This window comes from Notamacropus eugenii, chromosome 4 (assembly GCF_028372415.1).
Source record: "Notamacropus eugenii isolate mMacEug1 chromosome 4, mMacEug1.pri_v2, whole genome shotgun sequence".
NCBI lineage: Eukaryota > Metazoa > Chordata > Mammalia > Diprotodontia > Macropodidae > Notamacropus > Notamacropus eugenii.
The window spans coordinates 156,285,017-156,573,374 of NC_092875.1; the positions used below are offsets into that span (position 1 = coordinate 156,285,017).

Genomic DNA, 288,358 nt, shown 5'->3' on the forward strand with positions numbered 1-288,358 from the left:
CCAAACTCTTTTGAGTGATTATGGATTTCATTTAGAAGGCTCTACATTATTCCAGGGTATGATGTCACTAGCACAATATCATCTATAAATAGGTACATTTAGAGGACCTCATCTAAGAAATTCCTCTTCAATTTCAGTTCTGCACTGGGTATTCTCTATGATAGTGACAAACATCTTTGACAAGAATATGCTCCCCTGCTTTATGCTTTACTTGAAATGAGTAGCTAGAGGACTGTTGAATAAAGCTATTTCTGGGGTTACAGCTTGGAAGGAATCTTGCACGATTTTGACAAGGAAGAGGAGTTACCTTTTTGGAAAGTCTTTAAAGTGGTATTTGTTCTTAAGGAATGTAAGTACTTTTGTCTAGATAAAAACAATAAGTGCAGTGAAACTTGGTATTCTCTACAGCTTTTTGGCAACTGAGTAACTATGAAGATGTGGTCCACTTTCAGGAGTGATATCCAGAAGACCATTGATTTAGTTGCAAAATTGACTAAAAGGTGCAAACAAGATCCCTCTGTACCTATTGGGTTTTTTCTCCTTCTTGTGACTTCAAGTGATGTCCTAAATATGTGTATAGATTATTCTCATTAAAATTTTGTAAATATAGAAAAGTAAGCAGTAGTTTCTGATATTTTAATGGCCATTATTTTGGGTAATAGTAAGATCCGTGGGGTTTTTATTTCCTCTTCCCAAATGTTTGGTGTCCCTCCCTCTCCTTTCAAATATCTTGAGAATCATTCCCTCAAAATCCCCCAAACTGCATTATTTCCCAGACAGATCTTTTCTCTATATACTTCGTCTAGGCCAACTTCTTTTCCCATCATTCCCATTTAGTGCTAATGTTACATTCTCATGTAGCACACTGGGGACTGTGATATGAGGACAAATGTGGTGTCACTGTCACTGACAGAAAAGAACTGACTATAGAAATCTTGATAGTTCTTTTCCATAGTTCATTTGTTTGTTGTCTTTCCTGAAGCATCCTTAAATACCCTTGTTTGGCCATTTTTCACTCATGTCTGGCTATTGGGTTTTGCTTTGTTTTTTGGCAAAAATATTGGAATGGTTTGCTATATCCTTTTCCAGCTCATTTTACAGATGAGCAAACTGAGGCAAACAGGGTTAAGTGACTTGCCCAGAGTCACACAGTTAGTAAGTGTCCGAGGTCAGATTTGAACTCAGGAAGATGAGTCTCCCTGACTTCAGGCCCAGCACTGAGCTATCTAGCTGGCCCTGAAATGCCCTTGGGTTGTATTGTTTCATTTGATCATTATAGCAAGCTTCTGAGGTAGGTGCTATTCTTATTCCTATTTTATAGATGAGGAAACTGAGGCTCAGAGAAGTTAAGTGATTTGCTTAGGGTCACATAGCTAGTGAATGTCAGAAGCTGTGTTTGAACTCAGATGTATCCTGATTCTATGTCATCTGGCAACCTCTAATCATGAATTGGCCAGGCTTAAGATAGCTGGCATGGAGAGACTTATCACCAGGGATAAGCTCTTTGAAATAAATTGCCCACTGTCTTAATGTGATACTCCTCTGCTTAGCAGCAGAATAGCTGAAAAGGGGTTTTCAAGATGATTGCCAACATCCTTTGCAACCAAGGAGGAGGTAGAGAGTTTCTGTGAAAAACATGATAATACTCACCACATTAAGTCAACATATGTTTGAATATTTAATGACCTCAATGCAAAAATAAGCATAGGTAGGGAAATATAATTCAGTACTAATAAATACCGAGCCCTGCTTTGATATCTTCTGGGAGCTTAAGATTGAGATCTCACTGATGGATCACAAGTTCAAGCATAGTCAACCAAACTAGAATGTATAGGTCTACCCAGGGATGTGCCACTAAATGTTTGATAACTGGATTGCACCTTTCCCTATCCCTCTCTCCAATCTCTTCATGACATGCTTTTCAATTTTAATCTGCATCACTGTCATTTTCTCCATCACGTTTAGAAGTTTAGACAATCAACAAAAAAATAAATCAAACCCTGATATGTCATGATTTCTCAGGTATAAATGTTCATATTGAAACTTTAATTATTGGTTTGTGAGCTGTTTGGAACTGGCTCTAGTATACTCCTGGGCCTCGCTGTGGTCTAACTTTATGTCTGCTGCTTGTGGACTCACCCAGCCAAATTTAAAGAGACACATCATCAGGTTGTCTGTAGGGGATTTTTTTTTTCTGTTACAACTTTTGAAAACTTAGGAGATAGTCATTATTCAGTCTTTATTAAGTCTTTACTATGAGCCTGGTACTGTTCTCAGCACTGGTGTTAGAAAGAAGCAAAACCAGTTTCTGCCTACAAGGAACTTATATTTTAATGAAAAAGATAACATATAGAAATTAGAGCATACACAATAAAATCAGAATAGGAGAAGACAACTTTAGAAGGCAGGGCAACAGAAGTTGGGGAAAACAGGAGAGGGAGTAGTGCTTGATTTGAGCCTTAAAGGAAGTCAGAGGATCTAAGAGTCAGAAGCTGAGAAAGAGAGCATTCCAAGCATGAAGAACAACAAATGCCAAATCTCAGAGGTGAGAGATGGAGTGATAAACAGCACATAGGCCAGTCTGGACCACGAGAGCATCAAGTGCATGGAAGGGAACAGAATGTAGAAAGATTCTAAAGGTAGGCGGGAAGAAGGGACATGGTTGCTGGGACCTTCAAATGCCAAAGGAATGAATATTGAATCCTAGAGATAATGGAGCCATTGGATTCTAGTGCATGGGGAGGAGATGACATGGTTAGACCTATATTTTGGGAAAATCACTTTATCAGTGGAGGAAGGATTGGAGTGTGGAGAGACATGAGGCAGGAAAACTAATTTGAAAGCTATTTCAATAGTCCAGCTGAGAGGTGATGAGAGTCTGAACTTGGGTAGTGATCATGTGAATGTTGAGAAGGGGATATACATAAGAATTGTTGTGGTGATAGAAATTACAAGATTTACAAGATCTGATTGCTGATTGGTTTTATGGAATGAACAAAAGAGAGGAGTCAAGGATGTCTCTGATGCTGCAAATCAGAAGAATGGTGGCCTTCTCTATTTTAATAGTGTCAGAAGAAGGGAGAGTTGGAGGGGGGAAACACAGATCAGTCATATAGTCAGGAAACATTTATTAAATGTCTGCTATGTGCCAGGCAACGTGCTAAGCACTTGAATATAAAGAAAGGCAAAATACAATCCCTGCCCTTAAGGGGCTCACAATTTAATCAGAGCAAACAACATATAACTAGAAACTGGAAAAGTAGCATTGTGTAGGTGTGTGTTCTGGCGGCGGAGGAGGGATAGAGGTAGGATTACCATGCAGGGGTGGAACATAATGAAGTCCAGAGGAATGAAGCCAATGGAAAATGATGAGATGGCTGCCATCCACCTCCTTAAATGGAGGATCTGGGAGGAGCTTTCCACTGTCCACCTTCTATTCTCTCTAACCAGGGGGAAGGGGGAGCCCCAGGGGGAAGGAGCATTGAGGAGGTATAAATTTCAAGGTTGATGTGATCTTTCAAGATGATGAGTTTCTGGACTATGATGAAATACAAAGGAATGCAGCTGAGTAGGAAATATTGAGTTTTATTTGGATATGTAGAATTTGAGATGCCTTTAGGATATCCAGTTCAAAATGTCTAACACGCATCTGGTCTTTCAAGGACTGGTGCTCAGGAGAGATTAGGGCTTGATAAATAGATCTGGGTATCATTTGCATAGATTTCACAATTGAAATCACAGGAACTGGGGAAATTACAAAGTGAGAGCTTATAGAGAGAAAAGAAAAGCTGCCTTGGGTCAAAGATTTGAGAGACACATGCAGTAAGTAGGTGTGACATGGATGAAGACCTAGCAAAAAAGAACAAGAAGTCATTATCAGACACACAGGAGGGATACCAAGATAGAGCAGGCACAAAAACTCTGTGATGACAGAGCATCTAGAAGAAGGAGGTGGTCAACAGAGTCAAATGAGTTCAACAAGAATGAGTTCTGAGAAAACAAGGAGTCATTGGATGGGGTAATCAAGAGATCACTGGTAAAAATGAAGAGTAATTGTAGTTCAGTGATGAGGTCGGAAATTTGTTTGCAGAGGGTTTAAAAATGAGAGAAGTAGAAGCATTAGTTGTAGGGTGATTTTTTTCAAGGAATTTAATAGAGGAGAAAAGGAGAAATATAGGATGATCCAGTGGTAGTCATGGTATCATAAGTGTTTGTAGATAGTGAAGAAGCCAGGATACATTGAATATTGAGGATGATAATGGATGTGGAGGGGACCTACTGGAGAATACAGAAGATGGATCAAGGAAGAATGTCCTGGGGGTCAGTAGGTAATAGCTATCAGAATCCGGACTGAAAATAAATTTAAATTGGATGAATCTAAAAATGAGAGAGAGAGATAGATAGATAGATAGATAGATAGAGAGAGAGAGAGAGAGAGAGAGAGAGAGAGAGAGAGAGAGAGAGAGAGAGAGAGTGTTTGCTGAGTGATGGTAGTAAAGGGAGTTTGGTATTGGCACCCACAACCACCAGTAAACCAAGGGATGAAAAGTAATGAGTCAAAGTTCAACCATAGCTGGAAGGACTAGCAAGGAAAGCAGTGTCATCAGAAAAGAGGCAGGTCTCAGTTAATTCCAAAAGATGGAGATAATAAGAAAAGATGAGGTTTAAGATGAAAGCAAAAATGTTGATTATGGAGGAAGCATCTGAGAGGGCACAGTGGAAGTTGCAGGGGTAGGCTTGGAGTGGGACATTGAGGAAGGGAAGGAATGAGAGAGTGAACAGCTGAGGCTGGGGAATGGGACTTATTCCTTGGTAGCCAAGGGTTCTGAATCACAAGGATGGAGAGGGGAGCAGGTGAGAGGATGCTACCATTGAGAAATAAGTCCATGCAGAGTAACAGTGAAGTCTGCTGATAAAGGATGGTGATAGTTTATCCTAATCGTGAAGCCACTCTCAGAGAAGGACTTGTCTGGTCTGGAAACCTAGCAAGTTGGCAAGAGGTGGTTTGTCCTAGTCAGAAAGCCACTTACTTCCCTTCCCCAATCCTCAGAGCAGGACCTGGCCAAATTGTATCAAGATAGGGGGTAGCGATCTATCTGTATTAGAAAATGACAAAATAATAAATCTTTGAAGTATGTAATTATAGGTATCATAGTTTCCATTACACTAGTATTAATCTTCTACAGAAACAGATATTGTCACAACTGAATACTACCTCAAAAAAAATGACACACTCTAACCCAAACTCTAAATTCTGGCAGCATAACTGCACATTGGAAACTTGTAAGCCAATTGGTATATTTTTTTATCTGTAGCTGATCATTCTGAACTGGGATAAATTGTAATAAAAATACAATTTGAATGCTGAAGATCTGCAGAAGCATTTGATCATCCCTGAGAATAGTAGCAAGAAACTTATCATGAGTTGTCTCATCTTTCTCTTTCTTTAGCACAGTAATCAGCTACCCTAGCTTGTGAAATGCAAGCCTAGAACTGGCCTACCAGTGGTATGGAAATTCAAATGAGATTCTGCTTTGGCCTCAGCGTGTGTCTCCATAGCCAGTCTTCTGAGGCAGTAGTAACACCAAACCTGCTTTCAGTTAGTGAGCTAGGGGCAGAATTTCAAAATTTCAGAGAGAAAAAAACAAATGTTGCTGAAAATCTCCTTACTGTCTGATTTGATCAGGAAGCTAAAACTAAAGATTTTGTTGAATGAAAAAGACCTGGGGCTGTGTTTGGATAAAGCTGCTTGGATGCAAACTGAAATACCACTGTGTTGGGGCAAGCTAGTTAACAGGGGTCACCAATATTAACTAAGAACCTACATCCTTCTTTGTGTAGGGCAGTATTTCAATGTTTTAACCAATGAATCACCCCCAAAACAGCTTTTTATTTGGAAAACCCTGGTAACTCAGTAAGGCATTTCACTTTTATCTGTCCTTAGAAATATTATTGGGGGCCCTGGCAGAGTAAACCCTAAGAAATTAGATCCATATGTACACTACAATAAAAATCGGCCTTTACATTATTGCTGATCATAGGAATTCGGTGTTTATAATTTACATTCTTTCCCATACTTTTCTGTTTTTCAGAAGTGAAGAGCAGAGGTTTATGGCCTTCCCAGATCATAAATCAGATTCCTGAGGGCACAGGGAGCTACAGGCTGCCCCCTGGTGAGAGGAACTGCCAACTAAGGCTCAAGAGTGGTTTCAAAGCAGAATCTTTACTAGAAAAAAAATCTCAAGATACAGAAGGGAGTTGTGGAAACTGAAATCTTGACTTTTTAAAGGTCACCGAAAAATGATGTCAAATCCAGAGGCAAATTCTGCTCACCACGAGACATGAGAAGAGTTCTGGGCTTATTTAATGAAGGGTTACACCTATCACTCTTTTCCACTGAGGACATGTCCAGTTAATCGCAAAGGAAGCCAACATCTGGAGAGCTGCTCAGTGGTGTGACCTATAAAAACTAGAGTCTGAGATCACCAGGCCCCAACTGGTCTGGGGGTGGGGAAGAGGGACAAGTCTAAGTGCTGGGCCATCCAGAGTTACAAGTGCTCTGAAAGACACTAAGATAGAATCAGTGACTGCCTGTGTATTCCGAGGCCTCAGACGGTCTTCGTCTAAGTCATCAGGTCCATATTCTCCTGCAATTATTCCAAAGGGCTTTTACCTACAAGAATAAAAATTGAGGTCTCTAAAGGTATGGGGGGGAGGGGATTTGCTTTCCTCAGGCTGAACCCTTAATATCCATAATCATTCCCTGATGTGTGCAGTCAGTGAAGAAAATTAACCAAGGTTTATTTTTGCCAGGTTAGTGGGAATGAGGTTTACAATCCAGATTTTCCAGTGGGCACTGTGCTGTATAAACACTGCTTGTAACCTGATAGTATAATTAAAGCTATCATATGTATACTTTACTCATGAAAATGTGTTTGGTTCTTTATTTCCAGATTTTACTTTAACAAAATTGCAAACCTCTTCCTCAGAAGAGTATAGTTGGACAACTTAAACAGTGACATACATCAATTCTATTTAACATAGGGACAGAGAGCCACATGCTTATCATCGTGGTGAAACTGAAGCACAAAAGCAGGACAGGCAGTCACCAGCAGCAGGGCTCCATGCCTTCACTAGCCAGAGTCCTCTTATAGCTGAGAACACATCTCTGGGGCTCCAGTGTTTACAGGCCCCCTAGAGCATAATTTCCAGGATCAGTAACAAAGAATGATGGGCAGCTAGGTGGTGCAGCGGATAGAGCACCAGTGCAGGAGTCAGGAGGACCTGAGTTCAAATCTCATCTCAGACACTTGACACTCACTAGCTGTGTGCCCTTAGGCAAGTCATTTAATCCCAGTTGCCTCATCCTGGGTCATCTCCAGTCATCCCGATGAATATCTGGTCACTGGATTCAGATGGCTCTGGAGGAGAAGTGAGGCTGGTGACCTGCACAGCCCTCCCTCACTCAAAACAAAGTCATGTGCAAGTCATGTCACTATTTCTCTAATGGCATGGTCTTCAGCAACGAAGGACGAACATACACACAACAAAGAATGAGAGATAATTAATACTCAGGGCATAAGGCGCACAGGGCCCAATACTGTTCTGTGGCTGAGAGGGTTGCATCAGCTATGAAAGCAAAAACCTCGGGCAATTTCTATGATCTGAATGATGCCACTGTATTCAGCCACATCTATGGGAAAAGGAATTGACTTGTCAACTTCCTCTTTGCTCCAAAAAGAAGATAGTGCTACATGGGCCAAGAGTGAATGTTTTAATGTTTACATTTAAAAAGCATTCACATTCCCTCTCAAACCAGCCAGTTACTCTGTACACAGAGTTTGAATTCAATTCAATTTGACAAACATTTACTAAGCACCTCCTACGTGCACTGTCCTGCTCTAGGTGCTAAGAATACAAGGATTAAACAAGATGAAGTCCCTGCCCTCAAGGAGCTTACAGTCTAGTAAGGGGTATGACAAATTCACAAATAACTATAACACAAGTTATGTGATAAATGCATAGGATAAGCCCAAAGTCACTGACAATGAGACCTTTGGGAAGAGATCATTTATAACTGGAGTGTGGGTGGTGATGCCAAGGAAGACTTGATGGAGGTGACTGTTGGACTGGGCCTTAAAGAAGGGGAATTCGGTAGGTGGGAGATGTGGGCAGAGACCATTCCAAGCATATGACACAGCATGTACAAAAGCATGCAGTCAAGTAGTCTGGTTTTGGCTGGAATGCGGAGTGTGTGAAGAAGAGTAAGCTGGAAAAGAAGGTTGGCACACCATCACATAAGGAGATTCTGTATTTTATTCTATGGGGAACGGGAGCAACGGAAGGCTTTTGAGCAGAGGAGTTACATAATCAAACTGTGCAGTAGAAAGATTTCATTGGCATATGGACTGGAACAGGAGAAAAACCAGAGAGAGAACAGTAAGGAAACCATTACTATAGCTGTAGTGGGAGCTGACTGCCATCAACTACATCTATGCAATACACACTAGGATTACCCGGACAGATGAGGCATGTGTGCTTTTGCACATACTGAAAACCACAAAGGAGCACAACAGCAGCAAATACAGGCTCCTGTATGGCAAACAGCTTCAAAATCCATGTAGCAGGTCGAAATGATGGAACGAAGGGATTAAAAAAGGTCACTCGTTAATTTAAGAGGTAGAGATCAAAGGCAGCATTAAATGGATAGCTTGTAGGGTCATGGTGCTTCTGGAAATTTAGGATTCTAACAACTAAAACATAATTCACGTCCAGTAAACTGTTTTTGCCCTAAGGTTGACATCAATATTGTCTCAAATATTACAAAACTTGAACAGGAGAGCAAAACCATTGTCATCCATTCATCTTATTTGACCAAAAACAACATTACCAGCCCCATCTAAAAAAAATATCATAATCCTTCCTGATGGTAATCCCCAATACTTTTTGTACAATGGAATGAGAAATATGAATTTTAAAAATTGGCCCATCCAGCTTAGCCAACTTATTAACTCATAAAAATAGGACAAAATCAAAAGTACTAGTCACACACACACAAGCAACACATACACTAATTTGTTCAACATTTAATGAGCACCTACTATGTGCAAGGCACAGGGAAGGGAGTGATGTGCATTGCTTAATGAATCACTGCTAAATAGGGTTCTGAGCTACTGTAAAAAGTGGTTTCAGTGTCAGAACTGATAAAGGGAAAGATTCATAGTACATCCCTAGCACACCTGTTGCTCCTTTGGGTAACATCACCTTTTAAATTAAAAAAGGAATATTGTTAACATGACTCACTCTAATAAACAAAGAGAATAGAAGACTAGAACTTCTTTCCTAGTAGTTGATGAGCACAATTCATTTAGGCAATTAGCCACATGGATTTATTTTGTAACTCTACCTTTAAAGCTTTCCCCCTATTAATGGTTCTTTGCCTGTTCACTTTGAGTTTGTAGCCGCCTTCTTCTCAGTGGCTGGGTTCTCCCCAACAACCATCCCATTCTGGATTGAATGAGTCAACCAAAAGAAATTGATAGGAGCTGTTTCTAGGAGTCAAAATCAAATGCCAGATGAAAATGGCACTTCAAGTGCTTACCAGCTGCCCAGAGAAGAGATCAATAATACCAAAACCTGCCCAGTATTTGAGAGTTTGATTTCACTTTTCATTTAATTTTACTCACTCCAACATACTGGAGAATTGGGCCTAATGAAAATGACAGACAAGCACTTATTTTTCATGATCAAAATGCTTAACGAAGCAATAAAACTTCCTGGCATCCCAGTGAAATAAGTACACTAAATTTCATTTTATAGATGAGAAAAACAGACATGGGAAAAGTGGTGAGAGGCTATGGAAAGACTGGGGATAGGCAGAAAAAAAAAAATCTAAACCCTTAGCCTTTAAGACTTTTTGCAAGTACCACTAACAAGGGTTAGGGGTGAGGGTAGATATGCATCAAAAATTTTCATTCTCATTCATGTCTGGAACAAGCGTTTCCTTCAAAAGTAGTCAATGTATGGTTCGGTGGAAATGGGATAAATGCTTTACAATCAAATCATTTCAGCTATCAAGTGACAACTTTAAAGCATTTTATTCTATTTTTGGTAATGTGGAGTCCATATCCATGGAAACAAGTGTGGAAAAGACTGGTTTCAGCCAGTAGTGTTGCTGTCAGAGCTGAAGGAAATCTTAGCTGTGGCTCTGGCCAATTAGAGAAAGAGCTTTTTTTTTTTTTTTTTTTGGAACCACCATATAAGTCCTGAAAACCTTACTTGTAGGAAAAAAGCTCTAATTCAAAGAGGAAAAGAAGCACAGAAAGCATATGAGAACATTTCCTTTAATATTCTATTTTCCTGGCTGCTCTAGGCCTTGCCTTGTACAGCATGGTGAGATTTACCACCTGCTGAACAGGTGCCTCCTTCTCTAATTTCCTCTGTACAAGTTTTAAAATGAAAAGAAATCAGGCAAAAGGTTCTGGGACACAGAGACATGTTGCACTGGCTCCATACCTCACTAGTTGGGCAAATTAACTTCCATGCGCAGCCAGTGGCATGGCACACACTCAGAACAAAGGAGGGGGGACAGATATGGACAGAGAGCCCAGTAGGGATGAAAGCAAAATGCAGGAATGTTTATTAAAACTGTTCTTAGTTCCCTTCTGCCATTACGTGTCATAATATTTTGAAGCAGGGGGAAACAGTGGAGCTTTTAAGTCAAAATAATTTAAATTGTAAGAACAGACATTTGGTGGGCTATGGGAAGTACTCTAATACGTCTTCTTTTCATATTTCCAAACCTTGCTTGGAAAGGATATGGGTTTGTTAAAGCTCTTAATAACACACAGCTTGTGGCCAATCACTGTAACTTCCCTTTGTTAAACTTCTTACAATTAAGTTATCCCATGGACAATGTGTCTCCTGATGCTTGTGTACTTAACAAATCTGGCTGTTAGGCTGCTCCTTCCTTCTCAGCTCCACAACCAAGTTGTCTCTGAGAGGCACAGAGCACAGGAAGTGACCCCGGGCTTGCCTGATTCATTTAACCCTTTCACCTCAGAATTCTTTTGCACAGAAAGAAAACATGATCCATCTATTACTAAGGGTTTCCTTGTGGGGGAAGGAAAGAGTGAGAAGACATGTGAACATCTGTATTCTACAAATTGTGGGAACAAATAGATTTCTTTCAGCAAGTCTGCATCTAAAGGTCAATGGTCAATCACATATATATCGACCACTTATTAGGAAAAAAACTCAACTTGATTGATGAAATCATCATCGTAGTCATAAACAATGAAAACACTGCTTCTCACGGATCACTTGTAAAGATTTGGAAACAGGATATCTGACATAGTCATGTTACCCTACAGGTCCATGGAAATTATAGCAATTTCTTAGAAGTAGATTGAAGATCCATTCGAATTTCTAAAGAAACGAGTGATTTCATTGAGACAGTTTTTAAACCAGGCCCTTTGATGGCCTTTAACAGAAACAGTTTTATTTAAAACTGGGATCCAGTGGAGGTGAAGGTAAATCATTAGGATAAATATTCTACAAAGCACAGTGAGGATGACAGGGTAATATACTTACCAGCACCTCCCATGTGACTAAAAGACATACTTAATGCCAGCCATTACACCACAGAAAGAAAGCAATGTAAGATAAAATGGAAAAGGCACCTGGTTGTGGACAGAAACCACTGGTTACTGCCTTTGTAACAGGGTTGCTCGTGTGTTGTAGAGAAGGATGAACAAAGGGTATTCTGCATGGAACAACAAAAGAGGCCCAGATCTAAAGCCCAGCATTCTATACAAACTTCTAGCCCTCTCCAAAGGTTCGTGGATTTCTGACATTTGAGTAGTTTTTTTAAATAAAGGAATCATATCAGCAATAACAAAAATGCCCCCATTTTTCCCTTAAGGGAAGATTCCACAATGGCTACAGAAGATTTTACATGTTGCCACTGAAGAATAGTTCATGGCAGAGAGGCTTAAAGAAATCAACCAAAGTATAAAAACAAAGTGACTGATGGAAAAACAAAACTGGTGACAGATCCATTCCCCTTGGGGCTCATGCTGTTGTCTGAAGGAACAGATTTAAAATGGATCTTGGGCCCCTCAACACTAAAGCTGCTCTTGGCAAGGGTGAAGAAACAGCTCCATCTCCCTATGGATGTACTGTGCCTCTCCCCAGGAAAGAAGTGGGCAGAGTAGAAGGTAGAAGAGACTAGGAAATGGGTGTCAGGCAATGATCTGAAATACAGGATCCATGTGAAGGAGATTAGCCTTCCATCAAGGATTCCCCCACCCCAAGTCTATCCTCCTTCCCCTCCTCTGGTTTTTCTTTACATTATTAACCTCTTAACAGGGAAGTCAAAACTAGTCCAGTGTCACTCTCAATTCTAGGCACTCTCTGGAACATCTTTGATAAGCCAGGGTTTGGTTTGTTTTATTATTTCTTCCCAACTCCATTGGTCACTTTTCCTTTAGAATGGCGACTTCTTCTTCTGGAAGAATGGCTCTCACTATTTCCCGAATGTTTGGGTGGGTTCTCTTCAGTACCTGGCCAAAGGAATCACAATACATTGTCACTTCCCAAGACCTAGTTCAGAAAGTTTCCTCTTGTGCTTACTGTACTTCCTTTCCTTGGACTGCCAATGCTGAGGTGCTACAGGCTACTTAGTTGATACTAGTACTCCATCTAGTGGCCTAATGAGTAAGTTTAGAAATGGTAACTCCAGTACAGTTAATTAGAAGCTCAAAGAACTTTAGAGCCAGAAGTTACTTAGTTAACTTATTTAGCCTCAGCTCTTCCTACTACACAGGAAAAAACTGAGGCCCAGAGAGGCTAAGTGACTTGCCTACAGTCAATATTATATTTGGATAGTTACTTCCTGCCCTATTTGCCTGAGTGTCATGCTAAAATGAAACCTAGGAAAAATTATAAGGAGCTTCTGAAGTCAGAGCGTTCTGAAGGTCAGAGGTGTGCAAGACTAGGGGTGATAAATGTATTTTATGGAGCAAGTATGGGGCAATTAAAAACAAAACTCCCAGTCATTTGCTAGGCCACATATGGTAACCATCCCTAACTCCATCCCCCAAAAGACCAATAATCTAGATTACTCCTGCCTTGAACTAAAGGATGATCAAAATTTCAGGACTTTTATTTTATGTGCAGAAATGTGTTTACTCCATCACGTAATTATAAAGTACCTACAATGGGTGAAGCACGGTATTAGATGCACTGGGGGATAAAGAAAAGATTAAAAAACAATCTCTGAGCTTATGGAGTTTACTGCATCACCCAGCAAATGTGGAAGTGACCATTTCCCCATCAATACTTGAGTGTTTTTATCTAGTATCCATCATTATAAAAAAAATAAACAAAATCACTACCAACAACCACTCAAGTAATCCACACAGTGATCCTACTGTTAGGGGCATTCAGCTGAAGTGATGCTCCAGAAAAATATTCCACACTTCCCTGCACATCTAAAATCTATAGCAATATTGGTACTGGCTTAATCTTTAATCAATGGAGAAAAGATTCTATCAATAAATCTTCTTGTTTGTTTAAAAGAAAGAACATGACCCAATAAAAAAAAGTCTTAAATAACCAGACAAAAGAATACCTTTTGTACACTTAGTATGAAGCCAGGAGACATCTGAACTGTAAGGGCTGTCTTCACACTCAGAATAGGTCTAGGGACAAAAGAGAAACTCTATTAGACGTTCTCCCAGATTTCCAGGGAGGAGGCATGGTAAAAAGCAGCACTCAGGATGTTTTCTGTCCAAGTCACAGCCCTTGTACTCAATGTGTAAGTACCATACAAAAAAAGGAAAAGAAAGAAACCTCGTTGTGCTTCCTTCCCTTTGACTATAAAAATATGAACCTTAGAGATGTGAGAGCGTAAGTGATTAAAGCCAGAAGGGGTCTTACATTAGGCATAGTCTACTCATTTCTGAGATGAGGAAATTAATTGCCTAAGGAAACACAACTACTTAACTTAGGCTGCTAGGTTTAGCTGTGGGAATGAAGATACCAAAGATGGTGTCTCTGACTAATGGAATAATCAAAAAAATTAAAAAATCCCAAGGAGTTCCTCCTCTACTTAACCCTGCCACCCCCAAGTTTTGGATAGTGTTTTATTAGTATTCGATAGCTATTAATTTTTAATTCACTTCCTCACACTATATCATTTGATCCTTACATTGCCTGTGAGACTGGCAGCGCAGGTATTATTACCTTGATTTTATAGATAATGAGACTAAAGCAGAGGAGGTGAAATAAGTTGCCCAACTGACAAAAACTCATGGGTGGTGCAGCAAGAACTAGAAACCAGGGATCTGGCTCTACTCCAATACTGTTTGCATTACTTGTGTAACTACCGTGTGAATTCTAAACCGTATCCCAAGATTAAAAACAGCAGATCACTGGAAAGGAGAGTCCCCTCCATGCGGACAAAACTTTCTGAGAATCCTGTTGTGGGCAGCTCTTTCACAACATCTGGACGGAATGAGATCTAGAGGGAGAGCACTCTTGATGTAAATGTTGGCAATGTTAACAACCACCATTAAAATAATTCATTTAATATTGTGTTCTGAGGTTTGCAAAGTACCCTCCTCACAACAACTCTCTGTGCTTGGTCAGGCAAGTACAGTTTTCCTCCATTACAGCTAAGGAAACTGAGTTTTTGAGAGGGGCAGTGACTTAACCAAGGTCACTTGTACTAAGTGCCTGATCTTCTTATGACTCCAAGTCCTACATGGCTCTCTTTGTACCATACCATTTATTCCTGGTGACAAGATGACACCTTATTTCCTTTATTACATTATTAAGCTCCCACATTAAAGTCTTACATAAAAGGGAATCACTCAAAGAAAATGTCACTCTCTTCTCTTTTGTACCTTTTCTCGGTGACCACAGTGCTCTGCATACCAAACCATACCATACAAACACAGGAAAGTAGTAAAAGCCTGCAAATGAAAAACAAATACAAAACTTTTTAAGTGACTAGGCACAAGCACTTGGAACAGACACACACTGTATCTGGAATAGCTAAACAGAGTGAGTACAACGAAATCATGGCCTTCTTGTTATTTCACTATTTTTTTTGTTTGAATTATCATACTATGGAATCTCCTTTCCTTAAGACTTTGTTGAAAAAAATACAAGTGCCAAGACACTTAGAAGATCTAGGCTGAAATCAAAATTCTTCAGAAAAATCAAGTCAATAAGGTAAACACATAGCCTCTCTTCCTCCAACCTCTCTCCATTTAAAGCTCAAAAGGAACTTAGAAAAAACCACCCATTCTAGTCCCAAGTGACAGACAACAAAACTGAGGTCAAGGAGGTGAAGATAGGTGCCAAAGGCCAAAAGTAATGAATAACAAAGTAAAAATTAGAACTCAGGTCCTCTCCCTCTAAAATCTAGTGCTCCACATTATACTCTTTTATGAAAGATCAAACCTATTAAGGGCTCAGAAATATCATGGCTTTTTTTTTTTTGAAGTGTTACTTGGAACAACAGGTTAAAGTTTATAGAAGAGAGAGGTCCACCATCCCTGTTACCACCAAACTCAACAATTACCAATGAAGCAAGCATGTTAGCCTGGCTGAACGTAGCATCAAAGAATCTAGAGGGAGAGGTGAGGGTAGGATGTGCCAGGTGCGGCAAACCACTTCCACTGCCTGGATCACTACCTCCCCTTAGCCCCATGCCTGGTACATGGAAGGTATTTAATAGTGATTAATTGACTGAGTAGAGGAGCCCAGGCCCCTGTACTCAAGAGCCCCTAGAAATAGCATTGCCCAGCCCCAAGACCCAACCACTGGCATGACTTTAAGCCTGGCCCCAGAATCCTTATCCAGAGGAACAACCCTTAGGGAGATGGGACCTGACACCTGCTTCTGCAGGTGCTGCAGTCCCTGTCTTCTCATTGACCATAGCTACTGAAGACCCAAAAAGGAAAATTTTTATCATCAAAGTCCTTGGCACCATCAAATGCCAGGCACAGCTGTGGTTTTTTCAACGAAAATGTCACTAAAAAAAGATGCATCATCATCTGCTTGGCAGTCTCAGGATCACTGGGTATTTCCATCCAACTTGCAGCTGAAATCTCTGCTATGTGTTGTCTCTTCCTATCAGAATGCGGAGCTTCTTGAGAAAAAAGTCCAAGATAACCCTAAAACTTGAAGCTTGATACTGTTTCATGACCAATAAAGATAGGCTTTATCTTTACTTCAACTATGCTTCAGAGAGCGCAACTCTGATGGGGCTGGCCACGATGTCAAAATGCAAAATGTACACTTGCCAAAAAGACTATTTTATGGATAACTTGCATGGGGCAAGTAATCACGTGGTGGTCAGAAGAAGCAATACAAGGACATTCTCAAGAACTTTGGATTTGACTGCGCAACATGGGAGACACTGGTACAGGACCGCTCAGCATGGTGTGCCCACATAAGAAAGGGTGTTATGTTCTTTGAGCAAAACAGAATTGAGATAGCACAAAGGAAACATAGGATGCACAAATTTGGGGTATCTACCCCAAATATTCACCTGGACTATCTGTGCCCAAACTGTGGTAGAGCATTCTGAGCTTGTGTTGGTCTGATCAGCCAGTCAGACACACTGAAATGTCACTTTATCATGGTGATGTCATTTTGCTCCTCTTCAAAGATGAAGGACAACAACCAACCAACCAACCATTTTTACCTCAAACTCCATGCTTTTGATCACAAACGCCTTCCTCTTAAGACCCTCCTAACTCTCCTGTTTCTTATTCAATATGATCAAATGATGTTCAATAATCCCCCCAGGCACTCAGGTTTGAAACTTTAATGTCACCTTAGATTTTTTTCTCCTTGTCCATTTATCAATCGGTTGCTAATTCAGCCCCTGATTTCAAGGAACTCAAATTATAATAGGAAGGGACAACATAGAGAGGAGGTTTCAGCTGCAATTTAGATGAAAAGACCAATTCTACTCCATAATGTCTCTGGATTTCCATTCCTGTGACAACCACCCAAGTGTCAGACCTTCCATAACCTCTTGTTTGGACTGTAATGTCATGAATACCCGTCTAGCTAATCTTTTAACACTCAATCTCTCCTCTCCAATTCATCCTACATAAAATCTCAGCTAAGGTATCTGCCTACTCAAAAGTCTTCAATGACTTCCCACTATCTATGAAGTCCAAACTTCATAGTCTGAAATTTAAGATCTATTAAACTCTGGTAACCAACCTACTTTCTCAGATTTATCTCATACTGATGTCCCATAAGTATTCTCTGCTTTAATGAAACTGGTTTTTTGCTATTCCCCCAATATATTCAGCACTCCCTGGCCTGAGCTATTTCCTCTTCCCTGAATGCAATCTTCATACAGCTCTCCCTATTGAAATCTGACATCCTTTGAGGCACAACTCCCTCTGCCTCCTCCACAGTGTCTTCCCTGATAACTTAGCCAGATGTGAGCTTCTCTTTCTTCATGCTGCAGTTATGGCACTTATAATAATCTAGTATGTACAATAGTAATTTGTATTACTCATTTGTATTACCCATAGGTTCCTAGAAGGTAGAGACTGTGTCTTATTCACTTCTGTATACTTCCCACTTCCAGTGCTTAGCACAATGTTTTGTGAATAGCAAGAATTTAAAGATTTATCAAATCAAAGCTCAAAAGTGCACAGTTCACTTCTTTGCCTACATGTAAGAAAGTAACTAAATCATCCCCAGACATTTTGTCTGTTGTATTATTATTAAACATCCTTAGGGAAAGCTACTTTCTTCTTGGGAACCTTATTCACTATTATAACAATTCATCTATTTCTTCCTTAGAACAAATCTAGATCTCTTCTCTTTCATTTTTTCTTGTCATTATTTAGTAGAAAATAAAAACTCTATCTTTAACCTCAATCTAGAAGACAATCCCTCCGATTCTTTCCATAGCTTTCTTTTTTTAGAGTAAATAATTCAAATGTGTTTAACTTTTTATGGAATTGGAATTTCCAAGTTGGAAGGAACTGTGGCTCATCTCTAGTTTCTCTTATTTAAAAAAAAAAAGTGAAAAAACTAAAAGCCTAGGACAGGTGAGAAAATCTAGGGCCTTCTGTTTCTAGGTCAAAGTTGAATCTGGATCAAAATTTTGGTTTTGTTAGGCAATTATTTCTTTTGGAAAAGGCAGTATCTTTATCCAAACAGCTAATGGCAGTATCTCTCCATCATATCCAATGCTCACAATGCCTGACAGATGTTGGAAATACTAGAGTAACTACCAAGAGCTGTGCAGCCTCTTTTCTGGCTTTTGTCCACAGCACAGTGCTAACTGTTACTGAGTGGCATAAAAGAGAGATAAGACAAGGTATTTTGTTTATTCTTCACTTGCCCTGTCTTTAAAATGGGGATGACATTTGACTCCTTTCTCAAACAGGTGTCGGAATGATAGATCTGTCTATGGGAAGCCTGCCATGTACGAGAAGAGATACTATGACTTTATACTCATGCATTCTGCCCAGTCACATGTGTAAATTGGAACTGGCTATCTAAAATCCGTATTGAGGCTAAAAATAAATTAGGTAATGAGTTGGGAAAATTCTATTACTGTATACCATTTTAAAACTATTAATAATTACAATAGATGTTCATGTCTATCCAAGCATTCATTTAAGTGATTTCTTTGTGTCAGGTACTGTGGTAGTAGGTGCTAGGAATCCCAACAATCCCTGCCCTCATAGAAAATACATTCTCTCAGGAAGACAATATACAAGTATATATCAGATAAACGTAAGATCATTTAAAGAGGAAGACCATTAGCAGTAGTGGGGAGGTTAGGAAATGCTTCCCACAGAAGATGGTTGTTGAGCTGAGTCTCTGAGGAAGCAAGGGATTCTATGAGCTGGAGGTGAGGAGGACGTGCATTCTAGGCACAGGGACCAGCAAGTGTAAAGACTCCAGAGACAGGAGATGGAGTGTGGTGCATGAGAAAAAGCAAGGTAATTTTACCTAGAATGTTGAGGGGGAAGGAAGTAATGTATTACAAGGCTGAGAACATAGGTTGGGAAAGGTTTTAAAAGCTAAAAACAAACAAATAAACAAACATATTTCGCAATAGGAAAATGCTACAGTCTGAGTAGAGGAGTGACACAGGGAGATTGTTTGATTGAGGAAAATCACTCTGGAAGTAGAAAGATACTTTAGGCAGGAAGATCAATTAGAAAGGCATTTCAATAGTTCATGTGAGAGATAACAGCCTGAACTACGGTGGTGGTTGTGTGAGTAGTTAGAATGGGACCAATGAGAGAAATGCTATGGAGACAGAAGTGAAAGGATTTGACAATTAACTGGATATGTGAGGTATGTGAAGAATGATGAGGACTCAAGGATAACACCAACGTCAAAAAGCTGAAAGACTGGAAGGGTGGTGAGACCCTCAACAGGGAATACTTCAAATGGAGATGTCTGGAAGAGGGGTTGCTTTTGGGGAAAAGAGAATTACTTTATTTTGGACATCGTGAATTTGGGGTGTCTATGGGACATATTGCTTGAAATGTCCTACAGCTGGTGATGCAAGATAGAAATTTGGGGAACAGACTGGGCCTAGATATATAGATCTGGGTGCTATCTGTGTAAAGAAGGTAAATAAACCCCAGGAAGTTGATGTAGCCACCAAGTGAGAGTCCAGAGAGGAAAGGACCCAGGACAGGACTTCAGGAAGATACCTGAAGTTAAGTGGATATTAAACAAATGAACGAGGCTAAGGAGTGATTAGAGACAGAGAGGAAAACTAAGAGAGAACAGTCTTACAAAAGCCTAGAAAGGAGAAAGTTTCTATGAGGAGAACATCAACAATAATGTTAAATGTTACAAAAAGATCAAGAAAGGGGAAGATTGAGAAAAGACTATCAGATTTGACAAATAAGATATCAGTGGTAACTTTGAAGAGAGCGGTTTGAGTTGAGTGATGCAATCAAAGGCTAGAGTGCAAAGAGCTGAGGAGAGGAAGTGGAGGTAATGAGTGTAAAAAGCTTTTTTCAGTTTGGCTTAGAAAGGGAGGAGGAATTTAGAAGATGACAGTTTAAGGCTGTAGCTACTAACATTTCTTTGAAGGCAGAGAAGATTTGGACATGCTTATAGGCAGCAGAAAGAATAAGGGATGGAGGAAGATGCTAAAAATTAAAGAGGGAAAAACAACAGAGGGGATAATCTACTGGAGAAGACAAGAAGGGATAAGATCAAAGGATCACATGGCCTTGGTGAGAAGAAGAGCTGCCTCACTATCAGGGAACTTTAAAGTTTACAAATTATTTTCCTCCTAACAGCTCTGTGAGGTAGACAGTATAAGTATGAATTTAATGAACCAAGAGACTCACATACTGAGGAGACCAAGTTTCAAAGTCCCATTCTGTAGAAGGGTCCAGTGCAACCTGGCAGCTGTTTACTGCCTGGCACAAAGTAGGTGCTTAAAGAAATGTATGTTGAATAAATTGTTTGCCTTACAAGAAAAGGTCACAAAGATACATTGTTGTCACTGACAAACTTAACATCTCTAGGGGGAAAACAAGAGGAAAGACCCATTTTACATTTGTCACAAGAGACAAAAGCCTGTAATTCATGGTCTTGCCTTCACACCTGTGGAAGCCTACGAAAGCACCCAACAATTTGTCAAAGCCAGAATGTAAAACAGCAATTGCACAGACCTCTTCTTTGTTCAGGGAGGAAAGAAATAAATTAAAAAGATCCAGATTGTATCTGATCCTACAAACCCGCAGCTATAGCTGCGCAGGAATTTTATCTTTCACTTCATGGTAATGAGAATTTACGTTTACAGTAACTGGTCACTACACAATTGCTACTGATCAAACTTACTTGGCTGTCATGGGGAATCTTGGGAAATACTGAGTGCCCATTCCCGAGAGTGTTTCTTTCAGAACTGTAAGGGACAAAAGGCTCTGCTTGTTGAAAAACGTGCAACTCAGACTTCCGAATTAGAGGCAGCTCTGACCTTTATTAAAATTCATAGATTTGAAAAACCAACAAGATTCTATTTTTATTTTCCCTCATTAGTCAATCAATCTCCTCTCAAGGCTCATAATCTAGTTGGAAAGATACACACACACACACACACACACACACACACACAAATTAACTGTCAATACAAGGCAACATCTACTATATGTTAAATTAATGTTAGGTGTTAATGAAATTCACGCGGAGTATGACTGTTTGGAGAAGGGATTTGAGGAAAAGGTACTTTTCTTGGCACTGGTATCAGAGACAGAATGCCAGGATAGCCCCATGCAAAGCATCTACTTTCTGCTCCCATGTATGGGTAGATGATAATGAAGACTCAAAATAAGCAGTATATGGCATGAAGTTGTCATATTAACTTTCTATCTGCTGGCATTTACTTTCAACTGCCTCAGGATCTCTTTTAAGGAGTGGGTATTTTTCTGACGCATTTTTATGATGTACCATGAATTCAGTCTAGGTCAATGTGCTTTACTCATGAACTCTGAAATACCTCAATTGCTTGAGGCCAATCTTAAAGATTTTTAAGCAGATTTTTTTCCTATACATTGCTTGGGACAGGTTCCTGGAGGAATTTTTTGTAGACAGGAATCTTCGAGCTTTGTGATTGTGTTTTGGTGTTCAGTGTTATCTTGAACAAAAAGAATAACTTACCACACAAAGAAGCCAAAGTATGACATAAAGTATCTGAGTTTTGGAGAAGAGATCTTGCCCAAATTTTATGCAAACAATCGCCTCCAGGAAACCGATGACTCTAAAGGACAAAGAAACACAAAAAGGTTAAGTATTCTGCCATCTTGTAACAGAGCACAAGGACTATAAAAAGGTATTTATAAGAAGTGCTTATTTGTCTTTGTAGAGAATCATACAGAGGTCTAGTCTACTGCTGTTTTCCCTAGAAATAGAAAAATAAAATTATGCTTATTTCCCCAGATTAAAGTCTAGAATCAGAGACTCTTAAAAGGACTCTAGATGCCATGTAGTCTAACTATTACTCAATGTTAAAATATATTCTTGATAAATAACTGATATGCCATTCAATCTACACTATAACAATACTATGAGTGAACAGGAACCCATTATTACTTCAGGGTGTAGATCATGCCATTATTTTACAGTTCAAATTCTTACAAAGCCTTGACTTCTACAACCCTTCCCACAAAGACCATAGTCATACTGTTACTGAATAGAATCTTGGGGAGAATGACATTTTTAACATTCTTGGTTGAAAAGACAGTGAGAAGCACAGTATGAGATTGTCTGTTGAGAACTTCTTTCCTGAGGGAATGAGGGAGTTTATAATCATCATAAAGACTAAAGAGAAGGAAAGAACTGAGTTCATCTCTTATGCTGTGGAGGAGATACGCTAAAGAGAATTCTTGAGAACATTTAATGGCTAGGCTTCAAGAATTGAATGATGTGTTTCCAGAATTAAGATGTCCAAGGTTGCAGTTGATGGTTAAATGTGACTATGGATATGATCTTTTTCACAAGTCACTTAGCCTCCCTCAATCTTAGTTTCCTCATGTGCAAAATGAGGATAATAATAGTACCTACTTTTCAGGATTGTTTTGAGGATAAAATGTGATAATAGTTGTAAATCATTCTGTAAACCTTTAAAGCATTACATAACCACTAAGCATTAATTATTTGATCTGCTTTTGGGAACTACTAAGAATAAGTCAAACCTCTCTTCCCCCTGACATCTCATCCAATATTTCAAAACAGTTATTACATTCTCCCATATCTCCAGACTAAACAGACCCAATTCCTTTAAATATCTTTATTTTGCCTCTCTACAAAAGAATCATTATGGTGGGTTTGATCATTTAAAAAAAAAAGGCACTTTGTGTTTCATTAATATGAATGTGGATTCAAAGGAATGAAGTATTCATTAAACACTTATGTGCATAGCACTGTGTTAAGTACTGAGTATACAAATAGAAAAATTAAGATGGTCTGTTCTCAAGGAGCTAATATAATGTTTAACTTTGAAGAGTGGAATTTCATTTCAATGAGGTTAAAAGCCAGACTGTTGAAGGTTAAGAAGAGAGGGACAGGAGAAGAAGAGGCAGTGCCTATTATAGATGACCTTTTCAAGGAGTTAAGCCACAAAAAGCACATGAAAATAGTTAATAGGGATGGATAAATCAAGTGAAGATTTTTTTGAGAATACGGGACATAGGGGCATAGGGGGGAAATCAATGAGAGAAGTGCAAGCCATCAAATCGTCTATTAGACATCCTGAACTGGATGTCTCACAGATATTTTAATCCTGAGATATCTAAAACTGAACTGATTGTCTTTCTCCCACTCCACCCTTCACTATTACTGCTGAGGGTATCACTATTGGGCCAGTCTCCTAGGCTCCCAGCCTAGGTGTCACCTCACTCTCTCTCACTCTTTATATTCAGTCTGTTTTCCAGGACTGTCGATTTTACCTTGATAACATCTCTTTCCTCTGCTCCCTTCTCTCTGACACTGCCACAACTCTGGTATAGGACCTCACTGCCCTGCTAGTGGGTCTTTCCCCACTCCAGTCCACCCTCCACTAAGCTACCAAAGTGGTCATCCATGCCAATCCTCACTCAATCAACTCCAGTAGCTCCCTACCACCTCCAGGATCAAATATAAAATCCTGTTTGGCATTCAAAGTCCTTCACAATCTGTTACCTCATCCCCTTCCAGTTCTCTTATATTATATTCCTCAATATGTAATCTTCAGTTCAATGACACTGGCCTTGCTATTCCTCAAACAAGACATCTCATCTCCTAACTGGACATTTTCACTGACTGTCCCCCATGTATGAAATGTTCTCCTTCCTCATTTCTACCTCCTGACTTCTCTGGATTCTTTCAAGTTCCAGCTAAAACCCTACCTTTTACAGGAAGCCTTTTTTAATCCCTATTAATTATGATGCCTTCTATCCGTTGATTATCTCCAATTTCTTGTGCATGCAGCTGGTCTGTACAGTTATTTTTATCTTCTCTCCCCTATTAGATAATGAGATCTTCAAGAACAGACTTTTTTAAAAAATTAATTAATTAATTAATTTCACTTTTAACATTCATTTTCACAGAATTTTTGGGCTCCAAATTTTCTCCCCCCTTGTCCCCTCCCCCCACCCCAAAACACCGAGCATTCCAATTGCCCCCATCACCACTCCGCTCTCTCCTCCATCGTTCCTCTCTGCCCTTGTCTCCATCCTCTCCTCTGTCCTGTTGGGCCAAATAACTTTCTATACCCCTTCACCTGTATTTCTTATTTCCTAGCGGCAAGAACAGTACTTGACAGTTATTCCTAAAACTTTGAGTTCCAACTTCTTTTCCTCCCTCCCTCCCTTCCCCCTCCCTTTGGAAGGCAAGCAATTCAATATAGGCCAAATCTGTGTAGTTTTGCAAATGACTTCCATAGTAGTAGTGTTGTATAAGACTAACGATATTTCCCTCCATCCTATCCTGCTTCCAATTACTTATATTCTCTCTTTTGATCCTGTCCCTCCCTGTGAGTGACGACCTCAAATTGTACCCTCCTCCCCATGCCCTCCCTTCCATCGTCCCCCCCACCCTGTTTATCCCCTTGTCCCCCACCTTCCTGTATTGTAAGATAGGTTTTCATACCAAAATGAATGTGCATTTTATTCCTTCCTTTAGTGGAATGTGATGAGAGTAAACTTCATGTTTTTCTCTCACCTCCCCTCTTTTTCCCCAAACTAAAAAAATCTTTTGCTTGCCTCTTTTATGAGAGATAATTTGCCCCATTACATTTCTCCCTTTCTCCTCCCATATATTTCTCTCTCACTGCTTGATTTCATTTTTTTTTAAGATATGATCCCATCCTATTCAATTCACTCTGTCTCTATGAGTATGTGCCTGTGCATGTGTGTGTGTGTAATCCCACCAAGTACCCAGATACTGAATAGTTTCAAGAGTTACTAATATTGTCTTTCCATGTAGGGATGTAAACAGTTCAGTTTTTATAAGTCCCTTATGACTTCTCTTTGCTGTTTACCTTTTCATGCTTCTCTTCATTCTTGTGTTTGAAAGTCAAATTTTCTTTTTAGCTCTGGTCTTTTCATCAAGAATGCTTGAAAGTCCTCTATTTCATTGAAAGGCCAATTTTTCCCCTGAAGTATTATACTCAGTTTTGCTGGGTAGGTGATTCTTGGTTTTAGTCCTAACTCCTTTGACTTCTGGAATATCCTATTCCATGCCCTTCGATCCCTTAATGTAGAAGCTGCTAGATCTTGTGTTATCCTGATTGTATTTCCACAGTACTTGAATTGTTTCTTTCTAGCTGCTTGCAATATTTTCTCCTTGACCTGGGAACTCTGGAATTTGGCCACAATATTCCTAGGAGTTTCTCTTTTTGGATCTTTTTCAGGTGGTGATTGGTAGATTCTTTCAATATTTATTTTGCCCTCTGGTTCTAGAATATCAGGGCAGTTTTCCTTGATAATTTCATGAAAGATAATGTCTAGGCTCTTTTTTTGATCATGGCTTTCAGGTAGGCCCATAATTTTTAAATTGTCTCTCCTGGATCTATTTTCCAGGTCAGTTGTTTTTCCAATGAGATATTTCACATTATCTTCCATTTTTGGTTTTGTTTTGTGATTTCTTGGTTTCTCATAAAGTCATTAGCCTCCATCTGTTTCATTCTAATTTTGAAAGAACTAGTTTCTTCAGTGAGCTTTTGAATCTCCTTTTCCATTTGGCTAATTCTGCTTTTGAAAGCATTCTTCTCCTCATTGGCTTCTTGAACCTCCTTTGCCAATTGAGTTAGCCTATTTTTCAGGGTGTTATTTTCTTCAGCATTTTTTTGGGTCTCCTTTAGCAGGGTGCTGATCTGTTGTTCATACTTTGCTTGCAAGTCTTTTATTGCTCTTCCAAGTTTTTCCTCCACCTCTCTAACATAAGTTTGAAAATTTTTTGAGCTCTTTATGACCTTTTCCCAGAACTGATCCCATTGAGTGGGCTGGGATGTAGAAGCACTGACTTCCGTGTCTTCCCCTGATGGTGAGCACCGCTCTTCCTCATCAGAAGAGAGGGGAGGAGAAACCTGCTCACCAAGAAAGTAACCCTCTATAGTCTTGGTTTTTCTCCCTTTTCTGGGCATTTTCCCAGACAGTGACTTGAGCTCTGAATATTCTCCTCACACCCACCTCGCCTCCTGATCCTCCCAGCCAGCATTTGGGGTCTGAGAATCAAATGCTGCTTCCCAGCCTCAGTGCTTTGGGCGGGGGCAGGGCTGCTATTCAGTGTGAGATTAAGTTCAGGTGCTCAGGTGGGGGCAGGGCCGCCTCACAGGCTCAGTTCCCTCAGGGGGTTGATGCAGAGACCTTCAACAATGGATCCAGGCTCCTGCCTGCCTGGGGAGCCCTTGTATGCTCCCGCCTCTGCTGCTGCCTCCCAACGGGGCCTGAGTATGGGGGCACCCCACTCCCCTCTCGACTCACCAAAGAGACCGTCTCACCGACCCCCATCACCTGTGGGTGGAGGGACCCGCGCGGCTGCTGGAGATCCCATCCCTGAAGTCCGCTTGGATCTGCTCCTCTCGGTGCCAGGGCCGGGGCAGGGCTGGGCTGGGCTCCGCGTCCGCAGCGCGACGGACCTTTTGCGAGAGGTTTGCAGGTCCCTCTGGAACAGAAACCTTATCCGCTCCGCTGTTATGTGGCTTCTCCTGTTCCCGAATTTATTGGCAGCTCTTTACTACAGATATTTCATGGGCTGTGGGTTCGGAGCTAGCGTGTTTGTGTGTTTCTACTCCGCCGTCTTGGCTCCGCCCCCAAGAATAGACTTTTTTAAACCTTTCTTTGTACTCACAGAACTTAGTACAGTGTCTAGCACACAGTAGGTGCTTAATAAGTGTTTAATGATTGATAGAACCAGGAAAAGTACTTAGCACTTAAATTATATTTATACAACTTTGGTTAAAGTCCTGGTTTAAGGAGTTTGAAGAATCCTACTATTTAGACTTGGAATGGGCCTCAAGTCATCTAGTTCAACCTCCTCCTCATTTCACAGATGAATAAAATGAGACTCAAAAAGAGATAAAAACTTATTCAAGGTCATCAAGATTGCAAATGGCATAGCTGGGATTTAAATCTCGATCCTTGGCCTCCAAATCCAGAGACAGCAGGATTTCACAGTTCCATGACCACCATCAAATCATTTTCATTCTCATAGTATCCATATCCCTAAAATGGGAATACTCCTACTAATATCACCTTTTTCCTTGTTGGGAGGAAGGTGATTTTGCAAGCTATAAAAATTCATCAATTAAATATTTATTTAAAAAAATTTACAGGCCGGAGGGGAGGAAAGAGGAGGAATGTTGTGGCTTCATGCTGAACATGGTGGTGGGGAAGGAGGTGGTTCAGGCTTCTCCTGGCGAGTAGGCTGGATGGTTGGTAGGTCCTCTAGGACTTAGCCTTGCCCCAGCAGCTAGATGCTCTTACACAAACTAATAGCAACACTGAATGATCCAGAAGATCCAGAAGAGGAGGAAGTTATGGAAGAAATTACATTTAAGAGTGATAATGGGCTGTCTGATGTGCATCTAAATATTCCAAACAAAAGACACCACATGGTGTGTCTGAATGCTGCTGGCCAACCTGTTTTTCTGTCACAATTCAAACTTCTGTGGAACAGAGATTCTTGGAAAGATACTCGTTAAAAGTGAAAAACAAAAAGACACCCAAATAGAAAATACTGCACATGATGACAGAAGTATTCAGGAATCCTGTGGCAAGAATAGCAATGGTATAGATTTTCTGAACAATAATGAAACTCAAACTTGCCCCTGTATGAGAACAGAAGGTCTATTAGATAATGATGGTGATGTGGACATGGTAATAGGACCCCAGGTTTTCTCTGAGATAAAGCAAAAAGAGCCATTAAGATAAAAAACACACCCTAAAATTCTAACCCAGGGAGCAGAAAATGTCAATGAAGAAGAGTGAGAGAACATCCACTACAATGTGGTCCAAACATTGCACACCATGGTCCCCGCTCTGGAAGATGTTGGCAGACAGGCGTGGTGAGGAGCTCTCCTCCTAGCTGACTACAACCTGTTCTGATATGACCTGTTCCAAAGTTGTCCTGTGCCTGAACTTAGGGCTGGCACCACGATTGCCAGCAGCATCACAGCAACAGTTGCTCAGACTGCTTACTGCACAGATGTGGGTGAAGATCTCCTGCCTATGTGTGAATGGAATGTTGCCCTAAACAGGAACCTGACTGCAACAGAAGGAGTTGTAATTAAGGCTAAAGAACTGGATTGGCTGAAAGATGACTTATGCACTGACTGTCAAGTTCCTTTCAGTTGGTCAGAAGAAGAAATTTCTTACTTATATGCTCATACTACCATCATAATGGCAGCTGACGTTTTTTATGATGATGACCTCACAGATGCTTGATTTAAAACATTCTACAAAATTACAATTTGAAAAATACTTGTAAAATCTACTTGTCAACAGAGAAAAGACTAAACTTCACACTTAGACCTTTGGACATTACATGTGAAGCTTACAATCATTTTCGATTTCCTCAAAATGATCTAGAGAAACTCAGAGATGGCAAAATGAAGTTTATTATAGAATCAGTTGAAACTATTTTCCCCCCAGTTCCTTGTTTATGAACATATAAAGCAGCTGGACCTCCAAAAGATTGTTGCTGCACCAATAAGCTGATCTCTCATGTGAAGTAGGCTGAAAATATTCCCCTAAATTGGTTTACTACAGGTTCTTTCTAAACTGTATTTTTAATAACATGAAAAGCTACCCAAAAAAATTTACTATGTGCTAGACACTGGACATATGAAGAAAAAAAAGAAAGGCCCTTCCATCAAGAAGTTTACATCTTATCTGAACAAACAACACATACACATAAAGTATATACAGGTAACAGACAAAGGTAGTACAGGATAGCCAGATAGTGTTAGTTTACAATCGCATCTTTGTAGAGAACAACAAAATCAATGGGGCTACAGAACCATTTGAATACTAAAAGTTTTGGGAAGCCTGGGCCTGTAACTTCACTGGTAGAAGTAATTCCCAATGAGAAGACTCCATCTACCACTGGAGACTGGTACCTGCTCTTAAAGCCTGGCCTAGACTCCTGAGGGTTATTAAGTGCCTTGCCCAGGGTCATACTGCCCAGAATACATGGCAGAGGCAGGGATGAAACTCAGACCCCAATGACTTCCAAGTCTATTCATTATGCCATACTACTTCCCCATACAAAACACATACAAAGCGCATCGACTTTTATATAAAATAAATAAAAGGTTAACTTCAGAAGGGGTGCAAAGGAACAAGGTAGGGGATGAAAAGGCATCCTTTTCTTCTCTTTTGGAGCCAACTTGTTCAAAGGTCATGAGTGAAATGAGGTTAAGTGAAGACCCTTCAGGCATGAATTTCCCCAAACCCCTACCCTTCCTGCCAAAGCTAAAATAGCTAAGTATCCTCCTTAGGCAAATAAAATGCTGCAGGATGGAGGAGAACTACAAAGTTCCAGTCACGGGACCTGGTGTACCCTTCCTCTTCACCACCCCCTTAATGCCACATCAGCTTTCTTCCCTTAAGCTCCATATTTGGTAACAAAAACCCTCATTGGTGAGCAACGATCCTTTCCGTGTTTTTTGTCTCTGGGGTAAATTCCCCCACTCAGACTATACGCCTGGATTCCCAGTCAATGGGAAGAGAGGCTAGTGGCTTGGGAATCTAACCACTCTGAACAGCATTGTTTCTATGGAAAAATATATTCTACATTCCAAACAGTTTACAAACTTTTGGAATATAATCCATTAAGAAAGCTAAAGACTGCCTAATCTAAGAATCCGTGCTAATCATACTAGCATATTATGGTGATTATCAAAAAGGAAAAATGGTGATTAGAGTGAGGAGGAGCACTGGTGAGGCAGACCTGGAGAAGGTTGTGGAGAGGGAATTCTACTTCCAGATTCTGGGCAGAAAAGGTTTTGGTTGCTCCCAGACCAGTGCGCACACCAGGAGAGGAGTAAACTCCTCTCCCTTGATTGTGCCACCTTAGAGGAACTGAGAACTTACAGGTTCCCAGAGTATACCTTCCTCTTGACAAAGGACTGAAAAGTCAAATAACTGGCTGGGAAAATGCCCAAAAAAGGGGAAAAAAATAAGACCATAGAAAGTTACTTTCTTGGTGAACAAGTATTTTCTTCCATCCTTTCAGATGAGAAAGAACAATGCTTACCATCAGAGGCCTCCAAAATAAATATGTAATGGTCTCAGGCTATGGAAGACCTCAAAAGGATTTTGAAAATCAAGTAAAAGAGGTGGAGGAAAAATAGGGGAGAGAAATGAGAGCAATGCAAGAAAATAAGGAAAAGCAAGTCAACAGCTTGCTAAAGGAGACCCAAAAAGTGTAGAAGAAAATAATACCTTTAAAAATAGGCTAACTCAATTGGCAAAAGAGGTTCAAAAAGCCAATGAGGAGAAGAATGCTTTCAAAAGCAGAATTAGCCACAGGAGGTTCAAAAGCTCACTGGAGAAAACATTTTTTTAAAAATGAGAATGGAGCAGATGAAAGCTAATGACTTTATGAGAAACCAAGAAATTACAAAACAAAACCAAAAGAATGAAAAAATGGAAGATAATGTGAAATGTCTCACTGGAAGAACAACTGACCTGGAAAATAGATCTAAGAGAGGCAATTTAAAAATTATGGGACTACCTGAAAGCCATGATCAAAAAAAGAGCCTAGACATCATCTTTCATGAAATTATCAAGGAAAATTGACCTGATCTTCCAGAACAAGAGGGCAAAATAAATATTGAAAGAATTCACTGATCATCTCCTGAAAGAGATCCAAAAAGAGAAACTCCTAGGAGTATTGTAGCAAAATTTCAGAGTTCCCAGGTCAAGGAGAAATATTGCAAGCAGTTAGAAATAAATAATTTGAGTATTGTGGAAATACAATCAGGATAACATAGGATCTGGTAGTTTCTACATTAAGGGATCGAAGGGCTTAGAATAGGATATTTCAGAAGTCAAAGGAACTGGGATTAAAACCAAGAATCACCTACCCAGCAAAAATGAGTATAATACTTCAGGGGGAAAAATGGTCATTCGAGGATATAGAGGACTTTCAAGCACTCTTGATGAAAAGACCAGAAGTGAATAGAAAATCTGACTTTCAAACACAAGAATCAAGAGAAGCATGAAAAGGTAAACAGGAAAGAGAAATCATAAAGGACTTTTTAAGGTTGAACTGTTTACATTCCTACATAGAAAGATAATATTTGTAGCTCTTGAGACTTTTCTCAGTATTTGGGTAGTTGGAAGGATTACACACACACACACACACACACACACACACACACACACACACACACACACACACACACACAGACAGAGAGCACAGATTGAGTTGAATAAGAAGGAATGATATCTAAAAAAAATAAAATTAAGGAGTGACAGAGGAATATATTGGGAAGAGAAAGGGAGAAATGGAATGGGGCAAATTATCACATATAAAAGAGGCAAGAAAAAGCTTTTTCAATGGAGGAGAAAAAGGAGGAGGTAAGAGGTAAAAAGTGGAGCTTACTCTCTTCACATTTGGCTTAAGGAGGGAATAACATACTTAATTCAATTTGGTACGAAAATCTATCTTACACTACAGTAAAGTAAGGGAGAAAGGGACAAGTGGGGCGAGGGGGATGATAGAAGGGAAGGCAAATGGGAGAAGGGAGTAATTAGAAGTAAACACTTTTGGGGAGGGACAAGGTCAAATGAGAGAATAGCATAAATGGGGGGCAAGATAGGATGGAAGGAACATAGTTAGTCTTATACGACATGATTACTGAGGAAGTCTTGCAAAACTACACATATATAGCCTATATTGAACTGCTTGTCTTCTCAGTGGGGAAGGAGGGAAGGGAGAGAAGTTGGAATTCAAAGTATTAGGAACGAATGTTGAGAATTGTTTTTGCATACAACTGGGAAATAAGAAATATAGGTAATGGGGTATAGAAATCTATCGTACCCTACAAGAAAAGAGAGAAGATGGGGAGAAGGGAAGGGAGGGGTGTGACAGAAAGGAAGGCATATTGAGAGAAGGGGTAATTAAAATGCACAGTGTTATGGGGTGGGGAGAAAATTTGGAACTCAAAATTTTGTGAAAATGAATGCTGAAAACTAAAAATAAATGAAGATTTAAAAAAATAAAAGACCTGGAAGGGGAAGAACCTCAGGGTTTCTGGTAAAAACAATTGTTAATTACCTTCATTCTGAGCCAATCAGGGACCAAACAGTGAGGAAGTAGTGCTTGGTTTGGGATCAGAATGTTTTGGGGTTAAGGCTGGTCGTTAAGAGGAAAATACCAAAACAAGAAAAAATTTCAGAGATTAAAATTTACATTCCCTTTGGGCAGAGCATCCACAGGTAAGGGTATGATAATTATGTAGAGAGAGAAGACAGAAAGAAAGAGACAAAGAAAGAGAGAAACAGAGAGGGAGAAAGAAAGGAAGAATGAATGGAAGACTCTAGTGGGTAGTTCCTTCTCTACCCACAGATGTTGCTGTTTGTCCTTTGTTTTCTAAGAGGACCCTGACTTCAGGGAGATAATGCCATGACAGGCAAGTGAATTCAATTTAAGTGAGGGAGGGCTCTGCAGTCATCAGCCTCACTTAAGAAAACCTAATTGGAGAGGGAAAGAATTGCCCAAGGTCTCAGGTATTTAGGAATGGAGTTGGAATTCAACCCTAGGTCTCTAACTCCAAAGCCAGGGCTTTGAACCCTATCCCAGACCAATTTCCCACACTTGAATTAAGAGCCAAGAGACCTAGATTCTGTATTGACTGGCTCTGGGCCCTCAGTTGACCCATCTGTAAAACAAGGAGGCTTTTCTCAGCCCTGGGTTCTATGTGGTCTGAAATCCTAAGGCCCAACATCTCTTCTAGCTCAGACAGTTATGACCGACTGGTCCACCTACTGAGAAACTCAAGTAGCTATGGAAGCCAACTCCAGAGTCAATTTAAGGAAGGAGTTGGACAAACCAGCAACCATAGAGTGTGTGTTAGATTACAGAAGTCCCTGGAAACAGCAGCCTGGAGCCCAGAAATAGCCCAAAAGCCCAAGGGTTTGGGTTACCTATGGGAACAAGGCTCTGGGACTCACAACTTATTCCACTCCTTGTTTGAGTCCTTCTATAGTTCAGGCATTATTCCTGGTGTCTTCTTTTAAGGCTAACAAGGAAGAAGTTAGGAAAAAAGGCTGGGATGTTTCCCAGGTGAGGAAAACAAGAAAGGATGGTAACAGAAAAGAATTAAGTACAGATGGCACATTTTACCTTTCATTAAACTACTCTAACAAAACCAGCACAAGTACAGAGCAGTAGCTTTCACCCTGAAGGCAAAACTTTCTCCTGTACACTAAATGAGTTTACTGCAGTTTTGTAAAAATGGTGCTAGATTTAGAATTAAGAGTCCCCAGGTCTGAATTTCATCTCTGCCATTTATTTCCTGGGTAGCCTTGGGCAATCCCTGAACTTCTCTGGATCCGTTTTTTCACTGGTAAAATGAGGGGCTTGGACTATACAATGATTCCCAATTAGACCTCTCAGGTTCCTTCCAGGTCTAAGTCTAAGATTTTATGGTACTAGTCAATAATTACTTCTGGAATGTTTACTATTTGCAAAGCACTGTGGTAGGTGCTTTATCCACATTGATTGGTTGATTGGTTGTTATCCTTTGTTCTCAAAGAGGACCAAAATGATATCACTATGATAAAGTCAAGTTTCAATGCATCCAACTATGGCTGATCAGATGAATATGAGCTTGGAATGCTCTACCACAGACTGGACACAGACCATTTGTGTGAACATTTGAGACAGATACTCTAAATTTGCACATCTTATGTTTCTTTTGTGCTGTTTCAATTCAGCTTTGCTCATAGAACACAGCACTTTCTCTGATGTGGGCACGCCATGCTGAGTGGTCCTGTGCCAATCTTCCATGTCACACAATCAATTCCAAAGTTCTTGAGAGAGACCTTGGGAATGTCCTTATATCACCTCTTCTGACCACCTTGTGATCACAGTCCCACGGGAGTTCTCCAAAAAGTAGTCTTTTGGCCAAGTGCATGTTTTGCATTTGAACAACATGGCCAACCCTCCAGAATTGTGCTCTCTGAAGCACAGTTTGAATGCTTGGCAATTTAGTTTGAGTAAGGACTTCAGGGTCTAGTATCTTATCCTGCCAGGTGATCTCCAGAATCTTTCTAAGACAGTTCAAATGGAAGCAAATCAGTTTCCTGGCATGGCGCTGGTAGACTATTGATGTTTTGCAGGCATACAACAATGAGGTCAGCACAACGGCTCTGTAGACTTTCAGTTTGGGAATCAATCTAGTACCTCATCTCTCCCAAACTTTTCTTCAGAGTCTCCCAAACACTGAGTTAGCTCTGGCAATGCATGTGTCAATCTCATTGTCAATGTGTACATCCCTGGAAAGTACACTACCAAGGTAAATGAACATATCCACAGCGTTCAAAACTTCTCCATTTGTTGTAATCCTTGGTTCCATGTATGGATGGTGTGGTGATGGCTGATGGAGCACCTTTGTTTTCTTGGTGTTAACTGTTAGCCCAAAATCTGCATAAGCAGCAGAGAACTGATCCATACTTTGTTGCACCTCAGCTTCAGAGGCTGCACTGAGTGTACAATCATCTGCAAATAGAATATCATGCACCAACACTCCCTCCACTTTGGTCTTGGCTTGTAGCTTTTCCAAACTGAAGAATTTACCATCAGTACAGCAGCTGACCTTGATGCCATGTTCATGCTCACTGAAAGCATTTGACAACATGGCTGAAAACATCATGCTAAAAGCATGGGAGCAAGCACACAGCCCTGTTTCACTCTATTGGTGACTGGGAAGGCATGAGAGGATTGTCCACTATCCAGAACCCAGGTAAGTATGCCATCATGAAACTGATGTACAATACTGATGAATTTCTCCGGGCAACCAAATTGTGATGTAATTTTTGATAAGCTCTCAAGACTATCCATATAAAGATGCATAAGACAGTACTATACTTTCAAGAAGCTTGTAATCTAGTAATAGGATTAAAGTGTAGTGTAGATACATGAATGGAACAGCTAAATAATGATTGTACTGGAGGTCAGAGGAGGAAAAGATCACTCTAGTTGACCAAGAAGGGCTTCATAGAGGAGACTTGAGGTTTCAAATCTCAGTCTGAAAGAAAGATGTTGTCATCAATAGAAACAATAACTCAAAAGGAGGAGTTAGTTTGGGGGAAAGAAGATCAATTCAGTCTTTACGGACAATGAGTTTGAGTTGACAGTGGGACATGTCATTAACAGGTCATTAAAGAGAGCTGGAAATATGGGATTTTATCTAGACGAAGAGACTGGGGCCAGATTGGCAAATCTGGAAGTCAAAGAACAGAAGTGATGGTTGAGGCAGCAAGAATGCATGACATCTATGACAGAAAGTAAGGAGAAAAAGAGAAAAGGATTGGTGGACTCTTAGGGAACACCCAGATTCTGAGGATGGAAGGAGAACTGGTAGTCAGTGAAGCAGTGTGGAAGCAGGACAAGTGATGAGAATAAGTATTCAGATAGCACTACTGGTGTGCCAGGTACTGTGCTAAGTGCTTTACAAATATTATCTCATTTGATCCTCATAACAACTCTGTGAGGTACATGCTATTATCATCCCCATTTTAGAGTTGAGAAAACTGAGGCAAGCCTAAGATCACACAGACAGCAAATATCTGAAGCTAGATCTGAACTCAGGTCTTTCTGACTCCAGGCCCAGCGCTCTATACACTGAGCTACCCAGCTTCCTAGGAAAAGTAGGTAAAGAACATAAATAATGTCATATCCCAGAATCCAAGAATGAAAGAGGAGTGTTTCAGGAAGGGAAGAAAAGGCAACGATGTCAAATGCTAGAGGGTAAGAAGAAAGGGAATGGACAAAGGTTACTGTATTGTATCAGAAGGGAAACTTTGACATTCTGATTGACCTGTGAAATCCATGCTACTGGAACTCACTAGTTGGATGAACATGAGCTAACTTCAAATGTTCTGATCTGTAAAATGGAGATGATATCTGAGACATACAGGATCCCAGGTAAAATCTAAGCATAGCTTATTGGAAAGAATTGTCCTTGGTGACAGAAAGACCTCGCTTCAAGTTTTGCCTCTGACACATGCTGGCTTTGTGACTCATTTAACCTTAAAGTAATCAAAGCAACATTCTAAGACTATGTATTTCTGAGAAGGTACTGATCAGCATAAGTAAAAAGAGCTTCCTCACCTGGGATACCACCCTGGATCATGCTACTATCACAACAAAGGGACTTGTGTAATTTAGTAAAATATGAGCTATGCTATATAGGGTTACATAAGACAGATAAGTCATGGTGGAGAATTCTGACAAAAAGTGACCCACTGGAGAAGGAAATGACAAACTACTCCAGTGTGTTTGCCAAGAAAACCCTGTGGATAGTACTAAAATGATAAAAAAGATGACACTGGAAGATGAGTCCTTCAGGCTGGAAGGTGCTCAATACACTACTGGGGAAAAGTGGAGAACAACTACAAATAGCTCCAGAAAGAGGAAAGTGGCTAGGCCAAAGCCAAAAGGGAGCTCAGCTATGGATATATCTGGTGACGAAAGGAAAGTCTGATGCTGTAAAGATCAGTATTGCACAGGGACTTCTGGGAGCCAAGCTGGTAGAGTAAAAAGTAAATTGCTGTAGCTCTCCCATATTCACCTCCAAACAACTAAGCATCCATAAAATAGTGCCACAGAACAAATTCTGGAACATCAGAGCCAATGAGAAGATGGGGTGGAGTGGTCTTTTAGCCTGGGAGACTTGGAGGACTGGCAAGAAAGGTCCATTTCACTCAGGTAAAAGGAGAGGGCATTCCAGGACAGAAAGTGCCCCAGCAAGTCAGCACAAGCCCCACCACAGCAAACCAGTGGGAGATCCTGAGCCCCACCCTGGAGGAGTAAGAAAATGTCAACAGCAGGCACTCTGCGCCATTCCCCACCCCCTCCATAGTACAGCCAGGGGAACTGGAACTGGCAGACTCCAGTGGCTGGACCTTCACATACTTCAGCACAGCCCAGGGCAAACAGGTATCTTCCAGGGACTAGATCTCCACGTGCTTTAGTATAACCCTGGAGAAATACAGAAAAACCCAACTTGACCTCAGCACAAGCCAGAGACTACCACCCAAACCCAGCTCAGCACCAGGTAAGCTGCCAGACCCTTACAGCCTCCAGTAGTGCCAGCCACTCCCCATCACACACCCTCAATACAGCACTAGACATGAGGGTCCCCCATGGGCCTCAGGGCAATATCAGCACAGCACCAGGTAAACAGCCAGGGCTTGCAGTCACTGGCACAAGAAGCCTGAGATAGAGTCCCTTCTACCCTGGGAGGAGAGAACAAAATTAAAGAAAAAGTAATCTCCCCAACCCCCACCAAAAAACAATAAAAAAAGAATCTGACCAAAGAAAGTTATTATGATAATGGAAGACAAAGACAAATTCAAAAAGAAGACAACAATTTCAAAACATCTATGAGCAAAACCCCAAAGAAAACGAGGAAAGTCATCGCAAGCCCAGAAAGAACTCATGAAAGAGCTCTATAAAAGGAGCTTAAAAATCATGTAAGGGAGGCAGGATAAAAATGGAAAAGAAAAGAGAGTGATGCAAGAGAATTATGAAGAAAGACTGAATAGTCTGGAAAACTGCTTAAAAAGTAAAATTGGCCAAATGGAAAAGGAGACACAAAAATCCACTGAAAAAAATCAACTCCTTAAAGAGTACAATTGGCCACATGAAAAAGAAAATACAAAAGCTAATTGAGGAAAACAACACCTTAAAAGTTAGAATTGGGCAAGTGGAAGCTAATTACTCTATGTGACATCATGAATTAATCAAACAAATTCAAAAGAATGAAAAAAATGGAAGAAAATGTAAAATACCTTATGAAAAAAACAACTGACCTGGAAAATATTACTAGGAAAGACAATACTAAAATCACTGTAATACCTGAAAGCCATAATCAAAAGGAGGATCTGAACAGCATCTTTCAAGTATTCAAGGAAACTGTCGTAATGTTCTGAGGGCAAAATAGGTACTGAAAGAGTCTACCAATCACCTCAAGAAAGGAATCCCAAAATAAAAGCCCTAAAGCCAAATTTCAGAACTATCAGGTCAGGGAAAAAAATACTCCAAGTGGAAAAAGAAACAATTCAAATATTGGGGAGTCACAATCTGGAAAAGACAGGACTTGGCAGCTGCAACGTTAAAGGATAGAAGGTCATAGAACATAATATTCTGGAGGAGAAACTACAGCCAAGAATCACTTACCTGGCAAAATCAAAGTATATTAACATTGAGGGAAAAAACAGTGATTCAACAAAATAGAAGGATTTCAAGTCTTCATAAGGAGAAGATGAGAAATAAACCAAAAATTTGACCTCCAAAATCAAGACCCAAGAGAAACATAAACTGGCAAAATGGGAAAAGAAAACAAAGAATTCAATAGAGCTAAACTTCTTACATCCCTGCAAGCGAAAATATTTGTAACTATTAAAAACTATCACTAACAGTACAGATAGAAGGAATATATAGATAGATAGATAGATGATAGATAGATAGATAGATAGATAGATAGATAGATAGATAAATAGATAGAGGGTATGAGTAGATGTATTCGAGAGAATGACAAAAAAATTAAGGGATGAGAAAGAGGAGTGCAATGGGTGCAGAAGTAAGGAAAAGGAAGAATGGGGTAAATTATCTCACATAAAGAGGCAAGAAAAGACCTATTACAGAAGAGGGGAAGATGGGAGGAGCAGGGCAATGGGCATTGTTTGAACCTTACTCCCATCAGCATTGGCTCAAAGAGGGAATAATATGCAGATGAATAGCGAAATCTATCTTACTTGACAGGGAAGTAGGAGGTGGGGAGATTAAGTAAAGAGGGTGGGGCAGGGACTGACAGAAGGGAGGGCAAATCAGGGGAGATAGCATTCAAAAGCAAAATACTGGTAATGTGGAAAAGGGTGAAAAGAGAGTACAATCAGGAGGAATAAGAGGATGGAGGGAAATATATAGGTAATAATCATCACTGGGAATGTGAATGGGATGCACTCTCCCAAAAAACAGAAGCAGAGAGCAGAGCGGATCAAAAACCAGAATCCTACAACATGCTGCTTATAAGAAACACATATGAAGCAGAAAGATACACACAGAGTAAAGGTAAAGGGCTGGAGCACAAACTATTATGCTTCAGTTGAAGTAAAAAACAAAACAAAACAGTAGGGGTGGCAATCCTAATCTCCAACAAAGTAAAAGCAAAATCAAAAGAGTCAAAGAAGGAATCTACATCTTGCTAAAAGGTATCATAGACAATGAAGCAATCAAATCAGAAGAGCAAGAACAGTCTACCTGTCAGATCTGAGGAGGGAAAGAATTCATGACCAAACAGGAGATAAAGAGCATCATGAAATGCAGAACCAATCATTTTGATCATATTAAATTGAAAAGCTTTTGTACAAACAAAACCAATATAACCCAGATTAGAAGAAAAGCAGAAAGTAGGTAAACAATCTTTATAGCAAGAGTCCTCATAAAGGCCTCATTTCTCAAATATATAGAGAACTGAATCAAATTTATGGGAATACAAGTCAATATGAACAGGCACTTTTCAAAGCTATCTATAGGCATACGGACTGCTCTAAATCACTTTCGACTAGAGAAATGCAAATTATAACAACTCTGAGATACCACCTCATACCAATCAGATTGGCTAATGCGGCAAAAAAAGAAAATGATAAATGTTGGAGAGAATGTGGGAAAACTGGGATGCTAACATACTGTTGATGGAGTTGTGAACTGATCCAATCATTCTGTAGAGCAATTTGGAACTATGCCAAAGGGATAATCAAACTGCATATCCTTTGATCCAACAATATCACTACTAGATTTGTATCCCGAAGAGATCATAAAAAAGGGAAATGGACCTACATGTGCAAAAACATTTATAGCAGCCATACTCATGGTGGCAAAATATTGGAAATTGAGGGGATGCCCATCAACTGGGGAATGGCTGAACAAGCTGTGGTATAGGAATGCAATGGAATGCCATTACACAATAAGAAATGATAAACAAGCACATTTCAGGAAGACTTGTACAAACTGATGTAAAGTGAAATGAGCAGAACCAGAAAAACATTTTACTCAGTATTAGCAACATCACTGACCTAGCTTTTCTCAGCAACATAATGATCCAAGACAAGTACAAAGCATTCACGATGAAAATGTTATCCATATCCAGATAAAGAACTGATGAATTCTGAATGCAGATCAAAGCATATGTTTTCATTTACTTTATTCTTTCTTGTGGTTTTTTCCCTTTTAATCTGTTTCTTCTTCCACAACCATGACAAATATGGAAATGTTTTACATGATAGCATATGTATAAATTATATCAAACTGTTTTCAGGAGAGGGGAGGGAGAAAAGCTTAGAACTCAAAATCTTGTAAAAATGAATGCTAAAAATTTTCTTGATATGGGACTGTGGGAAAAAATAAAATTCTATTTAAAGAAAAAAAAAGCTATCCACAGCTTAGTCTTGGGGCCTGATCCATACAATGCATTCATGTCTTGTATGTAATATTAACTCCTTTTTGTGTGTGTGTGATACCTGCAACCTGGAAAGTAAGATCTATGAACCAAGGTAAGCTGGATGTGGTCAAACAAGAGATAAAAAGATTAAATATTGACACCTTGGGTGTCAATAAACTTAAATGGACAGGAATATAGTTGAATTTATTTAATTCAGATGATCACTATATATGCTACAGTGGGCAAGAATCCCTTAGAAGAAACTGAATAGCTCTCAGTTATAAAAGGGTGAGAAAAGCACAGTGGAGTATAACTTCAAAAATGACCAAATGGTATCTGTTCGAATCCCAGGCAAATCATTCAACATCATAGTAATACAAGTCTATGCTTCAACCACTGTTGCTGAAGAGGCCAGTGCTATTTAGTTCTATGAAGATCAACAACATCTAGAAATAACACCAAAAAAGGATGTGACATATTCATCCTAGGAGACTGGAATGCTAAAGAAGGAAATCAAAAGATAACTGGAATAACAGGCAAATTTAGCCTTGGAGTACAAAATGCAGCAGGGCAGAAACTAACAGAATTTTATTAAGTTAACTTGTTGTTCATAACAAACACTCTTTTTCAACAGCTTAAAAGGCAACTCTACACATGGACATCATCAAATGGTCAACATAAAAATCAGACTGATTATATGCTTTGCAGTCAAATGTGGAGAAGCTCTATACAGTCAGTTAACAGAAGACTAGGAGCTGGTTGTGGCTCAGATCATGAGCTTCCTATTACAAAACTCAGACTTCATTGAAGAGAGTAGGGACAACTCTTGGACCACACAGGTATGACCTAAATAACATCCCTTATGAATAAGAAGTAGAAGTGATGAATAGAGTTAAGGGATTAGATCTGGCAGACAGCCTAAAGGACTATGGACAAGGTTTGCAGTATTGTACAGGAGGCAGCAATAAAAAAAAAAAATTCAAAGAAAAAGAAGAGACAAGAAAGCAAAATGGCTATCTCATGAGGCTTTACAAATAGCAGAGGAAATAAGGCAAGGGAAACAGAGGAGAAATGGAAAGATATACCCAACTGAAAGCAAAATCCTGGAGAATAGCAAGAGGAGATTAAAAAAAAAAAAGGCTTTCTTAAATGAGTAATACAAAGAAATAGAAGAAAACAAGAGAATGGGAAAGATAAGAGAGCTCTTAGAAAACCAGAGCTAACAAAGCAGTTTCATGCAAAAAGGGGCATGATAACAGAATCATAAGAGAGATTAAGAAGAGGTAGCAAGAATATGCAACGTAACTATACAAGGAAGATCTTAATCTCACCGATAACCTTGATGGTGTGGTTACCAATCCAGAGCCAAACAACTTGGAGAATGAAGTCAACTGGACCTTAGGAAGCATTGAGAATAATAAGGGTAGAAGAGGTGATAGAATTCCAGCAAAACTATTTAAGATGCCAAAAGATGATGCTGTTAAAGTGTTGTACTCACTATGACAGCAAATTTGGAAAATACAACAGTGGACACTGGATTGGAAAGCATCAGTTTACCTCCCAATCCTAACAAAGAGCAATGACAAGGAACGTTCAAATTACTGACCAATTGTACTCATTTCACATGCCAGCAAGGTTATGCTCAAGATTCTCCAAGCTAGGCTTCAATATGTGAACTGAGAATTACCAGAAAAGCAAGCCGGTTTTCAAAGAGGCAGAGGAACTAGAAACCAAATTGCTAACATTTGCTGGATTATGGAAAAAGTAGAGGAGTTCCAGAAAAACTTTTACTTCTGCTTCACTGACTACATTAAAGCCTGTGTGGATCACAACAAAATGTGTTAAGTCCCCAAAGAGATGGGAGTATAAGATCATCTTACTTGTCTCCTGAGCAATCTGTATTTGGGTCAAGAAGCAAGTGGAACAACTAATTGGTTTAAGACTGAAAAATAAGTACAACAAAGTTGTATGTTCTCATCTTCTTTAATATATACACAGAATTTATCATGTGAAATGCCAGGTTGGATGAATCAAAAGCTGGACATGCCAGGAGAAATATCAACAATCTCAGATATGCAGATGATCCCACTCTGATGACAGAAAGTGAAGATGAATTAAGAAACATCTTGATGAAGGTGAAAGAGGACAGTGTAAAAGCTGGCTTGAAGCTCAACACTAAACAAACAAAAAAACTAAGACCTTGGTAACTGGTCCCATCATTTCCTAGCAAACAGAGAGAGGAGAAACGGAAGCAGTGATTACTGCGGATGGTGACTGCAGTCATGCAATTAAAAGATACTTGCTCCTTGGAAGAAAACCTATGACAAATCTAGATAGCATACTAAAAAGGAGAGACATCACCTTGGCAACAAAGGTACATATAATCAAAGCTATGGCTTTTCCAGTATGGCTGTGAGAGTTGGACTATAAGGAAAGCTGAGTGTAGCAGAACTGAGACTTTTGAATTGTGGTGCTGGAGAAGACTTTTCAGAGTCCCCTGAAGAGCAAAGAGATCAAATCAGTCATTACTTAAGAACTGTGGGAAAAACCCTGATGCTGAGTAAGACTGAAGGCAAAAGGAAAAGGGAACAGCAGAGAATGAGATGAATTGATAGTATCATGGAAACAAAAAACCTGAAGTTGGACAGACTTTGAGAGGTAGTAGAAGATATAAGGGCCTGGTGTACTATGGTCTATGCCTGCAAACGTCCCCAAACTGGAGCTATACTGCCCCACCCCGGGGGGGCAGGGTGCGGTGCTGGATCGACTGAGGGAGGGAGGGATGTGCAGTAGTAGCCTTGGGTACAATTAGGGGGCTTTGAATAAAAATAAGGGGATGATGGAAGCATATGGAAAGAAGAGAATATAAAAAAATTTCGAAAAACTGTTTGCACATGTTTCATTTGCTGTGCAACAGAGTTAAGGTCAGTGGTTTCCAAGAAAACACACAAAATGCAAGTCATAAACAATCAGTGGTCAAGACTGTCCACAGGTCTTACAATCAAGTGTTGGCAGGCAATATTGTCTTGCATTGTTGGAAAGTTTAGCATACATTGGCAGGAATATGTGCATGTAATAACTTGTTTACAATACTATACAGTTATATAATGCAATATTGCATCATCAAAATTTCAAAGCAGTAAAAAACCCCACAAATTTACAATAAATTATTTAGTTTAAGATGCATCATTATATATATATATATATATATATATATATATATATAAAATTCTGAAATGATGCAAATTTTAAAAACCGTTAAAGGTTTAAAGAAAGATTTCGGGGGGAGGAGCACAAAATGGACAGTAGGCCAAATAAGTTTGGGACTCTGGTCAATGGGGTCACAAAGAATTGGACATGACAAAAGAGTTGGCCATGACTGGATGACTGAACACACCACCTGATGTGGGAGCTCCCAATACTAATGAAATCACAGGTCTAATCCCTCTTTCTATTCTACTCTCCTTGCAGGAGATGAGATATATGAAGGCTTTGCAAACATATTACATAAGTGTCAGTTTTCTGTGGGCCAGGACACCAGTATAAGGAGGGAGGGGGAAGGAGAACCCTGATATTCCAACTACACCAAGCCAAAGTGGTGTGGGCCAATCTGAATTAACTTTGCCACTAGGTGGACTGCTATGGTAGCCAGCCATTGGCAGAGAGCCCTGGAGGCCCCTAGGGGAACTCTCCTTACCGCTGCTTTTACCTTCCTAGACCCCTACTCTGACCTGGAGGTTGCTGGACTTTTTATGCAGCTGAAGCCTAGGGTGATCCATCATACCTGGGGTATCATCGTTTTCACTTCCCTCACAGAACGATTGTGAAGCTCACAAAAGATCATGTGTGCAAGGCACTAATATATGACTGTGAAGCACTGCTATTATTTTTATTGATGAAGCCAATTTCCTCCTCTGAAAGGCAGGAAAGTTCCAGTGTGTGGTGTGGGATGGGATAGTGGAGTAGGTGACTGAAGACTATACAGTAGGGAGGACAAATGAAGGAGGGCAAGACAAAGATATCCCCATGAATTCCACAGAGCTGAAGTAACACTTCAAAACAGAAGCTAACAGAACAGACTTCTGCACCACATCTTCATATTCCCTGGCAGGGTTTCCGAACTTGGAATAGGGTCCTGTCTGCACTGCTTAGGGAAAATCTGTAAGTGTAAAAACTTGAAAAGCATAGCAGTCTGGCATGAATTTAAAGGACCACCATGTAATCTTAAAAAACTTAACTATAACAACAAAAATGTAGCCTAAACATTGTTAAGGAAAAGTCACAATTTAAGTGAAGAACTTATATCACTACAGAAAATGTATTCCAATGGCACTCTTTTTTTTTGCCAGAAATTCCTTAGAAAAAAAAGTCAAATATTAAGGCAGAAATAACAATATAAGGACAAGGATACATTTTAGGTTTAGGATGTCACACAAGGAAAGAAAATGGAAAAAAAGATTAAGGAAAGAAACTATCAAATTATCATTTAACACTAATAAAATAATGTGGAATACAGGGAGACTAGGTTAAGGTTTAGATTAAAAGTAATAACAGTCAGAATGAGGAAAGGGTCTTTTGAGGGATCTATGCCCCCCTAAAGGAGGAAGAAGTTAGTGTTATCAGGACACATGCTTCTTTCTCTCTAGCAGCCTGAGTAATAGGTTTTGAACAGAAGAAGTTAGGCTGACCCATAAATAGCCTGTCCTTCAGAGGAAGGAGGGGAGGTGGGAAGAGATGCTGGTGTTATTTTACAACAACATATAATATAACTGCTGGTGTTATTTTAAAATAATTTTCCAGTAAGAAGGCACAAGCTTATTGAAGAATTTTCTACAAAATTATTGGTTGATATCATTCTTACTATTTGCCTATAAAGTAGCCTTGACATTTTGGGCTGTCTGCACGAAGTAAAGGCTTCGTTAAAGCGCCTTCCCATATTTCCTTTGTTGAAAAGACTCGGTCTAGTGGAAAATACTCAAGAATTATCACTCTACAGCTATATGGAGCCTGGAGTGAGTTTTTAAATGAGAATGGGAAATATATGTAGGAAGATATTTAAAACTGCAGTGAAGATGAAGAAGGGAGGTTAGATCAGTGTCACTTGGATCTAAAACAAGTTAGCAAGTAGGCTTTTAGAATTATTCTGTTCTACTGAACAAAATGATTCCTGATATGGGGATATTTTCCTTTGTTTAGTGGATCAGCAGTTTGAATCAAAGTGGAATTTCCCTTTCTAGCTCAGGCACTCAACAAAGGGAACCTAATCCATCATTCCCTCTTAAGCAGCTTTTTCTTCAGGGAAGGAAATCGGCTTATGTTGAGAATTTGTAAAACAAAACAAAAATAAAAAAACAGACAAACAAAAAAGAATAAAAATGATCCTTTGTTTTTAAGGAATTGGCTGTTAGAATTTTGACACAGACTTGTTGGAAGAATTAAAAAAAAAATCTAGACATATGCAATTTAACTTGGACATCAGAGCACTAACCTTGAGAACTGGCTAATATCTCAGAATTGGGAGCAGTACATTTTTAATCACTCTAAAGTTTTTTTTGCCTTCTTTTCAGAGAAAGGTATAACTATGATGTCTAAAGGTGAAAGGAATTACTGCTTCTTTAGGACACAGCACCTTTTTCTGACACTCCTGACTGAACAATACACTACATTTTTCTATGCCTGGAAATGTTTGTTGTTTTTTTTCTTTTAAATCACTACTACCACCACTGAAAATTAGGATCTTAGAAGACACTAGCACTTCCTGCAAAGAAAATTACAAGGACTAGGGATGACCCTATTTCCATCTTGGATTAAAGTTATTTACAACATTCAGAGTTTTGCAGGAAATGGAGAATCTGACAAGCCTGACTTGAGTGTGCATAGACACCCACTCACCCACACATGCTTATATGTTTAAAAGGGAGTATCCTAATAAATAAGAATAACACAAAGGATATGCTTCTCAAATCTCCAATCTAAATAGGCTGGCACCCAGCAACCAGAGGCTAACTGAGGCTGCTAAGCACTGCAACCACCATCAGGCTTAGGGAGAGTACTCTGATTTAGAGGCTAAGAATCCCATAGATTTTAGTTTCACTCTTACTGGGTCAAGCAGTCAAACACAAACACTGACTTTCTGAATATGAGATTATTTTTATACTAAGGAGTGCAACATGACAACTCATAAAACTTTGTCAAGATGGTCTAAAACCAGTTCACATGCCTATAAGTGAATAAATAATTTAAAGCTTGGTGAATTCTGTTTCACAGTAATAGGATGAGTTAAATAAAGGACCAAAAACCTCTGTCTGAATGCTGGGCCTGTTCCAAGTTGGAAGTACAGTACCCTGATATTAACTTTTGGGCCGTCTATTAAAAACTCAAGGTTAGAAGGATCATGAGGCCCTGCTTCCATGGTGTGCATTAATACTGAAAAGTCAAGATTCTGCCCTTCTGTTAGTAGGAAAGTTAGTAGCCTCCCTAAGCTTGCTTTAGGACTCCTGCCTGTTTTAAGGTTTGACAAGTACATGGCCCCCAAATCCTAAAGCTGTTCCTGACATGGGTCCTGAATGGTATGCCCAAGTGTGACACCAGAAGCAAAGTCCCTAGTGGCTTGGCTCCCACCATATTAAATAAGAGTAAAAAAAAAAAAAAAAAAAAAAGCAGAATGCTTGTGATGATGAAGCTTTTGGTTACCTTGAAGAAGTTAGTAACTCCTGCCCACTGGATTTCTTCACTTTGATATTCAGAGAGCTATAAGAATCACATTGAGGCAACACCTGCCACAGGTCTTCCTGATGCTTTGTTTTCACTAAAACGTCAGATCCCCCTGGACTATACTAATTATACGTCAGCGTTTGGCATACCTTTAGCTCTTGAAGGCCATAGAAGCCTTGAATTGGAGAAGGGAAGATGACCCTGGGACTTGGATTGGGCAGCTTGCTCTAGTTACCTAGGACCACAATAGAAGTAACCAAAGGAAAGGGATCAGCCAAGATCTGCTGAGGCCCCTAGTTGCTGCTTTCCTGGCCAGGCCCTTCTTAGGCTCCCAGGCACACTTCAGCCCTCCTTTCTGCATAGCCCTGGGTGTGTGGCTCCCTCCCATTTTCCGTGCTGTTACGTATTCCTTAGTGGCCATCTACATTAACCAAAACCTTTTCTGGGGTTTGATGAGTGTTGGCATCACATTTTATTTTGGCATTGGGCTTATCCTACAATTCCAGTTCTGCTTACCAAAGCAGGCATTGGCCTTCCACGCCTAGGGGCTTATTCACTTAAAGTTTCAGAACAGTTTGAGATTATTTCATTCCCAAAGCCTTTAATTATTTACTTTACTGAACAGATCTACATGGGGATGGGAGCTGGGAATAAGGAGAGAGTCAGACAAAAGATCTAGATGGAAGATCTCTGACTATGCCACAGGATGCCCAGACTCATGATTCAGAATGTGACCTACTACAGAAAACGGCTGGCAATCACAGAAAGTCTCATTATAGATGATCCATGATGTATCTTAAACGTGGATTTTGGAAACTATCAACATTACATGTTAAGCATACTTAAGCAACTCAACAACCAAGAGACGCTTGGTTTCCTAAAAGTTCTTGGAAGAACTTATAAGATGATTTGAAGAAGTTGCTTCTATTGTCTGCTCTCAGCTTACCTTGGCTACTAGGAACTTATTGCCCTTTGATTGTTGCTACAGAAGATCTATAGATGTGGGGACTCATTTGACTAGTGAGACTGGTATATTGTTACTATGGAGATGGAATTAAAATTCACTGCAATAACCCTAAATCTTTTAAATTTTCTGTTTAATTTTTCAGAAGGTTTTAATACTATTGTGTTCTTGAAATGATCAATAGATATTAGGATCTAAATGTTTACTCACTATTAATACGAAAAACATGTTACACCCTAGCAAGAAAGTCTTAAAGTCAAGAATGTCTGAATAAGTGGGTGCCAACAAATTTCACAAAATCACAAAAGTAGAAAGGGACCTCAGGGATCCACTGAGTCAATTCTCCATATTAAAGATGAGAGAACTGAAAAGCCCAGGGAGGTTAACTGTCTTGCCTAGGGGTCATATGGGCAGCAAGGAAATTGTTTCTGTTTGCTAGGAAGAGGAGTAAAATTATATCTCAGCACATGTCAATCAACTGTTTCAAGGGGTTAATTCTTTTTTTAAAATATATAATCTAGTTTTCAGTTTTCCCCATTCACTTCCATGAGAATTTGAATTGCAAATTTTCTCCCCATCTCTTCTATTCTCCACCCCAGGGCAGTGTGTACCCCATCCACCCCTTCCCCAAGTCTCTCTTCTGTCTCTCCCCACCTTCTTCCCTCTCCCTCCCCTCTAGTTTCCTGTGGAGCAAAATATATTTCTATACCCCACTGCCTGTACATCTTATTTCCCAGTTGCACGTAAAAACTATTTTTAACATTCATTTTTAAAGCTTTGAGTTCCTTATTTTCTCCCTCCCCTCCTCCCCATCCACGTTCATTGAGAAAGCAAGCAATTTGATACAGGTCATACATGTGTAGCCATGCAAAAAACACTTTCATAACAGTCATGTTGCAAAAGACTAACCACCTTTCCCTCTGTCCTGTCCTGCCCTCCATTTATTCCATTCTGTCCTTTGACCTGTCCCCCCACAATAATGCTTGCTTCTGATTATCCCTTCCCCCAATTTGCTGTCCCTTCTATCATCTTTCAAGGGGTTAATTCTTACTGATAGGAAAGAATATATAAAACCAATCATAGATCTCAGAAAATTCAACTTATTCTAAAAGGCAATTTGAATTTTACTTCATTTTTTAAAAGAAATCAATTTTTACCTGGAATGTAACTACCAGTTTCATAGTCATTAAAAGGTTTCCCCTCCTTCTATATCAACCAGTCAGAACGATTTAAAGAAACCACATAAGAGGATGCCTGAAAAACTATGTTCCTTCCAAAATAGTTAATTGACTTTCAAAGGAAAATACAATTTCCCTGTGAGTTACAATATCTTCTGAAATGTCAGGCAGTAACCAAAGAACTTTACAGAAGCACTAAAAAAATCCTCATTCTTTTAATTTTAAAAGACTCTCGAGAAAGCAGAGTACTCACCCAAATACCCAGCACTGTGTTCCCACTCGTTTGCACTGTGTGTCAGTGAGGTAAGCATAGTACTGTCTGAAAGAAAGAAATGAGGTGTGAAATTACTAAAGGCTTCTTGAGGAGGGTATAAAGATAGTATTGTGTAATTCCATATTTGATAAAGCAAATGTATCAAAAGTCATGTGTTTTCAAAGCTCTCCACAAGCCCTCCCTTCTTATTATCTTTTTCTATTAGTGCAGAGGGCCCCATCATCCTTGCCAGTCATCTAGGCTCACAACTTAGATGTCATCCATGACTCCTCTCTCTCACGTCCCTCATATCCAAACTGTTGCTACAGTCTGTCAATTTTACTTTCCAATGTTTCTCACAGGTGCCTCCTTTTCTCCTCTGACACTGCCACCACCCTGATGAAGGCCTTTATCACCTCATGCTTGGAGTCTGGCAATAATATGCTAATTGGTCTGCTAGGTACAAGTCTCTCCCCATTCTAATCCATCTTACAGTCAATTGCCAAAGTGACCTTCCTAAAGTTCAGGTCTGACCATATCATCTCTCTGTTCGATAGGCTCCAACTGTTCCCTCTCACATTCAGAATCAAACATGTCTCTATATGTCATTCAAAGCCCCTAGTAACCTGACCCACCATAGCATTCCACACTTCTCACACTTTACTTTCCAAAGTGAACTGTGATATGGGCCTTATCTCCAAACTCCATGCATTTTGACTGGTTGCTCCCATCCTTGGAATTCTCTCCCTCATCTCTGTCTCTTGGCTTCCCCAGAAAAGTTCACCTTTTACAAGAAGTCTTTACTCATTCTCCTTAATCCGTGTTCCTTTTTCTCTGTTGAATATCTCTAATCTCTGCCCCCTCCCCTACCCCCGCCATAAATTGTTTGTGTAAACATATTTACATATTTCCCCCATCAGACTATAAGCTCCTTGAGGACAGGGATTGTCTTTTACACCTTTTTCATCCCCAGAACTTAGCAAAGAGTCTGACACACACTATATTCCTCAAAATGCTTTTTGGATTTGACCTGTCTGGCCAATTTTCTTAGCCCTTTGCAGAACTCTAGCTAAGAGATGTGTGTGATAGATAAGAGCACAAGAGCCAACACTGAAGTCTCTATTAGGCTGTGCAAAACAAACAAAGCCTTGGGCTCCAACAATAAAAGCTCCCCTGGATGGCAATTTCAGCCTCTCCGTGAGATGATTTCTAAGACTGGAGCTGAACTACAGATCAGTTCTCTCAAGACTTTCTAGGACTGGTTTTGTAGGCTGAAAATGGAAGCTCCTGTGGCAACTGGAAGGAGACTACAGGAACATTTTGTCATCTGCAGATGCCAAGGCCTCTGAATCATTATTCACCAAGGTTCCATCTTCAGTCATGACTTGGACAAAAAGGCCTAGGGAGCTTAACTTTCCCTGGATTTGATTTATTCTCTCTAAAGTGTTATTTAATGAACAAAGTCTTCATTAAATCAAAAATTTTCATTGCTTGATGGTATTTTCTAATTAGTCTTCATTATCCATCTAATTGTACCTCATACTATACTAAGAATGCTCAAAGATTCAAAACTATTTCTCATGAAAACATAATAAATTTAGAAGAAGAGAATCAGAGCTTACTTGGGGCCTACAACTTCATTTTCTCTTAACTACTGGCCTATATATGCTAATTTGCACGACTAAGCTAATTAAAGTACAATTATAATAACCTAACTAAATTCCCAAAGACTGAACCAATCACCAAATTGCCTTCAACAGCATATAATGCCGAAGAAGAAGCTGATTTTGAAATAACTGAGGGAATAGCATAAAATCCCTTGGTCTGACTAGGCATACATTTCGATGAGCCCTTCTGAAAAATTGAATTCATATGATTTTAGTTTCTGGTTTTATTCTGGATTCCTTTTTTTTTTACAGTATGAAAACTCCTGACAATTTAATTGACATGAACATTAAGCCTGGGATTTTAATGGGTTTAACAATATACACCAGTAAAAAAATGTGTAAGATAAAAAAGAGTGCTAAAAGATTGGGGAAATGTGGCAAACTAAATCAGATAAAAACATAACAGTTTTAATTTATGAGAAATTCACAAATAATTCCCAACAGTGCCAATGGGAAAATGATCAAAGGCATAAAAGACAATTTAAAAAAGAAGATATACAAACTGAAGAACATTTACTCTTTCCAAAACATCAAAAATACGCAAATGAACAATCTTGAGTCACTCAACAAATTGGTAAAAACAAACAAAAATGAAAAAAAAAAATCAATGCTGGCAGGAATGTAGAAAAATACGTTCACTTATTCAATGCTGGTGGCCCTAAAAATTGGTGGATTCCTTTTGAAAGCAACATGGAAGTACAGAATAAGAATCATAAAAATGGTCAGACCATTTAACCCAATAAGCCCCTTGTTAGGAATATGACTAAAGAGTGTGATGGAATTATCTGTGTGAAAATATCAGCAAGGATCCACTCCAGACTTTGTCTGCTATGTCCCAGAAATTTTGTCATCCTGGAAGCACACTCCAGACCAGGAATTCATACAACAAATGCTGTGCCCCTGTGGCCTCTCCTTCTGATTGGATGGTTCATCCTAGAATCTCCATTTAAGGAGGACTCCAGGCCCACCATGCCTTATTCCTTTCCACGCTGCATACAGGACCTTTTGTACCATGTGCCTGTTGAGGACTTTAATCTGGGCTTCCCTCTCCAACCCTCATTTCGCCTTCCTTTTACGTGCTGTCTATCCCCACTGGAGCCCAAGGTCCCTGAGAGGAAAGACTGTCCTTTTGCTTGGATTTGTATTCCCAGAGTTTAGCACAGTGCCTGGAATAAAGTAAATGATTATTACTTTGACAGAACAAACTGGGATACGGAATATCATAATTTAATTAAGAGTGGTAAGTATAAGGACCATAAAATGGAATCAACATAGAGGATGTGGTCATGTGATTTGTTCTGCACGATTATATGTATCTGTTACAAGTAGCAGGCTTCTCTTTGAAGGGTAGAGGAGAAGTTATAAGTTAGTGGGTAGTAGCAATATGCCTAAAAAGACCATTAATAGCTTGTTTAATACAAAGAAAAAGGGGCAGGAGGGACATATAGTGCAATTCTGTTATTCTTTCTTAAAAAAACAAAACTAAACTAAATGAACCTAAGTCCACTGTTTCTTACACAAACCTCTTTCTTGTAAGTTTTTTATACTGAAGTATTTTTGTTTTTTGATGATTGGTAAGTTCAACATAAAAAAGATGGAAATTTTCTGAAGGCTATTTTAAACAACTTTTAGTTTTCTGTTTTAATAAGGACTATCAATTCAACAAGGACTGTTGAGCTTTCCTAATTTCATTTTAAACAAGTATTTTCTTATTATCTTATAGTTAATATTAAACAGAAAAAATGTTTCAAAGGTCCACTGGCCTATCTCTTGCACTTGTCCATTATCCTGGAAGCACAAGAGACAAGTATGAGGTAAGCTTATTTTGTCATGCTTTCTTAAGTACTCTAAACCACAAAGTGCAATACAAACAATAGTTATCACAATGGAGGCAATTTGAAGGAAATTTAAAAAACTGGAAGTCAAAAAAAATTTGAAAAATTTGGAATAGGATAATGATTACAGTAATAATTTCACATATTTCTAACCTTTTCTCAATCCTCATCCACCTTGACCTCTCCACAGCCTTTTGACACCATTAGTCACTTTTTTCTCCTTGCCACTCTTCTTCTTTCTAGGTTTTTCTGACACCTGCTCTATCCTCATTCTCTTCCTACCTGTTAGACCCTTCCTTCTCATCTCCTTTGTTGGATCATCAACCAAATCACACCTGCTAACTGTGGGAGTCCCCAAGGTGCTGTCCTGGGCCCTCCTTCTCTTCTCTCTCTCTATATAATCAACTGATGACTTCATCAGCTCTCATTACTTAAATTATCATCTCTATGGCAATGATTTTGAAATCTACATATCTAGTTCTAATCTCTGGGCTGAACTCCAGAATTACATTTCTAGATATCTTGAACTGGATGTCCCATAGACATTTCAAACTCAACACATTCAAAACTGAAGTTAATATCTTTCTGCCTAACTATCCTCTTTCCCTAACTTCCCTATTACTATCAAAGGTACCATCATCTTCCCAGGCTAGAAATCCAGGTGTCATCCTTTACACCTCACTTTCTCCCCATTTCCAATCAGTTGCCAAGTCCTGCCAATACTATTTTCCTAACTTCTCTCCTCTGATACCACCCTGGTATAGACCCTCATCTCCTCATACTTGGACTATTGCAATAATTGTTGGTTGGTTTCTGTACTTCAAGTCTTTCCTCACTCCAGTCTGTTCTCCACTCAGCCTTCAAAATGATCTGCCTAAAGTGTAGGTCCAATTATATCACCATCATTCTTCCCTTTCCCCTCTTCAATAAACACTAGTGGCTCACTTCCAGGATCCAACACAAAATCCTTTATTTAGCTTTTAAAGCTCTTTATAACCTAGTCCCTTTCTAACTTTCCAGTCTTGTTAAACCTTGTTCTCTTCCATCTACTCTGTAATCCAATGACATGGGCCCCCTTGCTGTTTCCTGAACACAACAATTCACTTCCCAACGCCAAATATTTTCACTCTCTAACCCCCCAAGACTAAAACACTCTCCCCACTCTTTTCTGCCTCCTAGATTCTCTGGTTTCCTTCAAGACTCAGCTAAAGTTCCACCTTCTGCAAGAAGCCTTTGCCACTACTTGTTAATCTTAATGTCTTCACTCTGAGATGTTCTCCAATTTATTCTGTCTATATTTGCTTATATATAAGTTTTTAACATGTATCCTCCATTAGCATTGCTGTTGCTGTGCTTGTCCTTTGTTTTCAAAGAAGACCCTGACATCAGAGAAGTGATGACATGACTTGCACTTGAGCTCCTTTAAAGCTGTAACTGGTTTTTTGCCCTTTTCTGAATTCTTAGCATAGGGCCTGGCACATAGGAGGCCCTTAGTAAACATTAGGTGACTGACTGCTGCATTCATAATTTCAGACCTATAAATTCATCAATGTAGCTATACTGTCATGAACATCTAAATTCTAGTTCTGCCTCTGCCACATACTAGCTGTGTGACCATGGGCAAGTCTCTTAAATTCTCAGTACCCAAGGCAACTGAGACTAAATGCACACCAGCTGCAGATCTGTGCCACACAGGCTTTCCACACCAGGAGTTGTTCATTCTGATGATTATAGGACTTGCAAAAGAATTAAAAAAAAAAAAGCAGAGGTACTAATAGGTAAGATTTATAATAGTGTTATGGGGAATACATGAGAGACTAAGGAACTTGAGAAGAAAGGTGTTTTCAGCGTCCTAGGCTGAGATATCAGTTCTGATTCTTCGTTCCCACTATTGGCCCCACCCTCTTTTTAAACACACAGGTTCCCACAGGGCTAAAGTTTGAAGAGGAAAAACATTCCTTGAAAATCTGTATGATCCTTCTGAATGCTATTTATTGTGAAAACTCATTCTCTCCTTCTGAATAAAAAGATACAAAAGAAATGCAAAGTTACCTAACAGTAGGTGCAGTGATCCCACCAATGAAGAGAATTCTACACCAACTTAATGGATGGCTTGCATGAAACACAAAGATATGTTTCAAGAAGAAAGTGTTCAATTCAGTCAGCTGAAAAGGGAGAAGGGATGAGTCAATAGTATGACAGCAGGCTGCATTCACATTAATCTCTTCTAATATTGCTCCTGGGCATTTTCAATAATGAATTTGAGGTAATTCTCCAAATAGAAATGCTGTACCTAAAAGAATCTGGAATCTTTATGGTGTTTTCAGAATATATATTAACACTCCTATCACACAAAAGAGGAATACATACATTTATGTTGTCATTTGCTCTTCATTCTTGAAGAGGACCATAACATCAAGGTGATATCATAACATGCAAGTGAACTGGACTTAAATGAGGCAAGGCTGTGCAAAGTCACCAGTCTCATGTTTTCCTCCAAAGCCATTTGGGTCCAGTGGCAAGATACAGATCAGACCAACTGAGATGGCCCCACATGCAGTGGGAAATCTTGGCCTTTTTAAGTTAAGGTCTTTCAGAGGCCTCAGTTTGACTGAGGGAGTTCCCATTCAACGATTAAGGCTAGTTAAGGAAATAAAGGCAGAGGGTGGCCCCTTTAACGTAGTCAAAAAAAAAAAAATCAGGGAAGGATACTGGCAGGATTTCTGGCCAAAACAGAAACACCTGCTATTTACATTCACTCTGAGCTAATCAGGGCCCAAACAATGACCAAGTGGGGCTTGGGCTGGGACCTATTGTTGGCCAGACAAGGAGAGCCAGATTTATGTATATATAATGTATGTATGTGTGTATACATACATATGTAAAAAAAGACACAAAACAAGATACACATATACACAATCAGGGAGGTCCATTATAGTGCCTGAATAGCCAAAATGAACTTTTTAGTAATGCTTCTGGGGATGAAAGTTGGTCTTTCTGTATGAGTCTTCACCTCTGGGAACTTTTCTCAGGGCGTGGTGAAATTGGGAATCAACATAAGGCCTATCTCTGAAAAACAGGGATTTCTGCTAAGGATAGCCACACTAAGTAAACTGTGGTAAGAACTGAAAATTTGGAGCACACAAATCCTTGTACTTTGTGCTCAAAAAAACAAAAGCCTTTGGGGATTCTGCAGTGGGACAATAAGTCACATTATTACAGCAACACTCAAAAAAATGACAGTGCATTATTAATTACAGTTATCTGAATAAGGTCAATAATGTAATGCTCTCTTGCTGGAACTTTTTATTACTAAGAACAGCACAAAAAGATATTCCAGTTATCTTCATGCTCAGGAGTTTTAACTTTCCCATGGGGAAAACAGAGAATTATTAACTTACTCAGATGTCTGCAAAACACTTACAATAATATCTACTGCTGAGATATCAGTTTCAAAATCAAATATCCAGCCATGTTGACATTTTGGAAAATTCTACCCATCTGGTTCTTTGGTTTCTACCATTCCTCTAAATAAAAAGTAATCTAATGCCTAATTCACTCTGTGATGGACACTAGAACACTACTTTCTTTTACAGGTAATTGTAATTTATTTCTAGTTTGTTAATTTAAAGACCTGCACATAAGTCTTCATGTGAAGTAAACTCTTAGCTTGTGGTTTCATTTAATTGCACTATTTTCTAGATAACAAAGATAACATTCTATCTTACAGTATCTAGTTGATAGTAATTTTAACTAATTTTAACTTAGACTTACTTAAATTTCACAAAGTTTTTTCATGTCTGATACTCTCCCTTCCCTCCCTCCTTTTTACCTGCCAGATGATCATGAAAAGATATATTCCAGCTACTCTCTGAAATGAAGACTTAGGGTCAAACCACCGAACATACGTCCAGCTAGCAGGAGTGAACTGCAACACAGCCCTTTTTATTTTCCCTGTAGTGGTGTGAATGTCCCTGTAAGAAGAGAATAGCTTTAATACTCCAGCAAAGATCTCAAACAGGTGGGAGAGGGGGACAAAATGATTCACATTGACTGTTTAGAAACAACAAATCAAGACAATTGATATCTTTCCACAGGATTTTTTTTCCTATAGCAAGAGTGAAAATATATGTAAAATACATATAAAAAAGACTATTTTCAGTGAATTTCAGGATGAGTGAAAATGAGGTCAGAGTAAAGGTGAGCCCACAATAGAGGTGGTATTATTACAGTCAGAAAAAAAATGTCTTATTTATTAGTAGCTTTCAAGAGAAACTGTTATTAAGGACAAAGTTCTAGAGCTATCCCAATCATAGATACAGATGCCAGGAAATTTATTAATCTCAAACACTTCTTTGCTTCCCAAGGAGATATGTACAGGAAGAAAATTGTCTAGGTCCCAAGTAAGCCAAACTCCTCATTCTCTGACCTGAACTGCCTGGTTGATTGCCAGAGCTGATGAGATAGTCACCACCAGCTTGAAGGTGGGGAACCACAAACCTTTTCCCTTTCCCAACCCAATCTTCACCAATCCAATTCCTGCCAAGGGCAGGATGTCCACTGTCAGCTGGATGCTGATTCCCATACCCCACCTCCATGGGAGGTATTACAGAGCCACATCCTGCCCTGGGCTTTGGAATTGCTATCATCTTTGTGGTAGGCCGTCTGCCTGGTCACCACTTCTCAGGTGGTTGGGGTATTGCCACTTGCATTGCTACTTTCCTTAATGAAACCCAACTTCAACGGGCCTTTGCCTGACCTGCCATGGATCAACTAAGAACTTAAGCCCTTATTCGTGCAGTGTCTCCCCAAAACTACAATATAAGTTCATTGAGAGCAGGGAATGTTCTGATTTTTTTATCTGTATTCCCAGTACTTGGCACACAGTAAGTATTTAATTAGTGTTTTTTTCACTTGACAGTCCTAATAGAATGGTCCTAATGAGACCTAGTCAAAAGTTCTGTTGCATAGTCCATAGACTTTGCCTCTAATTCAATTTCTCTGCAAATGTATATCCCTAGACACAAACAGATCAGGTGAAAGGTAGACAGATTTGTAAATGAAATGAAAAACTACCATCTCAATACATGCAGGACCACTGAGTTGGATACCAGTGAATCATAGGGTTTAGAGGAGGAAAGGATCTTAGAGATGATACAGTTGAATTCCCATATTTCATATGAGGAAAGTGAAGCATAAGCATAAAGGCATAAAGTGAGTATCTGAGGACACATGGGCAAGTAGTGAGGCACAAGGCTGAATTTCAAGCCTTGGCCTTTAGAGCCCCAAGCCAGCTCACTTCTCACAGCCCCAGGCTGCCAGCACTCTTCCTCTAGAGGCCTGAAGAGTGCTTTCTTTGAATGAGATTTCTCCTAGAAAGTGAGTAAAGTTATCCGAGCACAGGACAAGGAATAAAGAATTCCCAGTCCAAAACTATGTAAGGGAGTATAGATTATGGGGCAAGGCAACGTTGTTATATTCTAAAAGAAATATTATTTTATAAGAAATAGTAACAATATTGTAAGAATTCATATGTGGTTTCTTTCTGAAACTGGCTTTTTTCTAAGTGCCAAATAATTACCTTGAGGCTTGCACTTTCCTTTTACATCCTTATATTTGGCATAGAGTGGAAAACCTTTTATAAATAATCCAGACTGAAATATATGTTTATTTGTAAGAAAATACAGTCAACTGTATTTTAGGGGTTGAGGAGTGGCAGATAATTTAGGCTTCTAGCTTTTTCCTTCCCATCTTTCATTCTCTGGCCATTCAACAACAAGCTAATGAGTATTTGCACATTTTAATAAAGTAAAATTCAAATAAAATTCAAAATAAGAACTGGTTACTAACTCTAGTAACTTCTAGTAACTTCGAGACGGGATTCTTTAAACTATCATTTACACTTTCTCTTTCCCCTTATTACAGAAAAATGAGAATTATCTTCATGGGGCCAGGTCCTTCCTACTTACTGACAAGAGACTGGGTTATACCAATATACTCCAAATACACCATTAAAAGTTATGACTGAGTTGTAAAAAGACTTACTTGAAGCTGGCCCAGTGATAAGTCCTCATCTCTAAAAACCGGCAAACTACCATTCCCAACCAGATGCCACCTCCATTGCACAACAAGATGTCCAAAATGACTTGATCCCACCAGCACTCAGCAAAATTAGGCAGAAGATGCATGAAGAAAAGCTACAGAATATAGGAAAAAGATGATGGGTGGGAGAAAAAAATAGGGTAAAATACAGAAAGACCTTTTTCTTCTACACAGAGCTGTATTTAAGGAAAAAGCCAATGAAATTTAAACATTTTTTATTTTTCTCTTCTTTTGTGTACAAAAAAAAAAAAAAGGCTACTCTTTTTCCAAGGTATCCAAGGTGTTCCATTTGGTATATAGTAAGTGTTCAAAAAAAATATTTGTTGAACTGAACTCCAGGAATGTCTGATGATTTATAAAAATGGTAGCAAGAAATGTCTTTTCTAATTTAATAAGGGCCTTTGAATTCAATAATGGTTCCTCTTGAGAATATACTACCAGCTCTGTTGTAGAGTGACTGGATGACATGAGTATACAGGATAAGAAGAAAATTTTTAGAACTGACACAAGGGTTATGATATAATTATATACTATAGCAACTCAACAACTGGAGTTAATGTTTATAGGAACAGGCCAGAGGAATGATGTGGCTTTAGGCAAAACCATAAAGAACTAAATAGTAAAGTCAATGTGCATAAAACTTGATCATTTGATCTGGGAAATGAACTCAAAAGAAACAGGTTATTTCTCTCAAAAAAAAAAAATGAGTAGCAACAATTTGTAACATAGGCAAGCCCTGTTTATATATGACTATTCCAAAAAAGACTTGTAATTATGAACCAGATTGAGTATGACTCTGAATCATCTAATATTATTTATCAGACTTAGAATACACTAAATTGTGGGGAAGGGTTCAGATGTTGGGATCTCTATCTTTATCTGTTGCATCTAAACTCAATACATATTGCAACTATTATGCTGCTTAAAAGAGTGCTTCTTATATTCAATTGTGTGTAACTCAAGTTATAATTCAAAACTCCAAATCTACCTTCCATGCAAGGGGGTCCACATAAAGCAGGCCCTGATATTCTTGCAGTTCAGAGAACAACACCAAAGTGAGACACCACTCCATAAAGCATGACTTTTAAACCATATGTCAATTTAAGTTTTGACTGTCAGGGGTTGTGTTCATCCTTTGTTGCCGAAGGAGACCACGCCATCAGAGAAATGATGACATAACTTGCACATGACTTTGTTTTGAGTGAGGGCTGTCAGGAAAGAGTAAAAATGGAAGGCAGGGATGGGAGCAGAAAACGGGAGAAGGAATTTCTACTTTGTGGATTAATAGGACATTAGTAGACCATACACAAGGGAGTGGAATGTGTAGAGTACCACAAATGAAAGTACCATTACAAAAAGGTATCTTGGGATGGCACAGGGATTTAGGATACATGGAGCTATTTGTAAAAGGAATTTTTCCTGTGATATGGCATTCAGATTAGGATCTCCTTTCTCTGATTAAGGTATTTCTTTTGTCAACAAGAAATACATTCCAGTGAAACAAATTTTGGCTATGAGAAAGTGAATCTCTACAATTAGAATTTAAGTAGGAAGCCATTATTAGTCTACAAAAATTTCACTGTACAAATAGCTTTTAATAATACCAACACACATTTCTTGTGGTTTTATATGTCATTTTTTAGTACAACAACATTGTGAAATAAATGACGCAATTTAAACATCCCCCAACCCTAGAAAAGGAAACTGAAGCCCAGACAGGTTAAATAATTTAACTTTTATGGAAATATATCTTTAAGCAATGTTGGAAACAGTGCTGTGCTAGTAGGTCAATGTTCTATCAAGAGAAAGAACTAGGGAGTCTTAATGCAGGTTGAAGCACACTATTTTCACTTTTTGTTTTTTCTTTCTTGTGGTTTTTTCCCCCTTTTGTTCTGATTCTTCTTTCACAACAAGACTAATGTGGAAATATCTTTAATATGATTACACATGTATTACCTATATCAGATTGCATGCTGTCTTGGGGAGGAGAGAGGGTAGAGAGGGAGAAAAAAATCCAGAACTCAGTCTTATAAAAGTGAATGTAATTGGAAAAAATAAAATATAATTAAGTGGGGGGAAAAAAAAGTCAGTGTTCAATTTCCACCTGTAACATTTAACTGTATGACCATTATAATTACATATAATAAATGTGATCACAGAAACATTCTGAGTCAAAGTTTCTTTATCTATAAAATGTAGATAATAATGTCTATAGTATGTACCTTACAGGATTGTTAAATGAGATAATGGATGCAAACCTTAGAATGCTATAAGAATGTCAACTATTGTTTTCTAGAAATGAAATTTAAAGGCTATTTATGGAGGATTTATAACCTGCAAAATACACTAAATGTCATTCTTATTTCTAAATAATAATAATGCAAATGGCTCTGGTTGAAGATAAGTAATTCCAAACTGGTCTTCCTATATTTTTATTACTTTTAATTATTTTTTTAAAACATCATTTCATTTTCTACTTCAAAATGACTCATTGGGGGTAGCAATGTCAGAACTCTGGGCCTAAACTGCAACACAAAGGATGGAACAGAAAGTTGGATGAACTTTCTGACCATAAGAGTTGTGAGATAATTGACAAAAACTATCAAGATAAGTGGAAAAATTCACTTTCCTGGGGACTTTAAAATATTAGACACAAAATAAGGTCTGAGATGATGTAGGTACAGATTTGCGTCAAGCCAAAAGAATGGACCAAATATGGTCTTTAACGGGTCCACTTGATTGTATCCAGTTTGTGAATATCTACTTTCTAGGTAAGTATTTTATGTTACTCAAGTGCCTACTTACCTCAGTTAGCTCCCAGGTAATACTGATTGTCCAGCACAGTCCATAACTCCGAATCAATAAGGCCTTCATAGCCCAGCCCCAGAAATGTCCAAAAGCAAATATGTCAAAATGGCTGAGAATTCTCTCCCAGGTGATGACATGACAGTTTACAGCATACTCCTAATTTAAAGTTGGAAAAGTGAACAATTAAAAAGAGACACAAATTTTAAAGAACTTGTAAAACGTTGACCAAAAGTTAGTATTAACTTTTAGTTACTGCAAAAACTGGTCAAGTCTGGAATAATACTCAAAGACCTCTTCATGAGTTGGTACAGCCCTCAAAAAACCCCCCCAACTTTTTGGCAATGCATCTTTCCAAATATGGCTAAGGAGGGACTTTGGAGGGCAGCCATACATCCTATTACCTGGTCTATACTTGAAGCCTTTCCACTTTGATAAGACTTCTCAAATGTTGTGAACCTGTAGAATGGCCTTTGAGAATAAAGGAACACTGCCATACCATAATAAGCCATTAGAGTAAGAATTCAGTGGAGACTATAAAATTCCTAGGAAAAGACTAACATGTTTGAGATATAAATTGTTACTACTTCTACTCTCTGCTGAAATAACTGGATTGTAACAGAAAGAAAAATAACCAATGAAATTTGGTTCCATTTAAAGCATTAATTGTTTTCATTACAGAATTTTTAACATTTTTACTATAAAAGATCCTTAAAGGATCCTATTAAAGGATCTTTAAGCTGTGGTACTGTATGATATTGTTATCATGTACAGAGCAGTAAAACATGTGCTTAATGGCTTATAAAATTCTTTCTTCACAACAGCCTGTCAGGTAGGTGATGCCACTGTAATTTTCCTAATTTTACGGATCAGCAAACACTCTCAGAGAAATTACATAACTTGTTCATGATCATCCAGCTAACAAAAGAACCTCAGTTTCCTAAACTTTAACTCCAATCATCTTTCTACTGTATCTGTTATTTTTCTGCATTGCATTAAACTCTCACCCTTTCTCCTGAGGGTCCAATTGATATGGAGAACATTTCACCAAAGTTGTAGCTATAATGTATATACAAACTACCTTGGCCTCCTCAATTCCTATTCTCTATTCCAGCCAGCTATAAAACTAGAGTGCCAACATTCTGAATGGAGACCTGTGGCAACTGAATACTTCTCTATTTCTCTTTAATTATTCCAAGAAAAGAGGTTTTTAATTTCAACCAGATAAAAAGATAAACCTTTGAGTTTATAAACAAAGGTGAACTCACTGTCTTCAAATAGTCACTATGAAAGTTTAGAATGATAGGGAACTCTAGAATGTATAGAGAACTTGGTCCTGAATGAGTTATAGGAGAGCTAAACTTCAATATGGTAAGAGCAGATTATGGTAGCTCTAAGTCCCTGGCATCAAGAGGTCCTAAAGTAGAGGTGCCCAGGCTGGCATCTGGGAAGGCTGTCAAAAGGTAGAAGAAGTAGGAAGTTGAAGAGAATGTAAACACAAGGAAGAGGGAAGCACCAAGGGAACTATGTCTGATTCCAACTGTCTAGGCCTTACTCCTAAAGAGTGTAAATAGTTCTGTTATAGGCAGTCAACAGATAGTTACAGTCAGAAGAGGTCTGGACACTAACGTCCTTTCCAACTCTAATTCTATGATCCTATATGTTTGAGTAATTTAAAATAGAAAAAGGGAAGCATTTACAGTATAAGAAAATGATGCAGGACACTTGAGTTCTACTCCTGTTTCCATCACTTACATGGGTGTTGTAGAAAGTTACTAGTGAAGAGTGCTAACCTTGGAGTCAGCAGAGACTCAAGGGTTAATCTAAGCTACAACAATTACTAGTTGCAAGTGTGACCCAGGCCAGTCATTTGCTCTTTTAAAGCCTGTTTCTTCTTTATCAAGTGAGGATATTACCTACAGTACTTATTCTTCAAAAACTGTTATTAATTTTAATTAATAAAAATAAAACTGGTATTAACCAGATAATTCATGCAAAGTGCTTTATTGGCTATTTTTATCAACATATCAATTTGAAGAAGGGGGAGGAAAGAGAAGGAAGGAATGAAGAGAAGAAGGAAGGAAACAAGTATTTTTTAATTGCCTGAAATGGTGCTAAGTGATTTACAAACATTACCTCATTTGATCCTAACAAGTTGGGAGATAGGCACCAGGAGGTAGGGGAGGGGTGACTAGTTAATTTCTTGAGTTTACTTCCAGCTCAGGGTCTTAAATTCAATAGGTAACTGTCTTCAAAAACATTAATGATTACTTATGATAGTATGACCTGATAAGCATAGAGAAAGACTGACCATAATTATCCTCTAGACCAATCCATGAGAGATAATGCATCAGAAATTTCTATTGGCAGGGAGCTCAAAGGAGTCAAAGAGAATCTGGATCTTTAGGTAGCACATTATCCAGTAACCGACCACACAAGTGGAAACCACATCAAGAAGTTCAGTTTGTCCTTCTCCGTGGCACACTGGTGTTACTGACTTGTAGGAAAATAACGTATAGGTCCTCGACCTCAAATGCAGCCCTTTGACTGAATCCAAACTTCACAGAACAAATCTCCTTAGTAAAAAGTATTTGTTCTGTAAAACTTGGACTCAGTCAAAAGGCAGTACCCATGGACCAAGAAGGCAAAATGTAGCCTTGAGGCCACAGGTTCCCCATCCTTGGTCTAGGAAAACAGTGCTATGTTCAAGTCTATATGGCCTTCGTTCAGGTTGTCCACCATCTTCGGACATTCCATCATTTTCTGTTGAAGTCTATCCTTCCTTCAAGATTCAATTCAGGAATTACCTCCTCTATAGAGCTTCTGTCTTCCTATATTCCATTCCCCACACTCTTCAGGTGAAAATGCACTTTCCTTCCATAAATTTCTCATAGCATTTTGTCCATTATATTTATTTTAGCCCTCTTTTATGTGCCAGTTATATTAGGGTTATAATATTATATTGTAAGCTTCTTTAAATCAGGGTAGATATATTTATTTCTAAATAAACATGTTTTGCACAAAGTGTTTTGCAGAGACATTTAATAAATGTGTGTGGAATTGAAATAAACCACTTACCATAATATCAGCTTCTCGGGTGGCATAGCGAAGGTTTGGGTCCAGCCAGTACATCACCGCTTTTACTTGCTCAAAGTTCAGGAAGAGAAGAAATACCAGAAACAGGAAATAGAGCACACTGAGACCTAAGGAAGACAAAGACACAAGATACTCTGAATAAATACATATTGGTTCCATAAATAAAACATAGGCCAAGCTAATGTATACATACACATCTACACATTGCTTTCAAATGCATTATTTAAATTCTAAAGATTTTTCAAAAAATTAATGTCTGTGATGGTTCTTTAAAAGTTTGAATAAAACTGGAAACTTTTCTAAACAAAATGCTGCTGTTCATGATATATATCACCATCACTACATCATGTATCTGTTCTTTTTAACAAAAATAATCTTATTGATATGTACTGTTTTTTGTCTACATTTCCCCTTGTATTCCTCTTTTGACTGACTGTTCCTTAGGGACAAATATCAAATTGTTTAACTGCAATATGTCACAAGCTAGTGATTTCTGCAAGATTCTTCAATACGCTGAAAGTCAATATTAAACAATAGTAATAATTCAAGAATTAACAGATGAGTAGCTACTTATTTTAGATAGAAAGAATTTAGTTTAAAACTACAGATTTTTGAACTTTTGACAATGATTCCTGGAAAAATTCTAGAATGGGTTATTTAAGGAAATGTTTAAAAACATTTAGAAATAAGCAATTATTACAAAGTAGCATGACTCCTGAAGAATGAGCTATGCCAATTTAATCTTATTCTCTTTTTATGGGGTTATCAGATGAACAGGTTCATGGTAAAACATTTTGGGCTTTAAGAAAGGCAGTTAACAAAATATCTCTTGATATCCTTGTAGATAAGTTGGAGAGAGATGATTTGCACATAGAACCTCTTGCCAAGCAAAATGCAGTTGATAACAAGTGGAAAATTCCAAGATATAGTTATATTAAACAATGCAAAACAACTCATGAATAAGGTGGAAGAGGGGCAGGAAGTCTAAACCCTGACCCTTTCAGACTAAACCCTGAAAGAGTTTTGGCTCATAGCTCAAGACTTAAAGATTAGTTTCTAATTTTCTAAAATTTCTCTTCTTATTAATATTAATTAAAGTTAGTTTTATATTATTATAGAAATGGGCAGGTAACAGCTCAAATCACTGAGTTATCAACATTTTACAACAAGTAATTTTAGTTATACCCGTCATGATAAAGTGGTAATAGCTCAGTTTTGAAGACTGATTTAGAGTACAGAATGTTTATCTTGTTTCTTTTTAGAATGTATATTTTTAAGAAGGATTCACTGTGCTTTTTTTGTCTCCTTACAGGACTAAGTACTAAAGAAACAGTAACTACATTAATAAAAGGTAAAATATATTACATCTATTTAATATTTTGAAATAGATAAAAAATAAACCCTCAATTCTTTGTTTCATTTCAATCAAGAAAGTTTTCACTAAAAACAGAAACTTCAAGAAAAAAAGACTAGACACCTGAAGAATGCAGTCATTTTTTCTTAAATGGATGGCAGCCAGTTGACAAATAAAAAATCAAAACACAACACAATCCCCCAACCATGACCAGTGCCAAGGTTTCTGTTACTTTTCTCTTTCTGGTATCAGCTATAGCAAAAACAGTGTTTACAATGGCATTTGGACACAGCAATGCAAGTGACCTTGGATCACACAACCCAATCCAAATTTGGCTCCCACAGAGCAACCCCACAAGAGGGAATATCTGTGACTGGAATAAAATCTCTTGTAAGCCATTATCATGTTGTGTACTCTCCTCTTCAGGCTGTCCCAGAGGAGTCTGGGCAAACAGTGCAGGAAGCACAGATTCAGCTGTGGAAGGAGCTCTGGGGTCTAATGATTCTCCAGCTCTTGGGTTGAGTCATATATTCTTTCTGACTTTATACCAACAATGATACCTACACCAGCAGTTTTCTGTAAGATTTTCCAAGTCTTAAAAAGAAAAGAAACTCCCAAACAGCTTTCTGTAAATGATCCTTATAAATTAATGTCTGAATGGTAAAAAAGGAAATTCTCCAGAGAGACAGGCAGGAAACAACAATTAATTTGCTCATTATGCTAAATGGATCAGCTGTGGCGAGAACAATTAATAAGCATCCAATCCAAGCTCACAGCAATTTATAACCTCAAGTGGCTATATTAGGTCTATGACAAATAGTATTAGAGGATAATCACTAAAAAAGAAAATTAAGTGACTTAATTAAAACTTTTCAGTATTATGGGACAAAACAAAAGCCAAAATTTTAATTTTTCTAATTTTTTTTTTTACAATTATACACAGCTGATCTTCTTTCCCTGTTCTCTTCTACCTCTTTCCCTTCCCCGTCACCAATCAGAAGAAATTATTCTTTACCTAGTGACTTATATAGACAGCCAGTAGGCTCATACACAGGGTTTTAAGGTCTACCTTTCTATCAGTTATAGCTGTTATTTTGTGATATTAACTTAAACATCTGGACCAGAAAACTCAAATTCAGAAACCCCAAAATAACATATTTACATGAGATGACTACCACTAAAATAAGAGGAAACTGAAACCTTTATGATACATAATCTACACTGCTAATAGAAACTTTGATATTTGAAGAAGTCAGTTAAGCAATGAGCTTGGATCAGGGATAAAAGTCATTAGGGTATGTTTCCACTGTCTCATAACCTGTCCATTTGGACTTGTGCTGTGGAGAAAAAACTGTTATCACAGAGAACTCGGATCTACTCCCATCAATTTAAATTCCTGTATGTTTTCTGCCTCAGTCCTCTTCTATATTCCCTATGTTTGTTCTCCCAATCATGACTTTTAGGAAAAAGCAACCAGTGGTTTCCTTTATTAATTCTTGAATACTGAGAACAGGGTATATGTGAAAAGGTACATGGGCAGTCATTAAGACAGGTATAGTAACAGACAATGCTTCTATAATCAATGCTATATGCATTAACAATAACACCAAAAGTAATTTAAAGGTTTCCTGTAAAGCTCTGGCATTAGAAGCAGATTAACCATTTAGTTTAACATTCATAATGGCAAATAAGAAGGACATGCTGATATAAAGATAACAATAAATGTGCATAGAAATGTCTGTATATATCAATCCACTTAAACTCACCAAAAACCATTCGCCATAAAGCAGGATGTGGTCGAGTAAAAGGACCTGTTGATAAAAGCCACAAAAAAAGATTACAAAGAAACTCTAAGTAAGAAAGCGAAACTATGGATTTTGATAACATTAAACTCTCTAATGCTTAAAGGAAAAATATCAACCCAAAAAATCTTTATATCTCTTCTTCTGAGTGAAAAACTATATTTATAATTTCACTTATATTATCACATTCATCCTCACTGGGAAGCTCCACCTTAATAAAAGAATGATATTGGTTGTTTGAAACTCAGAATCTGAGCTTTTTTTCAAAGCAACAATGTTACGAATGATTGTAAGATATAGGAAGATGATAGAGGAAAACAAATACAAAGTAACACTGTTTACCTGCTATTTTGTTTATAAACTTTCAAGAACTAAGAAAACAATATAATTAGAGTAACATAAATGGGAAGAGCAACAAAACTGAGTGCTATGAAATTGTAACGACCAAGAGAGATACTCTTTGCAAAGATGAGGATGTATAGAAGCAGAACACTGCAAATGTCAGACCTTTCTGATGTACTAAATATGTTTATTCTTTCTTTTTTATTCTTTGTTATAACAGATGGCTCTCTAGGGGATGGGGGGAGTTTAGATATATCGCATGTAAAAACAAACATAAGTAAAAATTTATTTCTGAAAAAGGAAACTGATATTTGAGATAAGCAAGAAGAGGGTAAGAAAACATTTATCTCCTTCAATGCCAACATTATGTAGCCTAGACAAATTAAAACCCAAAATACTGAATGAAATTTGAAGTGTGACTGTCAAACGACCAGGGAAAACCTTTGAGGAATTGTGGCTACCAGAAAGCGTACAAAGGATTTGGAGAACGGCATAAATTGTTTTAACTTTAAAAAAGGGCAAAAAGATTTCAAAACTATAGATTTGTGAACTTGACAATGACTCCTGGAAAAATTCTAGAATGGATTAAGGAAATGTTTAAAAACATTTAGAAAGAAGTAATTATTACAAGGTAGCATGACTCCTGAAGAATGAGCTATGCTAATTTATCCTTTTCTGATGGGTTTATCAGATGAGTAGGATCATGGAAAAACAACCTGGGTTTTAAGAAAGGCAGGTAACAAAGTATCTCTTGATATCCCTGTGGTTAAGTTGGAGAAAGATGATTAACACAGAGAATAGTATAGTTAGTAGGTTCCAAACTGGTTGACCAGACCCACCCAAAGACCGTTAATTGAAATGATAGGAGTGGAAGGTTTCTAGTTGAGTACCTTGGAGTTCTCTGTACTTAAATGTTACTATGTTCAGAATTTTATCAAGTGATTTGGATAAATATCAAATCTGCAATGACATGATGCTTGAAGTAAGTCAACTGGATGACAGAACTAGGGGACAAAAAGATTATGATCGATTGAAGCAGTGGACTAAAGCTAACAAGATAAGCAGGGATGATATAAAGCTCTACATTTAAAAACCAATAACTTGAGTATAATATAGAACTGTGTCTAGAAATGTGTTTTTCCCCCTTCTTGGTATCTACTAAATTAAGAATAAAAAAGATGCCCCCCTCCCCAATTCTTTAACCAATTAATTACACATAGTAGAAGAGACCTTCTCCAAGCACTCCCATAGCAGTCTTCACTTTCTCCTGTAGAGATGACAATTCTATTTTAACTGAAGGGATGGAGATGAGAAGGAAGAAGTAGTATGAAGCACTGTTCATAAAAATGAGGAAGTTTGAGTTGACTTTCTACCTATCCCTTGCAGGATTATTTTAAGAGTGAGTGGCAGAGTAGCCCACTGAAACAAGGCCCTGAACATGAGAAGCTCTTTTAAAATACCTCATCCCTCTATATCACAGATAGTATAGATTCATTTCAGTTAATTATTCTTTGGGATTGAAAGTATTCTCAAGAAGGGTTATTGACCAGCTGGGTAGCACCCTGCAGTCAGGAGGACCTGAGTTCAAATTCAGCCTCAGACACTCAACATTTACTAGCTGTGTGACCTAGGGCAGGTCACTTAGCCCCAACTGCCTTGCCCCTCCAAAAGAAAAAAGGGGTTATTCATACCTAAGTATCATTAGCTATAACACAAACAATATCCAATAGTAATTAAATTCAGTGAAATTTTGATTTAACAGAAAGAGGAAAGTGGAGAAATATACAGAAAGTCTTCTCCACCAGCATGCTAAATATTGACTATCACATATTTGGACTTCCCCTTAATTACATGGGTATTAATGTAGATTCCTATTGTCAGAAATCTATTCCTTTTCATTCTGAATTTAATGAGCACCAAGTGAAATAAGTATTTCCGGAGACACTGTAGAACACAATTAAACTGTACAAGAGATTATGAATCTCTATTATGTAGAGGCCTTTTTTAAAAATGGATCTATTATTTCAAAATGTAGTCTTGCTTGCCTATAATTTCCTCTGTTCTTAACTCATTTTTTTTTTTTTGGCTGGAGCGGGGAGGGAATCCTATCCCTCTTTTCCCTCCCATCTACCTTCACCATAAGAAAAATGAAACTCTTGTAACAAATGTTCAGTCAAGCAAAACAAATTCCCATAGGGGTCATGTCTAAAAATATGTCTCATTTTCAGTCTATTCCCTCTCTATGAAGTTGTAGGTAGTAGCATACTTCATTGACTGTCTGGAGTCATTATAGGTCTCTGCCTGGATTAGAGTTCTTAAGACTTTCACTGTCTTTACAATGTAGTTAGTTCACTTTCCTCTGCATTAATTCATATAAGGCTTCGCAGGTTTCCTGAAAGCTGTCCATTTTGTTACTTCTAAGAGCAAAAAAGCATTTATATAATGCCTACTATGTGCCAAGCACAGTGCTAAGTAATTTTTACATATATTACCTCATTTGATTTTTACCACAATCCTGTGAGATAGGTGTTATTCCCATTTTACAGTTAAGGAAACTGAACATACAAAGGTTAAGTGACTTACCAAGGGGCATAAAGCTAGTAAGTGTCTTGAGACCATGGATATTCAAATTTTCCTGATTCCAGATCCAGTACTATCTACTGTGCCACTAGCTATGAATCACACTCATAATTTGTTTAGCCATTCACAAAGTGATGGGCATCCCACAGTTTCTAATTCTTTGCTAATAGAAAGTTCCAAATCGCCTTCTAGAATGACTGGACCAATTCAAAGCTCCAACAATAATTGATTAGTGCATCTGTTCTCTCAAAACCCCTCAACATCTGTCATTTTCATTTTTGGGGGGATCTCTGCTAATTTGTTCAGTGAAACCTCACAGTCCCTTTGATCTCTGTTTAGGAGCTATTTTTAATATAATTGTTGATTGCTTAGATTCTTCCTTTGAAAATTACTTGTTCATATGCTCTGACCATTTACCATCTGGAAAATGGCTTTTGCTTTTATAGTTTTGTATCAATACCTAATATATACGAAAATGAGAGCTTTATTAGAGAAACTTATGACAAATATTTTTTCTTTATTAACAGTTTCTCTTTTAACTTTATTTTTTCTTTCATTAATCTTTCCTGTCAATTATCCTCTCCCTCATTTTTGAATTATTAGTGATTTAAAGCATTTTTCAAAAATATGGTTATTGATTGCTTGGATTATTTCCTTTGAAAACTGTCTGTTCCTATCTTTTAATAATTTATCTATTGTGCAATGACTCCCACTCTTATAAATTTGAATCAGTTTCTTATAGATACACACAAACACATTTGGAAAGGAAACTTTTACCAGAGACACCCGCTGCAAAAGTTTAGCCTAGATATTCATACTCCTTCTAATTTTAACTATATTAGATTTCTTTGTGCAAAAAATGTTAATTTCCTATCATCAAGAATGTCTATTTTAGGGAGTAGAAAGACGCACATACACATAGCTCTGAACCCACAACCCATAGAATGGCTACAGGGAAGTAACTCACGGCGAATTCCGCACCCAGACGTCACGGAACATTGGAGCGAGGGAGATTTCTGTTCCAGAGAGACCTGCAAACCTCTCGCGGGGGGGTCCTTTGCGCTGCGGACTGGGCGCCGGGACTGGGAGCTGAGTGCAGCCCTGCCGCGGCTGCGGCACCGAGAGAAACAGATCCGAGCAGGCTTCAGGGACGGGATCTCCAGCGGCCGCACAAGTCCCTCCACCCACAGGTGACAGGGGTGGGTGAGAGAGTCTCTTTGGCGGGTCGAGAGGGGAGTGGGGTGCCCCCATAATTCAGGCCCCCCCCCAGGAGGTCGAAGCTGAGAGGCGGCTGCAGACAGGGGCTCCCCAAGCGGGCGGGAGCCTGAATCCATTGTTGAAGGTCTGTGCATAAACCCCCTGAGGGAACTGAGCCTGAGAGGTGGCCCTGCCCCGACCTCAGCACCAAAACATAATCTCATACTGAATAGCAGCCCTGCCCCCGCCAAAAGCCCTGAGGCTGGAAGCAGCATTTGAATCTCAGACCACAAACACGGGCTGGGAGGATCAAGAGGTGAGGTGGGTGTGAGGAAAATATTCAGAGGTCAAGTCACTGGCTGGGAAAATGCCCAGAAAAGGGAAAAGAAATAAGACTATAGAAGGTTACTTTCTTGGTGAACAGGCATTTCCTCCCTTCCTTTCTGATGAGGAAGAACAATGCTTACCATCAGGCAAAGACACAGAAATCAAGGCTTCTGTGTCCCAGCCCACCCAATGGGCTCAGGCCATGGAAGAGCTCAAAAAGAATTTTGAAAATCAAGTTAGAGAGGTGGAGGAAAAGCTGGGAAGAGAAATGAGAGACATGAAGTCAAAGCATGAACAGCAGATCAGCTCCCTGCTAAGGGAGACCCAAAAAAATGTTGAAGAAATTAACACCTTGAAAACTAGCCTAACTCAATTGGCAAAAGAGGTTCAAAAAGCCAATGAGGAGAAGAATGCTTTCAAAAGCAGAATTAGCCAAATGGAAAAGGAGATTCAAAAGCTCACTGAAGAAAATAGTTCTTTCAAAATTAGAATGGCACAGATGGAGGCTAATGACTTTATGCAAAACCAAGAAATCACAGAACAAAGAGAGAAGAATGGAAAAATGGAAGATAATGTGAAATATCTCATTGGAAAAACAACAGATCTGGAAAATAGATCCAGGAGAGACAATTTAAAAATTATGGGACTACCTGAAAGCCATGATCAAAAGAAGAGCCTAGACATCATCCTTCATGAAATTATCAAGGAAAACTGCCCTGAGATTCTAGAACCAGAGGGCAAAATAAATATTCAAGGAATCCACAGAACACCGCCTGAAAGAGATCCAAAAAGAGAAACTCCTAGGAACATTGTGGCCAAATTCCAGAGTTCCCAGGTCAAGGAGAAAATACTGCAGGCAGCTAGAAAGAAACAATTCAAGTATTGTGGAAATACAATCAGGATAACACAAGATCTAGCAGCCTCTACATTAAGGGATCGAAGGGCATGGAACAGTATATTCCAGAAGTCAAAGGAACTAGGACTAAAACCAAGAATCACCTACCCAGCAAAACTGACTATAATACTTCAGGGGAAAAAATGGTCTTTCAATGAAATAGAGGATTTTCAAGTATTCTTGATGAAAAGACCAGAGCTGAAAAGAAAATTTGACTTTCAAACACAAGAATGAAGAGAACCATGAAAAGGTGAACAACAAAGTGAAGTCATAAGGGACTTACTAAAGCTGAACTGTTTACATTCCTACATGGAAAGACAATATTTGTAACTCTTGAAACATTTCAGTATCTGGGTACTGGGTGGGATTACACATGCACACACGCTCACTTACATAGAGACAGAGTGCACAGAGTGAATTGAATAGGATGGGATCATATCCTTAAAACAAAATGAAATCAAGCAGTGAGAGAGAAATATATTGGGAAGAGAAAGGGAGAAATTGAATGGGGCAAATTATCTCTCATAAAAGAGGCAATCAAAAGACTCATTAGTGGAGGGATAAAGAGGGGAGGTGAGAGAAAAACATGAAGTCTACTCTCATCACATTCCACTAAAGAAAAGAATAAAGTGCACACTCATTTTGGTAGGAAAACCTATCTCACAATACAGGAAAGTGGGGGATAAGGAGACAAGCAGGGTGGGGGGGATGATAGAAGGGAGGGCATGAGGAGGAGAGTGCAATTCAAGGTCGACACTCATGGGGAGGGATAGGATCAAAAGAGAATAGAAGTAATGGGGGACAGGATAGGATGGAGGGAAATATAGTTAGTCCTATACAACACAACTATTATGGAAGTCATTTGCAAAACTACACAGATATGGCCTATATTGAATTGCTTGCCTTCCAAAGGGAAGGGGTGGGGAGGGAGGGAGGAAGAGAAGTTGGAACTCAAAGTGTTAGGATCAACTGTCGAGTAATGTTCTTGCCACTAGGAAATAAGAAAAACAGGTAAAGGGGTATAGAAAGCTATCTGCCCCTACAGGACAAAAGAGAAGATGGAGACAAGGGCAGAGAGGGATGATAGAAGAGAGAGCAGATTGGTCATAGGGGCAATTAGAATGCTTGGTGTTTGGGGGGGGAGGGGATAAAAGGGGAGAAAATTTGTAACCCAAAATTTTGTGAAAATGAATGTTAAAAGTTAAATAAATAAATTTAATAAAAAAAAAAAAAAAAAAAAAAAGAATGTCTATTTTATCTAGTGTCTCTCAATCTTCTTTTAGTCATGAATTCTATCTCTAGATTCAAAAGGTAAATTCTTCTTTGTTGCTGTAATTTGTCTACAACATAACCTCTTAAATCTAGGTCAGGCATCTCTGATTATAAAAATACTGTTCTTTCTCATTGAACCATGATCAAGTCTCCTCACTATTATTACCCTCCTCAGGATACTTTCCAACTTTTCAATACAAATTCTAAAATATTTGCTCCAGAACTGAACATAATGTTCCAGATATGGTCAGATAAGGTGAGAGTATAGTACGATTAATCACCTTCCTCATTTCACTAATTTATCAAGATCCCATATAATATTAAAGTTGACCAGGCCCTCTAGTTAGCCTTCTTATATTAAAGATGACTAAGTTGAGGCCCAGAGATATAAAATACTTTGGCCAAAATAATCACTAATTAGTGGTAGAGCTATGATTTGAATCTAGATCTCTTGACTCCTATCCCTTTCCATTATACCACACTTCCAGTCTTAGGGTCAGACTTAAAGCTAGGAAGACTTGTGTTCAAATTCTGCCTCTTAATCTTACTAGCTATAGGACTATAGGCAAGTCTTTCCTCTATATAATAAATATGGATACTATCTGTAACAGGATTATTAAGAGGCCAAATGAATAGTGTTTTGCAAACTTGAAGGCAACAGAAATGTTAGCTCATTATGCTAGTGAATCACCATTTTTATAACTATGGAGGGTTATTTCACAACTTTGAGCCTCAATCAACTCATCTGTATAATGGGGGGATGGTCTGGACCAAATGACCCCTCTTAGTCTGAGGTTTCTCACTTCTCTATTCCCTTTGGCACTCTGGGCTTTGTTTTTCTTTAAAATGGATGTTGGGTTTGATGATCTTTGAGATTCTTTTCATTTCCAATATAATGTTGTATAAAATTATATATTATTGTAATCCTTGACATACTTTAAAAACTATGTCTCAGAAGTACCATCCCAACAATCTGGACTATGCCCAAAGGGCTATAAAACTGTGCATACCAGCAATACTAGTTCTAATCTAAGGCTGTATCCCACAAAGAGAACACAAAAAAAGGAAAAGGACTCGTATGTACAAAATATTTATAGCTGCTCTTTTTGTTGTGGTAAAAAACTGGAAATTAAGGGGATACCCATGAACTGGGGAATAGCTGAGCAAGTTGTGGTATATGAATGTAATGGAATACTATTGTTCCATAAGAAATGGTGAGCAGGCAGACTTCAGAAAAACCTGGGAAGACTTGCATGAACTGATGCTGAGTGAAGTGAGCAGAAACAGGAGAACATTGTACAAAGTAACAGCAACATTGTGTGATTAGACTCAGCTCTTCCGAGTAATGCAATGATATAAGACAATTCCAAAAGACGATACAATGATGATGTAACGTTAATTACATGTAATCTTAATTAGAGTTAAAGATCTTCCCTGGCCCATTAATAGGCCTCAGATAGCTTTCAGTAATTTCTAATGAGGCACTGGGTCACCAGGGTTGTGCCCTCCAGCTCTGAAAACTGTATATATACTCTGAGGTGAGGTTTTACTTGGGGGCTTACTTTTTGGAAAAATGTTCATGTGATATGACCAGATGAGACTCTGGGTAGCCATTAAGGAGCCCCTCGGCCATGCCCCTCCACCCCCCAAGCTTTGTAAACCCAGATGTTGGCGCTTCTCTCTCTGGTAATTATGTATGTATGGCATGGTCAGACAGCTGGATCTGTTGATTTGTGATGTATGTATTGCTTATGTCAGACTGTTGGGAGCCCTGTATGTTGGTCTTTATTTCTCTGCTTGTATTTTCTCTGTTGGTATATGTGATTAAGGACTGTTGACCCCTCAAAAGTTGCTTTCCTTTTAGAAAAGCAGATCTAGGAACCTGTACAGCATGCCTTCCTGTATATTCCAGGGTGCTTGCCTTTACAGATGGAAAATGCTATCCACATCTAGAAGAAGAACTATGGAGTCTGAATGCAGATTGAAGCATACTACTTTCTCTTTTTTGTTGCTGCTTTTTTGTGTTTTCCTTCTCACAAAATGACTAATGTAGAAATATGTTTAATACGATCATATATGTATAGCCTATATCAGATTGCATGCCATTTTGAGGTGGAGGGAGTGGATGGAGGGAGGAAAATTTAGAACTCAAAATCTTAGGACAGCAAATGTTGAAAACTAAAAATAAATAAATTTTTTTTTAAAAAAAACTCAGTTGGGATACGAAGTGCATTGAATTATATATTCTATCTTTCTTGAAACAAAACAGAAAATGGAAGATTCTGAAGCTTAAATAAAAATTAAAAATTCATTTTAAGATTAGAGGCACTAATAAGAGGTCTTCCTTGGGGAACACAGGAAATATGCATCAGAAATCAAACAAAATTACCACAAGTTGCTTAAAAGTTTTGTGAATTTATTACCCAAATGGTCTCCTCTAGTATCTTATGGAAACCAGCTGTTGTTGAAAACTTAAATTCTTGCTATAAAGTTCCCTTGAGGGAATTGATATACTGAAAAATATATAGTAAAACCTTGACTTTTCAGAATAGAACCATCCTTCCAGAACATTCAGGTAAAAAAAATTCCTCTAAACCACAAATCTTTTTTGGCTAAGAGATTATACACAACCTCCTGTGAAAAGATGATCTGATGAATGGAAGGAACAGAGTACTTTGACTGGATTGTCACAACAGGTCACCTTTGCTTAAGAAGGTGACAAATGAAAGAAGGGACATTCAAGAAGAAAAAGAGAAGAGAATGGCAGAGGTCAGTGGTGGTGCTGGTAGGCAAGCAGGAGTAGTCATTTTCTGTTACTACTGAGTAAGAGGTGAGCAGTAGACCAAGTAATCCGATTCTGAGAAGACCTGATCCTGGTACACCTGGGATTGTATATATTATACCTTCTGGAATCTTTTAAGATAGAAGATATGTTTACATTATGTGTGTGCACATGAGCAATAGGAAGAGAAAAATGATTAAAACCAAGGCTGATGTTTTCAATAAAGTGCCACCAGGGTCATGGCTGAAGCTAGGATTCATTTAACCTTAAGCTTTGCATTATCTATTTCTCAATGTATGGTGATATTAGTTCACATAACGACAATGAACCCTAATCATCAATCTAGAAGAGATTAAATAATCAGTATGCTCTGTTTAAGGAAGTAGAAAAAATACGGTGGTATATTTTAACAAAAATTTACATTAAAAAAACACAAACAAGTAAAAGAAAAAAGTGTCTGAACTTAAAGGGTTACCTTTCAGCTTTATGGAAAACTCATGTCTTAAATGAAGGCAGAGTCAACATAAATGCTTATCAAATCTGTAGTTGATATGAATTTGAGAAAACTCACTAAAATATGAGACATCAGGATGCAAAAAGACCTTGGTAAGATAAAACAACGAACTAAGGACACAAACTTTAATAGGGATAAATGTAAAGTTTTTCATTTGAGCTCAGTAAACAACAGGACAAGTATGAGATGGTAAAGGTATGGCTAGATGAAAGTCCACATAAAAATATGGGGAGATTTTAGTGGACTTCAAGCTCAGTCTAATCTAAGGCTATATTAATAGAAACATGGTGTCTAGAAGGAGGGAGGTGATCGATCAACAGAAAAGAGAAGACTCAGGAGAAAAGATACCTGTCTTCCAGCAGTTAAAGTTAAAGGACTATTGTGTAGAAAGATTAGTTTTGTCCTACCTGGATAGAACTCGGAGCAGGGCAGACCTTGCAGAGAGGCAGATTTCAGCTTGCTATAGGGAGAATCTTGCACACATCTAAAGAGACAATGGTGTGGCTCCAGACAGTATAAGTTTTTTCACTGGAGACCTTCAAGTTCTAAACTTTATTTTAAGGAAACGAAAAAAAAAAAAAAAGGAAAGGCTTTCCCAGTCTCGGTGGCAGTCTTGGTGAAACCTATGAATTCCTTCTCAGAATAATGTTCATGGCCTGCACTCATAATCAAAGTAAATGGCTAAATTTCAGTTAAAGAGTTGTGAAAATTAAGATACAATTTTCTCCCTCACTGAAGTTTATGAGGCAGCTAAGAGATCTAGCACAGTGGATAGAATGCTGAGCCTAAAGTCAGAAATATCAGAGTTCAAATTCAGTCTTAGACACAGCTTAGATGTGTGACCCTGGGCAAATCACTTAACCTCTGCTGGTCTCTGAGATTCTTTCTAATTCTGATGGATTTATTATATGCTAAAGCCTGTATTACAGATACAAAGGATAGAAACAAACAGTCCTTGCCCTCAAGGAACTTATATTCTAATAGAGAATATTACATGGAAATACCTACATAAAAACTATATTCAGAGTAGATGGAAGGTAGTACAGAAAGGGAAGAGCACAAGCAGCTAAGAGGTCTCAGAAAGGCCATATGCAAGAAGGTTAAGTTTGAGTTGTAAAGTAAGCCAATGAAATGAAAAGGCAGAGGTGACAGGGCATAGGAACTCAGGCAATGGTAGATGGTCAATGCAAAGTCAGAAAGCTGTTTGAGAATGTACAAGTGGACCAAGGTACCCGGCTGGAAGAGTCTGTGGAGGGGAAGGCAGGGAGAGCTTTTGAGTTTATGATTCTGGAAGTAATAAGGAGTTACTGGTGAACGTTAAGCAGGGAGCTGACATTATAGATGTATGCTTCTGAAAAATCACTTTGGCAGTTGAAAATAGCACCTATTCTTCCTCTTTCTCCCTCTATCCCTCTTGGTCTTCATATTGTCTTTTTGTGACATTCCCCAATCTTTTTTCTTTAAGTTCTCCTAGATGCTGACTTAGGTCAGGATAAGATTCTCTATACCAATTCTATTAAACAGATGAGGGCACAGAGGTACAAGAAGTGACTTTCACACTGCTAGGGACATAATGCTAGCTAGTAATAGAGCTGGGACCAAAAATTCAGTAAAGTCTTGACTTTTAAGCAATGAACCACATTCAGAATGTGTAGGCCAAATAAACGCCAATACCTCTCAATAATAAGTTCTCGGTAGCCAAGAAATGACACATGACCTACCTTCTATGAGTGGACTGGAACCCAGATCTTTCTGATGTGAAGGCTAGATCTCCATTCACTACACTACCCTGTCATATCAGGTAACAAACTCTATTTCAAGTACAATAACTGAGGCATGTGATAATATTTAATATAAATTTTAGACTTTAATAAGGGCCAAAGTTTGAATTAAGAAGAGCCTGGACCTAATAGTCTCCTTTGTTTAGAGGATGCCTTTTGATGGGCAAATGAGACTTCCTTATCAGACTCTTCTTCTAGCATCCTAGTGTTAAAGAGAAAAACACAAATACCTTGGGGTATGACTTCAGCTTTGTCAAACTCTGTTAAGATAAACAACTTCAAAGGCTTGTTTAGGACAAGATATCTGTTATCTGGGTGATGGGACCTTTTCCTTATCTTAAATCACAGAGATATGCTACAGAAAGAAGATGCCCATAGCTTGGGATCATAAAACCCAACTGATGCCACGTTGTTTACAATGTGTTTATCAAGAGAACTCCTTCCTCATGGCAAAATGTACTTAAGACAGTCAATTTCTGTATTAAGTCAGCCAGTTCTGATCCTGGCTCCATAGCGCTATGTAACTGTTTCCTTTATGGGGAATTGATTAATTAATTAAATCATAAAATGTATGCATTTAGCCTGTTGCCTTTTCTCTAACCAAGTTTTCAGGTCAACACATGAAAAAGGTGATGTGAGTTGTTCTGATCAGGCAGAACCACATTTGCAGACTCCATTTCAACTCCATCAACTAGACCACACTGCTTTCAATGACTAGAAATGCAAGTATATGTAGGTGAAATGAAATAAAGTAATCTATCACTTACCATTGGGAAAAGCTAACACACTGATGATAAGAAAGAAGAAAATAACAGAGAGGATGCCTTTCCAAATATTATCTTCTTGAACAGAATCATCTCTGAAAATAGAAAAACAAAATAAAATGATTGTTATTTCTTGATTATAGCAATGTTCTTAGAGCTTTCCTGTGTATAAAAACATAGCCTCCTCCTTAGCCTTCCAGTCCAGTATGCTTTTTTTAAATAAGGAAATTGAACTAAGAGAGGAAAGTAGGTTGGTGCCGACACAGACACATTCAGGAATTAAGAGTAGGGAGAAATAAGAGTTATGAATAGATCAAATATGGAAAAAGAAATACCTGAAAAATCCAAACAATAAAGGGGCAACAGTGACAGCCTATCTTAGGATTCAATTCTACTTGTGAATTTTCTTTATTCCTTTCTCAAATAGACTTCATCATTCCAGAGGCGTTAGGGGTGGTGAGGCCTGTTGTCTTTTTCCGGTAGCCATCATCAACTAAAGAAATGACCTCTAGAAGCAGATGAAACAGACAGCACTCCCACTGGGAGCCATCCCAGGACCATTCTGTCCTAGTCTTCCTTTATAAAGTTAAATGGTGGTCAAATGGCTGAATAAGTGATAAGAATAGGAGAAAGGAAAAAAATACTCTGTAAAAAAGAAGCTTAAAAGGAAATCAGTAGGAAGAAAAAGAACTTATTCATTATTGAAACAAAGGAATTGTGAAGAAAAGAAAGGAATAAAATTATCATAAACCAAGGAAACCTTTCAAGATTAAAAAATCTTTTGTACTAGCACTGGAGAGAAAGAGAAAGACTCTTAAAGTTTACATGAAGAGAGTCTAATAACACATTTGGTGATTGGAAGAAGGGAAAAGTGAAGATTGAGAATATTAGATTAGGTAACAGGAAAATTATCTGAATTATTGATAATGATTGAAAGCAAGGAGATAGAGGAGGGAATTAAGTTCAGCCTTTCTATTACTGTGTTTGGGTAGATGGTAGAAAAATAATAGCAAGATGAAAGAGTAGGAAACATGAGACTGATCTGAAGGGGAAGGAGATAATGTGTCTGACTGAAGGAATGGCAGCATTACAGTAAAAATGCTCATAACAATCACTTGTTTCTGAGGAAGAGTGATAGGAACATTTCTAGTGGGAAAGCAAAAATCAAGAGGAAAACTAAGCAACAGGGCTGAACAAAGTACAAAATGTTAAAGGAAAGAATAACTGGTAAAGAAAATATCTAAATTATCCAAATTATTCATATATTTGAAGAGTTGTGAGGGAAAACTATTTTGGAGGGCAAAGATTTCTCAGGGTCTTACACGTCTACGTTATATGACTGATGTTTTGTTTAGCCATCAAACTATGGTTTTACAAATGGCAGAAACTAATGTGCTCCAAGGCCAATGCTATCGTATTACACTTTTGTGTGTTCACATGACATCAAGGCTGCTAACTATGCAATACAGAGAAGTGCCATCATGTAGGCCATGCATCCAATTCATTTATTATTCCAAAATGACTGGCAGATTAAAAAACAAACCTGTAAGTCTCTCCTTTAAAGAATGGGGATCGCAAAAATAATTTAATTTAGTTTATCATTTTGATTAGCCCTATAGACAAAGACCTGAGTGCTCACTTTATGAATTCTTAAATATTTGATCAGAAACAAAAACACAAATTCTGGGGGCTTCTTAAAAGCATGGAAGTATTATAGATTAGGCATCATGACATTGCTGCAACTCAGTCATCATCATTACTGTGCTAAACACAGCCTGTGCCCTATAGAACTCTTACAACATATTCCACAGACAGTCTCTATTAAGGATTCAGACCGACAGGAAAAATGTAGGGAATTAACATACCTCCATTTAGAAAATGACCCCTGGGTCACATAAATTTCCACACCTATAATTAGGGATATGACAAAACCACAATCTCAGAATAGGACTGATGTAAGAGACCTGAGTGCTCATCTAAGACCTCACCTCTGTCTCAGGTGTGGGACCCTGGACAAGAAGAACTAGCCTTTATATAGCATCTACCATGTGCCAGACTGTGCGAAATACTTTACAAATATCTCATTTAATCCTCACAACAACACTGTGAAGTTGGTGCTATTGTTACCTCCATTTTACAAATGGGGAAACTGAGGCAAACAGGGTTCAGTGACTTGTCCCAGGGTCACACAGCTAGTTAAAGTGCCTGAGACCAGATTTAAACTCAGGTCTTCCTGACTCCAGGGCTAGCACTCTATCCTCTGTGTCACCAAGCTGTCTCAGCCACTAATGCCAAGGCACTTAACTTGTCTCAGTTTTTTCATCTGTAAAATGGGAATAATAACAGCACCAGGTTTGTCTGTGAGGATCACATGAGATAATTATAAAGCTTTGTAAACTTTAAAGCGCCACATAAATGCTGTTATTATTGTTACCATTATGTGCTATAAGCATTTTGCTAAGCCCTGTTAGTAAGGTTATATTTGATTAGTGTACTGAGTACTATAATTAGTGGTAGAGTCAGCACTTGAACCTAGTCTACCTGACTCAGGGTCTTTTCTGCCTTCCCAGAATACTTTCTTCTTAATTTCTATAGACCCATGATATGTGTCATTACTCAAGCTAAACCTTTGCTAAAAGTGTTAGATGTATCCTAAGAGATGTCTCTTTTTCTACCCACATCTGTCTCCTTTATTTAAAATAAACTAAATAAAATTCTTTGAAGTATGGAGCAAAATTAAAAACCACATAAACTGAACATAGCATTAAAGAGTGAAAATCTACTCTCAAGCTTTTCCTTTCCTTTCTTTTTTTAAAGTGTGTGTGTGTGTGTGTGTGTGTGTGTGTGTGTGTGTAAAAGTAGGAGAGGAGACTGCTGACCTGTGATTTCATCAGTGTGGGCAGGGCCTAGTGTGGAAACTCTCTACTAATAGCGTCTAATTTTGAGAGTTAGAGGTGGGGGAAAACTGCAAAATTAAGTGACTAGCCCATGGTCACACAGCTAATATATGTCACAGGAAATAATGACCCAGGTGTTTCAGACATGTAGGCAGGCTCTCCAAACACATGCTTTTTCACTTTCAGGTCTGTTAGGTAACATATCCATTCATTTACTGAATGCCTATTTTGTCCAAGCTACAGAGGCAGGAGCTAAGAAGCATACAAAGCTAAAGAAGATGTGATACTGCTGCCCTCCAAGAACTTACAACACTTTTTACACTTGGTCCTTTATCGGAATCTTAATGGAAACCCTCTGAGAGGCATTATTTGATGCTTTGAGATGTGCTTATTTGACAGCTGAGAGATGAGGCATGAAACTTAAATGACTTATTTACATATATGATCTCTAGAGTAAGTCACTTATTTTCCTTTGGGTCTCAGTTTCCTAAACTGTAAAACAAAGGGGTTGAATTAGCTGACCTTTGAGGTGCCTGCCTTCTCTAATAGGACTTAGGCAGGTAGATGGCAAAGTTGATAAGAGTACAGGATCTGGAATAAGGAAGACCTGGCTTTGAATTCTATCTGAAACCATTACTAGCTATGTGACCCAGGGTTGTTGTGAGGATACGAGATATTTGTAAAGTGCTTTGTAAATGTATTAAAACACTATACAAATGTTAGCTATATTATTATTGCCATCATCATCATCCTCTGACTTGTCTAAAACCATAGAGCCAGTGGTAAGGCAAGAGCTAAAACTTGGAAACCTTGACCTCAATATAGGATCCAGGACAAGACAGTTTAACTTTTCATTACAAATATAAGTGCTTGTCTAAAGGACATTTGGTCTCTAAATCACATGGAAAATTAGAGAGAGAAGGAAGTCCTCTATGCTGGACCTCTGAGTAATCATATGGTAATGTGGAAATATATGATAACAAAACAACTTAGGAAACCCAAGTTGAAGCCTCTTCATCTAATGAGCAAATAATTTTAATTTAGTTTACAGATTCAAGTTCTTTTTATATAGTAAGCCTGTAGAGATGAAGGCAAAGAGTAATCATATGGGTGACAAATATGTGCAAATAAAAGAATTCAGAAAAGCAACTGAGTTCTCACACACCTTCCAGCAGAGATGCACTGAGTGATTAAGTTCCTGGGTTGTAGAAGGTAAGGTAATTTGTGGAAAAATATTATGGAAAATGTAATTATCATCATCACAGTCCTCTAAGTGGAGGGATTTTTGTTTGCAAATGTTGATTGCAGAAAATTATGCTACTGAAACTGAGAATAATTCCTCAAAATTACAAAGTCCAGAAGTATAAAGTCCCACACTGGGAAAACTTGATTCAGACCTTGTTTCTGCCAACCTAGAGAGCTGTTGAGAGCCACCTAAATACTCAGACAGCTGAGTAGCAGTGAATACCTAAGTAATCAATTCAGACGCATCACTTTCATATAGTTTTTGTTGGAATGTTTCTCTCTGAAGTTCCTGTGAAGAACTTCTGTGAGGGGGCTGTTCTCTAATCCCCCCAATCATTTACTACTGATAGGAGCACTTGAAACAGATATACATACATACATACATAGTTTGGAACTACTCACTGTCAAGAATCTTTTCTCCCTATGGAAAATGTAATCCCAAGATACAAAACAGTGCGATGTAACTCACTTTGGCTCTGGGTCTGAAGGTTAGTCTAATTTCTACTGTAAAGAAAATAAAGTGTGGGGATGGGTACTCATTTAATTTTGAAATACTTTCACTGTGATATCATTCAAGGAGAGGAAAAGCAGGGTTTTAAAAAATTATTACTGGATAAAAGATTTCTTATAGACTGGAGAAAATGGCATTTGGGATCATGACATCTCAACAATTGTCAGACTGATCAGTGGCTGTATCCATATGGAGTTTGGCATAAACAATGAAATGAAAGGAAGACAATGAAAGATATAGCAACTTAAAAAATGAAAGTGCTTACCAAAAATGTAACTGAGAAGCAAGGAATGAGGTCAGGTGCAATTTAATTCATACATATTTACTAAACACCTGCTATGGACCCAGGCACAAGTATGGGAGCTAGGAAAAGATGTATGTGCATCGAGGTGGTGTAAGTGAAGGAAGACAAAACTGAAGAGCTCCTGCCCCCAAGGAATCTACATTCTATAGACCAGAGAATCTGTGAAGCATGCAGCAGTATGAGGACAAACAGAAGGCAGTCTGACATTAGCTTTCAAAAGGAGGGTCTTAAAATGTTGGCTGAAGAGCTCTGAATTTCCTCAGTAGGCTGTTGAGAATGACTGAAGATTTTTTGAACAAGGAAGTAACATCGGACCATGTGCATTCAGAAGATTATTCGGGCAACAATGTGGGAGTATAGATGTGAATAGGGAGGGATAGAATAATGAAGACTAGTGAGGACATGATATTTACACAGAAGTAACAATTGAAGGCCCTGGAGTGGAAGAGAACTTGTCAGGAGAGAACATAAGCTAGCTAAAGTCAGAGTCTTAGTATTATTTAGGGAGTGAGAAGATGAGTCAATAAAAAAGACAGAGGTAGTTAGAGAGGCAAGAGAACCATGAAAATACAGTGTTAAGGATGTCAAGAGAAAGAACAATACAGGGTGACCTACTATGGGGTCCTGTGTCTTGGGCACAAGGTAGGTTAAGAAACTAAGACTCAAGAGGTTAAATGACTTGCTCAGTTCCATGATTATTAAATGAAACCCAGAATTTGAATCTAGGTCTCTTGATTTAAAATTCAACAGTCTTGACACTTGATCCTTGAGACATTCAACCTCAGCTTCCTCTTCTCCTTTTTATAAAGAAAATTTTATATTTGTAAAGCACCTTGCAAACTTTAAAGCACTATAGAGAAACTAGTCATGATGTTTAAAATTACTTTGTATTTATTTACTTGTTTCGAGCTGGAAGGAACCTCAGAGGCCACTAATTCAATCAAAAGAACCAGGCTGAGAGAGGTTTCAGTGATTTGCACACAGACACAAAGTTTTTAAATACCTGCTGTAGGATTTGAACTCAGGTCTTCCTGCATGAAAGCCCAGTATTCTATCCCCTTTGCCAGTAGCGCTTTCCTTTCTGCCTAGTTAAATCCCTGCTGCCTAGAAGAGTGCCTTGCATGCAACAAGCACTTAAGATATCTCTGCTGAACTGTACAGTAAGAGAATATAAGGAATGATAAAAGATATTAAATTTGTTGTTAAGGAAGTCCTGAGTGACTCAAATATATGTGTATATGTATATATCCATTTATGTAAATGGATATAAAATAAAATATATATAATATAAATAACATAATAAATTATATAATAATATAAAAATATACAAAATAAAATATTAAAGTATATTAAATATAATCAATATAAAGTATGTAAAATGTATATTTGCACATAAAATACTGAATATTTATGACAGTCTATAAATTGATATATTAAAATACTCAAATGGATAGGATCTCCTGCATAGTTCACCCATGCCCACCCATCCTTTGAAACTCCTGGTCAAATCTTCCCAAAAGTTTGCCACAAGGGATCTGTCTACCCACTGTGCTGGAAGCATTCTCTACTCTCCTGACACTATACGGGTGCCACTCAGTGGAGGAGCGCTGCAGCTGTCCACCTGTCGTTCCTTGCTTGTGTCTATCTGGATCAAGGGAAGCTTAGGGTCAATAAAGGAGTTCTGCAATTTCCCCAAAGCAGTCCAGTTCTCTCTCTCCTCTTTAATGTTTTTCTGAGTGGCTAAGGGAAATTTCAGTGGTAAGGAGTGGTGAAATCACCAGGGACTGAGGAATGCCTTATCAGAAGAAAAATCAAGGCAACAAATGTTTACTGCTTTTGCTAGAAATCTGTCAGTAAAGTTAGAAGAAATTGGAATATGTTCAACTGGCATCTCAAACTGAAGTGGTCACAAACTGCCTTCAACATCCTCTCCTCAAACTGATCTTTTATTTCTGTTAATGGTAATTAACAAATTAATGGTGTTCTTTCAGACAATCAGCTCGGAAAAACTTTACTATCATATTTGGTTCCTCCCTCTCTATCACCTCTCACATCCAATCAATTATCAGGTCCCATCAATTTTATCCTTCAAATACTTTGTCATATCAGTTACCTCCTCTCCTTTCCCAGTCTAATTCAGGCCCTCAGAACCTCTCACTCGGACAGTTCTAATAACCTCCCTACTTCCAGTTTCTTCATCACATCACTACAGACTCATCTTCCTTTGTTCCTGTCTGTCCCTAAGTCTTAAGTGGTTTCCTATTACTTTCCAAATAAAGCCCAAGCTCTCGGAGCCCAGTATTCAAGCCCTATCCTATCTATATCTGCCCCAAACCCAGCCTTTCATCTCTTAGTACTTATATACTCTACATTCCAACCAAGATGGAATGTTATATTCTTATCAGTCCTTCCCTTCCCTAAGTCTACAACACAGGGAGTGCAATATTGCACCCTGACTTTACCTACTGAATCCCTTATCTATCAAATCTTCACCTTCATGAAATCTCCCTTAATTCCCCTAATCAGAAATGGCAATCTCCTCAAATCTCTCACGGGATTGTAAATCTCTGACATACTGTAACTATGCCTTATGGTCCCCAAGCTATCAGATGTTCATTGCAGGAGAATAGGCCTCGGATATTACTTCACCTTTGTACGTACTACACCTGGACCAGAGCTTTCTAAGCACATGGCACTTCTCTTGAACTTCTGGATTGCTATTCATGTGTCATATTTCCTTGCTGGATTCTAAGTTACTGAATGGGCAGAGACTTGTCTTATTTAATTTAGACTCTGTATATTCCCTAGTGACTGGAAAAGTGCCCTGTACACTCTAGGCTCTTAATAAATGTTTGCTGAATGGACGAAAGTAGATGCTTAATAAATGTCTAATTGAATTGTTAAACCAAAGCTCCTTGGCAAAACACCATCTCCTTCTCTAAGGAGAAGGATGTGTCCTCAATTAGTCAAAAAGACTGAGTCTCATCGATTCCGAAAACAGGTAATGATAAGAGGGTGACCTAGTAATCAACATTTTATGAGTTGATAGAATTTGGTATTTATAAATCAAAAGTATGAGCTGAAAAAACTGGTAATTCAACAATTCACATATTATTCATTTCTAAGGAACTGAGACAAATCATGACAAAGAATAAGTATGAGGGCACTGCTGTACAATATTATACTCAGAACTTAAGTCAAAGATTATTCTGGGCCTGCCTTGGTTGTACAAATACAGAAGGTGTCTGGATACTTATTTTGAAAGATGAATAAAAATATTTATTAATATTCACAGTTCATAATATTCATGGTGGTAAATTTTAAATTTAAAATCTTGGAGAAAATGTTCTAGTAACATCCAACTTAGTTTATGCTATGGTGCTTCCATTCTGCCTAGCTGCTGTTTACAAAGCAATTACTGGCAAATACAAACTTGTTAGTGGCTTGTGTTGAAGCACCTTAAGTCTTTCTATTACTAAATTTGGGGCATGTCTATCTAGTATATAAGATTACCATGTGAGATTATCTGAGCACTATTTCTCACCTACTGCTACAGTATTTCGTAGAAATATTTCTCCTTTTTGTCATAACTAATCTTTGAAAAATAGAAAACAAAGTTTTTAAAAGAATTTATCAAAATAATTGTGCTAAATTGAAATCAATCCAAAATCCTGTTCAAGACTAAGTATATATTACTGAAGATTCTAAGATAGATACTATAAAATAACACAGATAGAAGAGAACGATGATTTTTATAACATTCCTGGAGAATTTAAGGGGCAAAAAGATCTCTATGGTGGGATATCTGCTAAATAATTACTAATTACAAATAATTACTAAATAAGATAAAGCTGGTATAAAGAAATCACAGGACCTTAACCTCCATTCAATACAGAGCCAGCCCCTCCCTTCTTAACTGATCAGGAAAAAGGCCTACATACAATCATTACTAGAGCTTATATTTATACAGCATCTTATAGTTACAAAACATTTTCTTGTACGTTATATCCAAAAATTTAGTTGGAAAACAACATTGAAATCATCTAATGCTAGTCCTAGAGATGTATTAAATCCTTCTCGTCATCATTTTTGACAAATGGCCACCCAGCCTCTGCTAGAACACCATGTATAACCTTGAATCATGCATGACTTTAGGGAGAAAGAGGCCAATGAGATGGTTAATTGCATTGGAAAACTGGATAAGCGATTAAGTTGACTAATGGTACATGTTTTTACATAAACATCAAATTACTGTTTGATACGCTAAGAATATGATTTTTAACTTTTCCTGATGGAAGGGTCCTAAAAAAAAATGAAGACGTCATGCAGTTTGACTACAGAACTCATAACATCCTAGATAAAGAGCTGGAAGAGACCTCTGAGGTCATCTAGTTCAACCCCTAACTCTAATATGAGGAAACTGAGGCCCCAAAAGGTTAATTAACTTGCCCAAGGACAAACAGGTACCAGAGCCTGGAACTGAACTCAGGTCCCCTGACTCCAATTCAGGGCTTTTTACACTACACAAAGATACTTTCACCCTTTTGAGGAGGGGCAGGGATTGGAAGAGGGAGGGGAAGAAAGAGACACACTACTGTATCAAGAATCAGACCTGTGATTACACTGGCATTGGGAACTCCGGAGGAAAATCCCTCTTCAGAGATAGATAAGAGGTTAAAATAATTAAAAATATAGGTATGTCCATCTGTATATAGTGCCACTGACTTCATTAAACAGGGATGACAAATTCACTCTAGCATCTGCTACTCTACTACTATGGCAATTTAACATCAAATTTAGCAGTATACATTAAAAGAGGGGAAACTCTTTCCAGAATATGTGTCAGTAATAACAAACAGGAAGAGAGAATTCTACTCTCCTTGGGGCTTTGGGTGAACTAAGAGGCAAGGAGATGAGAGTATCATTTCTCCCTCTTAGAAACAGAAACAACCCACTTCCATCATTTATTTTCTCAGGCTCACTGGTTTCCTCACTATTAACCCTTGTTAAAAAAAAGTTAAACTGAAGTTAATATAAAATGTGAACGTCTATCAAGGTGATCAATAGACATTACAAAGCATTTTCTTCTCAGCAACAGCCTTCCTTACAGCCATCATTCAACAATATGACTTAGAGGAGGTGAGATGAAGCCAATGTAGGGAGACAGAGTGAGATTTCCCAGTGTACCCTGTACTTGGTGACTGCCTGATTTATTTCCAAAGCATGACATTTGTTGCCTCAGCCACACCAGTGTGGAAAGAAGGGAGGACAAATCATACACTTGTCCTTCCCCCAACACACTTACATACAAATGATCTCCATGAAAGGCAGCAGATACCCTCAAATGCCAAGGGCAACCAGTCCACAGGCAAAGATACTAAATCTGTCCAAGCAAAGAGAGACAACACCATACTGAGACAAAATGGATCTCTGTCTATAGGGTTTCTGTCTGTAGATTGTGAATAAGGCAGCTTGGAGGAACTCTCTAAAGACTGGAGTGAAAAGTGTGGGGTGTGTCTGTAAAATAGAGAACTAAAGGGGAGGGGGGGAAGAAGGAAGGAAGGAAGGAAGGAAAAAAGGGGAGTTCTGGAAATTCCCTCCAAAGCCCACATGTGGCTCAAGGGTCCGTTTGACAGCCTGAAAGCACAAGAAGCCCCCCCTTTCTTTTCCCGACCAGAGACCCGGCTCGTAAACATGAATCTCAAGAGCCTCCTCTACCTCCTGGGTAGGGGTTAGGTGGGCGTGAGTGGGGAGTGCAGGGGAGTGTCTTCTGGGACAAGTCGTGGGGGGGAGGTTTGTACAGGGCTCGCATCCCGGTCAAGCCCCGCCTCTCCTCCTTCATCCCTCCGTCCTCCCCCACCCCCAACCCAGTGCCTCCTTCCCCTCGCCCCCACCCCCATCCCGGTGCCTCCCTCCCCTCGCCCCCACCCCCATCCCGGTGCCTCCTTCCCCTCGCCCCCACCCCCATCCCGGTGCCTCCTTCCCCTCGCCCCTACCCCCACCCCGAGGTCTTCAGTCCCCCAGCCCTCCCGGAGCGGCGCCGCGGCCCTCGTCCTGGCCGGCGTCCCGCGGCCCACGCCGGCGGCCAGCTCCTCACCTGGTGAAGGCGAAGTACATGAGGCTGACGATGGTGAAGCTGAGCAGCGTGATGGTGTGCGGCCGGTAGAAGAAGTCGATGGTGATGTCCTCCACTTGCTGCTCGTTTATCATCCGGAAATGCAGCTTGTAGTTCACATCGTCTTTGCTCAGGGTCCGGCTCCCCACACAGGACGCCATGACCCCTCCAGACCACCACCCCCCCACCTCTCCCCGTCCTGCAGGAGCACCAGCGCTGGCGGAGGAGGAGGTGGGGGTGGCCGCAGCTGCCGCGGCCCGCGCCAGGGACTAGCGAGGCAGAGACCGAAGGAGGCTGGGCGGGCTGGCGGACAGGCTGGGCGGGCTGGCGGACGAGCGGCCGGCTGGGGCCGGCGGGGAAACCGAGCAGAGGCGGGAGCGCGCGCAGGCGCAGGGGTGAGCGAGAGGACGAGGGAGGCGGGGAAGCGATGACAGTGGTTCTGCTTTCCCTGCTTAGGAGAGGGAGGGGAGCGCAGAGCCCTGAAAAGGCCCGTCGGGAGAGAAAGGGATTTCTGCTCCTTCAAAATCTGTCTCGAGTCTCTTCCCGAGTAAAATTTAGGGAAAGTAGAATGAAAGAAGGAAAAATATCCCTACGGGTCAACTCTTCTACTCCTCCGCTCCCTCTTCACTTCCCCCGCCAAGGCTGCAGATGGGTTCGTCCACTCCCGGCAGCCCACGTGGGGAGAAGTGGCGAGGCTGAGCTTGGCGCGGGCGCGGCGGACCTGGGTGCTGCTGCGGGGGTTCGTGGAGGCGCCGAGGCCGCCGCCGGAGCCCCGGGCGGTCGCAGTGAGGGGGCGGGAGGCTGGACCGACTTTTCCCAGAGGCCCTGCCCTGGCTTTGTGATTCCGGCTGTAGGAGAGCGGAAGAGCGCGAGGCGGGACCTGCCGCAGGTGAAGTCGGGCTGAAGGTGTTTCTGCGACCTCGGCTTGGGGGTCCGACGCCCTAGGCGCGGTCCGCACCCTTGGGTTCATGAGCCCAGCGTCTGCCACTCCCCTTCTCCCCCTTTGACCCTAATTGTCTGCACACAAAAAGCCTGTTGACTTCCGGCCTATCTGGCGTAGTTTAGAATTTTGGGGTCCCCTCCATTTTGCGAGGAACCCTTGGTGCAGACTTGGAGGAACGCGTTGGGGCTAAGATAGTATAGACTGGTGAAGTCTGTGGACCGTTTCTCAGAATAATATTTTTAAATGCACAAAATAAAGCCTGATTACAAAGGCAACTAATTATATTGCAACAGTATCAAACCATTACAAGTTGCAAACTCAGGAACTTCCTGAAATCTGTCTATGGATGCTCTGGGTGGACTGCAGGTTAATCCCTCGTGTCCAGGCCAATCTGTAAAGGGGCTTCCAGGCTACCTCCTGAGGCCAGAGTACGGCAGACTTAAAATAGATGTTAGTAGGTAGTTTGCGGTCTAGCTCACTACACACTTCAGGTGTTTGTATTCATTCCCTATGAGAGTGCCCAGCACGTTATCTATACTAATTGCTTTTTTCCCCGTTTAACTCTGCCAGATCTGTGGTCCAAGAAAGGTAAGGTGTATATTTGAGAGGAAGAAAATGACCAAGTTAAGGCAGTAGCCGCATCATGCACACTATGTAACTGTCATTGAATATTTTAATGAACTGCAAAGTTAATTAAGGTTTTTTTTCCCTCTTGTGAAAATTGGTTCCCATAAGATAAATTACCAAGTGGAATTTATAAGCATTCTCAAATGTATTGTACTTTGCCAAGCACTGTAGAAGCAAATTAGTAGGTTCCCAGGTAAGTATTAATTTAAAATGTACAAAGAGCATTAGATGAGGAGCTGGAGAGGCCTGGGTGTGGGGATCATGGCTTTACTGTTAATTTTCCCTGAGTAACGGAGGTGTGAGGGGTGTTTAGGAGTACTAGAATCTCTGGTGTAAAAGCTTGTCCAGCCCTTTTCTCATTTTACCTTTGGTGTCTGAGGTTTTAGGAGTGCTGGGGGCCCCAAAATACAGGTCAACTCAAGCCTTCTTTCAGCCAAAGAAAAGCAAAGTTTATTAAAGATCTGCCATATTGGCCAGACTTTTAAGAAATCTCACCATTGGCTAGATTCTTAAGGCATGTGAGCATTTGTAACGCTAATGCCAGGGGGCTAGATTGAATCTGAGCACCTTCATAGAGGCAAGATGGATCTGTACAGAAAGACTGTAGGAAGGATCCAGGGGTGGTCAAGTAGTCTGAGGTGATTACAGGAGGGGTTTAGAGGTGTCTTGATGGGAGTGGTCTGTAGACTGGGGTAAATAGAGGTAGGTTTTGAGAACCTATAGAATGGGATTAAGGGTGGGAAGTAGTTGAAAACTACCTGGAGATAACAGACCTTGGAGAGCTAAGTTAGGTTAAGGCTAACCAAGGTTCTGGTTTATCAATAGTGGTAGATTTATGGCCTCAGGCAAACACCTGATCTAGTGGGAAGATTCAAGGAGAGTTCAAGTGGTTCTTAGAGCCTTTACCCCATGCGTGTCTACCTCATCTGTGACTGCAAGAAGCTGTAGCATTCAAATTGTCCACACCCAGGTAAACTGTGTAAGCAAAACTGACAGACCTTAAACCCCAGTTTTGACACCTCAAAGGTGTCTATCTCCAACAGGTAAAGATTTCCTCTTCCCTCTTTCCCCCCACTCCACTACATCCCTGGTCATCACTAGATGTCTCAACTTTTGTCCTGCCACTGGACTTAGATGATTCAGGAAGAGAGAGTGAGGTTGACAACTTTGTGCAACTCTTGCCTCATTTAAATTCATTTTAAGCACAAGTCATAGCCCTGTGATATCATTGGTCCTCTTTTAAAATGAAAGATAAACAACAACCAGAATAACTAGTGAGTAAACCAGTATCTTATGAGCTGCTTGAAACTAGGGATTGTGTGTTTGCTTATGTTTGTATTTCTTGCACTATAGCACTAAACCTGAGATTTAGTGCTTAATAAATGCTTGTTTACTTGAACTTCTGTGACTCCAGCTTCCCCTTGTGTAAAATGGAATTGGATTAGAGGACCTCTAAGGTCCTTTCCCTCTCTGTTGTTCTATGGTTCTGTTTACCTGTGTCTCATCTTTTTGTCATCTTTGTCAATTTCCCCTATTTTACCGATGGACTTGAGATCTAAAGAGATCAAGTTACTTGCTGATCTCTAAACAACTAGCTTAGCTAGTGGCAGTTGGGATTAAAACCCTGTGCCCCTTGCTTCAGGACCAGTTATAAGAGTTTAAGATAACTAGACTGAATTGGGAGGCATATTCACATAGTGTGGTATTTATACATTTAGATGGATATATAGATAGTGCATTTATTAAGCACTTACTATGTACCAGATACTGCTAACTACTAGAAATGCAAATATAAGCAAAAAGAAAGACAATCTTTGCCCTCAAGGAGCTTACATTCTAGGTAACATTTAATAAGGAGCAGAAAAAGGTGGGAGGTACTAAGAACTAAAGTTCAGAAGAATTCTGGAGAATCATGGGCTAAAGGAGGCTTGTAGTAAGCATGTCATGGGTGGTTCCTCAAGTTAACGTTTGGGGACAACTTATGAATCAGAGGAGGAGATTGTAGAATTCAACTTGAAGATGGCCACTGGGGTCATTTTGAGGAAGGGTGGTTAAGTGCTTAGTAGGACTTGTAGAGCTTTGTTGTGGTAAATCCTCAGTCCTCTCTGTAAATAAGGGTCCAGCCTCCTTGAAGAGGGGAAAACTGAAGTCTTAAGAGATTGTAACATGTCCAGCATCATACAAATAGTAAGTAGCAAATCTGGTCTTTGAATCCAGATCCGTGGCACTGTGGAAAGAATCCTGGATTTGGAGTCAAAGGACCTGGGTTTGAGTCATGGCTTTTCCACTTTGTCACTTAATACTGTGTGATCTTGGGCACTTCACAGCTCAGTTTCTTCATCTGAGGGGCAGTTAGGTGGCACAGTAGATAGGGTATCAGACCTGGAGTCAGGAGGATCTGAGTTCAAATGTAGCCTAAGACACTAGCTCTATGACCTTGGAAAAGTCACTTAATCTCTGTCTCAGTTTCCTCATCTATAAAGTGGGTATACTAGTACCACCTACCTCCTAGGACTGTTATGAGCATCACATGAGAAAATCATAAAGTACTTACCCCAGTACCTGGCATATAGTAAGTGCTATATAAAGGTTAGCTGTGATGATTATTATCTATATAGCAAAGGAACTGGACCTTTATGAAGAAGGTCTGTGATAAAGGGTTTGGACCATATAGCTTTTAAGGTACCTTCCAATTCCAAATCTCTGATCCTGTGACCCCAAAATGTAGAGTTCTTTTTTGTATTTCATTTGGACCCTGGAAATTATAATGGTCCAACCCCTTAATTTTAAAGAAACTGAGGCCCTGAAAAGTTAATATACTTGTTCAAGTTCACACAGCTAGTTAACAGTATTGAGTCTGAAACTCAAGCTCAGAAAGGCAGTAGTTGGGGAAACTGCAAAGCTGCTTTTATGACCCCAAACTTTTCCCAGGAATAAAGATCCATCCTTTTAAACTCAAGTTCTAAGGCTGTGTTATGAAACTGGCAGCCTGCAAAGATTTTAAGATGAGTTTCCTGCAGAAGGAATGAATGCATAGACCTGCAGTGGGTGGGAATCAGCTGCATCATCCCAAAACTAAGAACCTTAGAAGAATTGGAGTGAAAGTTATCATTAGGTAAGTGTAGGACCAGGAAGGAAGGTGGGTTGACGTAGTTATGAGAGTAGGGGGGTAAGTGTGGGACAGTTTGAAGTCTCTATTGATATTCTCAGGATGTCTGGAGAAAGCAAGGAAGGCCCCTTGCACGTTGGATGGACCTCCCAGTAGCGAATTTATGGGAGGACACAGACAAGAGTCATGTAGGATGGGCTGGTGTGAGTGGGTTGAGATTGCACTCTAGCTTTAAGGAATAGAAGGTAAAAAAAGACATAGAAGAATGAATATCCAAGTAAAGAGATTTGGGAAGATTCTTCACTGTCAAATATTTATGAAAAAATTTTAGCTATAAATAGAGAAAGTGTTGTTGATAGTTGGAATGTTGGTCTTGAAATCAGGAAGATCTACATTTAAATCCTGCTTCCAACCACTGTGTTATAAAGAGTGATGGTAACCTCCCTCTTGCCATTCTTGATTCTGACTCAACTGAGCAAAACACCTAAGCTCTCCAAGATTCAGGTCACTCTCTAAAACTAATTAAAAATGAGTTACTGACCTACTGATTTTCCACTTCAATGGTTACGCTGATAAAATCATAGATCAGGATAAAATTTCAAATTTTGTTCAAATCCTACTTTATTGAAAACTATTTCTATAAATTTGGACGGGTTGTTTAACTTTTTTAGACTACAGTTTCTTCTTCTATATAGTGATGGGGTTGGTTGATGACCTCTCGAGGAACCATCCAGCTCTGACCCTAAGTAAATTCAGAATATTTTTCAAGTACTTATATATAAAAATATTTCTGTGATCTTACTAGCATGAACGGGCCCCCCTGTGTTGCAGATTATAAACCAGTGCCTGCCTTCCTATCTCTTTTCATCTTGTCACAGTGCTAAGTGGTACAGTAGGTAGAGGACTGGACTTGGAGTCAAGAAGTTTGAATCCTGCTTAAAACTGAGGTGGGAGAGTCACTGCAAAGACACTGAGTCTGAGTCTTGTGTGAGGGGCTGCAAGTAGGTCAGTATAACTGTATCATAGAATATACCCAGAGGAGTAAATGTGAAGATAATGGAAAGACAGATAGGAAGGAATCACATTGCGTCTTTCATCAATAGCTTTTGGGTTTTTTGTTGTAAGCTTAGTTTCCCACAGTAGCCTTCTCCCAGAGAGCCATCATGTGTCACAGACAGTATTTTTAAGGCAAAAAAGAAAAAGGACAAAATTAGCAAGTATATTGAAAAAGTCTGAAAATATATGCAAAGGCTCAACACTTGAAGGTCTCCTCTGCAAAGGGGTGGGGTGGGAGTATTCTATCACTTCCTTTGAGCTATGCTTGTTCTTTGTAATTTTGGAACATTCACTTTCTCTTGTTGTACGTATGAGTGATTGTTCCTTCCATTTGCGTTTCCATTTGTGTGTGTGTATATTATTTTCTTGGTTCTGCTTATTTTATTCTGTATCATTTCATGTAGATCTTTCCATACTTCTGTATATTAATCACATTCATCATCAGTGGCCTCCTTGTAGTAGGAGCTTAGTAATGGAATCTCTGGGTTAAAGTTTATTGACATTTTATTCACTTTATTTCAGTAATTCCAAATTCCTTTCCAAAACGATTTTACTGATTCATAGCTCCACCAGCAATCTTCCACAAGCCCCTCTAACATTGAAGATTGCCATCTTTTGTTATTTTTGTCAATTGTGAGTGAGGTGAGTGGGGTGAAACCCAAACTTTAAGGTTGTTTCGATTTGCATTTCTCTTATGCTTAGTGATTCACGTTCTTTCAAATAGCTAATAGTTTGTATTTTAGTACTGTTTGACCACATCTTTTAATAACTTATCTTTTGGGGAATGTTTTTGCCCTTATATATGTGTGTTAATTGTTTATGATTCTTGGATATCAGGTCCTTATCAGATAAATTTGATGTGAAGATTTTTTTCCCCATGGACTTCTTTCCTTTATTGGTAGGTACATCAATTTTCTGTGTGTGTGCTGAAGTTTTTTAGTTTCATGTAATCATAGCTAACTATTTTTTTCTGATTAATTACATCTGCTACTCAAAGCTGTGAAAGGTATATGATCTGCTTATGTCTGTTTAGAATGTATTGTGGAATATGGTATAAGATGTTTGTCTGAACCTAATTTTTTGCTAGACATCTTTTCAAAGTTTTCCCAAGTTTTTTTTACTCACATGGGAAGTTCTTTCCTATAAAATACGTTTTCCAGTTTGTCAAACACCAGGTTTTTGAGTTCTGTTAGAAACAGCAAATTCTTCTTTATTTAATCTGTTCCATTGATCTGCTCTGTTCTTTAACTGATGCTTGATAGTTTTGCTAACTTGCTGCTTTATGATGTAGTGTGAGGCTGGAAATGGTGCTATATTCCTTTCTTCTTTTGTCATTTCCCTTAATATTCTAGATATTTTGTTCTTCCAAATGAATTTTGTCATTTTATCAAGTTTTGTATAAAGTATTCCTTTGGTAATTTGCATAGCATTAAAAGTGTAAATTAACTTTAATGGTGGTGTCATTTTGTTATATTGGCATGCCCCTACCATGACCACTAAATATTCCTCCAGCTATTTAAGTTGTTTTTTATTTCTTTAAGGAGAATTTTGTAATTGCATCTCTACAAATCTTTTGTGTGCTTTGGTAGATTGATCCCTAGATATTTCACTTATTTTGTAGTTATTTGAAATGGAAGATTTCCTTTTCTCTTTTTATCTGAGAGGGCCTTTAAATGCCAAACATAGTAGTTTTATATTTCATTGTAGGGCTAATAGCAAGTTTACTTATTGGGGCAAGGGTAGAGTGACACATTTGACTTATGCTTTAGGAAAATCACTTTGGCAACTGAGTGAAGGATGGATTAGAATGGGGAGAGATTCAGGTCAGGGAGACCAATTAGAAAACCATTGCAAATAATACATGTGAGAGATGATGACATCCTGTACAAGAGTGGTGCCTGTGACTCCAGAGGTTGGGGTGTAAAAGAGATCTTGTGAAGTTACAAATAACAAAATTTGATAGTATGTTGGATATGTGAGTGAAAATTGTGGTAAGGACAATAATGAGGATTTGAGCATGGGTGACTGGGAGAATGGTGATTCCCCTTGATAGTAATAGACAATTTGGGAGATATGGGTAGAAAAGATAATCAGTTCTCTTTTGGACATGTTGAATTCCAGATGTCTATGGGACATTGAGCTTGAGATATCCAAAAGAGAGTTGGTAATGTGTCACTAGGGCTCAGGACATTGATGGATATATAATCACCTAAATATATTCCCTGGATATATAATTCTTGGTATCATCTTCATAGAGGTGATAATTGAACCTGTGGGAGCTGATGACATCACTAGGTAAGATAGCATAGAGAGAGGGAAATGTGAAATCGGCTCAAATCAGAACCTTGAGGAACATCTGTAGTTCGTAGATGTGACATAGATGAAGAACTAACTACCAGAGGAATATGAGAAGAAGCAGTCAAGCAGGTAAGAGGGAAACTAGGAGAGTGTAGTGTCCTGAAAATCTGGGGATGAGAATATGTTCAGGAAAGAGAGTGATTTACAGTGTCACTTGCTGCAGAGAAGTCAGGATGAATGAGAACTGAGAAAAGGCTGTTAGACTTGACAATTAAGAAATCATTGGTAACTTTAGAGAGAAGAGTTTCATTTGAATGATGGGGCTGGAAGCCAGCGAGAAGTGCAAAAATAGAGGTACTAAATGTAGATGGCTTTCTCTAGGAGTTTAGACAAGAAGGGGTAGAAGAGATAGAATGATAGCTAAAGGTGATGGTTGGATCAAATGAGGATTTTTTAAAAACAGGGCCTCTCTTTGATTCCAGTTCTTTGGAACGCCTCAGAAAATGTGTGCATAGTAATTTTGTAGGGCATGGAGATCACAACTGGGAGGGATGAGGAAGTGCCTTGCTAGAATTTAAGTAGAGCCTACAAGGAACCTAGGGCTTCAAGGAGGCAAAGGTGAGGTAGAAAATTCTAGGCATTTGGGAATAGTTTGTTCCTAGTGGGAGATAGAATGTTAACATAGAGGGAACAGTTTATGAGATTGGTTGGAGTGTAGAGTACATGGTATGGGGATGGGGAAAGTAATGCAAAATCACTTAGAAAGCTACATTAGTAGTAGATTATGAAGGACTTTAATTGCCAAATAGAGGAGCTTGTGCTGTATATAAAATTGGTAGAGAACCATAAGGCTTCTTTTTTTAATTAATTTTTTTCAGTTTTCAACAATCACGTCCATAAGTTTTAAATTTTCTCCCCTTTCCTTCCCCTTTGACAGTCTGAGAAAGCTTACCTTTCTCAGAGTAATGTTTTTAAATGTATAAATTAAAATACAGAAGATTACAAAGTAGACCAGTTATATTCAAATAAAGATGTAATTTTTGTTTCTAACCAAGTTCACAGGTTCTCTGAAATCTATCCATGGAAACCTAGGCATCTGTGAATTCAAGGTTAAGAACTCCTAGTCTTATGACTGCTACCCACCACTTTGATTTGCTAGACTATTAAATATTATTTATAGAGGTAATTATCTAATGGAATGAGTCAATTACTACAATTTTTTGCTTAATATCTCAAGAAAATTGTCATTTTCAGAAAGGACTTCTCACATCAGCACCACTCACTGCTAGTCATAAGTCTTTGTAAAATGTACCTACAAAAAAGCTTGGGAATCTTTGATACATTATAGTACTCTTTGACTATCTTCCTTCCATGGCATCATGAATCCTCAAATCAACACTACCATTTCTGGAAAGGATTACCAGTCAATTGGTCAGTGACTACTGACAATAATTAGCTTCCCAGACCAAATTGACCCATCCATAGCCACCACTGTATGTGCTGTATCCTATCTCCCTTTAGGATCTATGATCCTTGAAATTGGGAATTGGCATCCTTTTTGTATTTGTATCCCCAGGGCTTTGTAGTGTGGCTGGCACATAATAAGTGCTTAAGAAATGCTTCTTAAATCCAGTCACTTAGTACTGTTCTACTTGAAAAGATAAGGGGTCAAAATGGTGGAGAAAAGGCTGGGAATTGCCTGAGCACTCCTAAATTCTCCTTCAAACAACTTTAAATAATATCTCAAAACAAATCCTGAAGTGACAGAACCCAAGAAAAGAGGGAATGAAACAATTTTCCTGCCCAAGACAACTTAGAAAGTCAGCAGGAAAGGTCTGTTGTACCAAGGTAGGAGTTAAGTGTGCTCCAACACAGGCTATAGCAGTACATGCCATGCCACAGGAAACTAGTATTAGGCCTGGACTAGGGAAATGTGACAGAATGAGCAGTGGGCAGCAGCTGCTTACAGAACTTTCAGTCCACAGATGATAAGGGGGTAAAAAGATTACAAGGGTCCCTTTACTGGTACTAGGTACACTTTGTTGCATCATCTATACTCAGATCTGGGTTGCAGTCCCAGAGCAAAGAGGAGCACTAACACACCACAGCTGGTGGTTGCAGAGAAGTAGAGACTCTCGTCACAGTTCCAGGGTGGAAAAGTTTCTTGTGATTGCTCACAGACTAGGATAGTAGTCAACACACCTCTCCTTAGATCGTACTGCCTTGAAAGGTCTGAAAGCTTACAGACACCCACCCCCACCCCCTTTACCCCTGAACAAGTTCTGAAAACAGCCACACAAAAATCCTGAAGCTTGGGACAGTACTGCCTCTACCCCAAGAGCAGAGCCCAACTTTAATATAAAGCTGAAAATTAAAAAAAAAAAATAGACTGGAAAAATGAGCAAACAACAAAAAAAGATTTTGAGCATAGAAAGTTACTGTGGTGACAGGGAAGATCCAAACACAAACTCAGAAGACAACAAAGTCAAAACTGCTACATCCAAAGCCTCAAAGAAAAATTAAGAATTGGTCTCAGATCCTGGAAGAGCTCTAAAAGTATTTTAAAAATCACATAAGATAGGTAGAAGAAAAATTGGGAAAAGAAATGACAGTGATGCAAGAAAATCATGAAAAAGTCAACAGCTTGGTAAAGGAGGCACAAAAAAATACTGAAGAAAATAATAACTTAAAAGACAAACTAGATCAAATAGTAAAAAAAGGCACAAAAATCCAACGAAGAGAAGAATCTCTAAAAAGCCAAATTGGCCAAATGGAAAAAGATGTGCAGAAATTCACTGAAGAGAACTACTGAAAAAGTAGGATTGACCAGATGGGAAAAGAGCTCAGTGAAGAAAGTAATTCTTTCAAAATTAGAATTGGGCAAGTAGAAGTTAATAGTCCATGAGACATCAAAAATCAATAAAATAAAATCAAAAGAAAAAAATGGAAAATGTGAAATATCTCATTAGAAAAACAATTGACCTAGAAAATAGATCAAGGAAAGACAATTTAAGTATTGGACTACCTGAAAGTCATGATAAAAAAAAAAATCATTAAAGTATCATTTTATCATTTTCATGATATATTTCATCTTTCAAGAAATTGTCAAGGAAAATTGCCCTGATATTCTGGAACCAGAAGGTAAAATGAAAATTGAAAAAAAAAAAAAACACCAATTACTTCTTGAAAGAGATTGCAAAATGAAAATTTCTAGGAATGTTATAGCCAAAATCCAGAGCTGCCAAGTCAAGGAGAAAATATTGCAAGCAGCCAGAAAGAAACAATTCAAATTACAGAGCCACAGTCAGAATAACACAAAATTTAGCAATTTTTACATTAAAGGATCACAGGGCTTGGAATGTGATGTTCCAGAAGAGAAAGGAGCTAGGATTGCACCCAAGAATCACTTGCCCAGCAAAACTGAGTATAGTCCTTTAATATACAAGAAACCGGGTGGGGGGTGGAATGGGTTTTCAAGCATTCTTGGTGAAAGACCAGAGCTAACAACTTTGACTTTCAAATAGAGGACTCAAGGGAAGTATAAAAAGGCACAAAGAAAGAGAAATCATAAGGAATTCAGTAAAGGTTAAATTGTCTATATTCCCCCGTGGAAAGATACTTGCAACTCCTAAAAACTTTCTCCTTATTTAGGTAATTAGAAGGAGTCTGCGTTGACAGAGGGCATGAGTGTGAGTTGAATATGATTGGATGATATCTTTTTAAAAAAATTTGGGAGTGAAAAAAGGGGAATGCATTGGGAGAAGGTAGAAGGGAGAGGTGGAATGGGGTAAATCATCATCACATAAAAGAGGTGCAAAAGAGCTTTTACAGTGGAGGGGAAGATAGGAGTGGGGTGGAGGTAGGTGGGAGCACTTGAACCTTACTCTTATCACAATTGAGTCAAAGAGGGAATAACACACCATTAGTTGGTAGGCCAGTGAAACCAATTCCCTCCTTTTACAAAAGAGGACATGAATCATAACTAAGTTAGGTGGTAAGTATAAGATCTAGGATTCAAATCCTGCTCTTTTGACTCTAAGCCAATATTCTTTTCCCTTGCTACATTTGATGATAAAAGACAAAAGAGAAAACCTATGTTATAGAAAATTCAAAAACATTTGCAAAAATAAAATTGCTGGAATCAAAAAATATAAAATGGGGATAATTTTTTAAGTTAACTGATAAAAGTCTGACGTTTAAAAACAATAGAGGACACAAATATATATGATTAAGAACCATGTCCCAAAGGATAAAGGACAGACAGTTTTAGATGGCTTACTGGATAGAGCACTGAATCTGGAGTTAGGAAGACTTGAGTTCAAATCTGGCCTGAAACACTAACTAGCTATGTGACCCTGGGCAAGTCACTTAACCTCTGTTTGCCTTAATGCAGTAAAGTAGGAAATGGCAAACCAATGCAGTATCTTTGCCAAGAACACCTGGTGGAAATTGTTAGCATTCTGGGGACGACGGGGTGCTATGATAGAAGCTTATGTAAACTTTAAGTAACATCCTGAAAAATGTTCAAAATCACTAATTAGAGAAATTTAAGTTAAAGCAACACTGAAGTATCAGTTCACACTTATAAAGTTAGCAAAGATGTTAGAAAATGGTAAAACTGTTGAAAAGGTTATAGGAAGAAGGCTCACTAATTCATTGTTTTGAAATAGGGAATTATTTCACTTGTTCAGGAAAGTAATTTGGAATTATGAAAGTCACTAAGTTGTTTGTATACTTTTGTCCAAAGTTTACTACTGTGACTATATTTCAAGAAGTATGTTAAGAGCAAGAAAACATACTTCAATAGAAAAATATTCATAGTAGCATGATTTCATATCAGAAAACAAGAAGCTAAATGTGTCCACTGGTTAGGCAAATTGTGTCACAATGGAATTATTATTGTACCATATGGAATGAAGACTGGATTCAGATTCCTTTAATACTAACTGTGTAACCATGGGCAAGTCACTTACTCACTAAGCCTTAGTGTCCTTTCCTGTTAATACTTTTGTTTCATGGCTTTATGATCAAATTTAGGTTTCATTTCCATTAATGTCTTTTTTGTTGTTGTGTTTGTCCTTCATTTTCAAAGAGGACCATGACATCAGAAAAATGATGACATGACTTGTACTTGACTTTGTTCTGAGCGAGGGAGGGCTGAGCACGGTCACTAGCCTCACCTCTCCTGAGCCATCTAGATTCAGTGCCTAGTGACCAGTGATTCATCGGGATGACTGGAGATGATGCAGTGGGAGATTTTGGCCTTTTAGGCTAAGGCCTTCTCAGGTACTCAAAGTTAGGTAATTCCCATTCAGTGAATAGACTGGCCTCTTTAATAGAAAAGAGAAAATAAATAGATAAATCACGCTGGGAGGGGCAGGAGCCTCAGGGTTGTTGTTTAGAAGAGTCTACTTTTTCTCACATGGTAAGGTGGTTATATACATCATAATGAGGCTCCACTCTTAGGGCTCCTAGAAAGAGATCATGAAATGCACAGGAAATCTAGGAAGGTTTCTCCTCCCTAGAAGGTGAGAATTGGTTGGGTCTGTTTCTCTTACACATTGCTAAAGAATCTACTAATGAAATTTCTCCCTTGCTAGGAGTTATCCTTTCTTTTTGTGAGGTTCTCAAGGATTTCTCCCAGATTCTTATGAATGTATAGTTTGTTCCCTTCAGTGAAATTCTGGGGCTACCATCATTTGTCCACAAAGATTCAAACATTCTAAGACTACAAACCATAGTAAAGATTACAGGGAGGAAAGAATTTTTTTTCCTAGGAATTGTAGGGAAATGAGTTGTGGGATCTTGGTACACAGTCACTTGAATTACTGGATGGGACTTTTTTTTTTTTTAATAAAAAGCATTACAGTTGACCACAAATTGATAGGTTCTTCATCTCAGCTGCCAAAGCACAAGCTATGCCATTTGTTTTTCTTCTGCTTTGCATAATTCACATGGATTTGACAACACAGTGCCTCTTATTGTTAAAAAAAAAAAAATACAAGTGGCCTCAAAGTTTACAGCTAGCATTAATTTTGCAATTCTGTAAAGAATCTAGGGAAACTTGGGCCATGTCACAGAAACAAACTGGCAATCAAACATTTCTTAAGAATCTACTGTGTGACGGGCACTGACTACAATAATTAAGTAATAGCAGCAGGGAGGGACAGCAATACTTTGGTCACTTAGAGGGATCAATTTTATGTCGTCAAAATTGAAGGACCATTCCTTTTTATTAACAAATGATAAATGAAAAATGTATTTTGTAATGCTGTTTGGCTATTGAGAAGTATTTATGTGAAAACAATATGTGTCCATAAATTTTAAAGGTTAAAAAATAAAATGAAAGTAGGTTGGACTGTATTCGAAGTTGTTTATTGGTCATTAGAGCCAACAAGAAAAGTCTAGAAGCCAAATTATTAGTAGATAAATTCAAGCACTTTTAAGATCCTAATTTCAGTTTTGATTAAATCAGTCTGAAATGTCAATTCATGGTATATTTACTTTTAGAAAAGACTGTTGTCTAGCTATAGTGGCCTTTTAAATTTACAAGTGTCTTGAAAAAACATTTTTTCTCATAAATATCTTTAGAAAAAGGAACATTTGTGGGGGTTGAGTAGCATCTTTTCCCAATGGTAATCTCTCTGTTAAACTTTTTTTTTAGTTGGAGAGAAATTTATATTTTTAGACAGAGTCTTGCTTATTGCTCTCATTTCATTATCCTTTCTAGTTGTGACCTTTTTCATTAAAAACTACATTATTTTTCTCCATCTAATTCCACCCCTCTGTTTCTCCATCTAATTCCACCCCTCTGTTACTAATGTAACCGGACTCAACAGAGCTGCTTTTGTTATGATCAATTCCTGTTTTAGAAAACAGTTTTATCCTTCAAATAATCAAGTGTTAGCTCAGCTCTGTGGATGAAGCAAAAGAAATAATGTTCACTGTTCTACATGTAGTATAATAAATGTTTTGATAGTTCATATAAGGCAGAGATGATTTCTTTGTGTTTCTATTTTAACAGCTTTTATAGTCCATAAAGCACATTTCAGAAATACAGTGATCTTCAGGCTCACAAGTCTGCTGATTGAAGGTTGAATTTCAGGACACTAAATTGTTCTCCTCTTCCTGTCTTCCTGAAATGTGAATTCTGAATTAATACAAAGTCTCAATTGATAGATATATTTGACATAATTATAGATATTTGTCTTAAATGTTTTTCTCTTGCACTCAAATTTTTGCCTTATATTTTGAACTTTGTATATATTATGTGTTTGTCATTCTTAGGTTCTTCATCCATCTGCACATCTACATCCTGTAGATTCCTTTCGGTCTTTATCTTGAAGCCCCTGGTTTATAAGTTCTCTTTCTGGCCATGAAAAGAAAACTTCAGACGAGTTTAGTACAGTGGAAAGAGTTTGGTTCAAATCTGCCTCTTACACACACGCACGCACTCACGCACACACGCACACACTCGCGTGAAACTTCAGTAAAGTGACTTAAGTTCCCTACAGCTCAGTTTCATGATCTGTAAAATGAAGGACTTGAACTTGGATTCCTTTCTAGCTCTAAATCTGTGGTCAGTTTTTTTTATACTTATTGAAGGGCTCATTTTTAATAAGGACTTATTTTTTTACCTTCAATCTGTTGTTTTGTTTAATTTTTTTCTTTACCTTTTTTCTTTACTTCTGTTTATTGTATATTTTTTTTTTATAGATGCCATTGTCATATGGAAAATGGCTCTCCCAGCTCAACAGATACCCAAATGGTTCTACTCAATAAAAATAAGAAGTTTCATCACCACACGAATCAGAAATCAGTTAATGAGACCAAGAAAAGCAGCTTTACATGGACTCTTAGCACTGCCTCAGCAGTCTTCTGGCAATTTTTTCCATTGGGGTTTCAAGAACTACAGGACCTCTTCCTTATGGAATAGTTCTCAGGCTTCTAGCTCAACTAGACAAGAGAATAATTCTGCACAAGACATTCACCCTCCTTCTCTTAATGAAGTACAACTCAAGACTGAAGTAACCAACTTTGATTCACAAATATCACTAGAAGGTAATTCTGAAATTTGGGGCAAGGAAAAAAACAAACTACAGTGCTGCTACTAACCATAACTTTTAAATAGCTATACTGTCATGTAATGGTTTTTAAAAACCTGCTGATAGATTTTTGTATTTGCTTATAACATTGCTTTTGACTTTTCTAGTAACATTTACAAATTTTATTTCAGTGTTTAGATTGGATTCTTAAAACTATAGTTGAACTGTTTGGGTTTGAAGAGGTTTGTGGAAGACAACATGCTACCCTTGTAATTTAATATTTGTATTCACGTCTTAAAATTGTATGAACTTTGCGTATGCTGTGTGTTTCATGATGTAATTCATGTGCGATATGGTGAAAGAACTAGATTTGGAGTCAGAAGGCCTGATTTTGAATCCCAATTCTATTTACTATATGTTTAACTTTGTACAAGTCACTTATCCTCTTTAGGTCACAATTTTCTCATCTGTAATGGGTGGAGTTTGAATTAGAATGAGCTCTGAGGTCCCTTTAACCTATATATATATGCATGAACTAGAAAATAGAATATATGGACTGCTCTACTAGAGACATCCCTCCCAAGTTGGCATCAATTCATTAATGACTTCTCTTTGTATGTAGTCCAGCCCTCTCTTCTATGGGAAGAGCCTCATACCTGTTAACCCCACATGTTCAGTGATCCTTCTTTGCTTCCTTCTTTTTGTCCCAAGCTTCTACCCTCTAGCCTCCTGATGAAAGTCAGGAATTCCTTCTGCCCTATCAGTCTTTTTTCTTCTTTGCTAATAATAAAGCTACAATTATTCTTTCAAATAATATCCCATTTTCCTTGATGAGCTGGAGGATGGAGAGCTCATTTTCCTTTTCTTTAGAGGAAAGATACCAACTTTTACTTTGCTGTTGGGGCTGACTTGTGGAGAATCTTGAATGCCAAAATCAAGGATTTAAATTTGATCCTTTAGGCATTGGGGAGCCACTCAAGATTTTAAGTAAAACAGTGACATGATCATGGGTTATAGATCTGGATCTGGGAGGGACCTTAGAGGCCATCTTTATTCCAACTCTTTCATATTACAGGTGAGAAAACTCAGGCTTAGGGAGGTTAGTGACTTGTCCAAAATATATACATGATATAATAAGTGGCAGAGCTGGGATCAAAACCCCCTGAGTGTTCTTCAAATCCGGTGTTTTCCAGTGTACCATCCTGCCTGTCAAATAGAGCAATGCTTTGGAAAGATAACTTGGATAGCATTGTATAGCATAAATTAGAGAAGGCATAGTCTAGAAGCAAGAATGTGTCTTAAAATAGTCTAGGCAAGAAGAGATGTGGTTTCTGCCAGAGCTGTTTTTGGAGGAATGAAAAGCAGGGGCTTGATGAGACAGATTGCAAAGACAGAAAAGGTGCATGTGTGAGAAATGAGGGAGGAATCAAAGCTCACAATTATGAATTTATGGGAGAATGGGGGTAGTATTAGAAAGATGAACTGGGAGGAGATTGTGGTAGGGAAATTTTTTAATGAAATTATTAAGCACAAGATAGATATGCTTGACTAAATTAGAATTTTAAAAAATGCAGTACAATAAGAATAGGATGATTACAAGAAAAAGAAAGCATCTATTGAGAATAAAATGTTTACAGCAGATACAACAAGTAAAAATTTGATAGTTAAAATATAAAAGAAATAAAAATGCACAGTGGTAGCTCTAAGCCCATGGTGAATTATAGAATGTGAACAAAAATTGTTGTTAGTCATTTGAAAAGAATCTAGTCTTATCAATAAACAAAGATGTGAAAATTAAAACAGTTTTGAAGTACTACCACACAGTATCAAATCAGAAAGAAAAATAAAAGCAGCAACATTCTTTGCAGGTGGGGTTATAGAGAAACAAATATACTTAGAGAATTTTTTTGGAGAACAGTTAGGCATTATGAAGTAAGAGTTTTAATGAAGACCAAGAACAGTTATCTGTGAAGTAAGGGCATTTGAGAGATAGGACAGGAGATTGGCTTCAGAGGGAAATTACAGAGTTTAGCATTCTGGTGGAGTTGAATTTATGTGTGATGATAATATCTAAAGTTTTTCCACAATAATGAGATGGCCGGGGTCATAGAAGAATGACCTCAAGAACAACTGAAAATAATTCCTGAAAGGGCATTTGGGATGACTGAAAGGAATGCTACTTTATACACTAAAAAAATTTTTTAACCATATTAGTGATTTCATCAGTATAGTGAGAGCTGGTTGAGAAGCTTCTCTACCAGGTTAGATCAGAACCTTATCTACCACTTAGAAAGACTTACCTGGGACACCAAGAGTTGTTGTCTGTCACATTGGCAAAACATCACAGAGGCCCAAGGGACCTGAACTTAAGGCATCTTGACTTTAAGGCAAATTCTCCATTCATTATTCACTAAACCACCTTGCATATCTTTTATTAAAGTGAATTAAAAGTAGTTGCTTAACAAATTTAATTGATTGTATTAATGTTCAATAATAAAATTTTTATAAAAACAATTTTTCTTTTAAAGATAAAATTGTTTTGAATTTGAGATGTCCAATGGCCATGCAAGTATAGCTGCCCAGCAGACATTTGTAAATAAGAGGTTGGTGCTCTGGGAAATGGTTGAGGTTGAAGACAGAAATTTGGGAATCATCTTTATAAAGGTGTTGATTGAAGTAGCGGTTGTAGAAGAGAGCACTGAAGGAAAAAGTTCATGTAGTGAGAGAACAAGGCCAGGAACTGAAACTTGGGAACATTCACATTTAAAAGGCTGGTGGAAGATGAGAAACTAGCAAAGGAATGATTAAAATTAGGAAGGAAACCATGAGAATGCTATGTCACAGAAACCCAGAAGGAAGTTCATAATGTTACATGCCTTACATCAACATTATTAGGGCCAAAAAAGGGGGGTGGGGCAGCATTGAATTTGTTAATTAGATGGTCATTAGTGCTCCTGGAGAGAGCAATTCCAATGTAGTATTGGATACAGAAGCCGCATTTCAAGTGGTTGATGGAATAGATTTATACTGATTTGCTCCAACCATGTTAGACATCTTGGGAATAAATGAGAAGGCAAATGGTAGAAACTACCCAAGGTTGAGGGGTAGTGGGGAGGTAATAGCAGAAGATGAAAGGGCAAAGAAGGTGGCATTGTTAAAGTGGTTGTTCCTATAGTCAAGGGCAGGGAGGAAAATGAGGCCAGGAAAGAGGTAATGGCCTGTGACAATAGGGAATAATTGAGGCACTGAAGGTTGCAATGAAGACCAAGAACAGGTATGGATGAAGTTAGGGCATCTGAGAAGTGGAACAAGAGATTGGGCTTGGAAGAAAATATCAGAGCTTAGTGTCCTGGTGGTGTTGAATTTGTGTGTGATGATGAGATCTAAAGTTTGACCTCAATAATGAGTTAACTGGAGTCATAGAAGAAGATTTTAGGAAACTATGAGGGCAGGTGTTAGAAGGATGATATACTTGTAGATATTCAAGTCTCTTATGACAGTGGTAGAGGCATAGTGGATATAGTGCCATGCCTGGAGTCAGGAAAATTCACTTTCCTAAGTTCAAATCTGGCCTCAGACACTAACTGTCTTTGTGACCCTGGGCAACTTGATTAATTCTGTTTACAGATTTCCCTATTTGTAAAATGAGCTGGAGAAGGAAAAGGCAAGCTACTCCAGAATCTTTGCCAAGAAAACCTCAAAAATGGGTCACGAAGAGTCAAATGTAATTGAAAACGACCAGAACAACAGCCACAATTAAATTGCTTAACCTTTCAGTGACAGTGTACCTTTCTTTTACTAGAAGTTAGAGTTGGAGATTTGCATTGAAGAAGGGAGTTTCAACATTGGCATATGCCTGCACATACACGCGTGCGCGCGCGCACACACACACACACACACACACGCTCTTCATGCAGTGAAATTATAGGTGTGAATCCACCCACCTATTCCTTTACCTCCACCCCACCATCAGGAAAAGCAGAAATCAGTTCAATTTGTGAGAGTTGTAAACTCAGAAATAAGTTGTCTTGATTAGAAAGCATGCCTGCAGTAGGGAGAACTTAGCTTTATCTTTCCTTGCACATGCCTGCCATGATGACTTCAAGAACTGGAGGATTTGCCCCCGATCTCTCCACTGCAGCAGATTTCTGAGGAGGATGCTGTGCAGATTATTGCAGAACCTCCTCTGCCCCCAGCTTCATTCACACTTCGGGACTATGTGGATCGCTCTGAGACTCTGCAGAAGTTAGTGCTCCTGGGTAAGTGGTCGAGGTACTGTTTTGAGCCCCCTTTATATTGCTAGCTCTATTCTAGACGTGAAGGTTTACCTTATGGTCCTTGTCCTCAGAAAATTTATAAGACTTAGGTAATTTATAGCTTTGTAAAGTGTGTGTGTTTGATACACATTTAATGAGTATTAACACATCCCACTTAAAGTTTGGCTTTTACAGTTTTACACAAAAATAGATTGCTAATAACTTATACTTAAGGGTACCAGTGGTACCTTCAACGTGGGTTATTGCTTCAGTGGTGCAGTTTGCCAGCCATTGCCTTCTTGTGTCTGTATCCTCCCAAAATCCTCAAGGGGAGTCTACCTAGTGTTTTAAGGTCTTTCCTCCAGGTATCTAAATATCACATGGATGCCAAAGTTCTGCTAGGTCTGCCTCTCTGATATCCTTTCCTCTAGTTTCAAGACCAGCCTACCTCCTTTTCCAGTCAAATGTCTTTAGGGTGATATCTTTTATGTTATTTTCCTGCAGGTAACCTAGTGGTGTAAAAATAATGGGACTGACTGAATCATTGTATAACATTTTGGAATGTTCGTATCTCTAGGAGTGATTGTATCAAGTGTTAATTACAGGTGAAAAATAAAGGACAATTGCTGAGATGGTGAGATAAAACAAATCATTAGTGAACAATGATGACACTACCTTAGTAAAATTCTGCCCTTTTAACTGAGATTAATTAAAGCTTTCCAGAGCATCTCTTTGTTTTAGCACAGCTAGAGGCTGACAGCTCAGGCTGAATGGAATACTTTTACATGTAGAAACTGTAGTACTTTGTTAAAATTAAAGGCTGACCCCATTGTTGATGACATTTAAGCTGTTAGAAAGTGTCCCCTTGGGGGGAGGGTAGGGAGAGGGAGAAAATTTAAAACTTAGGAAAGTGAATGTTGAAAACTAAAAATAAATTAACTAAAAAAAAAAAAGAAAAAAAAAGAAAATGTTCCCCACCCTCATTAATCACAAACTTTTGGAACTAGCTTCCATCTTATTGAGTATTTCAGATCAAGGAAGGGCTTTTCTGTAGGAAGAATTTGTATTTGGTATTTATTTCTGTGAATCCTTTTTATTGTGGAAACCAGTGAAGAAATGATAAAAAAAATATAGTTGAGAGGAAAAGGCATAACTCATAATCCTATTGCTATATAATACAGCCTTGTAGACTTCCTTTTTGAATATCAGGACTTAAATAAGGACCATCATTTTCTTTTTAACTTGTTTGATTTATTTTGAACACTGTCACCAACTTAGTTTAGAAATTATGGAATTCAAGATTTGGAAGAGACTTCAGAGACCACTTGATACAACCCTGAGCAGAATCCCCTTTACAACATAGCTTGTGTGTGACCCAACCACTTTTCAGTGTATTTTCTGTGATGGGGATTTTTTTAGTACCTATCAAGGCAGTATTTTCAGTGATAGGGAGCTCAGTACCTGCCAAGGCAGCCCATTCAACTTTTGGCTAGCTCCAAATGTTAAGAAGTTTTTCCTTGTTGGGCCAATATGTGTTCATCTGTAACTTCTCCCCTGTTGATTCTAGTTTTTCCAGATAAAACAAATTTAACCCTCTTCCACAGTAGATCTCTTGAAATGTTTGAGGACAGGGACGATAATCCCCTGTAAGTCATCTTTTCTGCACAATAAACATTTAGAACATTGTCCTAAATGGAACTGTCCAGAATGAGAATGTTTATATTTGCCCATCTAAATTCTTTTCTGGATATAATGATTACTGAGTGAGAGTGTATTGTATTATTAGAAAGAACACTGGATTTGAAATCTGAAGGCCTGGATTCAGGTACTGAGATTATCGCTTACTGGTTTTTTGATGTAGGGCAAGTCACTTGAATACTCTGTGTCTGATTTCTCATTTCTGAAGGGAGTTACTTAGGTTACCTTTACTTCCTAGAGTTAAGAAACTCAAATGAGATGATACATTTAAGAACTTTGTAACTGTAAAATGTTTTGTAAATATAAGCTACTGTTTGTATTGGTTGATGATATGTAAAAATATAAAATAATTATAATTATAAAAATAATTGTCCAGATATGATGCTTAATGGCTACTCAGCTAATGTGTATCACTTGCTGCAGGGGTCGATTTGTCCAAGCTGGAAAAACGGCCAGGTGCTGGTACTCTCCTTCTGAGACTGGATTTCAGAAACGACATACAAAAAATACTTCTGTTTCTTAAGGATATTGGTGTAGAAGATAACCAATTAGGAGCATTCCTTACCAAAAACTATTTTATTTTAACTGAAGACTTGGAGAATCTGAGGACCAGGTAAGACTAGTCACTAAGTGACTGCTTTCACTAAATACCAAAGATGTTATTATGGGAGGAATATCCTAGTTGTGAAGTACGTCTGTTGTCTTTGTCTCACCAGGGTATTTTGAGGATCAAGTGAGGTAATGAATGTGGAAATGCTTAAAACACAGTAGCAGATTGGAAATGTGAGGTGTTGAGGTAGTTGTTATGTATTCCTGAGGTCTAAAATAAGCATTTGAAACAGAACTCATTTTGTTAACTACCAAACCCTCTCCTTTCCTCACACTATCTTATTGTTCCCAGCAATAACAGTTAATCTTAGTGTATCCCTGACTCGCAGCCTTGGAATAATCTCTACCCTCTTGTTTTCTTCAATATTCTTAGATATATTCCTTCTCTTTTAAAAATGGCCCTAGAACTTAATCGTTTCATGTCTAGGTTGTGCAGCTAAAAAGGTCATCTGTCTCCATCTTCTCCCCACAGTCCAAAATTATTTATTTGGTTGCCTTTACCTATGAGAACCATCACTTTTGTAGTCTTTTTTAAAATTATTTTATTTGTTTTCAGTGTTCTACAATCTGTATAAAGTTTTATAATTGGAAAGGTTCTGTTAGTCTAGCCCCTTTTTTTATCTAGCTCTGTGATTAAGTCAGTTCTCAGAGAATGAAGCGTGATTTCTATTTAGTGCACTCTGAAATTCTTGGATCATGAAGTTGTGGAGAAATAGAGTCCTAAGTTAGGCTTTTTTACTTTCTCCTGGAGTCAAAACAATAAACATTTGTGGTCTAGATACGAAGCTATCATCAAATTTTAATGAATCTCAAAAATCCTTCCCCAAGATAGGGATTTTTTTTTTTCATAATAGATTTAGAAAAAAAGGTTTATCTAAAATTTTTCTCTTGAATTTTCTCTGGTGCTAACTTTCATTAGTGTCTGAATACTATATTCTTTTTGGGCTGTGACATAAGGATTAATTTTTGTTCCAAAAGAGGGGATATAAACACCTAGAGATGAATTTCAGTGTAAATACATGTTTAAGATTTGCTCATTTCAGATAATTTGTCATTTCTCTACATTAATTTGAGTTGGGAGTTAGGTGCAAACCATTTGACTTGCCATTATAGATACATACACATAATCTACAGGCTACTCTGTAGCTTAATGGATAGAGCATTGGGCCTTGAGTGGGCCTTGAGTGAGAAGGAACTGAGTTCATATCCACCTTTAGACATTTATTTAATTAGTATGTAACCCAAGACAGGTCAGTTAACCTCTTTCTGCTCTGTTTCCTCTCTATAAAATGGGGATAATAATAATAAAAGTCCCCTACCCCCTAAGGGTAAAATGAGATAATTTTGTAAAGTAATTTTCAAACCTAAAAGTGCTATATTGATATGAGTTATTATTATTACTGTTATAGTTATGTGTTCTTCAAGGGAAAGGGGAAGTCCCCATAGGCTTTACTTAAAAAAGTTTAAAAGAAAATCCATTTTGTTTGCTTTTCATTTACTCAGTAAGCATTTTTGAAGCACTCGCTGTGTTCCAAGCACTGTGCTGAGTTCTTGGGGTACAAAGACAGATTAACCAGACCTTGCTTATGAGGAGGTTTGTAACTCTCAGGTTATCATGGTCATGGTGTCCTCAGGAGAAATCTCTTGGGACGTCATGTCTTGCATGACTTACGTGATGGACCACCTTTAAGCAATAACCAGCCTTCAGCAATTATGTTGAGTAAGAGCAGCAACAGCCAAGCACGTGAGCTCCGCACACAGTGTATGTGAGCTTCTTGCATGCATGGAAGTAGAATGCCTATGTATACTTTGAGCTAGCTGAGAATAAACGGAGTGCATACCATCCTTGCTCCCGCCTCATTCATTCATGCCTGGAAGGAAGATCTCATGCAGGCATAGATCTTTGGGGGACTCAACAGAGGTTATTTTCTTTTGGAAGGAAAACATAATATATATAAGTAAATATATACAATATAACAAAGTAATTTATAGGAAGAGGGCACCGATAACCAGAGGATCAATATAGGCCTCGGTATAAAAGGATTCTAAGATACAAAGTGAAGAGGAATATGATGCAGACATGGAAATCAGCCCATCAAAGAATGGATATGGGGCACAGACGGTTATGTAGAAAACAGCAAGGAGGCCAGTTTGACTGACATGTGGAACATAGGAATAGAAATAATCTTCAGTCTGCCTGAGAAGGTAGGCTGGGACCAGTTTAGAGAGGACTTTAAGGATCAAACAGAGGCATTTGGTAGTTTCTTCTAGAAGCAGGTTGTTGCCACTGAAACTACCTGAGCTGTGGTCAATGTTCTAGGAACATTACTTTCATAGTTGTATGGAAAACAGATTAGAGGGGAGAGCCCAGCTTCAGGGAAACCAGTTAGGAACTTGTTGTAATGGTCCAAGTGAGGGGTGTTGAGAACCTGAACGAGGGTAGTGATCATGTAAGAGGAGAGAAGGGTATAGGTGGAAACCATGTTGTGAAGATGGAATCACCAATGTTTGGCCTCTGATTGGATTGGTAAGGGAGAAGGGAGAGTTTGAGGATAATACCTGAGTTACAAATTTGGGCAACTGAAACAGTGATGGTACCCTCAGTAGAAATAGGGCATATAGGAGAGCATAGGGTTTGTGGGAAAATATAATTAATTTTGTATTGGACATTTTGAGTTTGAAATACCTGTGGACATCCATTTGAAAATATCCAGTAGGTAGTTTGTAATGTAGGATTGGTATAAAGGGGAAGAGGAGAGGGGAAGGATAGATGCTCTATCACAGTCACATCACAACATGAAAAGGACTTTCTAGAGGCCATCTTGTCCAACCTCCCATTTTATAGATGAGATAACTAACTGAGGGAGGGAAGAAGGAAAGAAGGATTATTTAAATATTTGCTATGTGCTAGGTACTTTGCTAAGCACTTTACAATTATTATCTCATTTGGTCCTCACAACAACAAATGATCTCCATTTTGCAGTTGAAGAAACTGAAGCAAACAGGTTAAGTGACTTGCTCAGGGTGACATAACCAGGAATGTCTGAGGACAGAGGTCTTCCTGACTGTAGGCCTAAGGCTGTTGGCTGCCTTGAGGATGTTCAAGTTGCCCAAAGCCACATAGTAAGAAATGAGAGAATCAGGAATTTGAGTCTCTTCTACCTACTCCACATCCATTGTTCTTTTCCATACACCATTCCTACTTCTAACCCAGATGTTAACCCAATTATCTCATAGGATTTTGAATTAGGTGGAACCTTGGATATCATTTAGTCAAATCCCCTCATATTCCCAGAGCTGTGAAGTGAATTGCCTAAGGTGGCAAGGCAATAGTAGAGGCATAAGTAGAACTCAATTCTGCTGATTCTTAATCCATTACATATGCTAGTTCTCCTTCCAAGCTTGGAGTTCCAGTGTGAGGGACTTGTGCTATCTAATATTATACTAGAAATCTTTCTCTGCCTAAAACAGTAGCTGGTAAATTCTTGACTTGCTAATAATTTCAACTTTCTGAAAACAGAGGAATAAGATTTTATAAGTTTTCCAGTTCCCTCATTTTATAGGAAACTGGGGCTCACAGTTAGTGCTGGGGATGCCAAGATAAAAATGAAGCAATGAGCTTATGTTCCATTGGGTGAGACAGCATGCATATAAATTAGTACAGTACAAAAAATAATTGAAGGGGGAGTGGTGCCCAGGAAAGCAGTTGGGAAGTCCTCGTAGATTTGAGGTGTTTGAGCTGAACTTTGAAAAAAAAAACCTAGGGATTTCAAGAGGTGTACTGAGGAGGAAGTGTTGTAGGGACTGACTAACTGTAAAAGCAAGGAGATGGAAGATGGGAGTGTGGCAGGTGGAAGTACCTATCAGATCCAAAACCTGAGCTCAGGTTCTTATTCCAAATTCAGTGCTTATTTCTTTATACCAGATGCATGATTTGGCAACACGTGCAGTACAAGTAAGGACAAGTGTCTAAATGATGTTGATTAATAAAATGATAGTATGTAAGGTGACATTCTCTGGTTAAGTGACAATATTTTTATTATCTTAGTGCAGAAGGCCACAAAATGTCTTTTTCTTCCTTGTGCCCATGTTTTTTTTCCTCTTAATCTGTATTAAATATTTTTAAAGATTTAAGCCTTCTGCCATAGCTTAAGTAGCTTTTGATTTTACAAAAGGATTATATGTCAGCTTAAAAACTTAGTTTCTGCCAAAAACTTAGTTCTTGCTTTGGGGTGGGGAATCTATCTCTTTGGACTGATAAAACTCATTAACTGAAAAGGTTTTCTAGAGTTACTTAAGGTACATTTAAAAAATTACTTATTTGAGCAAAACCCTTTTGTCAATTAATTAATAACCATGTATTAAACACATAATATGGACCAGGCACTGTGCTAATTGCTGGACATACAAAGACAACGAAAGATTTTCTACCTTCAAATGCCTTACATTGTAATGGGGGAAAGTGCACATATAAATATATACAGAATATTTGTAAGATGAATACATGATAATTTGAGGAGGGATGATTTCATATAGAAAGAGGAAATTGAGTTGAGTTTTGAGGAAAACCAGGGATTCCAGGAGACTTTTCATCCCCTGTGGCAGTTGGAAAATAGAAATAATTGAAAAGAAATTGAAGCATTTGGAAAGAATAAACTGGAAGCTTTGTCCTACATCTATTTATTAAATGGTAAACTTTTGGTTGTAAAAATTGTTTTTGTAAACTTCAAGAGAGTAAGGCTGTGTCTGCTTCTTATATATGTAATTTATGATTTCATTAATGTCAAGACATATCAATGGAGATTGTTGATGTACAACTTTGATAGCTACTGCAGCTGGAAAATTCAGCCTGGTGATGAGTGTTCCCAATTTAGCTAGGTTTATTTTCAGGCAGTAGACATGCATTCTATCACTGGGTCCACACTGGGAATCATTCCAGCTTGTTAGAAACTTCCAGTGCTTGCATTCCCCTGGCATAGCCTTTATAATCAGGGTCACCTCTGTCCTGTGAGGAACACCAGAATAGGACTTTAGAAGAAGCTAATCAATCTGGAAGTGCTTACAATTATATGTACCTTCCCCTGGGCAAAGCTTTTTTCCTTTGGGTTTACTGGCTAGATTTCTTATTCAGAGACCAAGCCTTAAGCCCAATTCACTCTTGAGATCATGGATTTGGATTGTAGGTCCCTGCCCTCTTAGCACAGTGTGAATGTAAATACTAAATAATAACTTTCTTTTGGCCAGGAATCCTGAAGGTGTTCTCCTCCCAGTTTGATTTTTTTTTTAGTTAAAGGGGCCTTCCCTTAATTAAAGAGGCCTGTTCACTGAATGGGCGTATCTCACTTAAAGTGAGAATCTGAAAAGACCTTAGCCTAAAAGGACCTGGTTTCCCGTTGTATCTTGGGCTATCTCCAGGCATCCTGATGAATATCTGGCCACTGGACCCAGATATCTCTGGAGGAGAAAGTGAGGTTGATGACCTTGCACAGCCTTCCCTCCCAAAGTCATGTCATCATCTCCCTGATGTCATGGTCCCCTTTGAGAACAAGGGACAAACACAACAACAAATATGTCAGGCACTTTGTTAAGTGCTAAGGTTGCCGAGAAAAAGGAAAAAAAAATCCCTTCTCTCTACCTTAGAGGTAAATCCCTTACCCTCTAATGGGGCAAACACTATGTATATAATTAGGCATATATAAGATACACATGGAGTAGGCAGATGAGCTTAAAGGGGAAGAAAGCACTAGCAGCTGAGGGAACTAGGAGAAGCCTCAAGGTAGAAGAGGCAATTAAGTCTTAAAAGAAGCCAGGGATTCTAAAAGTCAGAGGAAAGATATTCTGAGCGTGGAACAGTCTATGCAAGGCACAGGTATGTGGAATGGGGCAAGTCTGCCATTATGTCTGAAGTATAGAATGAGAAATGTGCATTAAAAAGCTGGAAAGATGGCGAGAGCTTAGGTAAGTGAATAGCTGTAAATGCCAAACAGAGGACTTTCTATCTTATCAGAAGGTAATAAGAGAGTCATTGGAGTTTATTGAGTAGAGGTGGGTAACATGATCACATGTATGGCTTAAGAAAATCATTTTGATAGTTGTGTAGAGGATAGATTAGAGGAGGTGAACACTTGAATCAGGGATTCCAGTTAGAAGCTTATTATAGTAATCCAGACTAAAAGATAAGAGCTGAATTACAGTGATGATTTTGTGGGTAGAGAGAAGAGGGAGGCATCTGATAGATATTGTGGAGAAAGAATAGACAGTGATTTTTCCTGAAAATTAATTAGATGTGCATTGTTTTCACAAGGTAGGAATAACATTCACTGTGACCTTAACAATTTATAAAAAGGAGTAGGGAGAGAGATAAGGTAGTCTGCTTAGGATTAGAAGCCAAAGAGCTAAATTCAGGATGGGAAATGGTTGACCTTAGGGGTCATATGAACAGCATGTGTCAGTAATGTGCTGTTGTGAGGACAGCCTAAATGACACTTGGTTTTATTGAGTAGGATATATTAAAGACTTCGCAGCTGCTGTATTAGTATTTAGATTATTGTGTCCATTTCTGTCCAGTTTCTCTACATCTTTTCTGAAGTATGATAGAGACTATCCAGAGGAGAGCATAAAAAAATGAACATATGGAGTGCAAAAAAGTTTGAGAAAAAATTTGGGAACCAGCCTGGAGATGGGGAAGGCTTAAGGTAAAGATTTGTGGTATGAAGGAAGATGGTGGAGTATGTTTTCTGTGTCGTGGAGGAACAAATTTTTAAAATGTTTCTAAATTTTCTTTTTAACCTTTTTTCTTTAAAAAAATTTTTTAATTTATTTTGAATTTAAATACAAAAAGACCAAAAAAAAACCCATGTGCACAGCACAACATAAAAAGAGGATTATGAATTTCCAATTCACAGTGTTTACTTATTTTGAAAAACTATGTAATAAATACTACACATCATTTTCAAAGCTATCCTTCTTTTTTTGTGCTTCCTTCTCAGTTTACTTTTATTCTCTGATGTTGCACTTCACATTTTTTTCTCCCTCCCCACCCTGCTCTAGAGAAGCCTACCATTAGACACAAATATGTTTATATTACATATTATATGTTATATATATGTAAAGCCATATTACATATACTTCTATTTTGCACTTTTTTTCTGGAAGTGGATAGCATCTTCTTTTATAGGTCCTTTGTAACTGATTTGAGTTTTTATAAAACTCAAATGACGTGGTTGTGCTCATTTCACTCTTCATTATTTCATACAAGTCTTGCCATGTTTTTCTAAAATCCGTCAGCTGGTCACTTCTTGTAGCACAGTAGTATTCTAGCACAATCATATACTGCAGCTTGTTTAGCCATTCCCCAGCTGACAGGCATCCTCTAAATTTCTAGTTCTTTGCCACCACAAGGAGAACTGTCATAAATATTTTAGAATATCTAAGTTCTTTTCCTTTTTCCCTAATCACCTTGGGAGACAGACCTCATACTATTATTTCTAGGGGAGAGAGTGTACACAGTTTCATAACTCTTTGGACATCATTCCATGTTGCTCTCCAAAATGGTTGGATCAGTTCCCAGTTACTATAACAGTGAAATAAAGTGTCCTTCACTTTTATCTTGTATGATATTAGTCAATTTGATAATTTCTCAAAGTTGTTTTAACTTGCATTTCTCTAGTCAGTCATGATTTAGAGCATTTTTTTCATATGTATGATTTCCTCCAAAAAATTATATTCATATCCTTTGACCATTTATCATTTGGGGAATGAGTCGTATTCTTATAAATTTGGCAGTTCTTTACATATTTGAGATATAAGACCTTTATCTGACAAACTGTCTTTAAAGTTTTTCTCCTGATTTTGTTTTCCTTCAAATCTTAGCTTTACTGGTTTTATTTGTTAAAAAAAAACAAAAACAAAAAACCTTTTAATTTAATGTCATAGAAATTATCCATTTTAGACCTCAAAATGCTCTCTATCTCTTGTTTATTCATAAATTGTTCTCTTATCCATAAGTCTGATAGGTGTATGTTCCATGTTCTACTTTTCTTATGATACCTTTTTTTTATATCTAGGTCATATATCCACTTTTACTGGTAAATGGCATAAGATAATGGTATATGCCCAATTTCTGCCAGATTGCTTTTCAGCTTTCCCAACAATTTTTTTTTTTTTTTACCAAATAATGAATTCTTATCCCCAAAGTTTAAATTTTTACATTTGTTAAACACATAGTTATTGTGATGATTTGCTACTGTGTATTGTACATCTGTTCTGTTTCACTGATCTACCTTTCTATTTCTTAGCCAGTACCAGATAGGCAGTAAACTGCCTTCTAGTGTAATTCTAAGATATGATACTACTAACCCTCCTTTTTTTTCAGTATTTCCTTTGACATTCTTGACCTTTTGCTCTTCCAAATGAATTTTATTTTTTCTAAATCAGAAAAATCATTTTTTGGTAATTTAATTGGGATGGTATTGAAGAAATAGATTTATTTAGGTAAAATTGTAATTTTTATTATTGGCTCTGTCTACCCAGAGATTTTTCCAGTTATTTAAATATGACTTTATTTTTATGAAGTTTTTTATAATTATATTACAAAACAAAACCATTGCCATTTTTATACCAGTATTTTATACTGTCTATAGTTATTTTAAATGGAGTATTTATTACTATCTCTTCTTGCAGGGTTTTGTTGGTTAAATATTGAAATGTAATGATTTTGTGGGTTTATTTTATATCTTGCTAACTTTATTAAAATTATTGTTTCCACTACCTTTTTATTTATATCTTTAGGATTTTTCAAATATATCATCATATCATCTGCAAAAAAGATTTAGTTTAACCTCATTAGCCATTCTTCTTCCTTTGATTCCTTTTTCTCTTCTTTTTGTTACTGCTAGCATGGTACAACAATGAATAATATTGGTGACAGTGGACATCCTTATTTCACTCCTGATCTCATTGGGAAGGCTTCTAGTTTATCCCCATTGTATGATTTTAGGTAGATATAATTTTGAGGAAAAATCCCTTTATTCCAGTGCTTTCAAGTGGTTTTTTTATAGGAATGAATATTGTATTTTCTCAAAAGCGTTTTTGTATCTATTGTTATAATCATATGATTTTTATTACTTTTGTAATTGATATAATCAATTATGTTAATAGTTTCCCAGGTTGAACCATCCCTGCATTCCTGATGTAAATCCCACTTGGTTAAAATCTTTGTAATATACTGTTCTAGTCTCCTAGCTAATATTTTATTTAGGATTTTTGTATCCATATTCATTAATGAAATTGAGCTATAATTTTCTTTCCTTGTTTTTGCTGTTCCTGGCTTAGGTATCAATACCATATTTGTTTCTTAAAAGGAATTTGGTAGGCTGCCTTCTTTATTTTTCCAAATAATTTATTTAATATTGGAATTAGTTGATTTTTAAATATTTGGTAGAATTCATTTGTAAATCCATCTGGTCCTAATGCATTTTTCTTAAGAAGCTCATTTATGGACAATTCATTTTCTTTTTCTAAAATAGGTTTATATTTAAATATATTCTATTTCCTCTTTTTATCTAGGCAGTTAATATTTTTGTAAATATCTTCCATTTCACTTAAATTGTTAAATTAATGGCACATAGTTGGACAAAATAACTCCATATAATTGCTTTGATTTCATCTTCATTAGTGATATATTCATCCTTTTCATTTTTAATAATAGTGATTTGGTTGTCTTCTCTTTTTTAATCTCATTAACCAATGGTTTATCTATTTTATTTGCTTTTTTTCAGAAAATCAACTCCTACTTTTATTTATTAATTCAGTGTTTTTCTTACACTCAGTTTTATTAATCTCACCTTTAATTTTTAAGATTTCCACTTTGGTGTTTAATTGGAGATTTTTACTCATTCTTCTAATCGTTTTTTAAATTGCATAACCAGTTCATTGATCTGCTCTTTCTCAATTTTATTGATAAAAGTATTTAGTGATATAAATTTTCCTGTGATTACTGCTTTTGCTGCATCCCATAGGTCTTAATACGTTGTCTCATTGTCTTTCGGGGCAGCTAGGTGGTGCAATGGATGGAGCAGGAGTCAGGAGGACCTGAGTTCAAATCTCACCTCAGACACTTGACACTTACTAGCTGTGTGACCTTGGGCAAGTCACTTAACCCCAGTTGCCTCATCCTGGGTCATCTCCAGTCATCCTGAAGAATATCTGGTCACTGGATTCAGATGGCTCTGGAGGACAAGTGAGGCTGGTGACCTACACAGCCCTCCGTCACTCAAAACAAAGTCAAGTGCAGGTCATGTTCATTATTTCTCTGATGGCATGGTCTTCTTTGGCAACGAAGGACAAACACACACACACACATATTGTCATTCTCTTCAGTGAAATTTTCAATTGTTTCTATGATTATTATTTAACCCACTCACCCTTTAAGGTTATGTTTTAATTACAATTAGTTTTTAATCTGCATTTCCATGTTCCCTTATTGAGTATGATTTTTATTGCATCTGAAAAGGATGCACTTAATGTTTCTGCTTTTCTGCATTTAACTATAAAATTTTTATGTCATAATATATTCAATTTTTTTAGTCAATATAGTCAATTTTTCTAAAGGTACCATGTACAACAGTGAAAAAGCCGTATTCCTTTCTATTCCCACTCAGTTCTTTCTGGTTATCTATAGTATCTAGCCATATCTAAGATTTTATTCACATCCTTAACATCTTTTTAAAAAAATTTTGTTAGATTTATCTAATTCTGAGAGGGGAAGATTAAAGCCACCCACTGTTAAAGTATTATTATCTATTTCCACGTGTAAGTCATTTAACTTTTCCTTTAAAAATTTGAATGCTATAGCATTTAGTGCATATTGGTTTAGTATTGATATGGCTTCATTGTCTGTGGACCTTTATCATAATACAGTTTCCCTGTTCTCCTCTTTTAATTAAATCTATTTTAGCTTTAACTTTATCTGAGATCATGATGCCTGCCTCTGCTTTTTTTTTTTTTTACCTCAGTTGAAGTATATTCTACACCAACCCCTTATTTTAACTCTGTATCTCTCATTCTAAAATGTGTTTCTTATAAACAGCATATTGTAGTAATCTGATTTTTAATCTGTTCTGCTGTTTTTTGGTTTTATGGGTGAGTTCATCATATTCACATTCAAAGTTATAATTATTCTTTGTTTCGCTCCATCTTAGTTTTTGTCTCATCCTTCTTCCTCTCTCTTTCTACTGTGTCCCCTCCTTACCTATCTACCTCCCTAATCCATTCCCTTTTAAAGAATCTCTCCCTTATCCTTTCCCTTTACCCTCTTAATTATTCTTTAATCTGTCCATGTCTGTCAAAATCCTTCCTTTGTCCTTTCCCCACGTCCTCGTACTCCTGCTTCTTGATCTACACGCCCTTCTAAAAGTCCCCCCCCCTTATCTTGTCGCCTTGCCCTCCTATTTCTTTATAAATTTAGAAGACTTTTATACCCTTCTCTATGTGTACTATTTCCTCTTTAACTCAGTTCTGATGAGAATGAGGTTCCAGCATTGCCCCCCTCTACCCTTTCCTGCTTCTACTCTAACAGTTCTTCCATTCAAACTTTATTTCTGAGTTAATTGCTCCATTTTACCTCTCCCTACCAAATTTTTTTTTTTAACATCATTGCCTCATTTCAACTCAACCCCAAGTCTTCTATCTATGTGTGCTCTTTCAGATTGCTCAAGTAATGGTAACATTCTTTAAGAGAACAGATACTATTTTCCCTTATGAGAAGTAAACTGTTTGATTTTATTGAATCCCTTATAATTGGTCTTTAATGTTTACTTTATGTTTCTCCTGAATCTTATATGTCAGATTTTCCATTGAGTTTTGGTCATTTTGTCTTTCAATTCATTAAATGTATTCAATTAATTCATTAAATAATCCATTTTTAAAAATTCAGGATTGTACTCAGCTTTGCTGGGTAAGTTATTCTTGTTGGCAAACCCAGCTCCTTTACTCTTTGAAATACAATGTTCTAAGCACTCCAGTCTTTTAATAATAGAAGCTGCTAGATTTTGTTAGCCTTTTTGTAGTTCCACAGTACTTAAATTGTTTTTTTTCTTGTTGCTTGTAGTATTTTCTTTTTGACTTGGAAGCTTTGAAACTTAGCTGTGATGTTCCTGTGAGTTTTCATCTTGAGATCTCTTCCAGGTGGTGATTGATGTGTTTTTTCTATTTCTATTCATTCTAGAACTTCAGGGCAATTTTCCTTAAATGATTTTTTTTGCAATATTGTATCCAGACTCCTTTTAAAAAATTATAACTTTCAGTAAATCCAACAATTCTCATATTGTCTCTCCTTGATCTGTTCTCTAGATAATTGCTTTTCCAATGATGTTTTTCATTCTCTTTTTTATTCTTTTGATACTGTTTTATTATTTCTTGAAAGATATTATCTTATAACATCGTTTCTTCTTGCCCAGTTCTAGTTTTTAAAGAATTATTTTTTTCCTTCAGTTTTTTTATCTTTTTTCCAATCGGTTGACTTTCTTTTCATAATTTTCTTGGATTGAGTGGAGTCTGAGTGGCTTTTTAACTTCATGATCTTCTTCTGAGTAGGAACCCAGATCTTCTCTATCCCCATAATAACTATGGTCGGGTTCATTCTCCTTTGCTTACCTATTATTTATTTATTTTATTAGCTTACCATTATAGTCTAGTTCTAGTCCCAAGGTAGAGGACATGCCTCAGACTTTGGGTTTTTCATGCTGTTGTTTTCTGAGTTCTCTCTGGGAGCCCAACCATAGGTACTCCTCTTTACTCTTGAGCCATGAGTAGGGCCCACAACCACACTGTCACTGCAGAGACTCTAGCTCCCTGCTGTCCCTCCCACAGCTGCAAACTTCAGCTCACCCTTCTATTTTGGAATGAAACCAGGGATCTAGCTCTCCTGCAAATGTCCATAGCTAGCAGGGTCCCTGCCCCTCTGCTACAGCACCCACCAGGTATGTGTTCACTCCTCCTCACCCACAGTCCAAGACAGTCTTGTCAGCATAACTGGGCCAGACATCCTGCAACAGAGGAGGATCTTCTGTCTTCCCTTACTCAGGTGTCTGACCCCCTACCCTCTCTTAAGGTGAAAGTTTCTAAACAGGAGCCTGCCACCTGCCCCAGCTGCCTCAGGGCTTGTTTATTGATTCAGCTGTCTGCCTGCAGGTGTTTGCACTTTAGTTGTGCCAAACTTCCACTCTTGAAGGTTGGATCTTTCCTGAGGTCCTCCTAACTTATCTTATACAGTGTCCTTAACATTTCACTTTGGGGTGACATTTTATCTCGTTCTATCTTGAACTAAATTTGGAGATCTGGTATAGTCTTATTCTAGTGTCTTCCTAAATTTTCAAGAAGTTTTTATTTGAGGACTTCTTGAATATCAAGGGGATAAAACATAAGAACTGGCTTCCAAAGAAAACCTGTCTCTGGAGAATTTCAAGAAGAGAATTGGTAGCTCTGTTCTGGTTAATTTATTCACCTGCAGATTACCTTTTGAACTGCTTTTTAGATCCTGCGGGATATAAACATTGAAATGCTAGTAGATAACATCAGAAACTTTCCATGTCACTGAATTTATTCATATAAGCTGTGATTTGATGTTCACAAACACTTCAAAGGGGTGGTTTTCAAAAATGGGCATTGGCTTCTCTGTTCTCATGCTAACATGCTATAAACCAGTGGTGTCCAGCTCAAATAGAAATGAGCCATACGCTGAAATATTTGCCAGCCACATATTGACTTTTGCCACTGCCTTGCTCCTCCCCTTCAGGAGGGATTTTGTTCTTTTCCAACCTTTACTGCACCTTTCCCTCTTATGTGCCCCTTTAGGTGGAGATTCCTTGTATCTCCTTCCTTTATGTGTGGGGATATACATGTGTATATAAATATATGTGTATATGTTTACGGACATCCATATTATATACGTATAGAGATATATACGTATATATCTCTATGTATATACCTTAAAGTCATATAATTTTGTATTACTTTCTGTATTAATGAATCTTGTCATTTTTCCCCATGCAGTAGTTTACTATTTTATTTCTTCATGTGTTTGTTGATCTCCTTTGGTTACTTACTCAAGGAAAACTTGGTATCCATTTAAAAAAAATTATATTTGTATCTCTTCTTCATGTATTTGGATAGTAAGCTTTATCTGCTAGTATTTTTAGCATATCTCTCTTCTTATGCTGTTACTTGGCTTTTAATAATTTATTACACATTATATGAGCAGAAACATAACTTATAGCTTCAAACATGTTTGCTTCTCTTAGAAGTAGTCAGAAGTCAGTCTTCTTTTTTTTAAGTAATCAGAAATTTATTCCCTTTCTCTTCCTGGGAACTGAGACCTGGCACTGCCCTTTTTAGCCATTGGCTTTTGGGAAGTCATTTTAACTGCTCTCAACTTTTGTCTTTTCAGGTATAAATTAGGATATTATTTGTAGAGCCTAGCTTAAAGGTGTATCATGAAACTCTAATGAGATGATAAAGTATGATGTCTTGGAAGTTTGATTTCTGGAATTTCTAATCCACTGATTATTTTTTTCTCTTTTTACCTAAATACTACATTTCATGGCCATTTTTTTGTCTAAACAAACATAATATTTTTGCTCCACAAAATTTGGCACTTTGGGAAGATGCAAGTTTGTTTTCCATATGTTGCCATTGTTCAAAACACTTTGGAAAGAACCTTCAGACTTTTCAAATAACCCAACGGATAACATCTTTGCTCTGGTGCTGTAGATTTGGCTCTGAAACACCCAGGTGGCCAATTTAGGTTCTTTGTAAAGAACTTCCCAGCAAGCTGTGCACAGCTGTGCAGACTGTGCAGAAGTGGGATGAGCCTCCTCCCTGAAGAGAACTGCTTTAAGCAAAGGCTACCCAGATTCTTATTCTGTTGTAGAGGAGATTCTTGGCCAGTAAAAGGTGGGACTGAACTAGTTGACCCCTGAAGTCCCTTCCAGTTCTGTGTCTGTATGATTCATTTGGGAATAAGTCTGGATGTTCAGACTCATCACTGATTAAAAATGAGTTATCACTGATTTTCTTTTGTTATTTGTAAACTGCCTCTAAAGATAATACTAAAAGAGGAATTTAAAACAACACATTTTGAGCAATAGTATTATTGTCTTGGTAGTAAGTGTACAGGTAACTACTTTGAAAGTGACAGCATTCATTTGCGTTTTATACGTTCTGGTATGTTTAATAAAGAGCCAGACATACTACTTTATAGTCACAACTTGTAGATAAATATGATTGCAATCTTGACCAAAAAAATTATAAACAATTATTTTCCTGGTTTGATAGTACATTAGGTGTTTTTCACTTTTTAAATTGTGGCCAAAATCTTAAAAGGCTTGTAAAAAATGAATGTTCAGTACTAAAATGATGACCACATTTTTTCCTTCCAGTAGCAACTAAGCACAACTAACTGTCTTTGCAGGAGAAATACTAAATGACTTTTGAAGAAAGAAATACCAATTCAGATAACAAAGATAAAGAACAAATAACAGATCTTTTCTCTTAGTGACATAGTGTTCCTTTGTGTAAATGATGTGAATTCTGGTAGTTACTCTGATAATCCATTTAACTTTTTTTAAATAAGTAATGAAGAAAAAATAAAATGAATAAAGCCAAAAAAACTCAGAACTTTTTGTCTTCACTGTGGGTGTTACTGTGGTACTTGTAGAATTAGGTCAGGATTTTATTTTGGTTTGGTTTTATCTTGGCTAACGTTAAAACAGTTGTCACTTTGTTATGCTCATTCATTCTGTTCATTCAATAAATATTTATTACTACATGTTGAAGAATTAAATGAAACCAGTATACTAACAATAAATTTTCTCTCTCTGATACAAACATACATAAATATTTTACATGTATGTTTATCACTTAGGGTGGCTTACCTTGAATCAAAAAATTTCAGTAAGACAGACATCTCACGGATGGTTGTAAATGCACCTTATTTGCTGAGTTTTCCAGTGGATAGACTGGATAACAGATTGGGCTTTTTCCAGAAAGAACTTGGACTGAATGTGCAAAAGGTAAAGGGAAAAAATATTTCAATGTTCATATCAAGTATATATAGGAACCTCTTTTGGCTCCAGTAACATTTGTAGACAGAGACTCATTTGATTCTTGCCTAGAAAATATCATCTACTTTACCCACACGTTCATGTGAGTAGAATGCCCCTGGAAATAAAAAACCATGACACAGAGATTAATTTATTTTGAAGGAAAAATGCATGTAGACAAAATTTTAAAATCAGTTTGGTAGAACAGACTGTGTGTTTGTGGGTACAGATAAAGGTATATCTTGACTTCTATGCCTGTATCTCTGAATTTTTCACATATAGGATAATTAAATCACATTTCAAATGTCACTGAGTCCCAAGAGGGAAAAGAATTCATAATGATATTTATATGTACAAAGTGCATGTTTAATAATAGTAAAATATTTGAAATTATCTCAATACCCAGCAACAGAAAAATGGCTAAGCAAATTATGATCTCTTTTCACCATTGAATACCATGTAAGTATCTAAACTATGCTGATACTTAGAAATGTGTATATAATGTTAGGTAAAAAAGTCAGACCCAGAGTAATTGCTGATTATAATCATATCAGAATGGCTGTATGTACATCAAGTTTAAACACTGAGACTAATTTCCAAATGAATCACACTCAGTTGGAAGAGATCTAATGGGACAACTGTTTCACCTTTATCTGAACAAGAATCTCTTCTATGCTATAATCAACAAATGATCTCCTAGCCCCTTGCTTGAAGACTTCCAGTGAGGGGGAATACAATACCATCTTTGGACCTTGCCCATCTGCCATGCCACCTTCCTTTCCTACATACTACTGCCATGAACTAAACATAAGAAGAACTCCTCCTTTATGTATGTTTTTCCAGTTAGAATATGAGCTCCTTGAGAACAGGCTGTGTTTTGATTCTCTATTTGTATCCCTGGTGTTTGGCACTGTTCTTGCACAGTAAATGCTTAATAAGTGCTTTTCCATTCCATAGTTTTCTTATTATATTATTTTTATATGAAGTTTATTAGGTTAATAATAGTTTTAATAGTTTAACATGTCATTGTTCATGGAATAAATGATGAATATCTAAAACTGACTGAATTTTTAATGTATTGTGATAATGGATTATTTTGTTTTTCACTCTAGACCAGAGATCTAGTTATTCGTCTTCCACGACTATTAACTGGAAGTCTTGAGCCTGTGAAAGAAAATATGAAGGTAAGGATTTTTTCTAATATTTTTTTCACTTACGTCAATCTTTGCCTTAAATTATTTTCTTTCAAAGGAATAACAGTTTGCCTCTCGTCTCCTCTAAGACAAGTAGAGTTTTGAAACTGTATATTTTTAAAGTAATTGTAGTTTCTGGAATAGTGTTTCAGAAGGGATAGTTTGGTTTTTTTTTTTTTTTCATCTAGACCTCAAATCCCAGGCCACCACCAACGTTTGGGAGCCCTCCTTAAATAGAGGTTCTAGAAAGAGCTATCCAATCAGAGGGGGAGGCAGTGGAGGTCAAGGGTGCTTCCAATGTGTGGATTCTAAGGCTAGAGAGTGGCTTCAGGATGAAGAGCTATGGGGCATGGTAAATGAGGTCCAGAATGCAGCCTGGAAAGGAATAAGCATGAGATCTAGTTATATCACAGTTCTGCTTCTGACCATTGACTCTGTTCTGACACACCCTAGCACTTTCTACAAGATTAACTATTGCTTCTCTCATGTCTTGAAACACAGTGGACTTGGAGGAAAAATCAGCATACTCTTTGATCTTGACTGCTACTAAGGTGCCCTTAATCTGCCACCAATTCAGCAGTCTCTTCTCCTTTGAGGTTCATTTCATCAGTTTATAGTATCCTATTCCAATCTTTGCTGTGGCAGTCTGCTGGCATCTTGGTTGCTCCATCCTTTCTCAAGGAGATGAATACCTGGATCACAGCCTCCCCCACCACTGCAGCCATTCATTTCCCTTATTCTTGGTGACTTCCAACATTCTGTCAACCAATCAATCAGTCAAGAAACATTTATTAAGCATCTTCTGGTATCAGGCATTGTGCTTTGTGCTAGGAATATTTTTAAAAAAATCACATGAAACAATCCTTGTTTTCTAGGAATTTCAACTAGAACAAGCAAAATGCACACCTAGGCATATATAAAATAGACAAAAGGTAATTTAGAGAGCAGGGCATCAGCAGCTTGGGGGCTCAGGAAAAATTTCATGTAAGATAATAACGAAGAGCAAAATGAACAAAAAAACATTGGTTTTTTTTGTAGCAGCAATATTGTTTTAAGAACAACTTGGAGCAAATAAGTCATTTTGACTATTAAAATACCCACATTCGCTACAAAGGACGTATGAAGGAAGATGCTATTTATATCCAGAGAAGGAACTGATGAGTAGAAGTATGTATAGAATGATTTTACATACATAATACATTTTGGGTCTAGTGGTAGCTATCTCTAGGGTTGGAGTGAGGAGAGGGAAGAAAAAAAGAAAAAAAAATTTACATGATGACTTTATTATATATTTAAAAGGAATGGCAAGTTGTATATATTAGATTTGCAGTTTCATGTGCAGTCATTTTGCTGTCATGGAAAATCTTGTTTTATTCCATACATTTAAAATTAAATAAATAAAATTTTTGAAAAGATAATAATAGCGATTTATGGTTTGCAGAGCTATTTACAAATATTATCTCATTTGATCCTCACAGTAACCTAGCAGTATAGTATTCACTGTTTCATGTAGCTGATCTAAACCTTGAAAGGATAGAGGGTTAGGGGTATGAGGAGGGAATGTAAGAAGTGATTGTATTCTGGGCATGGGAAAAAGCAAATGCAGAGACATGGATATGGGAGATGGAGTGTGAGGAACAAGACCAGTTTGGCTAAACTGTAGTATGTATATGTGAAGAGGACGAGAGTATAATAAGCCTGGAAAATAGGTCCAGTCCAAGTTGTATGGGACTTTATATATCAAACAGCAGAATTTCTATTTGATTCTTGACAGGGAGCCACTGGAATTTATTGAATGGGGATATAGGATGTTAGGGGATCCAAACTACACTTTAGAAACTATGAATTCGGCAGCTGTATGGAAGATAGATTGAAGTGGGAAGAGAGTTGAGGTAAGGAGCCTAGTGAGAGATGTTGTGAAGGGAGAAATGACAGTATTTGGCTACTATTTGAGTAAGTGGGATGAATTGAGAATGAGGAATTGAAGATGACACCAGTTTTTACTTGGATGATTGGAATGATGGTGCTGCATACCCTTTGACAGAAATGGTGAAGTTTGACAGAAGGAGGGTGGGAGGGAGGAAAAGATAATGAATTCTGTTTTAGACAAGTAGAATTGGAAGTGATTTTAGAACATACAGTTTAAAATGCCCCAGAAACCAGTGGTTTCCAAAGTAGGGGGCTCAGTCTAGTGGGCTGTGGCATAACCCTACAACCAGCCAATCCGAGGGTGGGAAAATTGGTCACATTCCACTCTTCCCACAAGATCCATTTGCTGTCCTTGCCCTAGTATAACTGCACTATCTTCTTTGTCCATTTCATAAACACCTCTCCTCCTTCCTCTCTGCTTAATCCCAGCCACATGTGGGTATACCTGTGGTACAGCCAGATTTCCCATGGCTCTGGCTATGTGTATGTGCATATGTGTATGCATACATTCTTGTACATGTCATGGATGGGGCACAGTGCTGCTCTCTGGATAAAATGATTTAATTGATTTGACTGCCTGACTTTAGTATTTGTTGTTTCTCCATGTATTTCTGTCTTTGTATATCGCTCATATCTAGAAAAGAGTAGATGTTTAGTAAAGGTTGGTTGAAAAAAATGAATGAATGGACATTAGCATCTCAGACTCAGAATGTCTAAAATGAAGCTTTCCCTTAAACATTCCCCCTCCTGTTAGGGCGTCACTGTCTTCCTAGTCACCCAGATTCTCAATACCAATATAATTTTTGACTTTCCCTCTCTCCTTGTCTGTCAGTTTTCATGTTCTAGCGTTTCTTCACACCAATTATTGCTTCTCTCCTTTTCTCTGTACTCAGCTACCTCTGTCACCCTAACTTAGGCCTTATTACTTCTTGCCTAGTCTCTTTTTGATTGATTTTTTTTGGTTCTAGTCTCTCATCTCTTCACCCTCCACACAACTGTCACACTAATCTTTCTAAAGCATAGATCTGACACTGCCCCGCTTTGAAACCATCAGAGATTCTGTGGTGCTTCTAGGAGAAAATACATAATCTCAGCTTAACATGTGAGACTTCCCCAATTATGAGACTAACCTTTTTCACCACCACCACCACCACCACCATCATCATCACTACCAGCAGCAGCTTTACTGCTTTATAGCACTTTCAGATTTGCAAAGTGCTTTACATGTTATCTCATTAAATCCTCACAAACAACTCTGGGAGGTAGGTGATATTTTTATCTCCATTTTAAAGCTGAGGAAACTCAGGTAGACAGAGGTTAAGTGACTTCCAGCCCCGGGTCACTTAGCTAATACATATCTGAATCTGGATTTGAACTGGAGTCAACCCTGACTCCAGGCCCAGTCCATCATTATCAGTGAGAGAGGTTCAAAGGACCAGCTTCCTCCTGAAGGAAAGCTTCTGTCCCACAAGGGGTCAGGATGACTTGCCACAAAATTCTAAATGCTTTGTTTATGACTCAGTCTGGAATGAGATAGCATTTTTCACTTAATACAGAAATGTATGCAATTTATTTTTTGTTATGTTCGGGTTTTCTTAGGTTTACCAACTTCAACTTGGTTTTAAACATAATGAAATTCAGCACATGGTGACCAGAATCCCAAAGATTTTAACTGCAAGCAAAAGGAAACTAACAGAGACTTTTGACTATGTGCACAATGTGATGAGCATTCCTCATCATATTATTGTCAAATTTCCACAGGTAATGCATATAAAAACTTCTCTGAAAATGTTTTTATAACTTGTCATCTTTAAATACATTTAGAGCTGGCAATTCTGAACCAACTTGGGTAAGTATACAACTTCTCCTGAATTCATCGAACACTTTAGAGTTGAATCTAAATATTAAATGTGTGCTGGCGGTTTTCTCCTTATACATTTGAAATTATTTCATCCTAGTAAAATGTTTATGTGAGATGCAGTAGCCTTGGAGTAGGGGAAGACTTACCTCAGACACATTCTAGCATCATAACCATGGGCAAGTCATTTAATGGCTCAGTGACTCAGGCAATTTTCTTGACAGTTTTTAAAAAATAGCTTTTGTTTTTATATCATGTCTATTTCTCAATGTATCCACCTACTTGTGAGATTATTAACCATCACATCAAAAGTGTGCCCTAGCCATGTCTTTTCATACCTTTTCTTTGGCATCAAGCATAGTCATTGTACTTCCCATAGCATTCAGTTTCAGTTGTTTTGTCATTTACATTATTCTCATTGTATCTTATTTTTCTAGTTCTTCTTACTTCACTTTGCCTCAGTTCATAGAAGTCTTCCTAGGCTTCTCTATATTCGTCATATTCATGATTTCTGAAAGCATACTAATACTCCATTCATCTACTACAGTTTGCTTAGCGATTCCTCAGTTGATGAGAAATAGCTACTTTGGGGTTATTTGCTGCTATAAAAAAAATGCTGTGATAAATATTTTGTTGTACCCATATTCTTTTCGTCATTGCTCTCTGGATCCTGTGCCTAACAATGGAACTTCTTGGTTGATGGCCAAGCAGCTTTCAAAGACAATGTTAGATTGTCATTCTGCATTAATGGAGATTTTCACACTAGGAGTTACCTATGGCATTGAAATCAAAGGTCAGAACCAAATTTTCTTATATACAGTAGAACGCCTTTTTAAAGTTATTTATGGTTTGACCTAGTCTGCCCAAATCCACATAAAATGAACTATGTTCTAACAGGGGCCTTTTGAGTTTGACTTTTCAAGCTGTGTTGCTCTGTTCCAACATAGTGATCATGCTCCAGAAAGAGATAAGGCAAGGCTTCCCTGTTATTTACTAGTGAAGGAAGGAATGTAATTTTAGGAGCTCCTTGTTACTTTCTCCTAAACTTCATTTATTATTTATCCCTCTTTACTTCAATCTGTGCCATTAAGGATGACAAAATGAGCATGAACCTGTTGAAATAAATTACTTATGGAAGACAAGATTGTAATAGGACAAGTCACTTCACAAATTCTTGAATATTTATTCACTGATGTCTAAGTTCTCTTACTTGATCTGGAGGCCACATTCCCTTCTGCCACTAATATCTCCCCTATTGGTTTATCTACTTATGTTCAAGGTCTCTAACTGAGTTCTCTTCATTCAGAGATCTTTGGTAATTTCAGTTTTTTTCCTTTATTTTTCATGTCCTGATTCCCCTCTGATTGCAGTTTCTTTTGGGGTGGGATCTTGTAGTATCTCAGTTCCCTTACACACTAGCAAGTCACAATTCAACAGCCTTGGTCTCTACCTTAGGTGCCTTCTGGAGGGTCAGATGACCCAGCTGGATGCTGGTCTCTTTCCCTACAGCTTAGGGCAGTGCTACACAGCCACATTTGTGTCCTGCCCCCTTTCCCTCTGTCCCTCCATTCTCAATAAGCTTTCTTGTGGCATAGAGCATTGCTGTTATGGTATCACAGCTTAAGCAAATTCTGCCATTTGCATCTCTGAATCATGGGAAGGAGGAGACATTTTGGGATACAAGGGGTGTTGGCTTATGCAGCCCTGCTTCTGGGAGATTAGGCAGTGGGAGAGAGGATGCTGAGGGAAAGATTTAAGGGTTAGGGATTCTTCTCTGTTCGTTCATTGCATTTTTACTTTGAGTTTTTGGTGTCCTAGACCATGAAAAGACCTGAAATTTCTTTAGCTCTTACACATAATTCCTATTTTGGAGAGACTTGAGAGGTCATGAGGATCATTGAAAATGTTTAGTCCTTCATCTTGTTGTTCACCTGACACCTCCTTCACAGACTGTTGTGTCTGTTTACAAATCAGAACTTCACAGCTGTCAGTGTAGGATGGAAACTCAGAGGTCATTTAATCTACCCCCTCCCCCCAACAAGTGGTCAGCCAGCCTTTGCTTGAAAATATACAGTGAGGAAGGAGCCATGACCTCCTAGCCCATTCCGCTGTTGGATATCTCTCATTGTTAAGAAGTTTTTCTTTGCATTAGTCTAGGGGCTGTAGTGCCAACTCAATATTCAAAGCGCCTATAGCAGCCATGAATATGCCAGCGCAGTTCTGAATTGCAAAATGCAACAGACTCTCCACATGGAAGACAGAAGCAAAACATTTATTCAGATGCCAGAAAACCAAATCCATCATAGTGACAAAAATCTATACACAATAACAGTGCAGAGGACGACACCATCCCCAAGCCTTCCCTGCATTAGGGCCTTCGCACAAACAAACAAACACTCATGAGCATAGCTGTCTTCCTTAGTTTTACTGCTCTGACCAGATTTCCTCTCAGCTCTGCTCTAGTTCCACCTCTTCCTGTTCCACCTATTCAGCAAATTCCTCCCACCACAGGCCCCATGTGACTCAAACTTCCATGTGATCCAGGTAGGTTACAGGGGCCTATTAATGAATGTGAAAGATCTTCCCATTTAAATTACCATTACGGAGGCCAAGCAGAACAAATTTATCCCTGTTTCTGGGTGATAACACTTCAGATCTTTGAAGGCAGCTTTCTCTCCTTAAGTCTTGTCTTCTCCAGGATAAACATTCTCTTTCCTTTCATTTGATTCTCATATAGGATGATCTTAAGGCCTTTCCACCATTCTTCTTGTCTTTCTTTGAATACTCTCATCTTATCAGTAGCTTTCCTAGAATGTGACACTCAGAACTGACCACAGTTTTCCAGATGTCATTTGACCAGGCAAATTATAGTGGAACTGTCAGTTCTTTGCACCTAGCTACTATATCTCTGTTGTCATACCCTGAAATTGCATTAGTTTTTATAGCCACCACATATAACATTGCATGACAGCAGCCAGGTTGTCCACTGTTGATTCTTTGAGCTTAAATTCCATTTAAACTTATATGCAAATAGTCCCTAACATATGTGACTTGTTTTCTTTTGAATTAAATGAAAGATATTCCATGTGGAAATGTTAATAGCATATAATTATATGCCTTTTCTGTCTCTCCCACTCATGATTAGTCTACCTCAGAAGCAGCTGTGTAACAGTTCTCAAGCCAAAAACAAATTCAGTGTATTTTTTTTTCCTTTGGGAAGAAGATAATAGCATAGATGTTGTAGAACTGATTACATGATGAAAAACTTTGATCTCGAGTCTTTTGTCAGCACATAATGATTGCATTTCTTACTCTAACTTATCTACATACATCCCTCCTTCCTCTTTCCCTAATGTTTCAAACAAGTTGTCAAGTTCAAGAATAGGAGTGCAGAAATCAGTGTTCTCTCCAGAGGTTTAATGAGGGCTGAATTGATATTCCCTGTAGCACTTCCAAGAGTGAAACAATCTTGCTTTGCCCCTAGAAGAGGAGATTCTTGGTGCTTTTTTTTTTTTTGCATCACAGACCCCTTTGGTGAAATCTGTGGATGTCATCTCAAAATATTGTTTCTACATGTGTAAAACAAAATACATAGGATTACAAAGGAAAACAATTATATTGAAATACAGATGAATTTTCCCTCAAAAAATTCATAGACACCATCCCCCCCAGATCTATCCATAAACTCCCTAAAGGGGCTATGGACCCTAGGTTAAGAACCCCACTTCAGGGTCACAATTTAGCTTGTCCTGAAGTGGCCTGGGGCTGAAGATTTGCTGAGGACAAGATGGCTTCCATGTGTTCTAGGATAGAGAGAGGTTTCTCCATGATGAGTTGTTATCAGTAATTTGAATGTTCACAAGGTTTTTTTTGTCAATGGGTCAACCATTATCTCGAAGGTCCTTCAGTCCATTTCATATGAGGATTGATCAAAGGAGCTAAGAATGTTTAATGTGGAGAAGAGCTATATACAAGTACATGAGAAATTATGTAGATGAAAGATTAGGCTTGTTCTGTTGGATACCTGAATGCAGAACTAGGAGAAATGGGTAGAAAGGATAAGGAGATCTATTTAGACTTGGTGTCAGGAAAAACATCCCAAGAATTAGATTTGTCCTGATGTAGAATAAGCTGTCTCCCCCTGCCTCCCAACCAAAGTCTTCAAACAGAATATTCCTTTTAGGGCATGGGGTGGGCTACATGGCTACCAAGGTCCTTCCTGTCTCTGAAATTCTGTGTTTCTGTAACTTAGAATATCAAAGGTGGACTTATGTTTCTTTGATGATAGCAGGATGACCCCTGGTGGTCAGTGAACTGTGGGGGAATTTTTTTTTTTTTTTAAATGAAGTCTTTGCTCTTGCTGTCAAAATAGATGATAAATTGGTCATGTCTGTAATCACTTAGTAACTGTATCCTGAGCTGATAGAGACCATAAAATTTGTTCATAGGTCATGTTATGGCTTCTAAAATGCTCTTCTAGTTTGAAAACTGGTTATCAGGTTGACTTTGAAAGTAGAATAGTCATCTATGGTTCAGCCTATTATGAAATGTGTTCAATTTTTAGGGCAGCAAATCATTGTCAACCCTGGAAACTCAGCTGTAATTCTGAAAAATCCAGCTGTGTCCTTTTCTGCTTCTTATATACTTATGAGTAATAACATTGTGGTAATTGAATTTTTGCTGCCAGATGTACTTATCAGACATGAAATAGGACAGCTTCCATCCTGCTTTTCCATAGGCATGCTGGTAGTGGAGTAGAAACTTATTCATAAGGGAAGCCAGTATACATGCACATTGAGATGAAATCATTATATACTTGGGGGAGCATAATTTTCAAAATATTTCATAATTTCCTTTCAAATAGGTCACTGTTTTAATTTACAGATGGGGAAATTAGAATCAAATTATCCAATCTGAATAGTGCCAAAATCTGAGCTTGGGGACTTTTTCTTGGTTATAATCTTTTGAACCATGTATGTTGAAATTGCAGGTTTTTAAAAAATGTTTTAAAGAAGATATCTTAGATGGTCTAACAGGTGTGATTCTTAACCCCTCTCTGCTTGTTTTCTCACTATTCTGCCACCATCACTGCTGTAGGGAGCTACGTAAGAATAGGAGCAATTTTTTTCTTTTTCAGTCTTTCATGGCTGGCTGTGACCAACATTTGAAGGCCAGTGAGCATTCTACTGGTGATGAGCCTCTCAGTACTTAGGCTGGTCTTTGGAAAGCAGACATAAGTGTTGGAAAGCAGCCATACCATTCTGGAAGCCTTTTGTATACAGTAAAACCTAAGGGAGCTTGTATTTCGTTTTAGAACGTAGGGACTCACCCTTTATACCATGATGAGTTGCACCGAGTGAATAAGCCTATATGAATTGCCATTTGCATTATTGGTGGCATAACCATGTTGATGAGATCGTCAATCCATTTATATACCTAAAGAAAAAATGAGTAATATATTTCTAATGTACTATATAGACATTTTAAAAAGAAAAGTGCAAATTAAAAACCCTTATTATTGTTTATTTATTTATTCTATTTAATTTATTTATTCTATTTTAATTTATTCTAACACTCTTGAAATTTCTTTCAGGCTGTTTTTTCCATAATGTCCTTCTACATATAGTAAATGTTCTTCTAGGGGTTGGGGAAGTACATGGTTGTGGTAGTACCGATATACCTCTGACCAACATGAGGAAGTCTGTTACTTTGTTGCAAGTCTACAGAATTTGATTGTCATTGGCTATATTAAGGTCTCAGAGACTTTTTGTAATAATGGAAGGTAGTATTCGTATTACTCTTTTTTGGGATCCTCTAGTGTGTTGTGGGTTTTCCTTAGAATCTTAATTACAGATTTTCACCTAACTCATTGCAGTACCACAAAAGCAGAAAATGGCAAGCTGTCTTCAGCAATTGTAGTAGCCTAAGAAAAGATGTCATTACACCCACAAACCACCATGCAAATTTAGTTCCTTTTCAAACTCATGTTTTGAGTAATGAGCTTTTATCTACAGCCTTGTAGTTTCTGATTCTATGCATTAAATTTCTAATACCTATTTCATTTCTACTTCATTTAATTCTTGGTAGTCAGTAGATATTAATGAATAATCTATGCTTCTTACAAAATATTTTTGGCATAAAACTATTACCATTCTTAAAGACTCCAGTGCCAAAATGATTGTAAGATCATAGAATTTAAAATGGAAGGGACTTTAATGGTCACATAATCTGATCCCTTCGTTTTATAGCTAAGAGAATAGGTTCACTTAAGTGACTTAATAAGGTCACACAGATCATAAGTAGCAGAGCTGAGTAAGAACCCAGATCTCCAAATCTAGCTCTTTTCCCATTGTGTTGGGATTTTAGGAAATGTTTCTTTTGGTGTGTTTTTTTTAAATTAATTAATTTGTTTTCAGTTTTCTACAGTCACTTCCATATATCTTAGATTTTTTTCTGCTTCCTTCCCCACTTTCTCCTCTCCCTCCCCAAGACAGCATGCAATCTTATATAGATTCTACACACACATTCTTATTAAATACATTTTTACCTTAGTCATATTACATAGAAGAATTAAAATGAATGGGAGAAACCATGAAAACAAAACAAAACGTAACACAAGAGAAAATGATCTGCTTCATTCTGTGATCCAGTTCTGTAGTTCTTTCTCTGTATGTGAAAGGCATTTTGTTTCAAGAATCCATTGGGAATTTTTTAGGTCCTTGCATTGCTGTGAGGGGCTAAGTCTACCAGAAAAATTCCTTGCACACTGTGATTGTTGCTGTGTACAAAAATTCTCCTTGTTCTGTTCCTTTCACTCAGCATCAGTTCATATAGGTCCTTCCAGGCCTCTCTGAAGTCTTCCTGTTCATCATTTCTTATAGCACAATAGTATTCCATTACATTCAATTACCACAACTTGTTCAACAATTCCCCAGTTGATGGGCATCCCCTTGATTTCCAGTTCTTGGCCACCACAAAGAGAGCTGCTATAAATATTTTTGTACGTGTGGAACCTTTTCCCTTCTTTATGATCTCTTTGGGATACAGTCCTAGAAGTGATATTGCTGGGTTAAATTGTACATTTTTTAGCCCTTTGGGTGTAGTTCCAAATTGCTGTCCAGAATGGTTAGATCAGTTCACAGCTCCACCAACAATGAATTAGCGTTCCAGCTGTCCCACATCTTCTCCAACATTTATTATCTTCCTGTTTTGTCAAATTAGCCAGTCTGATAGATGTGATGTGGTAACTCAGAGTTGGTTTGATTTGCGTCTCTCTAATAATAGCGATTTAGAGCATTTTTTCATATGACTATAGATAGCTTTAGTTTCTTCCTCTGAAAACTGCCTGTTCATATCCTTTGACCATTTATCGATTGGGGAATGACTTGTACTTGTGTACATGTGACTCAGTTCTCTATATATATTAGAAATGAGGCCTTTATCACAGACACTAGTTGCAAAAATTCTTTCCCAGTTTTTCTGTTTCCCTCCTAATCTTGGTTGCTTTGGATTTGTTTGTGCAAAAACTTTTCAATTTAATGTAATCAAAATTATCCATTTTGTACTTCATAATGTTCTTTATTTCTTGTTTAGTCAAAAATTTCTCCATTCTCCGTAAATCTGACAAATATGCAGTATTCCTTGCTCCCCAAATCTATTTATAGTATCGGTCTTTATACCTAGATCATGTATCCATTTGGACTTTATTCTTGTGTGTGGTGTCAGGCATTGGTCTATGTCCAGTTTCTGCCACTCTGTTATCCAGTTTTCCTAGTAGATTTCTATATTCATTGACTACTGTGTCTTGAGTACCTAACCTATTCCACTGGTCTACCCTTCTATTTCTTAGTCAGTACCAAGTGGTTTTGATGATTACTGCTTTATAATAGAATGTAAGATCTGGTAGGGGTAGGCCACCTTCCCTACCATTTCTTTTCTTGTGTTCCCTTGATATTCTGGACCTTATGTTCTTCCAGATGAATTTTGATATTATTTTTTCTAGCTCTAAAAAATAATTATTGGTAGTTTGATTGGTATGACACTGAATAGGTAAATTAATTTAGGTAGGATTGTCATTTTTGTTTTATTAGTTTGGCCTACCCACCAGCAACTGATGTTTTTCTGCTTACTTTGATCTGACTTTCTTTGTGCAAAAAGTATTTTGTAATTGTGTCCGTAGACTCCCTGGGTTTGTTTTGGCAGGTAAACTTCTAGATATTTTATAGTGTCTACCATAGCTTTAGATGAGATTTCTCTTTCTATCTCTTGCTGTTGGGCTTTGTTAGTAATACATAGAACTGCAGATGATTTATGTGGGTTTATTTTGTAACCTGCAACTTTAACAAAGTTGTTTATTATTTCAAGTAGTTTTTTACTTAATTCTCTGGGACTCTCTAAGTATATCATCATATTATCTGCCAAGAGTGATAATTTAGTTTCTTTTTTGCCTATTCTTATTCCTTCAATTTCTTTTTCTTCTCTTACTGCTAAACTTTTGGTGTTTTTTTAACCCTTTAGAAAAAAAATTCTTTTATTTCACCAAACAACGTAACTACATTGTTGTAGCTTTTTTTTTTCTTTCTGTGAGGAAATTATTTAGAAAGCCAAACAATATTAACCCATTTTTACATCATGCTTTGAGGACTTTCATTACAACCACCCTGGGATATAAGTGGTACCAGTATTACTATCTCCATTTTACATGAACCTGAGACTCATAGAGGTTAAAGTGACTTGCCCATTGACACATTTTATAAGTGGAAGATGTAGGAATGGAACCTACATCTTTTGATATAGGCTTTGATTAGATGAAACTAGAAAACTGATAAGGACAACATAGCAAACATTTTGTGCTTTGTTTTTGCCAAGTATCTTAACGTGTTCAGGATTATCTCCACTGGTAATGATATTTCTAGGTACTCCATATTAAATATGGTAGACACTTAGAGCAATATAAATTGTTCTGGAATATATGTGTGCACACATGTATTGTTACATATGCATGTATGCTTGTACGTATGTATATCTTTATAGACACATATATCCTGATGAATTGTGACTGCTTTTGGGTGAGAGTTGTCACTTTCAAAGTAGTTAATTTAGGAGCATATATGCTTATTCTAGTGGGACCAATTGCTAAAGAAAAGTGAAAACAAAAACTCATCATTTGGAACTATCCTCAGCACTGTGGCTCATTCTGTTAATCCCATGATTGTGGCAAATCTTCATCCTTTCAGCACAGATTTGATTTTTTAAATAGCCAGTAGTCAGAGCCAAGTTTGAAAAAGGTAGATGGGTAATCAAGCCTAGCATTGCTGTTGAGAATCTAAGATGGTATGGCATAATTTAGCCTTTTTTCTTTTCTTTTCTAGGTGTTCAATTCAAAGCTGCTAAAAATCAAAGAAAGACATTCATTTCTTACCTACTTAGGAAAAGCACAATATGATCCCCAAAAACCTAACTACATCTCTTTGGACAAACTGGTATCTATTCCTGATGAACTATTTTGTAAAGAGGTTGCTAAAGCCTCGCTACAGGACTTTGAGACATTCTTAAAAACTCTTTAGCTGCTAATTAATGGAAAGGGCTTGGTTTAATAATCCATTAATATTTATGTAAATCAATATTTGTTTTGTATAAAAACTTTATGTCTCAGTAGATTAAAATATACGTTTAATATTTTAAGAAGCCTTGTTCCATTCAAATCTTAACTTGTTCTTAATTCATTTTCTTGAGAACATAATGAAGGCCAGAAGGAATCACAGACAAGTTAGAGCTTTGAAAGTAACATGGATAACTTATATACTTTAAAAGAACAAGCTGTTCTTTTAATAGACAGTTCAGGTTTCATTTGCAACTCTCTCTGTTCAATTTTGTATATGTAAATATCCATTTTAATTCATGTTTGTTATATTCAGACATCTTTAAAAATTGGAATCTTATTAATTTCCGAGTTCTCTCCAGTGTCGCAGACATTAACTTCTTCATGCCTGCCCATCATCCTGTGTATCTCTTGTACATGTTCACCCAAAAGTTCACCACAGGGGGTGCACTCTACACAGTTAATTTAGTACTACTGAAGCCCTCTGCTGTCCACCTGTTATCTATGAGTTCGAAACCTGCCTCAGATATTTACTGGTATTGTGATCCTGGGCAAGTCATTTAAGTACTGTCAGCCTCAGTTTCCTTATCTGTAAAATGTAGATAATAATAGCACTTAACTCACACAGTTGTGAGGATCAAGTGATATAACATGTAAAGCAATTTGGACTAGTTAAAGTGTTAGGTAAATGCTAGCTCTTCCTATCTTTTGCTCCTGCCACATGGGTAGTCTCTCTTTTCTTACTATCATAAAATTTCTTGACAATGCTTTTACTCTGGTTCTTCTCTGTTACTCCTTGATTAGTGATGCAGCCCACTTACATTTCTCAATGTACCTTTCCATGGCCGTAGCTCATTCTTTGGAGCTATTGGGGTTCCATATTTCATTGTACCAGCAAATGGTAAGATGGGCCTTGGCCTTTATAGGAAGCTTGGATTCTGTAAAATAATGAGGGAGGGATGATGGAGGGAGAGAGGGCATAAGCATTTATATGGCACCTATTATGTGCCAGGAACTGTGCTAAATGCTTTATAAGTTTATTTCATTTGATTTTCACAACAACCCTGCTCATTTTACAGTTGAAGAAACTGAGGCAAACAGAAGTTAAGTGACTTATCCGGGGTCACAGAGCTAGTAATTGTCTGAGGCTGGATTTGAACTCAGGTCTTACTTACTCCAGACCTGGGACTCTGTGCCACCTAGCTACCTAAAAAAGAAATACATCAGTAAAACATTTGAAATAAACAAGCTCAGAAGGTAATATAAAATGGATAACCTTATTGCTGACATATTAAATTTTATTTATATGTGTGTGTACATATATATATATATATATACATATATGTACTTTAAACTTTATACAGCACATTTACAGTTTTATATGCAACCCTCCTTTTTGTTCTTTGTTTAGGGAATTATTCATATTGAGATTTCATTTGTTCAGTCATTTTTCAGTAGTGTCTGACTCTCCATGATCCCATTTGGGGTGTTGGCAGAGATATTGGAGTGGTTTGCCATTTCCTTCTCCAGTTCAGTTTACAGATGAGGAAACTGAGACAAACAGGGTTAAGTGACTAGCTCAGGGTCACACAGCTAGTAAGTGTATGAAGCCAGATTTGAACTCAGCCAGATAGGTTTTCCTGACTCCAGGCTTGGAACTCTATCCACTGTGCAAACTAGCTGCTTTTGATGTTTATTTTATAATGAAAAGTTTGGATGTTTTCTTGCTTTCAAAATAAAAAAGAATAAGTTTGATCTACCATAAGAAGTATAATCCATTCACTCTTTTTTAAGAATTCCTCCCCCTCTAGGCAGAAGGGGAGGACTTTTAAACCCATATATTTAACTGTCACTTTCCTTCTAGGGAAAATGAGAACTAAGAAGTTCAGAGGGAGAATAATAATTCATCTTAGATTGATGTGACTATGTTTTTCTCTCAGTACTACTATTATTGTCCAAAACACTTTTGGAATTGCCTTCAGAGCATGGTTTTTTGTTTGTTTTGAAACAGACTTGAACTAAGGAAAAGCTACTTATTATTTGAGCTGTTGAAAAGTAAAATGTGCTGCCCAGAGGAAGCTAGTGACTTCCTTGTCACCAGAGATCTTTGGCCAAAGGCTAGATGACAACTTGTCAGATATTTTGTAAAGGGGATTTTTGTTTGAGTACAGATGGGAAGAGATGGCCTTTGAGGTCCTTTTTGATTCTATAATTTGTGTCGTTCTGAGGGGAGATGGTAGTCGTCCCAAGGATAGCATAAGGAGCATACACAGTGAATATTAGAATAGTGTAGGGATTGAGGAGGGTGGCTGAGTATTGACCTTGACTCAAGGAATTCTACCAATCCCCATTTGTGGGTGTATCAGACCTCCGTCCATTTGAAGTGTTGAAATTTTTGCAACCGTTTGCTTCCATTGGATTGGAGCAAGCTCCTTTTGTTTACTTCGTTCTTTAGCTTTTGAGCCATCTAGATTTGCCAGTTGCCTGATACAAATCAGTTATGCCAGATTCAGCTGCTGTGCATTTCTCAATCAAGCTGGGGACTCAGAATGACAGGTAGAGGTTACCAATGGACATTTTTTGTAGAGGTCAGTTAAGTTGATTTCTACCGCAGTTAGATAACCTTACAGTAAGGCCTTTGTTCTCTGAAATCATGAATCCAACTGACAGATTGCTGAGGAAGAAGTGGTGTAATGGTATAGAACCCTGTGAGTTAGGACTTCTCATCATGGCTTTATTATTTTGCTATCAAGTATCATGAATTTCCAGAATATCAAACATACTCAAATCCATATTCCATAATAATTATTAAAAGCACTATTCTGTTTGGTTTTATACACAGGAGTGCGTGCTTCCATTTGCACAAATTTGTGATAGATTCAACATTGAAGAGGGAAAGGATGTGAACCCAAGGCAAGGAAAGAAAGCCCATAGTGATGGAGTCCTAATAGAGCTGTCCCCAACCCCAGTAGTCTCACTTCATTACAGGCTAACTGTACCTACCTAATACCCCCACCCCTCCCAATGTCCTAACTTCATACATGTCTCACTGCTCGTTAGAACAACAGATGTGTCCCAGAAACTCATAGTTCTCACAGCAGCATGGGAACCTAGCCACTGCCTCTACCCAGCCATGACCTCCAGACCCATTCCCACAGAAACAGGTGTGTTCTTGTAGTCAATCCCAATCACATCATCCATCTAGCCCAAGATAGGACCACAATACCTATCTATGTATCTTGAACAGACAGGACCACAGTAGCTAGCCAATTGGACGGTAGCATGGCCAGAATGTTTAACCACCAAACCATAGATGGGGCCCCTTCTCCATTGCCTAATCCCTTAACAAACTCTTCCAGCCTTTTTAATATTAATCATATTCCTATGTTCTATGTAAATTTCTGTTATGTAGTTGCATCTTTACCCTATAAAAATCTATCTTGTTTTCTCTGAAGTTGCTGGTTCCTCTTGGAACTTAGCCCGTTTCATGAGAGGTGTCAATCTTAATAAATGGCTATGCTTGGATTAGAGGTGGTCTGACTGAGTTCTTTGAGATGGTTCCACCACTACACATCAAGAAACTTCAACAGTTTTTGGCTTCCCTGGGTTTAAACCTCAACAATAGAAAAGGAGACAAAGTAAAAATGAATTATAGTGAACCCAGGTTCAAATTCTACTTGTATGACTTTGAGCAAGTCACTGAAGTTTAGATTTTATTTCCTTGTCTTTAAAATAGGGATAATACTTGGGAGTCCTGACTTCATAGGATCATTGTGTACCTCAGTTTTCTCAACTGTCAAATGCGATAATAATAAAATAAGATATTTGTAAACTGTTTAGCACAGTGCCTCACTCTTAGTAGATACTTAATAAATTCTTGTTTCCTCCTTTATCCATATCACCCACATCTAAAAGCCATTCTTTCTAGGGTACTTTGTCTGATTTATCCTAATTCTCCTCTAGTTCCTTTTATTCCCTTCCCCTATCACTATGTGTCTACTCCCTTTTCCTCTTTCTGGGTTTTTATATATACAACATTCTTCTGTTCCAGAAGTAGCCACTCTTCCCCCACCTCTCTGTTCCCCATCTTTGGAAATCTTTCCTTCAGAGCCCAGCTCAGATATCACCATCTCCATTCCGCTTTTCACAAGCCACTCAATTACCAGTGATGTCTCCTCAAAATTTTCATGCCATTCTGGACCTCTTCTGTGTACCTGTCATAACTCATATGATAATGAATTCTAAAGTGATTACTTACTAGATTTTAAACTTCTTGAAGGCAGGGACTGTGTCTTTCACCTTTGTCTTTGCTAAGCTAATTGTACCTATTGGATGCATAATGCATATTATTGCCTTGAATTGTATTTTGAATCATATTTTGTACTTGTTAAAATGTCTTATGTAATTTCAAGTATGTCTTTTTTTCCAGACAAGATTGTCAGCTGATTAAAGAGAAAGAAGCAAGTCCTTTTTCTTTTGCATATGTAGAGGTGAACAACCTTTTAAAATTGATATGCCACATTTCTCACACTGCAACTAACCTGGTGCAAGCCCTCATCACTGGGTGGTCTCCCTACCTCAAGTCAATTTCATTTCAATCTATTCTCCATTTTACTTTCAAAGAGATCTTCCCAAAGTGTAGAGCTGACCACATCAGACCCCTACTTAATAAACTCCAGTGGTTCCCTGTCACCTCCAGAATCAAATATAATGTAATGTGAGCCTTGGAGCCCATTAATATAGGACTCTCTCTCCTCATTGGTGAATTTTAGCACCTCAAGCCTGCCTGAGAGTGGGAGAAGAGAGCTTGTCTCTTCAATTTCTTCAAGTGCTTCTGGCTTCAGTTTTGAGAAAAAAGATCTGTAATGTCAACCTCCCTTCAGGTCCTTGAAGAGAAGAAGACTGGGAAGAAGCTAGTATATAGAACTTTGCCAGCTTGCTCCTTGAGAAACTTCAGGGAATTTTTCCATGTGAGATCTGGGATCTGTTCAGTTGGGTTACTCGCTCCCAATGGGATCATCTTCATTCTGTATTGTCTAGTAGTCAGGGAATTGCCCTTTCAATGAACAAAAGAAAAAATACCTAAATTCAAAAACAAAGGATGAATACATTGTCTAGTATATATTCTTTTTTTATATACTTGTCTCTGACTTCTCTTTTGTAATCAGCTTTGATAAATGGCTTTCTTTGCTTTTGGTTACGTGTATGTTCCTTATGGAACTGGCATTTGTTGGGAAGAATGTCAGATCTTGGATATAAAGCATGTGAGTTCAACTTCCTCATTAATGAATGGCAAGCAGTTTAGTTTGAGTCTTAAAAATTAATGCCCTAGATTAATAATATTTCAGGAAGCAGATATAATTCTAGCCTGGTACTCTCTCCAAGGAGAGCAAAATGACTCTTAGAACAGCTTGAAGAAGGATGGGGAGAAGGTACACTAGAAAATATTTACTCCCACCTTGGAACCACACATCAAGACAATCCTCGCAACAATAACATCCTCTTGGACATTTAGAGCCCTTCGTAAACTAGCCCTGCTCTCACCCATCTTAACTTTCCAGTCTTTTCTCTACACAAACTCCTGTAATCCAGTGACACCGGCCTCTTTGCTGTTTCTCACCCAAGACACCTTATTTTTCGACTTTGGGCATTTTCACTGACTGTCCACTGTGCTTGGAATGTTCTCATCTCTTGGATTCTTTGGCTTCTTTCAAGCCCCAACCAAAAATCCCACCTATTACGAGAAGCCTTTGCTAATCTCCCATAATGGCCTTCTCTATACTGATTATCTTTTATTTATCCTGTATGTATTTAATTTGTACACAGTTGTTTGCCTGTTGTTTCTCTCACTAGACTGAACTCCAGGAGAGTAGGAACTGTCTTTTGCATTTTTTTATCTGTGGTGCTATGGTAATTAAAAGAGACTGAGGCAGAGCTCTGAGCCAGTGGCACTTTATTAAAGGTTTTGTGAACCCCTCTAATGAAACAGACCTCAGATCTTCCTCATGATCTTAGATGCCACCAGTCTTCCAGGACCTTGTATTTATTGAGTTTCACACCCAAATATACAAAAGAGGCATGGTAAAACACAGAATCTCATTGGTTGACATATGATGCATAAGCTAAAATAAGCAAAACTGATGTCAGCAGGGTCACAAGTTGGGTGAAACAATATCCCTGCTGACTAGGTGGTCCCAAGATGATGGGCTCTTCCTTTGGCAGGAGGAGATGGAGTTTCCAAACCATCCTTGGTTTGGGTCGTGGAATTTGAGCAAAACAGGATGGCAATATCAGCCAGCATTCTTATGGTTGTGCAAGTAAGCTCCATTGCTGGTAAATAATGGACATTACATTAAAGCTTGAGGTCTGTTATATGACCCTTCTATTAGAATCTATATTCCTATGTGACTTATACAAAGTATTGATTAATACTTTGTTTATTCTTAGTCCTATTATTAGGTAATTGACTAAGTATGTATTACTAGATTAATATATTGAAATAATTACTACAATCATTACCCCTTATAAAATCATAATGAGCTAATACTGATGAGAATTTGAGTAGGGGTCCTCAATGAATCATTTCTTTCAGTGTGTAGCTCAGTGCCTGGTGCTCAGTAGGGACTTAATAAATCTTTATTGACTGATTTCTGGGGTACAGCAGCTTCCTATTCCTTTTTGGAGTCTACTATATTCTATAATTTTGAGTCCCTAATAATTTCAAGGACATTTTTTTTTAACAAGTTTTGTGATTTTATTGGTATAGGAAATTCCTAGCAAAAAATACCTTCTGTTCTTGCAGATCATGACTTGTTCTTTATCTTACAATTTTAGAGACTTGCCTGGGCCTCTGAGAAGTTAAGTGACTTAATCAGTATCACATAGCTAGCATGTTTCAGAAGGAACTTGCATCACTCCTTTTTATCCACTAAGCCGGAGGTGGGGAACCTGCAGGCTTGAGGCATGAAACCAAGTTTCCTGAAGTGGGCATGAGCATTCAGTTAAACAACCATTTTTAAAAGTGAGCTGTAGCTTACATTTATATCAAGCTTTAAAATTTACAAGACACTTTACTTACAACAGCCTAGTGAGGTAGATAGTAGTGCAAGTTATATATAGGGAAATAGAAATTCAAAGAGTTTATGTGACTTCAGTGAGATCACTATGTGTATTAGTAATGCTTAAGCTCCAAGGCCCAATCTTTTGGTTTTTAAGGCTATTCAGTCAACCAATTAATATGAATTTATTAATTGTTTACTATGTGCATACTATGGGGATACTCAGAAATGCAGGAGCTGTAGAGAAAGAAATACCAGTATTTGGCTACTGACTTGGATATGTGAAGTGAGGGAAGAATCAGGGATGACACTAATGTTGGGAACCTGAGTGATTAGAAGGATAACAGTGCCAGGAAAGTTCAGAAGAGATGGTGGTTTTCTGAGAAAAGTTCTGTTTTGTATGAGATACCATCTGGTTCAAAATGTCCAAAAGACAATTGGTGATGCATGACTGGAACTCCAGAGACACTAGGGCTACATACAAAGCGCTAGGAACCATTTGCATAGAAATGATCATTGAAACCATGGGAACTGATGAGATCACCCAGTAAGAGAGTATAAAAAGAAAAGGGTTCACTTGTGACAGATCCTTGGGGGATAGCCACGTTTAGAGGGCATGACATGGATGAAGATCCAGCAAAAGAGACTGAGAAGCAGTGGTCAGATGATACCAAGAGAAAGTAATCACAGCCAGGGAAACTCAGAGAAGAGAATACTTAGGAGGAAAAGGTAGTCAGCAATTTCAGGTATTTTGAAAAATTCAAGAAGAATAAGGATTGAGAAAATGCTGTTACAATCAGAAGGAGACAACAAAGTCAAAGTTCCTACATCCAAAGTACCCTCAAAAAATACGAATTGGTCTCAGGCCATGGAAGAGCTCAAAAAGGATTTTGGAAATCAAATAAGAGAAGAAAAATTGGGAAGATAAATGAGAGTGATGCAAGAAAATCATGAAAAACAAGTCAATTGCTTGCTAAAGGAGACCCCAAAAATGCTGAAGAAAAGAATACCTTTAAAAATAGACTAACCCAAATAGCAAAAGAGGTCCAAAAAGCCAGTGAGGAGAATGCCTTAAAAAACAGAATTGACCAAATGGAGAAGGAGGTCCAAAAATCTCACTGAAGAAAATAATTCCTTAAAAATTAGAATGGAGCAGATGGGAGCTAATGATTTTATGAAAAATAAAGAAATTGTAAAACAAAATCAAAAGAATGAAAAAATAGGAGACAATGTGAAATATCTCATTGGAAAGACAACTGGCCTGGAAAATAGATCCAGTAGAGAACTTAAAAATTATTGGACTACCTGAAAGTCATGATCAAAAAAAGCCTAGACATTATCTTTCAAGAGGTTATCAAGGAAAACAACCCTGATATTTTAGAACCAGAGGGTAAAATAGATATTGAAAGAATCTACCGGTCACCTCCTGAAAGAGATTCCCAAAGGAAAACTCCTAGTAATATTGTAGCTAAATTCCAGAGCTCCCGGGTAAAGGAGAAAAATACTGCAAGCAGCCAGAAAGAAACAATTCGAGTATTGTGGAAATACAACATAAGATCTAGTAGCTTCTACATCAAAGGATCAAAGGTCTTGGAACATATTCCAGAGGTCAAAGAAGCCAGGATTAAAACCAAGAATCACCTACCCAGCAAAGCTGAGTATAATACTTCAGGGGGAAAAAAATGGTCATTCAATGAAATAGAGGACTTTCAAGCATTCTTGATGAAAAGACCGAAGCTGAAAAGAAAATTTGACTTTCAAATACAAGAATCAAGAGAAGCATGAAAAGGTAAACAGAAAAGAGAAATCATAAGGGACTTACTGAAGTTGAATTGTTTATATTCCTACATGGAAAGATAATATTTGTAACTTGAGACTTTTCTCAGTATTGGGATAGTTGGAGGGATTATATACATGGAGACAGGGGGCACAGGGTGAGTTGAATATGAAGGGATGATATGTAAAAAAATAAAATTAAGGGGTGAGAGGAATATAGTGAGAGGAGAAGGGGAGAAATGGAATGAAGTAAATTATCTCACATAAAAGAAAAAGCTTTTTCAATGGAAGGAAAGGGGGGGAGGTGAGAGGGAAAGAGTGACCCTTACTCTCATTGCATTTGACTTAGAGAAGGAATAATATGCACACTCAATTGGGTATGAAAATGTATCTTACACTACAGGAAAGTAGGGAGGAAGGAATGATAGAAGGCAGGACAAAAGGGAGGAGGGGGTAATTAGCGGTAAACATTTTTGATGGGGGACAGGGTATAAAGAGAGAATAGAATAAATGGGGGGCAGGATAGGATGGAGGGAAATATAGTCTTTCACAACATGACTGTTATGGAAGTGTTTTACATGAATGCACATGTATAACTATATCGAATTGCTTGGCTTCTCAATGGGGTGGGTGGGAAGGGAGGAAGGGAGAGAATTTGGAACTCCAAATTTGAAAAACGAATGTTAAAAATTGTTTTTAGAAGCAGCTGAGAAATGAGACATACAGTCAATGGGGTATAGAACATGGGCTTTATTATCTTTATTTATAATCCTGCCCTACAAGAAAAGAGAGAAGATGGGGATAAGGGAAGGAAGGGGGTGTGAGAAGGGAGGGCAGATTGAGGGAAGGGGTAATCAATGCAAAGTGTCTTTGGGTGGGCTGAGGGGAGAAAATTGGAACTCAAAATCTTGTGGACATGAGTGTTGAAAACTAAAAATAATAGAAAGATACTAATCTCTGTTAGGGGACCTCAAAAAAATGATGCATGTGTTTAGCTCGAAGAGATCTATATTTATAGGTCTAGCCTATAAAACAAACATTGAATGTAGAATTCTACCCATTGAAAGGTGAGAGCCGCAGGGCGCCTGCGCAGAAGCAACGCCCTCGCTCTCGCACTCCGCCCCGCCCCCTCGCTTGCGGAGGCCCGACTTCCTTTCCACGTGACTCCTAGAGTCCTCTAGGACTTACCCAGCAGGCAAAGCACCGCTCTCTCCAGATCAAGATGGCTACGCGGGTACCTAGTAAGGAATGGGGGAGCCCGAAATCCAGGTGGGGTGGGCTGGGCTCCGGGCCCCCTCCAGCCCTCCCGCGACTCCTCCAGCCCCCTGGAGCGGGCGGCGGGCGGCAGGGAGGTGGGAGGCCCCAGCCCCGAGGGAGCGTCTCGACGGAGGCTCGGTCGGGAGGGACTGGGCCCAAGGTGACCCGGGATGGGGGTGGGGCTCGGCCGGAGCCCAGGACGAGGCTCCCGGGCTATGAGGGGACTGGGTGGGCTGGTGACGCAGGGAAAGTCCGTGTCCTCGTCGGTAAAAATTCAGGTAATAATAGAGCCTGGCCCGCAGGGAGGATCAAGTAAACGAGCTGAGGTATGAGAAGTGCTTTGCCTGTTTGGTACGTGCGCGGCTGTGACAGATCCAAGCGCTTTGCAAACTGTAGTGGGCCACGTCAAAGATGAGCTGTTTTTAAATAACCGCGTTTCCCTCTCCTCTGCCCTCTTTTTATCCTGCACCCGAATTTGCCTTTAAAGGAACTGGGCACTGGACTCTAGTGCAGAGAAGGCAGAACTTCTTAAATTTCCATTTTATTCCTCACTTAACAAGAATTTACTTTCCACCCTTTCTAATTTCTAGCAGTTTAGAAGAAAAACACATCCCTTGGATGATGTATGTAGCCAAGAAAACCAAATTCGTCCACATCCGAAAAGTATGTATAGGTCTCACTGGGCATCTTGAATCTGTCATCTCAGGAAGTGATAGACCAGGAAGCCGAGGTCCAGAGACGGAAAGGGACCTGCCCAAGGTTACATTGTGGCAATGTCAAAGCCTCAGGCTGGGAAGCTTCCTCTGTTCCCATTCTCTTATGATTAAGTCACAAACGATACTTTTATTTTTACAGTGTTTCTGGCCAGAATCATCTCTCTTTCCTTTGGTAGGACAAAACCCTTAGGATTGTTTTGAATGTCTTGAAATTATTAGGGGATGCAGAACTTCAGCTGCAAAGGACATGCCCTGTCAGAAATGGTGTAGCTGTTTTCTTCTCCCCCTTTAGGTACTCTAAAAAGATACCTTGCGTATCTTTTTGATTTGAGCTCCCTACTAATACTTTCACCTTGGACTCTGCACACCTCTTCTCCACCCCTTAGGTCAGAGGTGTAATTTTATTTGCCTGTTGTCTTTTTTATTTTTTTCTCATTGTCACTGAATCAGGTGGGAAGAGCTCAGAATCTGGAGTCAAAAGATCATTCAATGATCTTTTCTGACAAATGATGAAAAATTAGGTAATATAGCAAAAAGATTAGGGGAAACCAGGCCCATTGTAACTAGCATAGTTACAACGTACATAGGTCCGTAGGTACTTGTTCATTGACCAAACATTCATTTTAGATAATTAGGTAATTATTAAATAATTACATTTTGGTTCAGTTGAATGTATCAAAATGCCTAATGGAGAATATTTGCATTGTGGAATATTTCAAGAGAAATGGATATTTATTGCTTTCAAATATATTAATTCCAGTTACTCTTAATAAATGGATAACTCATTTGTAATTAACTTCACATTTTGCGTATAAACAGGGTACTAAAATCCTTTAATCAGCTATTTTATTTATTTTTATTTATACGAAGTTTTTTTTTTTTTAGCAGTTCTTAAGTAAGTTAAACTGTCCTCCAAATCCTTTAAATTTTCGATTGGTGGAAGTTGTCATACTATAACATTTGTAAATCCTCTTAGCAGTGTTAAAACTGAAGTGGACTTTGAATATTTTCTATTCCAATCTCCTCTCTTGATAGACCAGGAAGCTGAAATCTAGAGACAGAAATGAACTTGGTCAGGGTTACATATGTAATAATTTCAGAGCTAGAGCTCTCATCTTCAGGTTACTCAAGCCCAGGAGGTTTCCTCCATCCCAAATCTCCAGTGATTAAGTGACAGAACTTTTATTTTTGCCAGTATTTATTGCTGGAATTTGTTCCCTCAACATACCCCCTTCCGTTCTTTGATAGAAAAAGCCCCATAGAGTTGTTTTGAATGTCTTGAAATTGTTAGAAAATCCTTTCTAATACACTTTCATTTCATCTCGCATTACAATGTATGATCTCTGAGAAGAGATATAATTTTCAGTTTTCTAAGGACATTTCACAGTGCTTTGTGGAACATAGGAACTTATTTAATTGAAATATTTGTCAGTTGTATTCCAAAAAATTCATTTGTAAGTTAGCTGTTTAGAATACAGTTTTCCCTTGTGAAGATATGATTAGTTAGATTCTTAGTCCAACCCTAATCCTTGGACCAAGGAGTTACGTGATACTGGAATAGAATTTCCTTTCTTTATATACTGGGCAGGTAACTAGGCAAAAATCTTAACATAGACTTTTTGCCCTTTGTTTTTGGTAAGTCTTTCTCTGTACTCACTCTTTACCTCTTAGTTTTCTTCCTTGCTCCTCAGTGCTGCTCTGAAGCCCCACAGTAGTGCCAACGTAGGTATTTCCCAGTGTGTTTCATATTTCCGGGACTTTGTCAAAATTCTTTCTCCAGAGGAACACATCCCAGCTAAATGTTAAAAGCAGTCTTGTTGAAATACATGTATGATTGATAGTAACAACCTTTTCAGAGGTATTTGCATGCCAGATTAATTTACACACAATAAAACGAAAATGAATCTCTAATTTGAGGAATTTGGGGGAATTATATGCCTAACTTGGAGTCAGGAAGACTTGTGTAAAAATTTTTATCTCAGACATTTTCTAGCTTTGTGATTCTAGGCAAGTCATTTCTCTGTGTCTCATTTTCCTCATCTGTAAAATGAGGAAGTTGAACCCAAGGGTCTCTAAGCTCTCATCCAGTTCTAAATCTATGCTATTATGTATAATAAAATGAAGAGAAAACATTTAGGCAGTGATAGGAAAAATACTTTGGACTTAGACAAATAGGACCTGTCTGAGAATTTTTCTTCAGAATCAACTCCCTTAAGCACATGATTGCTTTTTAAAAATAGCTGTTTACTACTGTTTTTGAACCAAGGGATCTCTAAGCACTCTGTTAAAATATCAGTGTTTTGTTGTTGTTTTTTTAACCATGCAGTTATATCCAAAAACAAATGGAGATCAAGTTAGCTTAGGACCCATTACCAGTGTTTCAGTGTTTTTTTTAAATATCAGGATCATTTCCCTATATGCCTGTCTTATCATCCCTCTTAATGAAAAGTTTAGCCAACTTGACACATAGTAACCTATCAGGTCTGCTACTTTATGCATCTGTAGTCAGCTCCGTTTTTTTCTTCACTCAACATGTGGAGTTTTAGTGATGGTTATGAAGGCACCACAGTGGCTATTTTATATAGGGTGTTTGTTAGTGGTGGGATATTTATACATTAAGAACTGCCTTCTTTAACCCAGTTTAAATGAGTAATAGTGGTTTTCAGAGCTAACTTGATGGAGAAGTCGCTAGAGCTGGACTTGTGACCCTGGACAGATATTTAATCTTCTGGGACCTCATTTTCCTCTTCTCTGTAGAGCACTTTAACATTTGAAAAACACTTCAAATGTGTTAACTCATTTGATCCTCACAACAAGCCTTTGGGGTAGGTGCTGTTATTTTCATTGTACAGGTAAGGAAACTAGGGCCCAAAGGTTAGGCTTGCCCAGGATCACATTATTAGTAAGTGTCAGACATACTTCATGTTTTCTTGTTTAGCTTTAAGATAGTTTTATTCTAAACTTAACCATTTTACGACTTATAATCTTTTCAGATAGATACACGAGAGTCAGCAAAATATAGGTATTTGAATAGGAATTGTACTGGTGTAGGGAACTTGTAGGTGAGTAAACTCTACCAAGGCAGAGCAGCACCTTCTTTGTAACTATTAACAGTCTTCCTCTCTATAGAGCTGAGAGGTAAAGCAACTAACCAGATAACACTGAAAAAGTAATGTAAAATGTTTGCTTATCAAATTTTGTATATTTCTGATGAATAGTATTAACCAACATTATGGTACTTTCAGCTACATCAAGCCGATGGCTCCAGGGTCTTCGAAAGTGGTATTACAATGCTGCAGGATTCAACAAACTTGGTGAGTGTCTTTATAGTTGCATTTTTTAAAAATTCTAAAAATGATACCTGTTTTTTAAACAGATTCTGTCATTTTAAAATGATTCAGTGTTAAGAAATTCTGAAATTTATTGTTGATAGAGACTACATAGTCTCTGTAACATTCCATGAAATGTTGACTTTTAGAAAATTTGAAAATATCAAAAAATGGCAGTGCACTATTTGTATGATTAAGCACAAATTTAAAATGTAAATGTTTAGATATGATTATTGTATGTAAATTAATCTGGCATGCATCTTTACTTTCAAATTGTGGGAATATGGCCTGAGCTTGTGATTTCACTGGTATAGGGAACTCCTAGATGAGAAAACTGTTATCAGTGGAAATCAGTACCTTCTCTGCAACTTAGAGTCATAGGTCATTGTCTGGAACACTGAAATTAAGTGACTTGCCAGCATCATATACCATCTCTTTTAAATCATATATTTCCTGAAAACAAAATTACCTTGACACATCTGTGATAACATCAGTCTTTTGGTACTTCTTTTAATAGTTCTCATTATAACTCATCTGGGGTAGCTAGGTGGTGCAGTGGATAGAACACCAGTGCAGGAGTCAGGAGTACCTGAGTTCAAATCTCACCTCAGACGCTTGACATTCAATAGCTGTGTGACCTTGGGCAAGTCACGTAACCCAAATTGCCTCATCCTGGGTCATCTCCAGTCATCCTGATGAATATCTCATCACTGGATTCAGATGGCTCTAGAGGAGAAGTGAGACTGGTTATCTGCACAGCCGTCCCTCACTCAAAACAAAGTCAAGTGCAAGTCATGTCATCGTTTCTCTGATGGCATGGTCTTCTTCTGCAATGATGGACAAACATACCATATTTATAACCCATCTGTAGTTTCTCACCTTGTGTGACTTGTCCATATCCACTCAATAGAGAATGTAGCCAATGCAATGGAAATCTTCCACTTCATGGGTGCCAATTCATTAGTTGGACTATTTATTATCCTTCATTCATGATACATGACCATCATCTTCTTTTCAAATCACATTTTCTTGGTGGTATCTTGTACACCTCAATTTTGTAGTTTGCTGTACCCTACTTACAACCACCATGCACCACTATATTTCTCTTTGGGTCAGTTACAGTTTTGAATTAAGGTGTTCAGTTATTCTCAGCTGTGTAGTATCCCTGGGAGAATATGAATGTTAAAAAAAAGTCATTCAGCAAATTAAATGCCAGACACTGTGCTAAGCATTGAGGATACAAAGAAAAAGCATTCCCTTCCATCAAAGAGTGAGGGTGGGGTAGGGAGAAAAGGGGGAGATGAGCAACAGCATATATATTAAATCAGAATATATAAGATAAATACAGATTAGATGGAAAAAACCTTATAGAAGATAGCACTAGCAGCTGGGGGACCAGGAGAGGGCTCTTGAAGGAGATGGCTCTTGAGCCGAGTCTTGAATTGAAAGATTCTAAGAGTCAGATGTTGAGAGGGAGAGTATTCTAGGCATAGGCAGCAGCCAGTGCGAAGGCCCAGAAATGGGAGATGCAGTGTCCTGTAGCAAGTAAGCCTGTATGTCTCGATTATATCAGCTGTGTAGGGGAATAGAATATAAGATTGGAATGGTAGGAAGGCATTAGATTGTGAAGAGCATTAAATGACAATAAATCACTGGAGTTTATTGAGTAGGAAAAGTTGAGTTTTTATTGAAGGGTTTAAGATTATTTATTGAAGATGCTGGACAGCTTACCAAATGAAATCTAGCCTACTTTGTTCCTTCTCTTCAGTTCCAAATCTAGCTCATTATCTTTCTGCTTTTCCTGTCAAAGATAAATGTGATGGACTAATTGAATGGGACATCCATCCAACTGCATTTTTTTATTCTGGGGAGCAGGCATTTTTCTTTTTCTTCTGTGAATTGTTCCTCCAGTCTGATTTATAAAGCTGTGATTTTGTTGAGAAAGCCCTCAACAACAACAACAACAACAACAAACTTTGATAGTATACAGTAAAGAATAAAGTAAGGATCTGTGCCTTTTCCCTCTGAATCAAATACTTATTTGGGGGTGGGAGGTAAGCAACAATTGACCTAGTAGGGTTTGACTTCTCTATAGTGTGTTATGTAATGAGTAATGTAGGAAATCTGAAAATCTACCCTCTTGCTTCTTTCTCATAAGAAGACCCTGATCAGTGTCCAGATTGTTCTCAGAGATTTTATAGAAATGAAAGCCAGTGGGTCAATTCTTGCTGGTGTTACCCTGACCACCTTTTTTTAGTAATAATTCTATCTTGTGATTTTTCCTTTTCTTTTGGTACATCTTTGAACTGTCTAGAAGATTGAACCTTTGAAATAGAAGAATTTTATTAATTCCAGCATAGATTTTTTTTTTCTTTGTGCATTTGGTCAGATCCACTTGATCTTCTTAGCTTCCTAATCTGAAGTTTCAAGTTTCGTTTTCACTTCTTATGGAACATTTCATATTGGGGTTAGGGTCCAAATGTGGTGGTTCCACTGTTATCAGTGGTCAGACTAGATCACTGTAGAAATGTGGCAAATATGTTCTGGTTTTGTATCTACTTGTCCTTCTAGTTTCTTAAATAGTATTAGGATGATTTTTCTTAGTTGGGTCTTGTGCAAAGCTTTCTGCATACTTATTTTCTTCTCTTCTGCTTCCCCCTGTTTTCTCAGGAAATGTGTAGTTCACTATTTCTGTAACCTTCTGCAAAGAGATTGCCCCCTAAACCAAAGTTATTCATAATTGCCATGGCTCTCATTTGGCATGGAAAGCAAAATTTGCTATGCGAGAAGTTTCCTGAGCTCTTTAACTGTGACAGTACTTTGGTTAAATTACTGTAGGATATGGTAATCAGTATATGTTTTTACATTTGTTTCATTTTTCAGTCAGTGGCTTATTAAAAAAAATTGGGTTGGAGTTGCAATTGAAAACATTATCTTTGCCTTTATCCTTCTAATTTGGCTTTGATTTTGATCTTTGCTCTAACTAGTCATTCTGACTGCATGCAGAAACTAATTCTGAAATGACTTCTGTCCAAGTTAAGGTTGATTTAAATTTTTTTAAAATGTTATTTAGTGCTCATAATGTCCAATACTTTCCAACTCTTCTTGGAAAAAACACTCATTTTATACAAGTCTAAAGTTTCTATGTAATCTACAAATCTTTGGTGTTTTTCTTTTTTTTGTTCTTATTGATATTTTGTGTTTCTTACATTACCATAATATCTCATGTCTCCTTTTTGTTTCCCCTCCCAGAGAGTCATTTCATGACAAATAGCATTTTTTGGAGAGGAAAAATAAAGTCAGAACTGACTGATTTATTGAAAAAATTCAAACTTTGGCTATTTTCATTTCTTAGTCCCAAATTTAATTTCTCAACATATTTTTCAGTATCCTGTAAGCCCAGAGGATTGAGAATCAAGATATGTTAATTTGGCTAACTCACGAGTTAGCCAAATTGACAGAATTTTTTTCTTTATCTTCTGCGTAGAAGTTGACCCATAAATTGTAGTTCTTTGTCATTGAGCAGTGCAGACAGAGTATGAGATTATTGTGTAACATGAAGTGATTCTAGTTGCCTTGGAGCACATGATCAAGTTCCATTACTTCCTTCCTCAAGAAGATGCTATTAGCCATCTTTCTCTTTAGCTACAATTTTCTGTCAACTTGTTTCATTTATACAGAATAGTTAACATATTTTAAGAAGTAGAATAACTTTAGAATCATATTCATTAGATTAAAATTTCATATTTGGAGTATGAACAGTTAAACTTATGTTTACAGAACATCAAAAAACTGTAATTATTGGTTTTGTCTGACATATTTCTGCCATCCTGTCACAGAGGAATGAGAAGGGGGCTTCACAGTATTAAGGACCATCTTAAATTTTTCTCTCTTTTGTGAATTGCTAAGATTGACCAAAGTATTCATCACCTAGTAATCAACATGCTGTAGAACTTCTCTTTACTTACTGTCCTGGTTCTTAGACAGTAGATACCATTGGGCCACTGTAACTGTTAAAGTCTTTCTAGCTTAGTGTAATCTTTAGAATTTTCACTTTGCTGACATAGTCTTTGAGACCCTTTGACTACTAGCTACCGTTGTAGCTGCTAGTATTTGACTACTAGCATTGTAGCAAGATCATTGTAGAGGATAAAAAGGCTAGGATGAAAAAATAAATTTAGTAAAATACCATGAATTTTTTATCGGTAGATGTAAATGATCATTTTTTGTTTCTAGATTTACCAAACCATTTTTGTATAACATATTCCTGCCTAAATTTCACTTTAGTTTACCTACTCTTTAATGAAAACTTGCTTTGTGCATGTATTTTAAACTTGTGTATACTTTTTGCCTCATAACAAATAGTAATTGAACCATAGTTTTCAAATCATCTGTAGATTTTACTGCTTAACCCTTCACATATTAAATTATAATGTCCGTTCTAAAATGTTTCCATGACTTTAAAAATTGCAATAGTTTTTGTTTTTGTAAAAAATGTCCAATTCAGCACTTTCATCTACTTTTCCTGTTAATAGGGTTAATGCGTGATGACACACTTTATGAAGATGAAGATGTTAAAGAGGCCATAAGGAGACTTCCAGAGAATCTGTATAATGATAGAATGTTTCGTATCAAGAGAGCTCTGGACCTGACTATGAGGCATCAGATCTTGCCTAAAAACCAGTGGACAAAATATGAAGAGGTATAAATCCTTTCATTTAACTGAGAATTCTGGGTATTAGGAACTGTTAGGGGAAAAAAGATGACTATATATGTCAGTTTGTCTCCCTCTGATTCTTTGAAGTAGGGATGACAGAGTAAAATTGGATTCTTTCTGAGGATTTTGACTACTTTCCCTTTCTAGAATGAAGCCAAGACCATTCTGGCCTCCGAAAATCAGAATTTCAGGACAAGCAGCCTTTAGCCTTTCTCTTTGTGTCAATGTTCATTCCCATTAATTGGCAAAACTTTTTTGAAAAATTCTTTGTGGGGGAAAATCTGGCATTTCTGAGTTTTAAAATTCAAAATATTTTCTCTTAATTTGTGACTAGAAAAAGTAATTGTTTCAATAAATTCTTTGTTAATAACTCAAATTAAATATATAAAACTGATAGTCACAGCATATAATTTATCTTGTCATTTTTTTTCTTCAGGACAAATTATACCTTCAACCATATCTGAAGGAGGTTATACGTGAAAGAAAAGAGAGAGAAGAATGGAATAAGAAATAATCACGTCAAAAGAATCTATCAGTACATTAGTCTTCAAAATATTTTTTAATAAGTAAGGTTGTGCAAAATATGAGGTTAGCTACCCATTTGTAACTGTGCTGCACATTTATTTAATTTAAATAAATGACTATTATAGAAACTTGTGAACTAGAAAACTTTGCATCAAAATATCTTGAAATTCACTGCATTCACATTAAATTGGTGTTATATAATTTTTAGTGTCTTTAAGGTTATCCTCATAACTTAAGTGCTTCCTCTAGCTTGGAGGTTGAGGTAATTTTAAATGAGTGATTGTTAATCTTTTTTGCCCCTATTCCAGTCAATAATCACCAAAATGCTGTTGTTACTTGATAGTTAACTGTGCAAAATATGAATTCAAGATGATTCTAAGGAAAAATTCTAGGAAGAAGTGTCCTGCATAGATATCTGGAATTGTAATCAGGAAGATACAATCTGGGGACTAGTGCTAGAATCTGTCTTCCTGTCTCACTTTAGTGTTCTGTTTACTATAATCCAGTGAAATTTATTTGTAGTGCATTTCAAAATGTTCTCTCTGCTTTACATAGTTCATTCAAGTCTATACAACTTAAATTCTGATTGGAAAATGCAGAGAAATAACCCAGTAACCAAAATAATTTGTTTATTATCAGCATTTATTGAACACCTACTAAGTGCAAGACACTGTTATGTAGTTAGGATACAAAGAGATACGACACTGTTCTTTCTCTCAAGTTTATAATCTGGGGGAGTGGGGTAGACCAGTGGTCACATATTAAATAATACAGTTATTGTTATACAATACAATATTATACTGTACAATAATTAGCCTATGGTAGGTGCCATATAAAGAGAGTACATCTATGGGCTATTAAAGATGAGAGCAGGAGAGAACATTGCAGATTAAGTAAAGCTGGAAATGGTTTTATGGAGGTAGGATTTGAACTGGATTTTTAGCTATCACTGACCTAAGTATTCTAATCTGTAAATGAGAGGATTGGACCAAAAAAATTGTTTCTCTTTCATCTCTGTTGTGACTTTTATTGACTAGACACTAAATTTTAAACCTTATTTTTATTTTTGTTTTTCAGTTCTAAGCTTTTAACTTTAAAAATAAGTTCAGTAAATAAATTGGGGTTTTTATTTTAAGGGATTGTATCCAGGGACATATTATTTTAAGAAATTGAAACTTATGAGCCTTCATAGAATAGAACCTCTTAATTCTTTATAAAATGTAAGAATTTTTATTTGCAAGTGTCATGTTTGATTGGTAAATCATAATAGCTGACATTTGTATAGCTCCTTAAAGTTTGAAAGTTGTTTTACATACACTTTATTTGAACTTCACAACAAGACTGGGCATATGGGGGTTGGGTACTTAGGTGTTATCACCATGTTACAAATGAGGAAACTGAAATTCATAGAAGTCAAGTGACTTGCCTGTAGTAATTCATGTAAGAGCAGTCTCCTACTGTTCTTATTGCAGATATGGAGAGATGTGAGTTGTATGATTCTGAAGTATAATTAAGTGGTTCTAAACTAGATGAATGGCACCACCTCAAGAATAATCATTAGTGATTCATCTTCAGTTTGGAAGGAGGTTTACAAAGGAGCACCTCAGAGCTGTCTTCATTGTTATTTTTAATCATTGGCTTGAATAAGGTCATAAATGCCATTTTTATCAAGTTCATCAGAGATGGTGTTTAAACTACCATATTTGACCAAATACAGGAGTAAATATAGTCTTTCATTATGGTTGAGAAAATGATCTTAACAAGTACAGAGTAGAAGCATGGTTAGCAATTTATCTAAACCAGGAGTTCTTAACCTTTAGGATTCCCTTTGGCATTTTGATGAAGCTACAGTTGTAAAAATATTTTTAAAAAATTTACAGATCTCAGATTAAGAACTTCTGATCTAAATTCAGAAAGAGATCTGAGGGTTTTTGGTGGACTACAGGCTTACTGAGCCAGCAGTGTGATGATGTGTTAAATAAGGAATGTAATTTAGGGTTCATTGAGGGAACACAGTGTTGAAGACTAGGGGGATGTTTGTCTTTTTGTTTTCTGCTGTGGTCATACTGCATATGGAATATTGTATTTCATTCTAGGTACTGTTTTTTCAGAAAAAAACATTGAGGAAGGTAGTTAGGGTAGTGGGGATCACTTCAAGGAGCTGAGAATCCTTAGCTGGGAGAAGAGAGGCCTGGGAAGAGGTAGGGATATTATTACTGTGTTCAAGTATTGGTGCCATGTGGAAGTGGACTGAAACCTAAATCTGTTTGACTCTAGAGGACAGAGCTAGGAGCACTGGGTAAAGGTTATAAAGAGACCAGTTTAGGCTTGGGTTAGGGATAGCTTTCCAAGAGAGCTCTCCAAAATAGTAATGGTTTGATTTAAGAAGTAGTGGATTCTCTCAGAGTGGAGAGCTTGTAAAAGGTGGATAATCACTTGTTGGCTATACTGAGAAAGGATTTCTTTTTTTCAGGTTTGAGATAGAATGGTCTGGGATGTGGCCTTTTGACTGACTCCAAGTTTTACAGAACAAATCCTTTTGTTAAGGGTATTTGTTCTGTGCAGTTTTGATTCAGTCCAAAGAGCCATGCTTGAGGACCTAGAGGGCTACATGCAGACTTGAGGCCACAGGTTCCTTACTTTTGGAATAGATAGATTCTATGGTATCTTCGTTTCCTGAGACTGCATAATTCTATATCTCTGTAACTTCTATCAATTGACATTTATTTCTACTCTCAAAGGCCAAAAATTCCAATCCCTCATCTAGGTTCTCCAAATATTTGAAGACTGGTATCATGCTCTTAACTGGCCCAAAGTTTTTCTTTCCTATGTTAAACCCTATTTTCTTCAACTAGTTCTCACTTTTCATGTAAAAGAAATCCACCTAAAAATCTACATATGAAAAACCAAATAGATGAGAAAATTTTTTTTATATGGACGGACATGCAGTTGGATAGTTCACTGAATTAGTACATCACTTATATATCTACAATGGGGGTTCTTAACTTTTTTTTCTGTCATGGATCCATTTGGCAGTCTGGTTGAGACTATGGAACCCCTTCTCATAATGTTTTTTTAAATGTATAATCTAAAAGTTACAAAGGAAACACGATTGAAATACAGATATCAGGATATTATTCATGAACTCCAGGCTAAGGGCCCCTCATAACAGAAGGGGAAATGAGTTCGGCTCATTTGCTATGAGCTCATTCGGCTCATAGCAAACAGGCTAGATTATAGTTAGGAAACTGTAGTGCTTTTACTGATCCTAATCTGTCCCTTGTCACAAAAACCCAACTTTTGAACAAAAAATGCTTTTAAGTGATAGTATATTATGTGTTATGAGCAATACGGTCTTTGAATAGTCAGTTGTAAGTGACCCAAATAACAATGAAGAGACACATGGTGGGTTCAAGTAATCTGTAGTATATTTACAGTGACCTGCCTTTAAAGAATATCCTTAGCTTTTTTAGCTACCAGATCACATTGTTGATTCATGTTGAGCTTGCACCCTATTGAAACTCATTTGTCTCTTTCAGGTAAGCTGCTATTTTCTGTGCCTCCCAAAATCTTGTACTTGTGAAGTCAGATTTTTGAATCCAAGTGTGAGCTTTTATTTATTCATTTTAAATTTCATATTACTAGAATCTTAATAGATTTGTTCCAACTTTCTAGCCTATGGGTTAGCAAACTGATCTGAGAGCCAAATCCAGTCTGCTGCCTCTTTTTGTGCCACTGAGCTAAGAGTGGTTCTTATGTTTTAAAAATATAATAAATATTTTTAAAAAGTAAAAAGAAAACATTGTTATCTCGGCAGTGTGAAGATGGAGGTTTCATTTGGTCCACTATAGTTTGAGATTTATTTAAAATTTTGACTCTCTCATCATCTTTCAACTTTACATCATATGCAGATTTAATAAGCATATTATCTATCGCTGATAAAAAGAATATTAAGCAATTCAGGAACAAGCATGAATCCCTGAGCAAGACATCCCACTGGAGACCTTTCAAATTGAATTCAAACCATTAATAACTATTCTCTTGGTTGGGCCATTTCAATCAGGGAGAGAATTAGCATTTCTTAAGCACCTAGTATGTGCCAGGCATTATGCTAAGTATTTTTTACAAATGTCTCATTCAGTCCTCACACAACAGTCTTTCAAGGTAGGCATATAACTGCCATTTTAGTCTGGGGAAACTGAAGTGACTTTACCAGGGTCACACAGCTACTAAGTGTCTGAGATCAGATTTGAACTCGTCTTCCTGACTATGGGCCCAAAACTCTTTTATCTGCTGTACCACCATCTACCTCTAATTTTGGATCCATTTAAATATACTGTCATCCATCCTAGCTCTTTGTATTTTGTAGAAAAATAACATGAGAAACCATCCGATGTCAGAATCATCTCTTTAATCATGTGTTTAAGAATATTGCCAAGCATCACAGTCAAGCTCACCAGCTTATACTTTGTAGGCCATATTCCCTTCCCATCTTTTGAAGATTGTGACAACATTTACTCTTCCCCAGTCATGGAAACTTTCCTATTCTGATTTCTGTCAAAGACTCACTACAGTGGTCTTGACAGTAGCTCAGCAGTCACAGCTACCCATTCTTTCATTAGCTAAGGATGTGGTTCATCTGGGTCAAGTGAATTCATAAAGCGCGGTTAGCTACTCTCATGCTATTCCCCCTACTTGTCTTGAGGTTAATGTTAAACTCCAAATAATTGTGATAATCTATGCATCAGACTGGTGGCCCATAATGATATGTCAAAAGAAGCTTCTGATAACCCAGCAGAAGTGGAAAGAATTAAGTATAGTCATGTAATGGGACATATGCAAGAAAGCACTGAACTGTGCGAAATTGAACAATAAAAACCACAGAATTTATGGGAAAAATCTTCAAATCTTCATTAGTGACACAAAAATTAGGAGCCTAATAAAAATGGTAGCACAGTTTTAAATGTGTTGTATAAATATGTAAATACTAAACAATAAATAGTAGCAAAAACTTCAGTCTCTGAACCCCAGGCTGAGGAAGCATAGGCCAAGTTAACCCTGTTTGCCTTAGTTCGGAAGAAAATGGTAAACCATTTCAGTATCTTTGCTAAGAAAATCCCAAATGGGGTCAGGAAGAGTCAGATTCAACTGAGAACTCAGGAATGACACGTGCCATAGTGTTGAGCACTGAAAATGCCAAGACCAATAGTCCCTTCCCCCAAAGAGTTTGCCTTCTATTGAGATAACATCAAGTATACAGATAGATAAAATGTAAAATGTATACAAAGTAATTGGTGGTCAGATGGTAACAAATGGGGGTGGAAGGGATAAGGATCTCTTCTGCATCTGTCTCTTCTATTCCATCCACCATAACCCCAGTTCGTTGACTCTTTGACTCCTGGCTGTAGTCTCCTAACTGATCCTTTCCCTAGTCTTTTTTTCTCTCTACTTCACCTACACATTGATATTAAATTAATATGACTGTAATGCTACTTTGGCAAGGTTTTTAACCCAAGAGAATAGGGAACAGCTCAGATCTTTTTTCTTTTTTAAAAGAATATAGTGGTTTCATCTTCACCAAATCCGTTGGTACTGAGGTTCGCAGTACAGCCAGGCATATACAATGCAGAGGTAATCACCCAGGAAACCAGAATCTCACCCCTTAACTTTGGTTTTAAGTACAGGTTGCTGGCCATCCCACCACGGGGAAAGGACTAAACACTTTGTTAGGCTGTTAGTGGCAGTTGCTGCTTTCAGCTGCCCTGCTGATTTTTATAACAGTAACTGTGCTACTTCCCAGGCTCTAAAGCATGTAATAATTCCCCCTTGTTTATTCAATAAAAACTGCACAATTTAATAGGGTGCAAAGACCAGAATTAGAGTCTTTGCTCTTAAGGAGTTTATATTCACATGTGATGGGAGAGGGACAAGCATTTAACCTTTAACCATCCCAGACTGTGCTAATCCTATCAGAATGACTAAAATGACAAAACAAAAATGATAAATGTTGGAGAGGATGTGGGAAAATTGGAACATTAATTAGTTGTTGGTAGAGTTGTGAACTGATTCAACCATTCTGGAGAGCAATTTGGAACTGCCCTTTGGGCTAAAAAATGTGCATATCCTTTGACCTAGTAATACCACTTCTAGGTCTGTATCCCAAAGAGATCATTAAAATATTACTAGGGCTGTATCTCAAAAGATTAAAAAACAAAACAAAAAGGAAAAGGGCCTATATATACAAAAATATTTCTAGCTGTTTTTTTTTTCCTGGGGGCAAAGAATTGGAAATTGAGGGGTTGCCCATTAATTAGAGAATGGTTGAACAAGTTGTGATATGTGATTGTGATGGAATACTATTGTGTATAAGAAATGATGAACAGGATGCTCTCAGAAAAGCCTGGAAAGACTTATATGAACTGATGCAAAGTGAAATGTACTCTTGTGTACAAAGTAGCAGCAACATTGTAAGATGATCAGTTGTGAATGATTTAGCTATTCTCAGCTGTACAACGATCCAAGACAACTCTAAAGGACTTATGATGAAAAGTGCTATCCGACCCCAGAAAAAGAACTGGTAGTGTCTGAATACAGATTGAAGTATACTTTTTAAACTTTATTTTTCTTTAGGGTTTTTTTCCTGGTCTGTGTTTTCTTTCACAACATGACTTTTATGGAAATGTTCTGGGTGACTACAAATGTATAACCTATATGAAGCTGTTTGCCTTCTCAATTGATGGGGTGGGGGAGAGTTGGGGAGAGAGGAAGAAAGAGAATTTGGAACTCAAAGTTTTAAAAACAAATGTTAAAAATTGTTTCTACATGTAACTGGGGAAAATGCTAAATAATTTTTAAAAATGTGACAGATAATACAAAACATTAATACAAATAATACAAAGGAGAAGATCAAGAAAGTATGCAAGTATTTACATAGGACCAGATGTATCAGTGGATACAAAAATTTGCTTGGTATTTTGAGGTGTTTTTAAATTCTGGTCCTTCTAGTGTTTAAACATTTACTCTGTGATAAGTACTGGGTATACAAAAAAAAAATTAAATAGTTCCTGTGTTCAAAGAGCTTATATTCTATTGAAGGAAGTCAGTACATATGTGTGTGTATAAATATATATGTGTGTGTATATGCACATATATGTATATGAGTATATACAGAATAAATACAAGGTATTGAGAGAGGGCAAGCCCTAATGTTTTGGGGGTTGGGGAGAGGGAGAGAGGAATGAGGGCAGAGGAAAAGACTTTCTTTAAAAGGCAGTGCTTGAGCTGAGTCTTAAAAGAGAGATTCTATGAGGTGAGGAAGAAGAACATTCCAGGCATGGGAACTGCCAGAACAAAGGCCTGGAGATGGGAGATGGTAAGCTATGTGTGAATGGCACTAAGGAGGTCAGTCTGACGGACAGTGAGTAAAGGAATGCTCTTCATTTCTCACAAAGCTATACATCTTCATACTTCTCCATCATGCCATTGCCCCAAAGGCCCTCATCTCTGATTGGATGTATCTCCCAGAATTTCATATAAGTGCAACATATAAAAGGAAGCTAAAGGAGTTGAGGGGTGGGGGGTTGGCTTAGGATACCCAGCACCAGGGTAGAATGGAGAAATTTGACATGCAGCCTGATGAGAAATGGAAAGATGGCTGGAATTAGAGATTGACTGCTTGAATTTCTATTCCCAGTACTTAGTACAATGCCTGGCATTTAGGAAGTGCTTAATATTGACAACAGGATTGACAACAGGAAGGGTAGTAACCTAGAATGAGACTGGAAAAAGGTTGGAACCAGGTTTGGAAGGGCTTTAAAAATCACATTCTTCTAAATTCATTTGAGAAGAGAGAGAACACTCAGCTGAGGACCCTGGAAGACTCCCCAGAAAAAGGGCCACCCAAAATTAGACTTAAAGTAAGAACAGAAATCTGAAAAGGCCTAGATGAGAAGGGAGTACTTTCTGGGCATGGGGGACAACTTGTATGAATGTGAATGGAACATGTTGAAACTGTAATATGGAATGTATGGAAAGAAATAATGTGAAATAAGTCCAGAGGTGAGAGAACTTATCTAGAGGTTATGGTAGTAGTCCAGATGAAGGACTGCACTGCAGTGTTGAATGGAGAGAAGGGGACATGTAGAAGAGATATTGTGGAGAATGAATAAACAAGATTTAGCAATTATTTCTGTATATTTTTACTTCTGTTCATTTTAAATTTCATATCTTCAATGTTTTCATTGTTGTAATGATGGAGGCTCGATGAGACAAAGGTTTAACACAACTTCATTTATTCCAAGTGACATAGCCACTGTTGAAGTAAATGCAAAACTCTGCACCATGCCCTCTCTACATATACAGGCCTAGGGGATGGTATGCTAAGCGGAGAATGGGAGTTTTAGTTTACTCTCAAGGTTTTGAGGAAGACTTCCACACACATGAAAGGTACATCTTCCTCAGAAGCTAAGATGTCCTGACTTTCTCCTTACTAGAATCTCAAAGTTGGACAGAATTGAAGAACCTTACCATGCTTTCTGAACTAAATTGTTTCCAAGGTTTCTCAGGGTCGGCTCTTGTCCCAACCTACATAAACATGGAGTTAAAGACATTTTCCTTTAGAGGGGCCTTGCTTTGCTGATAGTATTTATAGGATTTCCCCCAAGCTTACCTCCATTCTCTGCTTAAATACTTCAGTTAGTTAATTTTTCTAATTTTGATTTACTTAGTTCACTCTTGGAATTACACATTTAGATATTACATGGCATATAGGAAGGAGTGAGGAAGAGGAAAGAATTAAAATGATTTTAAGACTACAAAACTGGGTTATTAGGAGGTCAGTGTACTCTCTTTAGAAATAGGAATTATTGAGAAGGGGAAAGTTTAGGGGAGAAGATGATGAGTTAAAAGTTTTTAGACATGTTAAGTTTGAGGTTCCAGTAGGACAAGCCAGGTAGAGATGTCAAGCAAGCAACTAGAGATGTGGGTTGCTATAATGAAAAGAGTGACAGATATGAATCCAAAAGACCTGGTCTCAAATCCTTGCTGGACTTTTACTATCCATGTAAGCTTGGACAAGTCACTTAATCTCTTTGTATCTCTCATTTCTCATCTACAAAAATGAAAGAGTTAGAGCAGATGATCTTTAAAGTCCCTTCCAATTCCTCCTTGATGCTGATGCTGACATAGATATGACATCTACTGTATAGAGGTGGCAACGTAACACCTGGGGAAAGATATGATCTTTTAAAGAGGCAATAATTAAAATAAAGAGAAGAGAGTCTAGTATTTCTAAGCATTGGGGGACATATATATGTAGGAGTAGAGTATGGTGATTATCCAGCAAAGGAAACTGAGAAGCAGATAGGGAGGAGAAAAAAAACCTGAAGAAATAATCAGAAATCAAGGGAGGAGTTTATACGTGAGATTATCTGGTCCAGCCCCTTTATTTTGTAGATGAGAAAACTAAGGCATGTAGAATTGAAATGATTAGTCCAAAGTCACATGGTTTGTTAGAGGCAGATTGTTGTTCACATGTTTTCAGTTGTGTCTGACTCTCTGTGACCCCATTTGGGGTTTTCTTGGCAAAGATACTAGAGTAGCTTGACATTTCCTTCTCTAGCTCATTTTACAGGTGAAGAAACTGAAGCAAACTGGGTTAAGTGGCTTGCTTAGGGTCATACAGCTACTAAGTGTCTGAGGCCAACTTTAAACTCAGGAAGGTGAGTCTTCCTGACTTCAGGACTGGATCCCTATCCACTGCATTGCCTGCTGCCTATGGAAGCAAAACTAGTGCCCAAATCTAGTGGTGTTGAATTTTAGTTCTCTTGTGTTTTTTCTGCCTTTATTATTTTACTGTTCTCTTTCTCCTGCTTTGTTTACATCTCTCTTGTGGCACTTACTCTACATTTCTTTGTGCACATCTCATATTTTCTCTGCCTGACTATAAGTAAGATTGTGGAGGTCACAGATCACTCTTATTCATACTCCCTTGGCACTATCCTTAGGTATTCATAGAAAATTTCTCTGCATTATTGTTTAACAAGCCTAATGCCCTTACCATCTTTTAGGAGCTAGGACTTCTAGAATCTTTTAGGTCATAGGATATAGAGCATTAGCAAAACTGAACCTCATCTGATAAATACATCTTGTATTAACATATAAAAAAATCATAGAACATCATAGCTGAATGGGATACCTGGCAAGTGAGCATCCAGTCTCTTTTTCAAAGGCTTCCAAATATCTCTACGTTGATTCAATTTCAAAGATCTAAAAACTATCTAAATATCCAAAAAGTGGTGCATGACGAAACAAACTTTAACTATACTAATGTCAATCCTACATGCTACAATGCCACTAAACTGATTAAATATGAATACACTGCAGTCAAGCCAACAAGTACCTGCTACATGCCAGCACTGTGATAAGTGCTGGGGAATATGAAAGCAAAAACCATCCCTACTTCCAAGGAGCTCATAGTCTAATGGTAGGAGACAACATGCAGATAACTATTTCAAACAAGATATATACAGGATTAATTGCAGATAATTCCAGAGGGAGGACACTGGCATGGAGGGAGTCCAGGAAAGGTTTCCTGCAGAAGATGAGATTTTAGCTGGGACTTGAAGGGAGTTAGGGAAGCCAGTGAAAAATGCATGGAGTCTGTGGAGGAGATCAATATCCTGTTCAAGAAATAAGAAGGAGGTCAGAATATATTGGAGGTGTAAGCTGTAAGAAGACTGTAAAAGCAGGAAGGGCCCAGGTTTTGAATGGCTTTAAAAGCCAAATAGAGGATTTTGTATTTGATCCTGGAGGAGATAGGGAGCCACTGGACTCTATTGAGTAGGGGATTGAAATGGTCAGACCTATACTTTAGGAAGATCACTTTGGTAGCTAAATGGAAGATAAATTGGATTAGAGAGAGACCTGAGACAGGGTGACCAACCAGACAGTGACTGCAGTAGTGTAGGTATAAGATGATGAGGGACTGTACTGGGGTGGGGGTGGCAGTGTCAGAGAAAAGAAGGGGGCATATGGGAGAATGTTATGAAAGTAGAATAAGTAGGACTAGTCAACTGATGGAATGTTAGGTGAGAATAAGGAATTGAAGATAATATCTTGGTTGTAAACCTGGTGATAGTAATAAAAGTAACAGAATAGAAGCAGCAGATGGTTTGGTGGATAAAGGGATGAACCCAACCTGGCTTGACACTTCCTAGCTGTGTGACCCTGGGTAAGTCACTTCACCTCTATCTACATCAGTTTTCTCAACTGTAAAATGGGGATAATGATAGGATCTCCCTTGAAGAGTAGTTGTGTGGATCAAATGAGATCATATTTTTTAAATACTTAGCACAGTGCCTGGTATATTCTTTTCCTTCTTCCTCTACGTTTTTAGAATTGAATATATATATCCTTGAATTGATAGCCTTTACTCTTTATGATAATGTTCTGAGGGTATATTACAAGTAATGGAATTGTTGGGTGAAAACATTACTTTTTGAAAACTCAGAATCAGAGTTGGAAATAAAGGTAAAATAAGTCACATTTCTGAAGAATGACAGCCCCCCTGAACACTATACATTTACTAACATATGGTACTTCATGTGGCCACCAGGTGGCAATGCAACACAACTTTAGAATGACTGCAACGCAGACCCATTCAAGCTGGGACCATCTGATACCCTGCGAAATCCCTCCTCCTTCATTTTTCAGGATGACAACACCTTAGAGGTTTATGGCCACCAGGAGAATTTACTACTAAGTCATATACTGATGTAATGAAATCTAATATATGCTGTGTAATGAATTATGAGATGTTATTTAGTTTCAGGATTTTATTACTTCAATCAGTTATGACCATATTTCCCTTTATATGAGTGCTCACTCTTTAAACATACCAGATGACTGTATAAGGAACACCTAATAAAGTCTGTAGATGTTAAAATATAAATGTTTTAATTTATTTGCCATAAATTTGTTTTAATTCTAGTTATACTGGCTTTCATATTAAAAAGCAGAGCATGTCCACTTCTGAGGTCTCAGGATGGCGTTGCTGAATTATATTTTGCTAGGAAATGTTGTTACATGAATAAACATCTGGGCAGAGTAAGATACCATGGATTGTCCTGTTTTCCAAGCCTTGTGACCCAGAGAGCAGACAATCTGTAAATATCTGATGAACTGTGTTCTGTGTCAAAGATATTAAATGATCACTTTTGGTTTCTCTTCTCTCCTGCCAAAAGGACAATTTTTGTATTTCTAAAGTCCTACATTTTTGGTTCAAAAAATAAACTGGCCAATTTCATGATGGCGGAAATGTGGCTAGAATCGTAGGGTCATAGATTTAAAATGGAAAAAATACACAGAGGTCCTCTAATCTAGGCTCCTCGTTTTACATTTAAGGGACCTGAGGCTCAGAGAAGTTGAATAACTCACCCAAAATCAAAGGTAGTGAAAGCAGAAGAGTCAGAATTTGAATCCAGCTCTTCTGATCCCAAATCCATCATTCTTTCCTTTGTAGCTTGAATAGTTTATGGGAAAAGGGCCTGGGGGTTTTAATGAACTATAAACATGACATGAATTTGGGACCTTGGACTGAAGGGTTCAGAAAGAGATAGTTTATAGTCCTGTGATATTCAGCCCTGGCCAGATCACATCAAAAAAAGCTATGTTTGGTTCTGGGTGAAACATTATAGGAAGGATATTAACAAGCTGTTCAGAAGAGGCAACCTGCATATTGAGAGGATTAAAAACCATGTTCTATTATTAGGGTTGGTGGAAGGAACTTTGAATGTTTAGGCTGGAAAAGAAAAAAGCATTCAAAAGAAATGAGAGCCGTTGGTAAGAGTTTGAAGGCCTGACACATGGGAGAGTGTTTAGATTTGTTTTGCTTGGCCTTAGAAGACAGGGGAGCTAGGTGGATAGAGTGCCACATCTGGAGTCAGGAAGACCCATCATCCTGAGTTCAAATCTGGCCTCAGACACTCACTAGCTATGTGACCCAGGGCAAGTCACTTAACCCTATTTGCCTCAGTTTCTTCACCTGTAAAATGAGCTGGAGAAGGAAATGGCAATCCACTCCAGTATCTTTGCCAAGAAAACCCCAAATGAGGTCATGAAAAGTCTAAAACGACTGAACAACAGGAAGACAAAAAGCAAGGTTGTATAGCTAAAAGAAGAATCTTGGAGAGAGGAGACCTGAGTTCAAGAAGCTTCTGTACTTAAGAAGCTTGCTGAACATGGACAATTCAATTAACCCCTCTGAACTTCAGTTTCCTAATCTCTAAAATGAGGAAAATAATAATAGCATGACATCCTTCATGGGGTTATCCTTATACTCTTAAAATGCTGGGTGCAAATTGATTATTCTTGTATTTGTAAGGTATTGAATATAATTATAGGTAGCATCAGTGAGTGGAAGATATAGAGAGGCAGATTTTGGCTTGATAGATGGCAAAATTTTCTAATAATCAGACATGTATCCAAATGGAATGAATTGTCTTGGGAGGTAGTGAGGTCTCCTTATCACGGGAAGAGTTCAAGAAGAGGCTGGATAACAACTTATCAGCACCATGTTATCAAGGAGATTCTAGTTTAGGCATGGATTGGTTTAAATAGATTCAGATCTCTTCAAATCTTAGGATTCCATTATATTTCCAAGGCTTCCATTTAAACTTAAAAAAAAAAATACTATTCTCTTCTGGGTTCCTCTTCTGGACATGCTCCATTTAATCAATTTTGTCAATGTCTTTCCCAGAATATGGAACAGAACTGAATACAATACCAATAGGATAGAATTGATAGAATAAAATAAAATACATAGAATAAAATACAGTTCATCTATTTTGCTTTTAAAGCTGTTCATAACCTGGCCCCAATGTCTCTTTGAAATTCCCATATTGTGCAATGGAGACAAACTGACCTTTTCTGTGCTTCTTCCACAGGACCCTCTATCTCTCATGTCCCTCTGGTTGTCCCTCTTTCATGGAACATACTCCCTCTTTACCTTCTGCTATAAAGAATCTCTCTCTTCCTACAATACAAAACTCAAGCATAACCTTCTACATGAAGCCTTTCCTGAGCTCCAAATTGTCATTGGTTCCCTCCAGAAGTCCCTTGAATTTGTTTCCAGAAGTCTTAAGTTTAAACCTGTACTAAGATTTGGGGCATACTTTGTATTTACTCTGTACATATGTATATGTGTAATTGTTTCTATATTAAGATGCAAATTCCTTGAGAAGAGGGATTGTTTGATTCTTTGTACTTGTATCCCCAGAACTTTTCACATAGTAAGTACCTAATAAATGCTTGTCCATTGATTGGTTGACCTTTAAAATTCTGCTGAGTTCTCCAAACTTCTAAAAGCCATTTTCTATTGTTATGTCTGTTTTTATGTCTAAAATTAAAAAACATATAGTTAAAATTTTATTTTCCTAAGAAATTCTAAAGGATTGACTCACATACAAAGTAATGAGCAAGGTTTTAGAAATCAGTTTACTTTAAAAAGATATCCTTCAGCTTTATACAAATGTACCAAAGGATCAGGAGTACACAACACTCAATCCAGCTATTATTATGTAAACCTAACTTCCATTTTTAATGCAGTTCTGAGAGGCAAAATCTTAATTAATTTATTAAAACAGTTCTTGGAGGGCAAAGGAGGAGGAGGGAGGGGAAAACTTTTAGATTTTAAAAATGGGTACACTTTTTGTCGTAAAATACTCTAGAAGTTCAGACACTCATGTAATTATTTCCCTCCTTTTTAAATTGAGGAATCTTAACTTCCTAGCCTGGAAAAAAGGAATTACATAGGAATCAAAAGGTGTGGAGAGGTTTTGATCTGGAATCTAAAGCTCCATGTGAGGAAACTGTGAGAGGCTTGTAGTATTCTGCCCTAGTCAGACCCCCCCCACCCTGTTCTGTGCTGTGATTCCCTATTTTCCAGCCTAGGAAATTAATGTTGTACTCAGTTCTGTTCCACATTCTGGGAAAGACACTGACAAAATTGACTAAATAGGGCATGTCCAGAAGAGGAAGACCAGAATTGTGAGTTAATAGGAGACTGGTATGTGAGGATCAGTTGAAGGAACTGGAGATGATTAGCCTAGAGAAGAGAAAGCTTAGGAAACACTCATAGCCAAGGTAACTTACACTTCCAATGCTATAAGGCTGCCCATGTCCTCCAGGCATGCAATTGAGCCTCTCTTTGCTATACTGTGCTGGGTACTACCGGTTCCCATTGTTTCTTCTCAATGTTTAATCGGTTTTATGAAGTTCATTCAGGACCATCTTTTGGTTCTCTGCTCCCATCTACTAAAAGGTAGTGACTAGAAAGCCTCTTCCTTTGTTATAAATATTCTGTTTCTTTGTCAGTTCCTCCTATGACTGTTGTACTCCATGACACAATTTGAAATGTCACTATTATATTAATTTCTGTCCACAGAAGAAATACTAAATGAAAGAAAAGACTCTGTTTGGGATTGGATGCTTTTATTACTTACTGTGATATGAAACTGCCAATTGTGTACACAACTGCCATATTGGGAGCTTCCCTTCGTAAACAGGAAAAGCACTATATTGAACATTTTATTAAGTGTAATATAGTATAATGCTTTGTGCCTCTTGATTGCATTGAATGGTTTTTTTGAAAATATATCATAACTCCTTCAAACTTCTTAACTTTTTAAAAGTTCAACCATTTTTTTCATCTTTCCCTTTTGTGAGACGCTATCATCATTCTGAGGTACTCTGTGAGTTTTATCAGCCAGTTAGAGGACACATGAATTCAAAAGAGATGTTTCATCAAAGAGTATTGTGAATAAAAAGATAAAGATTCCTCTTACTTCCTACGTCCATGCATACATTCTTACCCAATAATGGGAGAGGATGCAAACAACACATGATCAGGTAACATACATAGAGAGTAATTCCATAAGGAACACACATGAACAGAGCATGTGTGGAGGGCACATACCTGGTGAGTACACATGTATGTTCAACAGATTCATACCTCTGATACTAAAGGACTGCTAATGTTCACTGTCATCTTTTTTAGTTTTTAAATTAAAAAAGTAAATAAATAAGATATCTGTGTTCTTGCCTTCACCCTCCTTACCACTGAAAAAGAAAAAGAAAATCTGTTATATTGACTGCATTATAGCCAAACAAAACAAATTTCCACATTGTCTATATCCAAAAAATATCTCATTTTGCACAGAGTCCTTTACCTCTCTATCAGGAGATGAGTAGCATGTTTATCATAAGTCCTCTATTTGGAGGGTGTGTGTGTGTGTGTGTGTGTGTGTGTGTGTGTGTGTGTGTGTGTGTGTGTGTGTATGAATGTGTGTGTGTGTTTGTGTGTATGTGTGTGTGAGTGTGTGTATGAATGTGTGTGTGTGTGTGTGTGTGTGTGTGTGTGTGTGTGTGTAGCTCCCTGTCTTTCTTCCTGTTGCTCCTTCATCTTGGCTCCACCTCTCCTGAAATTGGTGATTTCATCTTGGTGTCTTGGTGCACTCTGCTGAATCCTTCTGGGTATTCTCTCTCATGGGTTTATCATCTGTCTGTTTGGTATGGTGTTACCATTGAGTGACACATTGTTTTGCTGGGAGTCTCTGTGGATTTTATGGGCACCAAGTTTTTCCATGCTATCATCTATGATATTTCAGTTTTTTAGATACATCTATTAGATCTCTGCTCCCATTTGATAAAGTCTATTTCCTTTCATTTTCAGGATTTCCATTTTGATGTTTAATTTGGAATTTTATAAAGTATGGTAACTAGAAAACTTCTCCCTGACAAGTCAGATGGTCTAAACTTCATCCATGAGCCACCAACAAAAGAACTAATTCAGAATCAGAGGACCTGGGATCAAATCTTGTCTGCACTTAACTATCCTTGTGATTTTGGGGTAAATTGTTTAATCTCTCAGGGCTCTAGTTTCCTTTAGAGTACCCCAGGCTAAGATTAAGTTTATTTTAAGTCAGAATCATTTGGAGGACCTCATCATCTACAGAGAAAACTCTTTTATTTGCACTTGGTTTTGAAAATGCTTCATGAGCATATGTTTCCCTGTTCACTTCTTGCTAGATATTGATAGTCAGAGGATCATAAAATTTTCTCTATCGTTAGGTCTTTCAAGGAGTCTTATGTGTCTAAGAATTGGAGAGACATTATTTTACTCTACCAAAACAATTTTTTTATCATCAATAAACAATGAGCTCAATATAACCTTGTATTTTCTTCATCTTTATGCAACATAAATATGTTGTCTGCTGTAGAATATAATTTGATATTATAAAATATCATTTTTCTTCTTAAACATTTGTCAAAGCTTCCCCTCTGGTGTACATGGATTATTTTCATAGAGTTTTATTTTTTTGAAATTAGCAAGTAGGTCTATGGATTGGTAGTTGTTAAAATTCTCTTGGCCACCTTTTAAAAAATAAAAATGATATATTCTATAATATTTTGCCCCATTCTTTGGATATCCTTCTCTTTCTCAGATGTCATGAGAGTCAGTCCCTTAAGGCCTTCAAACTTTTGTTGCTTCTAACAGGAGACTCTTTGTGTATGTATATATGCATATATATACATATATATATATGTGTGTATATGTATACACACATATGTATACTTAGTCTATATCAATTATTCTTCCTGTCCATTTTCTTCAGTGACTTTTCTAGATCCTCATGCAACAAACCCAAGACCAATGCTCAAGTTCAAATATTGCTGGCCCATTGTCCTTGATGATAAAAAAAAAAAAAGTGTGTTAAAAAATGTCTATTTTTCAATACTTTTCAATTTTTGCGTTTGTTGTTCCCATTCCAGTTTCATCGCTCTCTTGCCAGGCTTTCTTCGTTTTTATTTTGCTCTCTGTTGTTTCTCATTGTTTTATAAGGTGATACACATATAATTTTCCACTGAATCTCCTCTATAAGAGTTTATAGTAAAGTTTAGTTTATGTTCTAGTAAGTTTACATTCAAGTAAGTTTATACTCTAAATCAGTGTTGCTCTAGGCTCCTATGTCTTGCTGGTTGGCAAGAAGACTCAGTATTTGTTGGATGAGATGGATTTAAGGCTGTTTTGGCCTCTTGGCTATGGCGATTGATTTACAGTATTTAAACTGCTTTAGGAAATGGTAACAATCCTCTCAATGTCTGTTCCTCCATCTGTTTTCCATTTTTCTGCTGACATCTACTATACAATAAACTCTCAAAAGGGAGTCACCTCATTTACAGGATGATTATTTTTCAAAAACTTATTCTAATTTCTTACATTTGTATGGTACTATATGCCTCACCTATACACTTAACCACACCCCCACCGTTTTTTCCTTTCCCTCCCCCTTCTGTAGATATTAGATATATATTTTCCCTAGAGGTCTACTTCTTATATAATGAATATATAATATTTATAATAAATATAGGATATATGATGAATACACACACACACACACACATATATAGAAAGTGTATTTTTCCTGGGGGGCAATCTTATATAACACATAATGAATATGTGATATTTATAATAAATATATAATGAATATATATTCATAAATATTCTAGGGAGCCACCTCATATACAGGTTGATAATTTTCCAAAGACTAATGTTAGTATCTTACATTTATATAATGCCTGATATCTTACCCAAATTCTTTCATTCACATATATTATCTAGTCTATTTTTTACAATAATCCCATAAGACAGGCAGAGCAGATATGAAATTCATTTTGTGTAAAATAAGATTAAACAAAGATTAAAACAAAAATTAAACATCAGGACCAAGGTCACATGGTCAATAAAGGGCAGAGACAGAACATGAAACTGGGCTTTGTACTTTCAAGACCTGTACCTTTCCATTGTACCATAAATGATTGAAAAAGTTAATTAAATATTCATTATGTGCCAAGGTCTCTATTAAGCTCTGGGAATATAAATATAAAAGTGAGACAGTTCCTGTCCTCAAGGAGTCATCAAGTTTAGTGGGGGAGACAATACATATAGGAGAGGGGTGTTTTGGTTTGTTCAGTTGTGTCTGAGCCTTCATGACCCCAATGGGGTTTTCTTAGCAAATATACTAAAAAAGTTTGCCCTTTCCTTCTCTAGCTCATCTTACAGATGAAACTGAGGCAAACAGGGTTAATTTACTTTCCCAGAGTCACACAGCTAACAAGTGTCTGAGGCTGGATTTGAACTGAGGAAGATGAGTGCTTCTGACTCCAGGCTTGCCATTCTATCCACCGAGCCACCTAGCTGACCAAGTGTTCTATTTTGAAAAATCACATGGATGTTGAATGAAACTCTAGGGAAATTAATTGACATACTCCATTGGTTTGATTATGATTCCAGAGATGCAAAGTTGGAACAGGGGGAGTGATCACAAGTGACCTAATTTGGCAAGAAAATGAGTGGGGTGCAAGGTGACACATACCTGGGCCCAACTAGATATGTTGGGCCATATGATAGTTTCACCAGGCAAAACTCAGCTTCAGTGAAGGAACTTCAGAGCATAAAGAGTTAGATCCCCTAGGGCATGGTTTCTTATTCAATGGTGAGCAGAGCAGATGGCAAAAAGGTGACTAAGGTAGAATGCTGTCACTATGTTGGTCACTGCCTCCAAATTATGATTTCTGGCATGGGCATGCCTGAGAAAATAGGGAAAAATTCAGAAAATGTCATCCAGGATGAGGCTGTTATTTACCTTTTGACACAGGATTATCATTCCTTCCATTCTGTTTATGGGTTCAACTGTTATAGTAAAATCCACAAAGATAATACATTTTGTGAGCTATCCATTTGTGTAGATTCAAAGATACTAGTGGCAGGGTTGGCCATACCAGAGAGCAATTTTGTCTAGGAATATACACACACATACACACACACAAACACACACACTCTCTCTCTTATATTAGGCTTAAGTGTATATACATACACACGTGGGTATGTGTGTATGTACACACGTGCACACACATATATACACATGTGTGTATATATTACTCACACACACACACACATATATATATATATAAATTTTTTCCCCCAACAAGAGGAGAGCTGCCTCAGTGATCTCACACTAGGGAAAACTCTGCTACATGATCTAGCATCTTGACAATTTACCCCACCTGCTCCTTGGTGGTTGCTTAATTCTGACCACAAGGTGACCAACTCAGACAAGCTGTACCACATTTCCTAGTGAGATCGATGGCTCTCAGAAACATACTGCCTGTGATAGTCATCATTCCATCTATATCTGATGAATCTGCTTCCAATCAGAACTTCATTTCTTCATATAAATTAGTTTGGGAAAATTCTAATGGTATAAAGATGATGCATGATGGAAAACAGAGGGCTCTGATCACTCTGACATATTCTCATAACTGTTTTTCTACATGAACTTTTCCTCAAACAAATCCCATGTTTCCAGAAGTATATTGGAAGTACCCTCACTGTTTCTTTGCTTAGGATGCCTTTGCCCTTCCTCTTCACTTCTCTAGATGCTGTCCTTTTTTTCAAAATCTACTTCAACTTCAGCCTCCATGAAACTTTCCCAAACCAAGTTGCCTCCACTGATCATTTCCTCCTTTGAGTTACTGTGGCACTACCTTTTTGAACCATTCATTAAATCCTTAGTACCTTCTGCCTTGTATTCTTTTTAATGTATTTGTCTCATTATTCCAAATAGGACTGTAAGACTATCATCCAGGACAAGTACAGATAGTGTCACATAGTCCTTTGTGTCCTTAGCAAATGAGCCTCATATTTGGTACACGCTCAATAAATTGTTGTTTGTGGTAGTGATAAACTTTGTATTATAATTGCTTTCTGATTTTTTTCTTTTAGAAAATACTTTTTGCCACCTTTTGTTTTTATATCACTTAAATAACCCTCTGTATCCCTCTCACTTCACCTTTGAGGGAGTCATCCTATGTAATAAAGATATTTTTAAAGAAAAAAGAAAATGAGGAAAAAGTCAATTAATACATTCTAAAAATCAGACAATAAATCAAACAATTCCACATCTGTGGAATTACTGTGTCTCCCCTTGTTTGTGAAAGAGTGGGAAGAGTATTTTTTCTTCTCTCTGGTCTGGGGCCAAGTTTGTCCTTTGTAATTTTTTAACATTCATTTTTCCATTGCTTTCCATTGTTGTTATTCCTTCCCTTTACATCATTGTAGGCATTATGTATATTGTTTCTTTACACATGTATTTGTATTCTCCTCACTTAGTATGGTGCCTGGTAGCTAGAATTTAATAAATGTTTGTTGATTTATTTCTTTGAGGTATGTTCCTAGAAGTGGAGTCCATGGGTCAAAGGGTATGAACATTTAAATGCCTCTATTTGCATAATTCCAAATTATTTTCCCATCATTGCTGTACTCATTTGTAGCTCCATCAAGAATTAATTAATATGCCAGTCTTTTTATAATCCCTTCTACATTGACTACTCACATCTTTTATCATCTTGCCAATTTGTTAGGTATGAGGTGAAACTTTTGGGTAGTTTGATTTGCTTTTCTCTTATTATTAGTGATGTCCAACATCTTTTGAAAACATTTTTAAAAAATATATTTTGGCTATCTATTGAGGAATGGCTTTTGGTCATATATACGGAAGTGTCAAACATCTGGCCCCACAAGCTTGAGTGTGCCTTGAAACAGTTTAAAATGCAGTTGGGAACGGGCTGTGGTACCTCAGACTGAGGGGGTCAGTCGGGGGCCTCTCCCAGGATCTGGGCTGGGAAAGCAGGAGGCGTGGGGCCCGCTTACTGGGGCCATGGAGGAGGACAAATTACCTTGGATGGGGTCGGGCATAGATCTGACCAAGGTGCCAGCAATTCAACAGAAAAAGACTATTGCATTTCCAAACCAGTTTGTGGTACATACTGTACAATTCCTCAACCAATTTTCTACACTTTGTGAAGAGAAGCTATCAGCTCTTTCTCTTTAGATTCAACAAATTGGAACAACTCTCAATATTTTGGATGCAAAGCTATCATCTTTTCTGGGCCTAGAAGATGTTAAATTGGAAATACTGACTGCAAATGTTAATGATGTTACAAATGGTCCTGAAGCCCCCTCAGGTCAACAGTCACCTCTGTCTCCTCAGTCTGAGGAGAAGAGTATACAAGGCACTGGCTTACAGAATTGTAAAGCAGCTGCAGAACACATCTTAGCTGTAGCCAAAGATCCAAGATATGCCAGATATCTCAAAATGGTTCAAGTGGGTGTTCCTGTGATGGCAATAAGGAACAAAATGACATCTGAAGGACTGGATCTGGATCTTCTTGAAAGGCCAGATGCCCCAGTGCCTGATGGGGAAGGTAAAGCAAATGCCAAAGAGAGTTCAGACTGTGAATCTTCTTTTAGTGACTGAACTTCATGTTAACCATATAGAATATATATATCTTTATAATATATACATGCACAGAAGGAGGAATGTTTTGACAGCTTATATGCTTTAGACCTAAAGTGAAATCCATTTTTATTTTTGTGGAGGGTGATAACTTTTTACCTGTCTTACAAAATATTTGCTAGCCTGAAATTTTTCAGCTCTTCATAATGGCTTCTAATTACAAGTTGAAAAACATATTATCTAGGAATCCTCCTAATTTGTGCAAATTTTCTATAATGACTAACTTGAATTTTGTCTGACCCATAAAGGAATTAATAACCAGCCACACCATCTTTTCTGTGTTTTAAAAATGAAAAGGATTTTTTATTATCATGGTTGACGAATAACTTGACAGTGGGCATCTTATTACCACATGGAAGAATCTATAACCCCAGTGTCATGAATAAGTAAAAATTGAATAACCTAAATAAAATAAAGTATAATGGTATTACAAGCACTAAACTGTGATACATAAGTGATACAAAATAAGTTGAAAGACAAAAACCATTTATTTTGAGTTTAATAGCAGGTAATATACTTCCTAATTAGCTCTACCCAAACATTAAACTTGGTTAAATTGTACTAGTCATTTTAAATATGAAAATGTTCACATTGAGTTTACTTCCATAACATTTATTAAATAATTTTCTGTCCAAAAGACAATGCAGTTCAAAATCATCAAATTACCTATGGAGACTTCAGGGTGTGGTTGTGAAGATTGTTCTCTTCCTGTTTACTAGAGAACAACACCTTTTAGCACTTGGTCATCGTATCTTACCAAGGTCAGAGGTAACAGTCATCATTGACTATCAATTCAGTGTCCTCCTGAAAGAGTTAGCTAAGCATGTGTCACCCCTTATGATTCGCTGCTCAAAAAGAGCAATTAATTTGCACATATTGTGGGAGCCTCTCAATCCGCTATAAATAATGGTGCAGAAAAGGGAATAACTTAAGAAGTCTCAAAAACATTTGTTACAAGGAGAAATTTAGAAACTTAGCAGATGGTGCTATTTCCCAATCATTGAACTGACCTCAATTTACAGCTTTACTCTAGAAATATAGAATTGTTCTACTTCTCCTTCGATCTGAAGCCAGATTTGATACTAAGCCATACTTAAGACTTCCAGAATTTTTCTATTTGAAAATCTGTTTTTAAGAAAATCTACCAATAATGAGCCAAGGGTTAACAACAAACAAGTCTATATCTTTATAGTCCATTGTAATTATGATATATATTTTAAATGTTTTCCTTCACACAACCCACCAAATTTCCTTATATCTGTAAGCAAAACAGGGCTTCTGTTAAAGGATGAGTGGTGTCCATGTGCTCCTATGAAGCATCCCCCAAGCAACACTGTTTAGTAAAACTGTTTTGTTTCTGAACAGGTTGCTTAAAAGAACAAGCTCCCTCTCCAGAGTTCACAAAGTATGGAAATTCCCACATTTTAATCTTGTAATGTGGCAATATTACAGTATTGCCAGTGTGACAGTCATTAAAAAATTATTTTGCCTTTTTAAAAAAATGTTAATAAGCTAAGGGATGAAAATGAGTGTCACAGTGGGGGCTGCCTCAGTCTATCTAGGTTGGACAAGCCATCTTTTTTTTTTTTCCATTTAAGTCTTGGTGCTGACTCCACAGACGTCGGTAGCTCATAAATGTCGATGAAATTAAATTGATCTTGTATTGCCTTTCTCTGCCCTCCCCCAAGTAGTGTTGTTTCTTTAGATCTTATTAAACACCTAAGTGAACAACTAAGATGACTAAAATGTTAGTTAACAAACCTCACATTTTACAATTTACTGTAAAATGGGTTTAGAATCCCAGCTCCGTTTCTTACTCTCTTTGTGATCTTGCTCAAGTCAACTAACCTCTTTGAGCTTCAGTTTCCTTTTTTTGTAAAAGGAAAGACTTAAACCAGATGATTACTGAGGTCCCTTCAGCTCTAAATCATATGATTTAGATAGAATGCATATTTTTGCTACTTAGTTAATCTTGTTAGTACATTTTCAGCAATAAACAATATCACAAATAGGAATAAAAGTATTTTTACTATGTAGACATCATCTCATCCAGTTTCCTTGTCTTACTGGTGAAGCAATGGATACCAAGAAAGGTTAAAGTGACTTGCTTAAGAAGTTAAAAATAATTTCATTTATGTCAATGAGAAATGCTTACTTTGGTCATTATATTCCTATGTATTAAAATACTAAGAACTTACAAAACAGATTTTTAATAATCTTATTAAACTTGCCTTTTGTATACTAAAAGAAATAAAATGCAATTGGGAAATCAACAAAATAACTAAAAATACAATAACATATGATGATAATGTGAGATTTTCTAAGTCAATATACAATCCCGCAGGGATCATTATATATAGTTTTGTGTCCCCCATTTCTATCTGAGTTTGACACCACTGGTACATATTTTGCTAGTCATCTCTATATGTTGCATACCAAACCTTTGTCTGAAAAATTAAATATGTAGATGTCCTTCCCACATCTAGCTTCTTTATCTCTCATCCTACATATATTGATTTCCAATTTAATGTAATTAAAATTATTATTTTATCTTTTGTAATTTCCTCTTTCTCTTTTTTTGGTCTAAGAATATATCTTCAAATCATAGCTGTAAAAGATATATGATATTTTCTCTTCTTGTTTTATGATAATGATCTTTCATATGATATGGTCTTTACTATTCAGGGCACATACATACATATATTTTGAACTTATCGTAGAATGTGGTGTAACAAATTGGTTTAAAACTAATTTCTGCAAGACTGTTTTCTAGTTTTCCCAGAAATCATTATCAAATATAATGTCTTTCTAATATTACTCACATTTTGGAACTTATTGAAAACTGGGTTATTGAGTTCCATTATTTCTGATCTTCTCCATCTAGTATGTTCCATGAATCTATTTCTCAAATTTTGTTCAATATCAAATGATTTTGATGACTGTTGCTTTATAACATAATTTGAAGTCTGGAAGTGCTATTCCCTCACTCAAAGTGAGATCCTGGAAAGATCTTAGCTTAAAAGGGCCAAGGTCTTCCACTGCATTCTAAGGCTTCTCCAGTTGTCCTGATGGATGTCTGGCCAGTAGACCCAGATGGCTCTGGAGGAGAAAGTGAAGCTGATGACTTTGCACAGCCCTCCCTCACTCAAGTCAAAGTTAATTGAAAGTCATGTCATCAAACCAAGACTGTAGATTTTTAGGATATCACTTTTCCCAGAAAGACTGCTTTAGATGCGTCATGGAAATTTTGGTATGTTGTTTTTTCATTATCACTGTCTTTCACATGGTTATTAAGTGTTCCAAAGATATGTTCTTTAGCCCAGGGTGTCTTAAACTTTTTCCTCTCATGACTCTTTTCACTCTAGAAATTTTTACATGAACCCAGATACATACATACATATATATATATATTTAAAATAGGTATACAAATCAAACATTTACTGATAACAAATCATAAAGAAATTTATTTTAAGACAACTCTGTGGTATACATATAATTTTACCATTTATTAAAGATTAAAGTAAATTTGCATGCTGATGAGATGAATGTGCTTTTTATTTTTACATAAAGAATTAAATCTTGGCAGAACTTTTGATACTGCAGCATCTTCAACATTATTCAGAGTTGATTGACATTTTGATTGTATAATTGTGAATGCTGAGAATGCTGCTTCACATAAATACATAGTACAAAATGGCAGAAGTATGTTTAGGACTATTTCAGAAATTTTGGAAATTCTTCCCTGATCTCAAGTCAAAATTCTTTTAACTGTTGTGTAGGAAACTCAAATTTTAAACCTGTATTTCTTGATAACTCAGCAAATTCTTCTTGAACTTTTAATGGCTGATGACTAATGTTTTTGATTTCAATTGAGAATGATTTATGAATCCAACTTAGTTTTTTAGAATTAAAATTTGAAGGGAAATATTTCTCAAACTGTGTCTCCAGGGACTTCAGATGATTAATTACAATTCTTACAACTAAATCTTTGGGAAAGTTATTTTCAATTATAAAATCATCTGTAGTTGTAAACATGTCTAAAGAACCATTTTCCACTCTATTCATCCATATGTTAACTTTTTAAGTAAAATTGTCAATTTTATCTTTTAACATAAATGTTAAGATATTTTTCTTGATCCAACATGTTTAAATCAAGTTTTTCAAAAATATCCAACAAATAACAGTTTGAAAGCCATAAACATTATGAAAAAAATTACCAAAATGAGATTTCTGTTCAGTCAAAAATATAACAACTTTATCTTTCAATTTCAATAATCTGTTTAAATTTCACCCTCTTGAAAACCACCTTAGCTCTGCATGTAGTAAAAAACTTTTGTAATCAGAGTCCATGTCTTTCCAAAGGTTTGAAAACAAATGACTGCTAAAGGCATGGCTTTTAATGAAATTAATGATTTTGATAGTATCATGAAGTACAGCATGTAACTCTGGTGATATTTTTTTTGGCTACAAGTGCCTCCTGATGGATCATTCAGTGAGTAAAAGTAATATGTTCATTGCTGCCAGCTTTAATTTTTGCTACAAATCCAGCATTCTTTTCCATCCTTGCTCCAGCACCATCTGTACAGGCTCCAATAAAATTTTTCCACTTGTGAAAAATTCATTTGTGAAAAATTCATCAACTTTAAAATATATATCTTCACCTCTCATGGGCTGAGAAATAAGTTTATTCTCTAATGGTCCCATTTGCAAGATACCATAAGTCTTTTAGCTCTAAATTTTCTAACAATTGTCACTTTTGCTGATCTTTCTGTTTAATTTGTCCAACTCAGAAAGATGGATATTAAGGTGCCTTGTTATTGCTGTGTTATGATACGTATCTTCTTCCAATTCAGTTGATTTTTTTATGAATTTAAATGCTATACCTTTGCAACATATCAGTATAATATTGATTTGGAATTTTGTCTATGGTCCTTTCACTATATAAAATTTCATTGTTTATTTCTATCTATATTTGAATTTTTTGGTACTTTATCTGATTGCATGACTTCAACTCCTGACTTTTAAAATCCACTTGATGCATATTAAATTTTATTCCAGCCTCTCATTTTTATCCTATGTTTGTTTTTTTGATGTTTCTTGTAAGCAACAGATTGTGTGGTTTTGCTTTCTTAGTCATTTTAATTAATTTTATTGGATGATTTAATCTATTCACTTTAAAAGGTGAGTCTGATTTGCATTTTACTCCATTTATGTTTCTAGTATTTTTTCCTGAATTAGGATTTTTGGTTCCCCTTCACTTTTAATATAGAACCTTGTTCCTGTGATTAGTTTTGCTTATCGTACTTTAAATCAACCCTATTCCTGAGTCTCACTTCTCTTTACCCTCAAATCCTTCTCTCCCTCTTGTTTGGAGTTTTACTACACTTATTTCTTCCTTTTTATTTTTTATCTAATTCTTCCCCTCTTTTCTCTCTCTTACTCATTAAGTGGGTACTTCAAACCCTAACCTTCCTATCCTGCCCTAAATATTTTTTTGCTTATTTTTCTTTTACTAAAAAGGATTTCTTTATTTTGTTCTCTTAAATGATTCTCCTAGTCTTCTGTCTACACTCTTATTCCTTAATAAAGATCTATATACTTATTCCTTCTTTATCTGCTTTATATTGTCATGAAATTAACAAACAAATTTAAGTTTGAGTTCCCTCTTCTAACAAATTTTACCCTCATCCCTTTTATGTTATTTTTCCCTCTTAGAAGTATCACTTCATGACAAAGATAATAAAGATAGAAACATTGTACCATGGTACATAATTTTCCTAAAGCATAGTTCCAATCTTGTCACCCCTCACTACTCAAAAACCTCTAGTGGCTAACAGGACAAAATACAGAATCCTCTATTTAGCGTTCAAAGCCCTTCTTACCCTAGCTTTCCCCTGTCTTCCCAGTCTTCTCATACCTTACTCCTTGTCACATATTCTTTGATCCAGTGACACTGGCTCTCTTGCTGTTCCACAAGTAAGACATTCTATCCCTTCACTCTGGACATTTTCTCTGGCTGCCTTTGTGTGAAATGCTCTCCCTCCTCATCTCTGCCTACTGGCTTCTCTGACTTCCTCCAAGTACCAGCTAATATCTTCTACAAGAAAGCTTTCCCAACCTCTCTTACTTCTAGTACCTTCCCTTTGTTTCTTATTTCCTATTTGTCATGTATATATCTACTTATTCGTTGTCTCTCCCATTAGATTGTGAGGTCCTTTAAGGGCAAGAACTATCATTTTCTTCTCTTTATTGTATATCTAGTGTTTAGCACAGTGCCTGTCACGTAGTAGATTCTTATTAAATGTTAATTGACTGATTAGAAATTTCTCTGTCCCAAATTATTTTGTTTATTTCTAGTCTCTGCCCTCCTTTTGATCATTTTCATTAATCATACTATGGTATTTTATTTTACATTTTTAAAAGACATAGGTCTACCTATTTTAGGCTAGAAATGCAGGAACTACTTATCAGCTTGATCACACCATTCATCAGTATTAAAGCTTTGATGGGTTTTGCTTCTGATATGGGCCAATGTACCCATCCTCAGATATTCCTGGGGGCTCAATATATTAATGTTAAACTTAGTGAGGAAACCTCAATTACTTTAGTCCATTACAACTCAGAACTGCTGAATTCAAGAGATCTACCAGTCTTCACCTCCCAGAAAACTAGGATTATAGACATGCATCACATGCCCGGTGGCTACATCATTCTTTTTTTAAGTTAATTTTAATTTTTTAAAATTTATGGAATAAAACAAACATTTCTATGATATAGTATAATAAAAAGATGATTCCACATGAAAATGCAAATCTATTATGTACAACTTGCTGCTTCTTTTAAATATATAATAATGATCATGTAAACTTCCTTTTTTCCCCTCCCCCACCTCTCCCTAGAGATGGCTACCATTAGACACATCTATCTATCTATCTATCTATCTATCTATCTATCTATCTATCTATCTATCTATCTATCTATTTATCTATCTATCGATCTATCTATCTATATGTATATACACTTATATAGATATATATGTAAAATTATTCTATACATACTTCTATTTATCAGTTCTTTCTCTGGATGCAGATAATGTCTTTCTTCATATGTCCTTTATATTTAACTTGGGTATTTATAATAATCAAAATGTCTTACTCATTCAAAGTCATTCTTAAATAAGTATTACTGTTACTGTGTACAATATTCTCATGGTTCTGTTCATTTTGCTCTTCACTATGTACATCATTCTTAAGGATTCTACTTGACTTTTTTTCATAAGATCATAGGATTATTTAGAAGTAGAAAGAGCCTTAGAAATCTTTTAGTTTACCTACTTTATTATTTAGACATTGTTTTCAGCCTAAAGATTACCTATGATTTTTTTTGTTGTTGTTCACTTACATTTTTGTCAACTTAATGGAACTTTTCTTTCTGGGTTTGCTAAGCTATATCTATGTGAAAGATTTGTGATTTCATTAGAAGGGGGGATCCATGGTGTGGGAATTTCTTTCACAATCTATGATTTAATACTACTCATGTGACCTTTGACAAGTCACTTATATTCCTTGAACCTCTCCTTCCCTTCTATATATAGAAGTGTTGCACTATATGACCTCTGTGGTTCCTTCTTGCTCCATATCTATGATCATAGCAGATAAGTCCTAAAGAACTGCCTGAGGCACTTAAAGACTAAATGATTAGAAAATGTCAGACAGGGGACTTTCTGATTTCAAGCCCAGTAATGTATCCCACTAAGTCATGCTGACTTTTCCAAGCCCTATGTAATTGTTATTTAAATGGGAAGACCTTTCCCATTCCTTAATAGGCCCATGTGACTTGCTTAAATCACATGGAAGCCTAAGTCACATGTGGTGGGAGGAGTCTGCTGAATGGGTGGAACAGGAAGGGTGGAGCAGAACTGAGAGGAAGTTGGTCAGGCTAGTCAAAGCTAGGAAGGACACACTTGCAAACAGGCACAGCTAGGTTTGTGAGTGTTTGTAGGAAGGAGGGTGTGGGGGTAAGGAGGGGGAAGGCTTGGAAATGATAATTTGTTCCCTGCAGTGATAATATGCATAGATTTGGCCTTCTAGCGTTGGGATTTGGCTTTCTGGGGTCTGAATAAATGTTTTTCTTCTGCCTTCCATATGGAGAGTCTGTTATACTTTGTGATTCAGAACTACACTGGCATAGACATAGCCACTCTTAGTGCTGTGAATATTGCCTGGACAATACATCCTATAATAGAAATTTGTAATTTGTTTTCTCATGTTAGTGGGCTCTATTTCATTCCTTATTTGTGATCTTGATTTCATTTTCCTCTCTTGTCCAAAATGTGTATTATATTAGCTATTTTAAGTGTTGAAGCAGAGAAGAAACTAGCACTTTAAAAAGTCAAATTGATTCATTCTGCCCAGAAAAGGTTGTGTTAAGGAAGCAGATTTCAGTTCTGAATTAGAATGGGATTTAAAAACTTTGATGTGTGTTTACTTTCAAGGGGCAGCATAGTGCACAGAGCTCCAGGCCTGGAGTCAGGAAGACTCATCTTCATGAGTTCAGATCTAGCCTCAGATAATAGCTGTGTGACTCTAGGCAAATCACTTAACTCTGTTTGCCTCAGTTTCCTCATCTGTAAAATGACCTAGAGAAGTAAATGAAAAACCACTCCAGCATCTTTGCCAAGAAGACCCCCAGTAGAGTCACAAAGAGTTGGACACAACTGAAATGACTGACCACCAGCAATAACAACAGGAAGAAACTGACAAGATTCTTTTTGTTGTTGTTGTTACAACATTCTTTTGATAAATATTTGTTCTCCACATGACTTAGTAGCAAAGGCACTCAATTTGAAGTCAAAGGACCTGGATTCAAATTTGAGCTCTGTTATTCAGAACTTGGGTGTTCTTGGGTAACTTTCTCCCTCCAAGTCTTAATTTCTTCATCTGTAAAATGGAGAGGGTGGAACAGATAATCTTGAAGGTCCCTTTCTCTACACTATCCCATGGCCCTGACTTATAGAGTGAGGACAGACACATTCTAGAGTCAGAAGCATGAGGGGAGGAGGAATAGTAAAAGAGCATAAATTTCTCTGGCCTAAATCAACTGACCTAAGTTTTACTAGAAAAAAAGAAGCAGAAGCTAAAAGAGGAAAAGGTGGAGGAGGAAAAGGAGGAGAAAATGGAGAAGGAGGAGAGGAAAGTGGAGGGGAAAAAAGAGGAAAAGGAGGAAGAAAAAAGAGGAGAAAGAAGGGGAGAAAGAAAAGAAGAGGAAGAGAGAGAGAAGGAGAATGAGAAGAGGAAAAGAAAGAGAAAAAAGAGAAGAAGGAGAAGGGAAAGAAGAGGAAGAGGAGGAGGAAAAGGAAAAGGAGGAAGAGGAGTAGAAGAAGGAAGAGGAGAAAAGAAGAGAAGGAAAATAAGAAGAAGAAAGAAAAAGGAGGAGGAGAATGAGAGGAGAAGATGAAAGACAAGGAAGAAGTGGAGGAGGAGGCAGAGAAGGAGAAAGAAGTGGAAAATTATAGTCAGCACTTAGCATGTGCCATTTACACAGTAATATGAATAGGAAGGATACTAATTGGTAAGTGCAATAGTCCCTGTTTTCAAACATCACTTCTAGGAGGGTTGAGCTTCAGGGTAGGTAGAAAGCCTAAGAGTCCAGATGGTAATTGGTAAGGTCAGGTTACTCAAGGTTTTTCAGTGGGAGAACTTGAACTTGAACCCAGGACCTCTGAGTTCAGATCAATTGCTCTTGTTACTATACCATGCCAAGAACAAATTCATCTCAAAAGAATACTGGACAGCAATGGCAAAGCAGAAATCCCTCAACCAATGACCACTGGGAAGTGAATGGTTGACGTCAAATAGGACTCTGGGTTACTTCAGAGAAAGGGTGGGGAGGGGGCATCCAACACCTGGTAGGAATTGGATTATGGGGTTTGGGATAGGGTGGAGAAAGAAGAGAAGGAGGAGGAGGAGGAGAAATAAATCAAGTTAGTCAATCAGGAACCATTGGACTGAAATATTTACTGAGGAAACCCAAGCTTGGTTACCTGTACATCCCTGGACATAAAATCTTCTTTAATTTAAGTTGCTAGAGGTAGCCTTTGCATATAGATTTTCCCTTTAGCAAGTGACCTAAAGGAACTTTCCAGATTGTATTGCTCCTTCCTCCCTGAGGCAGTGTAGTACTGGACTTGGATCTGTATGAACACCTGAGTTTGGGCTGTATGAAATCACCGACTGACACTGATCTATAGGGTGACCTTGGGCAAGTCACGCCAACCCTCAGTCTCACTTTCTTCATCTGCAAAAGGAAAGGTTAGATTATATGATCTCCAAGTTCCTTCTGGGTTCAATATTTTATGCTTCTGTCATTAAGAATTTCTTCACACTCGTCTCTTACTTTCTGAAAAGGGAAGTTTAAAATAACAGATTGAGCAAAAGTACTCATCTTGTGAGTGAAGAAATATGACCTATTCAAAGATTTTTCAATATTTGTTGTTCAGTCATTTTTCTGTTGTGGTTTACTCTTTGTGACCCCATTTAGGGTTTTCTTAGCAAAGATACTGGAATCGGTTGCCGTTTCCTTCTCCAGCTCATTTTATGGATGAGGAAATTGAAGCAAACAAGAGTAAGTGACCTGCTCAGGGTCACACGGCTAGTAAATACCTGAGGGTAGATTTAAATTCAGGTCTTCCTGACTTCAGACCTGGTGCTCTATTCACTGCATCATCTTAGCTTAGCATAAAAGTGTGACCCTACCTAGCTGCCCCAATATATAATTTAGAATGAAAATGTGACCTAAAGTCTGCAACTTCATGCAATGGATCAAGAAAAGGGTTTAATTTTGGGTTCTTTTGTAGAACCAAGGTGCATCCATGGAAGGAAGAAGGTTAAAATTTAATTCTTTTGATGATTTGGATTATGTATCTCTCTTGGTACATCCCCTCCAGAAACTCAAGCCTAATAAGGGTCTACTAACAAATAATTGCTTAAAACAATCATATTGTTTCTTATATGTTTAACTTTGAGATCACAAAATGATTGACTCATTAAAGGATGTAATCTAAGACTATAAGTTGCAGAGCAGATATAAACCTGAATTTTTTTAGTCAACAAAGTGCCTTATTAGGAATTCCCTCTACTAATGAAATCCCAAGTTCAGCAAAAAAAAAAAAGAAAAATCTTGTGTGCTATAGTAATAAGGCCATCATAATACAGTACATTACCACTAAAGCATTACTTAAAAGAAGGGTCATATAGAATCTCATTAAAGTTGCATGACAAGAAAAGGAAGTGAGCAGTCATGTAGTCAGAGTGATGGATAGGACCATGTGAATCAGGGATATTCTGGAGCTAGTTTGTACCACACACTAGCCAATTGTTAAATTTTCATTGTGAGCATTTACATCTTGAAAATCAGGAAATGCTGCAAATTGGGGTTTGATTTGTTGAATTTCATGGTCTCACTCCTTTTCTTTCATCAGGGGTCTGCATGCTAGCCACCCAAAACTCCTCCAAATGGTTTTGCCCCCTATCCCTTAAGAGGTATTTGCTAGATCACTTTCCACAGTATATTGTCTTTGCCCCTGCTATCTACCTAAGCAAACCACTGTCTACAGGCCAACATCTTGGCAGAAAAAGACCCTGTTCTCCTTCGCCTATACCTCAAACCCATCTTTCCCCCTAAGATGTATTGTGCAACTCAGTTTTGTTATCGTCAAAGGCCTATGAAATATTTTGGATTTGACTTGCCAGAGAAACACTCCCAGATAAAATTTCCTGGTCCTGCTTCAATTGTTTTTTGGGGAAGTTGGATACCAGTATCCCAAAAGATTATTCCTGATGGCCCTTTTCTGTTGTCTTGGGAGTAGAATGTTGACAGCAGGGGTGATGAGACCAAAATTACATGCCAAACACCATGAGAGCAAGAGGCAAATCTTAATGCCCAGCTGTGGAAAACTTGTTCAACTTAATTACTTAAGCTAGTGACCCCAGCTGTGTTTGAAGTATGAAAGCTTGGACACTGTTCAGATTTCTTATATCAGGGGAAAGTTTCTTCCTGGAAATTGGCTGAGTAGGCAAAGAATTGTCAACCATACCATATGGATTAGCATTGAGAGAAAGAGAGAGAGAGAGAGAGAGAGAGAGAGAGAGAGAGAGAGAGACAGACAGACAGACAGACAGACAGACAGAGACAGAGAGAGAAAGACAGAGAGAGAGAGAGAGAGAGAGAGAGAATACTCTTTATTACTACCTTATAGGACTGAAAATACTTAGAGCTACAAGTTGATAACATGTGAGTCAAAGAGGGAGCTTTTTATGGTGGGAGTGGCCATCTTGATTATCTTCTTTTAGTCTCTGTTATGGCCCTCTCTAATCTAATATCAAAGCATGCCTATAAAGCTACATTGGCAAGCTAACAGGCATGAAGGCAGAACCCTGCGCAGGTTGTTCAGCTCATATAACCATATTTCTGCAGTGTATTTTATTTTCTTAACATTTTAAATATCACACTAAAAGCAGAGGAAGAGTAAGAAAAACTGAGTGACCAGTGAACAACTGTTTCAAATTATGACAAGGCCGGCTTAAAGCTTAATGCCTTGATATTTTGCTTTTTAACACTTTAATCTTGAACTGTGTTTGGGGGAGGGGGGGGTTTGAATAAATTTATAACCTCAATAGGAGGAAATACAACTTCCTAGGGGAAAAACCCTCCTAGGAGGAAAAAAAGAGTCTATGCATTTTGGTTCAGTGAGTGCTAAAAAGGTTCGGGGTGGAGGTAGCTGTTTAAATATCTGAAGGGATTTTGTCTGGGTTAATGAAAATACAGTTACAACACATTTTGGTTTCTCTCTGATAGTCTGGGGACTCATAAGTTTCTTCTAACCTCAGAATGACCTCTGCCCTGGAAACCATATCTGATGTTGGTCATGAAAAGATCCTGGTTGTCACTGTGGACCCTTTGGTACTATGTGGGCAGCCTGGTTGGAAGGTCATAGGTATTTATGTTCCAGAGAAATAGTAAGAAGAGATGATATAACTGGGAATTTAAAGGAAAAAAGAGCCAGTAAAACTCTGAGTAAACAGAATGCTCAGGGAATAGGGTGGTCTGGTTAATTGAATTTTCTTGCTATATGAAGGTTAAGCAGAAATCCCTTTGTGTTTCAAATCTTGCTGTTGGAAAATCTATCAAAGCTGTGCTAAAGTATTTTTCAGCAGAGTTGTAACTAGGCCAAGATAACCAAGGCTTTTTTCCAAGGGTACTGACATGGCTGAAGGCGCTGATGGGGTGGGTGATGTAGTTACTTTCAATGGCTCCCTGATCTGCCATCCGTATACCTTCTGGTGCTCCCCCAAAGATTCTATCCTTCTTCTGAGACTCATCCCCCTTTCTTCCACTGCCACTCTTCCCATGTGCCTCTTACCTCCTGACTACCATGATGGCCAAGACCAGAGCTTCTGCAGTCTGGTTACCCCTGGTGCAATTGAACTAGATGAGGGCAAATTGTCCCTTGTCACTTCTGCCACCCCAGTTGGATTTGTCCCAGATATCAGATTTCCTGCCTTAAGGAACAGAGTATATTGAACATAAGGAAATCTATGATGATTAGGTATCTTGAGTAATTTTAAGATCTTCATTGTGATTGATAATTTCCCCCTTTATGATACTGTGAACACAGGCATAAAATTAAATTCAACACATGTATTAAGTGTTGACTATGTGCAATGTACTTTGCTAGTCATGGGCAGAGATGCAAAGTTGAGATGAAATATATCACTGACCTCATGAAAGCTTCTAGTCTTGTTCAGAGATATGGCACATGTTTAGGTAACCTATTAACAATAACAACAGTAATAAAAATAAATATCATTTATATAACATTTTAAGGTTTGGAAAGCACTTTTAAAACAGTATTTTATGTGCATACTCTTTGACCCAATAATACCACTTCTAGGGCAGTATCCCAAAGAGATCATAAAAATAGGGAAAGGACCCACATGTACAAAAATATTTATAGCTGCTCTTTTTGTGGTGGCCAAGAACTGGAAATCAAGGGGATGCTCATCAATTGGGGAATGGCTAAACAAGTTGTGCTATATGAAATAGAATACTATTGTGCTATAAGAAATGATGAGCAGGCAGACTTCAGAGAAACCTGGAAAGGCTTAGATGAACTTATGCTGAGTGAAGTGAGCAGAACCAGGAGAACATTGTACACAGTCATAGCCACAGTGTACAATGACTGACTGATAGACTTAGCCCTTCTCAGCAATGCAAGGACCTAAAATAATTCCAAAGGACTCATGATGGAAAATGCCATCCACATCCAGAGAAAGAACTATGAAGTCTGAATACAGAATGAAGCAGAGTATTTTCTTTTGGTTATTGTTGTTTTGTTTTTTTTTCTCATAGTTCCTCCCATTCATTCTAATTCTTCTATACAACATGTCTAATGTGAAAAAAGTGTTTAATAGGAAGGTATATATAGAGTCTATATCATATTGCATGCTGTCTTGGGGATAGTGAGGGGAGGGAGGCAGAGAAAATTTTAAACTTATAGAAGTGAATGTTGAAAACTAAAAATAAATCAATTAACTTGAAAAAAGAATTTTTAAAATGGGAAGTGTCCATATCTGGTTACATTTTTCAACTGATTAAAGTACAGCTCATCTCAAAAATATTATTTTATTTTATAACATAAAACAGAAAGCAGAACGAGTGCATTGCAGAGGTATGAACAAAGTACTTTATGAGGTCCATGGAGAGCCTTTATCCAGATGTGACAGGTTGGGCTGACTTGTTTCTGTACCCATAATACTCACTGAAAGTTGATGCTTTGACTAAAATACTTGATATGAAGTTCCTTTTTGTGATTTGCTTTTTCTTCCTAAAAATAAGTTTAAGAAGATATTTGAATCACAGAAGATCAAGGCTGGAAGAGACAATGAACATCTGGTCAAACATTATCATTCTTGTTATTCAGTTGTGCCTGACTCTTAGTGACCCTGTGGATCATACTATCCATGGAATTTTTTGGCAAAGATACTGGAGTGGTTTGCCATTTTCTTCTCCAATGGATTACAGTAAACAGAGGTTAAGTGTCTTGCCCAGGGTCACGTAGCAAGTGAGTGTCTGAGATTGGATTTGAACTCAACATCTAGACTCCTGACTCAGCACTCTATTTACTGAGCCACCTAGCTGCCTCATTGTCATGACACAGAGAGGGAAACTGAGGTACTGACAAGTGAAGTAATTTGTTTACTGTTATTCAGTTGTTTCAGACTCTTCATGACCTGGGTTAGGTATTTTTCCTTTCTTCCTTCCTTCCTTCCTTCCTTCCTTCCTTCCTTCCTTCCTTCCTTCCTTCCTTCCTTCCTTCCTTTCTTTCTTTCTTTCTTTCTTTCTTTCTTTCTTTCTTTCTTTCTTTCTTTCTTTCTTTCTTTCTTGGCAAAGATATTGGAGTGGTTTGCCATTTCCTTCTTCAGCTCATTTTATAGATGAGGATCTGAGGCAAACAGGAGGATTAAGTGGCTTGGCCAGTATCACACAGCAGGTCTTCTAGATTCTAGGCCCAGGGCTCTATCCACTGCACCACTCACTGCCCAGTAATTTGATAAAATCCCACAACTTTTAAATGGCAAAAGTAGAATTTGGATTTTAAATGGTTTGGGTTAATGGAGTTCTTCTGGTACTATCAGATGTGGTTCCCCAAAGTAAGATGACCAGAAATAAGCAAAAGAAGAAGCAGCAGGAGATACAGATGATTTTGTGGAAACCTAGCTGTCATAATATAGAAGTACATGTCTGAAAAAACAGTAAGTCACTAAGTATTTGCCAGTCAAGTGAACGTTTACTGAGCACCTAGATTCTGTAATGCTGGGGAACCTAGGTGGCACAGTGGATGGAATGCTGAGCATGGAGTAAGATTCATCTTTCTGAGTTCAAATCTGGTTTCAGACACTTACTAGCTGTGTGACCTTGGGCAAGTCACTTAACCCTGTTTGCCTCAGTTTCCTCACCTGTAAAATGAGCTGGAGAAGGAAAGGGCAAACCATTCCAGTATCTCTGCCAAAAAAAAAAAAACCAAACCCAAATGGGGTAACAAAGACTCAGACACAACTGAAATGACCAAATGACAACAAAATAAATTACTTCATTTGTCTTGTCAGCACCTCAGTTTCTTCCTCTGTATAATAAGAATGAGGCAACCAACTAGATAAAATGCTGGGCCTGGAGCCAGGAAGATTTGAATTAAAATCTGGCCCCAGATATTTACTAGCTGTGTGACCCTGGGCGAGTCACTTAACTTCTGTTTGCCTTAATATACCAGGGAAGGAAATGGCAAACCACTTCAGTATATTTACCAAGAAAACCCCAAATGGGGTCATGTAGAGTCAGACACAAATGAAAATATCTGAACAATAAAAATTGTATAATGGTAAACATTGAGAATATAAAGAAAGGCTAAAAACAATCCCTGCTCTCAGACAACTCAATCTAACAGGTGGTGGGGTGGGGAAGATAACATCCAAACAACCAGCTACATACAAGATGGGTATACAAGGATAAATTGGACATACAATCCAAGGGAGAGTGCTAGCATTAAAAAGAAATGGGAAAGAATTCTTGGAAAAGGCAAGATTTTAGTTGGGAGTTGAAGGAAGCCAGGAAAGCCAGGAGAAGGAGATGAAGAGGGAGAGGCTTCCAGTAATAGAGAATAGCCAGTGAAAGACCATGGAGCTGAGAGAGTGTGTGTCCAGGATTTGAACTCAGGTCTTCCTAACTCTGGGAATCCAGTACTCTAAAGACTGTACTCCCAGTGGCCTGGCATTGTGAACAAATTCTATCCAAGCAATGCAGTGACATTCAGGGATGAATCAAGTGCTCTTTGCCCAGAAACATAAAGTCACATCTCCAGCGTCCAAAGAAATATATTGCAAAAGACCCTCCTCTAGCTTATAGCTCTTTTCTCAGACATTAGCCCTACACAGTCTGTCAGTGACCCCTTATTCCCCCAAACATGCTGCTGAGAGTTGGGGGTCAGGGTGTGGGGGAGTGCTTGGGCTGTGTGACGTTTGCAACATAGAATTGGCCTTTGACTTTGGCCTCCAGACTTTCAGAACTGATAGTGAATTACTCTTTAGATTCAAACTACTTTATCAAGAAAGCATCAACCTGAAGGCAGAGGCCCATTCCACTTATACCGTAAACCAGAATCCAAGTAAGACATAAGTGATTTAAAAGAAATAGGAAAAAAATAATCACTAAGTTGAAAGGGACCCTCAGTTGTTACAGGATTGATCAACAATGTCTCCTGACACTTAGGCATATGATATATCATTAGCCTTCAAACCTGAGTGCAACTCAGGGTCCTTTCCACTAAATTCACCCCTAACTAATTATGGCATCGAGGTGAGACTGGGTTCTGGACATCTGTTCCCGAAGAGCGTAAGTTCTGACAAGTCCTATCAAACTGCATTTTTCCAGTAGGTATCTGGCAACAGACTTGGACTTCTGCTGTCTGAGAATCAGGCATGCAGTCCTGAGTTTAGAGAGACATCTTCAGCTGGGCTAAAGTTAGTGAGTGAATGCATGAATGAATGAATTTAAAAAGGAAATACTATGTGTCAAGCACCATTAAATGCTAGAAATACAAAGATAGTCCCTAATCTCAGGGAGCTTACATTACATACAGGTGATGGTGGTCAGGAAGATACATGTTAGTTTACAAAGAGACAGAGATGGTGGGTGGAGCCATGAGGAAATAGAGTAACAATGACAATATCAATTTGCTTATTGGTCCAGAGGATATTTGGGGGGCAGGGGGGTTGGAGGTTATACAGGAGGCATGGAGGCATCTGACAAATCAATGATTTTTGGGTTACATAAAGACAGTTTGTTAAGTTATAGAGCTGTTTTCATTTGTATGGGTAACAGCAATGCCTGCATCAAAATGTGAGTCCAGCAAGAAACCTGGGAGGGATTCGAATGAAAAGCAAAGGTAAAAGCCTCTTTTGCTCCTTCTTAGAGAGCTCGTGTAAAAGGTTAGGTTCAAGTTGGGAGAAGACTGAAACTACTGCCTCAATCAAAGTTCTGGGATCATTTCAAATACTCATTGTCCCCAGGCCTTCCCTCCCTGGACTGCCCCACCTTCTCCCTTTGTCCTTACCCCGTCCCTGCCCTCCATCACCTACTACTGAACCATTACAAGGGAAAATTGACGCAAATCTATCGATAAAGTTAGTCCTGTGAGTATTAGATTCTTCAAGAGAAAAAAATAACAGGCACGTCGCCAATTTCTGTCTTGTAAAGAAAGAATAGACTAGCCCATTGTTCATTGGTCATTATCCTAGCAGCTTCCAAAACTTTCCTCTCTCGCAGGAGGCTGAGCTGTCCAGCTGTGGTGCTCTGAGTAAGGTGAGACTGACCTCAGAGCTCTGTATTTATCTTCGGATGAGGCCAAACAAGGCAGTTTAAAGGCAAACACTGAGTTGTGACGACTTTCACGGGGCCAATATCTGAACAGAAACGAGAGCAGAAACTTGGCTGTCCCGATCGCTGCTTGTTTTTCCGCTGCTAGTTTTTCACAAGCTCCTCTCGTCTTTCCCTTGTGCTCTTAACATTTAAAAGAAGATTTCATTCAAAGAGAACTGATGGGCCCCGCCCCGGGAGCTGCCCTGTGCGCACAGATGCTCTGCGTCAGCAAGAGCCGGCAGGTAGCTGCTGGTGATGCTGGCGACCCGAGATCTGCTTTCCTTCTTGGCAAACGGGCTTTGTTCTCGGATTTTGTTTAAAACTCAAATCCTCCAAGTCCTTTTTTGAACAGCACAATCAGCATCTTTAAAACCACAGAGCCCATTCCCTCTAGTGTTTCAGATCTGACCTCAAAACCAAACAAAACTATTCTCCGCAGGCTTATCCTGCTCTGGTGCTCAAGCCAGGATTTCCTGAACTTTGTGAGGTTGTGGTGCTTAATATATACTTCTTGAACGGAATGGAAACTTTGCATTAAAAAAAAATTTAAAGCCTTGGCCATGTAGTGAAATCGAAAAAGTCACCCGGAAAAAATTAATAAAGAACTTAGACTAGTTTTTAGTAAGTGAACCAATAGAGGCAGTGTTTGCAATGGGAAGGCTGCTTGCCCAAGGTCACATAGGTAAGTAAGTCAGTGGCAGAGCTGGGATTGGAACCCAGTAGAAAGAGTACCTTAACTGCTTTGGAAACAGGATCTGGGTTTGGTCTGTCAGTCTGTCAACTAGTATTTGTTAAATAAGTTTTTAGTATGTGGTAAGTGATAAGGATACAAAGAAAGGCAAAAACAAGCACTTGTGCTCAAGGAACTTATATTCTAATGGGGAAGACAACGTGTAAACAACTAGGTAGACACCAGATTTAAATGGAGTAGATGAGAGACCTTTTGGGAAAGGAAGTCCTCTTGGAGTAGGTGGTATTGGAAGTGAGTCTCGAATACAAGTCTAACAAAATTAAGATGCAGGGGTGAGAGAGGAGAGCAGAGATTTTTAACCTATTTTATGTCATGGAACCTTTGACAGTGGTGAAATTTATGGACCTTTTTTGAGAATAGGTTATTAAATGCAAAAAATAAAATAGGTAGGATTACTAAGGAAATCAATCCTATTGAAATAAAAGTTATGAATATATATACATACATACACATTACATACATATATACACACATATACACATATGAAGCCTGGAGGTAGAGCATTTCAGTTATGGGGTACAGTTAGCCCAGAGAGTCAGAGTTCAGATTTTACCCCTGTCATTTACTACTTCTGTGACTTTAGGTAACTTCTCTGGGTCTTGGTTTCTTCATCTGTAAACTGAAAAGATTGGACTAAATGACCTCTGATGTCCCTTCCAACTCTAAATCCTCTGATCAGGTTAAAGAGATCCGAGTTGTCAGTATAATTACTGACAGTTGACAGTATAATTACCAATATATCGGGCTCTACTTCAATGCTTCATTGTAGTGTGGAGGTCATAGATCAAAAGATTTAGACATGGGAGAAACTTTAAAGATCATTTAATCCTATTCTCTGATTTTACAGGCAAGGAAACAGAGGCCTGGATGATTTACCTGGCCTGCTCAAGGACATATAATCAATAAACAGCAGAAGCAGGATTTGAACCTTGGTCCTTTGGCTCTCAATCCAGTGGTCTTTCTACCATTGAAGTGGTAACTCTAGATTCCTGAAAGCTTTGCCAGCAGAGTGAGCTGACAATTCATATCAAGATGTAAAGACTTCAAGGAAAGACTATATCTCTACTGTTTAAGATACAGGCTACCTAAGCCTAGAGAGGCTTGTCATCAGAATGTTGACCAAATGAATAATTGTGGCCACTGCAATTCATTAATTTGTTCTTTAAAATTTGGGAGAATTGTGATCTGCATTAAGGAGCTAGCCATTGCAGAGGAAGTTATCAATCCCATCCCCAGTTCTTAGCATAATACCTGGCACATAATAATTGCTTAACAAGTTTTTGTTGATTGATCCTTATAGTAGTTTTACATTATATTATATATAATTAGTATAAAAATATTAATAAGTAAGGTTGTAAATGGAGGTTGGGGAATATTTTTATTTTTTTATGTTTTTTTCTGGAGAGAACATTGGATTTGTAGTCAGAAAATCTGGATTCCAGTCCCAGTTCTGCTATTTAGTATGTAGATGACCTTGGGAAAAAATCATTTAATATCTTTGGGCCTCAAATTTCTTTATTTGTAAAATGAAAGGTATTGGACTAAATGGGCTCTGTCTGTTCCGGTTCTAAACCAACTTCAAGTTAACCAACATCAAAAGTCTCTCATTTGAGAGGTTAGTTATTCCTGTGAGCAAAGCACTGTGATAGATTTTAGGTTTGCAAAGATGAAAAACTCTATAGTACATGTCATCGAGGGCTTTAACAATGAAGTTGGGAGATGGGGCAAATCCACAAATCACTATAATACAAATCAGGAAACGAGAGGGGAGTACATCTTGTTTGGGCAATCAGGGAAGACGTGTTGGAAGAGATGACATCTAGGGATATCAATAGGCAAAGGTGGGCAGGGAGTAAGACTGGGCAGCAATCTATGTGAGTTATGGATAAAGTGTGCATCAAGGAGTGAAAGAGGGGGCAGTGGGGTTATTTCCTGAAGAAACTTGAAGTTATATGACTTTCATGCAGAGGAAATAAATAGCTATGCTATACCTTATTTCTATTGAACCCACCTTTTGGAAGAGAGCCTAGACATGAACCAAATCTAAGCTTTTTTAAAGATGATTTTCCCAGGAATTCCAGGGTGAATGATAAGCCAAAGAATGTGAGAAAAAGAATCCTCTCTTCAGATGCCAGTTTCATCAGGACTGAACCCAAGACCTGTGTGAACCCAGACACAAAGGCTCCTTTAGATGGAGCAGGAGAAGTTTCTATGATACAGCTAGGTGGTTCATTAGATATAACCCTGGACCTGGAGTCAGGAAGTCCTGAATTCAAATGCGGTCTTGGACATTTACTAGCTGTGTGACCTTGGGCAAGTCACTTAACTTCTTCCTCACTTTCCTCAATTATAAAATGAAGATAATGATAGCATATATTTCACAGGGTTTTGTGAGGTTCGAGAGAGATAATATTTGTAAAGCTCTTAGCACAATGCCTAGCACATAGTAGGTGTTTAATAAATGCTTGCTACTTGTGTCCTTCCCCTCTATAGTTCTACCTCTGGAAATTCTATTCTGTTTCTATGTTCTGTTTCCATGTCTGGATTAGCAAACTGACAGATTCACTAACCTTTTGTTAAAGCCAGTTCTATCTACAGATTTAGTTTAGCTTATTCACTTCTTGTCCTAATATACTATTTAACCTACTTTTGATCTATGTAGTTGGTAATGATGGTCACCAGTAGCCTTGCGCCAGTCAAGAGATTATATCACTCCTTGACCTGCTCAAGAGTCATTTGTAGAATATGCTATGTTGCTGGTAGTCTATTAGTCTGAACAGCTCATAAACAGATCTTGATGATGAGTCAGAAGTAGATAAAGGATCAAAAGAGGCCAAAGAAGTGATTATTATTGCAGCAATTTGGCAGGAGGTTTCCCACTAACTCTTTCCCCCTTTTTAATATCAAAACTTCTGTTTACACACCTAAATCCAGTCAATATCTCCTCATTTTCTTTCCCATATGAATTCTTCCCCTTATCTATCTCCCCTTAAAGTGAATATGGCAAGGAAACAAAGTTGATCCACGCATTGACAAATTAGAAGGGGGCAGTCTCTTTTCATAAGTACGGATACAGAGACTAAGAAGAGAAAGGTAAATCAAAGAATTGTCCTTTTAGAAGTTCCATCTCATACAGTAGTCAGAACACCATCTGATGCTGTTTTCTGTTCTGGATGCTCGTTCAAGCCATCTTCAGCACAGCATCTCATATGCTGATAATTTCTACCCACAGTTTTTTTTGAGGGTTCTTTTCCCCATTACACACACACACACACACACACACACACACACACACACACACACACACACACACACACGAGGTCCTCCTGGAAGTTCGCTGAGAGTTGCCAGACACTTATTTAGTCAATCAACAAGCATTTATCAAGCATCAGTGCCAGGCATTGTTCTAAGAGCTGTGGATACAAAGGAAACAAAAAACAACAATCCTTACCCCCAAGGAACTCATAATCTAATGGGGGAGACAACATGCACACAGCTATTTATATATGAGTTATGTACTGGGTCAAGGGAAGGGTAATCACTGGACCCTCTTGAAGGGAAAATTGGTAAGAGATGATTAAAAAATAAAATTCCTTTTACTTAAGGGGAAAAAATATGTCCAAGATATGTATGTCATTTTAGAATCAGTCAAAAGAAACTCAAAGAGCTGCAACTATTTAACTAAAATTACAACTTCATAGTCACAGAGGTCCAGTTCTGTTCCCACATAGTTCCACAACAATTTTCTGGAAAGAAAATTTTTATCCATAGCAAAAGAAAAGAAAGAAAATTTGTCCATAACAAAGTTTACTCTTATATACCTCTTTGGGGACAGTTCCTCCAATAAGCATCATTCTTCCTGAGCCTCAGTTATTTATCAGAAGCAGCCCCAATCTTTAAATCTAGTCAGAAAGGAGTATGTGCAAGTCTGTCTCTGTGGGAGATGTTTAGAAGTAGCAAGGTCCATGCTCTGTGATCTCATCAGGTTGATCAGAGGGATTCATCATATTGAACAAGGGCTTCTCTGATTAATTTCACCATTACATTAGAATTATTCTGTGTGAGTAAGTTGGGCCTAATGAAAATGATCCTTGGTGCTGATTTTTTACATCTGTGTTTTAATCACCTGATTAATACTTTAACTTTTCTGCTAACCAACCCCATGCTTGTGCAGAATTGGATCAGATGGGAAAAGGAAAATCCAATAAACTCCATTATTGGTGAAATCCATTATTTTGAATGATAAATCAATACTGATTTCCTCTTGATGAGATAACCTTTGCATGAAAAGCCATATTAGTTTTACTATATTCCAAATATTCATGTTACAAATGCTCATAACTAAAGAATATGGGCAACACTCAAAGTTGGCTCAATCACATATCTTATACAGAGCTTATGTAGGAAGAATCACTTAGTAAGCAGGAAAAAAATGAGTGATAAATATATGAATGTATGTATGTATGTGTGTGTATAGAGATACACACACACACATACATGCACCTGTGGACTCAGATTTCCAATGTTCTTTTTAGTAGGAAATACGGAAAATTGGTTTCAGTTAAAATCCATTACCAGCTTGCCCCTTTTTATCTCACCTAAGGTGACCTACCTGTAATATCTTTCCATTCTAGCTAGACCCACCCCTTATTCAGCCTCATGTAGGCTTCTTCTAACTCAAGGCCTTTTGGTAAGACTATCTCATACAAGGAATAGGTGCTCCCTTTAGCACCTTTCTTCCAAACTTGCCATTTGTAAAATGCTTTTTAAGTAGGCTACTAGAAATATGAATTACAAATCATCAACTGAAATGCCTTGTCAGACCAGATAGAGACAACCACGTATGGTCAACTTCAATCTTTACTTTTCAACTACAGGGACAAAGTTAATGTCTTACATAAATTCTGTAACTCTCCTAGTACTTAGAACATTTGCACATGGTAGACATTTGATGACTTGCTTGTGAAATTAATGCTTGAGTAGGAGTACAGGTACAATGGAAAGATCCTGGAAGCACAGAGTTCTGGGTTCAAATCACATACTTCCTCTAAAAATTTTGATCTTATCATCTGTATAAGGAGGATAATAATACATTGAATAGCTACTTCAGTCAGTCAATAAATATTTATTAAATACTTGCTGTGTGTTGGGTACTGTCCTAAACACTGATAATACAAAGAAAAATAAGGCAGTCCCTGTGCTCATGAAACTTGCAGCATAATGGGGCAAGCAATCATGGACAAACAAGCTCTATGCAGTATAAATGGGAGAAAGATGGCACTAGAATGAAGAGGAATTGGGGAAGGTTTCTTGTTGAAATTGAAATTTTAACTGGAACTTGAAGGAAGCCAAGGAAACCAGGGGATGGAGATAAAGAGAAAGAGCATTTCAGGCATGAGGGACAGCCAGAGAAATATTGTTTTAGGAACAACTTTGAGTGAATAAGTCATTTTGATTATTATAAATACCCAGATTAACCACAAAGGACCTATGAAGGAAGATGCTGTCCTTATCCAGAGGAAACTGATTAATAGAAGTATGTAGAGAATGATTTTGTATACACGTATACATATATACACACATATACATACATACATACATACATATTTGTGTCTAATGGTAGCCATTTTTAGGGCAGGGAAGGGAGGGAAAAAAGCAAAAAAAGAAACTTAACATGATAACTTTATTATATATTTAAAGGGAATAGCAAGTTGTACATAATAGACTTGTATTTTCATGTTCAATCATCTTTTTATTATATTATATTATGGTTTATTATATTATGTTATATTATTATACTCTTTTATTCATATACTAGTTATATTATATTATACTGTGATTTTTATTAGACCATATTATATTTGTTTTATTCCAGAAACTAAAAATAAAATAAAGAAAAATTATAAAAAAGAAAAGAAAATGCCTATGGTTTGGGAGACGGAGTGTCTTGTATGAAGAACAATAAGGAGGTCTGTGTTACAGGATCAAAGGATAGAAAAAGGCATAAGAAGACTAGAAAGGTAAGGGTCGGAGGTGGGGAGGGGGCACAAAGGAGGGCACTAGGTTATGAAGGACTTTGAATGTCAAACAGAGGATTTTATACTGGATCCTGCAGATGACAGGCATTCACTGGAATTTATTGAGTGAAGGCTGACATGGTCAAACCTGTGCTTTAGCTGAATGGAGTGGGGAGACACTTGTGACAGGGAGACCAACAAGCAGGCTACTATAATAGTCTAGATGTGAGGAAATAAAGGTGTACACTGGCTGGTGTCAGAGAAGAGAAGGGGGGCATAATTCAAGAGATGTTATGAAGGGAAAATGGACAAGATTTGTCCACTGATTGGATATTGGGGGTGAGAGAGAGAGGAGTAGGGGAGCAGGGGGCAACAACTAGATTTGAAACCTGGGTGAGTAGTGGTAACTGGTGGTGTCTTTAACAAGAATGTTGTTATTGTTCAGTCATTTTCAGTCATGTCCAATTCTTTGTGACCCCTTACCAGAAGAACCCTACCCCAATGAAAGTACAAACCCCACTAAAATAATAACAGGAATAACTCAATCTCAGCACAGAGTAAGAGTGTTGACTAATTTTACTGACTGAGGTGGTGACCAACACCAGTTTGTGAATTACCATACTGTTTAAGGTAAGTGATGTCAACCTGTGCCATTACAATTAAGAGACACTTTTTACAATAATGCTGTGCAAGTCAACAATTATTAAAAAATACATTTAAATTTCTAGAGCATGCATCATCAGGTGCCACTTGACATTAATTAAAACTCACAATTTATGCCCCACCCTCTGTATTTTGCAATGAATATTGGATTGTTATAATGTGAACCTCCTGGCTACTCTTTTCTCAGTTTCAAGGAATGAGGTTAACTGTATTACACAACACTACTTCCACTCCTCCTTTGAGAGCTTAAGAACTTAATTATTTAACTATTTGCCAAGCACTGCATTTCAAAAGCAAAAGCTCATGTGAAGAAGTCATCATATTGGGCTGAATATAGTGTGGGATATCTTTCATATTTGGCGTGAATAAAATATGAGTGCAATCTTATAAAAAAAATGTAGCATTTTCCAAGGAATACCCTTAAATATACACACAATGTTTCCCAGTTGTGCCCAGGCACATCCTAATATTTCCCTCAAATTGGCATTTTGCATCTCATATTTTTTAAACTTTGTAATTTAAGTATAATGTTGTTACATTTTTAAAAAATTAAGTTTAATTAAGTTTTGGTTCCTGTGGTTTGGTGAATGAAAATATTTCCTGGATAAACTTCCTAATGAAACACACTGCACACATCTAAATGTATACCCGTCATTTTTTTTTTTTCATTTCAAAGAGATCTCATTTTAGGGGCATGATCCATAATTGGAGAAAAGTCTATATTTGGACCAATATAGTATATCAATGGCTTTGAACAAGCTCTTTGGACATTAGCTTGAAAATCAGCAAAATCTTCACTAGTAAGTATCTTAGGAGTATCTTAGGAGGTGGGAGGTAAAAGTATGATATTGATCTCATTTTACAGATGAAGAAACTTCATCTCAGTCTCAGATTAATTGACTTACTCATAGTCACATAGCTGGGGATGGAGATAAAGTTAAAATTGCTCTTCCTGAATCCATATCTTCTATCCTACTATGTCATGTTTTCTCTCAGGACACAAAAGACGCCTAGATTTTTGCTGTGGACTCCTCTCTGGCTAGGGCCGATGTTGCCCCAGCTCATAAAACTCCAAGTTATGGTGAAACCAGACCTGGCAGAATGGAATAGTGGAGTCCACTAGAATCACCCAATCAACAAGCATTTATTAAGCCCTTTTTAAGTGTGCTTAAATGTGACGTGGATAGGCACTGGAGATACAAAAGCAAAAAAGGAAACTGTCTCCGCTCAAGCAATTGATATCTTATTGAAGGAGACAACAGGTAAATATACATAAGTATATACAAATGCTGGGTAACTGGTAGTGTCCTTTGCAGGAATGTACACGTTGATAATTGAAACACCCATTGCCAGAGCTATCTCAGTGTTTGGGAGGGTCTGAAGGAAAGTATGGGAGAGAAGAAGTATTATACTGACTACCAAACTGAAGGTCTACAGAGCCATTGTGTGGCCTCATTATTGTATGTCTGTGAAACCTGGACAGTATACTGGTTCCATACCAGGAATCACTTTCATTTAAATTGTCTTAGGAAGATTCTAAAGATCATCTGACAAGATAAGATACCAGACACTGTAGGTCCTTATTGGAATTAAATTGCCAAGCATTCAAACTTTAGTGCAGAGAGCACAACTCCAATGGGCTGGTCATGTTGTTCAAATTCAAAATGTATGCTTGCCTAAAAGACTATTTTATAGAGAACTCCACATGGGGCAAGTGCTCACATGGTGGTTAGAAGAAGCGATACAAGAAAACTCTCAAAGTCTCTTAAGAACTTTGGAATTGATTGTGTAATTATGGGAGACATTGGTACAGGATGGCTCAGCATGGTGTGCCCTCATCAGAGGGTTCTGTGCTCAATGAGCAAGGCAGAATTGAAACAGCTCAAAGGAAATGCAGGATGTGTAAATTTAGAGTATCCACCCCAAATGTTCACATGGACTATTTGTGCCCAACCTATGGTAGAGCATTCTGAGCTCATATTGATCTGATCAGCCACAGTCAGCCACATTGAAACTTTATTCTAGCATAGAGATGTCATTTTGGTCCTCTTCAAGAACGAAGGACAACAACCAACCAACCAATTAGTGGGGCAGGGAAGGGAGGCACCAGCAGCTGAGAGGATCAGGAAGGGGCTTCATGTAGGACGTGCCACTTGAGCTGAGCTTTGAAATTTTAAGGCTTTTAGTTTTTTTTCTCATCTTCTAACTATTGCTCAGAATCTTCTTACTACTATTTATGGATGGCTACTCAGCAGAAGAAGACAGAGCAGACAACACAGCAGATGAAATCACCTCACCGCAAATCTTCAGAGTGCTAACCACTTACTCTGCTAGGGTAGTGGAAACTCTTCATGCAAGTAGGCTATTCATAAATGCTCCGAGAAGAGGAGATTCCTTTGGAAATCATTTTTTTGACTCCTTGCATTTTTCCTTGCTGGTCATCTGGTGCACTTGTCCTAATTCTGACCTAACAGCTGTTTTTCCCTTATGTAGGCCAATCCACGGAGGCACTTAAGGATATAGGGAACATTAGTGATAATACACCTGATAAATCCCTTCACATTATATGCTTTTTTCTGCAGAGGGCTAGAGGGCTAGACCTGCATGCAGATGATATCACTGCCTTTTGGGCACATCTGCCACAGATTAAATTACCATTTCTAGAGCTCACTTCTAAAAATGATTTCTTTTCATTTTGGGAAGAGGACTAAAGAAGCATAGCCCCTCTAGGTTAGTTTTCCAAGACAGGCTATGCAACTTAGGAGCTGATGAAAATTGGGGATCACTTCTCAATGATGTGCCAAAGAGATCTGATGAAGTTGGATCTATCAGGTGACATCATTGTCTATGTTGTTAGATTGTTCTCTCCTTTCCCCTTTTAAGGAATCTGTCTAGGTTATTCTATTGAGTTTTAACTCATCATAAATCTTGTCCCCTGACCGAGAGAGTCCTAAATGTAAGATCTAAGCCGGACCTTCATGAACTCCTTTGCAAAGCAGCCAGAGGTGGGGATTGAAGCTAAGTTTGTGGAATGTTAATGTAAGAGTAAAATCAAAAGCACTCCATTTGGTCCTGGTTCCTTGATTAGATGTAAATACTTTTTTTGATTGAATCAAACAATCAAAACTCAGTATGAATAGGACCTGTTCCTTCCTTGAATCAATTGGACACAAACTTCTCTCTTTCTTTATGAGATTTTTCCTGGTCCCATCCAGCTACTAGTGAGATAATATTTATAAAATACTTAGCATAGTGCCTGGTACATAGTAGGCACTTAATAAAAGTTTGTTCCCCCCAGCCACATTTTAATATAGTATATTCCTAAATGTATTGGTATATAGTCTATTTATATATATACTTCATATTTTATTTATTTATATATTTAATATAGTATATACATATATGATTATTATATAAATACAAATAATATTGTACAAATATACATGCTCCCTTCTCCCATTATGTGTCAGATCTTTGAGGGCAGGAACTATTTTATTTTTTTATCTTTTTCTCCAGCATTTAGGATCACGCTTGACTCATAGTAAGTGTTAATAAATGTTTATTGATTATTATGTCTTTTTGGTGATAATTATAATGATAATAGGATTTTAGATATAGAATATGCTCATTTTATAGATGAGGAAACTGAGGCCCATGGATGTTAAGTGACTTGTTCACGGTCACACCCGTTAGCATCAGAGGTCAGATTTGAGCTGTTGACCATTTTTCTGTGAATTTGTCACTGGAGGCTCATCCAATGTGAACCTTTCTCTAGCCCTTTTTACATTGCATGGTACCCAAGCACACACAGATTGCTCACTCAATGTTTTATTTATATGTTTTCATACAAATTTTATACATTTTCAGTCATACTTTCTTATGACACTTTTACTTCCCTGCTGTACATTCCACATAATGTGCTGCAGTGTGCTCTTGACCACAGTAAGATTCTCCCTTGTCTTTTGGGTAACCTTCAAGATCAATTCTGATGCTTTATTGTGGTATAGAGATGACCTAAGTTCTCAAAGGATATGACAATGCAGCATAAGATCTAGTAGGTTATACCATGCCAGAAAAGCAGGGTCCAGCCATAGACAATGTTTCCATAGTAAGCTAGCCCACTGATCAAATTTTGGGACATGATAACCCATGGAACAAATTAAAATACAAAATAACCCTAAGTTCCATGTGACCCCATCTTTCTGGTTGAAGGAAAAGGAGGCAAAGAAGTTAAAAGCCCACATATTTTATGAGAAAAAAATGGATAGCTAATTTTTATGGATTTTGAAAATGTGATTAATCATGACACATCTTCTAGGATTTTAAGAACACTTAGCTATGTATGTAACACGTGTCCATTTCATTTGCTGTCCTACAGGCACAGCCTATTGTGTGACAAAACCATGGCTGATAACTTCTGATGAGGGGCAACTTTCCCTGAAGAACACTAGGAAAATTCACATAGGAAACATGTAAAGTGGAGTATGTTTTAAATGAACATTTCAGTCTTAATGAAAATTACTTGTTAGAAAAGAACCTAGTGTCCTCTTTAAACTTTTGCCATATTCTAGGACTAGAAAATTTTCTAAGCAGGTACATTCCAACACAAGAAGAGTTCATAGAACTTCCTGCTTTCAACTCTGAGCCATGGATTTGATTCTTGGCTCAGTCTTGGATAGGAAAACAGGTAAAACATTATGTCATTCTTCTGGACAGTCCTTCCCTTTGCAGTGGTGATAGAGATGGGCTACATGGCCAGCTCTCATTTAGTTTTCCAAGAGGGAAGAGACTGATATGATCCAGGACTTCCAAGGGAATGGCGTATAAGCCTTCAGGGAGACCTCCTTCCAGTACGCTCCTTTCTGCCCACTCCTTTCCCTTTGGAATACTCCAGAAATAACATTCCAGGTGCCATGAAGTCTTTGAAGGCTCTTTCCTCACCTGCATATACAGGGAGAGCACCACTCAGCCCTGCTGCATACCATTGGGATGACCATAAGCTTCCCTCCTAGTGTTGTCCATCCAGTCCTGTTGTCAGGTGTGAGTTACTGCGGGCTTGCTGGTCTACATCTGAGTGTGATGACAGTCTCTTCTGGGAAGGTCAGGCAAATCATTTCTCTCTGAAGACTCCACTCTAATCAATTTCAGACATTGTTTTAAATGTTCCTTAAGCTTCCCAGAAATCACCTGAAGCCTGGTTTTCTGAGGGAGTCTAGCTCAGAAACTCCCTCATATTCAGGAATAAAATTGCTTGATAAATTGGGATAACATCATAAGCATTGTTCTGGGTTACAAACTTAAAGTCCAAACTTATTTTTTGGTGGCATTGGAGATTCTACTCATTCACTCTGGCAAATGATAGAAAAACTCACAAACTGTTTTTTTTTTCCTTTTAAACAAATGTGTAATATTTTATGGTCTTAAAAAAGGAAAGAAATCAGAGACTCAATTTGTTCTTGCCATATGGAACACTGTGTGAGAAAAATTTACCAGCCTACAACACTCAGTTCTGGTCTTAAATCTTATTTATGAAGTTGACTTTTTTTCTTGCAAATGGATACCCCATGAACATCTAAATTTGGGAATCTTTTATTCCTTGGATTAAAGCTAAAATCATAGACCTTGGCCAAAATTTGGATCCTACCAACTATGAAATGCTGTTTCACTATGTGTCCTTCTGAAAAAGTCAAGGAATACCAAATGCCACCTGAAGGCATCTGGGTGCTCAGACTTCCAACCAGCTATACTTATGTACGGTGTCAAAAGAAAACCCATCGTTTTAGTTGAACCAATGACATAGAGAGCTTATTTCTTGTGCCACATTCTCAATTAGACAATTGAGGAAGAACCCTGGGGATATTTCCAGGGTTCCTTCAGACCCTGAGTAAGAGCCTTGAGTACCACTCTACTGGCATCCTTTTCAGTTAGGCCTGACTTCTCTACCATCATAGTGTCCATTCTATATACCAGATAGAGATATAGAATATAAAGCAGGTTTTTATGTTCATGGGCTCTAGGGGATTCCTTCTTTTAGCACATCGGTGACTGATCCACAATCAGCAAATGCAGAGACATACTCTCTGAAAATGAGCAGAACTTCCTTGGTACATTCTTTTTTAAAAAAGGGTACTGATCCCTGCCTGAGGGAGTCCTCTGAGAATTCAAAAAGTCCACCATGTTCATGTGCATGTAGAGGCAATGTGATGTATTGGAAAGAACACTGGATTTAGAATCAGAGAGCCTGGGTTCCAATTCTAGTTCTACTATGTGCTATGTGATACTGAGCAAATCATTTTATATCTTTGAACCAATGTTTTCTCATTTGGAAAATGAGATGGTTAAACTAGATGATCTCTAAGGTCCTATTCAACTAGAAATTTCATTATTCTATGACAATGTCATTGAAAATTTCTAAATGCATAAAATAAAATACATAGCAAATTGAAATTAAATGCATTGGAAATTAGAAACCAAAAACAAAAACATGTTCATAGACGTAAGATTAAGAACCCCAATTAGTCCAACTCCCTAATTTTTCTTACAGATGAGGAAATGGAGGTCCAGGAAGATTAAGTGTCCTGCCCAATCTGACACAGGTTGTTAACATCAGACTTGTGCTTTGAATCAGATTCTCTGACTGAATCAGGTTCCAGCACCAGTGCTCTTTCCACTGTAGATGCAAATGGCCCAGCGGTTTATGAGGTGTTCAGGAAGGATTAGCACCTTTTAAGGGCTGCTCATCTACTTTCACCCAACTTTGACTTATGACTCCAAGAAGCTCTAATATTCACAGTAGTCACATCCTGGTAAACTGTCTCAGCAGATGGTCTAAACTAGGTTGAGGGTAACCAACAGGTCTCAAACCTGTTGGTGAATTAAGAGGATGTCTAAGAAGCATGTGAAGACATCCCTTAGTAGAACGGGAAGATAAGAACAATTTGTTCCAATAGCCATGAAGGTGACTGAAGGAAGCTCTGTGAGACATTATTGGTGAGACATCAAAGATGCTAGGGTCATCCACATCCTAAGCCATTTCCAGTTCTCTTGACTTTTGTCTTACCACTGGACTTCAATGTCTCTGGAAGAGACAGTGAGGCTTGTGCAACTCTGTCTCACTTAAACCCAACTCTCCAGCAAGTCAAGACTTCACCTTGAGATGTCATTGGTCCTCTTCAGAAACAAAACATGAACAACAATATCAACAACAGGTTGCTCAGAGCCCATGATTAATACAGACTTTTTAAGAGAGCTTTCTCTGTGGTGCTGGGTCCCATGCCAATAAACGGCCTTTTGATCACCATTAGAAATCCTCAAATACTCCGTAGTGAGCTTAAAGCCAAGACATTTATAATTGATCAGCTGCATCTAGGTTCGTGGATACTCAAGTCCTAAGTTGTGAATTCCAAGTCACAAACCCTGAATTTGTATCAGCAACCTCTGACCTGGGGACTTCCTCCAGCCTAACTTCTCTCCAATGGAATCCTTACCAAGCAGACTTGGTTTCCCCTCCCTTGTGGTGCACTCTCCTTATGCCACATGCCCTTTACTGTTTCTATGACTAGTGCCCAAACTGACCATGATCCCTCAGGTCTGTTGGTCCTGGGAAATGACTCTAGTGCTGAACATCCCCAACTATGAAAGCCTATTCTGTTAGCTCTTCTACTGAAAAGGTTCTGATAAATAAGTTTACATTGAGGTTACTGCTAACCACTATTATCCCTTTATAGAGTACTGATAATATTAGTATTTTCTCAGGGTATAAGACTCTGACCAATGGGCAAAGGTTTCTAATGGAAAAACTTTAGTCATTAGAGATGGGTTAGTGGAAGATTTATTGGGAAGAGAGAAGTAACTATATCCTTGAGTAAGGGCTGAGACTGAACCTGTTTTCAAATCAGATTGTATTTTCCTTTTCTAGATCTGGGATACCTTTAAGAGTTGCCAGCTCTTCATGGAGATGTGGAATTGGAAAGGTCCTTCCCTTGGGGTAATCAAGAACCCTTGAAGAGAAAAAAACAGGTCAGAATGAGATCTAAAATTGCTTACTTTGATAACCCTTTTCTCTTCCTTCCCAACCATGTGTTCTGGTTGAGGAATTACCCTTGTTGACTGACTGTCAATTAACAGTTAAGTTATGTGGACTAGGGGCCCTGATGGTGGTAAATTGAATGAGCAACACCCTCCTCTGCCTTCCTTGGGAGGCAATGCTAAAAAACCCCCCAACATATATATATATATGCATATGAACAAATATACATATATGTGTGTATGTGTATGTATTAATAAATGAATAAGTGTATAAATATATGTGTATGTATATTTGTGTGTATATATACATATATACACATGGATGCATATATACATATACATGCACACATATGTATGCATACACATATGTGTGTGTATATCCATACTGGCATAGGAAAGGGTCAAGACAAACTGGTGGAGGGAAATAAGAGGACTTTGTTTTGCTCTGTTTTGAAATTTTGAACATTGAACTGAGGTGTATGGATTCCTTACCTTGATGGAGTGTGGCTTGGATTTTTGACTGAGCATGGTAATCAATGATATCTGTATATAATCTAATAAATCACTGGGTCAGAGTGAACTGTCAATAGAAATTGTAGATTTGTCTTGTTTGGAGGATTAAAGAACAATTAGAAATTAATGGTTTGATTTGGTTTGGATTGAAATGAGAGGCAGTGTGGCAAGTGAATAGAGAGCTAGCCTCAAAGCTAGGAAATCTTGGATTTGAGTCCCACCTCTGACACATACCAAGTGTGTGACCTTGGGCAAGTCTCAACCTCTTAGTAACGTTGTTAACACTCTGTGAATTGTAGCAAAGATGCTGACTTGCTTTGATGGAGGGAATTTCCTCATCTGGTATAGGGAGGTACAGGGAGTTTCCTATATTAATAAGGTCATGGATCCAGTCCCTATCCTGCCTAAAATAATTTGGGTATAATCTTTCCCTAACAAAGAAGTGGGGCCCTAAATGACATCTTACAACTCTATGATTTTATATTTCCACCAATTATATTGTGATTTGTAGCCTACAAACTCAATAGACCATCAGCTCCTTGAGAGTAGAGATAATTTTGCCTCATCTTTGTATCTCCTGCACCAGAGATAGTGCTTTGCATATAGACTATTAGCAGCTTAATTAATAAATTGATATTGAATTAATCTAGAATTGTGGCACTTAAGCTTTAATTAGTCTCACATCTTATTAATTCATGTATTAAAACTTATCACTGAAATTATTTTATCTCCATTATTTTACAAGCTAGATGTAGGAATTGTTTTTCCTAATTTTTTAAACCTACTTTTTCCTGTGTTTAAATGGACAGTAGCAATAATGTGATATAGGAAAGGAAGAAAAGGCTGACTCCTTAGGAGGCAGCAGGAAAAAGTAGTCTGGGGGGGGGTGGGGAGAGGACTGTTGGATAGAGTCATAGAGTCCTTGGCACAAGTGGACATTTTGTCCTGTACTTCAATGGATCTATACTCTCATTGATGTGGATACTTCTTCCAACTGTGCCAACCATAACCTGTCTACATCAATTATTTTAGTGTAGTTCTTGTCTGTGTCCTTTCATAAATCTCCCAGAAAAGGTCTGCCCAACATTCAGAGGGGCCTTCTTCTGGATCTCTTAATATTCTGTGGTTACCAGTGCAGCACACAAGCTCTCCATCTGTTAGCCTGCACTGTTGCTCCAAGACTAGCCCACATCCTTTTTTGATCACATTTCCTGGATGAAATCTTTTATACCACTTGTGCGCGTCATTGTTGGCTACCTATTTATATCTACCAGATAGAAATGTGGTCCAGACCACACACACACACACACACACACACACACACACACACACACACACACACACACACACTTTGAGTTAGCCACAATTCTGGATCTTCAGATATTGTGATGGTGTGTGATTCACAGGCATACAATACCCTCAGAAAGAATATTGATTTTATCAAAGATTGGGTTTTATGAAAGGGAAAACTTTGAGACTGTTGAAAGTGCTGAGAATGTTGCAAATGTAATCTTGCATGCTCTTTTTCTCTTAATTATTGCTTGGCCCAGTTCCCTGTGCATCTGCACTCAGTCAGTCAGTCAACTAGACTTTATTAAGCAACTGCAGTGTGCCAGGCATTGTGCTAAGCCAAGGATATAAAAACAACAACAAAAATCAAAGGACAGTCTTTGATCTCAAGAAGTTCACAGTGTAGTGGGGGAGACAACATGCAAACAATTATGTACAAACAAGTATATATGTGATAAATGGAGAATAATCAACAGAAGAAAGACACTAACATTAAGTGGGAGTGGAAAAGGCTTCTTATGGAGAGTGAGACTTTAACTGAAGATCTGAAGAAAGCTAGGGAAGCCAGGTAACCAAGATGAGGAGAGAAAATGTTCTAGGCATGAAAAATAGCCAATGAAAATGCATGGGGTCAGGAGATGGAGTGTCCTGTGTGAAAAATAGCAAGGAGACTAGTGTCAATAGACCACATAGTACTTGGAGAGTGTTGGTGTTGGGGTGAGGTATAGGAATACTAGGAAGATAGGAAGGAGCCAGATTATGGAGGACTTTTTAAGCCCAACAGAAGTTTTAATATTTTATGCCAGAGGCAATAGGAAGCCACTGGAGTTGATTGGATAGAGGGTGATGACAGCATGGACAGATCTGTGCTTTACGAACTTTGATTTGACAGATTAGTGGAAGATGGATTGGAGTGAGGAAAGATTCAAAACAGAGACCCATATGCAGGCATGATATTTATTGATCTGTTAGTTGAATTTGTAAGAGCCAATGAGATCTTCAAGTGAAATAGCATGGAGGGAAACAAAAAAAAAAGCACCAAGGGTAGAGTCTTGGAGGATCCCAGTGGATAATGAGTATAATCTGGATGAAGATCTAGGAAAGAAGACTGAGAAGGAGCAGTCCAACAGGTCAAAGGAGAACTAGGAGAAAGTCATGTTGGGAAAACCAAGAGAGAAGAGAGTGTCTAGAAGAAAAGGGTTATGACAGTGTCAAAGTCTGCAAAGAGGTCAAGAAGGTCATCACATATGGTGAGTAAGAGATAATTGATAACTTTAGAAAGAACAGTTTCAATTGAATGATGAGGTCAGAAGCTAGACTGCTGAAATTTTAGAAGAGAGTAAGAGGAAAGAAAGTGGAAAAATTGATTGTAGACAGCCTTCTTAAGGAAAACCGTGTTTAGCCACAAAAGGGAGGACATATATAGCGTGATAGCTAGCAGACATGATTAGACTGAGTTGGGGTTTTAAGGATGAGGGGGATATGGGCATGTTTGTAGACAGTAGGGAAGCAGTCAATAAGACTGAAGACAGGTAAGAGGTTGGGGATGATAGAGGGAAACTATCTGCTGAAGGAGGTGAGATGGAGTGGAGTCACTTCTGCTTGTAGAGGCATTTGCCCTAGCAAGAAGGACTGTCTTTTTATGTGTTACATAGATGAAGGAGAAGAAGCTGGTTAGTGAAGTGAGATTAGGAGAAGGGCAGAAAAGAGATCTCTTGGTAAATTGTCTCAATTTTTCAATGAAATATGAAGTAAGGTTTTCAGCTAGGAGGGTGGGTTAATAGGGGAACCATATGAGTTTTGAGGAGGGATGAAAAGGTTTAGAAAAGCTTTTGTGGTGAGTGATATAGTGAGACAGTTGGGGGAGTGTTAAAGGATTGCCTTGCTGCAGAGAAGGCCCAGTTGAGATCACATAGCATAAATTTATAGTGGACATAGTCAGCATCGTTTTATGATTTCTCTCCATTTTCCTTCAGCAGTACATGAGTAGGAGCAAAAGCCTTATATGGTGGGAGTAATCTAAGGCTGAGGCTTGGTAGGATGAAGATCTTCAATAGGATAAGAGAGCCAAGGAACTCAAGAGGAATGGACAGTTTAGAGCTGAACTGGTTCCCAACAAGATCAATATGGGATATAGAAGAGAGGGTAGAGGTCATAGTCAAAGAAAGAACTAGAAGGCTGAGGAATTAGAGATCATGGTGAGCATAAAGAATAGGTTTTAGGGTTACAAGGCAGAAGGAGAGAGGGAAAGACAGCACATAGTGATCAGATAAAGAAATTTCAGAGTTCATGAACATGAAAGTGGTGTATTTGTTGGTGATAGCAAAATTAGGGGGTATGACCATCATTATATATAGCTGAGATGGGGTCAGGAATAGTTCATGGGAAATGAGAAAGTTGAACTTGGAAGTTAAGATATTTGAATGAGTATCAGTATGCAGTCTCCTAGTATGATGGCAGGAGTGGGAGAGGAACTACTGTGAACCAGACCCCAAACTCACTGAGGAAACAAGGAGAGTGTCCTGGAGATCAGTAGGCAACAGCCACCAGAATGGGTGATAAATATGTATTGAATGAACATCAAAGGAAGAGACATTACTGAATGATGGTGGGAGAAAGAGAGAGAGAGAGAGAGAGAGAGAGAGAGAGAGAGAGAGAGAGAGAGAGAGAGAGAGAGAGAGAGCAAACATGGAAACCTGGAACAAGAAATGAAGAGTAAACAGTATAACAAATCAAGGAGGATGAGGCATATGTGAACGTACAACCAAGTACTGGAAAGGGTGATCTGGTGGAAAGGTAAGCAATGTCGTTAGGAGGGGGTCAAGTTTCAATACGTACAAGAAGATGGAAAAAGAGAGGGAAGAGAAAAAATTAAGATGAAAGATAGTTTGTTATTGGTGGAGAAGGCATTTCAGAAAGCACAATGGAAGGGAGATTTAGAGCAGGATTTTGGTGAGGATGAGGATAAGGACGTCATCAATGGTGGAGCAAATAAGTAGTTTAGCAATGATCATTGAGAGTTCAGAATTGATGGGATGGGAATGATAAGGTGGGAATTTGTTAAATGTTGAAGAATGAGTTCAGGTAGATTATCATTGTCCACAGAAGTTTAACCTGGGGTGAAGTAGTCCCAAAGCAATAGACATCAGTGTGTACTGGGAAAGAAGTGGGTGGAAAGGGTACCCACGTTGGGCAAAGCACTATTGTAGAATTTTAGGTGATTGGAAAGAGTGCCTGGAGCCTGATGGAATGACTTCCTTCAGAAGCCAGAAAGTGTCATCAACTCCCAGACACATGTACAAAATGAATGAATGCAAAAGCATTTATTTAGTGCTTGCTATATGCTAACCACTGTGCTGAATGCTTGAGATACGAGTAGAAAAGAGAAATTGTCTCTGCTGATTGATCATCTCAATGAGTTGACTATCCAAGTGTATGTCATAGTATGGATAATAGTCATTCTTTAACCATTTGGCTGGGAAACATTAATCTCACTGAGCCTTGTCATTGAGAAGGTCTGTAGCACTCTGTGACTTGATATAATAAGCATGGTATCAATGTGAAAAAAAAAGAGCATGAGGAGAAATTCACAATCTATTAGGAATCTCTCTTACTTAGAGACTGTATGGGACATTCCTCTGTAACAGGACCTGACACTTTTATCAAAACTGTCTCCTTAATGCCTCACTTGATTCTGATATTCAGAGGATAATTGCAGAGTTGTCAGTCTAGAAGCATTTATTATGTACCTATTTACTATGTGCCAGGTAGGGGCAGCTAGATGGTTCAGTATATGGAAAATTGGGCCTGGAGTCAGGAAGATCTGAATTCAAATCTGCTGCCCTGTTGTACCTTAGTGGAAGAATATTCATTTATGACTGGGCTTCCCTCTTTCGGATTTTTCCATCATTGCCTTCACTAACTTCATCATTCTGAAAGATCTCACCAGCCTTGGTACTCAACATCATTAGTACTCTCTGCCCTTCTGATTGGAGGTTGGAGTGTTGCAAAACCTCTATTTGAGGAAGGCAACCATACCACCATCTTTTTATTTCCCACCTGGTTACACTCCTTTGAACTTCTCCATCATGTCCCTGTACCAGGTACCTTCTTTCTCCCCTTCACCCCCTTTATAACTTCTTCTTGTGTATCATCTCCCATTAGACTGTAAGTTCCTTGAGGGTAGGTATTATCTTTCTTTTTTGTATTTGTATTCCCAGCACTTAGAACTGTGCCTGGCACATAGTAGGTACTTAATAAATGTTTATTGATTGCTTTACAGACTGACTGAATGAATCTGGACTTGACAACTTCTATAGATGATGACAAACCAACCCTCCTGACACCAAGTCAGTTTTTTATGGGTGACAGGCTATAATTCCTCCATCTCATCCTGTGCCCTGGAAAAGTGTATAAAATATAGATAATCATTCATTCCCAACACCATCTTGTGCTAATGTCAAAGTCACAGAAGAATCATTTTTACTTATTTATATCTCTTTTAACAAGTTCTTTGCTCTGGACATCAGAATAGCTGAAGTTGCATTTTGTACACAAGATGGCACTCTTAACCTTTCCACTTTAGAACTTCTGCTGCTTTTCTGGGTAGAAATGGAGCTTGACAGGTGTTACTAAGTGAAACATAAACCAATCATTTATCCAGGTGGAAAGGGTTTTTTTTGTACTATCTTTTAAGTTTGGTTCACTAATTTAAAAAAAGATCAAAGTGTCCTTTATTCCTCTCTATCTCAAAATTCAGAAATTATTTTGAGGCTAGTTGAAACAATAGTTCAAGAAACTAGTAATTCAATGCAATAGGAGTCAATCAAAGGACATAAATCCAGATACAAGAAGAGAAGAGGCAATTTAATTTTCTATTCATAATTTATAATGCTTTAAATCAAATTGAGTATAGGGCTATGTTACTGAAGCATCTTCATGCTCAACCACTCAACAGGGACTTGGGGTGAAGCAGGAGTTGGAGCATAGTCTTGTTCCCTGATTCAAGCCCTGGATTTCAAAAAGATGTAGCTTTTGAAACTTTTATAGAAAACCCATAGCTTTAGTTTTTTAACAAATAAGGGTGAAAATAGAATTTCTCACACTAATTGAACTATACTTAGGAAGCAGTATGGTGTGATGAAAGAAAATATCAACTGGAAAAAAATTTTTTACCACAAGTTTCTATGGTAAAGTCCCCATTTCTAAGCTATGTAAGGGATTGATTCAAATTCATAAGAACAAGAGGCATTCCCCAATAGATAAATAGTCAAAGGATATGAAGAGGCTGTTTTCGAAGGAAGAAATCCAAGCTACCAATCACCATATGAGAAAATGCTCCAAATCACTAATAATTAGAGAAATGCAAATTAAAACAACTCTGAGACCACTTCTACCCATCTGTGTAGCAAAACTGAGAAAAGAAGAAAATGACAAATGTTGGAGATACTCTGGGAAAACAGTGACGTCAATACCAGCAGTTTAATTCATGTTTATAGACAACTAGTATTGAATAGCTAGCATTTATATGGTGCTTTAACAAAGGTTTACAAGGTGCTTTATAAGTATTATCTCATTTAATCTGCACAATAACCCTGGGAGGTAGGTACTCTTATTATCCTCATTTTACAAAGGAGGAAACTGAGACTGAGAGGTCACATTAATTTACACAGGGCCACACAGCCAGTACGTGTCTGAGGTGTATCTGAATTTAAGTTTTCTGAAGCCTTTTCTACCACTTTGCAATTACATTCCCGAAGCAAAAATGGCACCTTGAAGATTGATGGTCATTTCATATTTCCATCTGGAATAGATACATTCTTTTCCAAGTAACAAAATATGTGTTCTTTTGGCATAATCATTTAGAAGCCCATGTCACCTCCATGCCATGATGAGGGATTAGAGTAGAATTATAACAAAAGAAGACTTTACATTTACCTCTATTGCATGTCATCTTATTAGATTTTCACATGGTCCTTTTGGATCCTAGTTTTTTTCACCAGAATGTAGCTCTGCCTTCTAGCTGTGTACCCCACAAATCTGACAAGTACATCATCCATGCCATCTTTCGAGTGACTAATAAAAATGTGAAAGAGGACACAGCCAATGGCAGAGCACAGCTCCACTAAAGACACCCCTCTAAGTTTGAGATCAATTATTGAAACAGTTTCAAATCTAAGTGTATTCTTATTCAGTGCTCATCACTTCATCTTAGATATTCTGAGACAATGTCATATGTCTTGTTGAAATCTGTGCATGCTATATTTACAGCATTCCTTGGATCTACTATTCTAGTAACTTTGTTTAAAAAAAAGGAGAAAGTATGGAATAGTGCCTCCCTTTGTGGTTATCTCCAATTTATCTTGTATTTATTTTAACATTGAATTTTTTACATGTTGTCTCTACCATTACATTGTCAACTCCTTGAAAGCAGAGACTGGGTTTTTTTTTCTTTTTGTTTTTTGTCTTTCTTCATAATCTCAGTACTTACCATAGTGACTGGTACATAAGAGGTATTTAGGAAATGTGTTGCCTGACTTGTATATCTTGTTTTTGATGAACACATTTGGACTTACAGTGATTGCTACTTAACTTCCTAAGTCCTTATAAACCATCCCTTTAAAGTCTTATAGAATCCTACTAAGAATTAAAGACAAGCTCTCATTTGAAGTCTATACTGTCCCCTTTTTGAAAATCTACACATTTGCTCATCCTTGGCTATAATGTCTGCCATCCCATAGAATGTTTTTTTAATGATTACTGAAGACAGTTCTGTGATCAAGTTCACAAGTTCATTTAGCACTTTGAAATGTAAAGTCTAGGGAGATTTATTAATTCTTTCATCATCCATCCATTCAATCATTTATTCATTCAATGAGAATTTATTATGTGCCAGTTGTGTGCAAAGTATAGTTCTAGACGCTGTGAGAATTACAGTTTCAATGGATAAAGTTCTCATGGAACTCACAGTCTTGTAAGAGGACTTGACCTCATTAAGGGCATCTAGCCGCTCTCTTACCATCTTTTCCCTAATCTTGGGTTTCAATTTCATTTTAGTGATTTCTGTGCTATACTTTGGAGGCTAGAGAATATTTTGATAGGTAAAGCAAACACAAGTAAGATAAGAGCATGATCTGTTTTCCCTCCAACATCCATTATCTTCATCCTATCTCCCTGAGCAGTTACTCTACTCTTTCATAATTTTCCTCTTATCTCTAATATAATCCTTTTTACCTCTCTAAAGTCCTCATGGTTGTTCTTAGCATTCATGGCAAGCCTCAGCTCTTTCTGGGTTTTAGAGACCTATCACTACTCTTGCAGAAAAAATGCCACTCATTTGTATTCATTCTCAATCACCTGTCCTTTCTTCCATCTCTTCTACATGCCTACTTAAAAATGTGAGTTAATCAATGAATTACTTTGGGCATACGGACACCTTTCCTTTTTTGTAGTCTTTGGAATCCTCTATGTTTTTCAGAACTTAAAAGCTTTCCATCTGCACTTGATCTAGCTTCCCCTATAGAACCACAGGTCTATGACATTTACACAGCCATTCTGGGTCATGATGGCTGGTATAATAAAGGAGTTGGTAACTGCCTAAGGCTGTGATTTGTTTATTTGTTTTTGCCACATGAAGGAACCTTGATATACTATTTGCAGTGTTTGCTTCTGACAAATCAGACATGCCAAACACTTTGGTTTCAGTTTAGACTTAGCCAAATACCATAAATTTAAGTGCCTTTCTATCTCCTGGGATAATAAGTGGATAAGAGTAAGTGGTTATGTAGCTGAAACTATTTTCATAAAGAGATATAGAAATGAGGACTGGTCCAAGGCAAGTAGAAGAGTTTATAAGCTTTGTTGAATGAATGGAGCTGGTCTAATACAGAAATACCCTGAAAACCAAGGGTATTTTAATAAATTTCCCTAGAAATGTTAGTGTACCCTGAGAGAAGAATAATCCAAGATTTGCTTATCCATTTAATAAAGTTACAAAATAACAAAGAAATGGAACTTTATGATTATAATTCGTTTTACAATGATGAACTTTGAATAAGTAAAGGATTGGTTGGACTAAATTTTCTTCTGAGATCCCATACCAGTCTAACATTTTAGATTCTATAAGTAGAACAAGGATAGAAAAGGTATAATAGTTAAGTATTCTATTTGTTGAATTTTTGTTCAGTAAAAGTGAATCCTGGTTCAAAATCATCAGAAAGAAAAATATATAAAAACCATGTGCTTCTGGGCAGGGGAGGCTAGAATTAAGTGGCTATGAGCTATTGGTTTTATTTAATCTCCAGCCATATAGAAAGATAACCACATTACTTTGGTAATTATAGAGCAATCAGAGTGATTAGCTTGAGGTAAACCTAGCTGGCTGGGTAATAGGAATACTGTAAACACTTTGTCAGCTTGCACATTTCACAGACAAGCTGTAAGGAAACATAGCTTGTTAAGGGGCTTCCTTGAGGAAGCTTTGACTTATGGGGGAACTAACTACATTTTTTAATCTGTCTCTGATTTAATCTGCTCCCTTTCATTTCTATTTGGCCATTGCTTATGTAGCCAAGTCAACCTGTCAAAATGGGAACTCAGGAGGAAGGAGACTGGGGTACAACTCTGGGATGCTGGTGCAAGGTTGTTCCAAGTACAAAAGGAAAGTGATCAGTCTTCCTTATTCCTGATGCTTCCTTCTGTACTCTCCCCTCTGGTTCTTATCCTTTGAACAAGTGATATGATTGAAGGGGAAAAATGGAAAGTTGTCTTTTGGGTTTTTTTCCTCATGAGCGATTGGAATTAAGACCGCTCTTTCTTTTTTTTCTTTCAATACTACTATTATTTTATAAGTTCATAACATCAAGATTGGAAAGGACCTTAAATGTCATTGAGTCTAAATCCCTAATTTTATAGATGGATAATAATAAAAATAGTTAACACTGATATGGTACTTTGAGGTTTTCACAATTCTTTACAAATTTGATCCCATTTTATCCTCACAATATCCCCAGGAGGTAGGTGCTATTACCATGCCCATTTTACAGATGAGGAAACTGAGGCTTAGAGAAGTTCAGTGTCACACAAGCACTAAGTGGCAGAGTCACGATTTGAACCAAGGTCTCTTCAACTCAACTTTGTGATGCCTCTACCCCATGTTGCCTCTACTTTACTGCAGAATATCTGTAGTTTTGTCAGTGTACATTCTCTTTTCACTGTTATGCATCACAACAACCTTATAGATAGTCTTCCCATGTTGCTGTGGACTAAAGAGCACTGATCTAGCTAGTCAGGCAGACCCAATTTCCCTAACACAGGGTTGGGGTGGGGTGGGAAATCTGCAGTCTCAAGGCTACATGTGGCCCTATAGGTGCTCAAGTGCAGCCCATTGACTGAATCCAAACTTCACAAAACAAATCCCTTTAATAAAAGTATTTGTTCTTGTAAAACTTAGTCAAACTCACTCAAAAGGCTGCACCCAAGGACCTAGAAGGCCACATGGCCTTGAGGCTGCAGATTCCCCACTCCTGCCCTAACATGGTCATAGAAAAAGGAAAGTCACTTACATTCTCTGCATCTCAATTTTCTGATTTGTAAAATAGAGCAGATGAGGTAGTAACTACCTCATAGGGCTGCTATGAAGATAAGTCAGGAAAGGTGAGTTAGAGACAGACTGTGAAAGGGTTTCTTTAATAGATTAACAGAGGAGTTTATATCTTAGGGTCATTGAAGAACTATTGGAGCTTTTTGAGCAGAGAAATAGCATGATCAGATCAATGTTTTAGTCAAATCAGTTCAGCAGTTATCTGGAACATGGATTAGAGAGAACAGAAGACCAATTAGGAAAGTTATTACAATCGTCCAAGAGAGAAGTGATGAGGGCCTGAAGTAGGGTGGCAGCTGCCCAAGTAGAAAGAAGATGTTGTTGGAAAGTCTTGGCAGCTGTTTAAATATGGAAAATCAAAGAAAGTGAGGAATCAAGGATGCCTCTAAGATTGTGAAATGACTGGAAGGTTCACGGTGTCTTCAACCGGAAGAGAGAAGTTGGAAGGAATGATGGAGCTGAAAAGACAATTTGTTCCATTTGCGATGCACTGAGTTTGAGATGCCTACATTCAGTTGAGGAAGTCTAATAGGTGGGTGAGGATGTGGAATTGGAGCTCAGTAGGGCTACATATCTAGATGAAATCTTCTGTGTAGGGATGCCAATTGTACTTGTATTCATGAAAGAGAATGTATATAGAGAAAAGGGGCAACTCTGGGGATACCAATGGTTGTGAGGTATGGATGATGACCCAAATAGCTGACTAATCCTCCTAATGCACAGATTTGTTCACATCACTCTGCTATGCAAAATCTTTCTTTGGATTCCCTTGGTTAATTAACAAAGTAAAATGTCCACTTTGAATTCTAAGTACCTCCTCCTCCCCATTTCTTGCTCTAATTAGGTTTCCCAGTATTATGTTCCATTACTCCTCTTTTACATACCTTATACTTTGATCCAAGTGATCAGTTTTTCACATCTTGAATATATTCTGTACTTCCCTTCCTATGTATCTGTAACTTACCTTTTCTTTGGTGCCTGTTTGAAATGCACTTCCCCCACATATTTGTCAATTAAAACTTTACCAATTATTTAAGGTTCAACTGAAAATACCACCTCCTTCATGAAAATTTGTGTAATCCCTCAACCAAAACTGTACTCTTATTCCCATGAATTCATGCAAAATTTCATGCCTCATAGATTTTCATACTCAAGTCTATATTATATGATTATGTATTATTTTCTTTTTCTTGACTGTAAGTTCCTTATCATCTCAGCAAGTAATATAAAGCAGGTATACAGGACTCAGTAGACACATGATAAATTAAAATATTTGTCGTTGACTTGGGTATATTTTGAGAATTGAGAGGTGATGTGAATAAGACTGTGTGTCAATAAGACTGTGAATGGGAGTCAATAAGACCTGGGTTCAAGTTTTGCCTCTGGCACTTAATAGCTGTGTGATAATGGGTAAATTACTTATCCTATTTGAGTCTCAGTTTCATTATCTGTAAAATGGACATCATACTATCTGTATTATCTAGTAGTGTTGTTCTGAGATTCAAATAAGATAACATCATGTTTAAAGAAAGGCCAGGCTGTTGAAAACTCATTTTGTCATAAAAAGATCTGGTTAGATACAGCTTGATGTTCTAGTTTGTCAAGATCTTTTTGGATCCTGGCTCTTTCATCCAGTAGGTTAGCAAACTCTCCCAGCTCTGAGTCATTTTCAAATACCATAAACATACCTTCTAAGCCTTGATCCAAATCACTGATTAAAAAAAGAGCACAGAACTAAGCACAGATACACAGGAGACCTTATGCTAAGATGATGGAGTGCCAATGTGATATTCATAGCACCTATGACCACCATGTATATGCCCACACAGTTGTGAATTGGGAATTACAACAGACTCTCCACACAGAAGACAGAACTTGAAAGCCAAATCCATCACAGCAACAAAGAAATCCATACACAATAACAATGCAAAGGGCATTGTTAGGCTTCCCACAAACCAGCTCCCTTAAACAAATCACAAACAAGCTTTTCCACTCACATTAGCTGCTGCCTTTCCCAGATCTGATTGCTCTCTGACCAACTTCCTCTCAGCTCTGCTCTAGCTCCCCCTCTTCTTGTTCCATCGTTCCTGCTCCACTCATTCCTATTCCATGTGACTTGACTAATGTGACTCAGGCTTCCATGTGACTTAAGCAGGTCACATGGGACTATTAATGAATGGGAAAGATCTTCCCATTTAAATTACCACTACATTCTTTAAATTACCATTACAAATGACTTAAACTTATGAATTATGCCTCTTTTAGTCCAGTCATTCAGCTAGTTCCAAATCACCTAATTTCACTAACATTTAGCTCCCTCCTCTCTGAATCATATCCACAAGAAGAATGAGAGACCAGGACATTTTGTTAAAATTTAGATAAACTCTATTTCCAGATCCCCAAAGAAGCTCTTAGTATCCTTGAATTTTGAATGATTAGTGAAATTGGATTTGAACTTGATTTGAAAAGTGAAAGCCTGATGTTTATGAGCATCAGTGAGTGTGTTTTCAGTAATAGAGAGCCTCATCATTCAGGCATTACTACTACGTGGGGTTAGGAAGCAGAAACTGAAGACAAGAAAATAGGAATGACATTCTCTGTGCATGGAAATAAACAAGGAATTTGAGAGCCTCTGTTTTCCCAAAGCACTAGTAAATACTCAGAACAGAGACCTCATGTAAAGTACCCATGTGCTTATAATTATCCAAACATTGTAGATCCCCAGTGTGGAATTTCACATCTTTATTGAGTCCATTTTAATGTTTACAAAGTTGGCAGATTTTTTCAAAACCAAATCTGGTCCTAAATAGGAAAGGGAACTTCCTATCTCCCTTGAATTTTTCATACTGGATTTGCTAAAAGTCAGATAATTCCTATAATGAATTGCTTCTCAGATTATCTGAATGTGAGGCACTTTAGGACTTGAAAGATACTGACAGAGCTACATACATAACTCTTGGGGTTGGGAGGAAGACTCAGGGTACAGAATTTCCCAAAGATAAAGGACAATGGGAGAAACTGAGGGCAAAGTGAAAGAAATTAAGCTGATTTCCATATCACAAAGTACTGCACATAATAAATATTTTTGGCAGATACCTGTAGAAGAGCCATTGGACCCATGATTTCATTGACTTAGGGAATCCCAAAGGAAGACACTTCCTTTACCTATACACATCATCATCTTCTCTGCAACTTAATTTTGGGAATTGCCCAGAGCACCGAGATGTTAAGTGACTTTTCCAGGGTCATGCAGCCAATGCATGTGCAAGGGGGGAGTTGAAACCAGATCCTCCTTCCGAAGCTGATATACTATTCAATATGCCTTACTGCCTATACTATTGACAGATACATGATATGATATTTAACATTTTAGAGAGAAAAATATTGCCTTTTGGAAAACTTTCTCACAGAACCCCTTTTAAGATCCATATTTGGGAACTGAACCATAGTACAATCACATTCCCTTTCACATCCCTCTTCTGTGTTTCAGTTCACAATGCCTTTTGCTTATTTATTTTTAAGTATCTAGGTACCTATTACAAGCTCCAATGTAATCCTAATCAAGGCCATTTGGAAAAAACAAAAACAAAACAATATGAAATATACTGAATCATTACAGAAGAAAAGTGCCGATCTTAATTCACAGTAAAATACTTAAAAAGCTCTTGGTGTCAAATGAGTTTAGTTCATTCTTTCCTTAAGGCTTTGGTGTGGCTTTGTTTTGTTCTCAATGAAATCAGAAAATGTAAACAAGGAGACTTAAGTGCAAGGGAAAGTACATCATACTGACAGATAGTGGGGGAAGCAAGGCTCTCCTCAAAGGTTTGAATTGTACTACAAATGGGACCTTGGGTAGGAAAGTCACTGGATTTTTCTGTCTTTGAGACAGACTCAATGATCTCTAAGACCCTTTCCTGTTCAGAAGTTCAATGCTCCTCTGTAATTGTTAGAACTCTAGATCTAAGGAGGAGAAGGAGGAGGACACAGAGTAAGAGAAGGAGGCAGACAAGTAGAGTGGAATAAACCAGGCTTGGACCCTACCTCTGACATTTGCTAACTATGTAACCTGGGACAAGTGATTTAACCTCCTTGGTTTCCCTGTGTACAAAACAAAGGGATTGGACTACATGGCCTCTGAAACGTTTTGCCTTCTGGTTTTAGATCTATGACCCAGGAGTCAATCAAAATGAGCACATATTACATTAATTTACTCAGATACTTCAATGGATTTGTGTTCTTATCAGTGAGAGCACTCCAACCCAAACAGATTATGTAAACGCTTAGAGCCAGAAGGCATCTAGAACAACTCCCTCAGACTCATATGGGAAAACTGAGGATTAGAGTTAAGCTAAATGACTTGCCCAAGGTTGCATAGCAACCAAGTGGCAGAGTTGTAATTTGAACTCAAGTCTTCAGACCCTGAATTCAAAATTTTTATCCTATGTAGATCTAGTCCATGTGTTCCCATAAATTTCCCATAAAAATCTCCCCAATGCACTGAAAATCCAACCCTAAGTGGTTTTTGTTCTTTCTCAGTATTGTGTGGATCCCAGGGTGTTCTTTTCATTTGGTTGTTTCAGTCATGTCCAACTCTCTGTGACACCATTTTGGGGTTTCCTTGGCAAAGAGTCTGGAACAATTTGCCACTTTCTTCTCCAGCTCATTTTATAGATAAGGAAACTGAGACAAATGGGGTGAATAACTTGCCCACTGTCACACAGTTAGTAAGTGTCTGAGGTGGGATTTGAACTGATGAGGATGAGTCTTCCTGATTCTAAATCTAGTGTTCTATCGACTAGGCTGCCTAGTTGCACCTGGATACCAAGGTAGTAATACTAATTAGATATTAAAGCATTTTATTAAACAGGAGGCAGCTTGGTATAGTAGAGGGAGAGCCTATTCTGAAGTTAGGATGCCTTGGGTTCAAGTTCTAACTTTGAGTCATACTGGCTATGTGACCCTTTGTAAGTCATTGAACCTCAGAGTGTTATAGGGAGACCTCTAAGATTATAAGTTGCATAGTAGCCCAAACCTTAATTTCCTTATCTGTAAAATGAGGAGAATTAATTGTCCTCTAAGGTATCTTATATCTCAGTTTCTATGATCCTATAATGAACCAATTCAATGCATTATCTATCCAGATCCACAGTGCATTCTGGATAATACATATTTCCATCCACTTGGTTTGTCCTATGTTGATTGCTAGGCTGAGCTCTTTTGAGTGGTCATGCACCTTATCCAAGATGCCATCTAGAGTTCTGGGTTTTATGTAATGTGTACAATGCTATTCTCAAATAGGAGGATTTGTAGATTTTCACAGTCTACAAGGAATTTCTCAACCCTTTGGACTGTGCAGAGATTATCTACCATGACAGTGTTAGAATACTCTGGAAAGCCGTTGTCTGTTATCATGCCTTGTTTGACCAAGGATCCTTTAACAACGCGATCTCTATGATTGCACCTTTTAAGTGCTTGAGGAACCTTTGGTAAAGTCAAGTCAATAGGTGAAGTCAGCAAGCATTTTAAAGCACCTACTGTGTGCCAGGTATTGTCTTAAGTTCTGGGGTGAGACACAAAGAAAGGCAATCAAAAAACAGTCTGCTCTTAAGGATCTCCCAGTTTGAGTACAATCACTTAAATTAAGTGTCATATGTGTGGTAGATGATCTCCCTGGCTCAATCACCAATCTTCTTTGGCACATACCTCTATCAAAGGGACCAGGGGACCAACCAGGAGCCAATGATCATACATGCTTTTTAGCAAGAAGCCTAAGCTACTGGAAGTCACTTCAGCACATGCACAGCCCTATCACCCTTGTTAAATAGGAGAAAATTAATTATTCTTTTAATTTTAATTAAATTATTTTTACTTATTAATTAAATTAATTAATTTATTAATTTTAATCTTTTATTTAGTTCATACAAAATTCAAACTTTTTGACAAAGTAAGGAATATGGGTGTATAAAGTGTAGTTGAAACCATGATAAACATGGACATTTCTAGATCATGGGCCAGCTGTGGCTGAGGGCCTATGCCACACTTTACATGTGCCTATACGTTTTTAGAGGAGTGCCTTGATGGTTTGAGATTCCTAGTCAAATATATTTCAGGTATCCACAAAGAATCAAGAAGGATATTATATTCTTCACACTCTTCAGTCAAACTGTTATAATAGTTGTGAAAATCAACCCTTTTCAACTTGTAAGTCAATTCAAGTCAAGATTATTACATGCCAGACACTATTTGAGGTGTTGGGATAGAAAAAGGGGCAAAAAACAGTCTTTGCTCTCAAAGAGGTCATAGTGCCACTGGGAAGAAAACATGTAAATAACCATGTAAAAATAAGTTAGAGGCAGAATAAACTGGAAATAATCAACAGAAGGAAGACATTAGCATTAAAGTCAATAATTGAAAGGGCTAAGAAAGGCATATGGATTAGCTGATGCTTTCTTGAAGTCTTTTTTGAAAGATATCTTAAAAATCTATCTGTGAGTGCATTTAAAATTGTGTTGTCTTTAGTCCACATCTTCATTGTGCATTTGATCAGGTTCAGTCATTCTTTCCAATTTAATTTTCTTAAGTGCCACTTATATTTCCTTACATAGCACATTGGGTTTAAATCCAAATGTGGAGGTAACATTGAAACTGATAATGAGAGCAGATGGTCTAAGGAGTCGTGGCATATCTTTTCCATTTCAGAGCTATTTGCTATGTTTTTACTCTCATCCATAAATGTTCTTGGGCTTGCTAGGTCTCTTCTGGTTTTTTTAACCTTCTATTGATTATTGCTGTTTTGTAAGTTGATATTGTTGATAATTTTCTGCCCTACTCTTTCTTAATGTTCTGTAAATGAGAATGTATTTGTCAAAAAGTATATCAGAGTAAAATTAGTGACTTGATTTCTGTGGCTCAGTCATATCTGACTCATTGTGACTCCATTTGGGGTTTTCTTGGCAAAGATGCTAGAATGATTTACTATTTTCTTTTCCAGATCATTTTACAGATGAGGAAACTGAGGCAGAAGAAGGTTAAGTGACTTGCTCAGTATCACATAGCTAGTAACTGTCTGAGGTTGGATTTAAACTATGGTTTTCCTGACTCCAGGGCCAGCTGTCTATCTCCTAAGCCACCTAGTTGCAAAAACCTAAACTCTTGGAGGAACCCTTTATAACTTATTTATTTTTTCCCTTTATAATTTAGATGTTTGAGACCCACAGTTTAAGATGTGCTGAAGGAGTTGAGAGTGGAAAAAAATTAAGAAGCTATGATTTAGAAAGCCAGTTTTCATGTAGTAGGAAAAAACCCCTCACTAGATTTGGAGTTGGGAGGATCTGGGTTTCAATCTATTCTAGAAAATAGATTTAGACTTAGCAGGAACTTTTGAAGTTATCAAGTAGCTTCTCCTCACTTTGGGGATGTGCCAGAAAGGTTAAGTGCTATAATTTCCCTACAGTCACATAGGAAATACTATGAGTGACATAGTCTAAATCTCTGTCATCCAACACCCAATCCAATGTTCCTCTTGAACAAACTGTATAACCTTATTTGTCTCTTGTAAACTTTCCTTTTCCTCTTCTGTAAAATGACAGGATTGAACTAGGTCAGGTGTTCATCATCATTTTTGTGTCAGACCTCTTTGGCAGTTTTGTGAAACCTATGGACCCCTTCTCAGAATCATATTTTAAGTACAGAAAATAAAATTTGTAAGATTACAAAGGAAATTCATTACTTTACAAGGCAGGGATCAAAATATTTTAAAGTGCAAGTTCATGGACCTCAGGTTAAGACTCCCTGGACTACATGATCTCTGAGGTCCTTTCTAGCTTGAATTTGTAGGATCTTATCAATCTTTTACCCAGTTCTCATCTAATGAAAATTCTTTGACCAATGAAGATTGAAAACCATAAAAGTTAGGAATAGAGAGCTATTGTGGAACAGGTGGAGGCAGCTGTGTGGCACAGTAGATAGCGTGCCATGTCTAGAGTCAGGAAAACTTATCTCCATGAGTTCAAATCCAGCCTCAGACACTTAATACCTGTGTGATCCTGAGCAAGTCACTTTACTTCTATCTGCTTCAGTTTTCCCATCTGTAAAATGGGGATAATAGTGCTTATCTTGCAGGGTTGTGGTAAGAAGAAAATATTTGTAATGGATTTCATAAGTTTAAAGCACTCTAGAAATGTGAGTTTTGTTATTATTATCATTATTATTGAAAGGAGTTGATCAAGACACCTCTGATCATTTGATTTCGAGAGCCCAGTTGGTGAAATCAAAGAGAAGGGCCAAGGAACAACAGACAACGAGGTATTAAGATCTCAAACTGCAAAAATGTATCTATTTTATGCTATTCCATTTCCAGAGGTGAAGTTCTACCCAAATTGATGCAATCATAAGGCAGATATGCGTTGGCTAGCAAAATATTGGCCAAAATCTATATACAGTAGTTGTTATGATAACATGTTAAAATGACAATTAAAAACTCTTGTCCACATACATCTACATATATACACATGTATGTGAGTGAGCTATTACTATTATTATAACATGATATCAGCTCTCCTTGGAAATAAATAAATATCATAAATAAATAAATAAATAAATAAATAAAATAAATATCACTTTAAAATTCAAACCTTCCCTATTGGAAATACTATTTAAATTAGAAAGGAGGTTTTTTTTTAATCCAGATGCCAGGGTTATGGATATTAAGCATCATTTGGAATAATAAATAATATATTTATACTGTGCTTTAAATAATCCCACACTGTTCTCACAACAACCAAGTGAGGTAGGCAGTATAAATATCATTATCCCCATTTCAGAGATGAAGAAATTGAAATTTAGAGACTTCCCCAAGGCGAAACAGCTAGCAAGTGGTGAAACCAGGATTTAAATTGAGGTCTTTGAGGCTCTTCCTACTGAGCAGATGAGTTGTCCCTGAGCATATGCAGTTTGGCAGTCAGGGAGTCCAAATGAGTTGGTTGATGTGATTTTCTGCAACCAATTCTATAGTCCTATTGACGTCATGAAGTAGAAATTCCAGTACTTCCATATAACTTGGAGGGCATTCATAGGAGAGTAAACAAGATGGTGAAGAAACTTGAGGTTACACTATATGAGAATTCCTTCCTGGAGGATATCATAGCTATTTTCAAGTATTTGAAAGGTAGCTACATGAAAGAAGATTTAGCTTCACTCCACTAAGAGACAGTGTGGTATAATGGATAGAGAGTTGGCCTCCAATTGAGAATGACATCAACTTAAGTCCTTCCTCTGACACATGTTAGCTACTGGACTGGGCAAGTCAGTCAACCTCCTTGCCCTCTAGGCAAGTCCCCAAAACCATAAATTGTAGAGAATGTACCAAAGGAGAAATTTTCTCACCTGGGAGTTTCCTGTATCAAAGGATAGGTTCAGTTCCTACTTCTGCTTGTCTCCACAAGGAAAACCCAACAACAGTAGGTTGGACAGACAGATTTAGGTTTATCATAAGGAAAATCTTTGTAACAATGAGAATCATCCCAAAGTGAAATGACTTACCCTCGCTGGAGGGCTTCAAGCTAAGATGGACCCTGTATTATTTGATACCATTAGATAAGGGGCAACTTGTCATAATAGATAGGGAGTCAAGAAGGCCAAGATGTTCAAATTTTACCGATAGCACATACTAGGTACGTGCTGTTATTGGGTATGGTATGGGTATTCTGTGCAGATTCTCAGCAACCTACATAATTCTGTTAAGACTGTTAAGTTAGCTGCAAGTCTGTATAGGTAGGGAGAGTTTCCACACCAAGAATTCCCATACACTGATAAAATAATGGGTTTGGACCAAAATGATTTTACTGCAAGCCTTACAATGAAACTTTGTTTATAGTGAAGGATTCAGATGTTACAATGTATCTAAGAATGATTGGCCTAGTCCAGGGTTTGTAACGTTTTTGTTTTCTTTAATCTTTGCAGTTTTGTGATATCTATGGACCCCTTCTCAGAATCATCTTTATAGACGCATAAAATAAAATACATAGGATTACAAATCAAATTGAAATATAGTTATATATTTTTTTAAAAAGTTCATGGTGTCCAGGTTAAGAACTCCCAATCCATTCCAATCCCTTCATTATAAAAATAAGGAAACTGAGGCCCAGAGAAGTCCAAAATGATTTGTCCAAAAACACATAAATAGTTGGTAGCAGAGAAAGATCTAAACCCAGTTCTCTTTCAAGCTGATGATATTTCCACTGCCTTCCAGTTTTCACATGACTTTTCTATACCTTATCATCTCAATCGATCATTGTGACTGTACTGTTACATGAATTTGACGTACATAAAATTATTAAGTGGTCATGAAATAGTTATACAGGAAAATTATGGCAAGGTCACCCTTCTGATGCTGGCCATGTGGATGACAGTTCCATGTAATGCATCTGTTAGATCCTTAGTTCCCCTCCTACTGTTCCATCCCTAAAGTACTCTCTTTCAGAAACACAGATATTTGCTCAGCCAAACCCATGATTCAAATGAGTTGTACAACACAAAATCTGATCTTAACAACTCTCACCATTCCTTATTCTGTGTTATTATGTGCTGCAAGGGTAATGTTAATACCATAAGCCCCACTTCTGTGCATACATTGCCTTAAATCATAAAGAGACTCTATAGGGGAACCTTGTTGTCAGTAAAGGCTTCCAGCTTCTCTACTTGCCCACTGTGATTCTACTCTCAGGCTTTTCCTCAAATATACTGGAACAGGCTCAGTCTCTCAGCTTCCCAACTCCCCCTGGAACACTCTTCTTGTCTTTGTGCCAGCTCCCCTAAATGCTCCACATGTCAGCACACACTTGTCACTCTTATGTGGAAAGGCACACCCAGACACACTCACCACAACCACTGCCTCTCCTTCTGTTCTTTAGCAATCACAACTTCCAGGCTGGCTTCCAACCACTTCAAAGCCACATATACCAGATTCCCTCTCATCTCCTGCCTCACCCCCACTACTTCCTGATAGCCCTAAATCCCCTTGGGATTTGGATATATTGCTTCTCTTGAAACCACACCTCTCAAAAGCGAAGAGACGGAGGAAAAATATTTCTGCCCAAGTGGCAATATAAGGACTTACATTTTCCTGACACATCTACATATACATCTACAATCATATATGTAGTATCTACCATGTTTGTGGCATTGAGAAAGATGCAAAGATAAGTAAGACACAGTACCTGCCTTCAAAGATCTTATAGCCTAGTAATTTTGATAATTCAAATGTACTCCACTGTAAAATATCATTTGGCAAAAAACAATTTTTTTTATTTACCATATCATTCTATAAAAGGAAGACCCAAACAACCCTTGAAATGAAATTTTAAAATGTAAATCAGGGCTCAAAGTCCATGAGACTGTCCTCATTGACAGGGATTGATTACTCATTGCTCCACCCCTGCATCATGGATTGAGTTGGCAAGAACTTGAGAGACAAGAGAGATCTTGAACTTCTAAATTTCAGCTTTGAGAAGGAAGACACTAAGTTTCAGACTCTCTTCAGGTCCCTGTAGGTGGAGAAAGACTCTAGGAAAAAGTTGCCATGTGGAGGAGCTGGCACCTATATCATGTCCCTATTCTCAGCTTTCAAAGCTAGAGACTTTTAAGGGAAGTCATAGGTCCATGAGATTAAGGTACCAGTTCTTCTACATGCTGGTTTATTTCCAGAGTCTTTTTCTCACTTCAGAGAGCTGAAGAAAATAATTTCTTCTTTCTTGAAGTTAGAAGCCAGCAGATCAAGATTTCTCTTCTCTCTCAAATTCTTGTCAACTCTGATCTTGGCATAAGAATAGAGCACAGAGTAATAAATCTCCATAAATGAGAAGAGTCTCAGGAAAATGGGTTACATAAGTAATTTGGTAAGCCGAACATTATCATTCTAGATCCCCTGAGCTGTTTTGAGCCCCATGATCATTTATATCATCCAGGCCTACGATGCCTTACATGAAATGCTCCATGGTTCAGATCTTTTCAGACTCCCCTAATTCCCAGTCCATTCGAACTTATTCATCCAGGGTTCCATACCTTTGGGACCCTGTGATACTGAATTAATGGACAATTAATGGGATCCTTAATAGAAGAACTACTGGCATATAGGATGAGAAGTCTTGGTAGGTTGTGATTTGCACTGCTGGATAGACTACCCACATTGATGAGAAAAAAGATTCCTTAAGGTATAACAGTGAGTAATGAGAGGGTTCTCAGGTAATTGCTGGGCATTTTTATTGGACCCTTCTGGAAGTGCTGCCTTAACTCAAAGAATCCTTTGAGGCACCACGGCAGGTTGGTGGTAGGTGATTGGGAGGGGAGTAGATTGGATATTGTGGAACTATTTAAAACTTTATGTTCAGCTTATGGACTTCATTTATGGACAGTACAAGTCTATTGAGTCAAAATACTAATGGTCACTGTTATAAAAAATGGCTTCCAAGATGAATTTAAATTATAAATAATAAAGGGAGAGGTGTATTAGCTTTTCCCTCTAGTTTTAGAAAAAGGCTTCTGAAATTACATGAGATTTCTTCCAGTATTAGTCCTTTGGTGGAATATTTTATTATCAAATCCTTCATTGAAGAATATCTAAATTTCCTAGCCTATATCTAGTTGCTGATATGATTAGGGAATGCAGCTATTCCTTATACAACTTTGAAATCTCCTCCATCCATGACACATGTGTAGACAGTACTGCTCATTCTCCACCTGTGACTCCTATCGGCATCCACAGGGGGGCAGAACATACCATTCAGCGCGGTTGCCTCAATCAGTCTATTGCAAACAGCAATGCAGGGATGATGCCACAATGCTCTAGTTCTGTCTTTACCCCTTGTCCATAACCTTCCTGTTTGTGAGATCTCACGATAAGAAAGCCAGGAGACTCATTCACTGTTTGTTCTTCCTGGATGAAGATTCTGAGGGAATAAATAATGGGTCCAAAGGCAAGATGTGAACTGGTCCCTCTGACTTTATTTCAAATGTATAATGGAGGTGTGAGAGCAAATTTTGACTTCTGGCTTGTTTTTTATTCTTTCTTATTGAACAAAAAGCAAAGAAAGAAAATACAAGAAGGAGGAAGGAAAGAAGGAAGGAAGAAGACATTTAAAAATTAAAGGTAATATCATAAACTTTTAAAAACCATCTTTGAGGTCACTATTTGGAATACTATTTGTAGACTAAAAAATACCAGTAGTATAAATTATTATCATTATCATTTTGGGGGAGAGGGTTTTTTTTCCATTTAATGCAGGAAAGATACAGTAAAAGGGACTTTAGACTTGGAATCAAGTGACTTTTGTTCCTGCTCTGATGCTGACTATGTGACTTTGGATAAGTCACTTAGCCTCTCTAGGCCTCAGTTTTTTCATCCATGAAACTGAGGGTGGCATGAATCAGGTACTTTCTGTCTCTTTTCTGGCTCTAAAGTTTTTTGATTGGTCATCTTCCAAAAATGAGAACTAAGGTGGTAGGTAGGATAAAAAATTTGGCTAATCTGAATTATATGTATATGTATTTTTTTTTTTACAAGGATAATGCTGAAGCAAGCAGGAGAGACTATATCCATGGTAGTCTTAGGCCAAGAGTCATTTAATGCTCCACAGAAATCTATCACATGTGTGGAAAGATCTTGAGCCACAGCAAATATGTTCATTGCTCTGTTTCCTGTTTACCGATAACTTGTAACAGATAATAATTGCTTTGGGCAAAGAAAAGACAGAACAGGCTGGTGCAGATGCTAGTGGGCAGCTCTGCTAGTGGATGGGAAGGTAAAACTCATGAACCATTATTAATCAGACTCCATACTGTAACCCTGATAGAAATTAAAATGCTGATAATACAGACCACAAGTTTTCATTTCCCTAAGGGAAGGGATGAAAACAAAATAAGAGAAGCCCTTCACTTGATACACTTGATAGCCAGATGTGCAAAGGAAGATGTAAAATGAGCCAAGCCACATCTATGTTTGTTTTATCACCAACAGGTAGGGAGAAGACAAAAATCAGTCCTTTTCCACCACTACCCTTTGGAGGGAATGTGTCTTTTTGAGTTTTCAGCTTTGTTGAAGTGACTGGTCAAGGCCAGTAAAAGATTCTGGGGGAAGGGCGGGTAGGAAAACAGTCATTGGGGCAGAGTCAGATCACAGCTGTGAATGAAAGAGATTGGTTGGAATCAGAGAAGGAGAAGCAGCAAAAAGGGTAGAAAAAGCACAAGGAGGGAAGTAACAGTAGGAAAATGAGGCCCAGCAGTTACAGCGACCAGAAAAAAACAGCTCGTGAGAGGAAATGGAATGGGGGCAGGCAAGACAGGGGAATCAATGCAAAGGAGAAAGTCTTAATAACCAAGGTTTTTCTTAAGAAGAGAGGAAGGTTAAGAACAGGGAAACACAGAGAAAACAAAAAATTGGTCAGTGGAGACACCAGGGCAGGAAACTGAAGTAGAAGCAAGAGAGAAGGTGAAAGAAAGCAAAAGGTCTGAAAATGAAAGCAGATTTATTTGTTAGGCTGAATGAGAAAGAGAACCAAAAGAAGGGGAAAAAGTCAGGCCAAGTTAGAGGCATCAGGTCACTAGAAATCAAGAGAAAGGACCCCAGAAGAAATATAAAAAAGGAGAAAGATTTTCAACTGGAGATCTACCTCCTGGAAGTCATAGTATCCTCCTTCTAGTACTGTCTTTTCTCATCCCTCCCCCCATTGTACAGGCTATAAACAAGTATGAGGGAATATCTTTAGTTTTTCCTTCATTGGGCCAAATTTTGTGCATGCAATTCATTCTAACACGAAGGAAGAATGAGTAGGAAAGAGGTAAGAGAAAGTGGGAGTAGGGTAGAGTATCCATTGGAAATTGGGAGCCAGAAGGCCTAGATTCAAGAGGGCCTACTAACTCATTGTGTTAACCTTAGGCAAGTTGTAGGATTTTAGGTTCCTCATCAGCAAAGGGGTGCACCTATATACCTTTCAGCCCTAACAGTCTATGATCTGCCAGTGGAGGTGGCTGGGGAAGTCTTTGAGAGGGTGTGGGGTAAGTTGGCAGAAGGAGAAGCAGATAGAAAGGAAGGAATTCTTGGGAAAGGGAAGGACAGAGAGGAGGGAGGTAAAGGGATGGGGAAGGGAAGAAAGGTAGAACAGAAAGAGAATGGGGAAAGGGAAACAGCAGGGAAGATAGGAATGTCCAGGAACTTTGGAAAGGAGAAAGTACTGAGGGCAGAGGAAGAAACCAGGGGCAAAATGGAATGGAAATGGGAGGGGTGGGGGTAGAGGTTAATATTGAAGTGCAGAGAAACTAAAGACTGTAGCAAAAGTGGACAGAGAAGAGGAAAGTCAGAGCTGAGACAGTGGCATTGGGGAATGGTGGAAGAGAAGTAGTCTTGTACCTTCTCGACCTTGTCTCTAGAGGCTGAGTTGGGGGCTCCTAGGGGGATACCCTCTCCCATTCCCCTTCTCCCCATCAGAGGGGCAATCAATAGGAAGCCAAAACCCTCCAGGGAGAGTCTCAGGTTCTTCCAGAGAAGTTGGCCTGAGGGGGTTCAATGGCACTGAGCTGACACCCAGAGGGGAGGTCTAAGAAGGGCTCTTCGAGGCTAAAGCGCGACCAGAGAACTAGCTAGGGCTAGCAGCCTGCGCGCTGGGACCGGAGGTGCGCCTCCTTGGAGCGGGCTCTGGGGGGCGCCGCTTTCGTTTCCTTCCATCGGTTCAGCTCCTGGGAGAGGTGGAGATGGTTGAAGAGTTAGGAGGCGGGCAGGATGCAGCGAGGCACCCAGCCTCGGGCCCACCAAGGGGTCCCCCAGGCCGCCCCACGCTCTGCCTCCTCTTCTCCCCCAATCCCGCAGCTGACTGTACATCCTCTCGCCCCGTCTCCGCTCTCCCTCCTCCCCCTTCTCCAGTTTTCCCAGCTCTAGTGTCCAGCAACTGCGAGCCACGCGCAGCCCTAAGTAACCCAGTGCGAGTCCCGCGGGGGCGCTGCCTCCCCCTCCCACACATGCTCCCGCCCCCTCGCCCCCTCGCCCCCACTCCACCTCCTCAACTCCTTTCCGCATCACCCTGGCCTCTTGTCCTAGCCCTCCCCTCCCGGCAAGGGGCGGGAGGGGGCGTGGCGGGGCCGGGGCTAGTGCTCCGGGACCGGGGGATCCTTGCACTCTCTGCCGCACGGAAAGCCCTGCCGTAGCCCGCGCCCGCAGCCGCTGTCCAGCCCGCTCTCTCCCCGCCCCGAAGCCACGCCGCGCTCTCCTCGCCTCCACCCGCGGGAGGGGAAAGGGCTGAGTGGGGCATCAGCCACTGCTCGCCATGGATGCTCACCGGGCCCTGCTCTCGGCAGTCTTCCTCATCAGTTTCCTGTGGGATTTACCCGGTTTCCAGCAGGCTTCTATATCATCCTCCACCTCCACCTCGTCTTCTTCGTCCTCGTCCTCGTCCGCCGAGCTGGGCTCAGCTAAGGGCATAAGGAGCCGCAAAGAAGGGAAGATGTCCCGGGCTCCGCGAGAAAGCGCCGCGGGCCGGGGGCATCCGGAGCAGGCTGACGAGCCTCCGCGGCAGGAGCGTCCGCAGCCTGGACGCCAGGAACCGCAGCCCGAGCAGCCCAGTTCCCGGCAGCGGCAGCCCCAGGCTCACGAGCAGCCGGGCAGGAGTCCTCGGGTGGTGCCCCATGAGTATATGCTGTCCATTTACAGGACCTATTCCATCGCAGAAAAACTGGGAATCAATGCCAGCTTCTTTCAGTCCTCCAAGGCTGCCAATACTATCACTAGTTTTGTAGACAGGGGACGAGGTAAGTTAAAGCAACATACATAAAACAGAACAAAACAAAGAAGCTCGTTTTTCCTTGCTGAGGGGCGGCTGGATTTCTTCCCCTCCCCTTGTCTGTCCTAACCCTAGATCAGTCCTATGGAAGGCTTGAGTTGGAATGTTTCCCTTTCCCCTTTATATCGCCTTCTCTATCCTGAGACAATATAGACCTTGCTTGTTTGAAACGCTGTGGAGTTTGCTTGTTTAGTTTCTGAATCTAGTTATCTGGTACATGGGCTGCTTCGGATGATACTTCAACCTGCTCCCTCCTTTCTTTCTGTCTACAAAGGCATGTGTTTTCTGCATTGCTTTTGCCGCCCGTAGTAGAACGTGTTGAGGAGGTGGGCTGGCAGTTGGGGACCGGGAAATAGGTAAAGGCGAAGGCTGATGTGTGTGTATGGAGGGGTAGAGGTGGGGGTGTGGTACTGTCCTGCATTGAATGAGGAAGGTCAGCATCAGGGTTTAGGGAAATAAGCAGAGAAACATCCTTTTGGGGTTCTGGGGATTGTGAATACATGTTGAAGTGTGTGTGTGTGCGTGTGTGTGTGTGTGTGTGTGTGTGAGAGAGAGAGAGAGAAAGAGAGAGAGAGAGAGAGAGAGAGAGAGAGAGAGAGAGAGAGAGAGAGAGAGAGAGAATATTCTCTATAGAAGTTCTCTCGTCTGTCTGCACAGCTTTTAGGCGGGTATAGCAAAAATTCTGACGGACTGGAGCCAGCTCCTGGAAGTGCCCGCTAGCTCTGTGAGGGAACACTCCAGAGTCCTTTTCTCTGAGTTTCCTAGAAAAGTCTGAAATCGGTCAGCCGGACTGGGAAGCTAGTTCCTCTGGGGTTCGATTTGCTGCTCTCTAGTTCAGGTAGATCTTGTTAAGGTGGCAGCATAAGCTAGTTGATTTGAACTAAGAAAGATAAAGGAAAGAGGATGCAGGGGAACAGTGAGAAAAGGCAGTGGGGGCTGCTGCGTTTTGCGTTTCATTATTAAAAACAAAACATCCTAGGTTCTCAGGTCCTTAAGGTGGACTCTGCATTTTTCTCACTCTGGCAAACAAGAATCTTTTGGGCTACTTTCATCAGGTCCCCCGCCCCGGAGGTTTCTTCTGTGTGGTACGCCCCCCACTACTTATACCTCACCACCCACGCTCGTTTTCCTGACTACTCCTCCAGAAAGAAACAGTCCCATTTCCCAGGAGTTCTACAAGTTCAGGAAGTCAAAATCCCTAGAGTGGATAAATAGAAAAGGAAAAGAAGAGGGGAAGAAGGCAGACGAGCAGGAAGAAAGAAAGGAAAGAAGGAAAGAAAGAAGGAAAAAAGGAAAGAGAGAAAAGAGGGGAACTATTAGTCGACTCTCTCGTCCTCTCCAGACTAATTGCAGCTCCTAGTTGCTCCCTACCCCACCCTCTTCTCTAGCTCTGGGGCTATATACCCAAGACCTGAGAAAACTGAGGTTCGGAGAGTCCAAGACAGTTACGAGGTGAGGAGGATCCTTAACGAAGCCAGTAACTCCGAAAAGAAATAGCAACCCACCCCCACCCCGGATGCCTTTGCCTTATCTCTTTCCAGAGCCAACTAATGTGCAGACTAATTAACTGACCCTTAATGAGGGTCGTAAATTTTTCCCCCGCCCCCTCTGAGCTCTTGGATCTCCTCCTATCCCCAATTTCTCCAACCTGCCCACCAGCTTTCCTGGAAGCGCGCGGAACCTGCTCCTCGCAACCTGCCCCCATTCAGTTCCCTACTACGGTGGAGCTTGGCCAAGGGGTCAGCGGGGTTCATTAGCTGTTGAAAGCCCCAGACAACAAATTAACTTCATGTTTTTTATGTTGGGTTCAGGACAAACGTCGACTTGGAAAAGCCACATGGCTTCTTTGTAGTTATATGAGCTGGCGATTTGGTTCTCGGCTTCCATAAAAGTTGCGACTCAGTGTAGAGCCTCCACCTCCCCCATGGGACCTCTATCTCTTAGGGACAGGATTCGGCTCCCCCTGACTTGTATTTAGGAGAGAGGGATAGAGAGAGAGAGAGAGAGAGAGAGAGAGAGAGAGAGAGAGAGAGAGAGAGAGAGAGAGAGAGAGAGAGACAGAGAGACAGAGAGACAGAGAGACAGAGAGAGACAGAGAGAGACAGAGACAGAGACAGAGACAGACAGAGAGACAGAGACAGAGAGACAGAGACAGAGAGACAGAGAGAGACAGAGAGAGAGACTTAAGCAAGTGAGAAGAAATCATTTTCAAATTTCTCTTCTGGTGAGGACTTTGGCTGTAGAGGAGAACCTCTGCTTCTTTATTCAGTTTTCCGAGCGCCAAAGAATCCTTACAGCAAACTTTGGAATTCCCACTCTCCTCCACATCTCTGCTGGCCGGACGCGGAGAGGCTAGGATGCCTCTAGAGTCGAATCCCATGCTTTCCATAGAGAGTAGTGGACTCCCTGGCTTTTTAGGGAGGTTATTGCTTCTTGGAGGGTTCCAGGGACGCGAATAGGCTTGGCTAGCGGGCTTCTCTTGAGTCTTGTCCTGTAGAGCGCAGTGCAGCCCTGCCTCTTCGGGCTCCCCGGTGTCCCCAGGGATCCTCAGGCCAGAGCGTACGCCTTCAGCCTTTGAGTAGGGGAGGTTGGCCAACGGCCCAACCTAGTGGGGGGCAGCGAGAGTGGGAATGGGATGCTGCTCCAGACCCGCTGGCAAGGGACCAGCGGATGTCCCCGCACAGCTCCCAACGCCTGAGGAATTTTTCTCCAGGACTGCGGTTCTCACACGTTGCGCTTCTGCCAGCAAGTGCTAGAAACGTCACTAGAGCTTGACTGGGCGGGTATCCCTCAGGAAGAAAGACAAGCGGGAGCTGATGAAAAAAATTCTGGGTTCCCTTTCCTCATTACCATTTTAGCTGTCCTCCCCCCCCCCCCCCCCACCTCGTGAAGAAGTCTAAATAGATATATATGTGTATATGTGTGTATGTATGGGTGTATATGTGTATATCTATGTGTATATATACACATATGACATTTTCCCTCCGGGGATGGCGAATGGGTTGGTGGGAAGGGGGGGGGGGGGAAGGAAAGAGGACTTAGAGAAGGGGGGGAAGGGAGGGAGGAAGGATGGAAAGGGTGGTAATGATTTGCCGACAGCAATCCTGGCTTGATGAAGGGAAAGCTTCACTTTCCCTTCACTGATTTTGATTTGAAGTGTCACAGGCTGTGACCTTGGGTTGGACCTTCCGGGGGTTGCTTAGCATCAAGTCCCTGATTGGAGTATTTCAGCTCAGTGATCTAATTGAGTGTGCATGTCATAACATATCAAATATTGTCTAGTCTCCCATAATGAAGGGGTCTCAGCCAATGGCACATCCCCAGAAACTTCAAGAGAACTTCCGTTCCTCTGAAGTGGTAGCTTTTTTACTGCCCACCTCCCGGTGGGATTGTCGCCCAGTTAATTGCAGAGCCGAGCTGGGTCTGGGCGTCGGCTGTTGGCGCTGCAGCCGCCGCCCAAGGCTCAGAACTCAGGAAAGCTTCTTCATCAGTCCCCTGGCCAGCAGACAGTGTGGTCCCTGAGCTCACTCGTTTAGATGGGTTTCTAAGTTGAAGATGTAGCATCAGTCAGTCTTGCTCTGATCAGGGCTCAAATAGAACAGAATCTCAGATCCGGTATACTTATCTATTTGTTTAAGTACGTTTATATTTGTGTATTGTTTTCCAGGTCAAAATACGCAGTGGGAGAGGAAGAGGGAAAGAAGCAGTCTTGTTTCCTTTTCTCTACTGAGCTTACCTTGGCAGTACTGTATAGGGAGCTTATAGTTGAATCTGAAAGCAGATAGGGCTGATTCTTCATGCAGTTACCAAACAAACAAAAGCAAAACCTTTCAGGGTTGTTTCGTTGTGGTCAAAAGATCTTAATCAGAATGTTTATGCCCTCTGGGTTTGCGGGGCAGATAGTTGGGAGGCCCTAAAATCTCTGGGGGAGTTTTTCGAGTTATTATTGTATGAGTGAGGAGTGGAAGAACATAGCAGTAACTTGTTCTACTCAGTCTCAATGCTATTAACAAATCAGAAAACCAGGAAGAAGGGTAGGAGAGTGAACTGGGACAGACTAAGTATGTGGGAGTAGGGGAGATCCGATGGGTGGGAGTTGGGGATGGTACGGTGCTGAGGATCAGAATTCCCCAGTTTGCAGCTTCTTTCTTTCCTCAGTTTAGCAGTATGAAAATTAAGCAAGCAGATTTCTGATATTTGAAGAGAGCCTATGGAAAAGAAATATTTTGAAACTGAATTTGAAAGGAGAGAAATAAAAAGTGTGTGATTTCTCCAATCCATTCTTCATGGCTTTGTTATGGTCAAAATATCATAAAGGACTGAATGAATGTAGGAAAATTACAGTTGGCATGTGAAATAACTCATTAAAAAGCAAATGGTGCCTGAGGGCCTTGGGACCCCCAGCATTGAGCTCCACAGGAGAGCAGGAGTGGCTAAAATTCTCACAGATTTCACAAGCCTTTGAGAAGGTCTGAGAAAGAGAAAAGAATAGAGAAGAGAGGAGTGTGAAAAGAAGAGAGGAAAAAGGAGACGAGGAAAGGGGAGGAAAAGGTGAGAAGAGGGAGGGAGATGCTCACCACTTTTAGTTATACATGTTTTAAAATGTGGAGAGAAGCAGCCTGATTCCAACAGCAGGACATTTTAAGTCTGAAGAAAAGAAAATTATTATCTAAGGAAATTTACTATGGCTGTTAAATTGAGGGGGGAGGGGACCTCCTAGAAGATTTTAAACTATGAAGAATTTTTTAATGGGATCTCCTAAGTAAACAAGTAGACTGAAGGAAAAAAAAAAACAAACGTGAGGCACAGGAGATCTAAAACTCCTTGGGGGGACTTAAATCCTAGACCATACTCTCTTAGGATCTTTCTTTCTGTGTCTTGTTTTATTTTGCTTTTCTTCTGGCAGAAAATTACGGAGACACTTAGGAATCTGATTATTACTTTTAATATAAAAGGGGGACAAATTAGGAAAAGCTGGGGAGGGGGCCCCCGGAGGAGCCTTGGACGTTGCTCAGCTGTTAATATGGCAGGAGAGAATGAGAGAAGAAAGAACCTCCAAATCGAGGTTCATCTTCTGTGGGATGTTTATGCTAAACAGCGGGTTTCTGGGTGGACCTGAAGCCTCGCTGTAGTGTATTCAATGCAGCGCCTTTGCCCGGGCAGTGTTGTCGTTGGCAGAAGGAAAATGAAATATAAGCAGGGAAGTATTTTAATGGGGACGGAGGGAATTCACAACTGTTAATTATTTGGTGACCTTGTATTCGATTTGTTCGAGTCCCTTATAAAAACACTAATGCAGACCAGACGGCAGAAGTGAGGAAGCAGGGCAGAAGGTTCCAATCTAAGTTTTATTTCCTTGGTAAGAGGTAGCAGCCTTGGAAAAAGAGTGCAGGGAATTCAAGCGTGTGTGTGCGTGTGTGTGGTCCCCGCAACATAACATGGGTATTTAAGGTGTCATCTAGAATTCAAGTCCCAAAGTCTGGCTCCTTTAATCGCAGTGAACAGACCGGTCTTGGAAAGAGTCAGAGAGAAGGGGAAGGAAGCCAGGTTTAGATGTCTGATCTGGTCTTTCTGGGTGAGGTGATCAAGACTTGAAAAAAAAATCCATAATCTAACCTTTTATCCAGTTGACATTTCTTTAAAGATCAATGGATAGTTTCTCCAGCCCAAGATCTTAAGGGGCGTTTGATTCCGAAAGCAAGAAGCTAACCTGCTTGCAATCTACTTTCAATGATGCCTAACAGGCTACCTGGACAGGCTTGTTTTGTTTTGTAAAGCGTCCCTAATTCTCTTGATGTTCTTGGCCGGTCCTTTGTGCTGCGGAAAGACAGATCTGAGAAGAATGCCGCGGTCCCTTCTACTGACTGAGGAAATCAGGCAGCCTTCAAGCTTGCAGAATTGAAATGGTGGTGGGGGTGGGGTTAGAAATTCTGAAACGTTTCCAAATAATCTGTTTCTCCAATTCATCACCACCACTACCAAAAAATGTGGTCTTTACACGTACGTAGGTAACATAGTGAGTTTCATTGACTCCATCCTCTTTTAAACGGAATCTGAAAATCAACAAAAGAATATTATCCCCTCCCCCTTTAGAGAAAGACCATAAGTGACTGTTACTGGGTTGGGATAGGATTCTGTGGGTCTTTTCTAGCCAATCTCTGCGTCAGTGGCCCGAAAAATTGGTTTGACCGTGGATTTGGATTTCCCAGAGTATCAATAACATCAGTGAGAACCCAGGAAAGTCGGTGTGAATCAGGAACTAAATCAAAGCGTCCTTTAAAATCAGGCATCACTTTTTGTCCAGGAAGGGAAAAATGGAAAGAAAGGAGGAAGGGAGGGAAGAAGAAAGGCAGAAAGGGGAAGAAGGAAGAAAGGGAGGAAGGAATGAAGGGAAAGGAGAAAAAATGAGAAAGGGAGAGGCCTGAAAAGGAGAAAAGGAAGAAAAAAAGTTAGAGAGAAAGAAAGAAAAAAGGAAAGAAAATTTGGGAAGACTCTGTGGGGAAGGAAACAGTTGTTTCCTCTCAGAGCCTGTTGTTTGCCCAAACTCTGAAGTACTAGCTAGCATTCCACCCAGGAGTCTTTTAGCAAAGAGAAGAACATTAGTAGAGTGTATCTGAAGATAACCAGCACCCTGGGGGTATTTACTAACTACTGGCAAATAAGGCTCTCTGGTTGCTTGGAAAGGGGTGGGAAGCTGCTGGTTGAGGGGTACAGACAACTCCGGCTACAGAGATAGTGGTATTTGGTTTTGAGGTTGCTGCTACACTCCCTAATGGCCGGGCTGTTTATTTTTAAGCTCAGTGTTTGCTAAGTGAAGTCTCTTGTTTACTGGAATTAAATAGTTCTTCATTCGCATAATGGGTTCCAGAGTTTTTGCTTTTCTATTTTCTAGGGGAATCAATTAGCGCTGTTGGGGGAATTGATATTTTGGGTATTCATGAGATGGACCTGCTAATGTGTGTATATATTGTAAAGTTTGCTAAAGCCACTGGGACAGGCAGATTTTTCCGCTGCAAAGGTCTTAATCGAATTGTTTCCTGACAACTTTGAGATCATGAATGACCAACTCCAAGGTAAAAGTTGGGGAATGAGGAAGAAATTGGGTAGGTGTTTACAGCTGCAGTTTCGGGAACACTTCATCCAAAGAAGTGAGTTCGAAACATACAAATGGCTTTTTTGGTTTTGGATTTTGTTGATGATATTAAGTAGAAGAGAGACCCAAAAAGAGGGGAGAAGGAGCAAGACAGAGGTAGGGACAGAGACAGACAGAAAAACAGAGATAGAGACACCCAGTAAGAGGGGAAGAAGCTACAAAGGAAGATAGAGACAGACAGAGACAGAGGCTCAGCACAGAAAAGAAAAAAAGAACAGAAAAGGGGAAATAGGCAGAGACATAGAGAAGACACTTTTTGGACATTCTTTTTATTCCCAGCACTTAAGATAGTGCCTGGCACATAGTAGGCACTTAATAAATACTAGTTGAGTTGACAGAAAAAGAAAGCCAGAACTTTCCCCTCCCCCAGTGACCCTTACATTTAGCCTAGACTCACTGAGCTTTAATTCTCAAGACGATGGGGAGGATGTGTGTGGGCCATCGATGTAAAGAGAGATATAAGTAGGATTATAACTATGATGCCAAGGCTGAAGCCGCCGTCGGAACATTAGGCGCTGAGTGTTTCAATGATGTAAAATGCTAACTCCTTTGCCTGTTTGGTTCAGTCTGGAGGGTGGAGCAGAGGGGGTGTAAATGGAAATTGCGTAGAAAGAGGTCTTTTTTCCTGTTGTAGTAGAGAGGGACGAGAGGGCCGCAATCTCGGCAGCAAAGAGAAGAGTGAAGAGAGAGCTGAGCTGAGCCCAGACGTCTGGACTGCCCCAGAGAAGGGCCACACACCAAGGCAGAGGCTGGAAGGTCTAGCAGCCCCCCGAACCACTTCCGCTGCGTGTCCAAAGGATGGCTGGCTCATAGCAGCTGGAAACTGCCTTGTGATATAGGTTTGGGGTCAACACTGAAAAGAAATTAAATTAAAAGTCCTAACACATCAAACATTAGTTTACCTCGCCAGACCCTCTTACCTCCTCCCCTCTTCTGCCCCCCAGACCTCTAACACAGCTTCTGGCACAGATCGGGGTGGACTTAAAATGAGCTGGAGAAGGCAGAGCAAAGCAGGAATTGAAGAGGAGGGGAGAGAGATGATGGACGGGGGAGAACCCTACAGGTTGTGGTTTGGGTGTAATTTGCAGTGATGTAAAGTTAAGATTTGAGCCCTGATGAATTGGCCGCGAGCCCAGTACCTGATCCACTGTGCGAAGGGGAAATACCGGGAAACTTTCATTAACCCCGGCTTTTCCTCCCTCTCGGGGCACCTCCTGCCACTCACGGGAAGCAGTGGAACCATGGGAAGAGTTTCCTAACGGGAGGTCAGGGAGACATCCCAACCTCGGATTTCATCTAACCCTGGAGCGGGTAAATCAGCTCCCGGGACCCTGTCTGGGGAATGGAAGGAAAAAAAAGGCCTCTGTGGGCAGCAGATCCTTGGTGAGGGCTGAGGATGGTTGGCTGGGGTAGTGTGAGTGGGGATGGGAGGCTGGATTTCAGCAGTTTTCTTGGGAGGAAAAAACAGGCTGGTTGGGAAGTTAGGGAGTTAGGAAGCCTGGAGTCTTGGTGCAGTTTTCCAGTCAGCCGCAGAAAGTGCTAAGTTAGCGCACTAGAAATCCTCACCTCTCCAAGGCTTTCCCACGGTTGAATCTCCTCCCTATGGGAAAAGATTACAGGGCAGAAGAAGTTGCCTGGAGAACAGAATGGACTCTAGTAACAGCAGCATCACCGCCTTCTCCGGGAAATGAACCAAGAGTCCAGGGTTGGTTTTTTGTTTGCTTGTTTTGTTTTTGGTTTTTTGGTCCCGGAAGTTTTTCCATTTGCGTTTTCCCAAAGTGCAAAGGGTTCCCTTCACCCTGCCCCTGTTCAGCTTTTAAACAAATCTATAGAACCAAATGGAACAAACAAGAAGACCACGGAAGATAGTGAACTAATTGATAGGGAGTGGGATAGGTAGAATGGATCCCGTGTACCCTCTGGGACACGAGAGGAAAGACTGGGGGGGGGGGGGGCTGTGTGGAGGTGAGGATAGAGGAGGGAGGGAAGGAAGGGAGGACGGAGGAGGAGGGAAGAAGAGAGAGAGAGAGAGAGAGAGAGAGAGAGAGAGAGAGAGAGAGAGAGAGAGAGAGAGAGGAAGGAATGGAGGGAGGAAAGAAGAAAGGACTCGAAAAAGAGGAAAAGAAAAAGAAGGAAAAGGAGACAGGAAAGGAAGGAAGAAAAGAGAAGGAAAGAGACATGTAGAAAGAAAGATATTCACAGGAATATTTCGTGAGGACTTGTGTCGCTGTGACCTTGGATAGAAAGAGCACTTGTGTGCTTTAAGGATGACCCGCCGCTGCCTTCCGGGGCTGGCGGACTGGTGTGCTGCTGCGTAGGTATATAGTGCTTAGTTATTGTGGCTGCTGTAGTTTGGTTAATTGATGAAAAACCTTGACTGAGTAGGTGGGGATATTTGCCAAATACAGTAGGTCGATGACGTACCTTCCATTGAATGGAGTTCTCATTTGGGAATTTTGCCTCCTCCTCTACTCAAAAAGGCCAGGTGGGGCCAACTTGTGATGCTGGGATAGACTGTGTGGGTGGGGAAAGGATTTCCAATGATCGAGGGAGCCCTGGAAGGATAAAAGATGAGGGGTGAGCCTTTGTCTTTTCAGCGAGAATCTGAGCCTTAGAACTTAGGTTCCCCGCTTTCCAAAACTGCCTCGAGTCCCACTTCCCCAAACTGTCACCAGTGTTTCAGAAGTGAAGAGAGGCTTGGTGGCCTCTGAATCTGCGACAAAGCCCTGATAAATTGGCCGTGGGACAAAGACAATAGAGCTTAGAAAAACAATGGGGTGTGGGGGGACTCTTCCTTGCTTCTTCTTAGTTCCAAGAGCTATAGCAGAAAATGAGAGGTGTCTTTTTTGGGGGGGACAGGTTTCTATTGCATCACATTTTTACCCTCCAAATGAACCTTTGGAAATTTGTTCCCTGGGGCAGGATTGGACTATTTCCTCAAAGCAATCTGGGAAAATTCCCAGGATGCCAGACCTTTGGCATGAAGGGTTGTTGCTCCCCTCTCCATCAGGAAAATGTAGAAAGGTGTGTGTGTGTGTGTGTGTGTGTGTGTGTGTGTGTGTGTGTGTGTGTGTGTGTGTGTGTGTGAGAGAGAGAGAGAGAGAGAGAGAGAGAGAGAGAGAGAGAGAGAGAGAGAGAGAGAGAGAAATGAAAAAAGGGTATTTGAAGACTATTTTGAGTCAAAGAGACCTCTGGCTCACCTTGTAAGAAAGCCAAGGTTGCCATATTGTCCTCTGAGATAGTTTAGTTCTGCTGGGGCTATGTAGTTAGACTGTGGGCATGGAGATATATTATAGGCTTTGAAGCTGGAAGTCTAGAGACTACTAGACTATCTAAAAATCTGCAGTCCAGTCTTCTCCTTTTACAGAAGATTAAACTGAGACCCAGAGAAATGAAAGGACTTAACTGAGGTCACACAAATAGTAAATAGCAGAGCTGGGGTTAGACTCATGATTTTATGATATTAAATCCAGTGATTTTCTTATAGCACCAAATTTCTTCTTACTAGCCCACTGGCACTTCAACCTTCAGGAAGGTGGAGATGGAGAAAGATAAAACCATTGTCAGGGTTCTCATTAGGGTATCAATTGAACTTATATGGTCATATGTTCAAGTTTGTCAGAAGCCTATAGTAGATGGACAGGATATCCCAGGAAATATTCCTAACCTGATTAGCTTGTTTCCATGTTCTCCCAAATAAGGTGAAGTATTTGCCTTGTTTTGTGTATTATTCTGTCTGAACTAAAGCAATTCAACAAGTTAGTCAGAATGTTCAATAGCATGCTAGCACTTTTAGAGCTTAAGATGTTTTTCCCCTCAGAATACACCTGACCAGGCAGAAGGCTTCCAGCAGGGTGGGCTTTAAGATGTATTGTAGAGAAAAAAATGGGCATTCCAGGAATATCACAGACTCCAGAGAAGCTTGGGGCCAAGATTCTTTCCAGTCCCTCACCCATCTCAAAAGCCTCAGGATACTTTATGGGAACTGTGGAGAGGAACTGGTTTTTCTCATCCTTGATCACCATTGTTGCTTGCCCCCTTGTTCTTGCCCAAATTGTTTGATCAGAAACAGGCTTGTTACATATCACTCTCCTAGCCAAACTGACCTACTTGCTGTGCTCATTCAAGAAATTCCATCTCCTGTCTCAGTGGCTTTGGGTTGCTATTCCCCATCCCTGGAATGCACTCCCTCCTCACCTCTGACTCTTTGAATTCCTAGTTTACTTCAAAGTTCAGCTCAAGCACCACCTCCTCCAAGAGGCCTATCCTGTTTCCCCTGGTTCCTAATACCTCCACCCAAACTACTTTGTATTTACTTTGCAGATATTTTGCATCACTTATTTGGGAACCTGTTTTCTCTTCATAGACTATAAGTTTCCTGAGGGAAGGGACTCCCCTTTTTTTTGCCTAAGGGTTTTTTTGTTTGTTTTTTTTTTGACTTTGTATACCCAGTATCTAGCACAAAGCCTGGCACGTAATATAAGCACTTGGTAAATGGTTGTTTATTGATTGAGTGAAGACTACTTTAAGGTAGAGATTAAATTTAGAGGGACTAGCCCAATAGGTAGTATGAATAAACATATTCAGAATGTCCCCCATTGACCCTTCTTCTTAAATGCTGACCTTCACCAACTCATAAAAATAAGCTCTACTAAACTGAGGCAATTTGATTCAGCATTGAGCTAGGCAGACTTTCAAAATTGCATTCCTCCTGTGTGATTGTCCCCTGGAGGCTTTGAGCCTTAATGGTGACACATGTTATTTAAGACATGGAGTTAGATGGTATAACCCTTTTCTGAAACAGGGACCCTCTGGACCACATGCCAATCAGTGATCATCTAGCTTCCACTAAAAGACCTTCCAATGACAGAGAATTCATCAACCTAGATAACGGTCTATTTCTTTTTTTTTTTTTTTTTGCAATGCTATAAACATTCCTTCTTATACTGAGCTGAAATCTTCTACCTTCTATGCTTTGGTCCAGGTTCTGTCCTCTGGAGCCCAGCAGAATCAATGTAGTGGCATATCAATTGCTGGGATATGGCAGACATTGGTCTAGTGGCTTATGATCTATCCTTTGTTGAGGTGGAGAGGGTGACTTGAACATCTGGAAATTCTTTCCAATGTTCTTTCACCAGAAAAAAAATCTGCCCTTTTATTGTGGATGGTATCACACCCTTCCATAGGAGCCATTATGACCTCATAGAATCTCAAGAGTTGGAAAGCACCTTACACACCATCTAGTCAAGATATCCATCATGCTTGGAATGAAGTGTTTCTTCTCTCCTCTGTCTCTTATTATTTTTAGGTTCCCTCATGTTTAACTCAAAGACAATCTCCTCCATGAGGTCTTTCTTTGATTCTTTCATCCCTCTAATATCTTCTCCACTAGTGTTGTCTTATCTTTCTTGTGTGTACGTGCTTGTGTGTGTGTGTTTTGTACACAAAAGAATCAACATAATTTTGTGTATTGGGGGAGCTAGTCTTGAATCCAGGAGGACCTGGGTTCAATCCCTGCCTCTGACGTGCTATGTGACTCTGGGCAAGTCATTTAATTAATCTGTATGTAAATTAGATTTAAAAATAGGTAAAAAATTAGGTAAAAACCTCTCTGAGACTCTGAATTGCAGAGAAATTTCTCACCTACTTTCATGTAGGGAGTTTCCTCATATGGAAGTTTCCTACATTACTGAAATCACAGGTCTAATTGCCATCCCTTATTTAATATAGGTTTATATGTACATTTGGTCTTCCGTGTAAGAGAATGTTATCTTCTTGAAGGCAGGGACTATTTCATCCCCAGTTCCTAGCACAATTAAGACATTAAATAAACGTTTACTGATTGTATGATAATCTAGTCCAGGCCTTCTTAAACTTTTTCCACTCATGACCCCTTCATCACTTCTTAAACTGTGGCTTTCCACCCCATAGCCCATGCATTCCCTCAACAATATAACAGACAAGTGGTCTGTAACTTGAAACCTTCCAGAGGGGAATCCGCTCTCTCCAGGGGGTGCTCATTTTCTTTTTGGATAGTTCTAATTGTCTGAAAAATTTTCCTGACATTATACTAAATTTGCTTGTTTGCAATTTCCATTCTTTGTTCTCAGTTTTATCTTATGGAGTACAGAAGCACAAATTGACCCCTTTCCCATATATCTACCCTTCAAATGTCTCTGTGGAGCTTTACTATAATGAATACCTATTGACTTTTATAGAGTTATTGTAAAATAACCATTATTTTCAATTCTTCCCACTTCTATCCCAGCTCCTTCCCCCTCACATGTGCTTTGTCTTCCCCTAGTCCAAATTCTGGTCAGACAACCTTTGTTTGAGTCTTATCCCTGTTTCTCACTAGCTGTGTGATCTTGGAGAAGTCCTAGCCTCTGTGTCTCACTGTTCACTTGTGTAAAATGAAGAAATTTTATTAGATGATGTTTAAGTCCCCTCTCAGTTCTGGGAGCTCTATGAGAATGCATCAGAAACCAATGAAATTGCACAGTCTCCTTTCCCTTCTTACCACAATAAAACAAAAGACCAATGTGGCTACTGGAGAGAAGCAGAGATTTGAAGCTTCTTTGGTAGTTAACTTGTTAAAAGTTGGAAAGAGGTTTTTGAGACCTTGGTAAAGCATTTTTCTTTTTTTTTTTCCTACCTCAGCCTCCCCCTATCCCCGTGCACCTCTCCCTAGTATACTAAGCTGGTATATCTCAAAAATGGGGCAGCCATAATTTTCATAGAAATGTCTCTTCCTGTTGTAGAAAAATGGAGAGTGAATCTAATACAGCAGGAAGGATGGATCTGGGAGATGCTGATTGACTCAGCTTAGCCAAATGTACACCTCTCAAGCATGGTGGGAGTTTTACCCTGCAGTCTGTATTGCCTACATATTAACAGGTCAGGTTGGTAAGAGAGAAAAAAAAAACTCAGACTGTCCTGTGACCACATATCTCAGCAATATCTTGGAAAATAAAATCTCCTATTTTTGTTTCCTCTCCTTACGTCTGCTCCCTTCACTCAATAAAGTCACAAACAAAATTTTGGAAATATAAGGATAAAGATGAGTTTGATTACATTTGAGTGAATTTTCTAGTCCTCCCCTTCAAACTAAGTCCAAAGGGACTTAGCCCCAAATGGAGAGACAATTTTGCTTCTCTCTTAGATTGTCTGAATCTCCAGAGATCAAACCAGATTTAGGTCCTGGGGGCATAAGAAGTACAAGAGGTATTGGAGTGACTCTGTTCACCACAGGGTTTGTTTTTTTTTTTGCCTTCTCTGTTCCCTTCCATATATACATACATACATACATATATGTTCATAGATTTGCTTCTTTTCTAGATGAGGAAACTGAGACCCCAAAAGATTAGGTGACTTGTCCAAGGTAATGAGTGGCAGGGCTGAGTTTTGAATTTACCATAACTTCAAATCTTCAAATCATGCCCTCTTGGCATTGCTTTACACCATCTGTGAATGGTGGTTCATTTCTGACCAGTGGCCCAGCAGAGAGGACCTCAAAGATTCAATTTAGTATGCATGATAGATACTTTAGTCATAGTGAGAAATGCTAAGAACTTTCACAGCAACTTCAAGAATCTGCGCTGAGTTTTTTCTTTCTTTTCCCTCTTTCTGTCTTTTCTTCTTCCATCTCTTTTCCTCTTCCTTTTCTTTCATTCTTACTTCCTTCTACTGACTTTTTCCTCTGATTCAGCACCATCATTGAATCCTATTGGTTAACACAGTATATCAAGGGGAACTGGAAAGGTGGGGCAAAGCAAGATATTTGGTAAAGAGGTGGAGGGTCTGTGAGCATGTCTGTGGCTCCTCCACAAAGAGTGATGATCTGAGCTAGGACTTCTCCAGGAAGGAGAGTGGGCCTTGGGGCGTGTTCCTCTGGCGAGCAGCTGGGAGAAGAAGGAGGTGACTGATGAATTGAACCCTGAGTGTGGTACACTTTTTGCTCCAGACCACAGTGTGGTACAAGAGAACTGACTTCAATTTCCTTTTATCCAAAAGGGAATCAATCTATGTAACTATAATACTAATTAACATTACTATTATTGCTTTAAAGTTTTGATGTTGTTCCATCATGTCTGAGGCTCACTCTCCTGCCTGGAGAAGTCCTAGCTCAGATCACTGGAGTGGTTTGCCATTTCCTCCTCTAGTTCATTTTACTGATAAGGAATTGAGACAAACAGGGTTAAGTGACTTTCCCAGGATCACAGAGCCAGCAAATGTCTGAGGGCAGATTTGAATTTATGAAGATGAGGCTTTCTGATTTCAAGCCCAGTGCTCTACCCACTGCACCACCTAGCTTTAAACTTTACAAAGTGCTTTACATACTTTATCTCATTTGATTCTCATAATAACACTGTAAGATAGGTGCTATTATCTCCATTTTACACTTGGAGAAACTGAGGCTGAGAGAAGGTAAATGACTTCCACAAGGTTATATAGATAATAAGAGGCAGGATTTGAATTCAGGTCTTCCTGAGCTCAGCACTTTATCCACTTCATCACCTAGCTGTTTTGTTTTAAATGAATTTTTTTTTTAATTTTTGAAGAACTCTCCTCAAACATGCAGTGCTAATTCAGTTCTTCCTCCTCTTCTAGAGAGACAGAGAGAGACAGAGAGACAGAGACAGAGAGACAGAGAGACACACACACACAGAGAAAGAGAGAGAGAGAGAGAGAGAGAGAGAGAGAGAGAGAGAGAGAGAGAGAGAGAGAGAGAGAGAGAGAGAGTTGAGTCTAGACTTTGTTGAGTCCACCCTTCAACAACTAATATGTTAGTTAGAGACATTCCAGTGTTCAGAAGCATGTTAAGGTTAAGGGAAAAAAGGAAGAAAATGCACTTCTCCTATGACCTAATGATCTAATTACATTTTAATTAATTTTAAAACAGAAGATTCACTTCTTGAAGAGTAATTATCTAAGAGTAAGGATAATGTTTCAAGATGGATTGAGGAGAGTGTTACCTTACAACCACAGTCCTAGTTTTGTTTTGTTTCCTTAAAAGGAGGCAGATGAATTGTAGCTCTTCTAGGTCAACCCCTTTATATTGTAGATGAGGAAACTAGTGGAGGAGTTATAAAGTGCTGATGATAGTCATGCAGTTAGCTAGCGATGAGTGAAACTAGAACCTAGGTCTTTTTCCCCCCCATACTACACTGCTCAACAGGCAGTGGATAGAACGCCTGGCCTGCAATCAGGAAGACCTGAGTTCAAATCTCAAATATGAGCCGTGTGACCCTGAGCATGTCACTTACCTCCATTTTCCTCAGTTCCTCATCTGTAAAATGAGCTGGAAAAAAAATGGCAAACCATTCCAGTATCTTTGCTAAGAAAACCCCATGGACTATGTCAGACATGACTGCACAACAAAAATAACTAACCAAAGTTGTGCCTGGTCACAAAACCAGAGTTTGGTGGGAATCCAGGTGGGGTGTTGTGGCAGTGAAGCCCTCTGACAAGGATTAAAGGGACCCAAAACTCTGTACACCCCAGAATAAAGAAATGCCATTTGTAAGTTAGAACAGTTGTAGGCAGGTAGAGGAATGTATGTTGTTGTCCTAAATTTTCTGAAAGATCCACGAAGGACATGCTCAGTGTCACTCATCACTTGATAACTGATGGTGACAAAAACTGAAGGGGAAAGAGTGAGAACAGAAAGGAGTACTGTTACTGGTCCACCATTTAACCAAAGGTTTTTTTTTTTTTTTTTTTGCTCCAAAGCTACGAGTTCTACTCTTGATGGTCCAAATCATGAGGATCTCATTCAGTGCTTACACTTTGGGGAAAAAAATAGCTTTATCCAATCCAGGTTGGGCAAAATAAATAAAAATCAAAGTCTTGACTTATCGCAAACAGGGCCAAAACCTGCTTATCTTGAAGGCTTACAAAAACAGAAGTAGAAATTATTTCCTAAGGGAATGCTGACTCTACCACTATTAAATTTTGTTTAATCTTTTTAGTAATTTCCATGAAAGAAAAGTCACAAGGCTTTGGCTTCATACCTCTTCTGTAGCCCAGATATTGCTACAGTATATGTAGAGAGGGCTTAAAACATCTTAAAGACATTTTTCATTATTCTTTCTCTATATCCCTCTTGCTGTGAGAAGCCAGGAACTGATTAGGTTTCTGAGTCAGGAAAATGAAGCCTCCAGGTGAGAGGTCCTGTGACTTGAGTACATCAGTGGCTGAATCCAGGGCCAAACTCAGGGCTCTTTAAAGGAGGTAGAAAGGAGAGAATGTTGAATTCCTGTTGAATTTGATGTGACCCTGGTTGGTCTGAAGGTCTTGACTCCCATAAATCAACTGGCTGTCCTCTCCAGAAGGCTGCTCCCACCCCTCTTTTTTTTTTTCTTCCTTACCTCACTAACCCTTTCCGCTGCTCCATTTCAGGTTGGGGCATGTGCCTATTAGAGAGCAACAACCTCTGAAAAGTATAAAGGGCCGGCATAGAGTGTTTCTTTAGTCTCTGTTTCTAGTTCTGGTGCTAGCTGGGTTTGGAAAGGCAGTAAGGGTTGAACACAGGCTCCAGTGACACTTTTACTATTGAAATCTACCTAAACTTTACTAGCTTCTGGGGAAAGCCCGGGGCTTTGGGGATTTTTGTATTTGCTGGGTTGTAAACATTTTATGAGAAGGCAGTTTGGGGGAAATCTGGTTAGCTTTCCGCCTTGCACATTGGATTGGTGTTGGGCTTCATGCACGAACGTGTCAAAAAAGAAGTCCAGGTTTACCTAGATCCCAGAGTATTTTCCTTGGATTGTAAAAGCCATCTTCCCTTATGCTCCCCCAAATATCATCCCCAAGTTGTGAATGTATCCTGAAGTCCATCTCTAGAACCCAATGGAGAGTAAAAGCAAGAGGATTCTGATTGGATGCTAGAATGTCACTGTTGTTGTGGATGCATGAAACCCCTTTTGAGTGTGTCTTACCTCAAACGCTGCAATTATTTTGAGTACACCCAAGGTTTCCGGTGCACAACTGGTATGTCCATGTATGCCATTTGGAGGTAATCCTAGGTTGTCTATTCCTGAATTAAGTGGATAACTGAGTCAAAAACCAAGGAATCTGATTCACGCAAAGTGATTATGAAAGCTCTGGATCTGATATGTCCAGAATTTTAGTTTAGTTTTTTTAACGGAGGCTGAATTATTCGGGGAAAGGGCCCCCCGCCCCCCCCCCCTTTTTTTTGCTTCTTGTTTCCCTTGTTTGAAGGTCCAGGTAGCATAAAGGGAAAAAAACCTCTCAATACTCTGCATAGCTTTTGAGTCCTTCAATCAATAAGCATTTATTATGTACCTACTATATGGCAGGCACACACACACACACACACACACACACACACACACACATATGCTAGGCGCTGGGGTACAAGTCTAAAGAAAGAAAGAAAGAATCCCTTCTCTCAAGAAAGAAGCTTACATTGTGACAAAAGGCAAACTGTTGGTTTTTCCACCTTCTGGGAAAAGGTCTGTGAAGATGTTGCAGCTCCTGTCTGACTTCCGCCCCCAGTGCAGACTGGCCAAAGCAGACTGGGAGGGAGGATTACCTCTGGCCACCGCTTCCCCCCCTCTTCCCCCCACCCCAGTGCTCTCTCAGCTGGGGCCTGGTAACTCTGGGGGTGGTAAGGCCCCAGGGCTGCCCAACTACCTGGGTCGGCTTGGTTCACCTCCCCCACCTCTAACCTCCTCCGTCCCCTCCCCCGGCCCCTGCTTTTCCTCCCAGGGGGCTGCCAGAGAGAACTGGGAAGATTTCCCCCTTAAGTGAAACTGACTGTAATTATTTTTTATCTCGCAGACGATCTCTCGCACACTCCTCTCAGGAGACAGAAGTATTTGTTTGATGTGTCGACGCTCTCAGACAAAGAAGAGCTGGTGGGCGCGGAGCTGCGGCTGTTTCGCCAGGCGCCCCCGGCTTCCCCAGGGCCCCCGGGCGGCCCGCTCCACGTGCAGCTCTTCTCCTGCCTGTCCCCCCGAATGCTGGACGCCCGGACCCTGGACCCGCAGGGGGCGCCCCAAGCCGGCTGGGAGGTCTTCGACGTGTGGCAGGGCCTGCGCCGCCACCAGCCCTGGAAGCAGCTCTGCCTGGAGCTGCGGGTCGCCTGGGGGGAGCCCGGCGGGGAGACCCCGCCGCCCTCGTCCCCACCGCCCCAGGCCGAGCCGCCGCTGGACCTGCGGAGTCTGGGCTTCGGCCGGAGGGTACGGCCGCCGCAGGAGCAGGCGCTGCTCGTCGTGTTCACCAAATCCAAGCGCAAGAACCTGTTCGCGGAGATGCGCGAGCAGCTGGGAGCCGCGGCGGCCACGGCCACGGCCGCGGCCACGGCGGGGGGCGAGGGCGCGTGGCCGCCTCCCTCGCCGGCGCCCGCGGGTGTCCGAGACGCGGGCTGGGGGCTGGCCTCGCAGGGCCGCCGGCGGAGACGCACCGCCTTCGCCAGTCGCCACGGAAAGCGGCACGGGAAGAAGTCGCGGCTCCGCTGCAGCAAGAAGCCCCTGCACGTGAACTTCAAGGAGCTGGGCTGGGACGACTGGATTATCGCGCCCCTGGAGTACGAGGCGTACCACTGCGAGGGCGTCTGTGACTTTCCCCTGCGCTCCCACCTGGAGCCCACCAACCATGCCATCATCCAGACCCTCATGAACTCCATGGATCCCGGCTCCACCCCACCTAGCTGCTGCGTGCCCACCAAATTGACTCCCATTAGCATCCTCTACATCGACGCGGGCAACAACGTGGTCTATAAGCAGTACGAGGACATGGTGGTGGAGTCCTGCGGCTGTAGGTAGCGCCGCCTTTCCCGCCGTCTCGGCCCGGGGACGGGAGGGGAGGACTGCAAAAGGGAGAAGGAGAGTTGCCCGATGGAAGGGGGAAAATCACCCCGAAAAATGGACCTCGAGGACTTCAGGAGAGGATGAGTAGGAGGGGGAGCGGAGGGAGGTGGTGGCCCTGGGGCACTGACCGCCTTGGAGCCTGCCTTGAACACTTCCTTTCACCTAGAGAGAAGGAAATGGACTTTCACACCTTGCCTGGAGACCCTGGAAAACAAGTCAATGATTTGCTTCGTGTTTGTTGTCATTGCGTTTTCAATTTCCTTGAAGCACCTGTGTGTCTCACGGGTTTTTAAGAGGGGTGGGGAGAGGAAACAGCCCTGTGTTTCACAGCTGTCCCATGGATTGAAAATTATTATTTACAAAGAAAACGGGGTGTGTGTTGAGGGGCGGGGAAGGGAAGGGAGATTCACCTCTAACCACATCCCAATCTTCTCTGTGTTTGGACCACGCTGAATTTTGTATTTCCTTTCTGGGAGAAGTCAACTGTCCCTGTGGCCATCCAAACAGAATATCCTAAAACAGGAAAATCTCTTCTCCTTTCCTCTGCACCCTCCCCCTTCCCGTCAAAAGACCCGGAAGCCTTGTTCAGAATGTTCTTCGCTTAAAAGCACCACCTTCTAAGACGATTTTAGTCTAAGTGGGCCAAGTAACTCAAATGGCCTGGATATCTTTCTTACACAATCTGACACCTCCTCTCCCCTCTTCCTCCCAGCATCCCACGACTGCCCACCGTCCCTTTCTCAGTACTTTCAGAATCCGATTGAGGGGCTCCTGTTCTGAGGAGATATGGGTTATTTTGCAAGCTTTCCTTCTTTTGTTGGAGGAACAGGGGAGTTCATGCCTGATAGAGTGACAAGAATCAGTTCAAGCCAGGGATAGTTTAGGTCGGATAATGGACAGAGCCAGGAGAGAAATGAGGCAAAGGCCCCCCAGTGAAGTTGTTCCCCCTTCTTCCCCCTAGCTGCCTCTTTCTTTCAGGATTATCTGATGATCCAGGTCTCCTTCTAAGGTGAAGGCAATTTCCCAAGTACAAAAAACAATCAAGTGAAAGGAGAGAGGGGGATGGGTGGGGTTGGGAGTTGGGGGTTGGGGGTTGGGGGAGGGAGAGAGAGAGGACTGTATGAGAGACAGTAGAATAGAGGGGAAGGGTTGCAGGGAAAACAAGCCAAGGGACAGATTTGGGGGGGAGGTGGTGGTAGCTAACCCACCCACCTCAGAGCAAGATGGAAGAGTCTAGTCTTGCTACAGAAAAGGAGTGAAAGGAGAAGCAGAGAGAAAGGGATCCAAGAGTATAGAAATGCCTGTCTCTGAAGTTTATCTGAAAAGTTTCTCCCTTTTTCTCTCTGACATTCCTGAAAGATTACCAGCCAGAAATCGCCTAGGGCACCCCCAGAAGAATTGTTTCAGATTGTAATTACCAGTTAGGCTATGTTTTTAAAACTTAGTAATGAAAAACTGTGAAAAGAGCAAAGTGTTACATTGAACATGGGGAGGGGAATGGGGCAATGGGTGATGGTGGTGGTGGAATTAGTCTTCCTAATGCAGGGAGGGAATTGGGTACGTACTGTTTAATTCCTTAGTTCTAGAGCAAAAAATGAACTCCTCCTCCCCACCCCAACCTACACCAGTATTATTTGTAACCATTGTCTTAGAGGTAGGTCCTCCAAAGGGCTCCTTTGCTGCCCACCTTTAGCTTGTGAAATTTCTTCAACCAAGAGAACAGCTAAAGGAAAACAAGGTCTGGGTTTCCCCCCCACCTGTATAGTTTTGCTCTCTCTCAGTCTAACCATGTTAGCTTGTCTGGTTCACAGAACTATAAACTGGCGAAGAAAAGATGGAAATAATAATAATAAAAATGATAATATAAAATACTAACTAAAAAAAGGACTTGGCCAGGAGCAATAATTTAAAATGCACATTTGCTTTGGATGCACTGTTGTTCATGTTAAGACTGTATATATTTGTTTATTTAAGCAGCCTGAAAGTGCAAAAAGGAAATGAACAGCATACATTTCATTGTAATGTACAAAACATTATATGCACTCGAAATGTTATAATTTCTAATATTTTTAAAGTTTATATTTGAGTTGTACAAAGTTACGCATTAATCAGATATTTCATTCTTACATAAGGTTATCATTTCCTTAAATAATATTACAAAATTTAAATTCTGTCTAATGGAGATTTTTGTTTTTGTCTACCTCACTATAATGCAAGTATTTACAACTCTAAAGTGACCTGAGGTAAATTAATATTCAAAACATTTTTACAGTACACTTTTCCTGGATGATACTCCAACTATTACTGTATTATTAAACTTCCTTTCTCAAAATCTCAGTCTGGTTTCATATGTTCTGTTCAGAGAAAACTTTCTCAAAGAAATGTTGGTTGTGGTATAAGCATATTTCAGGGGGAGGTATGGGCTTGGAAGTCTGAAAAGTCGCTGGATTGATTTGTTTTTAATCTCATACAGTAGTTCTTTCAATTCAAGTTGGTTTTGTATTTTCATGAAACTTTTACTGTGACATTTGTTCTTTCCTGGGCTAAATCCCCATCTTATGTCAACCTGTGAAAAATCCTCGTGAGAATATGACCTGTTCCAGCATCTCAGGGCCTAGGGATCTCTTGGCTTCCTTCTCTTACCCTTTAATGTTGGAGGGAGAGAGAAGACAGGAGTCTGCCAATACGTCTGTAGTTACTGTTGGTGTCTGTACTCATTTATATTCTTGGTAACATAAGAAGCGAAAAGATACTAAATGCTCATTATTTATTTTTTATGGAACAGCCCTGTAAACTTTTCTGTATCCAATACCAGTTAATCTGAATTTTTGGTGATTTTTGAATATCAGAAGCAGCTAATTGCCAGGGTGAGCATGGGGAAGGCCTATAACTTTTACCACTACTAGAAAAACACTTGGGTTTGTGCCTATCAGACTGGAGGATGCAAAGCTCTGTAGATTTATTACTTCTTTACCAGAAGAGCTGGTCCTGGGATCTTTTTTAACTCTTCTTTAAACATCCTCAGTGCTTATTTGAGGACCTCCCCCTGGTACTCCTCACCTGGAGATTACTACCAATGAGAATATAGTTTAGAATCATAGGTCCAGAGCTGGAAGAGACCTTAGAGACCATTTAATCTGCCCCCCCCCCCCCATTGAGAAAATTTCAGCCCAGGATAGTTAAGTCACTTCCAAGAGTTGCCCAAAGATTAAGTCTCAGAGATAGGATTTGAACCCAAGCCCTCTGACTCTAGGACCAGCTCTATTTCCACTGTGTTACACTGCTGAATAATTTTCAATAACTAAAAGATAACTTGTAGTGGTGCCATTAGCAGTTCCAGGATACTCCTCCAAGGCAATTTTTCATTTTATTTCACAGTAGCCCAGGGATGTGATTAAATAGTAAGTCAAAATTAAAAAAAAAAAAAGAAGTCAAAGCACAGAGAGGTGAACTTTATAACTCAATGTTATTGAAAATATTCTATTCAGTTATGCAAAAGAAGTATAGTCCTGATCCACTTAGGGATGAATTTGATGTATATTTAAGTAAAAGAATAGTAAATGTGTATTAGAAAGACATGGGTAAGAATCTCAAAGAATGAGGATCAGTTGTGACTTATACCAACAAAGGGAATACCACACTGAAAATATCATGGAGTAAGGTAAGTATCAATGTATGTGAAAATCCATTGTACATTACAAAAGACACATATAAGATCTATTTTTTTCTAGTAAGTTCTTACATGAGAACTAGTTGAGAAATTAATTAGTTGAGGATTTTTTGGCCAGTTCACATTTACAGTTTCATCAGTGTAGGGAACTTCCCGTGTGGAAACTTCCTCCACTGATGCACATTGGCATCTCATTTGGAACTTCATATTTACAAGAGCTGCCTGGTGTACTAAGAGGTTAAGTAATTTGTCCATGGTTCCACTACCAGAAACTAAAATCAGAGTTTTAGAGTTGGAGGGGACCTTAAGCATTCATCTAGTCCTACCCATTTTTATAGCTGAGGAAACTGGGGTCTAGGGAAGTTAAATGACTCACTCAAGGTCACATAGGTGGTAGATGATAGCCATATATGTCTGAGGCAAGTCTTGTACTGAAGTCTTGACTCCAAGGATGGCATTCTATCCTGTATAAAGAGAGGAGAGTTGGATTCAATGACTTTTGAGATGTTTCAGATAAATTTGTCCAACACTTCTGAGATCAGCCAGAAGTAGATTAAAATATAATTGGGAAATATTTAACAAAACAAATAAAAGCATAATAAGTAGATAATATGTGATTTACTAAGTCAACATCAGCGTGGAGTCCTTATGTAAACCATTTCTGTTTGAGTTTCACATCACTGCTGTGTACTATGCTGCATCATTGGTAAATGGACCTACTTGAGGGATATCGGAAATTCTTGTTACTGGAGGCTCTGTAGCATACATACTCTTTAATGCTATTCAGTTGACTTATGTTCGTTTGGTTAATCTGTTTTTGAAAACTTTCCATTATTTTAGACAGAACTAGACATGCAGTTTCCTTCTGTAAATGCAGCATAGTACTAAGTGGTGAGAAACTAATCGATCATCGTGAATGCCTTCATTTTCATGAAATAATTAAGAAATGAACCATATATTACAGTGATTTTAAAAGAGAAAAATGTTCTTATTGAACTAGGTTCATTGATAGAATAAGATACTGTCAGCAATAGGAGTGTGGCAGCTTAAACCTGATATCTCAATTATCTAGAGGCCTGAATCTTGGTCTGGACCTGAGAATCATATATTTTGAGTTGAAAGGGACCTTAAAAATTATCTAGTCCAACCTGCTCCTTTTACAGATGAACAAACTGAGGCCAAGAGAAATTTAAGATTTGCCTATGATTACAAAGGCAGAAAGTATCAGGAACAGGATTTGAACTCAGGTCCTGTGACTCCAAGTTCAATTCTGCAAATTCAGCATTCTATCAAGCTATAGTACTCAGCAATGATGATGTGAGAATAGTGAACTACAGAAGTCACTTCTCTATGCCTCAACATTTTAAAAAAAATTTTGATTTTCTATGTACCCTTCTCCTTGTGAGATTTGTAAAATTTGTTAGGAGATCTAACAATCTCTAAATTGTTAGGAGAAATGTGTCCTATAAATGCCAAATGTCATTATCCTTTTGCCTTGAAAATTGTTCCATTATCCAAAGCCTTGAATGCTTTCCTCTCCTTTGTTGAAGAGTCCAACATCAATTTAAGTGCTGAACTTTCCCTTGTTCCTAATCTTAGATATAAAATATTTGGGAGAGACCTGTCTGTATTTATTTAGTAGTTTATAAGTTGAGAGCCATAAGGGATCTTAGAAGTTATCTTGTCCAATTCCTTGTGTTTACAGATGATGAAAATGAGGTCTAGAGGAATTAAGAAAATTTCCCATGATCACATAGGTAGAAGTAGCAGAGCTGGGAGTCAGATTGTGGAGAATGTTGGACTCCAAATTCACCCTTCTTCCCTCTGTACCACTGCAGAAAAAGAGAACCAACTTTATAGATAAATTGTTGTGACTATGGTCATTTGTGGTAAATGTTTACTGAACACATTCAAGTGACTCACTACGGGATCTAGGTTAGGGGTAGTTCGTTTATAGCTCTTACTCATAGTTTGTCCATATCAAGAAGAGCTTTTTCTTTGTAAACTTTTAGATGGCTATCCAGAATAAATGAGCTGCATTTATCTTATGAGATTGTTTGGGTTAGGTTTAAACAAAGCTTTCTGTATTCATATAAAAAACCAAGCCTTCATTAAAGAGCAGAGGGCTACCGTAACTACAGCTAAGAAGGACAGCAGCAACCAAGAATAGCGGGCATTGCATGGCATAAAGGTGCTTTTAAAAATATATATATTTTCCCCAGTTACATGTTAGAATAATTTTAAATATATTTTTTTTAAGTTTTGAGTTCCAAATTCTAAACCTCCCTCCTTCCTTCCCTTTCTCCTTTCTGAGACATTAAGCAATCTGATATAGTTTATACATGTACAATCATGAAAAACATTTCCATATTAGTCATTTCATAAGAAGACTCAAATTTTTAAAAGGGGTGAATGAAAGAAATAAAGGAAAGAAGAAAGACAGGGAAGGAAAGTGAAAAATAGCATGCTTCAGTCTGTATTCAGATGGTATTTGTCCTTTCTCTTGGAGATGGATAGTATTCTTCATCCTTACTCTAAAGGTGCTTTTTGAATGACCAAATAAAAACACCTGGATGAAAGAACATTCTTTCCCCCTCCCCCACTTCAAAACTTTTTTGGAATAACTAACAAGTATCTTACTAAATCATGGCAATAATAGTTATTCCATTCCATATAATGAGGTGATACTTGGAAGCAATAAATCTGACCAAGCAATGAGTATATAAGGAATCCCCAGAAATCCAGAAGTTTATAAAGTCGTATGTTATGGACACCTCCTTTCTGAATGTTTTGTGAATGTCTCTCCCACTAAATCTTTTAAAAAATTCAGTTTATTGACTCCTTTTATCCATCATATTGGAGCAATTTACTGAAAACTCAGGACACACTTTAAAGCTGAATCAGCATTATTAACATTTTTTTCATCACTTTTAAATATTCTGAATGATCAACAAAATGAGAAATCAAGTCCTGATTTGTAGCATTTGCCATTTTCTAGGTGTGGGTGCTCATACTGAAAATTTAAGAATCAACTCTTGGGACCCAGTTTGAGCTGACTCCAGCATACCTCTGCATCATTTTCATGTCTCATCTTATCCTGTCTCCTTTCAGGGTGAACTCTCTTTACTGTCAAGGAAAAAAAGACAATTAGTCAAATATATCCAATATGGGAACTGAGTCTGACAGTATACATCGTATTCTATCCTGGAAGCCATAGAATAACACAATCATAGAGTGAGAGCTACAAGAGACATCAACAGTCATTTAATCCAACTCTCCTCACTTTATCTATCTCCCTGCTCTGATTCCTGCCTCCAAAGTTCAGGAGACTTCCATATGATTCTAGATATTTTGATTTAGATCAAGGATAGAAGGTACTTTTTGGATCAAGGATAGATGGTTTCCAGTTCTTACATACTTCATTGGGGATCCTAAGTCCCCAAGGGGAGATAGTTTGATGGAACCAGCACTAAATACAGTGCCTGGAATATGGTAGGCACTAAACAATACTTCTTGAGTTGACTTGAACCCAGAATTTTAATCTCTAAGACTTTAGAGTTCTCTGTTCTCCATTGTTAGCCTGGTCTGGTAGTATTCTTCAGCAGGATCAGATCTACTGGGGACTATCTTAATACAAACTCAAATTCAGCAATGCTGATAGGACCTTGTAGCCTCTCCAGAGCAGTAGGGGGAAGAACATGGTTGCTCTTTGAACAAATCTAGAGCATTCATTTGATTGGAGTGTAACCTGAGAGGTACAGTGAGGATGACTTATCTGATCATAGCAAAATTGTTATATTATAGTCACTAGGGGTGGGGCAGGGCATGTTTAATTAGGTTTTAATTATGTAGTACAGAGGGTATGGTGCTATAAAGAGCCCTCATTGGATTAAAGGTCAAGATATTTGAGTTCTAGCCCAAGAAATGGTGAGAATTAACAAGTAACTTTACCTTCATGCCTTCAGTTTCTTCATAGGTAAAGTGAACATAATCAAGAATTCTTAACCTTTTTTTGTCTGTCAGGGACCTCCTTTGGCAGATTATGAAACCTATGGGCCCTTTCTCAGAATTATGGTTTTAAATAATGAGAATGTTAAATTTAATGAGACATTGGTGAAAATAAAGGTGTAATTTTTTGCCCATCCTAATTCACTGTACAACTGGGGGTCCATGAATGCCAAGTTAAGAACTCCTGTACTAAGCAAGATTTTAGTATTCCATTCTTTTTGTTGTTGGTGGTTAGTGTTGACTAATGTATGGTCAGTCATAGCATTAATGTTGCTCCTCTGCTTGTAGAGACCTAGATATCAGGTACCTTAGCATGTCTCTGCTCAAAGGCTTCTCCTGACAAATTAGGATTTGAATAGGGTTGTGGGAGCACTAGATGCATGGACTTTGGGAAGACATTAATCAGATGACTCAGGGTAGATGATGAAGATTATCTTAGTTCCAAATTACAACAATAAGATCCCATAAGGAGATGACTATATTGCTAACAGTGCTTGATTATTAATCCAGGCATCTGTAGATTCCCAATGAGAGGTCATTCTTCCCCATTTACTTGTCAAATTCCCAACCTCATAGATTTAGATTTAGAAGGGACCTTAGAAGATTTCTAATTCAACTTCTTCAAAATGAGGATTTCACAGATGAGGAACCTAAAGCCAAGAGAGGTGATTTGCCCAATCATCACATAAGTAGTACAACCAAGACTTAATCTTATGGTCCTCTAAACCCAACCCTCATTCCTTTGATCTTGCTTGATTGGTTGTTGTCCTCTGTTCTGGAAGAGGACCCAGATGACATCACTATGTTAAAATCAAGTTACAGTGTGTCCAACTGTGGCTGATCAGACCAATATGAGGTCAGAAGGTTCTATTGCAGGTCAGGCACAAATAATCCACATGAACACTTGGAGTAGAGATGTCTCTAAATTTGTGCACCTTATGTTTCTTTTGAGTTACTGCAATTCTGCTTTGCTCATAGAGCATAGCATTTTCTTTGATACAGGTACACCATGCTGGGCAGTCCTTTGCCAGTGTCTCCCATGTCTTACAATCAATTAGAAAGTTCTTCAGAGAGACCTTGAGAGCGTCCTTATATAGCTTCTTCTAACCACCATGTGAGCACACCTGTGAATTCTCCATAAAATAGTCTTTTAGGTAAGCATACGTTTAGCATTGAACAACATGGCCAGTCCATCGATGTTGTGCTCTCTGAAGCAGAGTTTCCCTTGCTCTACACTGCCTCTAAAGCTCCACTCCTTCCACTTATTTCTGGAGTAACTGAACAATTCTCATAATTCTGGCATATAGTAGGTGCTTAATAAATGTCTATTGAATTGATTTGAAGTTGCTTAACTGCTATAAGTCTTAGTTTTCTGATGTGTAAAATGAGGGAGTGGCTAAATGAGTCCTAATTTCTCTTTTACAGGGGCCACCGCTTGCCATTTTGACCTATATCTTGCCACTGGGCTCAGATGACTAGAAGAGAGAATGAGGTTGATGGCTTTCATATCTTTGCTCACTTAAATCCAGTTGACTTCTAAGTCTAGACATCACTTTTCTGATGGCATTGGTCCTCTTTGAGAATGAAGGACATACAACAAAAATTTCTCTTTAGCTTTAAATCTGTAATTGTGTGTGTGTGTGTGTGTGTGTGAGAGAGAGAGAGAGAGAGAGAGAAAGAGAGAGAGAGAGAGAGAGAGAGAGAGAGAAAGAGAGAGAGAGAGAGAGATCTTCCTACCTGCTTTCTTTGACAATACACATGATTTGGGCATAAGTAGCATTTAAAATATCTTTGTTCTTGAATTATGTAAATAATTATGACTGCAAACTGAGCCTAAGATAGTATAGAGAAGTTGGTTGAGGAATGATGATGTCTAGAGATGGAATTTTCATTTATTTTTTACCACAAGAAACCATGTACAGATGACAGTTGGGAAACTTTCCCACTCAGCCCAACAGTTCTGGAAGAGTTAAAGTAGTTAGTGCTTCCCCAAGGCTTGAAGAAGAAAACCAGTAAGTTGTGAAATTATTTTTATGATGTTGACACAGATGCATTTTCTTAAAGCATTTATAAGAAGCGATTTAAAAAAATAGCATGCCTCTTGGTTTTCAAATTCCATTTTCCTTATGTATGTGTCATCTACAGCCTCACGGGGGGAGATCGGCAACAGAAAATATTCTTCTTTTCTTCCAGTTTTCACATTCATATGGAGCATTTTAATGAGTCAGTGAACTATTGCCTACCAGTGAACCATCTCCAAGGGCTCCAATTTTCATGGTTTTCTCTGAAGTCTGGGCAAAGATTTAAGCATCGGGGATTAAAACAAAATGCTGGAGGAGACAATATGAAGAGTGAATTTCAGTATATTCTTGAAATACTTTTGATTCCAATATAAGCTCCTTCAGGGCAGGGTGAGTATTTTGTATACATTTTGTATCTCTTCTAGCACTAAGCACAGTGTTCTACATGGTGTAGACATTTAGTAAGTATGTATTGAATTTGAATTTATCTCTGAAACATGAATAAAAATGTTGCTCACTTTATGTTATAGGAACTAGGTATACAATGTCTTTTGATATATGTCATACTGTGCTTGATGATGGTTTGCAAATTAATTTCTATGTGCTGTTTTGTTTGATTTTCACCACAACCTTGTGAGGTAGGTAGTTGAATATTCTGAGGCACATTTTGCAGATGAAGACATCGAGATTCAGGAGGTTAAATGACTTACATATGGCTATCCATGCAGAGAGACAACATGGGAAAATAGCAAGAACTCTGGAGATCTGGAATCCGGGGACTGGGATTTAGATCTTGGCAGAACTTTTTACTAAGTGATATGGGGGCCACTCACTTTACATCTCTGGGTTTTAGTTTCCTCATCTGTAACATGAGAGAATTAGACTGAAAAACTCTCAAAATTCTTCTAGTTTTGAATCTGATGATAACTAGTGGTTATCATGCTGGAGCCTGGATTTGAATGCAGGTTTTCTAACTTTGTACAGCATTCTTTCTACCACCCACTAATGAGGGTATGTAGCCATGCATGCCTGGTAGACAACTAATACCTATGAGAAATGAAAAGTCGCCTTCCTTATTGACTTCCTTTCCTCATATCTGCTAAATTCCAAGAGAAGCAGGAGGTTTCTGCAGAATAATCGCAAACATTCTTAGAATTCACCTCATCTTTTATCAAAGACAAAGCCTTGGGTATGTTGGACTGGAGAAAGGCTGGAAATCGAACTAACCTCCTTCAGGATCTTGTTTTGACAGCCGTAATGAATTCTTCATTTTCTGAGCACTTTTTGGCAGCTCTTCCTAATGACCTGAACTGCCGTCTTCTTCCTTTTCAAATTGGCTATGCTTCTTTGCGTGGAACTGACAAGGAGCAGGGCCCACAGTTCTGAAGAGGAGAGGTACAGAGATATTAGGAAGCCTGGCTGGCCTTCAACCATTTTTAAAGAAGGAAACTGGTGCTTGCCATTGAAGGAAGGAGCTGAGAATGGGAGTGTGTGTGTGTGTGTGTGTGTGTGTGTGTGTGTGTGTGTGTGTTTAAGGAGGCGTCTTTGGTCAAAACTCCTTTTTCCAGAGTTAATCCAAATTCGATAATTTGGGGGGCGGGCAGGGCTGGGAGAAAGCTATGTTACATCCTTCTGTTTCATTTGCCAGATCTATATAAACTTTCTCACATTCCACCTGTCCTTGCTCAAAGAGAGGGGAGATCATTCTTTTCCCTTTCTCTTCTCGATTTTCTCCCCCAATTGCATTCCTCCTCCTCTAGAGGAGGCTAGAAAAAGGAGACAAATTTGTCAAACATTGGGGACAGAACAGATGCAGGCAAATGCTAAGTTAGGTACCTAACTCCTCAGATATCCTGGATTATATGACATTATTACAGAAAATGATAAGGTGTTCATATTCAATAGAGATGCAAAGCAGCATTTGACACAGAGGCTGTCAAAAATATAAGCAGCATCAGAACACTAACATCTTAGAATGCTCTTTCATTCTGGTCTAGGTTACTATTATTTTTGAGGTTATTACAGCATTTTCATCCTCTGTTTGAACAGCCATTCTGTGCTATTGTTTAAAATATTCAAAATTCACGAATTCTACCTTCAAGGAATGTTCAATGGTTGAAAAGATGGGATACACAAATATTCATCACCTCTTCTATTTTTATGTTTTTTCTTTCTTTTAGATAATTCAGAGGATGGAATGGAGAGTCAAACGTTTTTCTTTGGAAGCATGAATAGTCTCATTGCTCCTTATTCAGCACAGGATTCTCAGGACAGATGAATACAGAAATGAATTTTGAATAGGAAGAGCAGTAGGGAGTCAGTAGCTGTAAAGTGGGAGTTATAAGGATGGAAGCAGAGACAGAGCTAGTAATTCTGGTTTTTAGAGCAAGCAACTGAGGTGGAGGGGAGAGAATAGAAGAAGGCACCGTTGGGACCTTGGATCAGGGACACTTGCCCTTATGGGTAAAAACCCTGGAGGGGTGTTTGAGGGAGACTGATGATGGAAGGGGAGGTGGAATGAGATTGGGCTAGGGACATGGCACTGATGGAGGGTGGGGAAATGAAGTCATCTGGTAACTTCCTATTTTAAATAATTATTCTTGCTAACTAGGTGCTAATTGAACTGGTTTTAAACTGTTGAAAGAGTTGAAGTGCTATCACAGCCTTCCAAATTTCAGTATCCTGGGGAAAAGCCCTGGTCACCTCATTCTACTTATGGTTCTGGATGGAACAAGATATAGAGATGGGAGCAAGATTGCTCTTCTAGGAGCAGGTGGAATAACACAATTTTAGATTGGACAGATTTGTGGAGAATTGTGAATAAAATGCAGAAAACACTGAAGGTGTACAGAAATGTATTAAGGATTATATCTAGAAATAAGCAAAAGAGATATTGTTGGCAATGGCATTTTGGAATGAATTAAAATGGGGCCATCCTGAAGAGGTACTGTAGTTGTACATACACATAATGATAAAAGAAAAACCAATGTACCAATGGATAGGTGCTTAGCTTTAAAGCAATATGGATTAGTATAAAGAAATATAAACTGAGTATATGATGTAATTAAGTACTATTGTGTTATAAGAAATGAGGCAACAGGTGATTTCAAAAAGATGTGAGAAAGTTTGTATCAACAGATGTAAAGAGAAGCAGACCCAGAAGAATAAATTATTCTATAGCTTCAATATTACAAAAATGAACGATTCTGAAACATCTGTAAGCTGATGAAGAATGAAATGAGAAGCAGGAGAAAAAATTATATAATAACAATGTTTTAAAGAAAAGCTTTTGGGATTTGCAAGAACTCTGATCAATGATGATCCATGATTCCAGAAGATAGTTGATGAAACATGCTGCTTACCTTCTGACAGAAAAGTGATGACTTCAGGGTGCAGAATGAGATGTTTTTTGAACACAGCTAACAAGGGAATTTATTTTTCTTATCTGTATATTTGTTTCAAGTAATTTATTTTTCTTTCCTTTTTTTCCCCAATGGGATAAGGTGAGCAGGAAAGAAAATAGATTTCTGTTAATTAGAAAAAGTTAATTTAAACATTTTAAAGTACAGCATAAGAAAGGTACTATAGGAGAGTGGAAAAAGCAATAGATGAGAGTCAGGAAATCTTAATTATGTCTCTTATTAGGTCTGTAATTTTGGCAAGTCAATTTCCCTTTCTAGACTTTATTTTCTTCATTGAGCTAATAAAAGAATTGGATTAGATCTGAGCATCTCAACCAGAGATCCAGCAATCCCTGAAGGTTTGATGAACTTAGGTGGGAAAACACTGCACCTTTATTTTCACTAATCTTTTGTTTCCTTTGCAATCCTGTCTTTTTATTTCATTGATTTAAACAAATTTTTCTGAGGCATCTGCAAGCTTCACCAGGCTGTTAAAGGAGTCACTAATACAAAAAAGATTAAGAACTGCTAAAACTAGATAGATAGTCTTTAAGATCCCTTTTAGCTCTTAATATTTATCAATCTGTTCCATTATTCTGTGGTTAGAAATGTGTGAGGTGGAGATGGAACAGAGTGAAATTATTGAGGATTTGGTGATGCTTTACGTTCTTGGAATCAAACTACTCTGTGTACAGGAAACAATGAGAAAGGCAATAGGCAATAAATGGGGACACTGGGAAGAAGAACAGCTCGGTTTTTGCCATATAAAACTAAGATCCTTAGTTAATAAGAGATGAAACAGGACTAGATGGGTCAAAGAAATTAGGGATAGATCTGCTAATTAATGTTCTGGAAATAAATCCAGCATTTTTGGAAAAGCCTTCTACTTACTCATAGTGAGAAGAAAGAAAAGAAAGAAGAAAAAATAGAGAACATTGTGGGAGAAGATGTCAGAGAAATATTATGACATGTCAAAGATGGTAGAAAGGTCAAGCAGATTGAAAAGTGGATTTTGGAATTGGCAGTGAACATGTGTGGGCAGAAAGTACGAGGAAGAGGGCAGAATTTTGTTCAAGGGGACTACCAGATAGAATTGGGTGAACGGAAGAAGTAATAAGTTCAGAAATCGAAGGACTGAAGGGGAAGATGAAGATGGAGAAGTAGTTTGGTTGATGAGGTAGGGGGGTGAGGGAGCATGTTGCTATCATTGGAAGAATATGTTTTTGCAAATTCTTCTTTAAAAAGGGAAGCATGAGTTTATTTATTGGTGCTGGAAAGTAGAAGCAGAAGAAAAAAATGTTAATGATGCAGGAAGGAAGGGCAAAGAATCATCAAAGAATCAAAATCTTCAGGCAAGTAGGAAGGATAATGTTGACGGTTTATGTCATGTGTGGGGAAACCTCCAATTGTACATGATTCCCTGTATTCTGAAAAAGTTGCTCCAAGTTCAAGATGTTGTGTCCATTCAAAATTATTATAATAGCTTTCTAATTTCTCTCCCTGCCTCAAATCTGTCCTCACTTTGATTTCATTCAGCTACCGAAGTGATTTTTCTAAAACACGTGTGACTCTATCACCTCCCCACCCTTCACTAAGTAAACTCTAGTGACTCCTTTTGATCGCCAGAATCAAATAAAAATTCATTTGGCACTCCCCCGCCCCAACCTGGCCTCTTTCCCTCCTTCCATTCTTCTTCCATTCTGCACTTTTTCAAATACTCTATAGTCTAGCCATACTGCCTTCCTTTTTTTGTTCCTCACACTTGACACGTCATCCTCTGTTTTTGTGATTTTGCTAAGGCTCTTGCCCTTGCCTTGAAATGTTCTGTCTCTCAGAATCTCTAACTTTTTTCACATCTCAGTTCGGGTACCCCCGCTTCCAGAAGGCTTTCCCTTGGCTCCTCCAGCTGCTAGTGTCATATCCTCTGTGGTTACCTTCTTTCTACTCTGTATTTGCATTTATTTCAATTTATATATATTGTCCTCCCCCACCCCCCGCCACCCCCATTAGCCTGCAAGTTCCATAAGGGGAAGGAATGCTTTTGATTTTTCATTGTATCCCTAGCACTTCTGTGTTTCCTGGCACATTATTGATTGATCGATAGCTCATGAGCCCCCATTGATCTATTTACTTTTACTGCTTAAGCATAGGCCACAATTAGTTTTTTAAAAAGGTATCTAATAAAGTAACTTAATAAGGAAAATAGCAATAGAACATTTGCCTCATAAACTTGGGGGGCACACTCCCACAAATGCATATATCATCATTTTTTTAGGCAACAGAAATGTACACACACACACACACACACACACACACACACACACGCCACATGGTCAGGGCATGCTTATGGAGGTCACAATAGAAAGATCCCATAGTGATAGAGCATACACGTGTGGAGGGGTACACAATAGAGAATACTGGGTGTGTAAGGCACATATATAAAAGGGCAATACATGCTATGCCTTCTGATGATGTCATCATGTTATTTTCGCTGGTTCTGCTCTTTGCTAGTTATTCCCTGCTGGTAATTCTTGCTTCTGGGTTTTATCCTTTCAATCTTTGCTGCTTCCTGTCACTTTTTTTCTGCTGATTTGTTCTTGCCAATGTCATCTATAGGACCTTACCTGGAGTCCTCAGCCAAGGTGTATTTTTCCCCATAGGAGGAAGGATGACATCTTTTAGATGAAGCCACAACTCTTTAGCGAGAAAGACAAATAGTAATAAATAGCTAGCATTTACTTATTTAGCATTTTAAGGTTTTTAAAATGTTTTGCAGATATCTCATTTTATCCTCACAACTCTGGGAGGTAGGTTCTATTAGTACCTTCATTTTATAGATGAACAAACCGAGGCAGGCAGAAGGTAAGTGACTTGCCCATGCTCAAGCAACTAGTAAGCAATTAAAGCTAGATTTGAACAGTTTTTCTTGACTCCATGTAAAGCACTCCATTTATTATACTTCCTAACTACCTCTTTGTCACTGGGTTAGGGGAAAAAGAAACACAACCTCAAATAATTTTTCTTTTTATAATGGAGAGGGAGGTCTGTCAACTCTAGTCGTAATCTCTAGGGGCCATGCTCAATCAAATTTCAGATTGGAAAGTCATTGTAACTCAGGTTTAATTCTTGGTTGCCAACCTATATCCTGCCCAAATTATGTCAAAGGAATTGTGCTCATAAATTACAAAGGGATGTCTATGTCTGAAGTCCCATAGTTTTCCTGACTTTCCTCAAGATTCTTTGGATTTCCCATGTTATCTCAGTCCCAAATAAAGTAGCTGACAGGAAAGAAAAAAGGTAAACCAGATGGAGCTTCTATGAGGCAGCCTTCATCAAAATCCATTTCATCCTTTGTTCTAAATTTCTATCTTTATTGCATATGTATATACAATCTCTCTCTCCCCATCTATCTGTCATCTATCTGTCATCTATCTATCTATCTATCTATCTATCTATCTATCTATCTATCTATCTCTCTCTCTCTCTCTCTCTCTCTCTCTCTCTCTCTCTCTCTCTCTGTCTGTCTGTCTATCTGTCTGTCTATCCAATTATCACCAGCAATGTGCCCTAAGATTTGAACTATACAGTTTATACAGAAATAGAAGTATTGAACTTGGAGCTAAAGAACCTAGGTTTGAATATTTGAATGGAGACTATTACTTACTATTTTTCTATCTTTGGACAAATCACATCACCTAAGACAATTCAAAATGATAGAAAGAATGGTGAATTTGTAGTCAGAAGACCTGGATACAATTCCCAGCTCTTCCATTTACTTCTGGTATGATTAAATGACTTGATGGCTTTGGGCCTCAGTTACTTTGTCTGTAAAATGAGGGAGTTGGACTATATGACCTTGTCAGTTCCTTCTTGCTTTAAATTCTATGATCTTTTAAAGATGAGTTCAGAACTGTTTTGGAGTAGTCCAATGGTATTCACACTAAATATAGGATAAATGCTATTTGATTATTAAGATGATACGGAGTCAAAGAATGTGTTCAGAAGTAATAACTATTGGCCAGAACCAGACAGAGAAAGCAAAATAGGAAAAGTGGGAAGAAAATTAAATTTGATAGTGTCAGAAGAGAAAGAATGCAATAAGGTCTTTGGTTGTCTGATCAAGAGGTAATGATTAAATTAGAGGCACTGGGAGGATTTTGTGGTAGGAATTTGGATGAGGAAGAGTAGGTAAAGTTGTAAACTAGATATGAGAGCATTTGATGATAGGAAATCAGAAGCTGGAAGATTTTTCAATCAGTAAAAAAATTTGAATTGAACAGCCTCTGTGTGGAGAACTCTTTGGAAATTTCCAAGGGAGGTCAAAGGGAAAAAGCAAAGAACCACAAAGAAGAAAGTATTGAGGAGCAGAGATGTCAATGATGTGGGACTGTAGCAAGGATCAAGGTGCGAAACATAAGTGGAGAGGGGAGACACAGATGTCAAGGGGAGGTATGGCAACAAGAAGGGTGATTGATATTTTGGGAGAAGGCAAAAAGAGTGGAATGAAAGCAGAGGATATAGTGCAAAGTTATGGAAACACCAATAGTGAGTAATTAAGGGAGATAGATTTTGAAGGAAGCAAAGAGAGAATAAAGAAAGGAAAATAATGTAGTGACCAGCATTACCATTCCAATGGAAACAATAAATCAATGACCCAGCATTTATTAAGCACCTACAACATGCCTGGCACTATGTTAGGCATTGAGAATAAAAATAATATATTTGGTGACAAAGAACTGGAAATTGTGAAGATACCCATCAACTGGGTTGAACTATTTGTGCAAATGATTGTGATGCAATATTACTGTTATAAAGAATGATGAATTCAATAATCTTTGAAAAACATGGATAGGCTTGCACAAAAAATGAAGAGTAAAGTCAGCTAAACTGAGAGAATTCTGTATACAGTAACGGTAATATTGTTTTAAGAACAGCTTTGAGTGAATGAGTCATTTTTACCATTATAACTATCCAAATTAACTACAAAGGACACATGAAGGAAGATGTTATCTGCATACAGAGAAAGAACTGATGAACAGAAGTATGTAGAGAATGATTTTACATATATATATATATATATATATATATTTGTGTCTAATGGTAGCCATCTCTAGGGCTAGGTGGGAGGAGGGAAAAAAGGGGAAAAAAGAAATTTACATAGTTACTTTTTTATGTATCTAAAAGGAATAGCAAGTTGTACATAAATTGCAATTTCATGTGAAATCCAATCTTTTTTATTTTACTTTGTTATGAAAATACTTGCTTTATTCGATAAATTAAAAATAAATAAAAATTTTAAAAAGAATAAAAATAGAATGCAAATCAGTCCTTGCCTTTAAGGAGATTATATTCTATAAGCTTATACTACTTTGTTTATATTCTAAATCTATGAGGGATGCCTCATGCAGATGAGTAGATAAAGGACATATGCAAAATAAATACACAGAAATATGGGGGGCAATAATTTATTAACATTTGGCAGAATCAAGAAAATCCTCTTGAAGGAGGTGGCTCTTAAGGCTGGAATTAAAGAGAGTGAAAGATTTCAAGAGGCAAAAAAAGATTTCAAGAGGCAAGAGTGGGGGAGAAAATTTCAGACATGAGGGATAGTCTTTGCATTGAGGAAGGAGATGAAATGTTGTATATGGAGACCAACAAGTAGTCCAATTTATGGAGCATTGATTGTGTGAGGGGGAGGAATGCGTAGAAAACTTGGGCTGCAATTCAGCTTGGGCTGAAGTCAATATGAAGGACTCTAAATTCTAAACGGAAAAGATTGTATTTTATCTTAAATGCAGGGAGGTGTAGTCAAACCTATGCTTTAGGAATATCCACTTGGTAGCATTTTGTAGAGGTTGGATTGGGAAGGGAAGATTGGCTACAAGCAAGCCAGTCAGAAAGGTATAGAAATTCAGAGGAGAGGTGATAATGCCTGGACTAGGATGCTTGTGGCATGAGCAGAGAGAAGAGTGGAATGGGAGAGATGTTGAGGGAGTACAATTAACAAAACTTGGCAA

The 288,358-nt window shown here is 38.5% G+C and overlaps 4 protein-coding genes, 1 long non-coding RNA gene and 2 pseudogenes across 8 annotated transcripts; 5 read left to right on the forward strand and 2 right to left on the reverse strand.

Annotated features, from left to right (window-relative positions):
- Nucleotides 1–11,457: 11,457 nt before the first annotated feature.
- On the reverse strand, nt 11,458–92,395 carry PTDSS1 (phosphatidylserine synthase 1). The gene is made up of 13 exons (XM_072603462.1): nt 91,963–92,395; nt 80,912–81,003; nt 68,419–68,463; nt 65,281–65,405; nt 62,203–62,361; nt 59,341–59,492; nt 57,128–57,269; nt 55,348–55,460; nt 49,794–49,859; nt 21,688–21,787; nt 14,910–14,978; nt 13,634–13,703; nt 11,458–12,563 (listed from the first exon to the last, which is right to left on the reverse strand). Exons 1-13 carry the CDS (start codon nt 92,139–92,141, stop codon nt 12,454–12,456), a joined length of 1,422 nt encoding a protein of 473 aa, XP_072459563.1. The 5' UTR covers nt 92,142–92,395; the 3' UTR covers nt 11,458–12,453.
- On the forward strand, nt 28,020–28,724 carry LOC140500694 (methyltransferase-like protein 22 pseudogene; annotated as a pseudogene).
- Nucleotides 92,396–92,760: 365 nt separating the features above from the next.
- On the forward strand, nt 92,761–145,385 carry MTERF3 (mitochondrial transcription termination factor 3). 3 transcript variants are annotated; one of them, XM_072603463.1, is made up of 8 exons: nt 92,761–92,869; nt 107,730–108,074; nt 112,165–112,317; nt 114,436–114,625; nt 130,544–130,691; nt 131,834–131,905; nt 135,443–135,604; nt 145,073–145,385. In XM_072603463.1, exons 2-8 carry the CDS (start codon nt 107,750–107,752, stop codon nt 145,265–145,267), a joined length of 1,245 nt encoding a protein of 414 aa, XP_072459564.1. In that variant the 5' UTR covers nt 92,761–92,869; nt 107,730–107,749; the 3' UTR covers nt 145,268–145,385. The 3 variants fall into 3 exon arrangements, with proteins under 3 accessions (XP_072459564.1, XP_072459567.1, XP_072459566.1); XM_072603466.1 differs by lacking the exon at nt 92,761–92,869 and adding an exon at nt 98,591–98,613; XM_072603465.1 differs by lacking the exon at nt 92,761–92,869 and adding an exon at nt 105,235–105,299.
- A 9,820-nt stretch (nt 145,386–155,205) lies between these two features.
- UQCRB (ubiquinol-cytochrome c reductase binding protein) lies at nt 155,206–164,824 on the forward strand. 2 transcript variants are annotated; one of them, XM_072603467.1, is made up of 4 exons: nt 155,206–155,377; nt 159,355–159,423; nt 163,974–164,140; nt 164,592–164,824. In XM_072603467.1, the coding sequence occupies exons 1-4, from the start codon at nt 155,359–155,361 to the stop codon at nt 164,667–164,669; spliced, it is 333 nt and encodes a 110-aa protein (XP_072459568.1). In that variant the 5' UTR covers nt 155,206–155,358; the 3' UTR covers nt 164,670–164,824. The 2 variants fall into 2 exon arrangements, with proteins under 2 accessions (XP_072459568.1, XP_072459569.1); XM_072603468.1 differs by having other exon boundaries at nt 155,334–155,405.
- A 21,632-nt stretch (nt 164,825–186,456) lies between these two features.
- Nucleotides 186,457–187,056, forward strand: LOC140498278 (WASH complex subunit 3 pseudogene; annotated as a pseudogene).
- Nucleotides 187,057–248,533: 61,477 nt separating this feature from the next.
- Nucleotides 248,534–271,105, forward strand: GDF6 (growth differentiation factor 6). Its single transcript, XM_072603469.1, has 2 exons — nt 248,534–249,220; nt 268,211–271,105. Exons 1-2 carry the CDS (start codon nt 248,740–248,742, stop codon nt 269,194–269,196), a joined length of 1,467 nt encoding a protein of 488 aa, XP_072459570.1. The 5' UTR covers nt 248,534–248,739; the 3' UTR covers nt 269,197–271,105.
- LOC140500697 (uncharacterized) lies at nt 255,040–261,516 on the reverse strand. Its single transcript, XR_011965846.1, has 3 exons — nt 261,371–261,516; nt 258,830–258,960; nt 255,040–255,305 (listed from the first exon to the last, which is right to left on the reverse strand). It is a non-coding gene; the product is annotated as an uncharacterized lncRNA (long non-coding RNA).
- Nucleotides 271,106–288,358: the final 17,253 nt, after the last annotated feature.

Excerpts from the sequence above, each read along its gene's own strand:
- UQCRB (XM_072603467.1), top strand. Across the intron at positions 159,424-163,973 it reads TGCAGGATTCAACAAACTTG|GGTTAATGCGTGATGACACA; the intron begins GTGAGTGTCTTT and ends TCCTGTTAATAG. Across the intron at positions 164,141-164,591 it reads AGTGGACAAAATATGAAGAG|GACAAATTATACCTTCAACC; the intron begins GTATAAATCCTT and ends TTTTTTCTTCAG.
- PTDSS1 (XM_072603462.1), bottom strand. The coding sequence starts at position 92,141 with ATGGCGTCCTGTGTGGGGAGCCGGACCCTGAGCAAAGACGATGTGAAC. Across the intron at positions 57,270-59,340 it reads TATCACTGGGCCAGCTTCAA|GGACATTCACACCACTACAG; the intron begins GTAAGTCTTTTT and ends CTCTTCTTACAG. Across the intron at positions 14,979-21,687 it reads TACTTTGGCTTCTTTGTGTG|GCTTTTACTACTTTCCTGTG; the intron begins GTAAGTTATTCT and ends TTTCATTTGCAG.
- GDF6 (XM_072603469.1), top strand. The coding sequence starts at position 248,740 with ATGGATGCTCACCGGGCCCTGCTCTCGGCAGTCTTCCTCATCAGTTTC. Across the intron at positions 249,221-268,210 it reads TTTTGTAGACAGGGGACGAG|ACGATCTCTCGCACACTCCT; the intron begins GTAAGTTAAAGC and ends TTTATCTCGCAG.
- MTERF3 (XM_072603463.1), top strand. The coding sequence starts at position 107,750 with ATGGCTCTCCCAGCTCAACAGATACCCAAATGGTTCTACTCAATAAAA. Across the intron at positions 114,626-130,543 it reads TTGGAGAATCTGAGGACCAG|GGTGGCTTACCTTGAATCAA; the intron begins GTAAGACTAGTC and ends TTTATCACTTAG. Across the intron at positions 135,605-145,072 it reads TTATTGTCAAATTTCCACAG|GTGTTCAATTCAAAGCTGCT; the intron begins GTAATGCATATA and ends TTTCTTTTCTAG.